This window comes from Anas platyrhynchos, chromosome 21 (genome assembly GCF_047663525.1).
Source record: "Anas platyrhynchos isolate ZD024472 breed Pekin duck chromosome 21, IASCAAS_PekinDuck_T2T, whole genome shotgun sequence".
Lineage (NCBI taxonomy): Eukaryota > Metazoa > Chordata > Aves > Anseriformes > Anatidae > Anas > Anas platyrhynchos.
Window position 1 is genome coordinate 11,957,643 of NC_092607.1, and position 207,751 is coordinate 12,165,393.

The 207,751-nt window shown below is 37.5% G+C and overlaps 1 long non-coding RNA gene across 5 annotated transcripts; it reads left to right on the top strand.

Annotated features, from left to right (window-relative positions):
- Nucleotides 1-13,259: 13,259 nt before the first annotated feature.
- LOC106019074 (uncharacterized) lies at nucleotides 13,260-191,417 on the top strand. Of its 5 annotated transcripts, XR_002404995.4 has the most exons (12): nucleotides 13,260-13,396; nucleotides 19,986-20,087; nucleotides 99,030-99,067; nucleotides 99,193-99,335; nucleotides 113,456-113,498; nucleotides 131,804-131,847; nucleotides 131,976-132,060; nucleotides 132,199-132,258; nucleotides 133,288-133,359; nucleotides 134,144-134,220; nucleotides 189,404-189,659; nucleotides 190,437-191,417. It is a non-coding gene; the product is annotated as an uncharacterized lncRNA (long non-coding RNA). The 5 variants fall into 5 exon arrangements; XR_011804487.1 differs by lacking the exons at nucleotides 189,404-189,659; nucleotides 190,437-191,417 and adding an exon at nucleotides 186,922-186,980; XR_002405005.4 differs by lacking the exons at nucleotides 189,404-189,659; nucleotides 190,437-191,417 and adding an exon at nucleotides 155,108-155,693.
- Nucleotides 191,418-207,751: the final 16,334 nt, after the last annotated feature.

Genomic DNA, 207,751 nt, shown 5'->3' on the forward strand with positions numbered 1-207,751 from the left:
TGAGCCTATCTAAGTGTGCATTTAGGTGTTTATATATGCTTCTAATCTCACTTCAGTGCAGCTATTTTCCATGTTATGTAAATACATTTCAAGTCAGACTTTCAGTCTGCTATTGACCTTAAGGCTTTTACTTTCCAATTATACTGGATTATACCGTAAATCTTTGTGTAGTGAGAACTTCTTTAAAAAAACAGATTTTTCAATCTGATAGCTAAATCTCCTTTTTCTAGAGTTTTGTTTTTTCTTTTTGCAGATTTTAGTCACTGTCCAGCGTAGTAAATTTTCTTTGGCATCCTCATAAAGCTAATAACAAGGTGCCTTTGAAAAATAACGGGATCCTGAATTGCACATCTGAATAGAGGCTGTCTTTTAAATAAAAATGCCAAAGAGGTGTGGGTTTTTTGTTTGTTTGTTCATTTTTATTTCATTTTGTTTTGTTTTACATCTAGTGAGCTAGTGATATAAATGAACAATGGCTCTAAATTGGAGAAAAGTTTAGAATTAAAAAAAGTCAATACACACCTGACAAATAATGAGATCTGAAGAAGTTGTTGACTTTCTTCTGTTTTCTATGTGCACATATCTTGTATAAATAATGAAAGTCATGGATTTTCATCTAAAATAGCCACAAATGAAAGATTCCTTCATTTTTGCATTTTTTTTAAACATTTTTCCTCAGGAAGTTAACTCTTTGGCCAAAAGTGTTAGCTAGGTGCATATGTAAATGTACATATAAAACTCATAAAATGAGGATTTGCTAAATAAATGCCAATCAGCTCCTCTAATAAACTTATGCTCCATGCATTATCAGCCAAATTAATTAGAGAACAAAGCATCTATTTACAAACAAATATTTTGGTAACCAGCAGAGAAAGCACAAGATTAAGGCAGCCAGTTCTCTTAATTATCTTCCAAGGAATCGATCTGTTACTTATCAGTAGTTTAATTTCCTTAGGTACTGGTGTATTTTCAAGTCTATAAGAAGGACTGTGGCAGTTTAACTGTTGATTTTGCCTGGGACGTTCAGTGTCCAACTTGAGAACATACCAATTTCCTTCAGTGCTCTGTTCCCATGGCTGTGCATCCTCCAGTCTGCATTAACCTAGATTTTTATTCTACCTTGATACTTCTTTAGTACATTTTCAAGGACCATGGAGACAGGTGTATTTTACTAGCCTTTTTCAGAGTATTCTTAAAATGGGAAGTTGTTAACTCTTGTTCTTTTGCTCTCTTGAAAGCAGCTTCATGCCAAGAGTTACCATCAAAATGAATTAGTCCAGTAGATGCTAGTAATTATGACTGTGTATTTAAAATCCCCAATCTCTTCAAATGCTGTGATACAAATGATTTTGGTATTTTCCCTCAGAGCAGTCTCATGAGAATGCAAAGCACTGAAATGTTGTTGGACAAGCAAAACAAAAATTGCTGCTCTGCCATGTTAGCATTGCGGCAGTCTTTCCCATACTAAACCAAGTCTAGCAACATCATTCTTTATGCATCATTATTCTTAATTAAAGCTTTTACATACATATGTAAATATGATTCAGTGTGGTTATGCTATGAGATTGTTCCAAAGACATACTTAGAAGTGGATGGTGTTAAGGATCTGGAGGAGATTCTGTGATGCTCCAGAGGTTAAAACAGCTTTTGCCATAGATAAGAGCACCCCCAGCAGCTTTCTGTTTTAAAGCAGAGTTCAGATTTACAGCAAGTTCCTGGAGGCTGCCTGTGGGCTACTCTGTTATCTGGAGTATCCCCAGATTTTCATAATATTTTAACAACAAAAAAAAAAAGACAAATACATCTGGTAGAGACTGGCAAGAGGCCATTTACCATGCCATTGTGCTGTCTTTGCTGCAGGATGGCTCCTTGCCCCGAGCCATGGTAGCAACAGGTCTGTCTTGTGTATGCACATTGCTAGCATGGCCTTGATCCTGCACCACTGCTGGCATTAGAGAGATGAACATAAAGAAGCATAAGCATTTTGAAAATACATGGTTCATGATTTTCTTTGCTTTTTAAAAATTATTTATTTATTTATTTTACATGAAGGCTGCAGAAATAAACTTGTTTAAATTAAAGAGCTGTCTTGGACCTCTTAAAAGCCAAGCAGCGGAGATCCTAGCTAAAGAACGAGTGGCATTTTGTGATAGATTAAATTTGAATATTCACAGTGGCAGGTTTATCAGTAGCTTAAAAAATACCAGGTAGGTGTTGCTGTTATTTGCTCATAGGTAACTTATGTTTTGGTTTCTTGGAAAGGGAACAGATATTTCTTTACAACCCGAACGGGAATCAAGACTGTTTTGGGGCTGAAGTAAGGTTTACACTTGTTTGTGAGAAGTAATGATTTTAAATATGGCTAAAGGCAGAAGTTAAAGGTTTCTCTCGTTACTGATCCTCCCAGCAACAAGTATCCAGGAGTTCATATGTGGAGAAGGAACTTGCTGGGTTTAGGAATTCCATAAAACAATACTCTCTCTTACCACAGACTTTGACTAGATAAAAGGAGCCAGAAGAGCTCTTTTTAGGTGTGGAGTGCTATTCTGCTGGTGTTGCTGAAGGAAGGACTCCTGGATGCTTCTGTAGTCACTGTATTTTGTAATCTTTCATACTGATGCACTTCCAGTGTCTGTACTGATTGTTCATACACTCAGAAGAGGCTAACTTTAATAGATTATGTTCCTGCTTTCAATCTTCATTATTTTTCTTGACTTCAGGTATGCACACAACATTCCATGTATTTCAAAAGCCATATCCCATTGTAAATAACCTTGGGTTTTGTTGTTTCTTTGCTTTATTTTTTCCTCCCCACCCCCTTTTTCTTTTTGCCCTCACTTGATTGACATGCGATCTTAACTAACCTGCACTAGCAGTTGGTGGGAGAACACTGCTTATTTGGGAGATGGCAACAAAGAAGGGTACCAAAGGCAGATGTGAAAGAGTTACCTTGGAAAAGTCTTATTGGAGTCTTGTATTTACAACGTCATGTTTTTCCAGAGTTCACAAAAAGCCTAAGCCTAAGTCCCACTTAAAAAATAAATACATTTACTCATTCATTTTTCCCTTTGCTCCTGTATTGTCTCTCTGCTTTATTTTTGGAAAATAAATGTATGACACCACTATCTTTTTTTCAATTTTAAATATTTTTTCCCTACAATTCTGAAAATATTGGCATTATTCCTAGAGGTGCTTTCTGCCTGGCTGTTGTGGAGCAGAACCAGGTGTGTCATTTGCCTTTTACTCATGACAGACAACTTGTTTCCCTCCTTTAGGAAACTACTGAGCATTATATAGGCACTATAAGATTTTTAAAAATTCTCATTGTTTGTCATGGTATTTCATCCCAGTGCCAGACAAAGTCAACTGTTACGTCATTCAAACATAAGGTTCATATGTCTGTATGGTTCATATGTCTAAGGTTCATAGGCTCATATGTCTGTAAGGTGCCATCATGGAAGAAGTCATGGTTTAAGGAAGGACATTCATGTCAGTGGGAGTTATTTTTATGAATTATTTTGCAATTATATGGCATCTTTTATTCACTGATAATTTAGAATTAATTACACCCGAGAATCCCAAGGGGTGAATAAGGTACAGTTTTCAGTGAATACAGTATCAAAAGCAGCCTCTGGCTGAAGGACCTGGGAGCATGTTTTGAACGAAGTGTAGTATCTGTGAGGGGAAGGTTCCAAGCTGAGAGGTGGTGATTTTCAGCCACTCTGGTTAAAATTTAAATCTTCCATGCCTAAGAACAGACATTTAAAAGTTGCATTTCAAAATTTATCCCCTTAGTAATAAGCCTAAAGCTATACAGAAAATCAGTGGTGAGTTAGGAAATAGCTCAAATCATGAGTCTGCTACTTTGAAATTTCTCATAATGGCTATGCAGCTGTTCAGGATATATTTTGATTTAAATGAAGCTTGACATTTACATCATAGAAATATTTGTTTTGTGCACAGAACGAGAAAAGCTGAAACCTTCCAATCTTTTGTGAACCAACAATTTGGAATTATTTATGAGAAAAAAATGTAATATTTCATTTTCATCCTTTCAATTAAAGCAGATTGAAAACAAAGCTGTCTGACTCAATTCACTGAAAATAAATATTCTGGTTTGGGTTAAAGTAGCCCTGAAATAAAACCTTTCATTTATTTTATTCCTTTTTGTTTGTCATTGGTGTTTTTTTTTTCCTCTAGTAGAAAATAGGGGAAAAACAAACCAAAAAAAACACCACCAATGTTTTCAGTGTTCTTTTTTTTTTTTTTTTCTTCCAGAAATCAAATTATTAGTTAAAATACATGTATTATCACTAAAAATATTTAACATCTCTAGCTCAGTCCATCTACAGTTAATGATTCTCTGTAGAGTTTTGGGGTATAAAAAAAAACAGCATTTTGCAGTTATCTGCTGCCTGGTGACATCAGTGTGGAAGAGAACCAACTCAGAAGACCTGTACCCTGCCACCACCAGGCTTATCAATTGCCTTTTTCCTGCTTTGGCTACACTGGTCTTTTTAATTAAAAAATATATGTGGTATTTGAACAATACATTATTTGCTTGACTTGGGAATTCTGGACCTGCGCTCAAATGTCAGGGAGTTGATATTAGTGTTTGAGTTTCATATTCTGTTGCATATGTTAAGTCCCATTATGGCTCCCTTTAGACAGAAGCATGCTTTAGATATATTCTTCGTGTACTATTTTTACAAAGAAACTATTTTCCATTGTTCCCACAGATAAAAACTCCTGGCATAGTTTCATCTCCCCTAAAATGAGCTGCTAATGCTGGATTTAAATTCTTTCCTGCTGTGAGTTGCCAGGCAACTGCCACACAAATTCACCTGCAAGCTGCTGGTTTTGTCCATTTGTCCCCTTCCCAGGCATGGAAGTAAAAACTCCATCCACACATCTTGACTTTGCTGGGTGGGTTAGGCCAGCTGAATGCATGTAGAATGGGGCTAGGAAGTATATCAGCCTGTCCACCTAGTGCCTCAGTTTCCATGCTTGGAGAAGCAGTTAGCTTGCTACAGTGCGAAACAAAGCTGGAGTCAGCTGATGCTTGTGCTTCTGTCTCCTGTGTCGGAAACGCTATGCATTTTATCTTTAGTGTCTTAAGTGTGAATATAGTTAGAGGAAAGTACCATTTAGCCTGTTATTTCTTGCTGCCCCCCCCCCCTATTTTTTTTCCTCTTAATAACAGGAAAGTGAAAGTAATGTGAATCGTCTGAGAATATTCACCAGTACTGATTTAGTCTAGCTCAGTTTGATGATGTTCTGAGTTTAGTTTTGTGGTTTTTTTTTTTTTTTTTTTTTAAGTTCACCAAGGGAGAAGAAGGCCATTGGCATTATTAGCAAATATTTGTGGTAGACTGGACTTTTTTCCTCCCATGTCTCCAGACATTTGTTCTAGCCTTTTGGTTCTGAAGGCAGTTTTATTTATTTATTTATTTTGCAGCCATATTGATTTTATTTTCAATTATTTTAAATATTTCATTTTTTTATATGGCAAAAATGTGGACAAGGTTAAAAGTATACCCACTTTTTATGGTGCCTAATCAGTCATAAGTGCTGGTAGATTGCATGTGGATGAGCCTCGTTACTTCACCAAACTGGTGCAGGGGTCAGTTTTTCTGCATCTGATGCTTGGCACATTTGTTGCAGCGTGTAGCCAGACTTGCAGTATTCTGGCAGCCCCTCCTGAGAAGCTGCTCAGTGGGGCTGAGCTGTCTGGAGCAACTCCTGGGGACACTTACCTGTGCATGTGGTTAAGATCTCGTTCTTGAGATCTCTGTCAGAGATGGCTGGTGACTTGGTTTAAGTTTCCCTAATCTACCGCTGGGTGATCATAATGTTACTCCAAAGCTGTTTTTTAATGGTTATTTCTTTAGAAAAAAACATGTCTGAGCTTCTGTAGTTCATGATCTGGGTCACACCCTGGTTGTTTAAATCCCTGTTGAATAGTGGGTGCATTTACTCCAGTAGAGAGTTCAGCTCAACTTTTCTGTTGTAAATTCTGCTCTTCCTCAATGCCAATGTGTATTAGTGCAGGACCAAGCTTAGGAGAATGCTACTTCTACATGGTGTTGATAGTTTCATCTGCCTGCAGGTCACTTCATTGTCCTTGTGTCCTATACACTACAGGCATTTGAAAATATTCATTCTGGATCCAGTTATTTCATTACATATTTGGCTCTGAGGTACAATAAAAAAAAATGGAAGAATGGCTCATGGTTTGACTGTCAGAGGAAGAGGAAATGTCACTGTGCAAAAGTGTCATGTCAGCCTGGTAAAATATGGGTCTGTTAATAGATGTAACCTCCATTTCAGATGATTGGTATTTCCTCTTTCTTCATCTGTATGGGAAACATTAGGAACTCAATAATATTTTCAAAACATTGAAATCCATAGCCAGTGCAATAAATTTTACCAGTAAAATTTATTAATTTACAAATAATATGATGCTAACAATTGATCTCGCAGATGCCACACAGTGGGCAGAATCCCCATACCAGAAACTTTCTCAAAATTATAGTGCTCTCCGTAATGATGCAAGGCTGCACGTGAGATCACACAAGTCAATAAACACCATTACTTATGATGACAATCACCATATTTCACAAGTCTGGGGACTCTAAGGATGCCTTCTTGCTGCCAACCCAGTGCGTCCTAGTCAGAGCGCACCTGCCTTGCCCTGCTCTCCCCAGCCTTGTGTCCCGTGTGGTGGGTGTACAGGTGCTGCTGTATCTCCCACTGCTGCCCTGGCACAGGAGCTGACAGGAGCCCTGTTGCTAATTCCTGAGAGGCTGTCTACAAGTCAGAAGTCTCTAATGGCTAAAAAGATAATTACTAACTTGGAAAAAGAGCATACTTGCTTCCATCTACTGCAGAAAGATCTTTAAATACCCTCGGAGAATGTACGACAACGATAGAATACCAAAAATGACATCAATGTTTGGAGGAAATAGGATGGTTCGGGCTTTATGAACGTTTTCCTTTAAAGAGCAGAGCCTTGTGGAGCCATGACCAAGTCCAAGACCTACATCATGCACAACCAGTCCTGTATGTGACACAAAAAAGGCATTAAGAAACCCAGATCCCATAGCTATGAGTCTCTCAACAACTAAGCCCAGAAATTGAAAGAAAACTAAGTAGGGGTTTAGTTCAAGAAGAGGAAGGACATCTGAAAAAAAAAACAAAACAAAACAAAAAAACAAACAACCATAAGGTAAGGAAGCTGCGCAAAAAAAGGCCAGTGAACAAAAAATCAACGTACCAGAACAAACAAAGACGAGTGTAAACCAGCCTCAGCCTGTCACCTCTAATGGCACTTCCACAGTAAAATGACATCACTTAGTTCAAGTTTTGGAGGAAGTACAATGATTTTGGCTTTACATTTTGCTTTTACTTTTTGTTTTAATGAGAAAAAATAGCTTCTGTTTGCATCATAAGATGGCCAAACAATGAGATATGATGATTCCAATGAATACTCAACCTGAGGATATTAGCTGCTGAAATAATGTAAATACTGAACATCAATAAATAATGTTTCATATTCCCACCAGTGTATTAATTATATAATTAGTTTAAATGTGCAGACCTATAATAATACTAAAAGTTATCTAAATGGGACTTCTGGCTTTAAACCTATATTTTATTTTTATAAGTTGTTCTTGTATTTATTCTTAATCATGTTGATCACTTAAGATTCATAGCAGTTGTCTTGGCCAATGGCTATTGTGCTGCAGTTTCACAGTCAGTTTATTATGAAGAAGGAGACATTAAAATGGATGAATTCCATTATCCAAGGGCTTCTTTTGGCAAACATTTACTGTAAAGCTCCAAACTTTCTATAGTGCCTGTGTATCAACCTGTTTTCAAGATCTGTCCCTACACTGCATTGACTCTAAATCAAAATCTCATTCTGTAGTGCATAATCACAGCTAATTATGTGAATTTGTTTAAAGAATCATAAAGCATAAATTTAGTCAGGCATACTATGCTATTGCTTGCTGTTTAGATTCTTAACAAGTCATGTTTTTATTTTTTTTACTTTTTAAAACTTAATGTTGAAAAAAATGAATAAACTTTTTTTTTTCCTGAAACAAATAAAAAATTCAAATTTTGAAATAAATAAATAATATATATATTTTAAAGCATGTTTGGGAGCATTTATCATACCACTTCCAGTTCTTTCATTTCCTCATGTTTAAAATACTTTCACAAGCTTCTGACTGTTTGTGTTAAATTCTCTCTTAAAAAGTGTAACAATTTATAGGAAACTTTACATTGCATTTTGGTGGTTTTGTTGTAGTAGTGTAGCATGTCTTTTAACATGTTTCAATATGTATAGAGGGTTCCTTTAAAAAAATAAAATTGTTTGTTTCCAATCCCTATAAATCAGCCCAGATAGGTATGCTATGTTAAACTAAAGCTGTTCCTAATTCTAAATTATTCTTGTTTTATATTATTGTTTTGTAACAAAACAGCTATCCTTCTAAGGCACAGAAATTGTACAAATTATGAAATTCTGCCCTTTCTCTTAAAGAGTTAAAATCTTCAGGAAAAGAGTTACGAAATCAACTAATGAGTAGATTGTTTCACTGCATCATCACTCCAAGAATCATCTCTTTTATTATTATTTCTTAGTAATATCCATTCTTTGTTACAAAGGCCTTTGTATGTGGTTGTACATGGCTTTATAAAGTAAAGTTTTTGCTAAATTGTACTTAGCTTTTTATTACAGGCAGTTTCATATTATTCATGGTTGCCTATGAATTCTTGCTGCTAAAGCATAGAATTTGCTCTACAAATGGTTATTAAACGCTTATCTTTCCACAAACTGAGCAGGATAAACAATAAAACAAACAAGAAAAAAAATGAAGAAAAAAAGCAAAAAACAAAAACAAATCAGTTTTAGTCAGAAAAAGCATTGCTTCTGCAAAGAACTTAAATCTGGGTTTATCTTTAAGTATTTGACTGGTGTTAGTGAACTCAACAAGGAGATCCTGATATACAGTTAAGGATGTGCTTTGCTGAATCAAGGCCTTAACTTTCCATGACTTTCTGCCTTATCTTCAGAAGAGTCAGATCTAAAAGAATTAATTTATATATATACATATATATATATTTTTTTAAAGCTAATGTTCACTTTTGGTTTTAAACAGAACCAAGAAATAATTTATTAAAAAACAAACAAACAAACAAGTTTCCCTGCCAGATCAGAAGATTTCCCTGTCAGATCAGGAAATTTGACCGTTATGTACTCTATATGATATGGAGTAAATATCAAAACTAAAGGATAAAACTTCAAAAAGTTCATTCATAGATGAATATCTTAACTTGTGTCTGCTCTAAATTGCCCTTCTTAAACCTTAAAATTCCTCACCCATTGAAAAGGAAGTTCAGTAAGATCTGAATATCATTGCAACTTGAGCATTGAAAACACCAAGGTACTGTTTTCTGTGTGCTCTGTTTAGGAGGGAAAAAAAAAAAAAAAAAAAGATTTAGGGGACAGAACCTTTTCTTGTGAAGTGCATTCATTTTTTTTTTTTTTTTCAGCATAAACTATCTATGACAGAAAAGATTTTAAAGAACTTGAAGTTAAATATGTGAAAAATATAAGAGGAATTCCATGAAGAAGCCTAGGCAGGAACTTATAATTACACCAAAAAAGGTCACTGGCAACAATGGTGTGCCTCATTCCAATTAGGTTTTGTTTGTGCTTCTGCTGAATGAATAATTAACATTCTGAACTTGTACATCTACTTAGCATTAAGTCTATGGCACACACTTACAAAAGCACTGAAAATCCATGCTAATAAAATGGTTATTGCACCCTTGACTTCCATGTAGTGTAAATAAAAGCTGAAATCTCAGTGGAGTTAATGGTTTAATCCCAGATAATTTAAGGTTACTTTTTTTTTTTTTTTGGTGCATAACCTTAGAATCACTTCTAACCACTCCCAACCATCTTCACCTTTCTTGGTGTTGCAGTAAAACTAGCTGGCAACTACCTTGCAGCATGAGAAGGGTATTGCAGATGACACCATCACATCAAACAACAACTGAGGAGCAGGCTTAAATTTCTTTGAGCTTCATTGTCACTTTCCATTCATCAAGCTTTTTTGTTCTTTCTTTGGGGTTTGTTTGGGGAAACATTCACGAGACACTGTGCAACCTCTTTTATCTTTTTACTAATTGTACAACTTACTCTAGTTTGTTTAAAACTTTTTATTTTACCTGTAAATATGAAAAAAAAAATTCCTTTTTTTTCCATCAAGGATACAAAAAATAATTTCAAGAATCTTCATAAACATCTCTGTCAGTGAATTGGCAGAGTGGAAATATTTGGCAGAAACAAAATCAATTTTCTAAAAGACTGTAACATGCAAAGAAAGAAATTTACATCATTCTTTCATTTCTAGAGAAAATTCAGACAGACATGAAGTGTTTGTCTCAATTTTTAGCTATGAACTTTAGTAAGTGAAATAAGTTTAATAATCTAACAATTTCTGAACCTAAAGGTGTTTATGTGTAAGTAAGCCACTCTAATGACCACTAAAGATCTTTGATGAGGAGAAGAAGGTCACTGCACACCATTACTGTAAATGTTCCACTCCTGTGGAAAGAAAAAACAAAAAAACCAACAAGGTTTCTCTAAGGGAGATACAAAACCTTTCTTCTTCTTATATACCCTACGGGAACGGAGCACTGAACTCTGCAGCATTAGATTTTAATCAGCCAAGGGAGGGAGGAGACTTTAAGACATACCACCAGAGACATCTTATAAAAATGATCCACAACGGGAATAGAATGAATATAACTTGCTTTTACGTGAGAAAGCATTTCTGTTGTTTGGGAGGAATGTAGGGGAACAACAACAACCAAAAAAAACCCACAACCTACACCTGCATAAACAAATCTTCTCAATAAGATATTTATTCTTCTAGCAATATGCTGAGATGCTCACACTAAAAAATCAAGTGCTCAATATTTGCAAGCTCAAATATATGTCTGTTTACACAAACAGACATATTTTATATATAAAATATCTTGGAGAGAAAAGCATACTTTATTAGTAGTTGATCTGCCTGGTTTGCCAGTAAAGTAAAAAGAAAGCACAGTTAAAATAATTGATTAGTAATTTATTACACATATACATATAGTATAATTACCTGCAAAATACGTACAAAAGCGTTATGTTTTATATTTCCCGTAAAGGGGAGGAATAGTTTGCTTTTGCAACAATGAGAAGCATCATTTTCCAATGCCAATTTGTAGCCAGGGCTTCCCAGGTAGGACACATCAGTGCTTGCATTCCCAGCACAAATGCCCAGCTGCAATTTTCAGACAAATACTGATGTATTTTGTAAATGGGTGCAAACACAGGTAGTGTCAGATGGCATCTATGGCTTTTGTGCTGGAGGACCTCCCGGACATCTACTGCAGGGACTGAACACAGAATCATTCAGTCTGGATGGCACCTCTGGTGGTCTCCAGTCCAGCTTCATGCTCCAAAGGGAACACTAACTTCAAGGCTGGGCTACAGGGCTTTTTACGGTTAAGTTATGATAATCTCCAAGGGACTTCTTAAAAAAAATTAATAATAATTAAAAATTCTTAAGAAATTCTTCTGATCTTAAAATTGGAATTAGTACCATGGGTTTGCACATGTTTGTGTGCGTAAATGGGGGCTTTTAGAGGGAAGGGTGAAGTAGGGCCAGAAGTGTTCAGTTTAAATAACTGTCTAAATATCTGTCCACATCGGGGCTTACTTCAGCATACTTTAAGATATATATGAGTTCCTTGTAACCCATAGCTATCCACTCACCGTTCCCACCCATTCCCCTTATAAAAAAATGCAAAGGTAAAAGTTTTTTAGTCATCTCCAGAAAAAGTGTATTTTTTTTTCCCAGCTCCCAGTACAAAATTAATCTTAAATGAGTTTACCATTGTTGAAATGTAATATACAAGGAAAAGATAAGCGTGTTATACTTCTACCATTATAACTCTGAAATGAAAAAAAGGGTACAAGCAGAAAAAGATGGAAGAAGTCCATTTAATTCTTCACCATCTTTTCACCAGGACATTCTGCAGTGCAACAGGTGTAATAGAAATGCTTTGTTTTTCCAGATATACACCCAGTCCTGATAACATTGATCATAAACTTACAAACAGCCAAGAAGCAGAAAATAATATACTTTGTCATTAGCAGATATTTGTCTGTGTTCTGTGTTCAAGAGAAAGAAAAAAGATTTGCTCCTGGTGTTTTTTCACCTCCATTAGAAAATGCTGTGGGCATAAGTAAGGGGTGAGAGGCAAGAGCAATGGGTAAGCTCTGAAAAGGCAAAATGGGGAGGGGGTGCCACAGGCAAACTTGTTTAAATACACAATTCATCTTTCAGAAGGCTACACCTTTAGTGAGTTCATTTTGTCATTCACAAAGGTGCAGCAGGGAGGCACAAAGGTTAGAGACTTTCTCTACCAAAGAGGTATTTATAAGCTTTTAAGTAAAAAGAGAGAAAAATATTTTATTAGAGGGAGGCTGCCAGGAGGGAAATTGATTCACTGACTCTGTGTGAGAAAGTAAATATGTCCCTTTCACCTTAAATCGGTGCATCAGGCTCTGGAAAGTCCAATTATCTTGACAAAAATGATTTAACAAATAACTGAACAATAGGAGTGGAAGGGAGAAGGCGGAGGGGAGAAGCTCTGGAGGTGGGCAAAGTTACTGCAGGAATTGGGCCTTAGGCAGCAAGTGATGAAAAACTTGGAGGTGGAACAGAAGACGGTCCTGGAGGACTTTGTACTACTGGAGATTTATTTGGCAGCAGAATCCCTGTGTTTCACATTTAATAATAAGATGTATTGTTACAGTTTCTGGCTTAGAAATGAATTCTAAACCATTTCTGAAGTATAGCTGAAGGCATATCTATACATTTTAAAAAAGAAGCAGCTATTTTTTCTTAAGCTTTATTGAAGTTATAGTCTTGCCAAATTGTTCTTAAACTCCCCAACCTGAGACGGTGATTAATGGGCTGAGAACAAAAGAGGCTGTAAGTATTGTCAATGCTAAGTGTTTCTTTGCTTTTATTTACAATTCTCTGGCTTGAAAGCTAGGTATGCTGTTGTCTTAATCAGACTGGTAATTAAAGTGATATCTAATGATGTCTGCTTAACAAAGTCACCTGGAAGTATTCTGGATGGGCTGAGAACCATAATAGGGCTAGCTTGGGGTGATTGTGTTGTGGGGAGGGATTGTGCTGCCCCAGGTGTGGCTGGGGGCAGTAGCTGGTTTGGCCATAAATAGATAGGGGGCTGGGGCCTCTGTTTTGCTGTTTGCATGGCTACATCTCATGAAAGGTGCAGTATTCTGCTACTGCCACCAGAAAAAGTGAGTGTGAGGGAGGAAGAGGGCATTAATAGTGTTTTCCTCCTTTTTTTTTTTTTCCTTTTCTTTCTTCATTCCTTCTAGTAGAAGAGGGATGCGGAAGATTTTCTCATAGAATTAGTTTAGAAAGTAATAAAAAGAGGTAATAATTATGTTCCTAAACTGGCTGGAACCAAAATATGCGGTAAGCCCTGCAGGTGTTTTCCAGCTAGCTCTGTAAAGTTTGCCTTTTTTCTTGATGATGTTCTAAAACAAAATTCCATCTGTGTGTGTTCAACTCCAAGACTTTCCAGTTCATGGTGTGAGTATGTTGCTTGAGCTGTTACAATTCAAGTGGTTGTTTGCATGGAGTTTCAGTTTGGTTCCCATTTTCAGATGTTCCCAACAACGAAGCTGCCACTTCAGACATGCAGTTGGGTTCTAGGCTGCTGTGTGCATCCACAGTTGCCTTGTTTCTTTTTGTATTCTGTTTTGTGGTCTGCTAGGAGAAATAGTAAGATGGGCATAATAAGCTTTAGGAGAACCCGACTCAGAGATGGGGAAAAATAACTTGTGCAAGTTTTACTGAAAGCCACCTCCTTGTAAGGAGGTGGTTTCAGTAAAAAAAAAAAAAAAAAAAAAAGAGAAGAACAGAAGTTTTTTCTCTGCCTGCAGAGGAAGATACATAAAGTAATCCTGACTATAAAAATACGATGATCAGTCTTAAGAACTCAGTTTGGTTTCCTATCCCTGCTCATTCTGCCAGGAGACTGCTCCTGATTTTGCTACTCTGATGATTAGAAATCAATTTATTCATTGGCCATTTGTAAGCAGTGTAATAAGATAGAGATGCTGCAATGACCAAAGGTATGATGTCTTTCTGAGGCTGTGCAATTGCAAAAGACATCCTGAAGTACAATTCTCTTTATTTCTAGTGTCTCATGCTTCTATATGGCTACAAAGAAGTAAACTCTCTTCTTATCAAAATATGGTCTTTTTGACTTTCTATTGAAGCTCTTTCGAAAACTTGACTCTTATTATGCAAAATAACATATATTCTAAAACCTGAAAGTTATTGCTAGAATGAAGGTCTTGCCTTCTTAATTAATATTTTATGTTAATATATTTTTCTGGACTTCTACCCAACCTCCATGGACTTCATTATACAATCTAGTTGCAAGCCCATTTTATTGCTCCCCAGCCTCCTGTGCAATTCAAATAACTCATATTTTACCATATATTAGAATAGCAGAGAATTCCTGCTGTGCTTTTTTGTAGTTTTGTGATTGTCAACATATAAATGCCTGAAAATTAACATTTTGCATTTAGCAACATGGATAATTTGCCTATAGAATAAATGCATATTATACATGCATGTTTATTCCTCAGTATCAGCAGGGCACAAATATTAAAATTTCTAGGCTTAGATCAGTTTCATGCCAGTTTACCCTTCACTCGCATTTTAAATAAATTTACTTTTTATGCTTTTGCCTTAAATTTTCATTTTAGTGAGCTATAAACCTCTGCCAAAATCTCCCTGAAGGGTAAGCAGTATGTATACCAATTCAGTCAAACTGAAGAGTTGATGAAAGTCACTAGCGAATCTGGTACACCTCAACTTCTGGAAAAAGTGAAACACTATAAATTTGGAATATGGTCAATCAAATCTATTTCTGCTCTTTTTTATTAAAAACAAACAAACAAAGAAAACTGAAACCACAAACTTCTAGCTATGTCTAGAGGAATTTGCTTTTGATATAAAGGTACAAAATCTGTGAGAACAACATACTGTTCCTAATAACTGAGTAAGAAATGGTAAGAAAAGGCTTACTGATTCTGCTAGATCCAGTCTTTGACTATTTTAAGACTGGGAAACCATGGGTGCTATCCACAGTGTGCCACTGCAGTGGAGGAGAACTCAGAGAACGTGGGTTGGACTATGGTGTCCACACCACCCTCTGGATGTGTATGTCAGAGAGGTAATGCCCTAAGTAAGAGGCATTTAGGTGACATCAATGCCTTGCCTTTGTAAAGATGAAATCCCATCTCTTTTCAGTGTGAATATTCTATTTATAAAATGTACTTATATGTTATAAGTCTACAGAGGGAATTGTGAGTTAACAGAGCATTTGTCTTGCCTGTATATTTACACTTATTGTCTACTATCTTATATACTTATATACAGTATCTGTATAAACTCTTAATGGAAGCTAATGGTAAACCTCAAAATTCTGGAATAAAAGATACCTGGAGGACTTTGATGCTCAGCATAATTTAGTGGAAAAACTGTCAGAAATATGGGCTGTAAATATGGAAAGCTAATTTTGTTGTTCTTGTGGTGGCAGATAAAGAATCAAATATTCTTATGTGTTCTTTATATTTTGTTGCCTGTCTGACATGAAACTTGCTTGCAAAGGGGAAAAATTCTGAAGGTATATTTATATTGGCATAGTCAGAAAAACAGGTATGCTGTTCTAGTCTGTGTTTTTTCATTTATTTATTTATTTATATTGAAAGCCTGACTGCAGATGTTACTTTTCATGTTTCAAAGTAAAGTCTATATGCCTTTCAGCATTCCTATACCTTCCTTTAAACTATTCCTTAAATGGACAATTAATTTTGATTTTTCTTTTTCATTCTCTTTCCTAATAGGTCCTTGTGTCTCCCACCAAATATTGTACTTTTTTTCCCCTAAAAATAAAGTTGGAAACCCTGCAGTAGCTGTGTTTCAGGTCACGTCTGGACTGTCTGATGTATGAGTAATCCCAGGTCTGAGGGGGGAAAAGCCCTGCCCAATGACAAGTGATAGGATTTACCTATTTGACTAATCACAGAAGATTCGTGGAAGAAATAAAGAGAAAAACACAATCAAATGTGTTTTATGTTCTCTCAGGTTTATCAAAACATATACCTGTTTTGAAAGGCTCACTCTTTTTTGCTATTGAAATGCTCTCCAGATTTTCTCTTTGCAAATATCTATGCCTATATTTATAAAAGTAAAGAGGGGTGGTATGAATGTTGTTTCTTTGAATCTGAGAATAAGACAGACTTTTCTCCAGCACAGATTTTGCAGTGCAGTAGGCTTTTACAGAAAGATGACTGTCACTTAATGTGTTAGCTGTGTGCAACCTCTTCCTGTGATATACTTGTGAAGGCGTGCCTTGGAAGTGTATATTTGTGTTGTTTTATTTATTTATTTTTGTACAAATGCCTTACAAAATTCCTTGTCTTGCCCTTTTGCTGGGTGTTTATTTCTAAGCAATGTGGTACTGCGCTGCCACGTCAAAGAGGCTTTACCATGTAAAAGCATAAGTGTGCCACTGAACTTGTGCTAGCGAAATAAGTGTCTCTTCCCTTTATTTTTAGGTATGAGCTTGTGCTTAGAGAGAATGGGGAATAAAATTTCTTAGAATGGAAGATACCTTTGTTCTGATTTCTAGGGGACGTTTTGCCAAAATTTCTGGCCGTTGACCAAAGAGACTCGCTAGTCCCACAGCGAGCCCACAGTCAGCCTGCACCATAGCAGAAAGAGAAAGACAGAGATTAAAAACATAGCCAGGAAAAAGCTTGAAGAGAAAAAGTAATTTGCTTTGACCTAAGCAATAAATCTACAGGGCAATAATGACCATCTCTTGACACTCGTCGTGACATTGATCAAGTGCACTGTCCCAAGCTTTTTCCCCTCTGAACCTTGAAGGGCTTCCTGGTTGTCTGTGCCACTGTTCAAGGTATGTTGTCAAAGATCAGCCATAAACAGATGACTAAGAGCATCTTCTAATTTAATGTGATTGCTTACCATGGTAATTAGGAATGTCATTCTTATTTTTGTGGAGAACACAAAGTTATGTGATCCTTAAAACAAACACACAGAAAACTGAAGGCTCAGCTAACCTCAAAGATCTGATCTGAGCAAATAAACAGAAAGGGACACAGAGGGATTCAATTAATGAAACTCCATCCTTAACTCACCTGTTCAGGACTGGGTTTTACAGCAAATATTGATTGCTGTTTGGAGAACTTAAAGCAAGAGAAGAAAAGCCAGAGAGAGCTGACACTTGACCTACAGAAGTCTTCTGAACTTTTCTTCTCTCTGCATAGCAGAATGAAGTGATGGTTTCCTCTTGTGAGGAAAGTGGGTGGGTTTGTTTTTAAACTCAGAGACATTTTAAGGTAAGAGGAAGGGGGAAAAAAATAAATTAGTCAATATGCTGAAACATCAGGTTGCTAATTCTCACTCCTTCAATGTGTGAGCAAAGTAGTTTTTAAGCTTCCAGGGCACAGTTATTTGTTAACGGGTGAAGTATTCAAAGGCTTCAATCAACAGAATTTCTGGATATTTATAATAAATAAATGAATTAGCTTAGTAGTTTCAAATTTTCCTAACACCTTCTGGAGCCCTTCTTTCCAGAAACAGCCTTTGAGAGTGGGGGGAAATATGGAGGAGCTGGTTTCTGCCTCTTGACATTACTGCGTGGCTCCAGGTCCATCTCCATTCCCTCTCTGGGGGGGTGGTAGATTTTATTTGTTTTTTTTTTTTTTTTTTATCTCCCCTCTGAGTTTTGGGATATATTTTCTTCTCTTTGTAAGGACGTAGTAATCAGTGTTCAGGCTTACAGTTCAGCCTTGATGTGAAGTTAACACCCTGTGTTAAGTCCTAAATTGAGTCCTTTCTCATGGACTTTTTTTTTTTCCTCTTATTTAAAGTACTTGAATGAGTTTTTTCTGCAAACTGAGCTTTTTGGCTGGACACCCGGTTTAAACATATAGCAAGGCATAGGGACATTTAACTGTATAAACTCTGTGTAGGTTTAGAATAATTGTTTCTCAGTGGTGCTTTTGGTATTCTAGTCCATTTTTAAAAGATATTCAGATAAATAGGGTTATTTTTTTTTTAATGTTTGTTGAATGTTTTTTCTCCCAGCTCTGACTTGTCCTCTTTCACATCAGTGCTTTGCCAGGCCATGTTGTAACCCTGTGCAGATAATGTTTTATCATAAAATGCTGACAGACCCTTCATCCTGGCTGTGCTTGTCTCTGCTGCTGCACTCTGAAATGCTGCTGTTATTAAACGTGCAGCAAGAATGCATAGTTAGCCTCCAAAACAATCCTGCCCCTGGAATGATATTACCTTCCTGGAAAACATGAAATAGAAAGAACTTGTCCTTCTTTGTAGATTGTCTTTCAGAAAAAATGGCATCCTAAATTGTTTTACATACACAAGAGCCATAAGCTTTTGACGTTAGCTCTTCTAATGAAATGCTTGAAAGTAGCACTTTATTGGCATTCTGGTGGAAATCAAATTGAGTCAGAATCAAAGAACATGAGTCTAATGTAATTCTTCCTTTCAGGCATGTCAGACTGAGGCATGAGGAAGCAAAATTAAAGCTTGTCTGCTGGTCCTCAGTGTGCACGGGTATGCAGACAGGATCTCTCCTCAGATGTGTAAAGAGCAACTTGCTTGAGAGAGAGGTAGCAAGTGAAAATCCTTGTGGGGACCAGAGATGTTGGTCTGTTCTCATTCTCTGGGCTCCAGAGCACTTCTGGTCCCTGTAAGAACCAGCACCGTCAGGCAGGTTCACAAAGTGTAGGGTGGCTGTACTTCCTAGCAGTAGTAAGGGGAAAATGGTCAAAAGCTATACACATTTGTTATTTAAATGTATTATTTAATGCTAGTTTTTGCTTCGTGTAATGAGTCGGCATAATGAAAAAAATCTCCTGAACGCTGTGTAGTTTGATTCATAACTAACATCGCCATGATGTAGGGATGTGTGCAGAGGGGGAAGACAATGCAATATGTCTTTGTTTTGTGCTGAAATTATAATAATGCTGCTGTAAAATGCTGAAAAACTGTCTGAAGCTGCTCAAGAGTGGATTTCAAGGAGCTATAATGGGTATATCCTGATAGCCTTCGTTATCATCAACGTAAGGCAAATCTGTCCTGAAAAAAGGCTTTGAAATAAAATAACAACAAACTATTCTTCAGAAGCATGTTAATAGCCAGACAGTGCTCTGTAGGCTTGATTACAAGATGCTTTAAGATACTCATAAAGTTCAAGCAGTAGCTTGTCAAAGTGAATTTTCCTCCATGGGTACTACAGGTAAAAGCTTATTGTTTCTGTATGGAAATGTTATTTTCTTCATCTTCACTAATGTTTTTTGGGGGAGGAAACTTGGTAAACAGACTCTTTACAGAAGAGGAGCTACAGCATGTGGGCTAGGCAGAATGATAATGAATAATTCAGTATGATGGATGAATAAAATGATGGATGGAGAGAGCTGAAACTCTTAGTGGTGTTTTACCTGCCATTGCCACAGACTTAGATGTTTCCAGTGCTAAGTGGGATAGCAAATGTTGGCAAGCTATGTTTCCTTGATCAGAACTCTATAGGTCTAGAATAAAAGCCACATCGGGTTTTTATTTTTATTTTTTCCCTTCACCATGATGTCTAATCTCTTTCTATTCCCTTGCATTTGACACAAAGAAGGACATCATTTGGGTACAGGACACTGGTCTGTGTGCTTGAGCTCTGGACACTTTTTTGTTTGATGTTATGTAGTTAAAGTGGGTGCACAGCAGTCATAGGAATATCAAATACTTTTTTTTTTTTTTAAGGTGGTAGAACAGTTGCATCTAGTGGAGTCATTTGTCTTGAAACAAGGAACGTCTACCATCCACCAAATGTCCCATTGACCTTCTACTGGGCTGGTAGAACAGGTATGCTTGGAGCATGATTTGCGTATCTGCTTTTTCTTTGAGTTATCTGGGTTTTCAGACACATCTGATCTAGTGCACTGGACACGGGAAGATGTCAGAAATGGTGATCACTATCACCACCTCCGTCACTGTCAGCACATTCCCCTTTCTGCTCCAGATTCTCCTTCTATTTTGGTATGGTATCACATGGCAGCTACTCTGCAATATCTAAAGAACTTTCAGAAATGTAAATTAAGTGTCTAACATGCTTAAGTATCAAGAATGTGGTTCAGATCCTGCTAGGGACATATTTTTGTATTATTAGCAGTTGCTGTTTTAGTGTGACCTTATTGTGACAGCATCTTTAAACTCTCTCAAACTGAGAGCAAGAGGAAAAAAGTTGCTGATTTTTCACCAATATGGTTTAATGCATTCTGAAAGATACTGGAGGACCTTAGCTAACATTTCTATGTATTTACTAGATCTTTACTGAAATATACCTTTTTAAATGTATAATTCAGGGACAGCATTTATTACAACTAGTTAAGAACTTCCCTATACATCAAACTCAACGTTTTCTTAAAACTTTTTTTTTTTTTTTGGTGCAATCTTTTTTACTCTTAGAAGTTTAGTTCTAATCTTCCAAAATACCTATTTAAATCAGTTGGTCTCTCAAAGTGAACACATGTGACTGTAACTTGACTACCTAAACAACAGTTCTCGGTGGACGTCAATTCTCTGTATATCAGAAACTTGGGGTATAACTCAGCTGGCATGGTAGGCTTTGGCTCAATTTTGTGCTTTCCTGTAGTGATAAAATCCCTCCATGAGTCCACGATAACACATAATCATGATATTCAAAGATGTCTGGTAAACTAAAAAGCATTGATTTTTTTGATTTTTTTTTTTTGTTTGTTTGTTTTCCTTTCAATCCTATATGCTTGTCCTATTCTCCACCTATAGGATACTTTGTGTAAAAGGGATGACTTACAGACCATGGGGAGACGTTTTGTTATTTAACATATCTGTGTGGTACTGACACAGTATGTGAATTCCATTGTTTACTTCTGATATCGCTCAGTTGTCTGATCAGTATTTCCTGTTTGGTCTTCATCAATATGAATTATAGATTTGAGATTTGTTTTTCTTCAGATAGCCTTGAAGCCATTTTATTTTTCTGCTGTATGTCGTCATGATTGTTCATTTTCACTGCATACACTTCAACAGTGTAATTAATAAGGAAACAATATATTTTTATTGTCTGAAGTATAAAGAACTTCAAAATGTTTCCAATTTGATGTTCATTCAGATGAAGGGACAGAGAAGGAGAATATGACTAGTTAAAAAGGAAGCATTTGAATATTTGCAGCCTGTTCTTCAAAAAGAAGCATCAATAGCACTTTCAGGTTTTGCTCCACAATAAATCATTTTGAAAGGAGCATTATTGAGGAAATTGTGATCAGACATAACAGGAAAAAGCAGAGATTCTCTGTGTAAATATCTGTCTTGTGTTATTTATTTCTCTAGTCCTATTTTTCTGTGATTCATGGCTGCTGTTAATAGGATTTCTGAACATTTAATAGAAGATATTTTTATAGTTCTGCTATCCTTCTGCACTGAGTAGCATCGAATCTGTGCATGCTCCCAGTGAGACCATAGAATAAAGCTGTATTCACCATAGCACAGCAAAACAGGCCTTTCTTTGTGAACTTACTGGTACCTTGACCAGGGGAATTATTTTATGATAGCTTTTACTTAAGAATACAGAATAAAGTACCTCTTTTTAATTAAACCAATACAAGATTTAACAACAGAGTGTAATCTTGGCAGTGTAATTATTACCAGTGAGAGAGCTAGCTATTAAACAACTAAATATTTTACTTAGTGCAAGCAGCATGGCTAAGTAAGCTTTGCATTTCCAGGAAATGCTGGAGCTCACCCCAGGTGCAGCTGCAATGCTGAAGGTCAAGTGACTTGACATGCTTGGGCAAAGCAGTGATTCCTAAAAAACATTCCCAAAGCTCCTTCATGTGGTTTTGGAGAGAAGCATTCCTGAAGAGAATTCAGGGTTCAGGCCATTTGAGTATTTGACCTGGAGACACTAAAAGGTTTCCTGAACTTCTTCAGTATAAAGTCAGGCTATCTCAAAACCTGGAATTGCCATATTATGCTACTGAGTTATGGCGGAAAAGACCCTTTGGGAACAGTTTGCATGATGCCCTTGTTGCATTCATGTTACCAAAAATGAGGACTTTTGACATCATTCTGAAGTCATAAAGATCACAATTAAAAGCAAACAAAATTGTGGATCTTAAGACATTCATAGTCTTAAGAAACAGAGCAAGCTTACCGATATTGCTTCTGTCTGTTAATAGCAGCAGTTGAATGAGTATAATCGGAAATGTATGCTGGTCAGAAAACACAATACATCTGAGGTAAATCGGAAATTAACGTGCAAAATTGTTGTTTTTTTTTTTTTTTTAAAAAAACTCATTCAAGCTGGTCTCGTCTGAGTTTTTTTTCCTATATCTAATTAAAATAGCTGGCTATGTTTGTGTGCTCATTTTGTGTATCCTGAGAAACAAACAAAAGTAATAAAAACTGCTGAAAAATCCCTCAGCTCAGCAAAAGCATGGGTAGATGAAGGAACCTGTCATAATGTTGTTGTCATTGTTTTAGCCCAAGATATGTTGATGACTGCTTTGTTCTGCTGTCAAATGCTTTCTGCAAATACTGCACAGCAAAACGTTGAGAGAAAACAAGTTATGTTCAGATACTCTAATGAAATGTGAATGGAAGATGCAAGCTCCTTGCAGTCTGTTCTGACAGTTAAAATAATAGAAAAGTTTATATCTGCTTTGAAAAACAGTGCATGCTGTGTGTTAGATGACTTAAAATTTCTAAGCAGGATGTTGCAGAGGGAACATCAGTGCTTATGATTATCTGAGGTAGAGATGCTAACCTCAGCGACATGTCACTATTCAAACTGAAGAAACTCACACTACTAGTAACACCTTAGTGCTTTTCCCACTGCTCCACCCAGCTCTTGCCCCTGTTTCTTTCTGATAACTACAAGAAATTGCTTGGCAGGACAATTTTGTAATTCTGATGTACTGCTGCTGATCAAAACCACTTGTGTTTTACTAATCAAAGCCACACAACCCATCAAGTAGATTATGTTTTACCCATCTGAAATCTTTGGAGGAGTTATGGTGGCAGGTATTAAACCTGCTGAGGATTAATTCTACAGTTAATAAAAACAAACAAGAAAACCATCAGCCTGGGGCTCCCATACATCTACATTAATAGACAATGCGAGCTCTTCATGTCTGTGGGAAGATCTCTGTTAATATTAGATGTATGTATAAATGGCTACAGGCCACACTACTAAACTTCCTCTGAAGGGGCTGCATTCCTCTTCTAAAGCATTGGCATCCAGCTGAGCACGGCATGAAGTAAGAGGAAGGATGGTACTGTGCCAGGCAGGGGAATTTACATTCCTTAATGTATTGCCTGCAAATGATGTGCTAAATTGGCTCTGAGGTTTTCTGGTGTGGGTTTTTTCCTTTTTTTTTTTTTTTTTCCCCCCTGGTTAACAGTGGGAGCTGAGTGCACTAACTTCCTGAGGTACTTTTCTAGAATGAGATGGGAAAGGACAGAAGAGGAGCGAGAGGAGAGGAGAGGGAAGAAAGGATAGGGAGACAATAATTTGAGAGCAGGGAGAGAGAGGCTTCTGGAGGTGAAAGCAGTTTCCATCGTACTCTGCAACAACAACAAAAAAGTATATGAGCAATTCATCTGTTTTCTGAGGTCATTTGGGAGAAAGTAACAGACCAAAATGTGTAATGGTGAAACTTTTATTTGCCCAACTTGCATAGACAGAACTCACTGTGGTTTATAAGTCTTTTGACAACCACTCAAAGAGAAGTAATTTCAGGGTAAATGGTCAGTTATGAGGTGACAGTGTTTAGAGTCCTGCACAATGCAGATAAAACTCTACTGATGGATAGGAATTATCCTGTTTGCCTGGTTGAAGAGCACTGAATGGCTGGTCGGTAGCTCATTGGAAATGCAGTGCTAGCCTCAGGCACTGAGGTAAGACTTGTACCTGCAACTGTCCTGTCAGAAAATGTCTGTATTTTTGGAAAGAAACACCTAGAAAATTGGAAGGGGAAGAAGGAATTAGAGGCTTGTGTGTGGTTAATTTTATTTTAAAAATGTTTTGGCTCATCTAGTTATGTAAGTTAAGTAAGCAACCTGATGTGGTAATCCTTTATTACACAGGCAGAGGTGGAAGGAAAGAATGAGCTGTGTCCCAGGGTCGAGGTGGGTGCTCTGCCTGGACAAACGTGGTTAGAACAGTGAACAAGCCATGAGCAATGGGCTACCAAGTCCCTCCTGCTGAGCACGAGATATTGCCCAGCTCTACCCTTTTGGCTCCATCAGTCCTGTAACTTTGAGGTCTGTTGTCACCAAGCTGACCTGTTGCTTCGGTATACAGCTTCTTCCAGAGGCTAAAAATGTGGCTGGAGTAATCTGTCAATACATGCTAACTTTTTATAGATTGCTCAGCAAGCATTTTATGGTAACTTTTGTCAGGTAGTGGCACTGGTAGGCTATTCACTCCAAATTGTGCAGCATGGCTAACAGAAAAGTTACAGTCTATTAGCTAGATGTATTACAACCTACAACTGGCTTAATTAAATCTCTCCACAGTAAAAACACATCAAGGCAGCAGGAGTAACATTTCAGGTCATGGATTGTCCAAATAAATGGTGTTCCCTACAAAACTGTTTAAGTCTAGGGATGAACGCAACTTCAGCGCTGAAAAACCAAAATATGGCCTCAACCAGCATGTGGAACCCCTGTAGTTTGTGATGCTGGATGTGCTGCCACCATGGGACATGGCAGGCAGAGCCTGCTCACCTCTATGAGAGTAACCATACTGTGGGAAATGAGAGAGCGAATGCTTGAAATTTCTTTTCAGTTTGAGTTCATGACACAGGCATGAAATTGAAATGTTATGTGGTTTGTAAATAAGCAACAAGTCGTTTCAAGGGGTTACAGATCAGCCAGTAGATTTTACAGAGCTATGAATATTATTCTATTTAGAGCCATTTAAAAAGAAAAAAAATCCGTATATTTCATTTGTAAAAATATTTGCAGTAAAGATCTGTGTACTTAAATAATTCTATTTCATGAGGACATAAACCTTGAGTTCTGTGGAAATCCAAATAAATGTTTATGAACTGCCATGCTTCAAACAGGACTTTAGTTGATGGATAAACAAACAGCAAAGAATCCATAAACTTATTTTTTCAAGTGGTATTTTTACCATAGCAAACACTGCTTTTGAAAATATTTTTGGCTTTCTGTATAGAAATCATGATCTTATTGTTCATCTTGCACTAGTATATGCACTTTTTCCCATTATTGAAAATGAGCCTTTGATCATATTAAATATTAAGGCAGACTTACAGTCCCATGAAGAAATTTTGATTTTGCAGTAAGAGTAGTAAGCATTAGGATCATACATAGGTTATCATGATGATAGTATGATGCCACCATTATAGTTATTTTCAGTTTATTTTCATGGAAAAAGTACTAGTTTCTCAAGTCCTGGAGCAGATCACGTGTTGGCAGTATGAACTTCCATGTTGGCTGCCATGCTCTTGTGACCCATCAGTGGGCAGAACCAGGGGATGTGGGGGAAATGAAACCAACAAACTTCACCAGCAATTAAAGGCATTTTGTAGAATCATTCTTAAGCTCTTTAAAAATCATAGAGATTTAAATGACTGTTACTAGAGTTGTGTGAGGATTTTAAAATTTCATTTAGAAGATTAGTTAACTTAATATTCCCTAGGATTCTCTTCATTCAGTTTGAAATATATGCTCAGAGCCAAACCACAGCCTTTCCAGTTATTTCATGCTGCTTACATTCTGGAAGTGGTTAAATTTTTGAATGTTCTGTAGTTTAGGGGGGAAAAAAATAGCCACTGTAAGTAGTGTCCTAAAAGCAATAGCCTTTGATTTGCAATAAAGTGCATTGTATAAAAGTTTTTGTATTACTGATTTCAAACTCTTAGGTTAGTGACTATTCAGCTCATCTTTACTGTTCTATAGGGAAAAATAAATTACAACTGAAGTATTTTGATTTCTGGTGTTTGTACAGTCTGAGCATGTATGCTTTGAATACAGCATTTGTGCTGTATATTACTACTGTTCTTACAAAAAAAAAAAATCTGTGAGAGCTGAATAAAATTTCCTCTGTTCTTAGATTTGCATATTTTTGTCAATTTTTTTTCTATAGAATTTCACGATTCAGTGGTCTGGCACAACTTTTTTTTTTGTCTTTTTTTATCTATCCACAAAATACATTTAACATCCTGATTTGGAAAAAAAAAAAAATAAAAAAATTTCACACATCTCAGTAACACTTTCACCTTGTGAACAAGGTCTTAGAGTTAAATCTGTCCATAGTTTAAAATGCTATCACCTTTTGTTTTAAGGACAGAAAACACATTATCTGAGTTTCCTGTATCCGAGGAAGCTGGAAGTTTTCTACCCACAAAGAGATTCTGAAGTAATGGGAGGCAGACTTCATCCACCTGTGAGTTGTGGTGCCTTCCTTTAACTGGTTGTTAGTTCCCCTGTATATGAAGAGAGACGGACATCTCCAGAATGCAATTACTCCCATCCAAAAGAACCAGTACAAATCACCCTCTCAATTTATCTCCTTCCATTGACTATAGAGTGTCTTTCTTTTTCAAGGTATGCTTCCCTATTAAGGGCTCATAGTAAAGTGAATGAATTAATCTTTGTGCACCTAAAGTAGATTGTGCAGATAATCACACATCACTGCAAATCTTATTAGAATTATTTACTGTAGTTGCTGCTTTGTGCTTGCTGTGCAAGCCGTTAAGTTAGTGTCAATAATTTGCACCAAGGTAGCAAAGTTGCCTTTCTTATTTTAAATCTCCATGTTTAGTCTTTTGGATGTTGGTCTTCTTCTTGTGCTGTTTCTCCACAACATGAATTTCAACCAGGATTATTAGACCCTCTTAATATCATGTTGAGAATCCCAGTTTGAAACATGGAGATGGGGTGTAGTGTTGGCATTATTTAATATACTCACTTGCTCTCTGAATGTACTTAAGCTGCCTGATTTTGAAGCTTGACTTGAGTGTGTGTGTTCAGAAAATGACACCGCATACAGCAGTGTGAATAGCTGCTGACTTTTCTCAGCTGAATGTTTGCTTTGGTTCCTCAGATTAATTTTCCAAACTCCCTCTGAACTACATATTTTAACAAAGGCCTAAATATACTCTAAATCTTCTATGATAGTACTCTATCTCCCTTTGTTTGTCCTTGTTACTCATCCACAATTAGTAAATTGTCCTCAAATAACATCGATCTTCGCTCAGCCTTAATGCTGCTGTTAGTCAAGGAGAGCTAAAAAGAGTATTTATGAACATGTTCTCTGCAAACACTGTTTCCTGCAAGTGACACAAAGAAGTTGCGATCCACTCTGGGGAGATGAACGCAGGACTTTGATGAAATACAGAGACCTGCACTTTAATGGATTCCTCAGCAAAGAACACTTCCCAATCAGGGTTCTTTTATCCTGCTGTGGTGACAGAGGAAATGGGATCATGGGATTTTCAGTATAATATGATACAGCAACAGTTTTATTTCCAAACCTTTAGATTATGCGCCAATGATTCTGAAGGCATTTCACATGCATTTTGAATATGTTATGAACTCAGGGTTCCACAAACTCTTTTTGTGAAATAAAATAATTGGCAGGTTACAGTATGAAATGTTTAATTGTCCCTGTCTTGAACATACGTATATGAAAATTCTGGAGAGAAATGCTCAGAAAGAAAGGAAAAAGTCTCCATGAGATTACTTTTTTTTCCCTTCTCTAGCAAGATTACATTGAAATCGATCAGGCTTGAAGAAGTCAGGGTTGTGCTCTGTGATCAATAGTGCCCTTATGTGTCATAAATGGTGCCGTGTGTTTATGATGTCTTAACGTGAGATCATGTGTTTGCTTTCCTAAGTTCTCTTTCATGAAATGAAAGCAACGACCGTACTGAGAAAACAGGCAGACAGGGAAGGTATGTGCTATCCTGTGTCCACAAGGCATACATGCCTGACCTTTGCTCTAGGATGGGCAGATATACCAGCTGGTCAAAAAAGAAAAAGATTAAGTGGTCCAAGGAATTGTAATATAAAACATACACTTGCTGCTACTTGCATTTGTCGTCAGCTTGTGCCTTACGCTAAATTAAGAATTAAAACCTTCCTCTCTGCTGGATTGACTGCTTTCTATGCTTTCTTTGGACTGACATATGTTTAAAGCTTGTGTCTACATTTTTTTTCTCAACATTAGACTTTTAAATATGCATAAATTTTCTTTAAAAGTGAAAAGAATAATATTAAAAGAATAAAAGTCTGCAGTGTTTACAGTATATGTCTCAATCATTCATGAAATGGTTTATACTTCTTTTGTTATTCAGTTAAATTATACTTCCAAAATGAAGCATCCACTGAACAAGCTAAAAATGGTTGAAATAATATGTAAGTTTTTAACTTAAATTTTTCCTTTTGTTTCAAAGCTGATGTTACATATCTGCAACCTGAATTGGGAGATTTCTTGGATAGTAGACTGCAGGATGCTGTTCCTATGGAAATTATTTCACCCAAAGACTTGCTGATATAATTACCTGACTTATTTAACTTAGTATATTAACACTGATGGCTGCATCTTGAAAAATCAGCTTTTAAAGAATCAACTTTTTTTTTTTTTTTTTTTTTTTTTTTTAAAAAAAAAAGTACCATCTGATTCAGAGGCAGTGCAGAAAGCCTGTTTCTTACAAAATCCTGTGGTGTCTGTTACTGTGTATGGATGCAATTTCCGATAAATTGTCTTAAATCACTTTTATTTGGGAAATTATTGTGAAGGCTTCATAAAGATACATTTTTGAAGTAGAGGAGTTGAAAGCAGTGCAGCCAAATAATTGAAATCCTCCCTGATTCATTTAAAATCTATTTAAATTGAGACTATTTGAAGGTCATCTAAATCATTAAAGAGCATTGTAGACTTCCAACTACTTCTTTACAGTTGACACGTATTCTGAATATACCATTAGCAAGTGAGAAGTCTAAGCCTTGATTTAAAGAAATGAAATATGGAAAAGCAGATCTTTTCTGCCTAAGTCCATTATAGTACTTCTTTTTGATTTCTTAAAATCACTTGAATACTAAAAAATCTTCTGTTTGGATTTTGAAATGAGTAACTGCATATCTAAAATACTTTTAAGTAATTCCTGGTTTTGTACTGTGCAAGTAGGCTTTTATTATAATAAAGACTTCATGCTTCCTAGGCTATATACTTTTTCTATTCTTTTATTTTCCCAATGGATTTTTGTATAAATTCTTTAGTATGTTCTCAAATAATGCTGTAGTTCTGAAATGAAGGATGGAGGGGGATGAGGATAATCCCCCTCTGTCGTTGAAAATAGAGTTTGTGGTTTGCCATAGAAAGCCTTATCATGGGAACTTTTCTTTTATTTTTCTTACATTTTTTTCTTAAAGATTCTTGACAGAGTTTCGCAAAGATTTGAAATGTTCAGTTGTTAAAGTGATACCAAGGTTAAGAGGAAAAATAAAGGGACAGTTTGTGTAGCAGGTAGATTACAAAAATAGCTGCATAAATGGCTCCTTTAGGATCAATGTGGGACCAATTCAGTTCTTCTGTAGTGGCTGAGCAGTTCTTCATGGCCTTGAATCACGATCTATTTCTGACTGACAAAAAAAAAAAGTACCCCATCTAAATTTGTGATATTAAAATATTTAGCCATTGAGAATGGCTTTTGTATTTAACCTTTGAAGTGTATATATGAAGCATGTTTTTAAAATAAATTGAATGTCTCTTAATTATTTGTGTTCCAGTAACACAAGGTGGGAACAGTCCCTATCATTTTACGAAGCTGGACACAGAAAATGAAAGCGTGGTCTCTTTCAAAACTTTAAAATGTCTTCCATAGTAATGCAAAAGGACTGAATAAAAGCAGACCCTTTGCACAAATCTTGGAGTTTGCTGCTGACTCTCCTGTGCCAGTTTCTTCGGGGAGAGCAGAACAGATAGGCTTTAATCCATTTCCTGAGGATTAGTGCACTAAAGCTAGTTATGAACTTGGAGTAAATTCACTTTCTAGTGGAGACGTTGGCTGCTGAGCTCCTTTCTCTACCATAACTCTGATCTTTTGCTAGTGAGGCGCTGACCTGGCAATTCACCGAGCTGCAGCTCAGTGACGAGCTTTGTCTTCACACCCTCCCTGGGCTGCCACTACTCCATGTTTGCTCCCCAAATTTTTGCCACAAGCAACCTCACTGAAGTCAAAGAAATATTTTGTTGCTTCTGATGGTTTGAAGATTAGGTTTCAATTCTTCAGAATTTTAGGAAAAAAAAAAAATCTAACAAAACAGGTCTTAAAAGTGAGATTGTAACTTCTTAAAGTCACAGCTCTTGTGAGAGGACAACAACCCAAGGGGGAGCTGGGACATCTGAGAAGAATAAACGAGAAGGTGCAATTTAATGGCTCTTCAAGGTTAGTGGAGCTGTTTTCTTGTATTAGCAGTCCCTACTGTGGTTGCTGAAGGTTTCTGTCCCACAGGGAGGAAGCTCCTGGAATGTAAATTCTGGGATCTGGAGTTTTGCATGTAAATGCTTCATTACTGTTTGCCCCACCAGGTCATCGGCAGACACTGCTGGGTCAGGATGTACATGTATGTCTTTTCCTTCCCTCCTCTTTCTTCATATTTACTTTTATTTCATCCACCCGGACTTATGTTATCGTTGTGGCTTCTCAAGATAGCTTTCCTCAGCAATCTAAAATGCTAGCAGCTTTTCTACTGTGTTATGTCCAAATGAAAATTCATATGAAAACATGATTAAAAAAGGGAGTGCTAAAGAAATCACAGTTAATTTATACTCTGCAGGCATGGCCATAACACCTGATGAGATGTTGCTAACTACATTCAAATGACACTGCTGTAGTTTGAAAAAAAATTCATGCACTTTAGCAGCTCTTGACAATGGCTGTTTAACAACCCGACTAATCAGAAGTGGATTACAGCAACAAAACTAATGAACCACTAAAAGCCTTTAATGAATAATGGAGGATTTTTCATTCTCTTATGCTCTTATGTTTATTCATTTAAAGACAGTTTGTGTAAGAACTGAAATCACATCCGTACATTTGATACTGGATTTATTTAAATGCTGCATTGGTATGGACATTTAATTTTTAGGTTCTTTACTCTCAGTTTTCCCATAAACAAGACTAGACCCCAGGTGCAAGTCTCTTCAGTCTGCGTTCTGTTTATATGACATATATTTTCTACTTTTGTATATAAAAGAAATATTTGAAACCGCGTGTGCATTAGGCTTCAGATTTAGAATACGTATAATTGCACCTAAAGCAACAAATTTGAATAAGTAATCAAGCAGGTGTGTTTTTCCATAGGATTTCTGTGCTGTGCTTTCTGGGCTTGGGTCTCTAGGGGAAGTTAAAGTGAACTAAGTTTTAGACCTGGTTTGCAAACCACTTAAATTTAGTGTCGGATAAGGGAATATAGTGATGTAAAATGCAAACCCTGGCTGCTTTCTCAATTTCCGACTTCTGTCTTTAACCTCAGTTTTGCAGATGTGATAGAGATATATAATTTTTTTCTCCCTTGTGAATCTCCCAGCTTGGAGATCTGTTTGTCCTCACTGGCTGTATGAATTTTCAGCTGGGAAAAACATCCTGGATGACACCTCTGCCAACTGTTCTGGCTGCAGCATTGGTATCGGCTCCCTGCCAAGTTGAGCTCCCTCTTTCGCCTTCCCTTTGCTCCATTACAAAGCTATGTTATCCTTTTGATTTCCCTGCCTTCGTTTCTTTAGGATAGGTAATTTCATAAATTGGCCTCTGCAATATGAATGAGTACAAATCTAAAAATTACTGAACTCAATCAGGAGTGATAGGAGAAAGTATCCAGGACTTTTTGCTGATGTATGTGTAATAATAGTATTTCTTGATATTTCCCTTCTTTCTGCTCTTCTGGATTTTTTCACTAAACATCTGAAAACTGGTGGAAGTTTAAATCTTAAGAGAATGAATAGAATGCTACAGACGTCCAGTCTGAAGGCTGAAATGTTTCACTGAACACAAATGTTATTAATAGATATATAATTAATCTTGCTATCTTATGGTAGCAAAACTGTTTTCCAGATTATTTACAAAGGAAATTGATTCCAACAGTAAGGCCAAGCAGTTGGATTACCAGCCTCATGTCTTCAATCAAAACAATTTTTGTCTGTTATACCCATAGTGCACTAATCCAGAGCAGCAATTAGTAAGTAAAACATGGAAAACGTTCATACAAATACTGAAACTGCAAGTGGTACAGACAGGATTAATACAAATAGTTACATTTACACAACTGAGTATTTTAATTCAGTCTTTTCTTCTCTTTTGGTGCTAGTATCAGTTTGGAAGCTGCTGGGATACAAATTTTAGAAATAACCAATGCATGTGCCTATACATTTTCAGAATTGAAATGTCAACGTTAGACTCCAGAGATTTCAGTATACATTGTGTCAAAAATTTCTATTCAGCAGCAAAGACACAGTCATTTTTAAATACAGAGGACAGAGCTTTGAAACACCATATCAAATAAAAACAAATTCCTTTTGGAGTCAGATTCAATTAGCAAACGACTTTTTGTTCAAGAGACAGTTGCATCAAATTGTCATTGTGTGTGTATTTTTTGCTCTACCTTAGTTCCACAGCTGTGCTTGCTGCTATCGATGTTTTGCTGTATACTTTTATGTATGATTACTGAGGTAGACTGATTAGTTTTTTCCCTGTTTTTTCTTTTTCTTTTTTTTTTTCCTTGAGCAGGGGCAATCAGATGACTGTATATTTTGTATATCTTCATTTAGATGTGATCTGTACAGATTTGATCTGTGGAGTCTCTAATTATTATTAAAATAATTAATGTGTTTATTATTTGCTTTTCTATTGCAAAGAGAGCTATTTTTACCTGTATGTGTCTGGGATTACATTATAAAAAAGGATCACAGTGAGAAAAAAAATCTTAATTACTGCTCGTGAAACTATGCCAAGTTATACTAGCGCAAGTGCTTTTGATCATATTTCTCTTACTTTAGAATGAGGCAGCATGCAGTTATATGTGTTGCATTTGTTCACATGTACACAGAGTATTGTCTGAACTGTCTCAAATATTGCAATCTAATCCCAAAAAGAAGCCAGAATCTGGCTTAAATATCTGATTCCAGGCAAATATCCATCTGATACGCAGAGCTACCATAAAGATGATAACCATTTAAACCTTCACAATGAGACTTACATGGAAGTTAATGGTTCGTAGCATTGCAATGCTTTTTTGCACGTGGTTGAATCACCCTGAGCAGCTGAAATGCTGATCACTTTCCCTATCTGATGGAAGCACTGTTGCTGACTGTGAAGTTGACTAATAAGCTAGCAGATGTTGATACTGAAAGAATTATTTGATCTAAAGAGCAACACCAATTGGTTCCCCCAGTCTTTTTATTTCTTATGTCATGCTGAGATAAATATGGAGATGATGCCTAAATAATATCTTTCTAATGGAGAACAGATGACTGCGTACCTCAAAACAGAAACACTTTTTGTAATCCTGCCGGACACTGTTTTTCTGTTTCATTTAACGTCTTGGTGCCTGAGGCACTCTGCTGGAGTCAAACTTATTCTGCAAAAACAAACAAACAAAATCCATACCTACAAGTTCTTGTATCTTTACTGCAACTCTTCAGTGGATTGTACTATAAGTAGTATAATTTTTTCTCTTCACACTCAATATATATCTCAGGAACTCTGTCAGACTATCCCCCAAGCTCTGCAGATTTATGTAACTTTCCTGATGGCTGTGAGTGGGCAAGTGTGCTGTTAGAGTTCTGGTTAAACTACATGTATGCCAGGGAAAAATGCCTTACGTAAAGCACTGTCCCACGAAGCACGTGGACATCCAGTATTTGCAGGAGGCTGTGATCCCTGTGCAGGAATGCCAAAGCATTTCAGAACCGTGTGGGCACACCAGTGCTGATGAGGTTTGTGTCCAGCCTCTGAGGTTTAATGTTGAGCACAATTTCTCAGATCTTCTCCTGGGCTAGATCTAGAGAGGCATCTTTCTTGGGGTATGTGTGTCTCAGTCCCAATTAATCATGACTTCTGATGTCACATGACAGTTTTGTTCAGGATTTTGTGCTTGTTAATGCATTTACCATTTCTAGTGCACCATATTTTTCTGGTCACCTTCTTTCTTGTTCATCTCACTCTTTGAAAGAGAGCTTCTTTGTCTGTCAAACCTCCCCCTTCCTTTGAGCCTTCCCCACTGCTGTCTAATACCTTTTGTTCAGGTTTGCGTTAGTTTGTCTAGGAAGCCAAATATTTTATTTATTCTGAATTTTTCCCCTGGGATTTTTTTTTTTTTCTTTTGAACCAAGTGGAACACATTATTTCAAAGGAACTCCAAAAAGATCAGCAGCTGAATAGTGCTGCATATTTTATGTGAATTTTAAACAGTGTCCCTGGTCTGCACAGGGAGAAGGATTCAATCATTTGTATAACTTAGCTGAAGTATGTCATATCCACATCTAATGGGGACATAACTTGCACACAGCAAAGAGTAAAAGCTGCTTGTATGTCTGATAGTCTACTCACATTTATGTTACTGGCAATTCCTACTTTACACTAATGGGCAAGTGTCAAGAGCAGAGTAAATACAGATTCATCTTTGCTTGCTTGGAACTCATTGTAAAATCTGGACAAGCATTTACAATAAGCCACTCCAAGCTTTTCTTCTCAGCATTACTGAGAACAATTGGCTATGAATAAATACCCTGTTACTGGATAGTATACTGAGCTGAAATATTAAGTCCTATCAAATCCTTCCCATCTTTTATAAAATACCTATCAAAACTTTATTTAAATTAGCAAGCTCAGATCAGAGAGAAAAAGAAACTGGTAATGAAGTAATCATACATGAATGAGAGTGAGAGCCTGGAAATCCACTTCAATGTCCTGTGATGCTTTGGAAAAAGTCAGGGTTCCTTTTTTTTGGGAATGCTCCATTAGTCATACATTTGGCAATTAAGGGGACGTGTCTTGAGTTTAGTATATATACACACACCAAATTGTGTTTAATTTAATGTCTTGTTATTTTCTATAACATACAAAATGTTATAAGTGTCATCTTTCCATTCCACCTGCAAAACCTGTACAGTTATGGGAATGTATGTATTAACTGCTCTGATTTTTCTTTTCCTAATGTCATCAGTAGGCTTTTTGACTTTCTGCAACTGTCTTATCTTCAGAGGTGTTATTTCTGTTTTTGTTCTCTATTATCAATTTGTACATACAATACCAGATAGCTCTTTCAGTCTCCTTCAATTAGGAGAAAATAAATATTTAATTTTTCTTCTATTATATGATTGCTAGATCTCAGGAGAGGGAAACAGGGAAGGAGAAAATCAGCTCAGGGCACTGATCTGCTATGTAGACCTTTTCTAATCTTGATTTATCCGAACTTTCTAGGTGTAAGTCTAGTGCAGTGCTATCTTAAAATATCCAGGACAGCTCTAAATTAGCTAGTTAAAATTTTAGAGAATGTGATCATTCCAAGATTGTGTTCTGTCCAGATTAGATGCAACTTGTCTGGCAGAGCAGACCAATTGGTCAGGTAACAGCTAGCTTATTTCTGGTGCTTTAGCTGAGTTTTGTCCCAGCACAGTGCTGTTGGGACCACGTATTCCTCTTCATCTGTGAAGTGAGTAAGAGTTCTTCCCCGTTAGGACCTGTAAGAATAAATGCAGTGAATGCTGTAAGATGCTCTGTTAATATAATAATAGGAAAGATGCTCTGAATAGATTTTAATATGCTTATTGTAATATATAGCCACTTGTTATAAGAGCAATGGTGATAAAATACCTAATAAAATCCAGACAGCTTCAAATAACTTCTGGACATATTTCCCAGTACGCTTGGTAAGATCTGTGTGCAGATATGCCTGAAACACTGACTGTGGCGTAGATCCAAAGCAGCTTGATTGAAATCAATAAATGTGATTTACATTATTATTATAATTGTTATTGCAGGTTTTCACATCTCACACAAATAATTAATTGATGACTACAGTCTAATCCATAAGTTTTAGCAATGATATTGTTTATTGCCAATTGAAAGCAGAATGGTTATTTTAAAAACAATCCAATATCAGAATCATAAAAAGACGAAAGGATTCATTCTGGCTTATATTTGATCTTTCTTCTTTATTCAATAGAATGCTATATAAATGTTAATGTTGAAGAAGTGGAAGTCAAAGCACGAGGACATATGGATGTTGTGTACTTAGCTCTGTTCCTGGAGCTTGAGAGCTGCATAGCAGCTGTGACAGCAATTCTGGCTGCTTGTTAGAGGTATTGAGACTCTCTGATGACACTAAGTCTTCGGAGAAATAGGTGCCATCTTCTAAGAAGTTGGGCAGAGACATCTGCTGAGGTCTCGCCTTCCTGATTCTGTTTCACAGGCTTGTGTCTACCTGCCTGTGTCTGTGATTTGCTAGATAAGAGCCCAGAGGGTGACAGAGGACTTGCTTCTGTCACTGTCACCTGGTGCAGTTGTTGATCAGTCCCTGAGAAATGCATGCACTGTGGCAATAGTAGAGAGTAGCTGTAAGCACAGCTCTGTGTGTGTGAGAAGGCTCCTGCATAGATAAGGGGCCTTTTAGAACAGCATCAGGGTGCACTGCCAGCCAAAGGCATAGTCTGTCCTCCAGCCTCCAGGACCCTACTGTCTGCTCCTGGAGGCTCTCTGATTGTCCCAAGCTCTTTGCCACCTCCAGCTTCTGTTTTCTTAATCTCCGTGAAATCAGACTGATCGCTGATCAAACAAATTAATTTCATAATGGTTCCACCATGGCTTCTTGCATACAAAATTAGGTGTCACTATATTAATAAGGAACACATTGTGATAACAGTATAAAAGCATCTGAGAAATAAGAGAATAACTGTAATTTCAATTACTTTGAAATGGCCATACTGTTTCTAATTAGCTAATTGCAGCCTGAATGTAATTAGGATAAATGGTAAAGGTTGAAATGCTTATTGGAAGATCCCCATTATGGACAGAAATATTCCTGAATAAATTGCATTAGACAGTTGGTCAGACAGGTGGACCTGACAATGCGATGTTATCTACCCTTCCCATACCGACTGAGATAATTGCAGTAATTGTGCAGTTCATTTTCATACAAAGAGTAGAAACTACTTGAAATCAGTTTAATCTGGAAGAAACAATGTGTTCCTCATATAGCAACAAAACATCTATTTCATCAAAAACTTGCAAAGTAAAGAAAGTGTTTTGATTTAGCTGCCAGATGGATGCAATGAAGAACCCATTATTTGCTAGCCTATAAAGACAGCAGATATTTAAAGAATAAAAAATCTACAGGAGGATGTGTTATAAAAGTACTATTTCTACATAAGGTAATGTTTACAGACCAGCTTACTCCCAGAGAGAACAAATCCTGATTTTTGCAAGGAATCCAAGGTCATAGAAGGCAGTGAAAGGAAGAAACCATGCCAGTATTTAAGCAAGAACCAAAGGATTTATTTATGTTTGTTTATTTATTTTTTTTGGTACCCCAATGTAATAGTCTATACATCAAAATGTGTTTCACTAGAAAGAAGAAAAGTTCTGGTGCAAATGAAGAATTATTGTTACAGTGAAGGAGATAAGCAAAATGAGAACTCCTCCTTCTGTCTGTACCATCCTCTTCCTTCTGCATCTACAGTTTGGCCTTCATCCACATTAACTCTGCCATGCTAGCATTAGTTAACTGCTTTGAAGGAGAGCAGCACGAGGAAACCACTTGGATATAAATATAGGCATACAGCATGTAGTCTTCAAAATTGTTCTAAAAAACGGTGATGATTTTGACGAGTTATTTTACGAGTGAGTGAGAAGACACCGAATTAGTTCAATTCATTGGTTTGAGAAGTATGTCATAGTTTATTTGTAACTGCACTGTATATAAGCTAGTAATTATCCTATGGTATTTTTTACTCTTCCATATGCTTAAGAGCAATTAATTTAACGTATAATTACATACAGACAGATCATGGAAAGAATAGAGATTTCTCTTTTTAATTTGTTTTAAATTGGCACTGTTTATTCTGTATTTCCCATTTTAGATTTTCCTCTGAGAAGTTTTAACTGAAAATACTGCTTCATATTTATGAGGCATCGCTTCTTCCTCCGACAGACGGCTGAGGAGAGCATGCCACTTTATTGGTTTTGAGAGATGAAATATGGAATAAACGCTGGTTAATCCTTGAGCTTCCAATCTGACCTCTGCTCAATTGCTAGATGTCAGCAAGTTATAATATATAATATGGCCACATTAGACAAATTCATCAAACAAGCCAAGTTGACTAATAAAAGGACAGGTTCTTCTTTACACAAATCAAATTCTGAACCCATGGAACGCATTGAAGACCTTGGGAAGGATTGCACAGTGAAAAAACAGCTTATTTTGATTTCTGCTTGGGGGACAAGTGTAACAGCCTCGTGACTTCAGCAGGAGCTACTTGTAGGAGTTGCTGATGTATGGTGTTTCTATACATCAGTAATGTGTCTGTATACTGATGTATTACTGATGTCTGGGAGGGGAAAAGTAGAGCAAGATAACTAAGTTTTAGCTATTAATTTTGAAGAACATCCGTCTAGATATCTACATTGGGAATAATGTGCATTACATATGTTTGGTGGATCTTCAGAGAACAAAATGGGGTGACAGTCTTAAAACTGTTGAAGTTTGGACAACATTCAGTTCTGGCACACATGGTTAGAGTTGTTAATTGTTGGTACAAAAGTCTTTTAGAGATTGAAGATCTTGAAACACTACCTTCAATGGAAAGATAACAGCTTTACCACAATTATTTTGGGAGGAATTCTGTGATTTCTCAGATAGTCAGGTCAGTGCCAGTGACAGCCGGGAGGGTGGCTGGAGGGCTGATGCTCTTGTAAGAGCGAGGAAGTGAATGTGGCCTCTGGAAAACTCTGAAGGGAAACTTTTACCTTTTTCTGGTAAATAGAGTTAGAACCAAGTTTGGAGTGTCAGTTTCTCTGAACTGAAGAAAAAAGGTAATTGGGTAATTCAACTGGTTTCAGATTTTCTTACTGGCTCAGGTCTTAAACCTTTTAAGTGAAACTGGAACAGCTTGACAGTTTTTCAGGAAACCTAAATGAAACATGTTGATCCAGTCTGACTTAAGCATGAAATTGTGTCTCTTGAGCATTGTAAATAAAATCTCAGACCCATAGAAAAAGAATTCTCATAAGTTAGCACAAAGCAAAAGCAAATTTTGCCTGTTTTGAGACTTGGATAAGTGATATTCTAGCTACTTACCCATTTCAAAAAAAAACAAAAAACAAACAAACAGCCTTCCAGTAATTTGATTTCAAGAAAAGTGCTAAAATTGCATAGGTCTGACAAATTAAGATTGCATTACATGGGTAGTGATGTCTTTGCATTCTGCTTTGTTCAGGTCACTGCAATCTTTTATATGCACAAAACTCAATCCACAGTCAGTTTCCATCTAGAGAAATTCTGGTATTCCATTTTTCCATTTCCTAGCTGTGTTAGCATGAATGGCTGGTGCTTGTACAGACCGTACAAGGACTCACTGTCCTTGGCAATATTAAATGTTTCCTTTTTTTCATACGGATGAACTTTTTTTTTTTTTTTCCTAGTGTATTAAATGAAAATAGTGTTATCTTCAAAATTAGGCTTTTCTCAGAAGTTTTAAACAGTTTTTCTTGAGACTTCTGTGGTCGTCAGCTACCATTTTAAGAAACTTCAGGGGCAGATGGCCTAGAGAATTTGCTCATTAGTTTGCTATCCTGTTCAAAGTTACTAAAGAGGGACATAAAATAGGGTAGCTTTAAGGATTATTGAATTGATGGGAGTATCAATTTTCACTTGTTGCACTTCTTAGTTCTCTAAGAGCACATTAATATGATATCTATAGACCTGACATATTAGAATACTCTTTCTGTTGTTATTATTGTTGTTGTTATTATTATTATTATTTGAAAGTGATATGAAAATTCTCCAAAAGCTGTGCTCCTTCAACTTCAAAAAATTTTCAGAAGATTTGACTTAGATTTGGTATTTAGCCTCTGGATAAAATCTAACTGTAATAACATCTGGGGTATACTATTAAACACATTGAAGTTAGGTTTTCACAAAGAGCTCCTCTACCACTACAAAAGACTTTCTCCCTCACATGACAAAAGGAAATAAAATGATGATACCTGACAGGGAAAGGGTTATCAGTATAACCGCTGTTCATCTTTAACTGCATAATCTGTTAGCACACTTAATTAACAAGCAACCAATCTGATTTTTCTGGCTTGAGCAGAGCAAAAGGAAAAAAAAATCTCAATATTTTCTGAAAACTTAAGAGTATTTTCAACTTGTCTCAGTCTCACTGTCCCAGCTAGTGTTTTCATGCTGGAAAAAAAATAAAAATAATAATAAAAAAAATCTTAGACTGAACTGCAGTTAGCATTTCATTTCTGCAGGAGGATGGATGCTGACCTCCTTTTCTAAGCTTAATTACAGGAGCTGAGCTGCACCCAGGTTTTACATGAAATATTGCTGAACCCCATGGAAGGTGAGGCAGGCAGGACAGGTGGGAGCCCTGTGCTGGAAGTGTGGGCTTTGGGGAGGAAGAGGTGGGAAACACAAAAGAGGAGAGAACGAGCTCCTCCCTTGGGCACTGAGGGGCTGCTGGGAAGGTTTTGCAACCTGTGCAACCACAGCCTGCTAGCAGCTGCTTTCTCCTTCAGTGTTCTCTCTTATTTCCCAGCTGTGAGAAAAGGGCAGTAATCCTTTGTTGATAAGGAAGAGACTCATGGGACTTGTGGAGTCATTTCTCTTATTTTTAACCCGTTTCCTAATCCTGCTTGGAGACAAGTTAGACACCATCAGAAGCTTTTCGGGTGAGGAACACATGCCTGAATTTTGTCATACATGAAGTAAAATGTATGACTTCTGAAGGCTTCCTTCCCTAATCTTGAGTTTTCCTTTGAGAAGCTCAGACTTTATTCTGTTTTATAACAGTATCTATTTTAGGTTCTTCTGAATTTTTCTTTTGTTATTGCTTCCTTCTTTGTCTTCTCCTGCACTGATAGTAACTGTCAGGCAGACCCAGGCCTGTATTGGTTCTGTTAACTTCAGCTCAAGTCTTTATTCTCTGGCCTGACATGCTTGCTGTTATTTTAATGAAAAATACTTCATTTTGGTAGAACATCTGTCTGTATTGATTTTTGAAACCACTTATTTCCTGAGGTTTTATCCATTCTTGTGTGTGAGTTGCACACTGTGCAGAAGCAGTCCTTAATTCTCAGATCTCCCTCCAACTCCAGCAGTTGCCAGAAGAACTAACCACCAGCCATAGGAATTTCATAAAACAGCCCTAAAGTGGCAGGCAGTGATTGTGCTAAGATCTGTCATTCACCTGGACTTCGTTAGGGAGCATGAACCTTTGCATTGTCTTTTCTTAGCAATGAAAGGTCTCTTCAAGCATGCAAATGTGGCACTAAAAGTTGTGGGTGCTGTAAGGTTGCTCAGTAACTTTAATAACAACAACCATAGGGGGAAAAAAGGAAAGAGGTCATTGTTTTCTACTCTTGTATGAGCCCATTTCTATCCTGTGGAAATAAAAAGTGGTCTTCATGACATTAATTCCCTGCCTTCTGTATATGAAACAGAGGTTAAAGGAGCCAGAAAGATGATAATCCAAAATTCTCAAATAGATGCTGAACACTAGCCCCAAATCTAATAAACTAGTATTAACAGCAGGCAATAAATAATAATAATAATAATAATAAATCGCTTCTGGAACTCTGCAGTCTGCAGAACTCATTGCGTTGCTAAAACTACAAAAATGGGGAGCTTTTTAATTTTTTGTCATGTAGGTTTGGTGTTTTCCATCAAGTATTGCACAGCTAAAAATCTGTAAATCCCAATAGTCTCAATTTTTTGTAATTGTCTGGCACTTAAAGCCTTGTCTTCTGATTTTAAAACCAGGAGAAGAGTAGTTTCAGTGAGAAAGCTATATTAAAATCATGGCCTATTCATATCTTACAGTAATATAACTACATGAAAGAACTCCGTTGGATGAAGGCACACTCAGATGCTTGCTGTTACCAGGCATCTCATCTTGGCTAAGCCAGAAAATAGCAAAGATCAACCCAGAAAATCTATCACGAAGAGCAGAGGGGTTTCCTGGCAGAGCAAGAGCACATGAGCCAGAATCCCTAAAAAGAAAGTGAAGATTTATAACGTCTTCACCAGCAGTTCTCTCCATGCGGCAGAGTGAAGGCTCCCCCACATCACCAGAGGCATGATTAATACCTAGTTAAGAAAGAAATGTTGTGTGCCCAGCGATTGTAGGGGGAGCACTGCGCAGGATTAAGGGCTTCACACACTTGTGGTAGGGTCCATATTTCACCATGCTCTGCTCCTGCCCTTCCTGCACTTGGGAAATGCAGTGAGGTGGTAGCAGAGGAACCTGTATTGATGGGCTTGTTTTGTTTGCCCAGTTTTTCAGTTCACAACCAAATTTCAAGATGCTGTACTGATGTGCATTGTCTAAGGAAATTTTTCATCTGTGTGAAACTTTCTGATTTGATTTGTAAGCAGGTGCAGCCTGTCATTTTTCTCATATGTGATTGCAAGACCAAATTCCACCTAGTTCACTGATAAATATTTTTGATAAGAAAAATATGCCAGATTTGAGACTCTCCAAATAAGGTAGCTGTTGGAATAGCTACCTGTTGATTTCTGCTATAAGGAAATTCCTCTTATGAGATGAAAGCATTTGTATAGCAAGAATTAGGGAGAGGGATGGGTCTCGATGCCTTGCCTAACTCCTGTTGGGAGATGGCCCTCGGATCTCCAACTTCCAGGAGCAGTTGGTTTGTGTTGGTTGAGCACTCCTGCTGCCTCTCCGCAGGGCAGGGAAAGAATCCCTTGTTTGTCTCTCACAGCTGTATGGAACAGGAAAGTGGATTTTTCTTGTTGTTGGGTGTTGTAAATGTTTTGTCATAAATAGCAGTGGATAGTGGATTCTTAGGGCCCTTAAACTTATCTGTAAAATGTCTGGCAGTGCTGTCAAGCCTGGAAAAGCTTTCCCAGGTTTGGGGTACTGTTAACTGCAGGTTAATGTGTTCTCTGTATTCTGCCCATTTTCTGCAGACAAACGATGTCGTGGTATCCTAGAAGCAGGAGGTAATTTAGCAGGATTTCATGAGTAATTTTTTTTCAACAGTTCAGAGTAAACGAACTGAAGTCAGTAGCCACAAATCACAGCAGCAGTGTTTGCTAGCTGGTGAGGTAGCCTTATTTTGCAGGCTGCTGGTAAATCTCTCGGAAGTTTCCTCTGCACCCGGCTGCTAGATGGAAGACATAATTGGTACTTATGATAGCCAGATCCCATAAAAGGCCAGAGGTTCGCAAAATTGCTGTAAAATCACTGGGTTGTAGAGAATTCTATGGGTAGTAAATCTCTGCTTATATGGTGGAGGCTGAATTCTGCAAGATCCTTTTCAAACCTTGAATGAATGATGTCATAAGAGATTTTGAAGGACTAAGTTGTGAACCCAAATCATACAAATAAAAGAGCTGAAAGCAAAGCTTAGAGTAGGAAAGAACAAAGCCAAATGATCATTTATAATGCAAATGGCCCTGGACTTTTGAGCTTACCATGACTGTGGTCTTCCAGCAGTGGTTTCAGTAGTTAGCAGCTGGGTCACTAGCCTACTAGGACTCAAGCCTGGGAAGCTTTGAATAGCTAGTGTAAAAATACTGGATCTCCTTGGCCTCCTAAAGCAAACATAGGCTGGAAGCTTGAAAGCCTTCAGCTCGGGGAAGAGAAATGCAGCACAAAACAGAAAGTATTAAACTTTTATGATTGGTGAAAGTGAAATGTTGGTGTGAGAGGAGAGTGGGACCATTGGTTTGTGTATGCGTGCCATCATCACCAGAAGTTAATGTTTCCCTCAAAGACCTGATTTCTGGAAGACGACATTTCCCAGCCCGTTTTGAGTGCCTGATTCCCATTCTTCAGACAACCAAACTAAAAACCCCAAGCTTCTCACTGCTCTTGCCAATATGAAGTGGTACAGATTCATTGAATAAGCTGAATTATATCTTCCCCCACCCCAGGCTGGGGATCTTGCCATTTGTTTGCACCAACTACAAGGCAAAGGGGATGAAAAGCTGCTGGGTTTTGTTTCCATGATAAGTCAGGAAGGAGACTCAAACTGTATAGTACCTGCAGTCCTCCCAGGAGGCTTAGACGTTATGCACAGCTTGAAATGTTTGTAGCCAATGTAGCATTTAAATCTTCAAGTCAATTAAGCATAATTATTGAATGAAAGGTAATACTTTTCTTCAACAATATGACGGTTAAATTTAAATTGGTTTTTAAATTAGAAGGTGACACCTACTAACTGTCAGTCAATTAGGTGTTTATCTGAAGACTACTGGCATGAAATTCCTTTTCTTTTTAAAAATATATATTTATATAACCCATGCATCTTACTGAGGGCTGGAAGAGCTTTCAGTGCTTTGTGCAGAGATGGTAAATACACAGAGCACACATGAATAAATGAAAAATGAAGCAACGGATTTGCTTTCCAGAAAATTTCTGATTCTATTAGTAGTTATTGATAAAATCTTCCTATTTAGTCTACTCTATTAACTATCAAAATTAAACTTTTAGACTAGTATTTCCAGAAAGTGTTTCATGAAGCAAATTTTCCATTTCCTATCTATTTGTGGGCCTGGGTTATTTCATCTGCAACTGAAATTCTCAGCTTCCTTGCAGCATTTCTACTATATGATGCCCTCTAAACCTTTGAGAGCTTTGGGCCAATTTTTCAAGCTCAAGGGCATATCACTTGGTTGAAGGTGCAGTTTGACTCCCGACGTGTGTCCTGCTCTACAACATCTCACAGATTTAGTCAGAGGGATGCTGAGAAGTCTATTCATGCAAAACAGAACACCAACTTGTTTCCATTTATCAAAAAGCTACAGTTTTCCATGGGAAACTATTCTTCCTCCAGCATCTGTAATACACAGATTGCTTAAAACACAATTGCTGGATCATAAAACACAGAAGTTTCATTTGATTAAAAAGCAATTTGAGGTTATAATTTTCATACTCCAAGCTACATTATTAGATCTTCTCAGTGATTGGAATTACAGGCTGTTATTACTTTTAAAAATTAAGTATTTTTTTCTCATTTCTTCTTGAGAGGAAACTTGTTGAGGTCTTTCTGTTTGTGACAGCTAAAGCAGCATAAATTAATAGTTACTGTACGGTTCTTTTTGTAAGCAATTGCTGATAACTTTTATTTTGGCATTTATGGTAGGAAAGGGAAAAATATAATGATGTGGAAAGACATGTCAACACTGGTAATAAACATCTATTCTGAAAGAAATTGACATAACAGTATTAAGATTTTATTTACACAATGAAAGACATCAGGTGACATGGCTGTGTGGGCTTTAAAACATGTTTTTTTTCCTCAACTTAAAAGCACTGTCAGTCTCCTCAGACTCTGCGACTCATTCAACCATAAGAAGCTGTGGCAAAGAGCAACAGGGCGCTCTCTTGTTTTATAACCAGAGATAGTTATTAAGGCTTAGTTGCAACTAGAGACTGAGAGAACAGTTGTTCTTTCCCCCAGAACAGCTTTGCTAAGGTATTTGATGATGGTGCTGGGTAGATGGAGCTGAGAGATGGAGCTGTGTCCATCCAGATGAGTGAGTAGCTCCCATCAACCTAGGCAGCTCTGGCCCATGTTTGTCACAGCTCATGCTGGGGGATGCTGGCTTTGCATCGCATTGCACAGAGACCTGCAGCCCTTCCCCGCTGTAGGAAATGTGCTGCCCCACCTTCAGAACACTTAGAAACTATCAGGCAAAAGGATCGGAATTGGAAGTCTGTGCTTAGCCAAATGTTTCTCTGTATTAACAAAATTGAGCAGAACTTGTGTACTAAGTGTTAAAATGGAAAGCCAATGTGCAGCACACAAAGCATCTGTACTGTTAATATTTTGTATGTGAAATTGGTTGCTTGTACATGCAATGCCTGCTGGAAATTTGCAAACTTGAAATGACTACTTTGCATGTAATTGCATGAAAACACAGCAGTAACTGCCTGAAAATGCAGACAATTTTGTTCTTTTTTTGTTTTCCAGCCTCTGTCAGAACTGGTATATAAGACTTTTTTCACTTTTCTTTTCCTTTTCCCAACGTTTAATTAGTAACTGTTTCAAAGAAATAAAAAAACACACACACACAAAAACCACAAAGAAAACATGTTGATAGTTGCTATTTTTGCTAGTCTTTTTTTTTTTTTTTCTCCTCTCTGACCTTCCAAGGAAATTAGTGCTGTACTTCATCACGCAAAGGGGAACACTTAAAACAATTATCTCAGAAACATTTCTATTTACTTTCCCTTTTAAAATGTTCAGCCTTTCAGCGTTGTAATTATGTAGACAAATGTTTCTGTTGCTGCAGAAGATGAAAAGGAATAGCCAGAGGAGGGGAAGCCCCAAGAACCACACAACCACTTAAATACTTTGGGCATTATGTACGTTCTATTCCCGATTCATTGGACTGAGCCCTGCTTTCAGGCACACATCAGTAGCTCTGACAAAGACTTTGACTTTGCTCAGATGTGAAGGGCAAAAAATTGCTACCCTGAGCAAATTGGTTTGGTATGCAACAGGCACAGTCACCTGGGAGGATAAGTGGTGTAATTGTAAACCTGACCCATACAGCAGCATTACGTTATTCAGCCATTTAGCTGAATTGTAAAATATCCTGGAGACTGGTTATGCACCAGGAGAGCCAGGTGCTGTGCAAAGCCAACACCTTGCTTCATCTAAAAGTGGTCAGCTCTTCATGTATCTAGGCTAGAGTGAAAAGAGCTTTATTTTGTATTTGATATATTTTTTTCTTTTGGTGTTTGTAGTTTTGTTTTGCTTCTGTCTTTATTTCCCCATGGAAGGGTCCAACAAGCTGTTGTAACCTATTTGCTGGATGGCAAACAAGCATGTGCACAGTGTTCTCCAGTGAGAGCAAAAGCAAATATGCAGTGTAGGGAGGGAAATTTCTGACCATCTCCGGCATCCATTGCTCAGCCTGTGCAGACAAACACAGGTCCAATCCCCTTCCCAGCTACACACTGTGACTACATTTGGGGTTGGGTAGGATGAACGCTGTGGAGTGTGCCAGGGAAGAAAGGTGGAGCTGAAGTGCCTCTGGCACTTGACAGCGCGGAGAAAAGGAGTGGATGAACTACCCATGAGCTGCCAGCCTCTGTGCTGGAAGCTGCCAAAATAGGGATAGAAGCATAAAAAAGGAGTGTTTTTTGTTGTTGTTGTTGTTTGTTTGTTTGTTTTCCTCCACTCTCTGGGTGATCTAACACTGGAACAAGTTGCCCAGGGATGCTGCAGAGTCTCCATCCTTGGAGGTACTCCAAACTTGACCTGAAGTTGGCCTCACTTTGAACAGTGGGATGAGATGACCTTCAGAGATCTGTTCCAAATTAGATTGTTTTGTGATTCCATGAATGGTGTGAAACAACTTCAAATAAAATGAGGTTGCCATGGTAATGGTATTTTCTATTGTTTCCTTACATATCTGAAAAAGAGCATGCAGTGTCCAGATTTGATTCATCTCATCCATAACAGATCACACATGAGGAAGTTTTAGTTGAGGGTTAGAATAAGCTCTTGATCAGAAAAGAGTATTAAAACTCCATTTGCTTTTTGGTTTAGCTGAGGATTCAGCCCCTGTTACATGTTGTTTTAAATGTTGTTATTTGGCTACTTTTCTGTTTTTTTTTTTTTTTTTTTTTTTTTTTTTTTTTTTTTTTTTTGTGGTCTATGCAGTTATGCTTCAATAATATGTAGTTTCACTTTCTGGAAGAATTTTGAATTCTAAAGAAGTACTATGCAGAGAGCATGTCTGGAGGAGGTAGTAACTTGTTGATAAAATACTTTATTGCAGTATTTCTACATCATAAAATGTCATTGACTTAGATAGTCAGTAACTGTGCCCTCATTTTGACTGACAGACAGTAAGACAGTATTGCTATTGATTTTGTAATCAGAGCAAAACTACAAAATCTCTGAAGCTTTCTGAACCTAATTAACATGTGTATCTATAGACCAGAATTAGTACAAAAGGTTAATCTTCAGAGTTGTGAACGACTGAAACTACCTTGATTCCCTGCGATAGATCGTGGGAAGTACCAGTGCTGTTTTAAAATTCCATTTAACAATTCATAAAGAAATTCTGTTGTTGCCTGTGAAGTACAATAATAATCATTTAATTACATTTCTAGTATATTAAATTTGAAATTACTTCTCAGTCTCTTTTTGAATGTGCCCTGTAATAATTGGCAATAGCAGTACAAACACTTTGCTGTGTTCTGTTACAAGATGTTGTCAGAGATCTTTTGGTGTTCCTTCCAGAGGTAGGGAATTAAACTATCAAAGCACAAAAGGTACGCTTGAGTTATTACTTCAATAGCTAAGTTAATTTTATAGATATTAAACTGCTGATTTTTTTTTTTTTATTATTATTTTTTTTACCGCTAAAAGTGCAAGGGAATGGAAATACAGATGTTTAAAACAATATAATTTCTACAGTGGGATATTCTGATTGATGGTCAGAAGTTTTTGCACAAGAAGAATTAAATTGAGAGTGACTGTATTAAAAACAAAACAAAACAAGTAATGGTTACAAACAGGGTTTTCTCAATGGGGAATAAAACCAGAGTTATCAGTGCAAAATAATAAAATAAGAGGTTTGGCTCAAGCTTACTAGGAGCCTGAAGTACTGACATTTGTGTTTTGAATTCTTCACGCAAGGAGGTGTCAGAGATCTGTCTATGACATTCTATAGCTGTTTTATCTTTCAAAGAGTGAAAATGGCATTAATTGTAAAAATGGTTTTGAAATTTCCCAGTTGCTGTACACTAGCATTTGGCTTGGAAGTTGGCCTGGCTTTGTGCGGGGGTTTGACCAGATGCCCTGCAGAGATCCCTTCCAATCTAAATCACTCCAATTCCCCATTTTCCACTGGGGAGGAATCTTGGAAGTGACATTTCTAAGGAATATATTTATTACTCTGAATTGTTAAGAGGCTGTCCTAAGAAGATTAGATTGATTTAGAGATTGAAAACTCTTGGATGTGTGCAGACAACTTCTGCGTTTGGATTAAGCACACTGCTGCTATCTGCTTATTCGGTGATTATTTGTCTTTGATAGATCTGTTGTCTTTTCTGCTGCCCTTTGCATGTGGAAAAGGCCTCCCAATCAATCTTTTTCATGTCATCTTTGTTGTTCTTGTTGTTGAAGTCCCATAATAATTGGGATAATTGAGACTAAAGCTTATGATACTTATGACTTATGATACTTTATTATTTGGTATCTGATCCCCAACAGATAATGTACCTTTAATATAAATATTTGTAACGTGTATCTATCTTTTACTTTTTTTTTTTTTTTTTTTTTTTGTCAACTCTACTTTAAAAATTCATAGGACTTTTAGTGTTGGATAACTTTTTAAGAAATAATATATTTTAGGTGTTGAGAAATAAACCATCTTTGTCAGTTAAGCAGAAATCAGGGAAATAGGAAGGAAATTGACAATCTTGATAAAAGTTTTAGTGGTTGTAGATCATTGGATGGTGGCCAATGTATTAATACAAGTTCATTCGTAAAAGTTGGTTGGTCCTCTCTTAAAACCAAAATACGTGGGTAACATACAGTGAACCACCAGCAAGTGATGAATGTTTTTATAATCGTTGCTGAAATGTGAGGAGAATGATTTCTCAGAGCTCATAAAGAAGGGATATAAAAAGCTAACAACAATATGTTAGCAGATCTAAGGTATCTAATTCTGGAGATGAAACCAAACAAATGGACAGTCCTGCTACTCTCCCATCCTCTGTACAAAATGGTATTGTCTCCTTGGTTGTCCTAATCCTACCTTTCCTATTTGTTTAAGCTACTCAGTGTGTTTCTCATCTCCCTCATTTCAAACTAAGTTGAAAATAGCTCCACTGAGTTATTGAATTTGAAAACAATTTCAGCAGACTGTAGTTTCTGGATAAAAATTATTGAAAGGAAGGGTTTGTGGAAAATGGATCATTTAAAAGAGGTCAAGTAGCAATTTCTGAGTGCAAATAGGGATGAACTGTTCTGTTGATTCTCCTCCTTGATGGTTCTGGAGGTTCCCATTGTTTGCTCTGGTCCCACAATCACCTCTAGCACAAATTCCCTCCTCCAGCAAATTCTGAAATTGTTTTTTGGTTTTGAGGGTGTGTTCTGGCATGGCCTATAGAGCAGCCTCAGGAGACACTGCTTGATTTCTTTGTGGGTCCGTTTCTAGGGCTACCTCAGGGCTGCCTGTTGAACAGTTTCTCAAACAATTTCTGGGCCGAATTCCAGAGCCATGTCTACTGCCACTATTCTCATATAATATTGAACAGTTTTTAGAACTGCCTTTAGACTAATATCTATAGCAATTCTTCAAACTTTGTTAAACTAATTGCTATTTAAACTTCCTGTTTCAGGAATAAAGTTCTTCTGCAGAAGCATACCATGTACAAATTACTTGATTTATGTTACGAATTTGAATATTTTTTGTTTCATATGGTGATTTTTTTGTTTGTTTCATGTGGGATTACACCCATGCATAAAATGCCAAGAAATCAATGGTATAAAGAAAGGAATTGGTAGCAAGCTACTAGAGTAGATGGTAAACTAGAGTCCTCAAATTTAAGAACACCTAGGTAAATATTACTTATTTATATTCTACGTGAAATGTCTAGATAATTAGAATAAAATCCTTTGCAGTACGTTTGGATAGAAATTGTTCTGTAATTGAATGATTTTCTATATTTATATAAAGATTAGTTCTAATTTAAAACCTAAAGCCTCAGTGCTGTTTGCACATTGGACATAGCATTCCACACTTTGTGTTCTGCTGAGGTGGCTGTTGGTGACTACAACTTACATTGCAAATTCCATCCATTTTACAAAACTCCTATTGTCAAAACAATTCAAACTCTCCTTTGGTAATCAGATAAATGAGACTATAGTAAACTGGCAGCAATTGCTAAATTAATTTGTGAAGCAGTTTTAAGTAACAAATAGGTGGGAGAAAATCACAATCTGATTATAGCTATTGCAGAAGTAAGAAACCAGATTAAATTCATTGGATAAATTATTCATTGTGAATCACTTTCTCTGTACTACAACTAACACCCCGGGGAAAATATGCTGTAAAGCTTTGAAGAGAAGCTAGAGCACCTTCTTTTGATTTCTAATAAAAAGTTTTAGATGACTGCAGGTGCATTGGAAGCTTTCTTGAAACTATTCCAATTTCAGTTCAGCATGTCAAAGGCAGCAGAATTGAAGGTTATGGTACAATATTGGAAGATTCACCTGGGAATCAGATCTCTTGATTCTTCTGGCCTTCTACCACTAACTTTGCTTGTGATGTTGGGAAAGTCTACAAATTTTGTTGTCTTTTTTTTTTTTTCTTCTTCTTTTTTTTTTTTTTTTTCTTTTTTTCCTAAAAATCAAGAAGACTACAGTACAAAACAGATAGGAAATGTTACTGGAGTTCTTAGGAAAGATGAGTTGTGGATTTCTCAGGAGATATGAAAATCAAGGAAATATACTATGGGTTCCTACTCCATGTATAATCACTAAAGTCAACCCTGGAGAAGAGGCAGGAGAGAAAGTAAAATGTTTTGTGCTTCTCAACATTGCGTGAAAGCTTTTGCCTCAGTTACACAAGCATTGAATATGCAGGTCATTCTATTTCAGTGCACATTTTCAGAATTATCTGTGTGTTTTTTTGGTTGTTTTTACATAATTATGAAGGTCAATTAAGCATTTAAGGCCAGAAAAAGCTTCTAGGACTGAGACCTTGATCTACCCTCTGTAACTGCAAAATTCAAATATACTTTTTCAAATGAATATGTGGGAATTTATAAGCTTCCAAATTCTAGTTATGAACTCAGGTAAATGAAATTTGAAATTTGTTCCATTTGTTCATTGCAGAAGCTGCCCTTGATACTTGTTTCCTTCTGTCTGATTTTGGTTTTATCTAAACAAAATAAAAAGTAGTATGAGGCCCAAGCATACTGATTAATAAAAGCACACATTTTAAAACTAGTCACATCTGACAAGAAATCTGATGAATGCAACCATTTACCTAACAAGAAAATTAAATAATATTTTTTTTCCTGATCCAAAATACAAATTCACTTTATAATCTATACCCAGCTTTGTATGATAGAGACAGCCATAGAGTAGTTCTTGTGGATAGCTGGCTAAGAACTGTATGTTAAAAGAAATGATGAATAAGATGAAAATTAACATTGAGCTTTACCTTATTTTAGTATCTTAGAGCATTGGATCAAGGATGATACTGAGATGTGGGAATTAAGCTGTCAAAGGAGCTTTTTCTTTCTTTTGTTGCTTTCATCTACAGCTAGTAGAGTAATTATTATCAAATAATGGATTAGCTGGACTTTTGTGGTGCTTTTAAATAGGTAGCTGAGCAAGTATTTTAAAGTTAACCATTTTGTTAGAGTGATGAACTGATAATTTAACAAATATGCATCTGAATAATCTATTTATTAAAGCAATGTGTATTTTTCTGAGACTACTGGAATGATTCATCTGAGTAACTCATACAGCCATGCTACCATGTTATATAGGACAGAATGGTAAACATTTTAGTAAAATAGCTGCTTGCATAGTTTGTGCAAGGAACACTGTAATTACACATGACAATTTAGGGATGATATCTGCAGAAGTCTAAATCTTCTCTCGTTTCTATTGAAGTATCAGCTGCAAAATGTAAGCTCTAATCTAGTACTGTGAAAAAGTGAGGTAGTCTTTTCCAGTATTGTGTTCTGTCTGCATGTATAACTGCTAACAGAGGACTAGATCTTCCTCAGTGCATTAGACTGAGCGCCATATCCACAGCTCTCCTGCGAGCACGGCCTGGGCAGGGCAGCATTCTTGGCCCTGATGCCCATGTCACCGTCTCTTGTGAGCCTTGCCTGTGGCTTACAGAGTGTTTTCCTTCTATATTTTTGGACCTCAAGCTTGCTTAAGCTATGATTTGACTGTATCTACTCCTAATTGCATGAACTATACCTTGTAATTTGTAATCAGGTTACTGTGGAATTCTAAAGTTTAATTTCCCATCTATTTTAAGCCACCTGCCTGGAAGCATCTGATAAAGGCCTTTTTCTTCTCCATGCATGCAGTTTGTTTCACACAAATTACTGTATGTAAGTGCTATATGTAAGTATGTAATTTATGAAATTGATAATGGAATGAATCGTATGTGACCTGCTACACCTGTTTTCCTCTGAAGATTGCACAGGGTTGTTTACTGCTCTTCAGGGATTCACTGGTTGCGGGTATGGATGCTGGCCTCATATCGGACCAGACTGGACTATCAGCTTTCAGCTGGCCTTTAGGCACTTTCTGGAGTTTTCAAGTTTTGATTTTAGAAAACAGGCCCTCTCTTTCCTTCTTCTTGTGCCTCTCTGCACACCTGCACAGTGCAAATAGCTGTTATGTGCATGGTCTACTTAAACTGCAGCAGCATTGTGGAGCTCTCTGAGGGTGACCCCAGTGTCCACAAGGCTGGATATGCTCCCTACTTGCTCCTACGTGTCTTCCTGATTCTAGCAGTCACGTAAGACTTTTAGGAAGAAAACTGCATCGGTAGAGTCAACTATCTGATTGACCATGAGGCTTTTTAAATCCCATTTTATCACTCTGGTCACTTGTAATGCAGCTGGAATATAGATGGAAATTTTACAGAGCACTTTTACAGTAATGCTGCCACATACTTTGTCAGTTAGATTTCTATTTATTCTCTAGGCATGTATAATGATTATTTTAGACGTTTAAGTAGCATTTATCTTTGAAAACAAACTAAAGTTCAGTACGACTGTGATTGATACAAGGCAGGTATTCTCACTTCTGGGATTTAAGGAGCAATTCTCAAAGCTTGTCAGAGACTCTCTGGAAGACTACTCTCAGTTGAAGGATCATGTGGAAACAAATTGCTCATGTCTGCTGTCCTGGACCCAAGGTTAATTACTGTAATGTAGAACAGACTGAGGAAAATGTTGTGTACAGATCTCCTCAATTAACCCCTTGTCTGGAAAGGAAACATTGTACAATAAGCAGTAGACCATCTAGGCATTTAAATAGCAGGTGTTCCATAGCAGTGGAGTGTCAGGAGGGAGTGTGAAATAACCTTCCAAGGAACACAAGAAGAGAAAGTAGAGAAATTGAGGGTTAACCAAAATTCTGCAGTATAAGACAGATGGGCAATGGAAAATAGTATAGGCCAGATATTTATAGGACAACCTTTGATTTTCTGTGTACAGTTTTGCATACTCAAACACTGTTCCTTGCATGTGATTGATTATCTGGGAGTGTATAAAGTCACCTGCCAGCAATAGTTGTCTAAAATGCATGTAAGAGCGCCTTAGAGGAATACTCTGTTGCAGAGAGTAATTAAACTCCGGAACTAACTGGCAGAGAAATTCATTGAAGGCAAAAATTGGGGCAAATAAATGGATAACGGGCCTGTCAGGAGTTATAACTGGTGGTGAAGAAAACCTTCAGAATGAATATTAAGCATTACTGTTCAGGAATTAGGCCTTCCTCTTCACACTTGGAGATGGGACAGACTGTCAGTGTCCAAAGGCTTGTGAGGTACCATCCAGCATAGCTCCTGTGTGTAACCAGAGGCAGGTCACATCCGCTTGGGAAACAGAATATTTATTAAGGGTTTTGTACAATATTTTTTCCCTATCATACTAGATGTCCCTTTCTGTACTTTCACATCTGTAGTCTGTAAACTTCTCATTTTGCAGCATTGTAGAAACCCAGGCTGAAAATAAGAATAACATTCTTAGTCGCCTGCAGCAGAGGATATAAGGGAAGAAGGAGTTATTATATCTGTTATTGTCAGAGTGACTCGATTGGCAACAATATTGCTTCTGAATTGGTAGTTTTTTGGGTTATCATACCATATCACAGATGATGCTGAACTGCAGAACTGAGGGTTGTTTCTGGGGAGAGGGGAAGAAGGAGAGAGAAAGAAGCTCACTGATGAAAAGTGCTTATGATTCCCTTTGCGGGTAACACATCTTCCTTAATAAGGCGAGCGTTGGTATTCTAGACATGTATTCTTCATTTATCTGTTTAGTCTTTTACACAGAAACCTCCCTCATTTTTTCACACACACCCCATGTGATTCCCTCCTCCATTCAGCTCAACATTGAACTTCAGGGAAAAGTGCAGATCATAAAGCACAGGCTTTAAGCTTGGCTCTCAGATCTTCACAAAGCTGAAACAACTAGGCAAATTTTCAAATGCACTTTAGAAGTTTGCTGGTAATTGTATCAGATGCGTGCTTTGAAATTCTGAAAACCAGACACTGTATTTAGAAGCCTTAACATTGACCTAAGAGTCAGATTTTGGCAGTCATCTGAGGATTTTTTTCAACAACTTGTCTTTAGGATATTAATTTATTTTGGCACATATGGAGAAAGAAAAATCAGCCCTATGAAATTCAGGAAGAGTCAATATGCCAATCTACTTTTAATGCTTGTCATTGCCAAAACTCTGTATACAAAGAACGTGAAATTCTTCTTTTAGAATTTCACACTTTTTGTACAAATATTTCGGCAGCATCAAGCATTCATATATTGGGGTGTTATGAATGGCCCCAGGTATGCCACCTTCAGAACATGGAAAACCAGGATGTTTTTTGCTGCCTATTAACCAGGTGAATTGTGCATGCCTTATACACGTGTAGCAACTGGTTTCAGTCATGCCAAGTTTTGTCTGAGAGAGACAACTGCATCAATGCGAGCAGCAGAGGTAAAGTCTGTACTGTCAGAACCTCAGTGTATATTATAACCCACAAGCAAAAATAAGGAGATGACTTACCAAACCCATTTAAGACTTAACATGTGTCTCTGCTCTATCAGAGAAAAAAAATTTCGCTGTTGAACCTCAGGTCTCTTCACAAGTGACATGTGTGACATTTTCCCCACATCCCTACCAGGCACCACATTATTTTCTCTCTTCCGTCTTCACAGAATTCCTCTTGTCCTGATGGTACTCATAGACTTAGTCCTGGAGGGGGAAAATATTTTTCCACAATAGAAAGAGTCAATCTAGCACTATTTCCTTTATATATTTGCGATCAAGAGAGGGACATTTTAGATTGGTCCTCTATGGAAAAGCAAGTGAAGGTTCTTGCTACAGCATGTTTGGATTGGATGTCCCTCATGTAAGGGTGTAGGATCTCGCCCTAAAGTATATAGCAAGATCTGTGCTGCCTGGTGCCTTAACCGGAGCTGTTCTTAACCTTTCCCTTGTTTCTTTTTTTTTTTTTTTTTTTTTTTTTTTTTTTTTTTGAGTAAATATGTTGTGGCAAGTGATTTAGTGCATTAGTTTGAAACTTCAGTTCATGCAGGCTGGAGTGGTTTGGTTCTAAGCAAAATCTATGATAGTAACCAGCTAAAGCATCATGCTTTTAAACTTCCTGAGCTCAAGAAAAATGCTATTAGGTGAGGATATTGCACAGCTTTTGAGAAAAACTTTATTTATTTTATATATATATATATATATATTTGTCTTGTTAAGATAGCAGGCATAACTTCTTTAATCAAAAACTCCCCAGGAAGACCAAGGAAGACCATGATATATGAGTACAGTAGCAGCTATAATGACTTTCCAGTAACTGTTGGGTGCTCAGAGTGACTTCCATAGGAATGATAACGACAATTTAACAGTGGATATCTTTGGTCTTCCTCTCCCAGAAAAACTTCTGTAGCAGTGTTCAGGAACAGATTTCATGTTTTCTCTAAAAAATTTATGTACGGTGCAAGGCAGCTAGTGTAGAAAGTGAGCCTGATATTTCCACTGAAGAAATCAAAATTAATTTAGGTGATGTTTATTTTTTCTTTTCAAAAACCTTGAAAATGTAGAGTGGGCGGTTTTTTCATATATACAAAATTTGTTATGAGAAAAATCAGAATATTTTCAGAGGGAAATCATTATTTTCATAGAAAAAAAATATTGTTCTGTTGGAAAGCAATTATCTATTGGGAGAGAAGAACAGTTTGATGGGAAATTGACCACCTATCAAAAATTGATCAGCTTTGCTAGCCTGGCTGAGAGAAAGAATTAGTTCAAGCAAAATAGGAAGCAGGAAAAGAAGGGGCATAGAGGCAAAGGAGAGATGCTTATCAAGACATTTCATTCCTTATCAGAATCCCTGCTCTGCAACCACTTTACCTAAATAGGTATCAATTTAGTTACAGTCCCTTTCCTCCTCTTCGGGTGACTAAATTTGTGCTGTGACTTGGCTGCAGTGAGACCTCAGCACCTGTGTGCTGCTGTGTTGTGCTTTTTCTCCAGGGTGTTGGAGCCATAGGAAAACACTGAAGTGAGTCAGGTTTATTATTTTTTAACCTCACCTGTCTTAAAATAATAAAACATGGGGTAGGAAATGTTAGATTTGATTGAGCTTCTCAGAAAATTCTGCCGAGCTCAGTCACTTCTTTCAAGCCACTAAATATTGCTGTCATTTATACTTGCCAATGAACAAGGCTCTAGCTGCCAATCCCCAACTAATTTATGGTACCAAAATTTCCTGTTTCAAGAAAGGTACACATTTCCTTGAAAGAAATGATTTGTATTTCACACTCTTCTGATTACTGTCCTTGTTGCTTATATTTGCCTGGTGTGTTTTTCATTTGTTTGTTTTTAATTCAGTGAAGCACAATAACAACGGACTTGGTGGGAAAAGGTTTGTGGAATCCCAAGAAGTGATATATAGAAAACAAAGTTTTATTGCTCAGGGCTTTGACAAACCAGCCTGCTTGCTGATGGGATCAAGCCCTGGCGACTGGGGGTGGCAGCACCCCTCAGAGAGACACAAGTGGCAATCCTTTCCCTCCTGCAAAAATCCAAAAGGAACCTAATGTTTGACTTTTGGGAACAAACAGATGGGCAAAAGTAGCAAACGGGAAACATACCAGGTTCCTGTTCCCTCACTTTAGGAATATAAGGGCTTTGTAGGGTGTTGTGCTTCAGGGCAGAGCCTGCTCCTTCTGCCTGGAGCTCATCCCCTGCCCTTCTCCAGCCATGCCCTCCTGTCAGTGCTACTTAAATATGTCTGCAAATCTGCAAAGAATCCAAGGGCTCCCATTTGGGCAGGGGATTTCTAACTTTGCCAAGTGCACAAGTCAGAGGCAAAACTAATTAATGTCAGCATGCTGTGGGGTCTTCCCTAATGAATCCCCCTCCTCTTCAAATTAACCGTAAATGAAACAAACATATTTTGCAGATGAATCGTTAGTGGTGTTATCTGGCACATAGGAGTCTGATACTGTATTTCCTTACCATTTCAACTGGCATTACCCAAAGCTGTAGCACAGAAACAAAAATTAAGCCATTGGCACCAATAGCTTCTACATATCACAGCCAGCAATTGAAACAGAGCCATTGCTGTTGTTTTGCTTCAGTCATGTCCCCGAAACATCCCCTATCTGTTTCCTATCTGCTTACTTGATAAAAGCAGCAGTTCTCACAAAGCGAAGGAGTGGCAGAAGGATTTAAACAGGCGTTAGCATTAACTTCATCTTTTCTTCTATTCTGACTGGATAGCACAAACAGTTGCAGCACGTGGAGGTGATGTTTAAGCCAGCCTGGATGGAGCTGGTTTGAATGCCAAGAAACACGAAGACAGCAGCAAGGGACTGCTGCCCAAAGAAATACCCTGTGCTCCTCCTGCATTTAAATATTAAGAAACTAATTTTGTTGCTGGCAGGCATTGTTCCTTGGGACAAGCTGTGGCAGGGACCTGTTGACGGTTTGAGTGTTGTGGAGAGGTGATGAGCTGCTCAGAGCTGGTGAGAGTTTTCCAAAAAAGCTCAACTGTTATTTAGAGATCCAGACACCTGGCAGGTGGGCACGTGGCACACAGTGGGAATTGTTTGGAACAGTCCACCTTGGTAATGAAAGGTTTTTTTTTTTTTTGGCTTTTTTTTTTTTTTTCTTAAGTTGCTTTCTGGCCTTTATTTTCGCCAGTAGAAAACAAGGTGCAGCACAAGTGAGGAGGGCTTCATGCTCGCTGTGCTGCCTCTGTCTGCATTCTTTGTGCTCCTTGTAACAGCTAAAGTTACATGTTAAGAACAACAGAAAATTAAAACTGCACCAAGTGAAAGCTGAAACCACTCCCAAAAGTTTCGTTAGTGCCAGGAAAAAATGAAGCACTTCCATCAATCTATTAACAAGATAAAAGGATGTTTTTGGGAAAAAAAAAAAATAAGACTCCTTTGTCCATTAATGAAGAAGTGATCATTGCCAATAAGAATGTGTGTATTATTCAGAAAAGGAATATGGGATGATGCTTCTCTAGAAACAAAAGTCAGTGTCTGGAGGCAGAAACAGGGGAAAAAGCCTTTGAACTGAGAGGGGGAGGACAAACTGGTATGTCACAAAATGAAATCAAAGGTGTACTTGCAGGAAGGAAGACAAGTGCACCAAGGAGAAAAGAAACCCACACAATTGAAAGGAAAATAGTATGGTACAGAAAGTCAGGGAGAGACATTGACACTTGCAGATGCATTTCTGCCCAGGAGCTGCACTCGTCTCTTTAAAATGTCAAAAGCAGGTGTTTCCTTTTGAAATGTGAGCTAATGTGGGCATTCAGCACAATCTCTCCCAGGTGCTAGAACAGTATGGGGCTTGGTTTTTCTGAAGTAATTATTGCTGAATATATTGTACAGCCACTGCACCTGCCAGGTTAGAAGGTCTATGCTTAAAAGAGAAAGGATGGATATCTTGGTAGCACCAGGAGCAAATTTCTGCTTCAGCAGGAACTTTTGAAAAATTGTAAGTCCTTTCTTATTTATATGTTTAAAACTGGGGACTATAGATACACAAAAAATGTAGTCACCAAATATGCCTGTTTCCAAACGTGCCTAAGAATACAGTAAACAAAGTAAGAGAGATACAAACCCCCATTTTTAAAAAGAGATAGAAATGAACCCATGAAGAACATTGTCGTCATAGCTCAGCAAGGAGCAGCATTTTCCTCATGTGTATGAGAGTTCAAGTCCTTTATTGGAAGAGAAGGTGAAGGTTGGTTTTGGTTCTGTATTGTGCAGGGGTTAACATTCTGATTTATGCCCAGGCATCGGAACTTGGGTAACTTTAAGGTACATATACCTTTCAAAGTAAAAAGGAAATAGATCCTTAAAATTCTTGCGGAGCCTTCTTTATCCCCTTGTATGGTGTCTGATACCACCTGATGAAAATACATGTATGCTACTCAGAACAGTACATACCCATTTGTTTGTGTGCATGTGTAAGTTGGTACTTATTGAACTTGCATTCCTCCAGTGAAAATGACTCACCACAGAGCAGGAAAATGACTAATACCTTATAGGTGTTGTTCATTAGAGATGCCCTAATAAAATGATTTTTTTTTTTTTTGAGAAGTAGTTAGACTACTAACTACTAGCATTTGGAAAGGGAGTTGTAGAGGTCTCCCAGAACAGGAGGGAGAGGGTTTGGTGAGAGTTTGGAGTGATTATTATTTATTTTTTTTCCACTTCTAACTGCAGTCTATATTTACTGGGACCTTATTAGTTTTGATGTTTGGAGGCCATACAGATTTGATTTGACCTTCTAGTTAGATGAAAGATGGGGGAAAATGAGTTCCAGATACAACGGTTTTGTAGAAGTTAGAATCTACTTGTTGCTCTGCCCTGTGCACTGAGAATAAAATTGGGAGTAGCAATTATGTGTCTGTGTTTGGAATAATTATATTCCACAATATGTTTCCTATATATGGAAAACACATTTAAACAGCTTTGGCCCTGAAGAAGATCGTATACCAAAGAGAATCCTTCCTTGTTTAAATCAAAGCTCTCTAAATAGGAGGGCAGGGTACCTGTGTGGAGTGGTAACACAACTGCCCTGTGAGTACTTGTGCAGACAGGGTTTTTTGGCAAGATTCCCAACTTTGACACGTTTCTGTTTGATCTATGTTGTGGTGCAAGTAGAGAACTACACAATATTTTCGGAGCAACTTTTCAAAGTAGATTTGGTTGAGACTCTTTGTAATTCATTTCTGTTTAACTCTGTGGTTTCATGAATGATCTAGTCCCCTAATTCCCCATCTGATTTGGGTCCGTGGTTCTCTGCTCACACCCAGCAGCAGGCACCTTACACTAGAGGACAGGTATCTGCTGTACATCTCTGTGCTACACGAGAGGTATCATAGCAACACGTTGCAGGCACTGTGATTTCCAGATTACAGATGGTGCAGACATGCAACAGGTAGTTTTAATTAGCAGCATAGCTGTGGCAGTACAGAGCTCAGGATCTGGGCAACTTCAGAGTACCCCCCCATAAGCTGGTTTCTGCGGTGGTCATCAGCTGGTGTTCATTTAAAGTTACCTCAGGTACATCCGTCTAGGTTGCAGTCATAGCAGCTGGTGCAGTGCAGACATTTAGCTCAAAGCTATAGGGAGTTATTCTTTGAAAATAATTACCAATAAAAAAAAAAATCACACTGCAATGATCTAGCAGCATGTGTTGTTCCTCAGCAGCCCTGAAAAGCTATGGTGCTGCTGCATGACCCAAAGCAACGATAATGTCCTCGTGCCGTCTCACAAACAGAGTGAGGTCTGGAAGCCAGGATGCCTCTGGGCTTCTTCACCCCGTTAATGCTTTGTTTGACCTTGGATAATTCGTTGCAGGTTGCTGCCTCTAACTAATAATACATACACAGTAATATTCTGATATAGATTTCAACACCTGATTAAATGTTTTAAAGCTGTACAAAAATCTTGCAAAAACAGTAATACAGCTCTTATGGTTACATCTCTGGTTGGGATTAACACTTGATTATTATTACTCCCATTCAACCTTGTTTAAAGTTGTCATCTGTTCTGCTCACTACTTTGGATATTTTTTTAATGCTAGATATTTGATATGATTTTTAATAGATTTAGTAAGCTGACTCCTACCCTGTTTGTATATTCATGCCATTTGTATAACTAGCTTTCAGCACAAGTTAAACTCTTCTCCCACCCACAAAAGAATGGACCGAATCATCCACGCAATTCAGATTCAATAATCACAAACTGTTTAGCTTACAAATAATTCATACTGCCTTGCTTTCACACGAACGCAGATATGGTGCATGTCTAAATTATTGGATTATGCAGCTAACAATGGGAAATATATGTTCTATGTAGTTTTTCTTAACAACTTGCTGAAGTGAGAACACCTGCTATGGTTAGAAATCCGGCGCCAAGGAATTGTTTCCTTTTATTATTTGCACTCTTGAAATTTTAAGTTGCACCCAAACTATACTCATGTTTTTAACATCACCATTTAACAATACATTTTAAAATTATTTGAAGATTTATTTTTAATGCAAATATATTTGTTTCTATTTGTGGTAAAAATACACTGCATGTCTCAAAGAGCTATGTCGGCACCATTCAGAAATGAAAAGAGCTGTATATGGCAGTTGCAATATTTTGCTATCTTCCAACTTTTTAGTCGCCGTTCATATTGTCTAAACCAGGGGTGAGTTATTGGCAGCACCTTGAAAGCAATATTCCATTAATCGATAGATAGGAAACTTTGCTTATGGCTCTTGTGTTAACAGAGGTCTGTGCATCAATGTAAACATGACACGGGTTCATTGTTTGCATGGAAATAGAAGTGGATCCATTTAGAAGTGAGCCTATTTCTAAATTTCAGAAACAATCTGAACTTTCAGCCATAAACTAAACTTTTTTTTTTTTTTTTTTTTTTTAATCTCAAAAAGCTAACCTAGGTTCTAAGAAAGTGTTACTGTCTGTGCCATACAGTTAACAAGTTATGAGGCATTTTCAGAATAGTCACGGTCAAAATAAATTTATGTGCATTTTTTGTAGCTCTTTCAACCTTGCTAAAACAATGTGTTTGAATTTCTGTTCATGCTCTGTAATCACAAAAGGCATTGTTGCAGCAAATTTTGTATGCGTATACTTGAATCCCAGTGATACTGGTAAGGTACAGCATGCACATGAAAATTATGAGGATGATTGGTGAACTGGGGACAAAATGATTCATTTGCTAAAGTAAAATGAAACCAAGTATTCAGAGCAGGTTTTAGGTGGGGAGTTTAGATGGTTAACTGTCAGGCCCATCTTGCTTTGTGAGAAAGAGTTTACAAAAGTACTGTCAAGTACAATAGGTAGTAAGAAACCCATTATCAGGTATAATATTTCAGATGGGGATGACCTTTGATGGTATCATGCTGCTGACATCTGGAGTGCTTATGCTACAAGCAGAAATTCTGTTACCACAGGGGGAATTTGTGTTTGCATGTTACCAAAAAATGGCAAAATGCAAACACATCATGTACTTTGGGTTAATACTTGGGTGCTCTGAAGAAACAGGGAAAGAACTAGGAAAAAAAAACCAAAAAACTCCTTTAATTGCAAGAAAAAAAAATATTTTCAGATGATGATATTATTCTTAGAACCTCCATGGTTTAATTTTGAGTATAATGCCTTGATGTATTTCTTCTAAGTATGGGTAATTGTAAGGGTTGCTTTGCACAATGTTTTTTTGGTCCAGTGAACTGCATCAATGGTTGACTGAGAAGATGGTGAAGTAGAAAAGAGACTTGATAAATCAGATCATGTAAAATTGAATGGCCCTGCTGGGGCCTACCTTACCCCAGCCCAGCACAAAATTCTTCTCCTGTCCTCTCCTGATTTCCATCAGATCTTTGACTTTCTCTTTAGGCCTGTTGTCTTCTCTCTTAATGAAACTTAATGAAGTGACATTACAGAAAAGATTGGGAGCTTTGTGAGGAGGCATCCTATCAATTTGGCGTTGGTTCTGTCCCTTCCCTGCAGACCCTGCCAGCCTCAGCAGCACCTGTGCCTGAGCAGAGCAGTCATCAAGTCAACACCTGGGCAGATTGACCTGTGCTGGTAAAGCTGATTCACATCTGCTTGCTTGCTGCTCTAGTTTCAGAGGTTTTTGTTCTTTGATGAGCTTGTTCTGTCTAGGAAACCTTTAGTTGGCAGTGACAAACTCAGAGAAGGCAAAGAGAGAGTATTCTAGCAAAAATAATGGGAACAGGTTATTTTATATCAATTATGAAACCAGTACCATTACTATGGCTAGTGATGACACATACTGAGATACAATTAAACATAATAACATATCAGTCATGCTTTGCATAAGCCAATATGACTCTTGGCATCACTTAAACAATATTTCTGGCAATAAGCAGTGCTGGGAGGTTATGCATGGTTAAATACCTTTCATGAACAGAACAATCTTCTAGGATAATGACAATAACGAACTGATTTAAATGTAGAGCAAATTCAATAAAACTGATTAAATACAGATTGCCAGACTGTTTTCTGGTTTACAACTGGGCAATGCTTTAACAGTGCCAAATGTGTTTTGTTTTTCCCTGTTACAAAACGACATGAAATCTGCTACTAATTTTGTTAGGATGAAAAACGCTCCAAATAGAAAAATGGTGTTCTCCTCGAGCCACTTCTGCCTCAGGAAAGTATTCTCATGTTGTAAGAAATATTGGTAGTTCATGACTAAAAACTTTTTTTTTTTTCTTTTTTTTCCTCTCTTTGTCTTAGGGAGGAGAAACAGTGCAAGCTACAACCAATAATTGGCTTTCACAAGCAAATTTTGTTAAGTAGATTTGGGACATACTTAGACCAGTCAGCAGTTAGTGGGATTGTTCCTTTACAAAAGAGAGGCACAAAGTCCATAAAGATGGGTTGTTTTATTTCTCCTGTATATAATTACAATGGTTAGTCCAAACTACTCGGCCAAGTTCTCCAGATTTGTGTGTGTATGTTCAGTGCTGTTTGATTCAGGATTTAGTGTGGATCCAAGAATTATTATTTATTTTTTTTTTTTTTGCAAAAATTCTTAGCCTTCTCTTGGGTTTCCCTTTGCTTTCTCACAGGTGTCCTTGACTTAGATGCATCAGTGTGAATCTGAGTTGGCACATACGTCTAATCAGAAGTATTTTGTTTTCATGTTTTTATCAATGTGGTATCGTGCAGTAAGGGATGTTCAGAAGATTCAGAAATTATGCCATCAACAAACAGAATCAAAATCTTCAGAAACTCATTGGGTGGGGGAGAAGCCCTTATTTTCTGTAAAGGCAAAACACCAACTTCCTGCTTCCACCCATGCATTTATTTCCCCATTTTCTTGCTACTTACTACAGGAACAGGCAGCAGGACCTTAGGTGTTTAAGTCTTCACTTGTATGTAAGCTTTAAGTTGGTGATTGGAATGTAAAACTCCATTTCTATTTTAATGCCACTGGCACCAGTGGAATTTAGTTAAATTTTTCTTCCCTGGATTTTTATTAATGACAGTTATTGCTCCTGAGTTTTACTGAAAAAGCAGACAACATCAGAAAGGCTTCAAAGACCATGATGAACAGACAGGCACACAAAGAAAAACAAATTCTGAAGAGTTCCCTAGAAAGATCAGATAGAGAGGAACAGGCAGGGAATCAATTAATAGTAATTATGACATTATTTAATTATCAATTTTTATCATTAAATGTCATCATCCACCTCATATATTTAATTAAAACTTAACTTTGCTTTTCTCTTTTACACTTACACATACAGTTAATCAGCCTAAGAAAATAATCAGGATTTTCTTTATCTCTTAAGGATGTTGCATTTTTTTGTGTTTTAGTATTAAGCAGTATGCATTAAAGAATCAGAACTTGTAAAATATGCATTTACTCTTACTACTCAACAAGCTATAGGAGTTGTTCTTTAGAACAAACCTGCAGAAGGGTTGTATAAGCCAAAAGGAACATAAAAAGTTAGCTGAGTACACATACCGTATTGTACCCAAGTAAAATAAAAATCTTCATCTGCTTATTCTGTGCTGCAGGTTATGTGTAGCTTCCTCAACCTTTTCTTGAGACTTTGTTACAGAAAAGGGAACTCTGTTAAAATGAAAATACTTCTGAAATGAAACTATAGATTCTTTTTTTTTTTTTTTTTTTTTTTTTGTTCTTTATGGGTGAAGTAGTGAGATTCAAATAAGCCTTTGCTCTTTCATTGTTCCAGAAGCCTTGGTGGTGTTTATCTTCTTAGAAAAGAGAGAAATTTCAGGAGACTAGTGATTCTCTTGCCAAAATGACACTTCATTGTTAAAAAGAACAGCAGAAAAGCTTGCTCTGGGAAGATCTTACATTCTGTTTAATATAATAGAGGGTATTATTTTCTTTTGCTACTGAAGTATGCAACAAGAAACATTTTCAGAGTAATAATGTCACCAAAATTCATATGAGATTATAGGGTACTTTTTTTCTTTTTTTCTTTTTTTTTCCTTTTTTTCTTTAAACAATGACTCTGCCTCTTGAGAAAAATCTTACTAAAAGAGTTAAGAAAAAAACTTCATAAGCTCTTTCTTTTTTCCCTCCGTGGAGAGGGAAGGGAATGTTTTTTGGTTTTATGTTTGTTCACGAAACTGTGGAGTTAGACTGACCAGTGCTGTAAGATCAGATAGCAGTCCCTGTTTAATTATTCATACCTGCTTATTATTTAATTTAATTTTGTATAATCTGAATCCAGATGAATTCTGGCAAAGATAGATCTTGACCCCATGTAGTCACCACCCATGGCTTTTGTGTTCAGAAAGTGGTGGCACAGAGGGATGGGTGGGGAGGGAGGCTAAAAGCCCATTTTTGTCCTGGTGCAGCTTCTGGGCTGAGAAACCACAAGAGATGTGAGGCTGAGCCCAACCTGCTGTTCTGTCTGCCTGTGGGGGTCTGGACAGGTAAATCTTAATGTGGATGCAAGTGAGAAAGGCTGGAATAAACACCAAGATAAATAAACTTCCCTTCTTTGTCCAAAGATTGCTGTAAGTACTGTACAGGGCACTGAGTACCCAATTGAAGCTGAGGTCTTTCTGCCAGCACTCACAGATCTAAGCGGTCCAAGGCAATAACATGATTTCCTCGAGTGTGTGGAGGTGATCGCACTCAGTGGAAGAAAACCAAGGCAATCCTTTGCTAGTGCTAAATTAGCCTGGGGAAGAGAGGAAAAATCATGCTGTTCTGAAAACAGTGCTCGTTCTATATATATCTGCTCTGAACTTAGTCAGAGTTTAAGGGTTATTTAAGAGTTTACTTTGCATCCTTGTGTCCAAGGGATGTTCCCTACTGGTGTTTCCATGTGTACAATTAAAGCCAGTGGAGCTAGTCAGGTACTTAAAGTTGCGTAGGTATTTAAAGGACAGAGTTTTAAGGTATAGATTAGTGATGACCATCTACACAAATATGCTTTTTTTTTTTTTTATTACTAGTATAAAAGAATATTTAATCACTGAATATGTTTTCTGCTGCTGACAAAAGGCAGCAATGTGTAAAGACAAGTTGTTGTTTAAGAGAGGTTAAATAACTAAGAGTAAAATATTAACCAAATAGTAGCCTCAGCCTTACAATTAAGAGCAAGTCATTCTTCACTACTGTCCTTTTAAAAGTTGCTACTTGATGATTCAGCAGTAAAAACAATGTGAGCTTTCAGGCTTTGTTTTTAGCTTTGTTTTGCTGGTGTTTGGGGTTCTATATTATTATTAGTAGTATTAGTATTATTGTTGTTGTTCTGGGAGGCTGATTTATGTCCTTGCCTGAAACACACACAAATTCTTTATGTTTTTGGGGGTTCAGATGAGTGTCCAAGGGCAAATTCAGTGCACCAGCAAGCTGGACAAGACCATGAGAATGTAAAGTTATTGTGGCATTGCAGAGGTCAAAATCCCCTTGTTTGCTGTGGGGCTGAAAAGAAAAATTGAAAGTAAGCTTCTAGTGAGAAAGTGTCGGAAGGAAGAGGAAAAAAGATTTTTATTTTTATTTTTTTAAGACTAAACCACAGACCTGCATAGGATTGTAAACTCTGAAATCTGTATCAACCCCAATTGGGAAAGCAGATTTTAATGCTGAGTATCTGGCAACATCTGTCAGTTTGAATTCTGTTGAAATAAGAGTTTATTCTTTCAGTTCTCTGTGAGAGAACAGTGAGATCAGTAATAAAGTTTTGTTTTAGAAACAGTGTACGAGCTTTCTTCAGATTCGCACACCAGATTTTAGCTAGTGGACTATGGGTATATGCATACATGCGTGTATGTATCTATATGTGTGTGTATATATATTTATATATACATCTCCACATATAACTCGAGAACTGGTTGTCAGCAGAAGAGGAATCTGATCTGATTTTGCACAGATGCCTGCTGGTACAGGGAAGCAGTGGAGCTGAGAGGAAAGCTGTAGGTTTGTTTGCAGCTCGGGGAGCTTCTGGGCACAACATTGCCTTGGCACCCTGCTCAGCAATCTGCCAGAGAAACCAGAGCTGAGGCAGCTGCAGCGATGGCTGTGGTAACCATGGTGCCCAGTGTGGCAGCAAGAAAAGGATGAGACTGAAAAATGACAAAGCAGGATTGTGAAACCCCCTGAGATGCTGCCCCCAGCCACGTGTGCATGCAGGAAAAGAAATCCTAGAGCAGGTTAACTCTGGGAGCTCCTCACCCAGGTCATCACCAAAATGGATCAACAAGGGCAGATAGCAGTGCAGCTCTGTTATGTGCTTAGTTATTTTCCCTTGCATGCTCAGGGGCTGTGCAGATCAGTCCAGTAGCGCTTAGAGGTCCCTGGAGGAGCAGCAGCCGATAGGGTTCGCTCTTATGGCCTGAGGTACTGCCCTGGAGGCACTGTGCTACCAGGAACCCAGTGCAGGGAGCCAGCCGGGCTCCAGCGTGCAGCTGCATTTGTACTTGGGTGTTGAGACAGACTCAACTGATTGTGTTTTGGGAAGTAAAAGTGATGGGTGCCTGTGCCTTATCAAATGATCCCGATTTAGGTATTTCTCTAATGACAGATCATACAGAGCCATACAATCTAGACTCTGAACTGTAATGGCATAGCTGGGTTACAAATCACTTCTGAGGAATAATAGTTCAGAATTAAAGACAAGCAAGAAAGCCTCAAAGTGAAGTGAAAGCTCTCCCGAGGCTCTCACGCTGAGCTCAGTAGCGAAGGTACCCAGGCAATGCCTCAGCACTTGCACAGGGCACATTTAGGCTTGGCATTTCGGCTGTTAGAAGAACAGACGTGTACTGGAAAGGAAGGGGCATATGTTTGCAGAGATAAAGATAAAGCAACTCCACTTCTGTGATGTGTTTGCTTCTTAATTGAAACTTTGGGGTTCTTCTGTTTTCAAAGTAGGGGTTCAGCTGCTTAATCAGATGCTCAAGCATGGTTTCTCTGAACTGTGCAAGTCTATACAAATTGGATGGTGTAAATTTTCAGAAACTGTGCTTTCAAAGGCTTTCTGGCATGCTTGACCAGGAGAAGTCCTCCCAACTGCACTATATCAATTCCAAGTGTTTTGCCTTTCAAAGCATGAAAAGGTGTGGGCAGCTTGAAACTATCAATGAAAGCAAAGATTTTTTGTGCCTTTTCTTTTCCTTCCCAGAAGAGCAGTGTTTCATTTTGGATTTGAATTCATTCCCCAAAAAGCAATATTCACATTACTGCAGGTTGAGTCAAAAATATTTTATATTTTGCATGACCATATTCTAAGGATTTAAGCCCAATTCTGGAAGCTTTTATACTTTTTTTTTTCTTTTTCTTTTTTTTTTTTTTTTCTTTTCCCTATGAATAGTCCATTTGAAATCACTTTTATTCAGGCTGGAATTCAGACTTTGTACATAAATGACAACTGCTGAGGAAAACATAAGGATTTTGAAATCTGTTTATCATCCTCAGTGTGATCTGATATCACCTTTAGGTCTGAAGCCCCAGTCTTGGTGAAGTCATTGGCAAAACACTCATTGAACTTGCTGAAATCAGGATTTTATATGCATCCTTGGCAGAATTGCCCTGGGACTGTGTATACAAAAGAAAGTTTTCACCTGATAATATCTTGGGGAGAAATCTGAGCCCCTAAACACACTGAGAAAGATGGTAGGGTTGCTGCTGCACCAGCTCATGCCTGAAACTACTTAAATTAACTGCTAAAAATTCTCTTTTGGGGGCAGCTTAGCATAAAACAAAAAGGAAAACCAAAATCACCTTGTAAAGAATTTCTGGTTTTCTATTGACATGGCACTGTATTCATGTTTCTTGGAGGGACAGAAATAATTCAGACAAATGACATTTTACTGCTTTTATTCATTGCTTGTTGTATATAAGCATCTTTAATGAAGATGAAAGAAAATAAACCAGTTCCTTCAAGAGCTGCAGGATCCATCCTAGTGCTTATGCTGGCAAAGCAGCCAGAAAACTGGCAGATGGAGCTCCATGAGGACTTTATATAAATTCTGGCAATCTTTGGCTGCTGAGCTCCCCCCTCGTGGAAGTGCTATTTAAAGCAGCTAGGGAGCAGAGGTCTCCCAGCCCCACGTCCTCTGCCAGGCACAGCACAGCTGAATCAGTTCTGGCACACTGCTCAAGTAACTAGGAGAAAATTAGCTGGGGTGTTTTAAGGGAAAGTTTTATCCCTTTTATCTGATAAGGGAAACTCAGCATCCCACAATGGTGAGGGACTGCTGTGTGGAGCTTGTGGAGTTTCCCCTTTCCTGGTTGCTTTTTGTGCACATCCCATTTAATCCAGCAAATATGTGGTTCAGTTCTGTTCTGTAAATTCTTTATTAACTTCTAAACAAAACTGGGAAGGGAAGTCAAGAGCAAGTTAGGGAGTTATTGTTGAATTATTGTAAACACTACAGGCTTCCTCAGAAGTGTTAAATATGCACAAAGATATATTATTTTAACTTTATCTGTAATAGCGTGGCATGTACTTTAATTGCTATCCTTTTAATGTAACAGTATCAGCAGACTGAGGTAATGTTTGAGATATTTACAGGGAGAGGTTGCCTGAATATGTTGCATTTATGTAATAAGGGGCTTTGTTTGACATGGATTAATGATCGAGTAAATATTGTATATTAGACATTTTTGTAAATATTTCCTTGCTCATTCTACATGCTGTTTTATGCAATTTTTAATGGAACCATCAAAAATGTTTACAAATCTGCTTCGGAAATGGCAACTTTTGATGTCTTAATTTTCCCATGAAGTATGGCTGGTCTTCATTAGAATTCAGGATTTTAAGACTCTTGGATATAATCCCTCTATGATTTACATGGAGTTTAAAGCTAATAAACAAAATCTGTACTATATGGTCTCTCTGCAAACACTGCGTTTTGTTTGGTTTTTGTTTTTAAAATCCAAATATTTCTACTCAGCACAGGGGATGTGCTGCAGTAGAAATGCATAATCAAAAGTCAATTTGATTATGTACTGCAGATGTGCAAAACAGTTTGAAAGAAATTGTAGGAGAAACAATAAAGATTTCATAGACTGGTAGAGCCTGGAGCTAAAGTTTTACTTCTTATTTTCTTGGCGGTGATTTGTTTTCAGAATAGTGATCACTGCAAGGTTACAAAATAAAAGTTAGGGAGACTTTCACCTCTGGCTCAGCAGCTAAAGTGAACCCATACTTATGGGGGCTAGCAATTGTACTTATGGGGGCTAATGATTGCTGCCTAATAAAGAGACGGTTCAATGTATAAGGGTTAGTTTCTCCTGGACAAGGCTTTCACAAAAACAAACAAAATATAGGCAAATAATATTGACTGTCATTTTTGTCACCTTTGTTGTATTGCAGGGATGAACAGAAATCTTTGGTCCCTGAGCTGTGAACTTGCCACTTTCACAGGGTCAAGTGTATATGGTTTAAAAAAACAAAAACAAAACTTGTGTGGTTTTCTCAGGTAAATAGTATTTGGGTTAGCAAAGTGTTAATAGTGTCAGTTATACAATGTTTTGGTCCTGAAAATTGTTAATTTTTGTGGAGTGCTGATTACCTCAGGTTATAACTACTTCATTAGTAGTTTGGAGTACCTGGCACTGCAGAAGATTAAAGGCAAGCTGGGTTTTCTCCTAATTTTAAGCACAAAGCATGAAAGATAGGGGCATGAAAAATACCTCACTTAACCTCCTGGTATACCCAACCTCTCAAGCTGATAAATGAGGTTTTACTTAGATAACTTTCATTAATATCAGGAGATTTTGTTATAATCAGTGCATTCCTGCAGAACTACAAGTCTAACAAGCACAGTAGGAATCACGCAGAACATTTGGTATTCCCCAAAGACTCCACAGATAGACTGACCCAGAAATTCAAAGGCCAGGGAGGACTAGCAAGTCATGCATCTTTAACTTACCTTTAGTACCACTTAATAATCTTTCTAAAACATTTTTTTTTTGTAACATCATATTCTTGGGTATGTGGTGTGCAGGAGAATGTGGTAGAGTGGGGAAGGGATGAACAGTTTCCAAGCAGACCTGTTTTTTTGTTGTTGTTGTGTTGTTTTTTCCCCCGTACTTCTGGCAAAAACATAGAAAAGCTTTGTTCCAGGGCAACTGAAAAAGTTGGTTCAATGTGAAACGTTTGTTGTTACTCTTTGAAAAATAAAAACTGAATTCAAAGAAAAGCACCTACAATTTTGAAATGAAAAGTCAAAACAGTTCTGTAAGATGTCAGAATGAAACATCCCACTGAAAATTCATTTTCCTGTCAAAATGATTTTTGCCGTATTCAGACAAGTGAGTGATTTTGATTGCTCTAAGCTTTTGTTTTCTAAATATTTATTATTACTATTTATATCATTTTAAATGATTAATCAGCCCATCTCCTCCAACAAAATGCTTCAGTGCAGAATTGCCTTCAAGGATATCTTCAAAAACGCATTCCTGATTTCTAGATTAAATTTGTCTCCAGTCCTCATCCAGTTACTTGCATCTTTGTTGACAAAATTAAAAATCTTCTTTCTCAAATTTCTCTTCATACATTCATACAAATCAATGTCCATGCCACATCTAATTTTCTCCTTCTGCTAAGTTCAGTTTCTCATAATATAAATGATGCAACTTGTTTGTTTAACTTCTTGTTCAGTTCTATGGTCTTCATTGATCTTTTCTAGCATAGTAATTCTCTCCTCAGTAGAGGATATTTGCAGTTAGTCTTTTCACTCTTTTTTGCTGGAATCCAAGTACTGTATCCAATGATTTACTGTACTGTAAGCAGATTGTTTTATTAAGGAAAGCCCAAGAATTTGTGGTCAGTTTTTCATTTTTATTAAAAATGAAAAATAATTGTTAAGAAAGCTCAAGTGCCTCATTTAAAACTTCTGACTATCTATTTACTTAAACAAAAATGCTTTATTTTAGTAGCTGTTGTTCTGTCATGTTATTTTAGTATCAAAGTTTCTACTTCAACCTCAACATCAAAATTTAAATGATCTTCCTTTCAAGGCTTGTTCCGTAGTAAAGAATAGATGTTTATTAATGTATTGTTTTCTTTTCCTCCATGCTTAAAAAAAAAAAAAAAAAAAAAAAAACAAACACAAAAAACACTACAGGATATAAATAAAGAAAAAAAAAATGAAGACATCTAAGTTAATATTTCCTATTATTTTCTATTTTTTTTTGGTTTTTTTTTGTTTGTTTTTTGTTTGTTTTTGTTTTGTTTTATTATGATTTTGTCAGTTGGTTATTTGCACAGAGAAGGAATTTTTAAAGGCAAGGTGATAACTTTTCACTGACAGGTGAAAAACACACCTTTTAGACTGAGTATTCAGAGATCTCAAAAACAAATTTGGGTGTAAGTTGGGTGAAGCGTCAACATGACACTTCATGAAGTCAGGAAAGCTGTAGCTGAAGTCTGTGATTGCTCTGTAATCCTGATTTGTGATTCTGAAATTTCTGTAGGTTGGAAAAAAAAAAATAAAAGGAAGGAAGGGATAATAAGTAACTGCATTTTTGATCTTGAAATTATGTACCCATCTTTTTTTTTAACCTTACACAAAACTCAGTATTGTGGAAACAGTTTTATTATAAATAAGCCATGAAAGTCATTTTCTTTTTTTTTTTGTTGTTGTTGTTGCTGTTGTTTAAAAAACAAAAAACAAACAAACAAAAAAAAACTTGCATGCTTATATAGCAGTGAAATTTTGAGGTATTGGTTTGGTTTGGTTTGCTGTTTTTTAAATTGACAGTCTGGCCTTAGTAGGAGACTAAATCTTTGGTTTGAAGGCTTTTTTGCTACTGTTTTGATACTAACTTGACAAAGCTGTTGGCTTAATGGGTGGGGCTGATGGGATTTTCTGACAAGTACTGGCGCTTCCCCCAGAGCTTTGCTGTACTGCTGGAGGAGCTTCTACAGCAGGCCTGGGGAGGGTGACTGGGTGAGGACCCTGGTGTTTCCAGGGCTGGATCTGCCCATTGGTCACAAAGTAGCTTCCCCCACTAAAGCAAAAATAACCAGGCAGTCCCAAACTGGCCCAGTAAGAAATGAGTAGCCATGGGCAGTATTCTGATCAGCTTTTTCATACTGATGAGTACAAGAAAAAGCAGCCCTTTGGGTTTTCACAGATCTGTGTGAGGAATCAGGTATTTCTCCGGAAGAGCAGGAGTTTCACAGCCTGCTCCCTCAACTGTTTAGCTGCCTGCAGTTCACCTTTCAGGCTTGTTGCGTGTTGATGTATTATGCTGGTCACAGACCTTACTCATTCCAAATTTCTCCAAGTGTTTTCCTGCATGTGGCTTAACATGAGTAGATAGAGCCGAACCTCCCAATAGGGCTTTAATTATAACTAGTGGGGTTTCTCTCTTTATTGCTGCTTCTGTTCCCTTAATAGGTTGCATTATTAAATTAGATTTGATTCCATTTTTGTAAATTATAAATAAGTGTTCCTAAGAAACAGGTTAACTAACAAATGAGAACATTAATAATTGCTGTGATCATGCATGAAAGCAACCGTTTTCACAAATGGGATTTTGAAAACATCCATGTAATAGCTTGCTTTTTTCATTAATATGAACTTGAATTAGTTCATTCCTTCTATTAAGATGAAAGAAAATGACTTACACAATAGCTTTCTCTCAGAAATGTCTAGATATGGGAGTTGATAGAGTTCTGTAGATGACTTGACTTTGTGTTTTTTGTTTTTTTTTTTTTTTCAAGCCAAAGAAAGTCATGTATTTCAAAGTTGCACGTTTAAAAAAAAAATCAATTATTTAAAAATAGAAGAAGAAATATAATTCCATTCTTTTCCCCCTCCCAACAGTTTTTTTTATTTTTTTTATTTTTTTTTAATTTTTTAATTTTTTTAAGTAAGTGTAAACACTGGTTGTTTAATTTCATGTCTTTTTAACAGTGTATTATATAGACACAATGAACAAATGAAGAGAAGATATTTGAGCTGGAAAAATAACATTTATAAATGAATTTCTACACAGTAAAATATAAGAACCTATTTATATCTCACCGGAATAGTTTGGGTGAGGGGAAATTGAGGATGGGCATTATTGTATAAGTTCCAGAAACCCCATAGAAAATGCCAATGCTCATGGACCTAAAGCATGCAGGCTGTCAAACACAGGAAGTGTTCTTCATCTCCTTTCTCTGATGGCTAATTGGTGATTCACAAACACATAACCAAATGTCATGTTTATCACACTGTTTGTATGACATGATGATTTCAGAGGGTTATCTGACTTCTGCACTTGAAGGGAGTTTGGATCATTTTCTCCACTCAGAGGGGAGACTGTGCTCTCCTTACTGGCCTGAGAAACAAATGGCGAGGAGCTTATCAGTGTAGGGTCACTTCAGAGCACGCTTGAGCAACGTTTGCTGTTCTTGTCACTTATTACTGATGACAGATATGAGATTGCATCAGACAAGCAAGTTACATGGATGCAGATGTGACAAAATCTTGTAGATCAGCTGGCATTTTTAGCCACTCCAAGAGAAGGGGGGAGAATTTTGTAGGAAGGCATTAGGGAGACTTCCCTGTGTGACAGAGAGGGTTTTGTGCTCTGGGCCTGTCATGTTTCTCCCAGCTCAGCCAGGGGCTGTTGCCTCTAGCACTGTGATCCTGGTGGTGTGCTCTGTACCTAATCCTGAGGAATGCACTGGTTTGTCCCAAATAACATTTTAGTCAGAGGTGGCTTGGATCAAAGGTAAAAGAAAGGAACAGGCAGACTTCTGTGAAGCTCCTGAGAGGCAGGGAGCTGCTCCTCACAACCAGCTGAGGACCCCCCTACCCCAGTCTCTCACCTGGGACTGTTTGAAGTCCTCCCAGCTGTGATGCCACATCCATTTCTTGAAATGCGAAAGCCAATACCTAAGGGACAGATTCTTGGTTCTGAATAGGGGCAGGCACTGCTTCTTTAGCCACGCTAATTACTTTCTCTTCCTCTTCTTTGGCCAGTAACGTTTGGTATAAGGGCAGCATTGGCAAAAACAAAATATGCAGTAGATCCATAGTGTGTGTATGTGTATATATATATATATATATATGTGTGTGTGTGCGTGTTAAATTATATGTATACTTCAGCCTTCTCAAAGGAATCATTCTTTCATGCAGTTTCCAGCTTTTTGTGGGCTGCATCATCCCAAAATGCACCGCTCCCTGCCCAGACCCAGGGAACCAGGACATGACTAATTACCAAATGCAGCCAGAGTCCTGAGGCACCAAACGCCCTCCATTCCCATGCAGATAAACAGAAGATGCAGAATTCAGCATCTCCCCAAATCAACCTCCTTGACCCTGCAATGAATAATTGATGCAAGCTCCGATAAGACTATTATTTCACCAACCTGCTAAATGTTGCCAGCCTGCAATATGCTGCCTGCATTCTTTGAGGGGTAGGTATGGCAAGAGGTTAATCGCATCATATTTCATTGTCAGAAAATATTTTAGCAAGGCCCTTTCTTAAGTAGAGTGTCAGTTAAAAGCAGATTACCAGACCATGAATTTTAAACAGTGAGACAGAAGAATAGTTTAAGGGTCAGGCTGTGGGTTTTTTTCCACTCTCCAAACCATGAAATTAAGAGCATTCTTCCAATTAGTATAGAAAATGGCTGTCTGTGAACAAACAAAATGTAGAGTAACAGCGAAACTTGTCATGTCTCTGTGTGTGTGTGTGTGTGTGTGTGTGTATTCTGACGACAACATTTGGAATGTTGTCAATTTTTTTTCCCCACAATATCATGCATTTTTTTTCCCTTAAGTGCATGAACAGCAAATACATGTCATATCATAGCATAGCTACCAAAAGCTTTTACTCTTTTATATACTTGATTCCACATTAAATTATGCACCCAGATGATGATGTGGGGAGAGAATGAGGAAGAAAAGGACTATTTTTTAATGGTGAATTGTAAATATGACATTGTGTAATTTATCTCTCTTTTTCTAATAAACTAAACATAATTCAAGATATAAAAGCTTTACTGGTGACTCTTGGTAAAAGCTGAAAATTATTGCAATTCATCATTACTCATTTTCCTTGAGATGAATTTTCTGTTATGTTAATAGTAGCCTAAAAGGTTTTGCTGAAAATAGCAGAAAACAGAACCAAACAACAACAACAAACAACAAAAAACACTGTAATTTAGCTTGCCCTAGTCTGGCAGAATGGATGCTCAAGTTGCATAATACAAAATTTAATAGCAGAAAAAACAAAAGAATGCAAAATTTTAAGATTTTATGATAGGCTTAATGCTGGAGTAATGTGACTTGTACACTAATGCCGTCCTATTCAAGCTGGACCTATTATTTCTATAACTTTTTCTAGAACAATAAAACATAAGACCAAATTTTTGTACTTCTCTTTTCTCTTTACCTTTTTTAGCAAACTGTAGAAGTACAAAAGTACTAATCAATACTAGAGAAGAGCTTGCTACTGAAACTTATTCTAACGCATCATGTTAGGTGGGTCTCTTAAAAATATGAATAAAATCATGCTAACATAATATCCTACATTCATCTTCCTCTTGAAAGATTGAATTTCCTACAATTATTTTCCTTTTTAATGAGCCCATATTGACTTTTTTTTTTTTGAGTTCAGGTTGCCTGCGTTTTTAACTGAAAACAGAACTGTAGTGTCAATGAACAATTTAGAAATGTGAAAACCTGAAGTTCAAAGTTTCCTGTTTTTGCGGAGAAGTAAAACTCCTCATGTGGAAAATCTACAAAAAATAAGATTTAAAAAATCAGACTATGAACTGCTAGAAATTGAATGGAAAAATCAATTAGTTTATTTTTATGGGGTCTGTTTTGGACATTATTGTTATTATTTTTGGAAGATTGAGTCTGGCTGGATTGCAACCTGCAAACAGGCAGATTTAATGGAAAATAGACTTGAATAAGATAACTGTCTGTATTTCATCCCAACGTTAGTACATTATTTCTATTATTAAGTGTCACATAAGCTATTTCATTGTATATTTGATTAGTGGCAATTTTATTATCCCCCATATATCCTTAATCAAAATTCTTCTTTGTACATCCCAATGCTATCAATAGCCTTCTGCACATACCAGGAGAGCAGACTATCTGTGTCAAGATCATCTGTGTAGTTTTAAGAAAAACATCTTGCCCTCAGGCTCTTAACAGCACATTGATTATATAAAAGCTGCTTTCCTTGGAAACCCTATACAAGTGCTTTGTTTCATGCTGTAATTAGGAAGTGCTTGCCTTTTACCAACAGGGTAGAAAAAAATGTAGATTTTACCTCTCCCTATCCGCCTCAAGCCCCAAAGGAAAGACATAGCTCTTTGAGCACTGGAGTTGAAGCCATTTGATTTCCTATGGGCTTGGGCTTGACAATTCAAATCTCTGGGGTGTGCTAAGACCTGAGCTCTGATGGAAACCTCCTTACTGTGTTAGTACAGAGAAGGGAATCTCTCATTCACCAAGCTGTCCATTGTAATCTACAGGACTAAAATAACTTTGAGGCTGCTCAGAGATATTTGGTTGTAACTAATTAATTGTACAGATTGATGCAGGCAAATATGGTTGTAGTTAGCCAACAGTTTATAAAGGGAAGGGGGTAGAAAGAAGACATAGATGTGTAGTAGCTAGATCTTACTAGTTGTGTTTAGGAAACTGAGCTAAAAATAGAAGCCATCGATGTGAATTTCTCCCTGCCTGCATTGGCTTTGCACATTGCGGTGTGGGGTTTGTTAACTCTCTGTAGGTTCAGCAAAAGCCATCTCCAGGCAAGAAAGGAGCTTAAGCACATGCTTAAAGTTAAGTGCCTACCTAAAGCGATTTTCTGAATCAAGGGCTTATGCTGATGAATGAGGAATCACTGGAAAATTGTACAGGAGTTGGTCTTTTTTTTTTTTTTCTCTTGTGTTTTACACTAACATTGTTATGTTTGAGATCCGTTTCTTGAAATTTTTACTAATTTTGAGGACCCATACTTCCATTCTGAATAAAGCTGTCATTCTATAAATGCACTCCATTAACACAGTAATTATATATATGTTAGGAAAAATATATTCTACTATGATTAATTTTTCATTCATGTTAAAGCTATAAAAGTGTCATTGTGGAATTTACAGATCAGGTGTATTTCATTCTTTATTGACCAATTTCAGAAGAAATTCATTAATATTATTCAGAAAGAAATCATAGACATGCTTTATAGCTCATTTATATTGACATCAAATGAATTCCATGACAAGTTAAACACGGTAGCCTTTAATCATAGGAAACTGCACAGCACTTCAGCTGCATAAATTAGGGACAATTAAGTAAAAACAAAGTGAGTTACACACATGCAGCTCATTATTTTTAATTTGAAATTTTATTTATGCTGGTGCCAGTTGCTATTTGATACGCCAGATGCCAGGTTAAAAAAAAGAAAGAAAAAAAAAAAGGAAGGAATAAAATATTGGCTCTAAAGTCAGGGTTGTATTCTGCAAACAAGCAGAACTGGAACAAGTATATATTTTGATACAAACATTAAAGATGAGAAATGCCAGGTTTTCTTAGGTGATTTGTTCCCAATGTCTCTTGATGAATGCACAAGCATGCAGCTGCAAGCCAGCATGTGATGCTTTTGGTGCATGTCATAAAATCACTTTATCTTCCCCACCTCCCCTCACTTTGTGATCATCTGTACTGATGGCTCCTCCTTACTGTAGAGTACTTCTGGCCACAAGCTCTCTGTAGTCTGCTGGTAAATGTGGATGTTTGTAGTGTTTTTTTTTTTTGTTGTTTGTTTGTTTGTTTGTTTGTTTTTAATTTTATTTTGGAATGGGACTGGCCTTTGGGACTCGAGGCTGCACAATGTGCCTGCAAACACCAGCACATGTAAATGCAGAGTTACAATGACAGCATTGCTGCACGGCTGACAGTTTATTTCTGCATCATGTCAAGAATCAGGTGTCTGTAGGGAATATAGAGCTAGGTGCCTCATTTGAACACAGCTATTACAATCTGGTCCCATCAGGTACCTCCAATCTCTTTTCCCCATCCATGCCCATGCTCCTGCGAGTGAGCCAAGCGGATGGCACCCATGCTGCTGCATGCAGGGCAGAGCAGATGACAGCTCTTGCAGCTGTCACTTGCAGGGCAATATCCCAGGCATTTCTGTTTGCGTTCCTGGAGAGAAAGGCTCAGTGCAGCTGCAGTCCCAGCCCATCAATCTGCTGACAGCACCAGCCTGAAGAGACAATTTGCAGGGACCCAGAAAGTTTCCCACACTTGCATGTCCTCTTTCTTTCTGCCCAGCCTGAGAGCTCTCTGTAAGAGCAAATGCCCAGAGTCAGTCTTGGTCTGAAACAGCCAAGGTGGTGGAGACCCAGCCCTCCAGAGGGGGGCACATTGTACCTCCTGGGGGACGTCACAACAGGATTTACAGAACTGAATTTGGGGGGGGTTGGGGGGGGGGAATCTCCAAGGGCAGTTACATATTTAGATGCTGCTTTGTGTTTAGCAAGATGTTAAATCTACAAACCATTCTTCTCTGAAAAGCAGAGAATATGAAAACAGCATTTTATTACTCGGTAAAGCTAGGTCTGCTTTCTTTAGAAACTGGCATCTCAGCAGTGTACGCCCAAGGTTATAGACTGAAGTACTAAAACACAGGCTTCTGCACTAAGATGAAGCAAATATAAATTGAAAGTAAATAGATAAAGAACTCGATCCAAATTCTTCCTATTGCCTTTCCTTGAGGAGGCTTGTGCTGTCAGCAGGAGCAGCAGTGGATGTAAGGCTCGGTACTGCTGACCTTCCAACCTTCTGTTGCTGTGTGTGAGCACCACCGTGCTGCCATCTCTTCCGTGTGTCCCCCGCCATGGACTGGTCTGGGTTTGGTGGGTGCTGTGTCACGGGTATGCACTGAATTGCAGTGATACATGCATTAGGCAGCTGTGTTAGTAGGCAAACACCAAATAACATTTTGGTGATGCCCATGGTTGCTGGTACAGTCTTGTCTATTCGTTAGTTAATTAGTTCATTCTGGACTTTCCTCAAAAATAGTTTGGGAATGTGACCAAGGGATCATTCAGGGCAGTTCTAAAGAAAACAACTGAGGAAATGAGAAAGAGCTCCTGGGGAAGTGGCTTTGCTCAGTCTGTCTTGTGACATCCCTCTATCCCTCTCCTGGCAGTGGTTGCATGGCCAAAGTGGGAGATGAGAGCAGTGTCAAAGCCATTGTCACTGAGGGCTTGGTCTGCAAGAGGTTTTGGGGAGGAAAAAAAAAAAAAAAAAAAAAGTATGGTCAGGCTGCATAAAAACATTTTGCTGGGTCTTAGCAAGCCCATGATGCCATAAGCAGTTCTTTCATGCTTTCATTTCTGTGATTTTTGTTTTCCTTCAGACTACTGGAGGGGTGCCCTATGTAAAAGACCTCTGAGTCTGCTCTGTGAGTACCTTCCATCGCTGTAACACATGGTTATCAGTGACTGGTGTGGTTTAGCCCCGGCAGGCAGCTCAGCACCACCCAGCCACTCTCTCTCTCTCCCCAGGTGGGATGGGGGAGAGGATCAGAAAGGTGGAAGTGTGGGAACTCATGGGCTGAGATAAAGACAGATTGCAAGGTAAAGCAAAAACTGCGTGTGCAAGCCAAACAAGGAATTCATTCAGTACTTCCCGTCGGCAGCAGATGTTCAGCCACTTCCAGGAAAGCAGAGCTCATCGTACACAAAACACAGCATCATACAGACCTCTGTGATGAAAATTAACTCTGTCCCAGTCAAAGCTATCACAGGGATGAGAGCTTTCTCTAAAATATTTATCAGTAGAATATCAGTATCAGTAGTATAGTATAGTATACTATAGTATAGTATCAATTAGTAGTATAGTATAGTAATATAGTATAGATACTATAGTATAGTATCAATTTTCCTATCAGTAGTGCCTGATAGGAAAATTAACAGTAACTTAGAGGTGGTTAGATTATTTAGAAGTGATATTATTTCTATATATATTAAAAAAAAAAAAAAGGCGATATAACAATCTCCTTTCAGCTCTCATTGAAACTATTTATTAAAGCAACCATGCACTTCTCTTTCTGTATTGTTTCTCTAGGATGGCACTTTGCAAGAACCAGCAGTTCCCATGTGCTAATGTCACTTATAGTGATTTTATCAGTTTCTGAGAATTTCTGGAAGTGTCCCAGTATGTTAGTGTTTTCAGCACTTACATCACTGCAGAGAATTGTTTTGCCATTACATGAGAATTTTTTGAGATCTTGGGGGGAAAAAATAATAATAATAAAAAGAAACATTATTCAGGATTGATATGAACATTAACTAAATATCTTTGAGAAGTTAACACTAAAGTCTTCAACACATTTTATTATTTTTTTTAACCTTTTAAAAATGTTGTCAAGTCCTTTTGATTAGTATCATGTTTCAGTTTGACAATATTGAAACATGGAGGATTTGTCAAAACTGTCACAGTTTTATGACTCATTTTAATTTTCATACACTAGCACACGTTAGCTAAAAATAGTTAATTGAAAAATTGTCAGCTGTCTGTAGTTACGATTTTATTTTCATCTGCTCTAAAACTGTATAGGAAAATCACAGCTCAGACAGGTTGTCCCAGCCCTGGCAAAGTGCAAGGTTACCTACCCCAAACATTCAGTTTGGAGACTTTCAACTAAACAATAAATACAATAAAACAATAAAAAATACAATAAAACAATAAAAGATGTAAGTTTGTTGGGATTTTAATATTTTAAAGTGTTCAGTACAAATCCTCTGTTAATTGAACACTTCAGGGAGTGTTTCTGAATTTCATATCTTAGCATGAATTCAGAGGGTACACATAAAGGGGAGAAGAAAAGGGGTAATGTCTGTTATTTTCCCAAAACGTCTTTGTATTCCATAACTTGAAAATCCAGGAATCTTCCCATAAAACTGACATACATACATGTTATAGGGTACAAAAAATATCACAAAACTGAAAGGGAACTGCCGTGAATTATTCAGAGCAGCAGAAGCAACATCTGCTATTTGTATTTGTCTCTAATTTTGAAGGTTGGAGAATTGGAGGCCTTCACTGACATTAAAGGGGAAGAGAAGGAGACAGTTGGAATGAATTGCTGCCCAATTTCTCAGAAGCTTCAGAATCTGCAAGGTTGTGTTTAATTTGGCGACTTAGACTGTGGTCCCTTCTGGTAGCAACAACGGCAACAAATTGGTGGTTGTGAAAGTCTACTTATTCCGACAGGTAGAGAAATAGTCAGCCCATTTTAAGTGACAGAATAAATTCTGGATTCAAAATGATCAAAGCCAGCCAGAAAAATATCTTTATATCCATGAAACAGCTGTAGGGAAAAAGATAGAATGTAGAGATGCATGCACAGTACAACCATTATATTATGACAAAATAGATTTATTTATTTATTTATTTTTCTGAAGTGAAAATGTTTTGGGGTAGGATGATTGGGCTATTCCATTTCATTTTTATGTCTATACTGTTTATAACGTGTCTGGGTTCTGCGGATCTGCCTTTCCTCCCTGCAATGCTGCTAACTCAGTAACTCAATTAAAATCAATATGGAAGTGGCATGTTAAAGAAGAGAGGGGAGTCTCCATGATTTTTATTTACTATTAGAAAGATCAAGTTCTGCAGATTAAGTGTGAGTTGAGAAAGGAAATAAATAACAAAAATTGATTGCAGTATATGGGTATATAATGCAATGCCTTGTAGGCCTAATCCTATCGCATGCTATCATGGTGCTAGAACATCACAACACAAATACTATGCAAAACTTCTCTTATCTTTTAGGGCAAACTGTAGTTAGTAGAAACTGTGTATTTCCAGTAGTGCATTATTTAAGCAATGATTCACTCTCTAATGTAGATACGAAAAAATTCTTTGGGTACAAAGAAATCAATATCAGCAAACAAAATGTTAAAGAGTTCAGCACTTACTCTGAAGCTTAAGCACTATTTACTCTCCTGGGATAAACCCCAAGGTCCTTTACTCAGGCAAACTCTCTTTGATACCAGTGGTGTTTGCTTGAATGAAGACAGAATTAAGAAGCTCAGGATCTGGGTCATGAGATTTAGCTCACCAACCTGTAAAGACATTTAGCAAGGATTACACAAGCACAGAACTCACACAAAGACCCCATTTCACTAAAATCAATTTTAGATAGGAAAAGTCTTTTGATAGGAAATTCAATTTATTTTTTTTTTCCTTGGGAGCAAGAAAGAAAATGGCAAAAAATACAAAGTTAAGATAAATTAACTTACATAACTTCCAGACTATAAACTGATGTGCAGCTCTGCAAACAGAAATAGAAGAGGGATAGAGCTTTATATGAGAAAAAAAGCCATATTTGCAGATATCATTTGTTTGCACAGTAATACTGAGCCTAAACATGATGTGCATGTAGATAACACTAGAGGTATTGGTACTACTTTTTAGAAGGGATTGTGGGATCAAATCCAAATTCAGGCAGAGTCTCTAATGTATGCAATTTATATTTATGAAAAAAGGGAGAATTATTGGGGGGTGGAGGGGGGATCTGTGGATATTGTCCTCTTTGGAAAGTGGAAATAATCCCAGTTTGGAAGGTTTAACTGAACCTGGTGCACAACAAAAGGAATTGGGCATGATTGAACTGAAAATGTTGGTTGTTGGGTTTTAAAGTTTTTCCTTTATTTATTTATTTATTTATTTTCATGGGGTTGAGTACATGGGACAGGGGTGAGCACCCTTCTCATTGTAAGCCTTGTGAGGAAGTTTCTTGGACAGCGGTTTTTATCCCCAGGGGTTACTCTGCCATCTGCATGGGACCATGAAGAAAAATTGCTCTCTCTCACTGCAGACTGACTACCATTAAATATAGTCTGGAGAGCTTCCATAAAGCTTTACATATTAAGCTGCACTTAATAGGAACAGTAGCAGAGGGTACTTTAATAAACCAGTAAGGAATGAAATAACAGTGGAGAGTGCAGCTCCAATGCAGAGAAACAGCATAGGGGCATGGAGGAGGCTGCTTCTCATGGACCTAAACATAGTATGTCCCCACCAGAATAATAAATAAATAAATAAAATCCCTTTCCTATTTTCCTGCCAATCCTCTGAACAGGCAACTCACCACTGGGCTCATAATTAGTTAATCCAGGCCTTGCAGCTAATGCTATTAATCCAGTTTCCATTAGAAGGAGCCCATTTGCAGCTCCTCAGCCCTTCCCTGTGAGCCGTCCATCACTGCTGCCAGTGCTGCAGAAGCTTTCAGCTCCCAGAATCACAGCTGAGGCTGTGAATGTCCTGGGATGTTTCTGAGGCATCTCAGCGAAAGGGTTTCTACCAATTTATGGCCTCTCTGTAATGAATTTCAGCCATTCAGGCAGAGACAAAAGACTCCAGCCAATGTTCCTGCCAATGTGCTGCTTGAGCTGCTTAGCTGCAGCACTCCAGCAAATAGATTTTAAAATAAATTGCTGGCAGTTAGATTATTCTTCTGGGAAGGAAAAGCGCAAGGGTGCCTTTCCTAAGGGGAAATTTTGCGATGGGCAACCTGCTGCAGGGAAAGTACTGTCATGCCAACCCTCAGCTCCAGTCGCTGAGCACAGGTTTCTCTATTTCTGATACACTTGAGCAACAGGGAGGGATGAGTAAGTTTAGAGCCCTGCCACCTCTCCCCTTTATAGCACACTTTTATATCCTGCAATTAAAAAGTTAATTAATTAGTTTAAAAAATTTTGAAGCAGTGGATAGCAAGCAGGAGCCCTGCAGAGAAGGTCCGGGTTTTGTCTTCAGGGCAGAGGATCCCAGATATTAGACTGAAAACCTCCTGATGTACAAATGCCAGTAGGAGGAGAGCCATTTGCAGGAGAACAAGGGGAAAAGCTTGGGGCTCTCAGTGCTCTAGCAGACTTCCATTTTCAATCTTCCTCCTCCCCCTCTCCCCCCCCCCCCCCGCTCAAGACAGGGTGGGTAAAATTCATGTTAACAGAGAAGTGGAGCCAGATAGCTATGGGAACACACAAGCCATCTCATCTGCATTTACAATGATGGCACATAATAAAAGGAAGAATTCTGCAATAAATTTTCTTATCATGACATTCTAAAATGATAATAACAACTCTTTTTTTCTTTGGGTGATCTTAAAAGCATTGATGTGCTGAGTTTTTGCTAACTGGGATTGTCTTTCTGACAAAAAGGAAATCACTGCATGTTTTTCCAGATTGGTGATTAGCAAATTTTTAAGCGAAAGTATGAAATATCCTTTACCCTACATAAGCACAAACTAGGAAAGCAGAAAAAAAGAAAAAAGTAGAAGTAGCAAGAAAAACAAAAAAAAAGGTGTGTGGTTTTGGTGATTATTGTTGTTTTCATGTGGAAAACATTGACCAGTTTATTCTGGACCACTCAGTATGTTCTGCCTCCTTTAGGCACATGAGTAATCTGAATACATTTACTTGCACTTACAAGTTAACTCAGTCTTTGCACTTCCCAAGTAAAAACATGTTTAAAATCAGACCTTAAGTAAGAATAAATAAAATAGTTCTGTTTGAAGCAGTGTCAGTGGCAAAAAATGGCCTTTGCAAAAAAAAAAAACAAAAACAAAAACTTTTTTTTTTTCTTTTGGTCCCACTTCTCTGATTTTTAAGCCACTTTCACTTTGCACAGCCAAACTGGAGAATCCTTGTGTAGCTATTTCAATTATCTTGTCTTCATTTTTTTCCCCCAAAGTTTTCTTGGAAAACTTTTTTGATCCATACTGTAGCATGAAGTCCTAGTGTATCTCTAAGTAATTGCATACTTTATCATCAGGGTCACAAAGCTGCAAAGAAAACAGAGGAGACCTTTACCTGTAGGATGAAGGAGGGATGAGATGGCTGAAGTGGAAGCAGAGTCAGTGAGCATAAATACAGGAGTTTGCCCTGTCAAAATCCAACACCAATGGAAGCAAGTAAAAGAAATGGAAATAAGCGGTGAAGCCAAAGGCTAAAAAGCTTCCCTGCTTAATTTAAGCAGCTCATTTCCAGTTGTCCTTACAGCCTTGGTTACACTTGTTCTGTGTCTCTCAGTCAATATTTTATTTATCATTCAACAACTAGAGTGGTTACAATCCTCTATCCTTGATAAACGAGTAGAGATTATTGATTTAATTGGGAGCAGGGATGAGAACTCTGTTGCCTAATGTAATTTACTCAAGGAATTCTGTTTGCAGTTTTGCTTGTATCCATTTAGCTCTGTTTTCAATGCTGTTTGAAATTGCTTTCTGCTGAAAGACATAGAGCATCATCAAGGAACTCTCAGATTAGATCCCCTTCAGCTGAAATCAGTCTATGCAATTCTGATCATGGCTGTTTTTCAGAACAGATTTGTGTATGTGTCTGGGTGTTTGGAGAAGTACATTGTTGATTACTAAAGCAATCAAGTCCAGACAGTGATTTTGTGATTCACTTCTGTGACGTGATATAAATACAGTATATGAGCTTTTCAGGTTCATTTATAGCACCGCCACCTACTCAGCTGCTTTGCTGAGATTTGTTCTGTTACCTCCAATTCTGTGTTTGTCAGCTCTTTAAGCTGAAACTAAAAAACCCACACACAAAGTAGGTATTTTTGGAAGGAGAGACTGATGGCTCTCTTTGTACAGAAACGTCTTACTTTCTCCTCGGTTGATTTTATAAATTACTGCCCACACTGAACCAGACGGTTTATCACTCTCATCCTCAGTGGCGCTTTCTCAACCCGTCAGTAGCTCTACTTTGCCTTCCCAATTTGTTTAGGCCGAGATTTAAGATAGACAGAGACTGCTGCTCTTATAAATCCTGATTTCATTAGTGATGAAGTGTCTGGCAAAAAGTCCCTGCAATAGATGCTCTGCCCTCCATCTCCTGTACAGCCTAACTAGGTCTCCAATGGCAAAACGAGCATGGGATGGCTGGAGCCCACTGAAGCGTGCTAATAAGACGTATGGAGAAAGTGGTCCCTGCGAGGCCTCATTACAGGCATTTCTGGGGCTAAGTTACTGCTTCAGAGGGTGGAAAAGGCTTCCCCAAAACAAAATGCATCATTTCTATCTGGATCTGCCTTTCATTTCCCTCATAATAGTATCAGAGTAAGACTTGCTAATTGGTGTGTAACACAGTTTGTCATACATTTTTGTTATGCTGTCATTATTTTTACCATCAATATGAACCCAGCTTAACACTGAGGCATAACTGTCTCCAATTAACTGATGAAAAATGACATCGGTGTAAATGTGCAGAGTAAAATTGTCCTCATCTATCCGAATGCAGTATTTTTCATTGGTAGCTTTCTTTCATAGCCAAACTAAAATTGAGAGATGGAATGAGTTTTTTTTAAAAATAAATGAAATGGCAATACTGTTGTTTGCACTACGCAGATAGATGTGTTTGTGTAGCTTGTATTTCAGTAGGAGTGGGGAAGATAGATGCTATCTATCCTATTATCTGAAAAGTAATATAACTACTCTGCAGAAAAAAGCTCCAACAGGATAAAAACATCTAAAAGTAAAATGAAATGGGCTTGTGGTGTTTTCTTAAACTTTTTTTTCAGAAGCAGGGACAGTTTTAAAAGCGATATCTGACAATTTTATTTTATCTACATTTATAGATAGAGGTGTGTATATATTTATGTTTATACAAAATGTATTTATAGTATGTGTGTTTATAATATGTAAGATCAAGTGGGTAACTGCTTATAGTCAGTGGCTCTGATTTACCTTGTTTGCATAAAACCTGAATGGAACCACTTGAATTCAGTGTCCAAATATTTTTAATAGATTTCAATTAAAATACAAAATCAAACTCTTAAGAGAAAATGTGGTTGCCTTGCAAAGGGTATGAGAGCTTTCATGTCAAAACCAGGAGGTTTGAAAGTGGAGTGAATACATCTCCAGTCATATGTACCAGTGTGGTGGGGCTGTTCAAGACTGAAGTATAGGACTGGTTGTGACCCTGTGGTACAATACCAGATACCAATAAGCATTTAAATATTAGCTTTTCTTAAGTGTGTTTCACCCTGTCTAAATGTGGTAAAGATGACCTGAACCCTTGGGAAGAATTTTCTTCTGCTTTCTTTTATATTTACAAATAAAATGTCCTAAAGAGAAGCTACAATTATTTGCAACTAAACTACCATCTGCTTATGTGCGAAAAAATTTCATAGTCACATAGTTCTGGGGTTAAAATGACAAACTTAATTATCAGAAAGAAAAAGAGCAATTCACATATAGAAACAAGAAATTTCAGCAGTACTCAATATTTAAGGTACTTCCTGAAAGTTCAATAGATGCTGTGGTTTTCTCCAAATTCAACACAACATTTGGAGCAAAACTGTTGAGATGTTGCATTTATGAAGCATAACAAAATGTAGTTTATTGCATGTCCCACTGTGGCTGCTATACACATTGAGGAGTTTCCTGTAATTTCATCGTTCATACTTTTGTGTCCTTTATCAGTGGCTGCCTACATTGCCAAATAACTTAGTTTAGATTACCCAAACTCATTTTTTTAAATCAAATTCTGTGTGTGTGATTTTTTTCCTTTTATTCCATTAAGATGGCATGCTACATATGGTCCAATATTACACTTGGTCTGAATTGATTAGAATTCTTTTTCTAGTTATTCTATTACATGAAAAATATCACTTATATTTTTTCACATCGTGGTTTCTTATAGAGAGATATAATACTAGAATGACAAATAATTTGGCTATGAATAGATTTTTTTTTAAAGTTGCTTTTATACTTAACAGATGTTCTTCTCTGTTCTGATTAGTATCCACATCACTCTGAATTTGAACATTTCCTTTTATTTCTCTGTATGACAGTTTCTTTATAGTTTTAACATATTTTCAGATGTTGCTTCTTCAGGTTCCTCAGACTTTATTCTCAGATATCCTGGATCGGTACCACCAGGCCCCAATGAAATGCTCGATGTTACATAATGTAATGAACTTCTGTAACTCTTTTGTTCCCTCAGTGTATGGTCAAGCTATTCAGCAATGCATATCTTTCCCTTGCTACATGCTGAGATATGTTCTAGTTTAAGAGCATTTTTCTAACTAAGGAAAAAGTAAGCTTTTGTCAAGCTGCAGTATTTTTAGACACTTTCTCTTCCAGTGGTATCTGCTGAAGTCTTCTAAGATTTCTCAATCACTTCAGTCTATGCCAACTCAGATGAAGCATTAACACTATTTCAAAGGCACTGAAAAGGGCTGTTTTGTTTTTCTCTGAAGAAGTTGGCCTACCATGCAGGTCAGCCACTCTAGAGTTCCATCAGGGAGCAAAATGGTAGATCCAAAATCCTCTCTATCAAGGTTTTTCTTCCAAATTCATTCATTGAATTTACTGTTGAGGGAAAATGATTCCAATGTAAATTGATGCAACTAAAGATGCAGGCAGAACCATGGAGTCACAGTTTTGTGATTAACATTCCTTTGCCCCATCTAGAGCATCTGTATATAATGTTAAAAGAATTTAAAATGCCAACAGATGACAACTCAGATTCCAAAAATTTTGTTATTACTTGGATGCTGCTTTCCACTAATTTTTAGATTCTGGATATAACTAAAGGAGGGTAGATTTAGATTAGACATAAGGAAGAAATTCTTCACTATGAAGGTGGGCCCCTGGAACAGGTTCTCCAGAGAGAACCCATCCCTGGAATTGTTCCAGGTCAGTTTGGATGGGGCTTTGAGCAACACTATCTAGCAAAAGATGTCCCTGACCATGGTGAGGGGACATGGGGTTGAGGGGTGAATTAGATGGTGTTTAAAAGGAATTCCAGCTCAGACTATTATATGATGCCATATAGACTCATGCAAGCATACATCTTTATGACATACGTCAGCACTGAAGAAATTGCTTAAACTCCTTGTACAGTCCCTTGGATTTGCTGTACTGAACACTGTTATGTTCACTAATGGCCAGAGTTTCTAAACTATCCAAGTTTCAACAGCTTTTTTTTTTTTTTTTTATTTCTTTCTTTTCATTCAAGACTAAAATTTTGGGTTCCACATTCATTTTTTTTTTTCAGTCTTTACATGATTTCTAAGATACAATATTCTACATCTTAAGAATCCTCCCTCTAGTGGCTTTAAAAAGTATTTCCAATCCTGTGCCTGCTGCTCCCCTGTAGTGGGTACGCTTTACTCCTGTATCTGACATAAATCTCTTGCTCTGTTAATAACATGATTTGGAAATAAATGCAGTTTGGCCTTTCTTGTATACTTGGCTTGACCTACCTTCATCCACAACACTAGCTCACACAATCATTCTCTGGAACAGGGCAGGCTTTGCTTTTGATTTTTTGTTGTTTCATTTTTCAACTGAATTCAATTGAGTTGCTGAATGTTCTTGATTTTTACTAAATGATGAGAGAAAGTTTGTCCAGGTTGCTCAGATGTTTAAATTCAATGCATAAATTGCAACTCGTGCATTTGTAACTGAAAAAAAAGTAATTTCTATACTGGGGAGAGAGAGAAAGGAAGGATAGGAATGAACTTTTTTTTTTTTTTTTTTTTTTTGGAATAGCAAAAAGACTATTTTTTATATGAGCTTTTCTGTATTTTACCTTTTTATGTCCCTTATATTTAATTTTCAAGTATTATCCCTGAAATTTCTGTAATACAGTTCATGGCTAGTCTCCTTTGCCCAGCTTAAAAGAAAGCTATTTAAAAACATCAAGTATTTGAGAATAAGCTATTGTTGGGGAAAAGGAAAAAAATAAAATAAAAGAAGGCCCTCTGACTATCTTTCTTTTTACTGGCACTACTCCTGGCTGATTCAAAAAGGGACATTATTTAAGCCTTCTGTAGCAGCCCTCCAAATTTCTGGAGAATTTCAACTTTTACTGTTTTCTTTGTTGTTGTTGTTGTTTGATTTTTGTTTTCTGTGTATTCTTATATTTCTGTATAGGTCTGGTGTTTACTTCACTAATTACAGTCTCTGACACATCCTTTGCTTAGTGCTTCAGCTTTAACTGATCAGTATTACCAAGTACTTCCAACTGTTTCCTGGGCTCCTTTGTAACTAAAATGCATTGTTTACTTTCAGGGTTTTCCTTCTAGGGTGATATACTTTATTACTTAATTGATCTTAAGGAAAACAAACAAACAAAAATTGTTTTCCTTTTGCGTGTGTGAATTTAATAATATAAAACCCCTTTAAGTATAAAGAATGTTCAGCTTTTGGCCTTATGAGAAGTCTTTGATGTTCCTATGAGATCTACCAATGAGATTTTACTGCAGGTAAAATAGACAAGAGGTTTCCTTTGCGTTGTAAGTGCCCAAACCATCATGCATCTTGGCTGCTTATTAAACTAGACTATTAAACTAGATGAACCAGTGGAAACGCAAACACGTGATTTCTTAGTAAGGTGTTTCTAATAGGAAAAATGGTCCTATGTATTGGGCCAGTTATTCAAATGAAATGCATCCAGTGAATATAATTAGGCATATAATGAATCAGAAGATACCATGCCTGTTGGCATGGAAGTTGTCCTGATAATCTTACCTGCAGCTCAGATGTCTTTCAGATAATGGGAACAGGCACTATCTCTTTAGCACTATCACCTGTATCAATCTATGTATGCTGAGAATAACCGTTCTCAGATGCACACACTCTGTAACGATTAGGCTGAGAAGAGTTAAAATGAACAGGTATGTTAAAATTGATTGTGCCCTTTGTGGGTTTTCATTGTTTAGTAAGAGAGTTGAAAAAAGGTGTGTTTTCTATTGTTTGTTTGTTTGTTTTCTTTTCTTTTTGTGCCGATAAGATACTTGAATGTCTATATCAAGTCTAAATTTGGTCTAAATATCATCTAAATTATCTGTTTCCCCTTTTGAATGGACTGTTCAATCTTCAGGAGAGATTTAGTAATAAAAGTGCCTCATATTAAACAGGGCTAAAAAGCTCTGCAGGTTAAAGCTGTATCTTTCAAAAACTAAATTTTACATTAAATTTGCAGCGGAGACTTATTTCATTTGGGGTCAGTCCTATATTTTGCTGGGTTTGCACAAGAATAAAATCATGCAAATAATACACTGAAGAGCCCTAAAGAAACTCCCTCGCTAACTCCTTTTCCTATCACCTTCCCCAGCTTTCCAATGCCTCTATAAACTTGCACTTCTATTTTGCACAAAATTGAATGATTTCAGAACTCCCTTTCACTGTATATTTGGGCAAAATTTCCCATCACAGTTGCAGCATCAATGATCAAGCTATAATTGGTTGTGATCTTATGCTCCTAGTAATTGTGTCTCCCCTAGCTTGAATGCGGATAAAACTTCTATTAGACTCTGAAGGACTCAGACTTCAACCCAGTCTTTCTAACTGAAAAATATGAAAAAGTAGAAGCAGCAGAATATGCTCAGCAGGAGCAATATTGCATTTGAACAGATACGCTTAATGCTTTCAGTTTACAGTAAGGCCTTAGTCTTTGTTGCCAGTGTATGGCACAGGCATTAGCTTTAGATGTGGTAGAAGGAATTTTTTCCCAGATGGCAGAATACGACTAGATATTTTCTGTGATCTTTTGTGCTACTCCAATTCTTTCTAAGGAGGATACATGCAGCAGAGAGAAATTCTTGTGCTGTTCTCAGCCCTTCCTCAACCCCCGTCCCAGTGCCTGAAATCTGTGGGGTAATGTGCACTCTTAGAAGTGTGCTCCTTTAGAAACACCTCTACTACTTCACCTTAACTTTACCCTGCAATTCTTTATTGTCTAAGACCCTATACCACTCCAAAAAGAACGAATCTTTGCTCTTCACTTCATAGCATTTCTTTTACTTCTGTTGTAGGTTTGACATTTTGCAGAGTTAGTCTTTGTGGCTTTGAAGAATGTGAGGGTACAACCAGGTAGTGAAATGTATATAGATTTTCCAGGGAAATGCAAACAAATGAACATTAAAATAATCTTGTAAAATGGAATGAGACCATATAGTCTGATCTTCAGCAAAGGAAAGAATAGAAATTTTCCCATAGTAATTTCTGCATCAAGCTCAGTGCTTGCCTGCTGTGAGCAAACATCTATATCAATATCATCTGTTTGCATACCAAAAGAATCTAGTATAATTAATTTACTGTTGCTTACCTGACATCACACATTTCCTGACTTAGATGTTTCACAGTAGGGCTGAGCTCCCGTCTCAATTTGCAGGAACATTCTGTAAGAAGATTCTCTAAGAAGAGCAGAACAGGGTTTACCAGACTCATTAACTGTTTATTACAACTGCCGGTGTTATGATCAATACATAAATTTTGAGCTTCTCCAGTAACCATAAATGCTTTGTTTCTTTGACAAATATTGCAGAACACACACACACACACAAGCATTTGCAGGATTGATTCTATGGATAATATCTTTCATTCTAGTTGCTTTCAACCCAGTATTGCATTCAGAAAGCTCTGGTGGACGTTATACATATACATCATCCTCCTTATCCTTTTATTTTTGGACTGGCCAGCCGATGTAGCTCCTACTATCCAACACATTGCATTCAAAATATATACCAAACTTTGTCTGTGGTTGTTTTTTGTTTGTTTGTTTGTTTGTTTTGTTTTGTTTTCCTACTTGCCTTCAGTGCTGAAAACTGCATAGAATAACTACAGTACAAGGCTGCCTGATTTCATTCTCTTCTCTATTTCCATTAATGCTGTCAGCTTCTCTGCCCCCTGCTAGTAAAACAGACTAAGTTAACATTTTCTACTAAGCAGGGCTACCAATTCTTGTTGCAAATGGTGTTGTGAAGCTTCCTGTTTAATTAAATGAAGTTATTTTTTGCTTTGGTGAGAACAGAATTTGGTTAGCTTAGGACCTGAATAACTTACTAATGTCAAATATTGCTTTGTCAATTCTTGTATGCAAGACAGAATAAAATTACATATATGAAGACATTTTAAAATACAGAAGAATAAAGTAGTAGAAAATTAAGAGACAGCTCATTAGTCCTTTTGGTGTTGTTACTGAAATGTCATGATTACGTTACCACATTGAGACTGAAATTAAAAGTAAGGAGTAAAATCTATTTTAATATTTGCCCTTGTATGTAATTCTTAGATAGGAAGCAGCTTGCATATAAAACCAGAAGAGAAAAACAAATATCTAATTCAAAGAAGCCTGAATGTAATAGTGTTGACAATACCACAATTCCAAAAAAGCCCTTGTCCTCTTATTTTTAAATCTCAGTATGCTTTAAAAGAAAGCTTAGAAGAAAAAGAGAAAGGGTAGAGCAGAATTGCCATGAAACTGGTGGCTTCCCATACGTGTTGAGTTTCTGTGCTCATCTGTTCAGAGACTCTGTGCAAAGTAATCATAGGTGTAATGTAAAACAAAATAAAATTGCATTTATAATAATCCTAATGGGATTTGGAAGGTATTTCTTAAATCATATACTCATTAAAAATAAATTCAAAGAGCATTCCATTGAACAACATATCTACAAGCAGTTATTTCCAACTTTTCCATTAACTGAAAGTATATCAGTGCTTTCTTGTTTCATGGTCAGAGTTGAGTTTCTTTGGCCCCACTGTTTCTGAAGTGTTCAGATCAAGCTAAATGGCTTCACATTGTTCAACATCTTTCCAATTTTCTCCTGCAGAAAAACAGATAGAATATATGCCTTGCCAAGTGCTAAAATGGTAGGATCAAGTGTTGAGTTTCAATCTCAAGTTTCAATCTGTTTCACATCTTGTCGTCTGATTTACAGTATCATTGTATCTGTTGAAATAGGTGGTTAAGCAGCCTTTATCATAAGGCTTTATGCTCACAATAATGCTAACAGTCCAAAATAGTATAATTCTCTGAAAAAGAAGCTTGAAGCAATCTCTGAAATCAGACACAACAGAGGCTCCTTGTTCTGGCACTCAATGAGGTAGCAAGGAAAGGTAGCAAGGAAATATATGCACTAAATGGTGCTTTTAAGGTGCAAAGACGGCATGTCTTTGTGTATTTTGATTATTTTGCATGGTATTAAGAGAGTACAATAAAAGAGAAAGTCTGGTTCCTCTTTTTCATATAAAAATAAACAGTAAGACGTTAAAATATTTCATAAAAGATAGCTCTGTGAAATGTAATGCTTGGACTTATAGAAAGACCCATTCTTCCTTCCTTGCTTGCTTGCTTCCTTCCTTCCTTCTTTTCTGTCAATTCATTTTTTAATAAGGAAAGGTTGTTGCGAGGGTCCTGATGTCAAAGGCTCACTTCATCCTGGGTAGTAAAAATAAAATTCTTGTTTAAGTACAAGTTTATTAGTCTATGACAATTTTCACTATAGCAACAGAGCAAGTATTGGTTTTACCTTCGTGAAGACAAAGCTCTTTTGAGTTACAGTAATGATGATTTTGTTGTCTTCTTTTGTTGAATAGGAATAATCTGAAGGAAAGAACAGGGAAATTAATCAGAAGGAAAAAATGGGATGCTGTTAAAAGCATCCTTTTTCCTCGTTTTACAAAATAAATCAAAACTATGGAATAGAAAATCTAGAACACAGTAAAGCATGAAAAGGTGGCATCTAATTCAGGGAGAAGGTGAGACAAGATAGAAGTGAATTTTAATAATAATAATATATGTTTAAAAAAAGCAGTTGCTATAGAAAGGACATTTAGCTGATCTCAAGAAACTATTTAAAGTTTTTAAATAAGTTCAATAGGAAGAAAAGTATCAAAGTTCTTGGAGTACTGTGTAGATATTAATGAGTAATGACAGTTATTGCAAAGACTGTGAGCCATCTTCTTTTATGTAAGTTACCAGAACTTTTAGTAATGGCTTCAAGTTTTAGTAATGGTTTTAACAGAGAGGTGAAAGTACTGGGTCTTTTATCTTCAAGGAGAAAGACAAGCAGATTAGCTAGCTGGTTACTCTGTGTGAAGTGGTAAGATCTTTCCTCTAGCCATCTTGAACTACAGTTTTTCATACTTTATTAAAATGTAAGTATTTGCATTTTTCCTTTAAAGATGTTGAAAATTGAGAATCTCACTGGAAGAGCCACCCACACAGACACACAGGTCCATATATTTCTGAGTTCAAAAACATAGCAATTCTGTGTTCAGGCAGTTTAAAAAATGCCATTAATATGTTTATATGTACAATGTATTCAAATACAGATGGAAATTCATGGCTTTACATGACTTCTCCCCATATGGTCTTGAAGGAATTTGTTCTCTATCAGACTAACAATTGCTAACTATTGCTAACAAATTCAGGTTACTCCATGAGGAAGACAATACACTTCAATAAATTTGTACTGGTGCATATTCAGTATGCAGGCTAAAACTTTGTGGCTTCCTCATGTCACTGTTGTTGTCAAAGTTTGTGCTTTGTAATTATTCATCTTTTACTGTACAATTAAAATTAAAAGCAGTAGAGTATCACTTTTTTTTTTTTTTTTTTTTTTTAAACTCTATAGTATTATTTTATTCATGGTAAATAACATTTGATCTTGATCTCCATATTTCTACAATTAAGCCATATTACAGTGAGTAAACAATGCTCCAGGCATATCTGTCTTCAGAAACCTCACAGTTTTGAAATATTCCTGGAAAGGGAAACTGTATAGTTTTATTGCCAATTCAAATGGGTGAAAATAGATCCCATCAATCTTTTATTTTCTTTAATAATTCAGAAAATTTCATGAATCAGCAGGTAATTGGTTCTTACAGACAAGTCTCTGAGCATTTTTTCTAGTATTCAAGAGTTCTATGGATTTATGCCTCTGCATATAACAGTTAGTGCCTTTAAACAGGGACATTAAAAATTTTCCACTTACATACAAATGACCTTTTAAACAGCACCTATGATTGATTTGCAGTAGGTAAAATAACATCCCCCTTACTCCCTGGTATTTAATTTACCTGACAGAACTGTCTCTCCCAGGTTTTCTCAGGGGATTTTGAGCAAGCTATTCTCGGGATTATTGTGTATCAAATTACCATCATTTCTAATGAAGTAGTAAATTAGAGGTGCTGAGTAGATAACTGTTAATTTGGATATTCCTAGCTGACTTGAACGCTTGTCAGTCATTCTCATACATGTATTTGGGTCTGAAGGGAGAGAGAGGTTGAGCAGACTGAAATATATATATATATATATAGTAGTGGTTTAGAAACCCATAATGGTTTCATGTGTCTCTAAAAATTAAAAATATGTGCATGGGATTATATATCTTCCTGGATGTCCAGGGCAAATTAAGCTCCTAATTCTCTTTTGAAAATAGTATCTAGTTGTTAAATCATTCGATAGTTTTCCCCTAATGTTTCTTTATTTTCTTCTGCTCAGAGTTTGCACTGGAAATCTGCAGGCTGACTCCAGGGCAGGTGGGCTATGCAGAGCACTCTTCATGAAGGGCTGCTGCTCTCTGGTTCCTTCCCTTGCAGTTTTGAAGCATTCATATCTTCAGATGAGTGATGGCTCCCTGCATCTTAATCCTCTTGTTGGTTAGACTGATCAAAGTGGAATTATTCATCCATCCACTGGACTCCACGCCCTAGTGACAGCCACATGCCCATGCAGGGACAAGAGCATGAGCTCCAGCACTGGTGAAGCCTGGTTTCCTGTGGATGATCCTTGAGGCCATTCTCCTGGGTAGGTTTGCTGATATGTCTTAAGCATGGCATCTTGTTGCCATCACTATTAACTCAATCACTCTTCTCTATCTACTTTGATGAAATTTCAATGAATTTACTAGCTTAGGATAGATCTGTCAAATGGAACAGGTTATAAATTTGGTGTAACATGTTTGGAAGTTATAAAGACAGCATGCATATGCACCTACATTATGATGATTAAAGGAAATTATTTCTTTACAAAAGCAAGCTTTAAAAAAAAGGAGGGGGAAGGGGGCTATTCATTTTGGTCACAAAGTTGAACATAATAAGGTTGAGATAGAATAACTATAATTAATAAACCAAAGCAACTTAATTGAACAAAATCAAATTGTTAGGTTTGCCAGATGTCTACTACTAAACCAAATAAAAATCAGATTCCCTGGCTTCATTGCTGTTTTAACCTGAATGAAGGATGTTGCATTTTTTCAGTATAGCTTTAGTCTGCCTTGTTCTTCTCATTCTCTACTGAGCAAAAATGATAGTAGAAAATATAAAAAAAAATAAAGAAATTGGGAGGAAAAAAAGAAACAACCACCCTTGCGTTAAAAAGACCAAGAGGCATAAAATACCCTGGAGAAAATGAAATAAATGTAATTAAAATGACCTTTTCCATGTTAAAAATTATTTTCTAGTGAAGCACAATCTATTGAAGTAGTTCTATTACAGAAGATTCTTCATCATAAATCCTGTATTACAGGATCAGTGATTTAATCAAAAAGACTGTCTTAATGAAAATGCTAATTCTTCATTTGGGTTAAAAAAAAAAAAGACACGGAAGCCTTGAATAAAACCCCCAAGCTGGCACTGTGACACCTGAGTCCTGCATCAGACCTCACTCCTGTAGCCAAGATCTCTATGCCACAAAAATATATGTTCTGTTCCTCTTCTGTGCATTGATTTGTTAGCAGTGATGTAGCAAGTCTAAACTCAGGACGGAGGATCACTTCGTGAGAAGTAATCTTTGCACAAAGCCTGGGGTTGGAAAGAGTTATCTGTATTTCATATCTAATATTCTTCACAGGCTTGGTTCTAGAATTTATGTATTCACAATGGTGTCAAATACTATTGCTAATAAAACCTGAGGCATGCTGTTAGAAAGGTACATATCACAGAGGGCATGACAGTGTAACTGAGGATACATTTTCCATTCTTTGTGTTGCAGAACGGGAGTTCTCTTCCAGGATAACAACTTGCAGTCACAAAACATATCACCAGAAAATGAACTAGAGGCACAAATCAAAGCACCTGCACCAGTAGCTACACGCATAGTATATTCGATGAGAGAACTTTTCCTCTCCGAAATTTGACCCCAGCTGTAGTTCAGTCAATCAGCATCAGTCTCAACTGTGTTTAGGGCACATCTGCTTTTCTTGATGAGACACTAGAAGCAGATTTATTTGTTTGCAAATGAGCTATTAGATTATACCTTCCTGTATACCTTCCTTTAAGACCTTAAAAGTACATGTAAATGCATTCACCATTGGGTAGACCTTTGTAACATTAATTAATCTGCTTGCATCTCATGAAGAAGGGATGACCTGTTTGTGGGATCATAGAGAAGTCACATCTGTGAGAACTGATTGTTTTGAATGAAGATTCACTTATGGGACAAGCACTTCCAGTTTTACCAATCACTAAAGCTACAAGGAGCATATTAATGATTAATTCATAATCACTTTTGATTTGTAATGTAGAATCAGGCCATTTACAATCTTATCAATTTCTTATCACTGCCTCCAGACCTGAACTGAGAACTCTAAATGGTTGCAATCTGATTCTGAAAAATTCAATATAAAATGAGATTCTGACATAAACTGTCCATGATATGATGAAAGGGTGTGTATGATTTTTCTTCAGCAGAACTAAGCTGTTTTTGAGCGTAGGAGGCTGTCTTCAGGACTCTGATAGGGAATTTGTTTTTATAGGACTAGGGTGTTTTACAGAGATTGGTATATTGCATCTAATATCCAATTCTGCAGACACGGAAACATATGACTTCGACATAAGTAGATGTACTCACACAAGTAAAATTGCTCTCCGATTGTACTGTTAGTAGGTTCCTAATTAATGACTGTGGTTCTGGTGTTTAGTAAATTAAGACAGAACAGAAGATTGCTGTTGATACAATTATGTCAGGGAGTTTTGCAATTACTGTTCAAAATTTCATCTTAGTACTTCATTCAACTCCTCCTTCCCATGCTAATGATTAAGGTCCCTAGTCACAAAACATCCATTAAATCGCGTGTGTTGTTTGAAGCATTGATATACAGTCCCATCAGTTACTGTATAAGCTCTTATTTCACCTTCATTTACTAATATAGTCTTCAATATTAAATACTGATGCAAGCAAAGTAGAAAAAATGTCCCCACCAACATTTCACATGTTGTGTAAACAAGACTGATGAAAACTGACTCATCTGTGCCCACTTAGAAGATTAGTGTTGTACAACCTTTCTTAATTACTTTTTAATCTTATCTTTGAATTCCTTCCTATCCTGACTGTAGGCAATGCCTCCCACCCTGTCATACAAACTCTTCCCTTTCTGCTGAGCAACCAGCACTTACTTCATCGGCACTGAACTTGTCAGCTGAAGTGAGGTGACACATCTCTATGTTGCTATGTTGCTATATAAGGCAAAGAGCCTTTCATGACACACAGCTGCTACGCAGCCCCTGTGAAGTTTATGCTTCTCACAGCCCCACAGTCTTTATTCCATTACCTGCAGGGACTAGTTGTGTTGCCTTCACTAATCACAACTTGGTGGTAAGACCTGAAGATATTCGCCAAACTCTTACTTTATATCTTTGGGACTATCTCACTAATATGTAACTAGTCCCCGTGCTTGTTTCACATGCACCTTCTCTTGCTTGCTTCTACCACACCTTCACACTGCCACAAACATGAAATTCCCTTTATCTCAGTGTAACAAATTATCTTAGATCCAGGACTGATATTTCTTTTGCCAAAACCAGTGAGAAAATGCAGAGGAAAAATATTCTGTGTTTGGTGGCCAGACATTCACCACTATTTGTGACTGATAAAATGAGATGAAAATTGAACTTTCATTTCCAGGCTCTTTAGATGAGCATGCTAACACAAGACTGTCCTGTGCTAGGCTTTCTCTTCTTTTTGTATTCACAGAGAAGCTTAGAAGGGACTTGGTTTTATTTAAAGATGAAAGAAGACATTTTTTCTTCCTTTACAAAAAAGAAAAAGTTTTTCATTTGGAGTCTGAATATATACATGATGTGAAGAAGGATCTCAGTGTGATAAGAGCAGCATCTTTCCATCGTGTGGCTGAGCCACAAAGAGCAGTACTAATGGGATGGGGAAGTCCTACTCTTCCTGATTCTGGCCCGTTCAATTCTGATTGTGCACTGCCAAACATCACGACATTGCCAGATTATAACAATGTCAAGGTAAAAAATCACAGTAGAAAGTGCAAAAATGTCCAAACCCATTAACAGACCTTTCAAAGCATAAAGGATTTCTGCAAGTGAGAAGGAGCTAATGTGATGGAAATAATTATAAGCCTGTAGTATCATGCTTGCATTTAACTGAAGTATATCAGAATTGCAAAGGACACTATTTGAAATATACTTAGCAATGTAGAGCATAGATACTATTAATAGCATTAAAGGAATACAAATGTATTCAGCCAAATGTCACAAATCTTACTAAGTGTGTATAGAATATGCTGGTTTCGCACAAGGATTGAAATTAATAGGCGTGACCTTTTTCTGACTTGCCTTTCATCCTCATAAATTCAACATGTTTGCAAAACAGGCTCAGCGGGATTTGTTTGTGATTTTTTTTTTTTACATCAAACACAAAAAAAGTTACATTTTTTTAAGTCCTAGTAGTCTTTTAAATAACAAATATTGTAACAAGCTGTATCCTCCCTGAGTCATAGTAGTATTAGCAGGTTAGCATCTAGATTTATTTACAAGCAAGCATCCATCCTTGGATTAGCTTTTCCGTTAGACTGTCTGGAGGGTATTCATAGACAATAGACAAAAGTGAGAAAGTCTAACCTGAAACATAGATGGTATTAATTACACTGCATTCAGAATGCAGTGAGGGCACTTTTAAGTGGATGATTTTCAGCTTCCAGTATCCCCTGGTCAAACATATGCACAGGTATGATGATGATAAATCCTGTATCCCACTAGGCACTCATTTAATTCAAGATTTTCTATTCAATAGAGGCCAATGATAATATTTCAGAGAGAGAAGCAAGAGCTCTGCTGCAAAAAAAAAATTATTTGTTCCTTTAGAGAATATTTTCCTACCTCCTGGCAACCTGCAACTAACTAATGTCCTTAATCTCACTGATTTGCATCATTTGTTTTATTTTTTGTATTTTAAGTTCACGTTATCTATTTGTATAACTAATCCTTTCAGGAACAGTGGTAATCTCTGTACTTGCATGTTGTGAGTATTGCAGTTTGAGCAATATGCATTGTAGAACATATATTTCATTTTGCATGTTTTTAAGGTAAGTCTTTCCCTAGTGGTAACCGTTGTGTGTAAAGGCGTAAACAGACTGAGCTTCCATGAATTTCTGAATATTTCATATGGATATTCAAGTGCTCCAGGAGTTTCCTAAGCATTTGGTGTCCTTAGCAATGTTTCTTCTTCCAACCATGTCAGCAAAAATACCTCTGAAATTTCACAGGTTCTGTTTCTCTAGGCATTGATTTTCTGGCAAGAGACTATGGGGGTCCAGAATAAAATGCAGCTTCTTCATACAAATGACATTAAAATACAAAACATCAGACTTCTTCACAGCTTGAGATGTGGTAGACTGAGCAAAGCCATCAGGAAAATACTTCTGAGAGGATACTTAGACCTTGGAGTTGTGCGGTGCTCTGCTCTACTGTCCTCTCTGGGTAGCACCCAGAATGAAATTGGGCATAGAAGAAGACCTGAATGAGGGTGGCATCACTGGTCCTTGAGAGAATAGTAGAGGGAGACTCCAGTTTTAAAAGCCACCAGAAGATCCTTCTTTCAGGCTTAACCTAATTTTCTGATTAAAAGTTGTGAATTGAAGTTTGGGTCTCACAGGTCTCTGTTTTTGGTAATTGCATAAATGACTCTCTAAGGACCCTGTTGTATCACAGTATGAACGGATTTCAGAGGTGTTCCTGAGAGACCCATGAGATACTTCAGGGGAACAAAATTCCTTAAAAACACTTTATTTTTATACAAAACCAAAGCTTCTACATTTAAGAATGCCCAAGTCATGAAGTTTTATAAAAGGATAGGTTTCATGTTTAAAGCATAGCTTTGGCAGATTGTAGCTGAAACATAAAGCATATAGCATGGGGGGGCAGGACATGACATGACAAATACATTGCATTAGTAGGCAGACATAAATTAATTTTGGAGCTCTGTGTACAGAAATAGATGCAAAATGCCTCTACTTACTACAACAGTAAGGGATCAAAACTTTGTAAAGGCATCAGTGGCCAGAGGACTGTTGTCCTGAATTGTTACCCATAATAAGTCTATGAAAGATTAAAAGAAAAGTTGACTTACATTTATTGTCTGTTCAAGCATGGGCTTTTAAATTGGTAAACATTTCCCAAATGGACTTTTATTAATTGACTGATTTTCAAGTCAGAGTGCTGTACCATTTCTTGTGTTAATTGTTTTGAGCAACAGCCTTTAGTTGCCTAACTACCATATTCTGAATATTTCTAGCTACTGCTTTTTCCCATGAGACTTCTGTAAGGAGGCAGAGAGGCCATGAAAAGAATTTAACAAGAGGTCAGATAAACCTTTCAGCACTTTATGAAAGCCTGACAAATCTTTTGGCCCATGGAAAGCTTGCTATTGAGATAGTGATGCTAAACTGCAGGCAAAGACAACAAAAATACAAGGCTTTATTTATTTATTTATTTATTTATTTATTTATTTATTTATTTATTTATTTATTTATTACAACAGATCCAATGGGTGTCATACTCCTATGTGCTAAGATTTTTATTTCTGCATAGATTAATTTTTTAAACCTGTAACATCACTAAGGAACTGCATATTATGTTAGAATAACTTTATGAAGGGAGACAAAAATAATTTTGCTCAAGTTAGGAAATGCCAGCATAAAAATGCCACTACAATCTCTACTTGGTCTTTCTCCCTTTTGCAGAAAAAATGCCACATTTAATTACATGCCTGTGTGCTGCTTTTTTTTTTTTTTTTTTTTTTTTTTTTTTTTTTTTTTTCCCCTTAACCAGGTATTTGCCTTTTTCAATATCTGGACTGAAATAATGTTTGAGCCTATAATAGGCTGTGCAGACAAGATAGCAGTTTTCCATTGGAGATGTTGTTACACTTTTACTCGAAGTTTACAAGTGCAACGTGGAGCAAGGAGGAGATGGTAGAAGGAAAAAGAGTTTCAGATTAACCCGTTTCAGTTGCATTGCTCTGTCTGGGTGCCTCTGTGTTCCTGCTGCAGCTCATCACTAATGGTGTTCTTCAGTTTCCAGATTCCCCACTTGGAAAGCAAAAGTAATTGTTGTAGTAAGAGCAATCCCATGCTTCATGGGCATGAGGCAGGATTATTTGTACAAACAAATTTGCCCCACTGGGTTTTGCTGTTTGGATACTGTTCTGCCAACAGAGCAGTTGTATAACATAAAACTGTATATATGTGTATAACAAAACTGTATGTATAGAGTATAACATACTCGGAATGCTGATACACTACTGTTGGAAAAAAAAAAAAAAAAAAGAAAGAAAGAAAATTAAGGTTTTAAGGAAAAAAAATAAACAAACAAACAACAACAACAAAACATGATAACCTTGATCATTTTCAGCTCCTTTTTTCCCATGCTAGCTTTGTTTGCCAAAGCTATATTTTCACTTGCAAAAGAGCTGAAGTGTGTTAAGAATTCACTATCCCCCAGTGTGTTACAGACCTACCTGCTGAAGAGCAGTCACGGAGTGGGTGAGCATCCCTAAATTGTTGCAACATAAAAGAATATGAATTTGCTCAAACTCCCTGCTGCAAATGTCTGGCTTAACCTCTGGAAGCCTTTTTCACTTTAAAGTTTTAACCCGCATGGAAGAATTACCATAATTCGTGCAAAGCTGTTCTCTGAGCTGTTCTCTGGCCCAGCCCAGCAGGTAATGCATGCTGTGTGAGTGGTTGTGTGCACAAATGGCTGCTCCAAGAGCTCTAAGTGAGCCCAGGTCTCCACAAATTTGAACCTGGGACGTATCAAGGATCAACAGGAGATTTTTCTTCAGTCTATCCTAAAGGAAGATTGTATCCTCTAATTCCAAACTTGTCTTGTGAAATTTCAGATCCACGGATTAAATGTATATTTTTCTTACTCAGCTGCTTTTTGCAGCCAAACCTCCTACACTAGCTACAAGTAATTCACAGCACTCTAAGAGAAAGAGAGAAAGAGAGAAAAGACAGAGAGAAAGAAAGAAAAGAGAGAGGGAGAAAGAAAAGAGAGAGAGAGAGAGTTAGGCAGTTTCTTTAAATTGTTCTTGGGAATGTGCTGCCACAACGAACAACAATTGTTTTATCACAGAAAACATCAAATTCCAATAGCTCAGAATGTTCTGATTTCTACTTGATTTGTTTTCCTTTGAAGAGAGGAGAGGTTTTAGAATAAACACTTCTATCAGTGAGAGGAAACTCTGATCATAAACCTATTCAGCAGAAATGAAGAACAAAGACTGCAAGAACAATTTATTCTAATGAGCTCATGTGTAAGGATTTAGTGGGTTTCTGGTTCCTTTCCTGTTAACAGTAGCAATCACACAGTACAGCAATAACTGTCGTGAACCAATCTAGTTAGAGTGCCGTATAGGTGTGAGATGGAACAAAAAAATGCAAGGAATTTAAATAAGTGCAAATATCCATGCATGTGCTGATCAATACGTGACATTTGATGAGCATCTGCTACTTTAATAAAGAGTAAATCAAGTACTGGGTATTAGATAATGGGGCTAGACTGCTTCTCGGTTATTTCATCTCAAATGGATACAGCTGCTGCAAGATAGTTCTTATTGTGGAAACTGCAGTGCAATGCATTTATTTTTATATGATGCATCTCACAGAAGCTGCACAAGCACAGGAAATAAAGTTTCTACAATACCATATCTCCTCCTTTCTTCTCCTTTGCTCTTCTTGGCTGCTAGCAGTGCCAGATACTTTTTCCATATTAAACTGTTACTTCTAAATTGTGTCTTCCGAACTAGGTAAATTTGAACAAGTTTTCCAGTATGCTATCAGAACAATTTTCCAGCATTGCCTAGAGGATATATTAAGAACAAAAATTCAAACACAATTCCAATTTACTTTTAAAGCAGACAAACTTTTCACACGTGGGAGTTTTATTGATTTGTAGTTGTAAAACAATGGATTTTTCTGTGAATCGGTTCTACTTTCTAATCTATATCGATAGTATCTTTCGAAAGATAGTATCGAAATAGTATCGAAATAGTATCAAAAGATACTATTAAACTTAAGCAAATATAATGCTTTTGTTTGTTTGTTTCCTAGAGAGAGAAATATCTGATTAATTTTATTGTGTTTTAAAGGTTTTATTTCTTCTCTTACTCTAGATGCAACATTGTACAACATACTGTTTAATAATTCTTTTAGATAATTCATACTAGTGATGAAATAGTTTGTCAGCAATTCTAAGTGTTTTGCTGTATGAATTCATATCAGTCTAATGCAGTAAAATGGGATTGAAGAGGAGCAATGTTACAGTATGTACTGGAGTTCTTCAAAAAGGAAATTCACTGCATTGTTGCTAGAAATGCCATGAGGTGGTATGGTACTTTATGCACTGGTTTGGTATTATATTTAAAGTAGAACTTTCTTTTCCAGCATTGCAATAAATTATTTCCAACCAGCCTGATAAGAGTAGGAAATAGATTAGCCTGTCTTCTAGGTCTAAATCTCATTTTCCCATACTACACAGTTTATTAATTGGGATCACAGGCAATTGTTGAAAATGATGGTACAGAACTGACATTTTTGATAATTTACAATGATTCTGATCACCTGAATCAATCTGAATTTTAGAAGCAGAATGGGAAATAATGTCTAAGTAGGTTAGATCAGAAAGCAATTACAAGATTTGCTTTGTTGCATTTATTGAGGAAGCCAAGTGAGAGCAGCAGTAGCACTTCAGCTCAGTTAGGTGGTAAAAAAAAATTAGAGGTGAATATATTTACCAGCAGCTGTTCATGATGATGGAGCTGAGTGATAAAAGCCAGGTTTGAGTGATAGGTATTTTTTAGCAAACAAGCTTCCTGGTTGTTCCTGAGGTATGTCTTTCTCCTCTGTAGTTCACTTCATCCTGGTCCACATCGAGCAGTGAAATGAAAAGTGCTGGATTTTATCCCAGTGTCCAGCTGAGTGTCACCCTTACTTTTCTCTTTAGCTTAGTGGTAAATTTCTCTTCTCTGGAGGGGATTTTCAATTCTTGAGGTGTTTTCTCTCACATTCCAGATGCTTATTAAACATTTCTAATGAAATGTCATGGTGGCCCATTGTTTCACTCCTTCTCCTTTTGGGCCTGATCCAGTACAAACTCTGCCTACTCGTGTAGCTTGAAACCAGTGAGTATCCCCATCAAATTTAATGGAACCACTCTAACTCTTGAGGCTCACCAGATCCACCTCCAGTTAAGAATTTTGCCAAAAGATTTATTATTATTATTATTATTATTTTATTTTCCCTGGGGGCTTCTGTTTACCTGGAGGACTGTAAGAAAGAATTTCCATAGCTTTGGTGAACACAAGCTGGCAAGAGGATTTATAGGGAACTTTTCAGGGATGTCAGCAGTATGGTGCAGGTCAGCTGGAGGAGACTTCAAACTTCCACTTTGCAAAGCGACTTCAGACAGTAGCAGAACAGGGCTTCCAATTTGTAGTTGATGTGTTGCAACCTGTTTTATAGACAGTGGTGTTAATCACAGGCTGAACTCTGCAAACAGGCAACCACTGCCCTCTGTCTCCTTAGGACAAAAAAAAAAAGGGGGTGTGGGGATTAATTAATTACCAACGACACATCGTCACATTCTACAAAATTACAGTTCTAGAATATTGTGCTCAGTGGGACCTGCCATTTCAAAATTAAAAGCTAAACCATTTACTAAAAAGCTGTCATCATGCTTGTTTAGTTGCCTAATTGCTTCATCTTTAATATGTACTCATACTGTTACAAGCCACTTTTGCCAAACTAAATTAGAAAACATATATTACAAAGAGCAGGTGACTTACAAAGAGCATCATTCTAATTATTCTCTCTCATTTTTCCAGTAACAAACACTGTAATTGTTATGGGCTTAGGTTTCCTGCAGAGCAGCCTAGAGGCAAACCTTGTGCACTAATACTTGAGCATAACCTTCTCTCTGCCCAGTCTCATTATTATGCAAAAAGGTGCTGAGAATAACAAAACTTGTATTTGTTTCCTTGAAACATCATCTATCAGGTTGTGTCCTTGGAGACCCAGGAAAAAATGCAAACACGCTAAAAATAAAAGGAACAGTTGTGTCACATTCAGCCTTTATCATCTTAATATTGAAAGCTTTGAGAGTTCAAACTATTTAAGAAGCTATACATGTTGAGGGAGTAGAGTTTATTGGCTGACTGTCACAGAGATAACTGAATTTAATTTTATTTTCATTCTTGGAACTAATTGCAGGCATATCTAGACCTTTGGATAAGTGCCCTTCTTGTTATGAAATAAATACAAATAAATAAATGATAATGTATAACTGACCTAACGACAGCACTTTATTTCCACCTCAGGCCACAGAACTACATGATGGTCTAGCTAAAATGCTAACTAATTGTTAGCTGAGATTTTTCTTGTCTGTTATAGGAATCTTAGACTATTCTTGAATTTGCAGGAAAAAAAGTTTTTGACCAGTGACAATATAGTATAATGTAATTTATTAAATGCACATAAACTTTCTGTCACTTAATTTTATCATCTAATTTCACAAAGTCCTTCAAGCACTGATCACAACCATTTCCCGTACTGTTCAAAGAGTAACTGAATTAAGTTTTTTCATATTTCTGATGCACAATAAATTTCAGATGTTTGTTTAACAATGAACCAAAAACCGGCATAACAGATTTACTCATTTGTTATAGATTTATATAGATTACTGGTTTTGAGGGTTTTTCTTGACACAACAAACAATATACAATAAATAATGTAGGGCGTAAGCATTTGTGCTGGACAACTCTCTGTGTTTGAGTTTGAGTTCAAGGGAAACCATTGAAGCGGTTACCACCAAAGTTGTCCTCTGCTAGAAAACAAGAGTGAATGGAGATAAGGAAGGGGAAATATAAATTGCCTGAGTAGAGAATCTCTTCTTTTTGCCTGGCTAAATGCCTCTCATAGAGCACCGGCCATATTTTTAATCAGCACCAGCACAGCTAGCATTGTCATCTTCCTGCCCATGCATGACAAATCTGTGTATCTTATCATAAACTCTTTTTTTCCTAAAACAACACTCTCCTTCCATTTTGCTATATCACTCGTCTCCTCACAATAGTAGTTGCATGTGCCTTTGTCATCTGTGTAGCATGATATGCAGAGACCTCTCTAAATAAAATTGAAATCATCACAGTTCTTGCTTAAAACACTGTTCATCTGGAATATTTTAGTCTATGTCTAGAGTATTTTAAAACATTCTTATAGATCTCTTCCTCTTCATATTCTCTCAAGCTTTCATTGAGTTCTGTGATCTTTAAATTATGACTTTTTAACTCCTGTATGATGTAATTTTAAGATCTTCGATTTATAAAAGCTTTGATTTATTTTTTTAAAGGGAAAAAGAGACATAATCGGGTGCTTTATAAAAGATGACAGCTTCATCTCAGGTTGAGTAGGCTGACCAAACTTTAAGCTTCCACACCAAGTAAACAATGTGTCTTTCTCTCCACATTCATGGATGCTTTTCTGTATTGTTATTTTTGCAACATTTTGATAGTTTTGTGCACAGAAAGCAAATAGTGAGGAAATAAGTTCTTTTTAAGTGTTGATAAAAAAAAAAAAAAAAGGTATAATTATTTTGGAATAAAATTATTCTGATGGAAAACTGATTCTAAAATTGTTTTCCTGTAATTGGTTTTAAAGTAATAGATTTTTTAATTCATTTTATTCTCTGCTTTGCCTCTCAGCCGTTCCTTTTGAAGATATTTGGAGGACTTTGAGGGGTTATAGGACAGCTGGCTCTCTTCCTTTTTCTTCCCCTTTGTTTTCTTTCTGTTGTTTTATAGCTGAAAGTAAAAGGGAAGCTCAGACAAGCTTGGAAAAAGAAAACTCTTTAAGGTGGTGTGATTTCTTTTTCTAAAAAATACGGAAAACAGACAAAGATGACATATTTTGAAGACATTGTGACTATTGTTTGAAACTCTGTATATATATATATATTTATATATATTTTTATATTTATATACTTTTAATCACTAGGTATATTCGGTGTTTTCTTGAGATTTTTTTTTTCTGCAGCAACAGTTCAGCTAATTATGATAGATCAACATGTCACATTATGTGCAGATTGTAATTCAGAAAGGTGCTAAAATTCTGAAGATTATGTCAGATGAGGAATCCAAATACATCTGTGCATGAATTTATCTTGCCAATAATTCAATGAGTAAAAAGGGAGGAGTTACCTATTTCCATATCTGTCCTGTATTCAGTGAAGTTAAGGAAAAGTTTTTGAGGGGTTAGACTGCAAGGAAAAAGGACATAACTCTACCACTTTTGTCTTGGTAAATACTGCAGCTCTCATATTAAATTATGTGTAATCAGATAAAACAGCTAGGCTCACTTAGGGAGCTTCTTGGTGATACCTAATTATTACTGGCATGTACCTCTGTGTGTGCGCACAGACAGCAAGGGTTTATCATGACCCTTTTACTCAAAAGTGATAGCAGTGATGCAGATCAATACAAATGTGTTTCAGCCATTCCATTATCCCAGTATCACAAAGGCCAGGCATTCTATACAGTACAGAAATATTTGAGATGTGGTTTGGAGGTTAATTATAATTAAATGCTTTGTAAAACAAGTAGTTAATTATAATTGTGATCTTTTCTGTAAAGCTTAGCACCTTTGTTAGTGTTTCTAACTCTACAAGTTATATAAATAAATAAATTAATAAATAACACTGAAGAACCTGAATAAATAAAAGAACTAATTTATGCTGAAGAGCATGTAGCTGTTCAAATCCAGCTGCTCAGGCCCACACATATGCAAAGGTGTTGGTATCTACTGGGTCTTGTGTTATCTTCCTTTAATGGGTACAAAATTTACAACAGTTTTAATTATAGCAAAAATCTAGGTATACTTTGGTCTCACTACAATATATTATGCCTCTTGCCCAGCCATTACTGAGGGGTTTCTAGAGAAAGACAAGGATAACAACTTTGGGAGGGACTAGAGACTGAGGCAGAACTAGAGATGTTGAGGCACCTGGTGGCTGATTCTACAAAATACACCAGGAAGAACTGGGGTTACTGCACTGGGTAATTGTAGGGATATGTGGGCTAAATCCCTAGGTATCAGGCCAAGTCCATTCTGATACTCATGAACCAACTTGTTTTCTGCGGTTTGGCTGCAGAGACATTTGGACTATGAATGTGAGCCTTATGATGATGGATTCCCAGTCAAAGTAAAGATGAAGTGATCAAAGGTGCTTGATAAATTGATGCGTTCATTTATCATACAGTTATCCAATTTATCACATGGGTAAACAGCAAACTGTGAGTGATGACAAAGATTTTATTAACAATTATCTCTGGTAAATATACTTTTTAGGAAGACCCATTATTTGAAAACACCTCCATCAAACGTGAATAAGCAAAGCTTCCATTTCTGGTGCACAAAGTCTCCTTCCCTGGGCAATCTTTGCTCCGTGATGTACACCAAGATCTCAGAGATAGATCTGATTTCCTTTTGCCACTGAACATGAAGGATAAGACAAGGCAAAGGTTTATTCAGCTACAGTAGCATTCAATGCAAACACAGCTTGAAGTGTAATGGCAGAGTAGTAGGTGGGTAGATGTGCACTAATATTGACCTTCTTTCTTTACCACAGGATTATTCTGGGACTGTGTGGACCAGATACGCACTTCATGCAGGTAAAAGAATCACTTGAGACTACTTCAGACCTTCAGACTATATTTTGATAGTCCCAGGGAGAGGCTTTGTTATCGAACCTTATGGTATTGAGTGGTACCCCACCCTATCTATACACTAGACTTGGCTTATGATGGGAACTGTGACTCATGATGGGAATTGCCAGCACAACCTGGGGAAAAAGAAAAAAGAAAAAAAAAAAGTGATTTTAAAGTTGTTTTGTATTGTTGAAGCAGTATAAAATGGCTTATTATATGAAGGCTGAGATCTAGTCCCTTGTATCATGATAATTCAAGATCTATAATTCTTAATGCTGTTTATGTCAAGGAGAATTTTTAGTCCTTCCTTCCAAAGTTCATTATTTTTGTTGTTTTGGTTTTAATGGCAAGATAGGATTAACTATGCATGTCAATTTTTTAACATCAGTAGAGCAGATCTAATTTTACCTAAGCAGTTGAGGGTCTGACAGATCTGGTGACCTTTTATTACAACGTCATTTACAAGTATGATTAAATTATTCACCATGGCTGAACTGATACCCAGATTAGATATATTTTTCTCATGAGGCACTACAAAATATACTACTTTACCCTTCGCTGCTCACTCTCTGCCCAGCGTTTTTGAAAGAAGATTTCACATTTCATTGTTCACTTCAGCTAAGGTGACCCTGGTCTGGGTAATTTATTCCAAGTCAGTTTAGAAAACTAATTTCTCTGGGAAATGCATATGTTTGTGCTCCATGCTGGGGATTTAGGGTGTGATCCTACAATCCCTTTGCTCTTGACTTCCTGCTGAGTTTGTTTAGTTGTATGAAGAAAATGTGTGATGTTGCTAATATAAGAATCCGGACAGTGCAAGCAGGCAAAGGAGATGGGCTGCAGCTTTGTCAGAAGCAGACGGAATAGCATTTAGGAGTTCTTATCAGTTGTGGATTCATACAACTGTGTTTGAAATATAGCTACAATGTCACTCTGATTGTTAAACTGTTTTAGCTTTTCCACAGTCTCAGATAGAAAAGAGTCAAAACTTTGGGGAAAACTCTTAGCACCCTTCTGCTGTGTTACATTAGAGTAATAGTGCCAAGCTCTTCTGGGTTTGCTGACTTCCCCGAGCTGATGAATGTGCGCTTGTCATATGATGTGGCAGGGGCTCCAGATGACACACTTTTTCCATTTGGTGCAGCTCAGATGTCAACCGTACCTCTGCCAGTGAACAGAGTAAAAGATATTATTGCAATTTGGGTCAGTTCCCCTAGATTTTGCTAGAATATACACAGATAAATTTGAGGGCTTACTTGACCCTGATAGTTAAGATCCAAAAGTGATCCCCCTGCAATCTGATTGCACTCTGTTCTGTATAGTACTGCCAAGAGATCAAAGCATTAATTGTCCTCAGTGTTCCCATAGATAACCCCTTTATCCCTAACTTACACTGTGAGCCTTTATTTGAGGTGTGTGTTTTTGTCCATGCATACTCTCAAAATACATTTCTCTCTCACACTGGTACCTTTCTGCACACACTGTATTTCTAAATGCCTTTATGAAAACCAGAGTCGCAACTTGCTGCTACTGCAGAGGCGTCAGTCCTAAAGATTTTTTTTTTTTTTTCCTGGTGTGTTATTTTCCCCCTATACTCTTATGTGAGCAAACTGCTCTGTACTCCGTTTACATCCATTAATTTCAGAAACAAAAATGATGAAGAATAGTACAAGAAGAATAGTTCCTTCTGTGTTGATTATAGTTTCTAGATGCCTTCAAATTTTTCAAGGCTCTGAGTAAAATTGCTACAAATTTAGGCTTTTCATTGGTATTTAAAACCTAGTTCTTATTTTATAACAAAAAGAAAACTACAAATTATTCCCATTAATGTTATATGTAGAATCATATTTAAAATATCATAGAATATTTTGTATGGAGAAGAGGAGGCTCAGGGGAGACCTTATTGCTCTCTACAGTTACCTGAAAAGAAGGTGTGGGGAGCTGGGGGTCAGCCTCTTCTCACAGGTAACTAGTGATAGGACTAGAGGGAATGGTCTCAAGTTGTGTCAGGAGAGAGTTTAGGCTGGAAATGAGGAGACATTTCTTTTCAGAAAGAGCAATCATGCATTGGAACTGGTTGCCCAGGGAGGTGGTGGAGTCACCATCCCTGGGGGTGTTTAAGGAAAGTTTGGACATGGTGCTTAGGGACATGGTTTAACGGGTGATTATGGTGGTTGGGGGATGGTTGGACCAGATGATCTTGAAGGTCTTTTCCAACCTTAATGATTCTATGATTCTATATTAAAAGACATGTTCAAATTATGTTTGAATCATATTAAAATCATATATAATTTTATTCTGACTTCTAATGACATTTTATATGTCAAAATATATGCAAAGATTTTGCTCATACAAGTTCTTTTTTTTTTTTACTATTATTTCTTTAATCTTTCTCAAAAGTAAATGTTACTTTATCATTATTTTTTTGTTTCTTTGTTTTTGTTTTGTCCTGGGCCCTATTCCTTCCCAAAACAATTTTTTAAGAACATATATTAGACAAGCGGTGAAAACATGGAAAATCAAGGATATGTTTTATAGTAAAATCATTTGTGTTTTGATTGTTATTGTTGTCATGAACATGTGGATCAAAGATGGAAGCTTTATTGCCAGAAAATATTTATTTAGGTTGCCACCTATGCAGTGTATGCATAGTGACTATGCAGTATGCAGTGATCTAGCAGAGCTTTTAGGGAAAAAAAAATCACTTTCAAACACATCACTCAATGTGAGGAAAAACATTATGACTTATTCTGTGCTAGGAGTTCCAGATTTACAAAAATAGGTAATTCCCAAAGAACTGAAGAAGCTGAGTGTTATTAAAATCTACAAAATACCTTAGAAAGTCTGCCTTCCAACATCTGTGCTAATGTTACGATTAAGAATGTCTGCTGTGTTTCTATTCATTACCTATATTTTAAGTATTTAAAGCTACCAATTACTATAGAAAAAAATATATAAGTGGTTTTGGTTGTTTGTTTTTCTGTGTTGTTGTTGTTTTGTTTTGTTTTTCTTGTTTATTTGCTTTGTTTTGTTGTTTCTGTTTTGTTTGTATTTTGTTTTGTTTTATTAGCTTTAGAGTTTCAACCAAGACTCTTTCTTACAATATTTTTTCTCCCTCTTTCATCTTCTAATTAAAGAGGTGCCATCAGGAAATTTGGACTAATCTAATCTAAAATATTATTGCTGCTGTACACCAGAATATAGTGTGCTTGGTAAAGACCCAATAATCTGAAGAGAATTCTGCCACTGTAAAACAAGCATGAAAAGGATGAGAAAATCAGAGTGCAGTCTGAGATATATTCCGGAAAGAAAAGAAATGGTTGAACAAAGACATCTGAAATCTCTGCAGAGAATTCAAAGCAACAGCTAGTTTGGAGATTAACGTCAGTTCTATGTACAGGCCAGCAAGATCAGTCTTGTCTTCTTTAGTAAAAAATGTCTGGCTGAGCAACCTACAGAGCTCTACTCCAAATAGTTTCTGAGACTGGCCTTTTCTTAGCAAGAGTCATCTGAAATAACAGAAGGTAGAAATTTTTGAAAGAGAACAGGGGATTTATCCTCGTTTGCTAGGCAATTGTGCCAAAATCCAACTTGGTGGTCTAATAAATTGTTCTTCATTTATATAATGCCCTTTCTAGAGTAAGGTGTTTATTGGTTTGTTCTCTAATTAGAGGAGTTTGACCTAACTCCTGCAAGACCAGCTCAGTTTCTCAGCTTAATAAGAGTTGTTTTTTTTTTTTTTTCCTGATCCATAACCAGACTGTAAGCTGAGGTTTTTCTTTTTTCCAGAGTTCAGCAGTCTTTAATTTCTCTCCCTATTCAACATTTCTAGAACCTGGGTTACTGGGTGCCCAGATATGGGAATATGCAGTTGATTAACTACATTTGATTGGTCTTAAAAGATTCAAGGTATTAGGATTTTTCATACCTATACTTTTTTAATTTAGTTGTACCAATTAATTTTTATTACATTTGCCTCCTGGAGACAACTCTCCTTTTCACCCTACAGGAATAACTACTTTCTGAATAACAAGGGCTTGTTTCTGTTCTCACTGAAATCAATTGTAATGTGCTGACCTTCCAAAGTCTAAGCATCAGTGTAATAAATCTGAAATCAAGTCTCCCTATAGGAAGAGGTCCTTTCTGATTTATTTTCCAGCTTGTACTGGTACATCTGGAATACCTAGGTGACAATATATTTCACATGCCCAATTCTGTTCAGACACATAGCAGCAGATGAAATTGGCTTGGTTTCATGTAACAGAAAGTGATGGTATGAAAAGATAAGACCATTTCTTGGATAAATTGGAATTGGAGCAGAGGAGACGTAGGAATCTGTGACTCACCTACTAGGAACACATATTCATATCTCATATCCAAAAAAAAATCTTGATAGAGTTCCCTAAATACTGAAGCAACAATTTCTAGTCTTATGCCAGATCATTTTTTTTAGTAATGTCTCTTTATGGCTCAAATGATTAAAAGCACATAAAGACCAGAGATGTGGTGTTTCCTAATTTACCAGTTTTCCTTCTTTTACAGAAAGGAGATGACACTTTGAGAATGGCAGCACTGGGTCTCTCATTTCCTCTACATTTCATGTCACTGAGCCTATCCTGCTGGAAATTATCCACACCACATAGTTTTATTCTGAGTCTAACTCCATGGGCTGCTTTAACACTAATAATAATTCTAAGAAGGGAAAGTAATTAACTCCAGGATAACATGCTCCATGTGTAGCAGTCATATCCACTTGTAACGATGCAGATTTGTATAGTTTTGTTATCAGATTATATAGTATTGGATTACATTTACAATAACCACAACTTAAAAAAATAAATAAATAAAAATTAAAAAAAAAAAAAAGAGAAATGTTTTGCATGAAGGTGGTTTGAATCTTGTAAGAAATCTTTTTCCCAGTTTTCTTGCCTCTAAGAAGGCCATACTGATAGCATTTCTTGGGCCTGGCCAAAGACTTTCAAACATCGAGTTGTGAACAGCCTCCTCCCAGCTGTCTCCTGTGGTAATTAGTCTTCCATCACAGCACTGGAGCTATCTTTACATTGTTTTATAAGCCCTGTTTTTTTTGACACTATCTAAGTTTGTGTCAATGCTTTTTTTTTTTTTTTTTTTTTATTGCCTAGTGTAATTCCTTGGGATCTCATGTAATTTGTCATTTCATCCCCTTTTCTTTCCTTATGAGACTTACCACCCTTTTATTCATTTATCTGGATACATTGCAGAGAATCTCAGGCATCTCAATGTGCTACTGCTTCTCCCTTCTAAGCAAAGGACCAAGAGGCACCCCACTGAGCTCCTGCAGGTCCTGAGGAAGTTAGTGAATATTAGAGCACACATCTTTGGAGATTTAGCTCATTGAAATGCATAAAGGTGGCCCACTGCATATTATTAGTACGTCAGCTCCCAACCAGCTAAAACAAAAGTTACTAGTAGCTGGTTTTAGGGAGCAAACTGTGTTGGAAAGGGACCAGAGAGTTTTGAGTGAGAGCACAGGGTACAGGTGGGTAACCACAGATAGATGAACATGTGGACAGAGAAAGAGAGGAAAATGCAGAACGTCCCTTGCAAACAACAACACCAAAAAAAAAAAAAAAATGCACACAAACACATGAATACAAAAAAAAAAAAGAGAGAAAAAAAAGAAATGCTCCATGACTCTTTCTGCACATTTCAAAACTAATTATTATAACGAGGTCATGAGCAAAATGTGAAGGTTAAGGTCATTCCTGATTATTCATTTCTAGGCTTAGCCATGCTTCTCATACTGACTTAACAATTTTGCCTTTAGGCCCTGGAGAGCTAACCCATAGGTCCACCTTTACTAGCATGAACAGACAGTGAGTACCAACACTAATTTGGCTTCTGAATATGCTTGCAGATCCTTTATAACATTATATCAGAGGTGAATAACAATGCTACTTCCACACTGAGTTGAGAAAACAGCCTGAGGGCTCAAGAGCACCAACCACAAGTTAAGACTAATGTACATCTTATCATAAAAAATGTAATACAAGATAAATCTGGTCTGGCCTTGGCTTATTTATGACTGCATTGCTTAGAATTTAAAAATTATATTCAGTGAAGTGGGAGCTGAATTTCCTCTCAAACCAGCTTCTTTACATATTGTGTTACCTAGTGGGGACTTCTTAAGCATCACTTTTATCAATGTATAAATTAAATATAATCTTTTTCTTTCAACTTGTGCATTCTTGGTCCTGAGAAGAATTTCTGAACTTGTGAAATCTTTTGGTTACTTTGAAAATCAAATATAATTTACAGGCAAAGAAAAGATCAACTGTAGTGAGTTCAGATTCTCATGTAAGAGGAGCAGAAACCAACTAATTTGTTGCTTGTATTGCCAGCTAGGAGCCGGTAGCCAGTGATGCCTATTCCCTGCCTCCCTTTATTCTAGCATTTGGTGTGGCGGTGAATCTCTAGGTAGATCGATCAATTCAAGCTACTACATTTTAAGTGTCTGTACCATTCTTCACTCCATTTGTCATTAGCATTTCATCTGCTCTCATTGCTCTCATCGTGACTCCTTTCCAAGTAGAAAGAAAGATGTTTTTCCCCACTACTATTCCTGCCTTAGCTCGTTCAGGCCCTTTACCAAGCTGCATTATCCATTCCTTGCTCTCACGTGCTCTTGAAAGCATGGTGACCATTTGATCGATACAGCTTTCTGGGGGCGGTCTGCCCAGCACAGAGTGCAGTGTTGCTACCTACTCTCATTTATATTCCTCAAACAGCTCACTGTATCTGAAAATCTTGTTTGCTTTCCTCCACTGAGCCTCTACAATGAGCAGACAGCTTTAGGGATTTTTCTGTAATCACTTATAAATCTCTTCCCTGGTCAGTATTCTATAGCACCTCCCCATTGAACAGACACTTCCAGTTCCTATTACTCCTTTATTGTTGGATTTGAACTCAGTATTTTACAGCAATGATCTGCAACAGATCTTTTGGCATTTCAGTTACTGAAAAGTAAAGGATTCATTGTATCCCGTTTTTTTTTTGTTTGTTTTTTTTTGTTTGTTTTTTTTTTTGTTTTTTTTCCCAGTACAACTCTTCAAGTCCATTGGTAATGAATAAGATGGGGGACACCTGTCAGAAAAGAACATTTATCACCAAAAAATGATATTGTTTTTGAGAGGAGGGAAATATTTCTTCCTATGTCAAAAGCTCATTTAATCTTTTTTTAGGATTAAATTCCTGATTATTCATTTCAGGAATGACCTTCTAATTCATGTCAGCAGTTTTATTCAAGGGTCTTCCAAAGTTATTTGTGTGTCTGGCTTCCTTGGCTCCTCTATAGAAAATTGGCAGGAATTTATTCTGGAGGCTGGTATCCCTCTTGAGAGATGTCTCACTCTAAAACTGAAGTGCTATACCTCTGGTACCTCCTGTGCATGATGGCAACCATAAAAAATGGGTCTCAAAAGGTTTACCTTATGCATAGGAGCTAAAACTCAAACTTATTATTCACAAATACTTTCTTTTTAAAATTCATTTAGTATAAGCAAATGAACACACTCTGACTGCCATACGTTTTCTGTATTCTGACCTGACTGGAGTGCCATTTGAAAAGCTCTTAAATCAGTGTAGTTCTGATGCATTTATCTTATATGAAGAGATTAAAGTAAAATAAAACAACTATGTGTGAAAAAGCAAACTGCCTGGGTCAAGAACACCTGTAGTAGCAAACCAGCAGTGGCAGACAGCTTTGTTGTGATTTTTTAGAAAGTACGGTACATCAATCACTCTCTTCAGCTGACAGTTGACAGAAAGGATTATGAATTCTTTGCTGATACCTTCCCATGTAAAAGAAGGCCTTTAAAACTGAAAAGGGAAATTGCCAAAGTGATAGTGAGGGTAATGAACCATGGGGACCAGATTGGAATGAGAACTGGGGAAGAAAATTCTGTTTGCTCTTCACAAGCAGCTGTGGCATGCACTCTTTCTCGAGGGCAGAAGAAAGCACCAGATAAGAAGAGCAGCCCAGGATTCCCCCCATCAAAACAAATATCTGATGATAATGAATGTCCCCATGTCCTGATCAAACATCACCCTTGTAAACTGCTCAGTCATGGAAGAAATGAGTTTTTAATCCCAATTGAGAACATTTTGGACTAATTCTAAGCACACAGATACTTTAAGCATGGTAGCATATTTTTAGCTTTCTGAACAGTTTTTTGTTGTTTGTTTGTTTTTGTGAGAAATCTGTTTGCAAAACTTTTTCATGCCATTTCAAAAGGCATTTTATTGTTTTATGGGTCCAAGAATTGACATTTTCCAGTGGTGAGATTTTCAGTATGCTTTTTGGTCAGTTCAGTGTACAATTCATTTACAGCTCACTCCACTGAAAGATGACCACTTAACAGAGTGACCCATCCAGCTCAGTACAGAACAGCACAGAAAAAACATACTCTTTTCACTCAACTGTAATGAAAGATGATCCTTCATTTGCTTTTAACTTCTACACAGTAAGAGCAAGTCCAACTTGTTTTTGTATCTATATCTTTCAAGAATGGAGAGCATTTCATTTCTTCCTCCAGTGTAAGAGTGTTTATGACTCTATGGTGAGCTCTATTGAGTTCAAGATCCTGTTAGAACACCATTTTCTGGGTGATTTAGATGTGTAGGCTTCTCTTCAAACCTTTCTTCTGGCACTATTGACAAGAAAAGGAGTCTGTGGTGTAGCTCATAATGCTGGTTTCTCATTCTCATGGATCCTTCTTGGGTTTTGCTTGTTTCTGGATAAGGGTTTTGTTTTTACTTTGTGGTAATGCTGGCCTACTCATTGTGTTTTGTTAATTGTGTAGAATGAATTATGGGTAGTTTTGACTATAGCGTGGTCTTGGGATATTTTTCTGATACTAATATGCCAAACTATTAGCAGTTATATTGAGAGTCTGTAAATAACAGAAATTTACTGGAAATGAAACAATTGTAAAGATAAGACAGTAGCAGATATCCACCTTTAAAGCAAATAAGGGACCAGTAGCTACTACTGCAGGATGATACTACTTTCAGGCACACACAAAGTCAGTAGGATTTGTGCTAAGGCTAAGATCAAAAACCCCAGCGCTCCTGCCTAGGTGGCTGCGCTCCTGTTGGGGTTCCAAGGCTACACTTGGCAATGTGAAGCACCATTTCAAGTCTTCTCTTGGCAAGCTATGGAGCTAAACAATCCCACTCACAATCCCACAATCCTGGCCTGTCCCTACTATTTGCAACAACCAGTATGAAGCTGCTCTCACACAGCATCACAGCTGCACATCTCCAGCCATGTCAGGGTTGTGACTTCTGGGGTTTTCATGTAAATCAGGTCTGCTGAGGGAAGTTATAAGAGCAAGAACATTTTTAGTTGTTTTATATTACCTACTTGACGGACTCCTCTTAATTATAAGTAAATTTATTATGCATAGTAATAATGGAGTTGCAAGTAAGCAACTTGTAACCTAAGGAAGCTGATATTTGCAAGATGAGAATTCATCTCTGAAAAATAAAAGAAATAAAAAGAAGAAAAAGAAAAAGAAAAAAAGAATTAATAAGAGAATCAGCTATATGTTTGCCAAATCACATCTTACTGTTCCTAAGGTGAAAATTCAATGTTAAGGGTTTAAATTTGTATTTTCTTCTTTTTCTATATCAGCATAGGATGAAAGGAAAAATTATGCAGAAGAATGCCAAGCAAAGGGCATAACAAGCTGCAGCATTGCTCATGTCACAGACTAGAAAAAAAAAATAATAATAAAAAAAAAGTCTTTAAGATTCTTTCTTCGATTCTTTCTTTTTTCTTCTTTTGCCATTTTATCTTTGTTTTGCATGATGATACACTTAAGAATTCTCTTTATTTCTTTAGGTAAGTAAAAGATTAAATTCAATTAAAAAATATAAGGCACCGTCTGTCACTACTATGGGAAGACAGAATCACAATATCTCCAGAGAAAAATGATCTGAAGTTGCAACAGCAGCTGAAAATACCAGTTTGTTTGTGTTAGTTTTCTTCCAGGATTTTCTGAGGTAACAGCCAGACATGGCAGAGCACTCCAAAACTGCTAAGTAGTGACAAAACTAATATTTCTTATTTTAAAACATTGCCGTTAGTTTGATTAGGTTGTCTGTTTTTAAGATGAGTCATTTAGTTTTTGACTGGCTTCGAATGATGCTCTGTGCATTCTTATGGAGGCCATAAAAATGTTTGGGCTGGCTACAAGTGCCAGGTAGTCCCAGACACCCCTGCAGCACTGCTGTGTTCCAGTCAGCAGTGCCATCTCCCCAGCTCCTGCACTGAGAACGGGGACTCCTCAGTGCATGCAGTAGGGATGTACAGGTACTCTCATAGACGTTCTTTATATGCATTGTAAATCTGCTCTGCAGCCGGTAGAGAAAGAAAACTGCCTGCCTGCAGTTTTCTGAAAAACATAATTTTGGCCACAACTGTTTGCATTCAGATCTTGCAATGTTTGGATCTTCTCTTTTTGCATCCATAAGACGATGTCTCAGCTTAGCTCTTCCCCTTTGTTTTTAGTTGACATAAGAGAAAGAAAGCAGTTTACTTAAAAATCCTTCTCATTGCAGCATAATGTAATTTTAAACACAACATTTTGTCTTTTGGCCTGTTCTGAGTGCTAAGGGAAGGATGGGTTCTGGCCCAGCCTTGTCTTTGGGTCATCATTGTGTGAGTGTCTTTGTGTGTGTGAACATCTATATTCAGACCAGGTAACTGCCCTGGTTGCTCAGTAATAGTGGGAGAAATACAAGGCAAAGGAGAAATCTTCCAAAGCTTGTGAATATGTAGCGGGAACAAATTTTTTTCTGTAGCTCCTCAGGTCCAGGACAGTCAAGCAACCCAACAGATGGTAATAGATCAACTGGCACTTGTCACTCCAGTATATTTCCCAACAAATATTTTAAAATGAGACTGTAACCTCCAGAGTTATGGTTTATGGTGGGATCTCAGCTTCATAAGTAACATCACCCAAAATTTCTTGTGATGAGTGACTTAAATAATGGAAACAAGTACACTTTTGCAGCAAGATATTTTAATGCTCAGCACCTCACTCTCCATAAGGGAAAGGTAAGTGCAGCTCAGGTCACTAGATAGAAGAGCTAATTTCCAGGTAGTCAAGTAGGCACTAATGAAAGAGAAGACAAGACTGAACATTTTTACCAATTTTAAAATATTTATGCACCCAGCATTTTCAGATATAAACTGCATGGAAAAACTAGTGCAAAGTAACCATGACAGCACACACACTGAGCAGAAATGAGTATAAATAAACAGTAAGACTTACTTGCAAATACAGTTAGCTGTGTTGAACACACACAGTGGGAATTAAAGGTGAAAATGGGGCATAGAATTGCCAATCAACTTAGGTGTGTTATTGTGTGCCTCAAGTTTCTAAAGAGCTTCTCCTATTTTCTGCTAGGTTCATTTTAGAGACTTTTTTGACTTTTATGAGACTCCTTCTGTTAAGCAAATCGGCTTTGAAGTAATTTGCCAGTGAATACTCACTGCAAATTCTGCTTTTAGGAACTTGAGCAGATCTGTCTGGACAGATATGCTTCACCATGGATAACAAAATGAAGTTGGTTAACTTACACATCAGGGTAAATTCACTGTATCTGTGAAAACAAAAAGTGGAGCATTCTTACTATTATTTACGCCTACAGAGACCACAGAAACTATAATAACAAGAACAAAATTCTAAGACCATTCCTTTTTCTTCTGAAGTTTCTTAATATAGTTGCAAATCTTTACTGCTCCTGAACAAAGCTGGTGTTTTATTTTGATTTCCAATTTGTCAGGTTTTAACAACATAATCGAATTAGCAAGAAGCATGAAATAGTGTTGAAATAGCATCTTTTATCTGCTTTCATATTCTTATTCCTATATTTATTTTTCTGTTAAGTATAATCCAGTAGGTTTCTAATATAAGTTTACACAGAAGGTTTTTTCCAGCCATGAACTGTTCACTTTGAAAGGGCCTAAGAGACATCTCAAAAAACAAATTATGTCATTTTACTGTAGATTGTTCTTTTTCTTGGTGCTGCAGTTCATCAGGTAACCTCTCAAGACTCCAACATATCCATGATACAATGCAAAGTGTCAGCCACACTAAGCTTCCTTTTCTAATGCTTTTTCAGTGGGTCCAGAGACAATCAAGAAAGCTGAAATTACTTCACTCTGACAGTTGTAAAAGGTCACCTAGTTAAATTAATTCATGTTATTTCCAGTACATCATAATATATGGGAACAAAATTAGCAGACATTTCAAACTCAACAAGAACAAACCACTCCAAACCATGAGATTTGTGAAGAAAACGACTATGGGGAGGTCAGCGTTGTCACTGCTGCTCAGAGGAACGGGAGGCTGAACATTAGCTGGCCAGGGAATATGTTATTTATTGTGACAAACCTTCAGGGTCTTCAGAGCCCTGTGAAATTAGCTTACATCTGATCCATTACAAACTAAGCTTTTTCTGACAAAAGCTTCTTTAACTGAGAGCTTAACTCTTTCCACAGTCCAGTGGGCAAAAGAGATAAACATCTTCAGGTATCTCTGATTAGTGAAGGCTTAGACACGTTGGGCTGCTGTGGGTTGTTGTCTGCTCGTGCACCATTTTTACTTTGCTGGTTGGTACAATCAGATCCCCTGGCATGGATGTGAAACTTGCAAACCTCTTAAAATGAGATGTTTGTGTTATGGTGAGATTTTATAGGCTTTAGAAGCCAGAAGCATTTTATAAAAAGCTAACTAAATTTCTAAGCTAGATTCACATTGTTTGTCCTGATCATTAGCATGCTTATACCAATTATCAGCTTGTTTTAAAATTGATTTTAAGGGAAAGGAATGACAGAAAAAATAAGTTTTCTACTATTAATCAAAAGACTGGACAGAATCTAGACTTTGAAGCATTTGTCATTTTTCTCATAAATTGAAGTAGTGAGATGTCATCACACAAATATTAAAATAACCATGGAAAAGGAGGGGTAGTCATCTCCCCATGCAGGGCTGTATTTGGCTGGCTACTTCGTATGGCAGACTGGTAGGATGGTGTTTCCATAATAGCAATGTGTCCTACAGACACTGTTCTGAGTATAAACTGCTTCACCTGCCATGCCAAATCCATATGCCCAATCTGACATGCAGTATCAAATGTGTGAAGTCTCTTCAGACTGGAAAGCTAGGGAAATGATCTGTCCTCAGTGTTTACTACAGTGAGGCTTGTTTCCTCTTGTACGTATGATCAGTTGTACATTAGAAGTTTAGCACAGGACATTGTACAATCTTATGACAGGACACTTTCCTGCCCACACTGCTTGCCTAACCCTGCCTGCATGTAACGTGTCCAGAAGGGCATGAAGCTCCCAGCTTATACCTGCAAAGCTCCGTGCTGGTTCATTACTACAAGTCCCAGTGGTATGACGACCATTGAACATGGTGTTTGTCAGCCTGCGTGCCCAAATTAAGAAATATCTCTGATAAATGGCACTGAGATGATCCTCCATGCAAAGTATCAGTGCTTAGCAGCTGATAAAACATCCTGTTGTGGTGAAGGGGAACAAGACAGCAGAGGTGCTTGCTGGTTCCCCCTGAGACTTCTTGCTTCTGCCAGGAAAAGCACAATACCACCTGAGCTCAGCCTTAAAAGACACTGCTACAGGAATGCTAAACAAATCTTTTATACCTTGGTATTTCCCTATTAGAGTTTTATGTGAGTCTGTTGGGAGCAAGTGAGATTGCATTCAAATTTCATTGGCACTCCTTACTGATTTCTGCCCTAAAGGGATTCATAGCACAGGGATTAAGGACTTCCTAAATCACCTAATCCAAGCAGTTGGTATGATAGAAATGCACTCATAAACCTCAAAGTATTAACTATAAAGCTTGTGGATTTCTGTTTGGTATTGTACCTGACATGTTCCTAGTGTTCAACCAGGGATCGTTCTCCTGATAGTGTTGAAGGTTCCTAACTGCCCTCTGAAATTTATTCCTAGCCAATGTCTATGCTTTCAGCTTTTATTCTATTTGTTGGATGAAGTCTCATTTTCCTCTGGCTTAAAAGCACTTCTCCCTCCCTTATGTTTACTCCATGAAAAAATCTCAGAGAGTGTTTTCGTACCCTCACAACCTGCTTGTAGCTTGGCTGAACTTTCCAAGGTCTTCCTCCTGTGAGACACTCTTCATCCTCTGTCACAGCCCAGGTCCGCATCTACCCTCATCTGAAGTCACCTTTCCAGGGACCAGCCCATTACCTGTCCAGACGAGGTTTCATCAGTGCTTGCTACCAGACTTGCTGCTTCCTGTATTGCTTCCTGCAGATGCCTGGGCTGGAGATTAATGGGATTTCTCACCTGGAGTGCAAGAAATACTTAGGATTTTGTTGCCACCTCAAATGTGGTAATGAATTGCAATACATTCATACCCATCTTCCATTCTGCTGTTGTTCCTACGCTGAAATGTGTCAGCACTATTTTGGGGGCAATACCTAGATTACCTTTGCTCTTGACCCCATCCTTCCTGCATAGCAGGCCATTTTTATTCTTGTTCTCCTTTTATTTATATTGTTAAAAAAAGTCTTTTACCCCTTAATATCCTTTGGCAAATTCTAACTCAGCTTGACTTTTGAGCAGTTTTTCACGTACTTGCAGTATGCTTTTTTCAACCCGTTAGATTGCAATTCTTCCTTTCGTTTCCCCGCTGGTTCGGTTACAGATTCCAGGCTGATTTTTCACCTTTGAATTAAAGCAGTTAGCCCTGTATTGCATTTACATTCCTGAGTTTGTCACTTTAATTTGATCATATTAACTGGTTTCCTCCATTCTCAGATTGAGTTTGCCTTTGATTTTGATCTGTTCTTCTCTTCCCATTTAATTGACACTGGTGTTTTGACTGGTCTGATTTTCTACTACCATCTTTTTAATAGCAATCAAAAGCCGCTGCAAAGTATTATTGTCTTCCATTATTACATATGACACTTGCTGAAGATTTTCTCTAAACATCCATGCAATTTCTGACCATGCTTTTTTTTTTCTCTCAAAATAATTAGTTTTAATATATATAATATATACATGTAAAATAAATAATAAACAATGATGATTTTACATCATTACAGCATTACATATTACAGCATATACAACTTTAACCTAGAAGACCCTCCAGGATCTCTGATCATGTTAAAGTAGGATTTTCACTACCACCTTCCCCCTGATTTTGTGCTGTGGTTTCCCCAGCCTACTTAAAATTATATTTTTGTGATACTTCTCTCATGAAAAGAGTGAACCTGGGGAATCTTACTGGATTCTGGAGAAGTGGAAGAGATCCAGGAGGGGAGACAGAAGTTTTATTACCTATTCCACAACTTTCTACATTCAGATCTACTAGAAATGCAATGGATGGCAAGTTATACCATCTAAATCTACTAGTTTGTCCTTCCATCAGAGCAACATGTGGTAAACAAGTGGCTCTAATATTCTGTGGTCATTTTTCATTTGGGAAAGTAGAAGGTCACTTCTTCTTTTGAGGCAAAAGAATAAAAATAAAATGTTCCTGAATTCACAGTTCCACTTAAGGGAACCAACTCACACCAGGTCTTTTCACACTTACCATAATTCTGATTTTATCAGATGTGCATTTAATTTCTTTAAGTAAATATCCAAAGGTCACAAAGCATTCTGGCTGGTGCTTATACATGTTTTTAGAGATGTTTTCTTTTCAAATTAAGCTGACATCTTGATGGGTACCAGATGTCTGATATCATAATGGTGCATATGGGATCATTCATGTGCCAGACCAAATCATCAGATGTTCTAGGGGATATAGGGAAGAGACAAGGGAAATGAAATATTCAGTAATATCCTACCTTTCTTAATGCGCTAAAGTATATTATTTCAACCAGAGATTCAGCCAGACTGGCATTTTAAGAGAAAGATCAGTTGTTCAAGATCACTAATTTCAGTTAGTGCTTTATTCTGCTTTTTTTTTTTTTTTTGCTTTTTTTTTTTTTTTTGTGCAGGCAGTTGCAATGACTAAAATGCCTAGAAAGATTTATAAATGTAAAACACAATAAGAGGTAAACTCTAAGCCATGCTACACAGGCAGCGAAATACATGACCCTTAAATCTGTCATTCATGTAGGATGGCAGGATATTTTCTTGAAAATCCTGTCACACAGAAGTCCTGCCTTGTGCTAGGCACTTTAAAATCTGGGCTGACTTAAGGGATCCAGAAGGGGCTTATGAAAAGATAACAATGGGCCCCAAAGCTCTGCTGAAACAGGAAATGAAAGTGAATTCTTTACCATCAAATGAATTACAATCTGCCTGGAAATCTGGCATTTTGTTTATAATCATCTACCTGTCCTGGTTCAGACAGAAATGCCGCAGAGCAGATGAGCAAAAAAATGAATGGGCCAGTATGTGTGAAGGTTAGGCTCAACTGCCCCCACAGGGTCCAGCCATCACTCATGCTACATCATATGTACCTTACCTCTAGTTACTGTTAGCATGAGAAGAAAATCACTCACTGAAACAGACAGATAATGAAATGGTCTTTAGAAAGGGCTGGAGGGAATTCCTTGAAGGAGTTCTGTGGCTGATAAGGATATTTTTATTGGTAGTATGATTGAAGGTCCTAACACTATTGAAACCTTAGTTTATATTGCGAGCAGATAAGTAATTTGTTTGCCTATCATAATCAGAAACTGGCTGCATGTGCACTGAAAAAAAAAAATGCTCAGATTTACTTGAGTGTATAGTATAAATTGATATCTATGCCTTACTTTACATTTTATACCCATCAGTTCGGTTTTACTGCAGTATTGTAGACATTGTGAAAACATAACCAAGCACAAAAAGACACTGATCAGAAGGAAATGTCTTCCTCACAATCTTTTATATTTTTTTATGCATGCAGGAAAACAAGATCCATGCTTCACAAAGTTCTGTAGGTTATTACCATGTGTTAAATTGTGATCTGCAAACACAAGCTGTTCTTAAACAAGAACAAAAAAGAAAAAACAGATGGTTTCTTTTAACGTCATGTGAAACTTTTCTTGAACACAAGCGTATGTTTTCTCCTCTCCAGCTGGCAATTCCCACATGTAAATGATCAGATTTTACCATTTCAGGAGACTCATAAGACCCCCTCTGTTATAAAAAGACACATTATCCTAAAAGACTGAGGAACAAAGAATGCCAAGTGCTTCACAATAAAGCTACAGAAAATATTTTTTCCTCGATTGTCTATTTGAAAATGTGTCTGTGCTAATTAAAAAAAAAAAAAAAAGTGAGAATGTGAGAAAATAAAAAACAGTGACTTCAGCATCACCATTGACAGAACTTTTGTGGCTGTGACAATTTTAAATGTCTGTCTGTCTGTCTCCCTGCCACAGACAGAGTGACCACTGCCTGCCTGTATGCACTGGGGCTGCCCAAGGGAGGGTGACTGCAGGTGTAGAGCAGTGATGTGCTGCTTTAGCACAACAGAGCATTGCTTTCCTGCACTTTCCCCCACCTCACGCCTCATTCTATGAGGCATTGAGCCAGCAGAAATGTTTGGTTTCTCCTGGAAAATATGTGTGCCTGTACTGGAAGGATTCTCATTTGAACCCAGGCTGGGGAAATAATCGTTCCTGATGGATCTCCAGAGAATAGAGATGCTTTTTATTTTTATTTTATTTTACTTTATTTTACTTGTTCTAGTGTTCTTTAGGTCTGAACATTAGGTCTGAACATTATGTATAATGTTTTTCTGGATGGAAATAATGTTTATTTCTGAGGAAAAAGAGAAATCCGTAATCATCAGTGCAATGGGTTTGAGTGTTTAGTGCTAGAGAGTGATATTTGCCAGTGCATTATTGAGAACAGATATAGTTGTCATTTTGCATTCTCTATGTTACCTCTTAGTTGGACTACAGGTGTAAAACTAAATAAATGTTCAATCTGTTTAATAGAAAAACTCTTCACTACTTGTATTGTGTCTGTGCTCACTCAAAACAGATGCACTTTCATAGCTTGAATGAAAGACTGAATTACCAAAAAACAAGCTTAGTAGTAAAAAAGAAAGAACTGCAAGACATAAAAATCAAAGGATAATTGTTGCACAAATACAGTGCTAACACAACACCCACACAAGGACTATCAATTCTACCACACTGCAATTGCCGGCATGCTCATGTTTAATCCTCGTCTTGTTCATTTGTTTATTCCTTTTTTTTTTTTTTTTTTTTCCCCTCAGTTTGATGTCCTTGGCTCAAATGGAACTTTTCCTGATGTTTCTAAGTGAGTAGAGAGTAGACATGATATTGGCTGTGCAGCATAACATACTTAAAAACGTAATCTAAATAAATAAATAAATAAGGTGTCTCTGTATCCCAAATGCCAGTTCCTCACCCTCTTTTTCCCTGCAGCATTTCATTGAATCACGATGAACACGGAAAAAAGTTCTAAATGACCACTTCAGTACAGAAACAAGACATACAGAAGAGCAGCAAGGTGACCACAGATGTCTGAGAGCAATGGAAATGCTGTGCTGTGATGGGAGTCTTTGATGACTGCCTCCGGGGCAGGACCGTAACTGAGCAGCACCATCTATTGCATTTGAGTGAGACTGTCCATCATGTTTCCCTACAGGACTTCATATAAAATAATGTTTGGCACATAAAACGGCTTTGGAGGACGGCATGGTGGGAAGTGAGTTTTTCTGGACCAAAACTTTTGGAGAATTATGTGTTTCTTTCACTTAATTCTATTAAATTTTCTTTGTTAATGGATTTCTCTGAGGAAAATGAACAGCAGAAAAAGACATTTAAATATTAGTGTTTCTACTCAAAACATGAGAGTAAGAATATTCCAGAATTGCTATCAGTCCTGTGGTTGAAATTCAGGCTCTGATGTTTGGTTCTCTATTCTGCCTTTCCTTATATCAAAAAAGAAAAAGAAAGTTCTGCCTGGCAGTTCATTGCTTTTCCCTGCACACACCCTCTCTGCATTTTTTTCTGGAGCTGTCCCACTTTGTGTTTTTAATTCGCTGTTCTGTTTTGTTTCTTCACATCCTAATCATTCCTTTTTATGTACCAAAACTGAACTACTAACAAGAAACCCTCTGATTAATTTTAAAGCTTTCTCTGTGAGCTGTTAAAATCCAGGATACGGCCTAATTTAAGGGCCAATAAGCAATCCCTCTCTGCAAGCTATTCAAGAGAGTTTCAACTAGTGCTTACACTTTATCCTCTAGATGTTTAATCTATACAATTTTAGAGCCAATATTTTTAAGAAAGAAGTGGCACTAGTATAATAACACCACTTAGTAATCAAATATTAATGGTTTTCTAAATGTTTATTATGCTGTTGAATTAAAATATTTCCATGCATAGGCAGAACAGATGACTTCTGTTCTGCAAGGGAAATGGCATTTGGCCATTTAAAAACAGTTTCATTGTCCTCTCTTCCCTCTTAATTTCCTAAACTGAAAAGGAAACCACAGAAAAATAAGAGAATCAGAGAAAATGGGAAAAAATGGAGAATGGTGACAAGGAGTGTTATATGATCCAATTATGCAACTATCGGAGTTCAGAAGGCACAAATTGCATCTTTTCATGGTGTTCAACTTGCTTTACTAACCCTTTGTTCAAAAGTTTCTTATCTTCATGAGTGACAGTTTCCGTTTTGGAAGACCATGCTTTAGAATGTGTTAAAAATCCAAAATCTCTCTTCTTACAGACACGGAGCTCAATTAAGTCAACTAAATTAAAGCACCTGCTATCAAAAGCCTGACAAATTCCTCCTAAGAAGGTATGGCAACTCACTGTAGTGCTTTATTTCCTTTTGTTTGCTGATTATACCCTTCTTATGCTTTGCAAATCTTCAGCTGTTGAATGCTAATGTCATGATTTCACATGAACGGATTTTTTTCACAGTATTTCTGATAGTCTTGTGTGTTTTTTTTCTCCTTTTTTAAAATTTTTTTTTTTTTTTAAGAGTTATTAATTTCCACTTGGTTGTTAAACAGTTTAGGCTGCGCCATACAGCAGCCGGAGGGAAGATGACAGAATTCTTCTCTACTGCCCTGTTAATATGTACTAAATTAACTTTAGAGAAATGACATAAAAGGTTGGGATAAGGGGGGTACAATTCAATGGTCTTTAAATATTAGTCTTTCTGGGGAGCTAGCCTAAGTTTCATGGTCTTTTCTTAAGAAAATATTTAAAAGTCTTTTTCTAAAATCACATTCATAGGCAGCTCTGCTAAGGAAAGAAGGTCTTCAGTGCCCAGTTAATGGAAATTAATGAATTGATCCCAGCTGTAGGATCAGTTAATACCTTTTTAGACATCAGAGAAAGCTGAGAGAAATTCCTTTTAAATACTCAATCAGTTAGGAATCTTCAGTCAAAGCTTGAATCTGTATAGATGTTAATGCTAACTAATACAAGGTATAAATTCAAAGACAATCCCTATGTTTGAACAACTTTCTTAGTTCTTTGGATGTTATTACTATTTTACAAAACTTTTGGGGTATGAATTTAAGCAGTAGTTCTAGTTGGATGGGCTTTATTGTGTTGACCGTGTTATTTCTCAGGAACCAAAGAAAAGCAACGTGGTCATCTGGAGGTAGTGATCCACAGGTGTCCTCAGCCTGGCAGGACCTGGTTTCTGGTAGGTGGCTTGTCTTTCTTGTTCACAGAGATGTTCAAATGGATTTTGTATTTTGAGAAAGAAATGAAAGCTCTGCATTTCTTAAGAAAGAAGCTTCATTTTCTTGCCCTTTTAGGACCAGTCTGAGGGGAACTGCTGTGGTATCCTAATTTATTTGTAGTGCTGTTAGTGCTTTTTTATTTATTTTATTATTTTTTTTTTAAATGGAAATCTCCTGTTTGTTTTGAATCTAGCTTACTGTCCAATAACTTTTTCCCTCAATATCATAAGGGTAGCTGCACTCTGTGATTTGCCTTGCACCCACTAGCTATGTGGGTAATGCCTGAGCACATGCTATTTCCTTGTATTTCGGGCTTTGCACTGGCAGAAAGTCTGGGTGGGAAGAAGAAGAAGGTGAAAATTTCTGTGTACTTCCTCCTGTAGCACAGGTACAGCTAGTGTGGAGCTCAGGAGCTCTCTATACTGAGCAGAATAGAAGGAAAGTTCTGCAAAATATAAATGTTTCATGATAATGTGGATCACCTGTGCTCTTGTTGGGACAGTTCTCTTGGAAAGAGAGATAAAACACGGGTTTCATTAAATTCAAGAAATGAATTGTGTGTGTGTCCCCATGCAAGCCTTCATCTGTGAAACAAGCAGTTAGAAACAGCATAAAAGGAGGATGATCTTACCCAGGGGGAGCAGTGCTTTTTGGAGTCTAGTATATGATAGTATTGGATGATGAGCTCTTCAGTTTCAGAAAGTAGGAAATTCATTATATTTCATAAATTACGTTTTTGTTAAGTTATCAGTTAAAATGTGTTGAGCTAATATGTTTTTATCTCTAGTCTTCAGAGACGATAAAATCCTTTAGGTATGAGCATCAGGAAGTAAAAATGTGTTGTATTCAAGCTTGAAAGATACTGTTTTCTAAGTATTTGCAGTTGCTTCCGCAGCTGTATGTTTTAATTGCTTTCCCCAAGTTATTATGAAACTAAGTATAGTGCTTGTATATTTGAGATACTTAGCAAAAAGTTGTGTGGCAATGAAAGTTGGTTAAATTGTCTTGATTATTCTGGGGGAGAAGGGGTGAAGTGGTTTGCCTTTTAGAGAACAAATTTTACCTTCTTCAAATACAAGCTGAGTTTGTCTTGCTTGCTTCTACATAAGAGTTAAAGCTTGATGAGGGGGCTTTGCATCATGAGGCTACCACCCTGATCCAGCCCAGCAAGAAGAAGGGAGGTAATAGGCACAGCACACACTCTGACCCTACCCATCCCACTCCCCTTCTAGCTGCTGAGACAGCTATTTGTGAGAGCATGGGACACTACCACTTCCAAAACTCCTTAAAATTTACTCATATCTCTCTGTAGCCCTGTGGCCTGCAACAGACTATTCCCCTCCAGTAATGCATCCAGGCCTGGACTCCGTGTCCACCTGCCAAGGAGTAGTTTTCTTGTTTGTTCAGCATTACAGACTTCCAGGCTTCCATCATACTTTCAGAAGTCTGAAAAAAGTCTGTGGTCCTTTTCTGTCATGCTCTTTTGCTGGTCAAATATGTATCCTGGGTTAAATCACCTCATGCTTCAGGTTATTTTCTGTAATTTTTTTTTAGAATATATTTGAAAATAAAAGGCTGGGAAGGGGGAATTATAGTATCCAAAATCATGTATTGTGGGAGGGAGAGGATCAAATGTTGATTACATTATGATTTAAGAGCCTTAAGATATCACTACCTGCTTTGTCAAGGCCTAGTGGTGTTAGAAAGAACCTTCCTTAAAAAAGGTGGAAAGGGGAAAAAAAAATGTTTCAAATTCATATTTCTATACATCATCCACCCTTCATTTTTCTATCAAAATTGGGAGGAGAGGGCAAGAAAGCCCTATAAAATACTAATATATTGTAAAACATTGAGGTCCCACAGATTAGATGCATTAAAAAATCCTGTATTACAGACAAGCAATGCTATCATTTCATAGGCATCACGGTTGCAGTGCTAATAAAAAAGAGTAGATGCTACTGATTAGAAAATCCTCTCTGGTTGGTTATTTCACATGAGCGCTTCTACAGCTGTAATGTGGTAGTTGTCACAGTACATCTCAATAAATCGCTTCACTGTTTAAGGGTAAAGCCATCATTGCTGAATAATCCCCTCCTTTAGGCATAAAGCTTTGTCACAAATTCAGCTTCTCAGTGTTGCTTCTTAAAATGTGTAATTAAAATGATGATCTCTCAGTGGCTAGTTTGCCAGGTGACATTGATTTTAGTTCTTAAGCTGCTTTATGACTCTGCCACAAGTCGTTTAGAACAGGCCTCTATTAAGAGAACCTCAGGAAAGTTTTAGTACTGACTATGATGCAGAATTAGCAGCAGTCCTTTCAGAAAGTGTTGAGAGCCTGGTACTGAGGGCACATTTCTGGAAGTCCTCTCTTCATATAAAATAACTCTGACAATAATAAAGGGGAAAGACAAGGGAGAGAGAAGAACAGAAGCCAGGAGATGAGTAAGACAGCATTGGGAAAACAGCTTAGGTATACTTCGATCTCTTGTTATTCATATTTTCTTTCATTTGGGAGACTGATTGCTCTGAATTCAATCCTGTTACCAGCTTCTTTGTCAAAATTGTTTTCAGAACTACAGGCCACTGGAAGAGCCATTAAAATAAAGTTGTTATTTTCCTTGCCTTCCAGCACAAAGCGTAGCCCGTAGCAATGACAATAATCCAGAGGAATTGTATTTTTAAATGGAAAACAGTAAACTGCCAGCATAAAATTTAAGTCCTGTTGCATGGGCCCTGTAGGCTTTGCACCGCTGTGTGTGACCACTGGTAAGTGGCACTGGGAACTGGCGAAATTCTGCTGTGGCAAACAGTGACGTTATATGTGGAGCTCAGGTAGAAAACCTTCTTTGGAAAGTTTATTGAAAAGGTGGCTTCTTTTTTGAGGCAATGCAGGCCCTGTTGTGGTGGAGAAAGCCTCCAGACAAATCCTGTTGCACCCAGTTCATCTGTGTGTGCTTGCTCTTGAGACAGGAGGGATGTCCTTTCCTGGGTTGCTGGACACTCGCAGCTTGTAAGTAGTGCAGAACACTCTTGTGCAGAGCAATACCTATGAAAATCAATGAAACGAGAAGGTGTTTTGTTTTATCTTTCCTAAGCACTGTTTGTTTAAAGAAGGCCTGGTCGCAGGACTTCTGGTTTGAACATGAAAGCTTTGGCCATCCAGATCAGTTAGATGGGATCTATGGATGCTCATTTACTGTCCATTTCAGACTTTTGAATGAACATGGGATGAAGTGAACTCCTGCCTTTTGGTTCACCATAACCAATGTAGGGATGTTTGCACCTTAGGGAGACTTTCCTACTTTCTTCAGTGTAGGATCCATGTAAGGGCCTTCTTTTTGAACATATTTTTGCAGTGAAATTGTTTCTATCCCTTTCCATGCACATACTCAGAGAGAAAAGGAAGCATAACTGATGATATTGCTTGAGGAGTTGGAATCCTGTAAGTAGAGAGCAAGGATCAATGTGTTCTGTATTGAACTTGGATTCTGCAGTGGACACATACACAGCCTGAGAACATGCACTCAAAGAGAGAGTAAGGTCGCTTCTTCAAATAGATCTGTGCTTCTATCCGAATTATACACTGTCTGTCTTTCCCTGTCCCAAGATTAACGCTCGTCAAGTTCTGACAGCCCTTGTGCTGCACCATCCTGGGTCTATGCTGTGACTCATCGCTCAATGGAAGAGCAAAGCCTTGGGGGGGGGGGGAGGAGGGGGGAGTGTACAATCCAATTTCTGCACTTCCAAATAGCAAGCAAATGTTTGAATTATGGATCACAATTAACTACTAATTGGCCATAATGTAAGCCCCTTCTGAATGGACATGGTAAATATTGAAACAAATGGGTTGTTATTTTTCAGACCTGAATGCTAGTCATTTAAAATGAAAAGCTAATTTCAGCCTGGGAGGCAAGCTCTATATTTTAATCAAGTGTGACAGATCGAGAACAATAAATGAGCACTTAAGGTGAGGGGATGTTTATTTCCCTGCTGCAAGTTTATTTGTGGTAAGTTATACAGCCCAATGCAAAATAAAATTAAACTGTAGCTTTGATCCAGATCTCTGAGAAGTCCCAGCAGAAAGCCTGAATAAAGAATGCAAAGCAAAAGAGACTATTCTTAAAATAGAACAAACCTAACAGTTAGGAAAGCTTTTGTAGATTTATATATCTATTATGCAGTTTTGCTGCTAAATCAGTGCTGTAACGTAATTAAGAAAGAAGCTTTGCTAAGAGCCATAAAGAGCTGGGACTTTGCTGGGGTGTCAACCTAATCTGCAGCTGTCCTGCAGAGTATGCTCAAAACTCATGAAGATCTTTATTACTACAGTAAAATTCCTGGTGTTCCCTTTCACTCAAGGTACATCTTCCTCTTCAGTAAATGTAATTGTTTTTGTTATAGGGAGGCAGAGATAATGTTTATAGTTGATGGGCCTTTTTTAACCTACTTTCAAAGTGTTGAGCTAAAATTCTAATATTGTTCTTTTAAGCATGAGTCTAGTATTGATTTTAGGAAGGGAAAAGAAAAAAAATTAAGTTCAGGTGGATGTTTTCTATCAGATTAAATTTCTACTTAAATTGAGGATTGTATATAATCTATGTAATGTTCTGAATAACTCATATCTCTTCTGTGTCTGTATATAAATATTTTATACTTTTTAATATTTCAGTACAACCAGTAGATCTGATGTTGCTCTAAACCATTTTTTTTCCATATCCAAGCAACAAAATCAGCCTCAATTCAACACTTGGAAAAGGTTTTAATAATTGTATATAATATGGGTTTATGCTAAAAACAAATTAAAAATATATTTCTATGTAGTACTGTCCTCAGATGAGATCTCTTGTAAGCTATATACAGAAGTATTTTTTACCTAGTCAGAGAATAACTAAAACAAACTAGTATGGCAAAAGTTAGTGATAAATTGGGAAACAAGTTAGCTAAAACAACTAACTCCCCAGTGAATCCAACATTTAGCATTGTGTGCATATTGTTGCAGACTAGTGCATTTTTTATAAATTGTGTTCAGTTTACATCTCAAGTGTATTTATGTCCTTTCTGGTGCTTTGGCTTTCTGTTACAATTGTTGTATTAGAATTCCTACTACAGATGCTGGAAATGCATACGTTTCTTGCCAGGCTGTATGCTTAGCACCTAAAGGTGCTTCTGCACACTTCTGTGAAAGGTTTAGATATGAGCTGGCCTTTACAATGCAAAGGGAGCATCAGTTTTATGATGCATTACTAGGCAAATATGTGAGCTTGCAGTGTGTGTCTACAAAGTACTAGCATTTACTTAGCTGTCTCTGGTTGTGATAGCAGGAAACTGCAGGTCCTTGCTTCTTTCTGTTAGAAGGGTGCTGTGGTGAATCAGCAACGAGCTGGTGGAGTGAAACATGGCTTTGTCTTCCCAGGTTGCAAGGAGAGCTTCCAGGTTAGCACTGTTTTAGCACTGTTATAACCTCAGCCAACCTTTTAGTGCCTAGTGCTTCATGGGTAATTCATGTTGAAATTACAGCAACTCTGCAATACTGTCTTGAAATGTGAATGGTATTAAATGTGAGAAGCTGGGAATGTGTGTCTATTGGCTTTTGTGAATACAGCTAGGGCTGCACCAAAATGTGGACTAAAAGTAGATCCCCAGCTGCATGTTTGTGCATCCTGCCCCTCTCCCAAAAACAGCTCTCTGGAGCACCTCAAGAGCTTGTGGCTGGCAGCCCGATGTCACTGTGGTCAGCCTAAGCTTTGGCCAAGTATGTAAGCTTCAATGTACAGCTAAAGGAACAGATAGGAAAATCTTCTTTCCCCACCCTGGAGGATTTTTTCTTTGTCTGCTTTGTTATATCCGTCTTTTTACCAGATGTATCCAGTCAGTAGCCTGCAAATGGCTTTCCAGCTCTTATATAAGCACTCACACCAATGAATGCCAGACTGTTTTAAAACCAAACGCTTTTAGAAAGAGCTAAGATTAAAAGATTTAGTTAAAAAGCACCAGCTAGGAAAGGTCATGGTAGACTAGACACATTGGCAGATGTTCATTTCTAGATACAAATGTTTGTTATAAACTCCCTGTACCCAAACTAGCTTGCCTTTTGTTGGAAAGGGAGTGAACCAGCCTGCTATGTAATCCTTAGTCTGTCTTCCTACGAGGCCTGGTCATCAGTTGCTCAGCTAGCTTTGCAAGAGAGGACTGCTAAAATCTGTACTCTGCACCAGAGAGCTGCAGCTCATGTGCACTGAGGTCTTTCTAATACTGAAGAAACTAAAAGAGAATCCAATTTAAACAAAAATTGGGCACAAACACACACACTTGTGGCACTTCCTTGCTGTGTTTTTTCTTCTCCAAGGACTAATCCTGTGGTGGACTGAACATTTCCAACAAACTGCAGAGCATCCCCCAGTTCAGGGCTGTTCAGTTATTTCCTCACAAATAGTGTTTCTGGAGAGGAATAATTCTGATTCACCAGCTGTCATTTTACTGTTCATATAGCTAAATTAATAAATATGTTAATAAATGCCTTCACTGGTAATCTTCAGGTGGAATTATTGCTGGCGATTTCAATGAGCCTTTTTTTAACTGAGAATTAATCAGCCTTCCCTCTTCAGCTCTGACCAAGCCCTCACAGAGCCCTTCATTTGTTGCTGTCAGAGGCTTTTAGTTTCATGTGCTGCAGGAAAACCAAAAAATTGAGCATTACACAGCTCTCTGTAAAACAGAAATGGTATTTCTCTCGCACTGCCAGTGAAACATTTTCAATGTTTTTTAGCCTGTCAGGCAATAATTTTTTTTAATGCATCTGGGTTTGTCATGAACAAGTGGAGGGATGCATTGATTTCCATACTGCTGAGAAGCACTGTTATTTCTAAACTCTTCAGTGAAGGGACTATACTTCTAAACTCCTTTTTTTTTTTTTTTTTTTTTCCTTCTTCTAACTAGGGCTACAATTCAGTAAATAACAGTGCCACAAATGTCCTTTCACTTATGTTAGATATTAGGAGCATATTCACACTGCCTAATGTTTAACATCCATATCAGATGCTTTATGTTGTATTTGGAGCATCTCAATTTCTCTCCTGGCTAAAGGCAAAAGTTAAGCTCAGGTACTTTGGCTCAGCCCCATGTTACATTTCTTTAAAAGGAAAATGAATCTCCTCATTCAAATCAGTTTTCCAGTTCTGAAGTTGTGTTGTGTGTTTTTGTGTGTGCGTGTCTTTTTTATTTACTTCCATGTAATTTCCAAATCACCCGGCAGATTTCAGTAGTGTGAGTGATAGACTCAAGATCCACAGCCTGCACTGCCTCCCCCCTCCTCTTCCTCAGCGCAGCCACCTAGCAGCAGGAGTCAGAAGCTGTTCATAAGCAGAGACATTTTTTTGTCACATACCTCAGACGCCAGCACTCGACAGATGGAAGTTAAAAAAGAAACGTGTTGGCTGCCTGAGGCACATCTTAATTTGTCGCTCAGCTCAGTTTGTTTCACTTTTAATGGTTCACTTAGCTGAACTTGTGACTGAAAATTAACACAGAAGGAGAAAAAAGTGAACTGAAAGTTTTGACTTGATGGGCCTCCGCAGCCAGCACATGGAAACCATCACGGGCCAGCTGCCAACCTCCTGCTTCTTGCCACAACTCCTTGCAGGCTGTAGGAGTTCTCCCAGGGGTGCTGGGGCTCCTCGGTGCATCCCAAGGACCAGCCATGATCCATGCTGTGGAGGGGCCTGGGTGATGGGCAGCACATCCAGTCCTGCTTGGCTCCTGCCATCAGATGCACTGCTTTCCTCACTGTGGTGCCTTTCCTCTCTGTATTGCCTCAGCAAGGTTGGCCAGCTCATTTGCCTGAAAAAAGGGACAAGAACCTGTTGATAGATGCTTTCTGGCCATGCCAGCTTTCAGAGAAAATATAGGGAAGGCAGGACTGTTTCTGCCTGCACCACTAACCAACTGGGTAGGAAAAATGCTTTCAGCTCATACAGGAGCTTGTGAAAAGTAAGCCTTTGTCTCCTATTCAGCAAGGGGAAAAATAGTTTCTGATCCTTCACAATGAATACATGCCAGATCATAAAGCTAGCTTGCAGAGAAAGGAATAATGAGTATTAGTATAGAATATAGGAACTATATATTAAAGACTGCATTTCCAGTCACTCTCAATTTGCTCTCTGGTTTTGCACACTGGCTTTCAGACCAGAATTGGTCAGAACTGCCAACACAGAACAGAGTCACTTTTAGGTGCAAAAATGCACTTTTGTTGCCAAATGGCAGTGAGAGAACTCAGGATGTGGCTACCAGAGTAGCCTCAGACACGTGGACACTGCATAGGCACCAAGTTTGTGTCCTGTTCAAACTTTTAAAAATTTTATTTATTTTTAATAAATTGCAGGTGAATTTCTTAATTGACACAGATAAAGATGAGGGAAGGTGGTGGGAGGTCTATTCTCTTGTTGAAAACTTCAAATAACCTGCTAAAATCAAAACTACACTTGACAAGACAATCTTGGACTGGTAGGGGTATCCCATGTGTTCGCAGAGGCTATTTCCATCACTAGCTACTATTATTAATGGATGAAGATGGAGCCAGCAACTTACAAAGGCATTTTAAAGTTAGCTACATGTCTTGCTCAAATCTCCTGACAATATTCATTTTAGCCTTTGTAGTAACTCTTCTCTGATAGCTAATAGGAATGAGTTTTCTTAGTTAAAGTAATCTCCATGGGACAGATGGGGGAGAAAAATATTTGCAGATACTGTTTGATGAAAACAGAGCAATCACTTTGCATTCATGAGGTGTCATCCATTCTATTTGTTTCCTGTAAATATTTATATGAGTGTGGCTTTCCTACGGAGGATTTTGGGGATGCAGAGGCAGCTCTCTTGGAAGCATTCCTCAGCCAGGGCTGTGCCTGCCCAAGGGCTCCCGGGGAGCCCCAGCCACAGCTCCTCACGGAGCGATGCTCTGTGGTGGGAGCTGCCTCTTGCATGGAGCTGCTAATGAGTGCCTATAGTAACAGCAGGCATGGCACATTCACAGGCTGCTCTGCATTAGCATAAACTGTCTTGAAAATAATTTTTAATGAACAAGTTAATTATGAAATCCGACAAGTCTGTTTGTCAATAATGAAGGGAGGGGGGAGGGAGGAGGGGAAGGAAGAAGCTAAATATTAACAAAAGAAATTGTTTAGCCAGCACTGTTACCCACAGTCTGGACTGACAGCCATGTGTGTGTTTTCTTTTAAGTTATTGTACTCTCTGAGGCTGTATCTGCTGAGATGTTATATGTCTATTTATAGTTTGCCTGAAAATTGATTACGATGAAGGCCAAGCTTGTATAACCACAGTCAGTGGGAATTTTGCTGCTGTCAGCAATAGGCCCTGCTTTGGGACACAAACAGACCCCCTCAGCTGGCACAGGTAATAACTTTACCTGCTTATGCTGAATAGTGAGGAGTTTCCACTGTTTCATAAATGCTTCCATCTTTTCAATGTCAGTTTCTGTGACTGTTCAAATAGAAAATTCTTCCGTATATTTTATATTTCTCACTGAAGACAAAACATTTGGTTTACATGCCCCAGCATGTACCCCTTTGTGTACCCTCATGGGCATATCTAATTATCCGCTGTTGCAGCCAGTCCCTACTAGATGCCCTTCAGCTTCAACTTTATTTAGTATGCCTGGATTTCTTTTGAAGACTTGTTCCAGTTCCCTCTAAATGTGTGAAGCTGCTCAGAAAACTAAGGAAGAAACTCTGCAGCACCTGGAGAAATACCTTTCTCTCTCCAGATTCCTTTAGAAATAACTATTTTATGCACACTCAGATAAATCTCCTGCAATAACAACTCTTGTATGTTTGGCACCTGTGCTCAGAGCTGTGCTGTGCCTCTTCCCACAAGGCTCCCTGTGATCACCTGCAGTCCAACAGCTAAAAACTTTTTCCGTAATGAGGACACCCCATTGACAGACTACAAAGAGGGGCATGCCCAGGAGGCAGCTGAGTTCACCCAAAACCTGTCTTATTCTGGCAAAGACCAGTTCAGCTCCTCTGTGTGTATGGTGTGGCACCTTGGAAGACTTTCCAACAGCAGGTCCTGATTCTCTTTTGCTCTTTATCAATGAATATCCACATCTTGTGGGTTTGCATTTATTTTTTTTCTACCCCTCAAATTATTTTCTTCTCCACTCATCTTTGTCTGGTCCTTTTGTAATGTATATCTCTGGTATGTTTCTTTCCATACTCCAGCAGCAGAAAGTTATGCTAAGTTTCATTTATTTCTCATGCCTTCCTTATTTGTAATACTTTACGCTAAATTAGGCGTTCAAAATGTGCCTTATTTTGAGTCCTCAGAGAACAACACGCATCTTTCCATTTGTATTTGCTCAGTGATAATTTCAGGACATGTCTCTTCAGTATTAGTCAAGCTTGTAATACAGCAGCAACACAAACCCAATGTTCAGACAGCTGATCAGGCTGTTAAAACAATCCCTGCTGCACAGTTGTGATCTTGCGTAAGAGAGTTGTGACTTTGTACTCCAGTGCAACACACTGGAACAAAACCTCTGCTCAGTGTCTCTGGATCTGAAAAAAACTACCTGTGTTTCTTCTTTGGCAACGCTAAGATAATCTGCTTTAAGAAAAGCCTCAGCCCATAGTGAGTGATCCATGAAATGCATCATCCCTGCTGCCTGGGTTGTTGATGGTGAGCTGCTGTCTCTGTGTGCGCAGGATTTGTTGTGCCAGTGTGTCTTCTCCAGAGCACTGGCAAACTGCGTGGAAGCCAGGGAAGCCTTTCATCCCCGCCTGCCTAGCCAATATTATTAAAAACAACTAGTAGGTTCAGAAACTATTTTCGTATTGATTTTGCAAATCTTTACTAAGCTGCATGTTAGTAAGAGTAAACCTGATGTGGGCTTATCTAGTTTGTGATTTTAAGTAAGATATTAATGTTTGGGGGATGGGAGTGATGTTCATGTAATGTGTTCTGGATTTGGGCATCCCAGTTGTTCCAGTGTGCAAAGTAAAGGCGGAGGCTGCTAACAAGCTGATGCTCCGTACTAAAGCAACACTTTAACTTGGAGTGAGGTCACAGAAACTGATTTAAAAACATAGACAGCAGCTCCTAGGCTTGCCAACACTTGTTTTTGGTAGCTATCAGATTTCTGGTATCAAAAAACTAATTTGATTACACAGTGTTACTTACTGTGTAACTAAGGACTCTACTCATGTAAGCAAGGATTTAGTAGGATTAATCTTAGTATTAAAATTAGAAACCCCATGTGGCTAGAGTGAGAGAAAGTTGCAGAAGGAAAAACTATTTGTTGTTTTTTCTCACTTGAAATCCTGTTATTCATTTGATGATCCATACCTTTCTTTAGGTGTAAACAGAATATTAATCAGTCCTTCCATGGGGATTTTTTCTAAACATGCTTTTCAGCTATTCTCTATATGAATATCAGAAAGCGAACATACAGTGGAATAAGATTCCCTCAGACTTCTGCAGATTGATTTCTCTGAGTTGTATGTTCCCCATACATTGATCCTTCTGTGTTCTTTTGTTGCTGCCTTCCATTTGAGCAATTCCTGTAAGCCCTGAGGACCAGAGCTGCAGGGGGTAAGGAGGCCTTTGCCCCTGTGCACCGATGAGCAGGGAGGGAGGATCTCAAAACTCTTCACCTGCATTAGTAGGTGAACTGCTGCCACTGCCCAAAGTGAGCTGCCTCGCTTCCTGATGCCTCAGGCAACAGGAGTTTGGACTGAAACAGCTTCTTTCTCTTCAACTTTTCATTCCACATCATTCCACATTCCTCCATTGATGCTTTGTGAGCCAGCATAACTGCAAAAATGATATGAAACTGGTTAAATTGATGTGAACAGTTTAGGTCTCAGGGATGGAAATGGTAGTCTCTGGTAAGGAGGGTGTCTTGGCCACTGAGGACACAGTCATGTTTTTATGTTTCTCTGTCCTTTCAAACAGTGTTTCTGCACTACAAGGAGAAACTAATGAACCAGTGACACAGAAAACATGGTGCTCCCTCAGGGGGATGTGATACCAAGGACCCTTACACCCCTGTTGCAGAGGGCTGCAGTGGGGGGAGAGGGAATTTGTGTAATGTTGCTTCCATGGAGCCACTGAGCAAAAGCTGCTTTGAGAAGTGGGCTTCCAGAACTGGATGAGACACCATTTCACACAGTATGGGAGTGATCTGGGCCCAAAGCTGCCTCAGGACTGTATTCCCGCTGTCAGCATTGTGTAAGTGGAGTTCAGTAACAGGGAAGGGACAAAGATGTGCAGGGCTCACAACACCTGCCTGAGATGCACTTGACTAGTGCAATTAGTTTGCTGTGTTCTCCAAGCTAACGACAGTTTTGTCATTTTTTTTTCCTATGGATTTGTTGCTTTTCTTTAGTTTAATTTCTGTTTTTTTTTTTTTTTTGTTGTTTCCTAAAGTTTCCCCCACTTCTGAGACTCATTTCTTGTAGATAGTGAATTGTGGTTTCTTGCAGGTTCTTCTCAGGATGGAACTCCCCAAATTTTAGAAATTCCCCTATGGTAGACTGACGCTAGTTATACCTAATACATATTGCTGACAGCAATATCTGGCATAAAGGTGACAGGGATGTCAATCATGTATTGCCTATTGCTGCTGTCCAGCTGAACAACATGACTTCAGATCATCTGTGATTACATGTCAGTATGTTTATTATTGATTTATTTAATTTAGCATTTTTTTTCCAACTGTCCTTGATACTTCTAACCATGCTTGGAGATGAGTGTCTGACACACAGATCACTGCTTCCAAGAGGGTATGGGCAGCTGGCAAAGAGAACTCAATAACACAATTTGCTCTGCTGATTTTATTGAGTATGTAAGTAAAAGGGTTTTCGTTCATCTCGGTGAATGCTTTTTTATGATCTGCATCACTGCAATCATACTTGTGATGAAATGAAATAATTAAGAAAGATATTCTCCTCTCTTCATTGTATTTATGATTAACAAAGTAAATGAAAATCCAGCCTTTTATCTGACATCAAATGGTATTGCATTTTTGAGCTAAATTGGACATTCATCTTTTTTTTGGTGAGTTTTTTGAAGCTTAAACATACCTTTCTTTTTCTCCCTATCCTTCTTTCTTATGTTTCTGAATACCGGTAAATTAAAGATAACTAGAAACTGGAAATGCTTTCAGAAAAGGTCTTGAAATTCACACACATGCACACAAAAAGAGGAAGAAAGAGAGAGAAATGTAATTCTTCTTCTTTCATATTAGCATGACAATCAAGCAATTACTTGGAATACTTCATACATATTCCACCAATCTTTTTTTTGGGAGGTGGGGCACAGTCTGCATTAAATAATGTATTTTATGCTAATCTGAATTTATAGAATTGTACGGCACCATTGTATCACCCCTCCCTTCCAAAGGTTGGGAAGCAACCAGTTCAGTAAATAAGCTCTGCATTCTGTAAACCCCCAGTGAATGTTTCTTATATGAGAAGTCACTTAAAGTGACTTCTTTGGGGAAAAAAAAAAATAGTTGGAAAAAGTCATAAGAAATAATTGCACTTCACTGAAAGTTTAGCAGTTGTAAATTAAAATGAGAGGATTTCAGGAAAGAACTTTTATGCCCACAAAATAACCATGTACTTTTGTAGTACTACGAGGGAATTATCAATGTAACTGAGTCAAGAGTCAATATCAATGCCTCCAAATGACAAAATAATAATTGGCCAGATTTTATCGATAGGAGCTAAACTTCCACATAATCGTATGAATGAGTTAGTCACAGGATATTATTGTAGAAGAAATAATGGGTAAACAGGAAAAGGAGATGACTTACACGATACTTGTGCCTCCTAATTCACAGATATGTTCTCTGTGACATTAGTTCCAGGTTGACTTTCAACTCTTCTCATTTTCTAACAGCCAATGTAAAACTGACAAAATCAGGCTCTTGGTACTTTGTCAAGTGTTTGACAGCAACAATTTGTTTGTAGTTTGCCAATACTTACTACCTTTGAGAGATCAGCCAAAATCATGTTACTATAATCCACCTTGTGCTAAAATTCATGAATTAAATTTCCAAAGAGATCTGGTCAAGAGGAGGGCAAATTCAAGCAATTCTTCCGTAACTTTCTGAGTACTGACGTGTGTATCCTTGAGAAGGGAGGGCTGCAGCAGGCAGACCTGAAGGTGGCTGCAGAGCAGCACTTTCCTAAATACAGAAGGAAGTAGGATAATGTGTTACTAAAGATCTTTATTTTCTTCTCAGAGAGGTAACAGATAGTTGCCTAAACAAAAACCAAGTAAAGATATGGAAAGGCAATCGCATGTGCTGTCATTCTGTTTTTGTTGGTGAGGATGTATTGCAACCCATCCACTTTAAAGTGGAAGTAGAGCAAAATTTTCCATGATTTCAACTGATATCCCACCAGCTGAATCACAGCTGCTCACAGTCCTTCCTAACAGCATCTAAACCCTGCAGATCCTTCTTTTGTGACTTTCAGCTGATGAGCTGCCACCTCATGGCTGAATAGGGGTCTGTTCTTGAGTGACTTCACTTATCTTTTTACCATTAAATCTCATCATCTGTCTCCTACCTGGTACGTGAGCCATGTACTTCTGTGTGCTGTTGAGGTCATGGGCCATGGGTTTTTCATTGGCATATGCCTTATGTGTCATTTGTTTATGAAAATACTAGGATCTGTCTTAGAATATTTCTTCCCTTCAAATTTTGTTCTAAATCTTTGTTTACAGCTGAAATTTGACTTAGAAGCCTTTAATTGCCAAAATTGTTTCATATATTTGTATATTTAAAGTTATGCCCACACACCTAATTTTTGGAAGAGTTTGACTGTAGAAGAATAAAGAACAGAAGACAACAAAGATAACTAATTTTTGTTGTTGTTCTTTTGATGCAGTATGTAAATAAGTTGAGGCCATGAGATCAAGTGAGATTTTTTTTTTTTTTTCTCTTAGTAAAGATATTCAGGAAGTCCTTTAAATAAGGAGCCTGGGTTGTAGATGCAGACTTTCCAGCAAGCAATTAAAGCTCAACATTTACAGACACTTAGATAAACCAGATGTATTCCTGGCAAGGGAGAGCTTGAAAAGCAACAGATTTTGAAGTACATTGACAGCCCTTAAACTTCAGAAAGAAAAAGCTCTGCTTAAGAAGCCCTTCAGTAAGTAAATTATTTAGTTCATTGTGTGTTGCTTAATAGTTCTGTTACTTAGACTTCTGATTGTTGAGGACTTAGTAAAAGAGTAAGAAAGAAGAAGTGAAAGGAAAGGTTCCCAGGGAACTAGATTAAGTCTGTAAGAGCAATGTGAAGTGTTTTCATCTCCTACCCCATTTTAAACCAAATGACTCTGTTTTCTTATCCTTGTCTCTTAATGGCAGTAGATCTCCTGTAATGTAGAGACACTCAGCAGAGAAGTAATGCAGTGAAATTGTGCTAACAACATGATTTGCCAAAAGCAATCAGTTTTTGTTAGGTACGTTGTAAAGGAGAAGACGTATTAGCAGACACAAAATGATGTGCCGTAGAGCAGCTGCAAAATCAAGGGGAAAATATTGACCCTTCATTGCATAAGTAATAGATGGATGTTTTAGTTTGGAGGGAAATGACAGAAGAACAGTGACATTAACAATTTGGGAGAGGTGCAGTGGACAGGGATGCTGTGGGAGTTAGGGAAATCTTTCTGGCAACAAAAGCATGTTCTTAGATCCAAAGCTGACAGCTCACAACTGCTCCATCAGAGCATAAGCCTTCCGATTCTTAAATGCTAAATGGATCCAGCCTTTAACTAGATGCAAGCTGTCAGTTTGAGAATGTCTTATTCACCCACTTACCACCCACTTTAGTGGCATCCTCAGCTGAGAAGTCTTCCACGGTCCTTGCCAGGTGTAACCTCTGTGAGCTTTCCGCTCCTAACTGTGGGCAGAAGGTGGACACGACCTGGCAGTTTCTCATGACAGGTCTGAATCTTTCCTGACAAGGAGTAAACTTGGATTTGTGGGGTAGGAATTCCATGTCTCCAAGGAAAAGAGCTACAACAGAGAGGTTCAGGGAGTATTCTGCATAAAACTGACATATTTTCTGGGCTTGCTTTATAGACAACCAAAGCTTATTTCAGTTTCTATTATAAAGCACAGTAAAATAATGAAATGTTATCAGTTTGCCTTGCCATAAGACTTTTCATTCTGCCTCTGCCCAAAGTAACTGGCATCTCCATTGCTTTACTCTGTCTGCCATTGTTTCCTAGAAGCATCTTGGTTGGAGCACAGAAATGCAATCACACTCTTCCTGATATTGCACAAGATAAGAGGGAGTGACAAACAGCATTAAGTCCAGGGTTATTTTTCATTTCCATTTATATTTTTTTAGCTTTTTATGTGATTAAACTCTTCTGATATTTCAGGGCACAAGTGTATCTCCTCCTATCCTTAACTAAATATTGGAGGAAAAAAAAAATATATCCTTTCTCTACTGAATAGGTTACTTGAGAAATAGCCAGGGTCACCCAGGAACAAACTGTAGCCTTGTCAGAACCATCTGATCTGCAGTAACCTGAGCCTTTCCAGACACTCCATAGCTGATTAAAAGTGAATCTTTGCCTAGGTCATTTTGGTGAAGGAGGGCAGTGGGAATCCTTTCTGCACTACTGTGTCTGCCTGGAAAATTATTTAACACTTATTTCATAGGTGAAGGAGTCTATTTGCCTTAAGAGCTCCACTTATTTTGCAACTATCATAGCAGAAAAAATAGACTTGTTTTCAAAACTAGTCTCTATTTGAGAGGGTATTTTGCTGTATAATGAATTCTCTGATTTGTAGCAGACTCAGAGGTTGCAAAAACTCTTCCAGCTTGTAACCTGAAGTGCTATAAAAGTTTTAAGATATTAAATATTATTTAGTGAATTATTGAAAATGGTATTTTTTAGAAGTCTTACAAGCTTAGCAGAAAGAGGTTAAAAAAAAAAAAAAAAAACCTGAAGTTTGGATTAACAACAACAAAAAAAAAAAAAAAAAAAAAAACTGCCAGGGGATTGTCACTGAGCCAGTGAAGGAAGAGTTGTCCAGAAGAGTGCTCTACTGTCTTTCAAATGTACAAGGCAACTTCTACACACAGCTCTTTTTTGCAGGGGGAAAACAGGACTGGGCTTATATGCAAGAAACATTCTGAATAAGCAACAGTTTCGTACTTAATCGCTTTTGTCTCTGGCTACGTGAACTGTGTGTTGATGCTATTTGAACAGGTACAGAGGAGCAAAATGCTTGCCTGCTGCAGGATTTTGTTGAGACAGGATTATTTCTTTCTAGGATGTGTCCAGCAGAAACTCATCCCTGTATCTTTGACTTTTACCTCTGGACACACTTGGGATATAAATCTATCCAAGTAATTAATCTGTCCAGAGACCTGGGTTTAGTTTCATGTTTCCTATTGACCAGTTGTAGGCAGCTCTCAGCTCAGCAAGCAGAGGCTTTGAAGTGCCCTTTGGAAGCAGTTACCTTCCCCCAGCTGCCTAAAAAGTTGAGGAGGCTTGCTTAGTTTTGGAGTTGGCTCAGATGCCAGTTCCTGCAGCATCTCAGTGCTAGGCATTGAATTCCTTCACTAAGCCTGGCTGTTTGACTCCTTAATGCTGCACACACTGCAATTGTGTGTGCAATTTCAAGTAATCAAATTCCTCGGCAATCTTTCAAACATTAGCCACAATATCACTAGCTGCACCCTAGTGATATTTGAGTCGTGTTTTGTCCTGCAAGTCAATGAAGATATGAAAATTAATTACTGACTGGAAGCACAGGCTTCTGTGACAAGCAGCAACCAGATCCATTAGTGTATTAGCATTACAAATATAAACCTTAGAATATATATTTATATATATATAAAAAACCTAGAACTAATATCTAACATTTCTCTTATTTCACTAGAATTGTTTGAACTCAGGATGCAACTGAAAATCATTTCCACTGAGAATTCTGTGATTGAAAAAAAAAAATACGTTAACCAAAAAGAAATGTTTAGATATGAAATCAATTATTCAGCATAACAAAAAGTAAACTAGGTATTCACGTAGTCACATAATACAAATAAAACTTTAAAGAGGGCAAAATAGTTCTTCTGAGTAAAGACAAAGGTTGTGTTGTGTGGTTTTTTTTTTTTTTGGTGTGTTTTTTTTAAGTCTTAGGGCAAATAATTCACTTAACCTAACAGTTATTTCAGAAGTTCTAGATTTCTTAAAATAGAAATTTCTGGGGGATGCTCTGTGCAGATAGATTTTTATACTTGGCAACTATTAAACTATTATAGCATTTTATTCTTACAAAAAGATTTTGTACTCCAGGCATACAATTAGCCACAGAGCACTACATTCATTGTCTCTTTCCCAACTTACTACCATTATTTGTCAAAATCTTTTCTGGAAAAAAAAAAAGGCTCTGTCAAAACTGGATTATTTTCCCTATAAAAGGGCAAGTGATTCAGCTCTACTGAAGTCAGAAAGAATACATTTATCTGGATTAATTTAAAATTAGTACTGGTGGTCCTGGACTTACTGAAACAAACAGCAAAATTCACAATTTCAGTGGGGCAGGTTTCATGACTGCATCTATTTTGTTATACTTTGTCTTATTTTTTTACTGCTCAGCCATATGATATTTCTGTATTACCACTTAATATTAATATGGAAACAGTATTCAGAAGGAATATTACAAATAGAAAAGATGTTCATGTTTGCTAAAATCAAGTAGCATGACAAAGCACTCTTCATTTTGTTTTCATTTCATAGCTTTGTGCAATTTATGTTTATTGTCTAACATTGCAACTGTGCTTTTAGCATGTTCTTTTTTCTTTTCTTTTTTTTTTTTTTTAAGAAAGTTACTAAGATAATTCAGTAGCTGATAGAATAATGCAATGTCATGGGAAGATTTTTAAGTAGAAAATTATTTCCTTCTATTTCAACTCTCAGTGAAGTACTTATCAGAAAAGTTAGACTGAGTGAACTGCAAGACTGATTTTTTTTCCTCCTTAACTGATCAATTAATTGTGTGGATATTGTGGTTTAATAGGAGGGAGATTGGTAGTCTCTAGACAGAGATTACTAACATCTATAAACTTATTCAATTTGTATGCCCTGGGATTTCACTGAGAGCAGTTCACTACAATAGCAATAGAGAAAGGAACGTCCTGATAATTTTCCCTTAGCAAATTCCAGCAGAACCTTTGCACATAATGAACTGCAATCAAATGACAGTAAATCTGAGAACAGGAGACGAAAAAAAGAAAGAAGGGGGGGGGGGGGGGGGGGGGGGGAAGGAAAGGAAAGAAAATGCAGCTGTATTACATCATTTTAGAAGGATATAAGCATTCTCCATAAACACTCTTGGATATAACATATTGATTCCTAACTGCAATTTATAGTTCAACACAATCATATTTATTCACTGCAGAGACATGAATTATACAATTTGTAGCTGCGGTTAACCAAGAGAGAGGAAAGAGTCCATTTCAGACCTTAGCCACAAAATTTCAAGGATTCCATCATCTGTAAAATCGATAAAGAAACAGTAATAATCTTTAAGGTATTTTCAGTAATGAAGATTTCACTGTGGAATGGGTTCCCAGAGTGAATTAGATTAATCCAGAATCTGATCACTTATAGAAAGTGCTGCAAGGCCTTCATTGTAAATTTACAATATATTCAAAATCCATTTACATTAATTTCAGGGAAAAATAATTCAATATTGTGCAAATTCAACTTAAATGTTGGGGAAAAATGAAAGTGCCCAGAAACAGAAGCTTCACAAAGGATAAAGCCCCTGACTTCTCTTAAACAAGTAGATTTATTATTATTTTTTTTTACATTCAACTGAACAGATGTTAAATTGAATAATGTCTATAAGCACAAGGATTCTAGATATGCAGTAATAAACAGAAACACAGAAGCACAGGAAAGAAGCGCCACCCAATTCCAAAGGAGAAAAGTGTACAGTGAGCCACAGCAAGTATGAGTTGCATGAGAAGCCTGGTGCCAATCAGGTGAACAAGGCAGATGTACACACTTGGGTCATGCCAATATATTCCCATATATATTGTTCTCAAATTACAGTATAGCAAACTATTTTCTAGAAGCTCTTAAAGCAGCGTGTAAGAGTGCTTGCTCTATGTTTTTAGTAGTAAGTATATTCATTTATTGTGAAAATTGAGTGCTATTTTTACAGCACTGAAGCAGAGCACAAACTTCACTTCAGACCTTCACAGTGGCCTGTGCCACTCCAAATACAAGATATACTTAATGTACAGAAAATAATCCTGCCACAAATCTTGGTAAACATTCAGCTTGCATCTACCGTGTGATATAATGCTTTTCTGAATGTTGTACAGCTGGGAAAAGGAGGCACAAAACTATGAAATGACTAGTGCCATTGGCTTCCTGGGTGTTCTTAAAGTCTTGGTTCCAAGTTGTGAGTTCTAATTAATTGATGACAAATAGCAAGCTGAAAAAAAATACGTCAAGTGATCCTCAAGCTCTGGCTTGTGCCAGTTCTCTTTGTGAAATATTGATAACTGTAGCTGTGTTGAGTTGTAATGACAGTAAGTATTTTCTTGCATAATACTCTTAAATATTTAGTGACAAGTGATAATGCTGTCCCATAGAAAATCCCTGGACAGAAAATCTCCATGAAAAGCCTTTCACAGAGACCTTTCCATTACACCTGCCTCAGTGCAAGTGTGGGGAGAAGTTTCAGATCCTCCTGTTTCCCAGGAAAACCTTCAAAGCTAATTTTCTGAGACTGTTCACAGATTGTTTCTCTGCTAGTCACTTGTCCCATTTTTCTCTTTGGTTTCCCAGCATGTTTGCTGATCTGGGGCCATGCTATCAAACAACTCTTGGGACCAGCAACCTCGGGACAGCTGCAGGGCTGACAGAATGTCCCCCCCCCACCGTTGCTCTGACATCGCAAGCCCTGCTGCCACTGAGCACTCAGGGTTATGGTCCCCTGCTGCCCCAGTGCTGACACCTCAATGATGCCTCGTGGGAACGGCTGAGAGCTGGTTCTGCCACCAGCTAAGAAACACAGCTTCCCAGGATGAGTCAGGATCATCTTTATAAAATTTATTCAAAGCTACCCTACAAGTGTTAGCTCCAGTCTGTCATGAGCATGCCATATCCAATAAATAATGATAGAGCTTCCCTCCATTACACACAGTAGTACTCTCTGCACTATCAGTAGGATTAAAACACTAAATAATTGAATGATATTGATCTTAAAATTGAGTTACCAGAACAAGAGCATTTCCTGTATATTTTCAAAATAAAGTCACTGTGTTCCTGTCTATAATCATCGCATGAGCCCATTGACAGGTTCAATAGTAGCAGCTTGGCAGGTTTTAAAAGTCAATAAAGAAAACAAGTGTGTTTGTTTTCAAACATCAAATACATTTTAATTGTTCTTATTTAAAGCTACAAACCCTCAATCAAACAATGCCCTTTCTATCTCAGAGCAGACCCTGCTGCAGTAACACAGGCATGTGTTACCTAAATCAAGTTTAAAGACTTGCATTAACCATGAAAACTGTAGCACATCTGATTTAAAATGCCATTTCCCCCTTGTTCAGTTATGTTGCCAATTTTATGAAGACAGGTTTTTTCCTTTATCTTCAGATGAGCAATACAGCTTTCACAGGTAAATATGGGTAGTATTCCACTTGGTGTGTGTGTGTTGCTAAAGGAAGGTCAAATAATATGAGTTATAAATTTGGGGTTTTCAAAATATCCTTTTACAATGACAGATATGTTAGTTACATTTATTGGCTGTGTAATAGAATAACAGCTACTATTTGAAACATGAGACTTTGCCTGGGTTTCTAAAGGTTTGGATGCTGGAGTTGTATGTGGAATTGTCTCACAATACCATATCTTTTCTTGTTATCTCACTAGGCCTTATACAAGCAAGTATTTGCGTGTGTTGAGATCTCTCACAGATGTTTGCATAAAATTTCTTTTCATATAGAAATGTTCAGATCCAGGCTCTCCCATTTTTGATGTCAGAGCTTTGTTGACTTTCTGAGAAGGGTCATAGATAGGCATGTAGACTATGCCTCTGTAGGAAACGGACCAAGGTTATAGGTAGCTTCCCAAAACACAAAACTTGTCCCTTTCTAGGTGGTTCTGTACAAAGATAGATATGGAGAAGCTCACACTCACTTAAATAAATCCTTCTTTGATATCTAATCTTCTTGCTGTTCTTTCAGTTCCATTATTTTTTGTTAAGAGATGTGCAGCCAAGAGAAATGGCTGTGGTCAAGATTTCCATTTTTGCTGGTGGCTGCATTTTTGAGAGGGCAATTCAGTTTCCTAGTAAAGTTCTTTGCTGGGTAGGGTTTTTTCTTTTTTATTTATTTACTTATTGTAAAGAGAAAATCTACTTTTAGGGTAAGACATTAACTTCCGCTGTGGAAATCCTCAGAACAAAATAAGAAAAAAATCTCAAAGTTAGACCAAATATTTCTTTCCATTAGCTTTGCTTGGGACATTAGCAGGTGTTGCTGAATGGTGGTTCCATTGCAGTCAAGATTTTTCTGTCTAAAAGATATTTCTTTCTTTTTTAGTGATATTGTAAATCTATGGATTGCCTCTGGAATTGATTTATTTGTTTTCTTTACAAATTCTTATATATTGAGGGCAAGATTTTTTGTGTGAGAGGCAATGAATATCTGTTTATGTTAAAGGAGCTATATTGGCTTATTCTAGGTGGTGCACTGGGCCCCAAACCCTAGCATTGTGTTTAATTATTCTCACTTGCAGACCTACAGACTTAATACAGGAAAGAAGAAAAATGTTTTCCAATGTGACAGTAGTAACCTGGACAGCAGCTTCTTCAAGGTTATGGACAAAGTGATATTATTGCACAGTAAAGCTGTCACAAGGGTACAGCTTTTCTAACTATTGCTGAGAATATGCTGCTAAACTTGAAATGACAGGCTCATTGCCAGCTTGGGAGAATTCTGCAGGAGTTTATTGGGAGGTAAACCTCATAAAAAGCATCTCCAGATTCATTTTGATACAGAAATGTTTTACAGATTAAAATCTATTAAATGTGAAAATAAAATTTGCCACATCAATCATCAGCAATTGAGAAAAGCCCAAACCTAGGGAAATAACTTATAATGAAATCAGTTTATTATAGACTTGAGAGGGGCATACTGGGGCAATTTTCTCTTTTAAGCTCTCATAATTTCCTATTTGACTTTTACTGCCAATTGCTTTAGCTATTGATTAGAAAAGGAAGAATGTGAACACATTTTTGAATGATTGTTGTACAATAGTGTTAAATATGACTTGAAAATATCAGCAGTCAGGATTCATCCGTATAAGGAATCATAGGGCTATATGAAAAAACCTTGTCACAAAATGTCAGAAATGTGAGGCCAAACAGGAAATTCTTACTATTAATAAAACGTTTGGGATAGCTTTGCAAGGAAGGTAGTCCCTCTGCACACTGATTCAACAAAGAACTCCAGTCTAAGCCTTTAGTTTTAAACCAATGAGTTCTTAGGTTCTCAGATTCTCCTGTGAGTGCTGAGGGCATCAGATACTCCTGTTGATTTATGCAAATTGAAATAGCCATTTATTATTAAATAAAAATGAATTATATTAATGAACTTTGTAAGTTGAAGAATTGGCTGTGCACCTCTAGTCATAACAATCCTTCTGACCTGGGGTCCTATAAAGAACAAAAAAAATCACTAAAAACATGAACAGAAAGGGTCTGTAAAATGGGCAGTTTGATAGAGCACCAGCCTCTGAACACCCAGTGCAAGGACACAAGCCATAGAGCAGTACAGTGCCCAACAAGTGGCATGGGTAAGGTGTAGTGTTGCTAAACTGGGGGATTTGTCTGTATTGTACTCACTGCCCTTTCTGAGTCAAATCTGGCAAGAAATGGCAAAGGAGGTGTTCACAAGTTCTCAGAGTTTGCTTCTGTGTAACATCAGAGTAAAACTATTTTTTCTAAAAATATTTACTTCACAAAAAACTCTATGGACTCTTCAGAATGACAAGGATATTCTGATTCTTATGCAAGATTTTTCCCAGTTAATTTGGAGTCTACTGTCTTCAAAACACGTGTTTGAGTTACCAAATACAGACCTCATGAAATTAAAAATATTAAAACCATTCCTTGATGGTCCAAGCAATATGAATTTCTTCCTGTGTGGCACATCATATTCTAAGTTTTCTATCAACATATCATTTCTGAGCAATCTCTTGACCAGATGTAAAATCATGTTAAGGTTCTGTGATGGTTCTCTTTTGAACAGTGATTAGGGCTTTTATTCTTTAAAAATGTAATAAAAATTCCAATGCAACCTTCTCACAGGTGACTATTTAGTACATTCTATAATTTCGTCTCTGTCATCACAGACAAATCACACTTCCTCAAGATGATTCCTTGAGTAGGCTGGGAAAGCAAAGATTTCTTTATTGAACAGGTTTTGATATCTTTATCTTATTTTTCTTTCAGTAAGTTTTTGACAAAAAGAAAAAATAACTGATCTAAACTTCATCTGTTATTAGCATAATTCCTTTTGAAAGATGCTGGAGAAGGAGAGACTGGAGGTAAAAGAGTTAAAAGTTAGAGGGTTGAAACAAAAAGATCATATCAGTGCAGGAAGAGAAAAGAAAAACTTGCTAAGAATTGGGATTTTTGGATGATTTGTTAGCAACAGTTTTTCTGTCAGTCTTCTTTGCATGCATAATTAGTTCTCTCTGGAGATATTACTAAGAGATGTATCTGGAAAAAATTATAAGGATGCATACTGTGAATCACAGAGATGATGATTCAAATAATATCTGATCAAGAAAGGGGTACAATGGACACACACATCTCTTTTAAGACTGAAAGGCAATTTCCGTAAATGAAGGAGTAATTTTATATGATCATATTTATCTACATCAGAAGCAGAAGGATATAATTTGTCCCTTGGTTCTCTCTGCTATGAATAGGTAGGGGTCAGCCAAAAGTGGATATATTCAGCTAATAACGGTATGGATTCTTTGAACAAATTATAACACAGGTTGGTCCTTGTAAGAGAACATAATAGTACTGGACCTGTATTGCCACTGGAAATACATTGCTATGGGAAAACCGGCAGGCTGAACACTAAAAAGGCTATGGTCCGCTCAAGGTTGGTTTTCCTCAAACACTGAAAACTGGGGAGTAGGCAGTCTGGGTTTTCAGCTCCTGTGGTCTGAAATGCCTTTTCCCTGGGAACGTTCACACTGGGTGCCAGCTGGGAACTGGAAGGGGTGGCAGAGGTACCCAAGCACCCTTGGCACAGTTCTGCCTGCAAGCAGAGCTGAATTCAACCATCCAAAGCAGTAGCCAGGCATGACAGGTAGCGAAACACTTTCATTCCATTCATTTAGAAATGAAATTTAAGTGTTGCCATATTTATCATCTTTGCCTTAGGAACAAAGCTGTATTCTTTGTGCTTATTCTAGTTTTCTAGTTAGCTTTCCATTCATGCCAGTGTATGCTAGCATGCTACCACACAAACACACACACACACACACAAAAAAAAAAAAAAAAAAAAGCTCTTTGTTTTTGGGAATTTGGGGGTAATAGCCCTTTTACTACCTCTATTTTACTGTTATTCAATGTTAATATTGCTATTTCTCAACCACCGAGGTGGTTCAAAGATGAATAGAGAAGCAGCTCAACAACCACAAAGAACTCAAAGTTACGTATTGTAAGGATTAGGACAGTCAGGAAAAAGGGAATAAAAGCTGTGAAGTTTCAGGTCTGTTTCCAAACAAAATTTCTCAAGGGAGAGGGGAAAATTTTACACAGCAGCTAAAAATGAAAACAACAAAATAAAATATACACGAAGGTGAGAAACACGTATTAACTTTGAAATTTGATTTCTTGCTTTCAAGCTAGAGAATTAATTTTTTTTTCTTTTAATTTTTTATTTTTTTATTTTTTGGAAGAAGGTCACAAACCAAAGCACTGAGAGTGAGAAAGAAAGAGAAGGTGATTAGTAAATACGGTGATGTGTTTTTTTTTGTTTGTTTGTTTGTTTAAATGAGACATCTCTATGCTGTGAGACTCTGGAACCTGGTACCATTTAAGTATTATGTGTATTGTACTCTCCAGCAGCTTGCTCTTGATTAGTTCCTCATCCATGCACCATTTCTGACATGTATGGCTGAATCTTCTCATAAAACAACCAAAGAGGAGCAACAGTATCAGCAGCATCCTAGGTTTTTCCCATGAAGAACCTACAGGGCAGTGCTTCTTCATTACCTTCAGTACCTTCTTCATTATATATGCAAATGTTTTCTTTCCTTGTCTCAGTACAGATGACAAGGTAGACGAGGCTGTGATAATGAGCACTTTTATAAGGCAGTAGAAATGCCACAGATACAGAAACAAACCATCACATATTTTTCTTTCTTACTCGTGCCACATTCTGTGTGAATCTAAGCCCTGAATCTTCAAAGATTTGCAGGGCAGGGAACTGTCAAAGAATTCACTGGAAAAATTCACACCGTTAAGGTACAGAATGTGTCCAAATGCCTTGCTGATATGGGGTATGAGCAAAACTGTTGGGCGAAGACTTGTTCAAACAAAGTTGTGAACATCAGTAGAAGAAACATTCATGCAACCCTACACTTTCTGCCTGGATTGTCACCTGTAAAATTGAGAATAGGCCTCTCCACTGAGGTTTTCAATGAGGTTGTCAAATGTGCCGAGATATTTTAGGTTGTAGGTACTCATTCCTTTTTGAACTGAGCTCCTTTCATGAAGAACACCAAAGAGCCCTCAGATGACAGCAATGTTCCATTATATTTGGGCTCTATTTTAACAGCTACTTGGAAATCTAAACCCAATCACTTGAAACTGAATTTTCTATTCACCATATAAACCTGAGACAGTGAAATTGTTCTATAATCTGTGCAGGAGAAATAAAACTATTACAGCCCTTCAAGCAAAAGCCTCTGGACTTTTTCCTTTTTCCTCTCTCAGCTGCGCTTTATATCTTGGACTGCAGGTCTGTTAATATCAGTGCAGAAACTGATCAAATCGCAGCTCTTCAGCTGTCAGGGATGCTGCAATGAAGGGGTAGGAATGGAGCACAATTTTCCAAAGTGACCATTTTCCCTGGCTACATCCACGGACTGTCCCTTCTGCTCAGCTACCCGTGGGCTGGGGCCACAGCAGCTGTGGGGCAGTAACAGGTCCTCAAAACACTGCTGCTTTGATACGAGAGCAGTATCTTTGTCTGGTTCTCTGCTCTCCAGATTGTGTTTTGTGCAAAAAATTACTCTGCTAGGTTCATTTTGAAAGTGCCTGCTAATTTGACCTCTGCAAGCCAGATGAAGAAGGGAGCCTCAGCAGCACGTAAATCCTGCAGCAATTAGTTTTGAGGCTCAGTGGTGTTGGGAAATGGCAGTCTGGGGATCTAAACTTAGGGACATACGTCTGACATTTGTCAGTTAAATGCTACTTTCAGGTTTACCTCTAGCATCGCACCTTGTCTGCTCTGTGTTGGGATGTGGGGCACAGCCCTGAACACCCTTTTTATTTTATTTTTTTTCACTTTCTTCACTTGTGCCCATTACACGTGTTTCAGCTGGGTCTCTTGCACATGAAACCTTAACTTTCAGTCTCTCTCTCTCTCTCTCTCACCTATAAACCTAATGGAGAAAACTGCCTAAGTACAGACTTTATTTTAGTGTGTACTGGGCTCTCCCTGGTTTCAGTAAGGCTATTTATATCTTTAAAAGTTAAGCCAGTTCCTAAGCTCGTGCCGTCAGAGCTGTCTAATGTTGGAAGAAAAGCGTATGGTCAAAGTAAAACTGCATTAATCATAATGGATAAAGGAGATTTGCTAGTTTCTAAGGTGTATCATTAGTGGTAGTGTATCCTGGAAAGGTCAGAGTCTAGGCTTCTGCTAAGTATTGGTAATCATTTAGAATGGCTCGATGTTGTGTTTTAAAACAGCATTTTTAAAAAATAACTGCATTCTACATGCAGAACAAATAGCAGGGGCCTCAAACTAGAAACATGCATCCTATTTTGGTTTAACTGATAGAAATTTAATAGTTACTCTGATATTTCAACATCTGCTTGTCCTATAGCATGCACCAGGTGAGCAGGAAATATGGCTGGGATTTCCAAAACACAAAACACTCATGCAGCATGCTTAGATTTAACAGACCTATTACCTTTATGATTACTAAACGATGATAATAGTAGATTAGAATCAGCCATTTGGCATGTAAACCCTACTATACACAATTTTTCCTGAGCAGTAGTACTAGCATAACGATAATTTATCCTTCAAAGAGAGACTGCCAGGGTTAAGTGTCTGAGGCCTCCAGGAGAAGCAGGATTTGGTTGAAATGAGTTGCTCTTTCCTTGCTGTGTCATTATGGAAGTGAACCGTAGCTGTGGTCTCTTTGGGCTGAAATGAAAAGAAGCCACTTTAGGAGCACAAAAGGAAAGAAATCAACAGGAAAAATTGTGTTTCTGTTGTCATTGACTTTAGAGCTCTTTTTGTCTGTGAAGTAAACGCTGATTACAACTCATCACAACAGGCCATGCCTACCAAAATGCTATCAGAGCTTACGTGATTGCTCTCAGTGTTCAGAATGGAAATGCAGGCATGGGGCTGGGTAGACTATGCCTTCTGCTTCTGAAAAGTGCTATCTACATGCTGGAAATGCTGATACTTAATGCTAGCACGTATTCGTCCATTTGACCCTTTGCTGTTGTGTATACTGAGCTACTATCAATATTTTCCATGCTTATCCATCCCATGTCACATACCATCTTCATCTGTCTCCTTCTCTATCTCATTAAACTCTGGAGGAAAGGCAAATCCCTGCTCTATAAAAGTCACGGGGGTGAGAGAAGTTAAAAGTAAAATTTTCCAGGGAAGAGTGTAACGTGCAACAACTGGATAAGGTTTTCATTAACTACTCAGTCTCTAGTGAGATGAACTGTCACAAAGTATTTGACCTTTTTACAGCAATTTGTCATTGCTATCCTTAGGACTCGAATAGAAGTTTTTTACATCCATTATGCCACCTGGATTCCCATTCCTAACTGATACTCAAACATTCACAACATACAAAATCTAGAAGAGGAGGACATGAGATAAGCGTCTAACCAAAACACCTCTTCTATAGTTAGTGAAGAGTAGAATAATTTTATTCAACTCCCTATGATACTATTAAAAAAAAAAATGGTTTTACTTTTTTAAATTTTTACTTATCGAAACAAAAGCTGTGAAAAGAAAATACTAATTCAGATGGAATTACTGATTTTCCAGGATTAGTATAAATCATTTTAAAGCTGACTCACTACTGCCTGATGCCCAGATAACTTTCACTACCTGCAAAGTGTTATTGTGTCTAGGCATTAAATAATTTGATATTATGCAGATTCATTTTCTCTCTGGTTTTAATATTGAGTTAGGGTTACACTTTTTGCCCTAGGAATAAGATTATGTATGCTGACTATGTGTAAATTATGATCCCTTAATACTTAATGTGATTTAATAAAATAATGTTACTTTCCTAATTGGTCTTATTCAAAACTTTGCTTAAGGTCTACATTATAGCAGTGGCAAAGACTGGAGCAAACACTATTAAGAGACAAATCCTGATTCCCTGAAGCAAGAGAGAGTCCTGGTAGGATGAGAGCTGAGCATATGTGGCAGGCCCCATGTGTGCATTGCACAGATTTTGTGGGGTGCTTCCCCCATGCCACTACATCCAGTTCTGAGTTGGTGTGGCAGCACTGCAGGTGCGCACCCTTTCAGGAGGGCTCGGCTGCTTCCTTTTGGTGAAGCCAATATGTTGACCCTCATTTGCAAAGCATGAAATTTGCATATATATATATATATATATATATATATATATATATGCAATATATATATAGGCTTGTGTCTCAACAACTTACTCTCTCCTTTTCAGTAGAAGATGTGAGCAAAGGCAGATTTTCAAGCAGTGTGCCTCCAGTCAGCATGCAAGCTAAGCACATTTTAAACTCTAACAATATCTGCACAGAATATGTGTGTAACTCTAATTGTTCACACAGGAGTGAAATCTGGCAACAACCCTGTAGTATATGTTCATGGTTTTCCACATCTAAGGGTGTAATAGCCATACCTCTCTGGAATGCTTTCCCCAGTAAGTCCTTAAAGAGGCCAGAGACTCCCTGATAACAGAAAGGTTAGCCTTAAAAGATGAGCTGTTTCCGTGTACAGAAACTAGGGACAGAGGAAAACAGTTCCTAATGATCTGAATTGGCCTTACTTCTGACTCCTGACACCCCATCCTGTCCCAGCCTGTTCTGCACATCTGTGATTACAGAGGTTGCCAAGAGAAGTGACTAGGGTTTCTGTGATCTTTACCTGCGTCGGCACAAATTGCCCTGGCATCGCCAAGGCTGACGAGCCTGCGGAGCCTGACACAGTAGCTGGCAGATGCTGAGCACAGCACTGTGGCTGCTCATCCTGGAGGCGTGCTAAAGCCACCAGCCTCACGGTGAGCAGGAGCACGTGTCACCTCAGCCCTGAGCAACCCTGTCCCTGGCACACACCAAGGCTGTGTTCATTTCTCTATTACCCTTTGCTGGATTTTCACACTTAGGACTAATCTTGTATGCTGTCTTCAGAAAGGGAAGAAATCTGGGCGAGGATTCTATTTTGCAATCTCCCGGAAAAAATGATACTTGATACAAATATATGATTTCCTGGACAACTTCTTCAAAGGCCATCTGGTTCAGATGCATTGGACTCACTCCTAACTCTGCCAGATTCCCTGCTTAGAGGGTAAATAACAATAACCATGATTTATATGTAAAGCTTGCAGAGCAGAGCAACTGACCGGGCTGTCTGTGGAAACCTACACACTGCGCTCCATGTACCTATCAGTTTGATCCTACTTCTTGGCACTTACATGCCACCAGAAATTGTACTTCCTGGAGGAATGAGTAAAAGGATCTGAAACTTGTGAAGGCCATCTGGACAAGGTCAAAACCTACAGAGCAGGAAACTGCTGCCTGCAGTAACCGGGGAAGGACCAGTCTCATGCAGCAAAACGTCCAAGTGGCAAATGTCAGTCAGCCTCTTCACCTGGGTTGGGGCAAGAGACTGCTTTCTCTTTGTGTCATAATGCAAAAAATTTTGGACAATAATGATGCAACAGACAGACCCTTTGGCCCTGCTGTAGTTCTTTTATCATTGTCTGGGTGCATCAGAGCACATCCCATCTTTCTGGTGGGCACAGAGGTATGGCATACGTACAGTGACAGCTATTTGTTAATGTTGTAGGCACTCTTCCTTTAAAAAAAAATAAAAATAAATGACAGAGAGAAAGAAAAAGAAAGGAAAGGATGTTGATCTGGAAAAGGCTGTTCAGCAGAGTCAGCTGGCAGCCACTATGTCTCCTTAATGTCCCCAGAAATCCACTGGCAGAGCCATTTCTCCACCATCCTGGCACATGGTAAAATGAATCTCAAAGCTGCCAGAGTATTTACGTGTGGCATTTTGAAATATTTTCTTGGGATTTTACTGTTTTCGTTTTTCTAAAACTGTGGCACAGTGACAGGTCAAGTAGGGCATACTAAAACCATAACTGTCACGTGAGCATGATTTTGGCAGGTATAATAGGATGAAAACACTCTTTTGCTGGGTCTTGTTCTGCAGGTAGTGTGCCAGGACAGCTGCAGCCCGAGTAGGACTCTGGGGCTCTTCCAGTGTGAAATAGGTTCCCTGTGAGTGACTGGGAACAGAGGGGAGTTAGCTTCGTGGTGTTATGATCTCATCCCACATCTCCACCAAACAATTCTTTGGTGATGCTACCCATGTGCTCATTCTGTGGGAGCAGAGGGACTCACCCCTCCTGACTGCAGAAACCCCACGGACTTCCCTGAGAGAGGAGGGCTGGTGGTAGGCGTGAAGTACCAGCCCATAGATCTATAGTCTATGTAGAAAATCATTACGGATTGTTTTCTACCTGGTGTGTTGCCGTCTTCAGGGTATGCTCCATGTTTCAATACTTGGGGTGAGGTTTTGGTTGGAAAAGGTTTACTATTATCTGAATCCTCCATGGGGAAAGAAATTTGGGTGTGAGCAGTGGAAAGGGAATTTCTGAATTCATTATTGTTAGAAACTGTTTTGAGGATACCTATCCTCAAATATATGCTTTTAAACAATATATTATTCAAAATAAAGGGAAAAAAAGCTTTTCATTTTAGAACCCTGCATCAAGCCCTAAAAAGCATGTGGTCTCCCAGGATAACCAAGGAAAAACCCTTCTATGCATTACACTCTGAGGCATTTGAAGACGAGGAATTATAACCATCTTTTTTTTTTTTTTTTTTTTTTTGTTAGCACATTTTGAAATGGAATTTCACTGTATGCTCACACAAAAATGCTATTAAGAAAACATCACAATGGTTCCCAGTCAACAGTTTTTCTTTTATTTCTGTGAAATTATGGATAAAAACTTGAAGGGAAGCATTGACTTCAATTTATTGTTCCTCTTAAGGCAGTTAAATATTCCATTAACTGTAAGCTAAGGCATAATACAGGAGGTGAATGATGGAAGATTAATGACCCGGTTTAAAGGTACACATTAAGTCATTTTATTTCTGTAGCACGGAGTTAGAAGTCTCCAATTGAACTAAGTCCATGCAAGGGAAAAAAAAAAATGAAGCTTATGAGGAAAAATGTTTTTCACTGTTAAACAAACCATATTAGAGTCTGAGCCACACTGCATTTTTCAAAAGAACCATTAAGTTTATTGTTCCACTTAATATTTATCTGAACTGGTACCCAGCCACCTCATCCAAGGTCATCTACCACCACGCAGCAATAAGTGCACTTCAAGCAGGTCTCAATTTCTGTCCAAGGATTTTATATTATAAGTGCTTGGCTACAGCTTACCGGTGCAAGGGATTCTGGAAAACATAAATCCTTGACTATAGTTCTTCTTAATCATTTAATGAAGTAAATTGCTATTGTTCTTTGTCAGGGACTTCCTACAGCCCCTGTTACACAAGGCCCAGTTGGGTGACCAGCAGAGTAAGGCACAACTGTGCTGCTAGGATGCAAGGATGCCTGTGCAAGGTTTGGATGTGCAGGTTTGGTGCAGGTGACCCCCAGATCTGGAGCTCAGCTTAGCATTTAGGCTCCTTCTCGAGTCAGAGGGAAAGCAGTGCTCTCCACCTGTCATTAGACTTGCATGAAGGAGAGGAACTGCTCCCAAGAGGTTTGTGCTTCTGTCCCTCAGCTCTGGAGGGAGCTGAGCCGCTGGCTTCTCCTGTAAACCAGATTTTTCTCCAGGGCTGAAATTACATGAGGTGAATCACAGTCTGTGTCTAGATTGCGGGAATGATAGTCTTGTTTAAATGGATTAGAGCAAAATGTGTAGCACACAATCTGCATGAAAAATCTTTGAAATAATTCTACTTACAGTGAATTATAATCTAAGACAAATATCACATTTTTGTAAATAAGCCTTCAGCTGCAAAAAGTTATTACAGAGTGGGCTTCTTTTTCTCTTTTACACACATAAATCTCTGTGAAACTAGAAAGAAAGAATGCTTTCTGAGGTATTTTCTTACTGTTTGGCAAAGCTGGGTGGCATTGCAGTAGCATGTTTTTATTCAGAAACTAAGGAATTATGGAGGTACTGGAGGTAAAATTTTATTACTGTGTTGTACTGAGTTTGATTTACCCAAAAAAGGTTGGTTTTAAATAACAAGCTTTAGGCTGTGAAACCCTGATTTTCTGTTAAGTAAGACTTCATAACATTTGTGAAATGTGAAATATAAGTCACACTCTGCTGCCAGTAGGTTCTACACTATGAGTTTCATTTGAGCAGCAGTGCAAAGCATAATATTTACTTTAAGCCCTAAATTGAGCACAGAATCTGAAATTAAAGTACTTTAAAATGCTACAGCAATAAACAAAACAGAAGAAAAAGAAAAACAAAAGTCCACAATGGTGTTGGTTTTTCTCTCATTATGGCAAATACATTGCCAGTAATACCCTTATCAAATAAAGCAGTTCAAGGTATTCCTGGTTCCTTTTTTATTAACATTAGAATAAGAAAAGGAAAACCTTGTAGAGCTACAGCAATTGATTGCACTGCTCTTTAGTAGGCACAAAGGCCCTTAATATTAAAAAATAAAAAATCTTCAATGGCATTTTGGTCAGAAACAGTGATTTCTGAAGAATTTTCTTCTTCCAAGAAATTCTTAGAGAAATCAGAAGTTATAGGAAACATTGAGCCAGCATTGCATAAACCATAAAAATGTCATGTTTAATATGAACTTGATTTGTGTTCTGTAAGCTTTAACTTTTACAGTTAATAGGGATCTCTTTTTAGAGATCATTTCAGAAGGCATGTCTTTATCATAATTTTACAAATGAATTTACATTTCAAAGAAATAACAACACTTAAGAGGAAAGGTAGCAAAATAACACTAAAAAGGCACAACATGCATTTGTGTATCAAGTGACAAAAAGACATGGCAATTTAATTTCATAGAGAATCTCTAAAGCAATGATCTTGATACTATTGTTTTGTGTTGTTGGGTTTTTTTGTTTTTGTTTCTTTTTTTTTAATCATTTGTATAAATATCCTCTTTGCTTCATTCTAGAAATTATATTTTTAATATCAACCTTTTACCAAAAATACTATTAATGTTTGTGCTTTTTTTCTCTCTCTGTAAACTGGGCAGTATGGTAAAGGAATGAAAAGTTTTACTTACAGATAGTGTTTACTAGAATGATCATGTCCATGAATATGCAAAAGAGATTCTCAACAGATTTCTGTACAGATATGTGAAAACTGAAGATATTGTTGGTCCCTCAGTGACAATAATGCCTTAAAGTACATTTTCTCCCCTAAATTTATTTATTTGCTATTAACAATAAATCAATGGAAGCTTTCATATTTTATCAGAGTCGTTTGAGTTTAAAGCTCCCAAGAGAAGCACTGAGAGAGAAAGGGAGATAGTTTAAGTGTTTTTATCAATAAAATGGTGTGTTTTTAATGCTTTTAAAATATAGCACATATATTCTAGCGTATATGCATTTCTGCATATATAAACTATGAAATTTTATTAAAGAAGAATCTGTACTAATGCATGTATTTTAACAAGCAGTGAGTGATAGTGGACTTATTCCCAAATACTGGAAGGAAGATTTTAAAAGTGGAGTTCTGAGCAGGATTAAACCTAATTCAAACCCATAAAGAACTACTGGAATCAAAATATCTTCCAGTCTGCAATTAGCTACATGTTCATGATCATGTACATGATCACTATATTTCTCACCCACATTACATAATGTTATCTAACTGGAAAGAGAAAATGGTATCTGTTAGATACTGAATCAGGAACAAATAGAGAATGTGCGGCAGCCCGAGGTAGGGAAAACACTGAGCATTTTATATTTCCAGTTCCTGCCTAGCAAAAGCCAAGCATGGACCACTCCCGGGACCAGACTTACTCTTGCTCCATTTTGAGTGCCAAAACAGAGGGTGCTTTTGAGTTGTTTCTACCAGGAAATTCTACAGGACAAATAGCTTCGCTGTTCTGCAGATTTTCTGTGAAACTTTAGTGACCAAAGATTTGCAGGAAGTTTCACCTAGTCTTTTGGACCTTGACATCTGAAATTTTGTATCCAAAGGTACCTCTGAGAAAAACTTAATTTTAAAACTGTAATTATTTAGTATGGATATATGCATGAACATGTACATGCAGTTTTAACCATGTTTTAACAGTTTTAATTGTCTAAAAATTCAGGTGAGCTAAATCTGTGAGTTTTGGGAAAGTTTCACTGTAACTACAAATTAAAACATATATTTCATTTCTCTAGTTTTCGTCTATGCAGTGAAGTATATTTCAGTGAATGGGTTGCTGAAAATTAAATGACAGAAGTATAGAATATTAAATGATATTGACTCTTTCTTTCTCTCTCTTTTTCCTGCTTTCTCTCACACACACAACTTCTATATTAAAATACTAAAGCTTAAAGTTTTAGATATATTTAGCACTTCATTACATTCTATTTAATTACTTGGCACCAACTAAATGCAACCTCATTAATTGCTAATATTGTTCTGATAAATTAGCAGATATCATTGTATTAGCTGGCTCTCTGAAAGACATCTCAGTAATTTGACTATGTCCAGTGTTTACAATGACATAGAGTTGGATATAATAACAGGGAAGGAAATTTATAATCTCCACTCATAGGTCCTAAGTTTATTTACATCTAAGTAATATTGGGTGGGGGGAGAGGGGGAGGGAGGGGAGAGGAGGAGGAAGGGGAGGGGGGAAGCATTCCTAAAATTTTGTGATGTCAAAGGTCTTTAACATAAAAACATTTGGGATGCACAAAGCTATGAATGCAGTGACTTTTGTCAATGTAAAGCCTCCTGTGGATTTCAGCAGAGGTTGGTCTGGGTCCATAAATCACACTCAGTAAATTGCATGCAGTATCTGGAAGAGTTTCAACAAATGAAGAAAAATAAATAAATAAGTAAATAAATAGAAATGTTTGCTAATGAAAATGTGAAGTCTAACAAGTCTTCAAGTTTAATCAGCCCTTTAATTAAAAGAATCATTAGGTTTCCTGCTTTTACTTTCACATCCTAGTTTTCCTTCATGATCCTAATCATACAACCAGCAAAAAAAAAACCACTTTGCATTTTAATAATCTTACCTTCTACACTATGATTCAGACAACTTTCTTTGTAATGTGTCTGTAACAGAAAGAAACACTGGACCTGTTCAAACTTGCATCTTGTTTTGAAATTCTTCTCATACACTAGCTTTTGCAAAGCTACTGGTGGGCTGTTGGTTGTTCCTGAATTCAATAGATTGATCGGCCAGGGATTGATTAGTCATCACCCTACATTTGGGACTAGTTAAATACTTCAGCTAGTAGATAAAAATGTGCATTTTTTATTGTTTAAGGAGCATAAGGGAATAGTTTCATTGAACATGTGGACACATTGTGCTATGTTTTTTTTTTCCAGAGGTTTGATCTAGGCTTGTTTGGTTTTCTTTAAGTGAGCTGCAAGATAGGCATGTGATCAGAAGGAGAGACTAGAGTATCATTACACCATGGGCATGCTGTCCTGGTCTGTCACTTTGCTGCATGATTTTAAGAAAAAAAGAAAAAATACATCATACGACATTTTCTCTTCTTATCCATTTCAGTTAATCCATCTCTATAAATGAAAACTCATGAATTCACCATGGAAAACTGTTTTTACGTGCAAATGGGTTCACTAGGAAGAAAAGCCAGGCTTCTTGGTCCTGGCTAACCATTTTACTGAGTAGGATCCAGGACCCATATTGGCCCCTTCTCAAGTGACTACACTGTGCTATGGCATTTTTGTGACACTTATTTTCACTCTAAAAACGCTAAGAATCTGACCTTTCTGTGATAAGGTCAGTGCACCCAGGGCACAGTGTCTGCTCCCCAGGCTTGTGTCCAAGCTGCAAGCAGCTGATGCATTGGACAATGTTCCTATGAGTCAAAGGATCATTCCCATTGACTGGTACTATATAATAAGGTTTAGCGTTCATTTCACATCTGCAAGGTGTAGATTTTTTTTGCTAGATCAACCTAGGATGCCCCGTTGTCTGTTTATGAAAGATGAACACCCTCCAACTACTTTGTGAATTGAGAACTCGCTCTGTCAGCCCCATGAAGTGGGGGCTCTGGGCATACCCGTCAGCAGGCAGGCAGGAGCACCTGTGGTGAAAAGCCAGGGCTCTAAGGTCTGGAGAGAACAGTTTATGATTAGAGCACCTAAATTCAACAGGAACTACTCTCAGGGCTGTTAGGCCTTCTGTGCTTTTGTTATTCCAGCCCATAATCATAAATAATTACAAATGTCTTAGTACAGAAGAATCGATAGATGCATACCAACATGAGTAGAAAATGCCCACTCTGACTGCAAGCCAGCAGGTGTCCTGCTCGCTAGCTAGCAAAATTAATTGCAAGTAACTGGCACATAACCAAACAAGTGCTATTCATCCCTTCATTATCACAAATCTTTGCTGTCACTTCTTAATCAAGTCTTCATTCATAATTCTACTGCTTCTATTTTGTTTACATTTCTACAATGATTGATATAAACACAGTTTATGCTCAGCAATTATTTTGCATGAAGAATAAAATTGTAGCAAGCAGCTTGTAAGATATTGAGTCTTGACAGAAGAGAAAAAAAGAAAAAAAATCTCTGGCAGGACTGGGAAATCAGAACTAAGTCTACTTCATCCCAATTATCCTTTTTCTTGCCTAGTTCTCTGGAACCAAATTAAATTAAATTTCCCTGTTTTTCAAGGGACAGAATTACTAAAATTGTTCTGTTTTCTACATAGGAAGGAAGATTTGTTTTTTGTCTTAGCCTGTAAAAAGAAAACTAAAGAAGTTGTCTGCATAGGCAAGAAAAAGCAAGCAAGAAAGAAAACATCATAAAAATTAGCTGCCAGCATTTTAATATAGTTCAGTTGTTTCCTTGAATCTATTTATTAATTGTCAAGCAGACAAATTCCTATCACCTCTTGTTGTGTTATCGAGCTAATGGCAAGGAATTCTCTTTCATGTATCATCCAAACAATGAATACAAAGTCCCGTATCTGGAGACCTAGGCCATCATCCATGTATTGTGTTTAATGCTATCTTTCTCAATTCTTTTGTGATCTGCTTCTTAATTTCAATTTTACTTCACATTAGATTCAACTCTTTCTTCTCCTGGTTAATTATTTTCTTTCACTTTAAAGCTTTTGGCTTCCATCTGCTTTATCTCCAGCTCCCACTATAGTTTTCCTTTAGCTTCCTTGTTCCTCATGTTTGCCCATTTGGAAAGATCTAAGGTTTTGATTTCAAGCAGCCAAAAAGAATCTCCCCTGACTTTTGTTGGACATGAGTTCAGCTCTTCCAAAGTTCAAACTGCTCTATGTGAGGAAATCCATTGGAACAACAGCTATTCAGGAATTGCTGTTACAGTCAAATCACCCAAATTAAAAATCCCAAACTTTAACCTACAGATCCCCAGAATTATGGCAATGTTAATTTATGCAAATAGAGGCATTTTCTTGATGATCATTGAGACTTCATTCATTACACTTTGTCAAATATGCTTAAGATCTGTATATGTCACAGTAATTACAGTGTGTGTGGTGGGGAGGGGCACAAAGAAGGGTGACTAAAGAGACTCTTACTGAACAGATCAAGAAACAGAGCTGTGTTTTGCTGCCGTCACCTTTAATATACTCAGAAGCTCTGATATGGCCTAATCTGTTAACGTAAATTGAAAAAAAGCCATGATAGCAAAAATGAATAAGGAAGGCGTGCACCAGGAGGCAGAAGTATAATTAAAAAAGCTCCCTTTATCTAAAAAATTCATTAAAAACAAAGAAACACTCAAACATACAAAGATATATAGGACATAAGTTTTAATTAAAAGTGCAGCTGCTGCTTTGCAGTCTCGGCATAGAGCACATATTTCTGTCTTCCAAACAACTATTGTCTGGCTCTAATGTTTCACATTTGAGAATGTTTCTGGGTCTGACATTACCACAAAGCTTTGCAGTGAAATATAAAGCCGATCAAAGCTCTGTGCCCGCGATCCAGGACAGGGACTGCAGCACTGGGCTCTTCTCAATTGAAGCTGAAAGACAAGCACCCTCACCTGCACAGCAGGGCCTGGTGCTTTGCCTCATCCAGGGAAGTGTAGAGCCCAGATTTGGTGTAACAGTAACACAAATGTGAATTTTGAATCTAGAGATCGGATAGTTTTTTTCTGTTTGTTTTTGTTTGTTTGTTTTTGCTCCAGTTGGGACATATAAGTCCTGGTTATTAAGCTAATTCAAAGACATACAACACTAGAAATTGACTAATTCAGTATTTCTCAGAAACAGAGGTAATTTCTTATACAGGCTATTCTGGAGTGAATTTATTTGAGTCAAGTCCATATGAATGGGCAGGCTATAGTGTTTTCCTGGAGAAGTATAAATGCTGCAGTTTTCAAAATGTTTGGGAAAGGGAATTTAAGACTCTTGAGGAATACTGGAATTATTTCCCCACAAAAAAAAAAAAAAAAAGTTTTGGAGTAAGAACAATACGTTAGTCTGAATTGGGAATTCTAGAAATACTAGAATTTCTAGAAATTCTAGAAATTCTTGGACCTGGGAAAAAGCTACAGGGAGCCTTGAGCTAGCTCCTTGGGCACCCTGCTCTGGTATAGTAAAAATATTTTCATGCAACAGTCATTTTAGACTAAGGTTTCTGATATCCATGAAATAATGTTTCTCCTAGCTCTGCCATTTTTTTATTTTCTCCATGAGGCAAGATTTTATTTATTTTTCCTTATCTGTAGATAGAGATTCTCAAATATATACATATATATATAATACATTTATTATACATATATATACATATATATATATATATACCCATATACATGTATATATATATGGGTATTAACTTTTTAAAAAATAACCCTCTTCTTTCAAAGGCCACATGTCCCATGCCAAAAGTCACCCATCAGTAAAATTAAGGACTCACGGATAATTTGCTTTTGCACATTGAGAAGTTATGTTTTAGGAATAAGCTTCTTTAAGAAATTTTGCACACTTACATTCTTGGCAAACCAAGCAAACACATCTCCAGTCAGGCTATAGTGATTTTTCCCTTCACTGGACCAAAGCAAGACCCCATACAGGATTTACATCATCAGAGGGGAAGCTGGGTAAGGCCTCATGCCAATCTACACTAAAGCATTGACATTTACCCATGGGTACTTCATAGTTATTTTCACTAGATAAACCTCAGGAACTTTACAAAATACTGGAGCAGCTGCAAAATCATAGAAAGTCAAGTTGGAGCAAGATTAATTTTATCTCTTTAGTTTCTTTTGCACTTCAGATTGGTCTCTTGTCTCATTTCAAATCATTTGATTAATGCACAGGCAGAGCGCTAGAAGATATTGGTGCATTTCTAGGAACTTGCTTACAGATGGAGCAGAGTAGTTTTGAGATACTTTCAACTTTTATTTTGTCTTTATTTATTTATTTTAATGCTATTTATTGATTTTTGCTCTTCAGTTTTTGCAGAGCAGACCTGTCACAAGTGTCCTTCATAAATCCTCACATCTGGTTTCTCACATAAATTCAAGCCAAAGAATTGTTAAGAAAATATTAAAGCAATTTACATTTCTGCCAAGGATCCTAACCTCTCGTCTTCATAAACAGCACAAACATGTCAAGGAAAGCTCCAGTATAAAGGCAGTATGTTAAAAAACATATTGCCTGCTGCCTGTAGACAATCTTGATGGGATAAAAATGAATCATATTTCCCTGTTATATATCACTTAGCAAATTTTTCACAGTGAGGGCCAAGGTTAGTGTTCAGTGGTGCTGTATTAAAGTCTATCTCCTTGGCACTGAGACAGAGACACCAGTCTGAACAACAGGAAACAAGTAAACTAGCCTAGTTGAGGCTCAGTTCACCTAGTTGAGTTCAGGTCACCTGTTGCATCTCTCTGGCCTTTCCATGGCCTGCCCATCAGTTCTGTACTCAAGGTTCAACAGTCTCATGGCTGTGGCTATTGAGGTCACCAGTAAAAAAGATTCCAAAAACGATTATCTGTTACTGTTGTCACCTGCATGACCTTCACACTTTATTTCCCCTCCTGTTTGAAATAATAAACACTTTTTTGCATCTGACATTTTTTACTCTCATCTGAATCAAGAGAAGACTGTGCCTGCTGCTGTTTTGGCACCTCAGAGTCTCATCTTTGTCTCTATTTTGAAAACTTGTCCATAGTATTTACTCAGAGCATGGTCCTATTGCCACTTCATCAGTGAAATACTAGATTTTATTTAGGCTTTTTTTTTTTTTTTTCCCCCCCATGCAGAGTACTATATGCTGCGTGTCAGGTTGGGAGGTAGCTCTTTATGTACACAGCATCCAGAAGATGTTGTACAAACCAGATAGAGCAGCTCTTTTCCTTTTCTTTCTCTCCATTAGCCTCCAGTGTATAGTACATTATATGAAGTTCTTCAAATCATGGCTTAATATAAACCTCAGAGTTATGTTTGTGTCTTCACATCTTGGCCACTGAAACTAATTTAATCTAATTTATCTGTTCTGCTTGATCTGAGAAGCTTCAAAAATGAGTGTTGGCAAATACAAGTCAGAGAAAGAAAGTAATAAAAGTTAATTTTGCTGTTAACAAATATCACTGTTGGTGAACAAGGATTTATGAAGGTCATTTGGGACTCTGATATATATTTCATTGCTTCAGTAGTTTGATAGGGATCTTTCTGTTTTACTATTGCTATTCTAACTGAGCTTCATAGAAGTCACTTCTTATTAAACTTTCAGCAAAAGTATATGATATTATATATAATGGACTTTTTTAAATGAAACAAACTAGTGAGGATACAGGGAGTGAGCTCCATCAATTGTACAAACCATCCTCTTTTTCAAATGTTGCCCCACTAATGGTTGATTCAGTTTAGAATATACTTTTGGAAAAGGAGAGTTTGAATTTGAATCCTGATGCCATTGCATGGTTTAAGAGGTCTCATCAGAAAGCCAAGTAACATGCAAGATGACCATAAAGTTATCTGAGCATCTATCCAAGCATGAGGGTGAAACAAAAAGCTGCAGGTTTCCAGCAGGGAGTGCTTTCAGGGTGCTGAAAGTACTATTACAGGATGTGTTGACATACTTCAGCATTATAGATGAAAGTAAAGAAAACCATAACAGTGTTGTAGCTGCTGTATAAATAAGCAGGGCACCGAGCAGCTTCAAAAAAACCTTGAGTACAATGTTTGAGTATCTCCATTCTGCACAGTGGCCCCCAATTCCAAACTCTGTGTGGGAATTGGCTCACAAATCATGTCATCCCTCACTGACAACTAGAACTGATCAATGGTATTTATGAGATAACTGAAGACATTCCCATTACCCCATTGTTTTTTTTTTGTTTTATTTTTTTTGTTTGTTTGTTTGTTTTTCTTGAGATACCATCATAAAAGCTCTGTACAAACCCCAACTTAAAGAAACATCAATACTCAGGTTCAAAGAAAAATCACAGTCTAATCATTTTATGTACCAAAACACAGGTGGCAGATTGAGCATTGCTATCTTGAATTGAAGGTGTTGTTTGCAAGGGGCTTTGTTTTTGAATTTCCAAAGGTTTGAGTATGTTTTTACTTCCGTCTCTGCAAATTATATATAAAGTTCGAATCAGACTGTGAATTGTTGCCTTTATTAATATAGTTCTCATATCTGAGGTATTTTTCTTTATAGGTGAATGCTGTATAATTAGATAATCTGTATGGCAGCTGAGTTATGATACTTGAAAGTGTTTGCAGTATCCAGATGAATATGCTAATGATCTTCCTGAAAAATGAAAAATCATCAGTCAGATATTGCAGTAGTCAGAGGCTTTACAATTAATGATAATCGATAATAAATAAATAGAGATAGACAGGTAAATGTTTTTTCCAACAACTTTGGATTGCTGATCATTGAAGTTTGCTTACTAATCCTTAGTTGTAGTTACCTCACAACATTGTTGTTGTCCTTCATGCTGTGAGAATATCAGTCTTCAAAGGTTTGAAAAATATTGTCTTCTAGTATAAATAGTGCTTATTTGACTACTAACTAGATCTTCTCTTTCCTTGGTTTAATTTCAGCAGCGATAACCACATCTTGCTTCTAAAATTTCTGTGGCTCCATTAAAATGAAAGGAGCCTTCTCACTAAGTTTAATGATAAACTGGAAAACAGAGATGAAAAATAAAAGGAAAAAAAAAAAAAAAAAAAGAGATATAACCAAGGTTACTTTAAACCAGACCCCAACTTGTTTAATCTTAGTTATTGAGTTATTTCCTGTGGAGATATTTCTGAAGTATGTATCTCAAGTGTGTTCTCAGGTTTCTCTCTAACACCATTCTGATTTGCGTGTGCTCACTCTTATGTGGAGATAGCTGGAGAAAACTTCAGGCCAGAACTCCTGAAAATGACATTTTAATATAGAAATTTGAAGTCTACAGTAACAGGTGTATGATGTATGATTTTCTTTTTCTTTCTCTCTTCCTTTTTTTTTTTTTTTTTTTTTTTTTTTAAGAGAGTATTACTTGAATGATGGCAAAATTAGCTATACATTTAATTGAGTGAAAGTGAAGTTTAAATCAGAGCCTGATAACTTTGTTCAGAAGAATATGTTAATGACTTGACACTCCTGCTAATGTTAATTAGATTATTCTGAAATAGAAACACATGTTTCTAACAGTTAGCACACTTTGTCAGTATATGAACAACAATGTTTATCTCCTTGCTAGTTTCCTGATCTTTCAGTATGAATAATTGAAACATTTTAGTATGGGAAACTCAGTATTTCATCTCAGGCCAAACTTAACACATTTCATTTTATTTTTAGGCAGAAATGCAGCAATACATCAAAATAATGAGAGTTCATAAATCCATGGATATGCTTCTATGATTGCTGCTGAAAGTATTTGTATGAAGAAAGCTTTGACATCTTTTCCGTGCTAGCTTATTAAATGGGTTCTTCTAAACATTTTCCATCTAGGCTCTTCTTTTGTTTAGAGCTACTGAATCAAGCAATTCATCATTTATATTCTGCAAAGATGCAGAACTGTAATCAATAGAAGTTGAGGGCACTCAGTATCTTTCAAATGCTTGTAGAACTTCTATGTATTATATGCAGAATTTACTGCTTTAGGGGCAGTCCCAAGGGATTGAGTGATCAACCAAAAGGATATGCTTATAATTTTTGTCTTCCTCAGCATTTTGCCATACTTGGCATGCAGCCAGTTTACTGTTTAAAGTCCAGACCCCACCAGCCCCATTTATCAAAAAATCCCTCTCTGTTTGAAAACCAATCCCTCCATCACTATTTAGCCTATAGGACACTCCTAAAGTCACACCTTTTAGCAGAATCCATCTCTGTATAAGAAATGAAATCTGACGGATGATTAGCATGTGTTTAGCTTGGCACTTTAGACAGACTTCTGGGAAGCATTTCTGTGACATTATATCTTTGATTCCAGCAGAGAAATTGGCCTCAATTTTGAGAGGTATCAGAGAGATCTTGGCAGCAAACAAAGAGCAAACACCAAAGGTTCTCTTGTGCCATTCCAGAATGAGCATCCAAATCCAGGCTTCGCTGTTATGGGCTCTTGTTTTGCTGCTGTTCTTCAGTTCTAACCTACTTTACTTTATGTGAATTCCTTTTCTAAAACCAACATAATGGCATGTCAGACTCGTTATTACAAAGCCTTAGAAATGGTACCTACTTCTGCTTCGTTACTTCTCTCCCCCCAGCTCAGAGACATTAATTTCTGTTCATTTCTACTGCAAACTAAAGTTGCCAAGGTTGGCTAAAATTTGTGAAGTCCTTTGATCAGTGACTTATTGTTGGGTTCAGGACAGCTTTAAATAGTGACCGTTTCCTAATTTTACAGCATCTTATTCCCAACATGTCCCAAAATATACCACGTTGCAGTCATGTTCAAATTTACCAGCACCTCAAGTACAGAAGCTAAAATGTTTGTACTGCTAGGTATAGTTACAGACATTTTTGCTGAAAGTTGTGTAAAACAGTCGGGGAGAGAAGTGTGAGCTTTCCAAAATGAAGTTTTATACAGCCCAAATGGCAACTGTCAGATAAAAACACAGAGAGCACCCTTAGTGTGTTTCTGCTTACTCTGATCTTGGATTATGCCAAATCTGAGCAATGTGCTCCCAGGCAGCAAACCCAAGTTGTTTTGTGTTTCACTGCCTCTATCAGGAGGTAGCATTGGAAAGTTTAGGACGAATTTCCTTCCTTGATCCTTTCTCAGCTGAATGTCAATATTTTCGTTTGTTTCAGTGTTGCCATTGTTCTTTTTCTATCTGCAGAGGAGCAATGTAACAGAATAAGTCCTTGAAGGTTTAGTTCTTTTTCAGGATTCTTAATCAAGGCAAGAGATATGCTCTTCTACATTTCCAAACAAGAAAATCAGAAAATGAAGTCTGACACTGTTAGGGAATTAGATAGTGATTATGAGTGAACTTCTATTTCCTTTAATGAGGCAGAAGGAAATTGCCTCTCTTTTTTTTTTTTTTTCTGAAACACAAATTTCCACTTAGTATAATACCAAATTTTGTTACCTAGCAGTGTCTCATATAGACTTAACAGCTAGTTTGTAATTGTTTTCTTTTATCTATGTGACTAATGAAATGTTCATGATAAAGGACTGTACTAAGAGGTAAACAAGGGTATTAGGAGTTCTTATATTTCAAGAGTTTTATATATAAAATGTGGACATTAAATTAAGTTTCCTTCTTCCACAAATGTATATCTCAGCCCTTGTTATACTTCATATATTTAATTAACATGATAATATATTTAGCATCAGTGGTAAAATCATTTTAAAATAAAGTAATTTCTTCTGGGGCCCTATTTGGCTTGTGAATTAAAAGATGTAGAGAAGCAGAGATAATAATAAGGTCTGTTGGGAGAGTGGTCAGAGTTTATTGTTGCAAGTTTATTTAAACCTCTAGTAAATTCAGATTAAAACATCTCCACAAATTAGTGGTTTTTTTTGTTTTGTTTTGTTTATAATTGTGGTTACTGCGTTAATAGCAAAACCTGAACCATTTTTCTGATGCCTTTCCCTTAGTTAGCTGTTACAATTACAGTCACAGAATTCTGCTCGGAGTTTCATAAATCCCAGAGCAACACACTAATGTATCCATTTCCTTTATCTCCTTTAGTGTAGTTAAAAGTAGGGCTGTCTTTTCAAAGACACTGTGATTGGAATGACTTATGCTGACCAGTTCCAATTTTCTCTCCTTGTAAACTCTATTTAGTGTTACAAAAACAATTCAAAGGCAGATTGTAGGTGCCACACATCTCCTCTGACCTTTAAATCAAATTTAGTATTTCACTCTGTAGTAGGCCAGCAAGCAAAACTTGACAGCTTAATAAAGTGGAAATTTTAGGCAATAAATCTAAGATTTCTTCCATCATTCATGAGAAAGGAGATCAGAGCTTTGCCTTATTGTTGAATATCTCCCAAACAAGAGCTTCTGAAACTTGGGTAGAATAAAAACTTGCATTGTCAGAAGTGAATTCTCCTGCCCTAAATAATATATTAAGGAGTATCCTACTGTCTGCTTTAGCTGTGGGATAGCCTGCATGACATGCAGCAGTCATTTTGAATAAGATCAATTAATACAACACCATGATTACATTATCTTTGATGAGTTATGAACTTGGTGCATGCCAATACCAAAAGAGCTCCCTTCCCTCACAGAAATAAAAGCTATACTGAAGGAAGATATCTGGTCAAATACCAAATAATTTGGGTCAAACAGTGAAATAATGTTACTCCTCATCATTCCTATAAAATTATATTATTCTGCTATGGACTGTCAGTGAGTGGAATTGTCAGTCCTTGTCAGAAATATCATGGTGCAGATATTTATGAAAATAGCAGTGCTTGTTTTACTGACAATGCAGTTTTACTGAAATACCTTTTTTTGACAGTGATATGTGCCCAAGGTTAAGTGCATTGTGAAAGGTGCTTGTGGTAATGACAACAGGAAATGCTTTGCTTTGGAATTAAGGGCACAACAAAAGCAAAAGGGAACAATTAAAACATTCAAGACTGCAAAAAAATAATACCATTTATGCATGGAAAATAAGTCTTCCAGGTACAAAACTCCTAGGTCACAGAAGGTCTGGCTTTCATTCAAGGAAGCATGTGATTGTATGATTGGTCTGAAGTGTGTTCTTCGGTGACTTGCTAAAACAAAACTTAATGTAGCATAGAATAGGCAGGAATGGTATTCGGCTGTGCAAAACTACATGCCATCTAACTGCCTCTCACAAAGGCAGGGCTTTGCCTTGAAGCCTTCCAGTCACCTACCTAGGTTTGTTGCCACACTGCTACAGCCACTGTCTCTTTACTGCATTGCACATGCTATATCCCATTAGATTTCTCCCCAGATTTTATTGCCTGTGATGCTACGGCTGAAATAAGAATTTTTTGCAGTTTTCGTAGCTGGCACTCAACCATAGGCTAAACTACTCTGGAAGGATATTTATAGCAAAGTTCCTACAAAAAATGGACCATAGTGGGAAGATGTGCGTGAGGCTAGGGTGTTGTTGTTGTGTGTCTTTGCAGCTGAGGAGGTTATGTGAGGTGGTTGATATTCTAAAGTCCTCCTTGAAGTAAAAATTGAAACTCACTGATTTCAGGCATTATACCTGTCTGGGAATATGTGTTTTGTAAAATATCAGGAGTTCTGAAACAGACTTTTTTGTTCTCCAAGAGAATGAAACTCAGATCTTTTGAAATTTTTCAGAAAAGAAAGTGAGATCTGCCCCAGTTACCCATAGCTCTGCAATTAGGACATTTATCTGGACATAATAAGGCAGGGCGGGATATGACCTCAGGGTTTCTGTGTCTTATGTAAGTTCCTTCTCTCTCATGTTTTGATTAGAAATGTTAAACTGAACTTGGAAAATGTTCCTATTTCAATGAGTCAACATGTTCTGGTGGGGGAAAAAAAAGGAATTATTTCACTTTCCGCAGAAAATTTTCATCTTCAACTCCTGGGTGAAACAGCTTAGCAGTATCTAGAGTGTGATTTTTCAGAATGAAAGCAACATCTCCTACCTGTTATATATCTTCTTGACTTGTGTTTTCCTGGAAAAACCTGCTTAGCCTAGAAGGAAATGTAAAAGGATCATGAATGCACTCTGCTCCTTTTAGAAGGAACTCCATGGGTTTTTGTGGACTTTCACAGACTGTAAGTTGTAGGCCAGGGCTGGAAAACTTTTTTGTTTTGTTTTGCTTTCTTTTGTTTTAAGAAATAGCAGTGTTATCACACAGAGCCCCTCACTCTATTATTCTAAGTGCTTAAAGATGGGTTTAAGTAACTCCACAGACCATTTTACAGATCTTTTGTCTCAGGATGAATTGTCTTAGTAAGACAGAGACTACATAGGCTTCCTGCCTGCATGTTCCTCTTTAATTCTTTTGACATAAATCATTAGGTACTTGTGTAAGAGTAGAACTGTGAGTGAACCTAGAAGACGTACCTCTCTGTGTCCCCTCTTAAGAATAAAACCAAGCTTCAAACCTTACAAATATGTTCTCTATAAATTCATGGACTTCACTAAGGCATTAATCTTGCAGCAGGGATTGGAAACCATTATCCACCATATGAGTCACTTACACTGAAAGTATCTGATAAAAATAGCAAAGGAATTGGAATTTGCTTTTATCAATTTGGTGTAAGTGAGAGTTCAGATGGGATCCATTGTTACTGTGTTCATTTATTGTCTATTATTAGCAAAAAAATCCACCACTTCAATGGAAATATCAGTAGCAATGTATGTAATTACATTTCTTTTTTCCTTTTTGTGCATGCATGAAAGAGGGAGACTTATGTTAAAAGGCAGTAAAATCGGCACTTAGGAAGGGACAGGGATTCTGCAGGGAGAAGCACAATGCTCCACACCCCCTAAATTTGTAGATGTTAAAGACAAAAAAAAAAAAAAAAAAAAAGTCGGGAGGAGTGAATTAAACTCTTCCAACAATGGAGGATCCAAAACCTCTCAGAAACGTAGCAGGGCTCCCACTGATTCTTCATGAGTCAGGAAGGACCCAGGGATCTATAAGCAGCTGTTGGGTGCTGCAGGCTGCCTGGGACCATAGTGTATTGTCACTCACCCAGCCACCTTGGTGGGGAGCCACTCACCAACATTCACTTCCAAGCCCAAATACTAGCAAGCCTACTGCGTGGAGACAGCAGGTAGAACTGTTTTGGGCAGCTCTAGTCACTTTCATGGACAAATATAAGTGCCAGAATGATGTCCCCGTTATTTTGGATGTATATTGTAACAAGGAACTCTGAAAGGGCTTTTTGGTTAAGAAGAAAAGGAGAATGGGGAAGATACATACATGTACCTGTATCTCTTTCAGTAGAAGGTTGAAGACCAAAATGTAAGGTTTAAGACATGTCTACTATTCACACAGAGCATTAAAATAGGCAGTCAATGTGGGTGCTTGGAGAAAATGTTGCTGCTAGTCTTTATAGGATTCTTTCAATTTTTCTGATAATTGTTTGTTTTTAAACATTTACAGTTGCAGAAAATAAAAAAGAAAACAACTAAAAGCACCTTATTTTATTACAGAAATTACAAATTTTCTGTCAACTTACCCTGCATTTATATGGTATAATGCAAATAGGAGAAAAGGGCTTAAGTTCTTTCTTTTGGATATTATTCATAGAATAATAACAGATGAATTTGCTCCCAAAGTAAAGATATATTATTTCAAATTGGTCCTATATTTAAATATGAAATGAGCTGGCATTTTGTCATGTCAGCTAATGAAACTGCTGGGAAAAATCTGAGGATGAAAAATAGACAATTAAATGGTTTCTTTGAAAACAAAAGAGGGATTTGCATATCTCTTTATTATGATGAGTTTGCAGTTCTTTTCTTCGAGGGTACCAACAAAGTGTAAATGTAAATCTCTAATGTGTCTGAGATCCAGAGCACTTCAGGTTACTGGGATAAGAGTTCTTTGTGTTATTGCTGTCATCTGCAGACAGATGCCCCAGGCTGGGAAACACTGAAAAAGTAACAGATAACCATTCCCTTTCATGATGCCAGAACTATAATTCCATCAAATATTTGGTTTGCAAAAAAGGACTGTAAAACATACATACAATGGGTGCTGCTAAAAGCTCGGGATTCACTGCCTTAGGCATTTGCAGTAATTGTAACATATTCTTATACTTTAAATAGGAGATACTGCAACTTATGAGATTTTAATGGCTCCCATGGCATGTTTCAATGTAGACAGGTTTAAGACAAGGCAGAGGAAATGCTGTTCTAGGACATACCCCTGCTTGGTCCAGTCCTCTGTACAACAAAGGCAGAGGCTTCAGGAGTTCAACAAGACTTGGAAGGCTGTGTTGAGTCAGATGGGCTGTACTTTAGGTGAGATGATGTCTACAGAGAAGAGGAAGGTTTTAAGGAAATCAAGAGGAAAAAAGTATGTTTGGTTTTGCATGGTGCTTCATTACATTCAGATATTGCAGCACTGTCTGGACACCTCAGTTGTAATCAGAATCTGCATGCACTAGGGGAAAGCAGGCACAGGACAGCAGATAGCCCTTAGAATAAAGTTTTATCTAAAAAGAAGCCTAGGATAATATGATCACTTACAGGATGTTGCAGTGGCTTGCTATGGCCAACACAGTAGGGGCAAGGCTGGGAATGAAGACCAGATCCAAGGCCACATCACCTGAACTATTCACTTTTGCAGTTTCAGAAGGGATTTACTGACATCCTTTTGCCTTGGATATAAAAATCCACTGTCTTACTGTCATAGAAGCATTAATACCTGAGATAAAGTTTCACACAGCCATACAGATGATGGATATTATGTGTCTTCACAAGTTTGCCTTGCTAATCTTTCATGGTTTCCTAGGCAATGAAAAGGGAATGTACAATGGACCACAGATTTTCATTTAGTTTGTATTCAACAGTAATGGAAGTGTCTATATTGGCAATAAAAGAAAGAATGTAGAATCACAAAATAAATAAGATACATACGGAAGTCAGCCAGTAGTGATGGCCAGAAAACATAATTTTTATCTCATTTTTAATGTGGGATTGAAAACAACCAACCACAAAAACAAAACTCAAAACAACCCTTTCCCAAACAAACAGAATTCTCTCCAATTTTACATAGGGAAAAAAAAACAAAAAGAAAAAAAAAAATACTCTTTAAAGAGACATCAAATGGGCATTTTGGCTTCTGTTTTTTTCCCTTTTCCTGAAGAGTCAGATGCCAGATGCATCAAATTTTTGATTAAAATTATATTTTCTCACAGAAAATGATGGTTGCTAAACCACCATTCTCATTGAAAATTCTTGACTGTCTTCATCTTTTTACTTTACTTTCTTGCATAAACTTCTGGGGAATAAGACATTAACTACATTTAAAGAGCTATTTTAAAGCACTAGCTTTACTTAATATCATGGAACCTAGACCCTTCAGGTCCATGGAGAAAGAAAAGATTACTGAAAATGAGCTGATCTCCAAAAGACCTTCAACAATATACTGCTGATGCCTGCCAAGACTTCTAATCAATCTAGCCATTTCCAATATAGCTTGATAGGCAAAGCTTTAGAAAAGGAGACACAGAAGTAATCTGAATAGTTTGATTCTCAAGGAGTGTTTTATGTAATGATTTGTACCAAATTCCTGTTACATTTGCACTCAAGAATGTGCTTCCATGCAACCTTTCAATATGTATTATTTTAAGGATGGTTCTAAATCCTTGCTGTTCCACTGACCCTAGTGGCATTATTTCTGATTTATGTAGGAGAAAATAATATAAATTAAAATCCAATGTATGTAACCGTGGGATTTTGGAAATGCCCTAAAATCAAAATCTTTGAAAATCTGTGTGTGTCAAGTAATTTTGTATGGGACTTCAATTCTTTCATGTATTTGACTGTTGGGTGCTTGTAATATAAAGTCCAAATCTCTCTATTTAGTCTCTAGACATGAAAAATCACTGACTTTGAAGAAACAACAGAACGGAAAGGCAGAAGGACTTTTAGGTAACTAAAGATACATATACTGTGATGGACAAAGAATGGCTACTAGCAGAGTAGGAAATTCCCACTGAAACTGGGAAATAGGAATTAGACTCAATTATCCTTGTATGTTCCTTCCATCTTGGGATTCTCTATGAAATGCACTGGGTGCCAGATTCTGGCTCTTCTGAAAACCCACTAATCAGCATACTTTCCTGATACTGTGGGCATGTAGCAACAGGTGACAACAACAACAACAACAAAAAAAATACAGCCTCTGCTCTTGATCTACTGGGAAACTGTGAATCATTCACAGGTTAACCATCCCTGCACAAGGTGCTTACACACACCTTGGATAAACAAACACATTGACGTGTTGCTTCTCCATTCTAAAATAAGCACTAAGCATTACCAAAAATATGAAATTTCCAAATTGTTTCATATGCAGAATTCCCTGCTGTAGTTGGGCTACAACTTGCATATACAGAGCAATACTTCTTAACTAGACATATGCTATTAACATATCACAGATGAAGAATACAACAAAAGCCTGGGTGGCCCTACCTAATAGTGCATCTCATTCAGCATGGCATGCAAACTCTGGAGATAGACACTGGCCTTGGCAATATGTCATGGTCTTCCAATTATAGGCATTAAAGGTGAAATGAAAATTTTATGCAAATAAGTATTTTAATAAAATTGGGATTGGATTTTATTGGGATTTCTTGTTTTGTTTTGTTTTTCAAAAGTACCATAATTTAGATAGGTCTGTTCTTGGCTGTTTGTTTCATGCCTGAAGCCTTTGTTCAGTCTCTAACAAACAGTACACAGGGAATACTGCAGCCAGCAAAAGGATGAGCTTTCTTTTTTTTAGATGTGATGTAACATCTCTGATTTTGCAAAATATAAGTAGTTATAGTTAGTCAGACTATCAGACTATTACAGTTGGCTTTTTTTGGTGCGTTTGAGATAAGCTTGGTATCACAGTGTAAACCACTTTAATCTGACAGAAGCTAAGAATTGTTTACATTTCTTTCCAAAATTATTGCTCTGAGCTGACATCTTGGGGAAAAAAATTCTCAGTATTGACTGCTTAGAATGGCTGTAATGGCTGTTTCGTGTATTAAATTGTGAGACAAACCATATAGCTATTTCTGTGAATCTCCTAGTAAAGTCTAGCATGTTCACAGTAGGTAAGGTTTATTAGGCTGGCAATTGTTTCAATATGCCAAACTCTGATCTATATGAAGAGCCACAGATGTCAAACCTCAGAACTACACAAAAGTCTTGTCCCTCATGGTTTGCCCAGTGTCACACAGAGGGCAAATGGGCCACTTGAGGAGGGAATGCCAGGCATGTCCCATTATCAATTTGCTTGGATTGGACAAAGAAACATCACAAACTTTTCTAAGATCTCCCGAATTAAATTATTAAACTACAAACACTACATGACCCCTCATCTTTTTATCTACACCAGCTTCCCAGGGAGTGCAGTCCTTGTCTCTTTGAACTCCTCCTTGGCTCGGTGGAGGCTGTGATCTTCAGCTAATTCACTGCCAGCACTGTGCAGAGGAGGCTTCCAGCCTGCTGCCAACTGTGCCTGTTGGCATGAAAACCCCTTTCCCTAAAAAAATGCACACACATCAAAATAAGGGAATGAGAGGGTAATTGGGTAACATAGTCAAGAATTTTCCTTCTATTGTGAATCACGAGCCAGGTAGTCAATCAGGCTTTACTGATCCTTGGGAAACTCCAGGTGAGTGCACAACTGACAGTACCTAGTGCTGACAAGTCAAGTAGATGAGCCCTAACCATCTGTACGAGCTGTGGAAGAGAAGCTCTCCAGCTTCAGAAGCAGTTTTCTGTAGCACAGTCTCAGCAGGACCTTCTTTGAGTGCTGGCAGAGATTCAGACTATGTCTGAGTATGCAAAAGACACTTCTGCAGCTGGCATGTCAAATCACCCCATTCTCAACAACAAAAAAGACTCTGGCTAAAGAATTTGAAACCAGTGTCTAAAACAGATTAGCACAGACTAGCTTAATAAAAAGCAGAATATATATTTTTGCTGCTGACATTTGCTAAAGGATTGTTCTGCTCTTGGATGGCTTTTAGAGCAGAAATAGGAAAGCTCATTCTGCCAAAAAATGCTTGAATGTTGTATTGAGCCAGATAACTACTACAAATTCCTTCACTGTATGTTATACCTTTCAATCTCTAAGGAATCCTTTGGCTTTTGAGGTAGACAACCATTTTGTAGTCAAGGCACTGCAGTCTCTTGTAGATATGTAAAACACTGGGGGTTTTCTTAAGGATGTTTTCTCTCATTTTGAGCCTGGTTCCCTGAGGAAATCCTCACTTTGGGGGGTGGGTAGCAGGTTTACACATGTACATCTGTCCTTCTGTTATCACTTCTAAGAATTCCCATTGTTTCATTTCAGTTTTCTCTGGGGAAAAAAAAAAAAAAAAAAAAAAAGTGAGAAAAGCGGGAGTTTGCAGTTTATTAAACACCAGAGAATCTACAGCAGCCAGCAGCATTATAAACACTTCAAGATTCAAAATACTGGAAAAGCTTTACACAGACATACAACTTCCTGAGCAAATTCACATGGGGTGAATTTGTGACCTGAGAGAAAACAGCTTTCAAACTGTGAAGACACCAGGCACCAGCCAGTGGCTGCATAAGGGCCTTAACCGGTGAGTCTGGGGACTGTTCAGTGCTTGGGGCTGATGGGATTGGAGGAAAGAAGGGGATTGTGGATTGCTTTAGTTCCTAGCATTCAGAAATCACTATTGATGGGAACTGTGAGAGGCTGGGTAAAGCCAAACTGCTCAGGACTCTTCTACAAGTGTAGCAGTGCCAGACTCCAGGGGCTTGTCTACGCTAGAAAATGTTGCAGGGGTCGATATATATCAATATATCTAACTCAGGAGATTGTAGCTGCATGCAGAAAGTGGTATATGCAGATGACAGGAAACCTTGGTAGAATTCAGGCAGAGTTATTTAATCAGGCAACACAAATCCATAGGAATCAGAATTCATTAATTCTAACAGTCAGCAACCTGCCTATTTTTGACTCATTTTTTCACATTCAGACTGGATTTAAGAAGCTGTTTCTCACGAAGGGAAAAACGCATACACCCTATTCTGGATTTACAGCACATTCCAAATCCTTTGAAGCCAGAATATTGTTTGGCTTTTATAAAATGTATGTTCAGGGCCACAGCATATTTCTCTGTCTTATTCCCTGATCCTTCAAGAGGCTAGGCAATAATTATTTTCAAACAACTTTTCTTACTACCTGATCATAGCAGGCTCTGACTCTCTGTGTTAGCAGTGGGAAGGATGAAATCTGCAGGTTTATTTTTCGTACACTTCCTCTGAGTCACGTGCCTTCATTAATACTGATAAGTGGATGCTCCTGCTGGTGTCCAAACTTATGGTCTCTCCCATCTTCCTCCTTCTTTGTACAGGCCCTCATCTTCCTTGGGAGAACACCAAAGTGCTGGAAGGGAGCTCCAGTGCCAACCAGTGCTTGGGCTGCTCAGTGGAGCAGAAGCACAGCACATCTGGAGGACATGTGCTGGGGAGCACCGCTGGGTGCTCAGCAGTAACCACAGGAACTATATGAAACAAGGACTATTTTTTCATCAAACTGCCAAAATAAATAGCTATTAATGACTATTATAAAGTTTGTTAGGAGGAAAATTAATTGCAAATTGTTTTTTTGCTGTTGCTTTTCCCTAAAGAAACTGACTAATAGATCGATTCCTGAAGTGTCAAGTGTGTGTGTTTGTTGGGGGGGGGGAGCACTTTTATCCCCTCTGCTTTCACAGGCCTGACCTCACCTGCTAATTCTGATTTCTTTCATTGTCTTCATCCCAGGGCACCAGTTCACGATTATTGGCAGATTGCAAGATAAAAACTCAATAATCTCTCTTGATACTTTCCCCCTCTTCTACCGTCTGTTTCAGTATTAGTACTTTCTATTAAGAAAATACCAAATCCTCATTATATGTCTGCAAGGAGTTTCACTTATGAGAGAGCCAATTGGAACTGCGTGCATGGCAGCATATAAAGGGATTTAAAACGTGGTAGGCATTGACTAATGCTCTGTAGGACTTTATACAGCCCCACTGAATCAGTGTTCACATAGGCCTCCCTACACGGACATGACCAGCTTCAGTTTTGCCCTTGGTAAGAGTCTTCTAACGAGCTCTGGTAAGGTAATAAATAAATACAAACAAATATCTGAAACACTACGTGCAAGGCTGCTGGATTACTTAATTTAGCATTCTTGTCAAGGGTCTATTCCTGTCCTACTGTGTTTGGGGGAATCTGTCCAGAGATAGTGGGAAGGTCAAATAACCTGACACTAGCGCTTATACACTGGGAGAAAATTTTTTGTGTTCTTGGATTTCCCATCTTTGACTCTGGAATAGAAGGAAGAAAGGAAGTCAGTATTAACTGTCATAGATTAAGTGATTATTATTAGAATTACCCTTGTTTTCCATTAAATGTGTGTCAGTGTTTGACTAATATAAATCTAATTCTGTTTGACTATATAAATCTATATATCTTCTTTGGTCTCAGACCAAAGCTTAAAAGACATAAAATCACGACTAATAGCTTATTCCTTGTTATTTGTGGAAGTTGGATTACAGGCTTCTCAGGAGTGAGAAGGTAGCAATATTTAATTTATTTTTTTTTATAAAAACTCCTCTATAACGAAGGCTGACGATGCCTTCAAACTAATTATCAATCTGAATATAATATGAAGAAAGGCTTTTCAGAGCTTAATTAGAATAAAAATGAATAAAACTGAAAATTAAAGCAAAAAATATAAGAAAGAAGACTAAAACAATTTTTGGAAGAAGACAGGAAAAAAAAAAAAAAAGAAGAATTTAGAGAGGATTAAGAAGCTCTGAATTGCATAATAAGATTCTGGGCTATGTACAAGTATTCCTTTAATTGAAAGGATATCAAGTGCCACTCCTTATATACTGGGAATAAATGCCATAGTTTTGCAACCCAAGCCAGGTGTGTATTACACTTGTGAACCTCTAAATTACACATCAGCACAGCTTGCATACTCTCTTCTATGAATAACGTTAAGAGCAATAAAGGCCAGATTTGTAGACAGAGACCATTAAGGACAGACACTCTGTGGATGGTGGATGCAGGCTGGTGCATGTTGCCCATCTGTCCACCAACAATTCTGCCGGTGATTTGTTACCTGTTGCTTTATGGACCTTCACACCTGAGATAGATGAGCTTCTTCCCCCCGTGTACTGCAAAGAGCCCCTGTCTTTCATGAGTTACATCCCAATAAATATAATCCCATAAGCTTTGAGTACAGGACTTCAGCTCCCAGTCCAGTTTCTGGTTCTTCTAACTCATTCATCATTTTAATCATCTATAAGAAATACTACCCTACTCCAGCAACAGTAACCTGCCAGCACAATAAGTGTGATGAACCAAGTATCCACTTTGGAGTATGATTCATAGCTGGCAAATATAGCAGAAGCTTGTGTACAGTCACTGAGCAGTGTGTGCACCACTGCATGCAAACACTGCCTAATTTGGTGCTCATTGAACTTGGACTGAGATTGGCAGTGAGATTGTGGGAAATCCTGTAGTTTAACAAACAAAACTGTAAATCACAGCTCTTAGGGGGTGGTAAAGTCCTTTTTTTTTTTTTTTTTTTAATCCAGAAAGCCATGACTATGCTCTTAGCCCCCCCTGAATGCAATGGGAGTTGAGTGTATTCTTAAAATTAATCACATTGGAAATGAGCTTTTTTAAAATCAGAAAATTTATCCAGAGGATGAAAATCAGCTTTTGTTCCCTCAGTTTTGGAACTCAAGAGACTTCTGCAGGCAAAGCAAGAAAAAGTTTGGATCCTGATGGGTCAGAACACAGCAAACATTGAGTTGTATCAGAAACACTGTGACCAGCAGGGCTAGGGAGGTGATCGTCCCCCTGTACTCGGCTCTGGTGAGGCCGCACCTCGAGTACTGTGTTCAGTTTTGGGCCCCTCGCTACAAGAAGGACATCGAGGTGCTTGAGCGGGTCCAAAGAAGGGCGACGAAGCTGGTGAGGGGCCTGGAGAGCAAGTCCTATGAGGAGCGGCTGAAGGAGCTGGGCTTGTTCAGCCTAGAGAAGAGGAGGCTCAGGGGTGACCTTATTGCTCTGTATAAGTACATTAAAGGAGGCTGTAGAGAGGTGGGGGTTGGCCTGTTCTCCCATGTCCCTGGTGACAGGACGAGGGGGAATGGGCTAAAGTTACGCCAGGGGAGTTTTAGGTTAGATGTTAGGAAGAATTTCTTTACTGAAAGGGTTGTTAGGCACTGGAATGGGCTGCCCAGGGAGGTGGTGGAGTCACCATCCCTGGAAGTCTTCAAAAGACGTTTAGATGTAGAGCTTAGGGATATGGTTTAGTGGGGACTGTTAGTGTTAGGTTAGAGGTTGGACTCGATGATCTTGAGGTCTCTTCCAACCTAGAAATTCTGTGATTTCTGTGAGTTCCTTCTACCTCTTCCAGGCTACAGCATCGCCTGTGCTGCTACTCTCAGCATTGAAAACTGCCCAGGCTCCAGTTTCTCAGACCACACAATCACAGCTGAGGAAGTTTAATCTCCAGGTCCCTGTGAATGCTTTCATACTGACTTTAGAAAAAAGTGGGAAAATAAAGTTTTTGCTGAGTGAAATGCTTTCTGAATTAGCAAAGGCAGAAGCTGAGGGAGCTCTGGGTGCTGGTCTGGGTGTTAAGATCCTGGGCCCCTTCTCAGTTCTGTCTAATAACTGTCTGAAACCAAGGGGAGAAAATAGCTTCAGGATGAGTTTTTGAGTTTCTTAAAACTTGATACTGCAAATAGCACCTCAGAAGTCAATAGCTTTGCTCTTCAAGAAATACCTATTCAGCAGAGATAAGGGCATAAGAGTCCATCCCAAGGTAGTGGAAAAAGTCTGTTCAATACAGTGTTTGTATCCAGTGTGTAATTTGAAAAATACCGCATTTTGATAGTACCACAAGAGTGAAATTTTTTCAATAGACTTGCTATAATTGCCTAAAGTTGCAAAAGTACTTTTCATGCAGTCAAAATTGCATTTCATGTTGATTAGCAATATATTTCTCCATAGCTGAAAAGGTGGAAAAGGAAGGCAGAGCTATACTTGATTTGCTTTAACATAACTTTTGCCTCTCTATGTTAAATGGAATGCTATGAGTTACAAACGCAAAGTGGAAAAATCTATCACAACACAGTTTAATTCCATAAATAAATAAATAAATAAATAAAGTAGAGTGCCTTGACTTCAGATGGACCAAATTCATCAAATTGATCACCTACTAATTATTCGAGTAATTAAGGGTCTAGTAAATTGTTAGAGCCGCAGTCAAACACCTCTCTGGATACTAAGCAGGCTATTCAGCTTGGGTCTACAGTCCAATCCCTTGCTCATTCAAATGTCTGTTAGCCTCTTCCATCTCCCTGGGACGTGTCCTGGAGAAATACTGTTCCTGTTGCTCTCAGACCCAAAATCTGCCTGTCTTCCACCTCCCCCTGGTTACACTCTTATCTCTCACTGATCAAGCATGAATGCAGCCCACTCTGAACATTGTTGCTCCTGAAGTGACAGCATCAAATTCAGTAAAATGCATTTTCAGGCATTTTTTAAATTAAAAACATTGAGAATTTTTGGCGGATACTTCTGCAATGCTAGCATGGGAGACAGAACTCTCAGAAATAACTTTAGATTATCAGATGGGAATGCGTGATGTTGCTATCTAACCCAATAATGTTTAAAAACAGCTTTTTTGATCAGTTTTCTCTAATAAAAACATGAATTTAGGACTTGGCTGGTACCTTTTATGCATACTGAAAAGATTCCTATTTACATCACTGAGAGTAATATTTTGCCTCAGGTTTGTGAACACAGTGAAAATTGTTTTATTATAATAAAAAATTCAGAGGTACTGAAGTCTTGTTTTATTTATATTAACTTCCCTTTGCATGAGATCCAGAAAACTTTTCAAGTTCAGTAGTTTAAATTTTAAAAATATTTCTTCTCTTCAGTCTGCTCCGTGGAGTTTAGAAAATGCAAATAGACTTTTAAACAATGAAGTAGGTTCATAGAAATACCTGCTTTGAGAGAAGCTGCTTTGTACGCACAGGTAGAATTTAGATCAGTTCTTCAGTGGGGCTAGAATTTCATCCTAAAGATTTAGGACTCAATCCAGAAAGCTTTTTCTCATATGAGTGATCTTCGCTGATGTGTCCCAATGACTTATGCTAGCTTGTCACTAATTCTAATAGAAGTACTATTTTCTCTGCTTCTGTATATATAATCACAGCCGAGCTGAAAGAAATTCTTAGGCTAAGTGATGGTTCATATCTGAACCAGAAAAGCAGTTACTACCACACATCATCTGGAATTTGCTGTGACCATTCAAGCCATTAATGAAAAAATTAGAAGAATATCTTAAAATTATATTCTGTAATGGAATCACTGTCTTAGTATATAATTTTAGACTTAGCTATGAGAAAGGCACAATGCATTGCTGTCTACTAGCAAAAATAATATGATGTAATTCTCCATACACTGGAAAATATATGAACCAGCCTAAATTTCTCATAATTACAGTAGGTAATAAAGTTGCATTTTAATAGAAGAAACTAATAGTGAGTGATATTTTTACAGATGATACACAGCTGTCTTCTCTCTATATATGTATATATACATATATAAAGTAATAGAGTAAAAAATTTGCTTTGAGGTTTTAAATAAGTTATGACAATGCAGTAAAATACTGACTGGTTTTAAAAATATTTATCCTTTCAAAACATACCCCACAAATGACACAGAAATAAATGGCTTGTATAAGACAAGAAATTCTGGCTATCCACTTCAGCAGGTATTTCATTCCCTTTCTTTCCTTAGTAGCCCAATGGAATGGAATCACACTTGAATCCTGGTTGTGCATAAAACAGTCACTTTGGTGCTCCCAGTTGTGTTATAACTTCCCTGGCAAGCAAATACACAGTGCAGACTGGCAATAAAGCGTGCTCCAAATAGTGAATGTATCAAAGGTACGTTCATCTCTTATTGCTGGAAACAGAATCTCTCTGGATGAGCTCTGCTCATGAGGACCACCAAAGGCATTGGAGGAGAAAGAATATAAAATTATTTACTGTCTCTGCATATAAAATCTTTTGTGTGGAAAAAAAAAAAAAGGGGTCATTGACTGTATTTTTTTCCTCAAAAATCACAGATGATTAATTAAACACTATAAGGTTCGCAGCTATACTCTGGTTATATATTGACCTCAAAGAAAAGCTGTCTGGGACTTTATCTGAGATATCTGACTTGCAGGAGGAGTTGGAAGCCTTCAGCACTGGCAGTGATAAGTCCAGTGCTGCATTAGAAAAACTGAGCTTGAAACTCCGTTTATTTCTCCTTTTGACAGTCTCAGTCTGATTTTGAACCTCATTCAAAGAGCTGGAGGTAGATAACATGTCACAGAATACAGAAATACATTTCATCTGGTAGGAGCTAGCTCTCAAAGTGGCATGATGTGGTGAGGCTGACTCACACATCTTACCCTGGAATGTATTAACTTCAGTGGCAACTAGGGCCTCCAGATGGTATCTGTGTTTTAGAAGACCAAAATGTTATGCTCCTTGGCCAATATCTGAATCCTAACATTGACTACATTAATGATTTTAGTTTTGTAGGACTTAAAGCTGGGAGAAGGTTTGAAAGGCTTTGGAAGGGCTAGGTAATTTGGACTCCTGCAGTTTGGTATGATTAAAGGAGTTACAGCATAACCTTTGAACATAGAAGAATATAATTAATACAGCAAAATAATTTAATTTCTTATGTCTGAAAACATAGGCTGGGCATGTTATTTTGCTGTCACATGTTTTGATAAACCATACAGTTCGAGAGCAAAGGAGATTAAGGCTGAGTGGGGTGGATCATTCTGTGGATTGTATCTTCTCCCTTTCTACCACCTTTCCTTGGGACTGTAGCCAGCGACTGTCAAGAAATCAGGAGAAAGCACCCTGCATTAAATGTGTAAGCTCTAAAGTACTCAAAAAAGTGATTCAGTGAGTCTTTGAAGAATGTCTTTTTCTATCAGGCTCTGTGTACCAAACAGAAGCGGGGACGCAAGCAAGACACTGAAATTAACTCTGCCTTCATACTTCAGGCATGAAGTATGGTATGAGTCCATGCTTCAGACCCTGTGTACACATATGCATAACTAGTCATTGGATCTGAAGTGTACAGTAGCTCCTGTTACTTGTTCACATTCGGGTTCTCTATGATGTAAAAGGATCAATAAGAAACATAAATTCATATAGTAGGGTATGGCTTTGGAAAAAAATCAAGGCTGTTAACAGTTATAAAGTCCCTACTATTCCTGCACTGGCCTGAGGTTTCCACCTTGCATGCAGTTCCCATATATCAACTTATTATCTACTGTTACTGCATCAACTGTGGTGCTTCTGACCCAAGCTTCATTAGCTTAATTTTGGATTAAATAGGATAGCTGTAATGAAACTGTGCTTTGGAAGGCTGAAAATGTTGTCCATGGTAACCTTTCCGTGCAGCACTCAAGATGGCAGCTGTTTTCAAAGATATGAAAACTATTTTTGAACAGTCATGAGTGTATATTATAGTATATTTTATTATAGTATAATAAAATCAACTTTTTGGAAAAAAAAATCTAAATTATTTTACTACAAAAGGCTACTTTCAAGAATACGGTGAGGAAGTATTTTTTTCTGTATTTTTAAAAAATAAGGTGATTCCGCCATATTATCTATATTTGATCTTCCCTCTTATTCATATGAAGAGACAGATTGCCTTAAAGAATGAATTGGCACTACTCCATAGAAGTTAGTGCAGCTAAGTCAGTTCACACCTCCTCAGAGTTTAATCCATAAAATATAACATAATTTCAAAAATCATTAAAAAGTGAAAGACATTTCTGGCTCCGCATCCCAAAACGTGGTAGTCAAGGGAGCTGCCAGCACTGTTGTTATTCAAAGAGATTTCTGTGTTTAAGTGATGATTAACAGCACTTAATGTGTTTATTCTGCTACACATGCATGCACATTACTTCCATTAACACTGATGTGGCTTATGCATTTACAATCTCAGAGATATAGACCCATTTAAAAATGAGGTTATTCATTTTCTCTATCCATAAAGTCTGACTTGGTAAAATTACAAATACAGAAAAATCTCCTGCAGCTTTGATTCATGTTAGTTCAGAATCTTGTGCATTAGGCTGATGATGGAGGGGGTGGGGACCCATCTCCTCCCTGTGTGTACTATGGGTGATGATAGAGCACTATAATACCTACAACACTGTAACTTTTGGATCTGGATCCCAAATTTGGATCTATTCCTAGAGACCAGAAAACACTGTCATTATTATCTGCATCTTGAACTACCTAAATAGTTTCAGAGAAGAACAATTCTGACTGCTTTTGAGAAGACAACAAATAAGCGCATCCATATTGGACATTGGCATCAGGAAGCATCACAGCATCTCAGCTGTCAGTGGCTGTCCCCTCTGGATTTATGCATGCATCCATCTGCAGCTTAGGGGAGGTACAGAACAGCTCAGAATAAGTCTTATGAGGTACAGCATATTAGTAAGGGGGTTGCCAGTACTGGCTGGGAAGGGAAAGAACAGCATTTGCCTCTCTTGCTTTATGTTACTCTGTGGTCACCTGAGGAGTTACCTCGTAAAAATCTTTTTTTTTTTTTTTTTCTTAAAGGGAAGCAAGGGTCACTTTTTTACTATAATAAACAAAGGGTAGCAGAACACAGCTCATTTTGGATGGAGCACACCTACTCAGCTCAGTTCCACTCTCTGCATGGGGAGCCGAGACAGAGGCCCAGGAACTTGCCCTTGTTCCCAGGTTGGTGCTACTCTCCCTCTCCCTGTTGAAGCTTTTCACTTCTCAACAAGAGGCAGATTTAATGCTTACATGGGGTGGAGCAAAGGCTTACCTCTTGAGGAGAGGCATTCCAAAACCATCTTCTGTTTTTGTCTACATGCAGTTTGGGGCAGGTGCAGTTGAGACCTTAGGTGACAAAGTAAACAGATAATAATTAATTCTTTTTTTTTTTTCTTTTAGAGGGGGCTTGGGGTGGAGGGAGAGGAAGCTGACAAAAAGAATAAAAGAGTGTGGTAAAGAGAAGGTGATAGACATGCAAAGAATGAGAAACAAGGAATGTATTCTATTATTTTTCTATTAATTTCCTACATAAATATTCAAATTTCCTCACAAACTTTGTATTTTTCTGGTATCACTGGTGGACAAGAAGTAACCAGATCAATGCATGTTCATTCAGGTTTATTAATTACAGGAGATAATTATCAGAAACCTCTCCAGAAAGTGTCTGATTCATTATCTCAGTTTACAGTGAAAGACTCTTATTATTTGTTCTGAAGGAGGAATGGCCAAAATCCACTTTAAATATAACAATGTGAAACCTATTACAAAAGTTAGATAAGAAAAAGGCTTAGAGATTTGTTTCTCAAATTGTTAGGATGTAAAATACTGCTCTTAGTTTGCAAGCACAGTGATTGTATATGCCAAGTGGGTAACAGAAAATATGCAAATGGATGTTTAGGTCTGCAATTACTGATTGGGATGCACAGACATGGGAATTGCTTAATCAGTTTAGGAAAGCAATTACACATGCATTTTATGAACTGCATATCTCAACTTCATGGAAATCAGTCTCTTGAATTATCTAATCTGGGGACAGTGAGTGACTGTTCTGTGATATATGCAATATTATCTCATACCTTTAAGATTCTTGTACTTTGTTACTTGAATCTTATATCTTTCATCCTCAGAAAGTTTCCAGCTGTGCTTTTAAATATGAAAGAACAGTACAAAGCTATGATGATCATATCTCCCATGTTATTCCTGTCTTATAAGTCTGTAATATGTGATTATAAAATTGCTTATGCTATTCCTGAAGCAAAAACCCTTTGGTGGTCATTTGTTCAGACAATCAGAGTCAAGTCTATGTCTTGCATTGCTCAAGATGGATCCAGGAGGACCTGAAGGAGTAGACGTTCATCATCCATAGATCAGCTGCTCTCTCTAATTTGGAATTTTTTGCTGCCTTCTGATTTCTTCAAGCCCTGCTTTCTTTCTAAGATCAGAGGGATTTAGTGAACAGCACTGTTTAAATGAATTCAGCTGACGTAACTCCACAAGATTAGCAAGGTAACTATCAATAAATTATCAATCTGAGGGAAAACAATTTCTGTTCACAATGGGAAGCACAAAGGGCAGAGCTTTTTTTTTGTTTCTTTCTTTCTTTTTTTTTTTTTTTTTTTTTTTTTTTTTTTTTTTTTGAGCAGAAAGCATTAAAAATGTCTACACATGTAAGAGCTGGAGAAATCTGTGCTTATACGCCTATTTCAAATGCGACTCAAGTATATGAGAACCCAGAACTCCCTGACTCATACCTGCTTGCATCCTACCAGCTTAAATTTCAACTAGGAATATTTTATAATGCTGACAGAATAACATTTCTATGATTACTAATACAGCAGTGAAGTATATTTTCGTGTTACAATGGCTTCCTGAATATAGATGCTACACAATAACTACATATATCTTCCAGAAGTAAAATGTATGTTTATTCACCAACTGTTAATTAATTGACTAGCTGGCTTTGTGTAGTATTTTACATTCAAGTGAAATTATTAGTAGAAAATAGTTCAGGCTACTGGAAATTTTTCACCTCTTTTTATTTTTCTTCCCTTTTTCAGTATGCTTAAAAGTTTGCCATCAAATCACTACAATTAGGAATTACTTAGTATTAATTAATGTATCAGTGTAAATAGATACAAAAATTGAGTGGGAAGCTTCACTTCAAAGACTTGTGCATTATTCATTGAGGTCGATTTGCCCTAGTTTAGTATGTCTGTGGGTTTGTTTTATTTCTATTAAATGCAATCATATTCAATGAAGAACATTTTCATTCAAAACTTAAAGATTTGTTCTCTGATTTATCCCAGTGGAATTTAGGAGCAATTCCAGCTCCACCCTAGGAAGCCAAATGATGTATCTCAGTTTGGGGCCAGGATATTCACGCCTTTCATAGCTCAGATTAAAAAAAAGTAATAGAACTGTATATATTATTATTGTCAGTATTACCCTTCTTGCTAAAGCAGAGCTATGGTCGTATAAAAATCTCCCTGAAATCTTTGCTGGTGCTTCAGGAGAGGAGCACTTTGCTGCTCTCCAAAAATACTAAAATAGATCAACCACTGAGTTTTTGTAAGTTCATCTTCTCTGTGGACTCTAACAATTTAATAAATTTTCTAGTGCCAGCCTGAACTCTCCTTCCAGCTACAGCTGATACAACACTGAGAGCTCTTCTTATTCTTTAATGGCTAAATCAATTTCTTTTAGTCTTTCCAATACTGTTAAATCATTCTGCATGACAGTTTAGAGCAGGAAAACTGAAGAGCATATGCCACATGGAAACCCAGCCCTTCCCCTTCTCGCTGCCTTTCTGTGCTTGCAAATATAATTGATTTGGCAACACTCATAGCCACGTGTTGACTGGGTCTTCCCACGGAGCTGAAGAAATGTCTGGGAGCCTCACCAAACACCTCTCCCAACACATCTGAATGTGTGGAAAAGCATGAGGAATTTCTGCATAGCCTGGTGTAGCTCAGGAACCTCTCAATAGCACTGTTAAGCCACTGTTGCTCAGGGGCTGAACTGATTATTACTGCCAGGGCCCTGTTTCACACAGGATTTACTTTCTGTAGCTTTCAGAACTGCAGACCACAACGTGGCAGTTTCAACAAAAAGTCACCCAAATTTAAAATGTGCTCGCAACTATCCCCAAACACTTATAGCTTGATATGTTCTGATTTTCTTTGTGAAAGAATGTCTTTATCCTTTTCCCCATAAGGTGCAACTCATGCCATTTGCTAAAATTGTCCGAAGTTATTACCATATACACAATAAAAAATCAGAGCCTCCTTGGGAACACCTGATGAGAAAAATCTGCGTTCTACCTCTTCCCCTTTTTCTCAGTGAGATCAAATGAAATAGTTTCCTCTCTCTATCATATTGTAAAAGAGTCAATATGTAATCATAGGAAAGTCCCTACACAATATGATTCCTACAGACTCCTGCAGGCTCAAATGAAATGTGAGGTCCTTTTCTACATATTGATTGCACGACGTTACCTACCAGAACAGCATCTGCACCACAAGGCAATGTTTCTCCCAAAGGAATAGCTGCTGATGATTTTGGAGACCCGGTTGTCACACCTGTGAGATAAGCTAGTTTTGTGCACTGCAAGAGGCAGAAATTTATTCTCTTTCTAGAAGTTAGGTGACAGATCCTCTAAAAACAGAAATTGCCCTGGTTCTGCTGAAGTCAGTGAAGCTTCAGTGGTTTGAACCAGTTGGATTAGCGCATGAAATTGAGATCATTTATTCTTTAATCTAGGATTTCCCTCTGCTCTTAGAAGTTCCTCTTCTACTTAGAAGTTCCGCTGAAGTGTAGGGGCCATCACATGGGGTAAACTTCTGATTTATTAAATAGATTTGTTTTTTTAAGATGAAAGATTATGGGGGCGGGGAAGACTATCAGATATCCAAAATTTTGCTACTTGTCAGTCCATCTGCATGCAAAAGGAAAAAATAAGAGCTTCTCCATCAATATATATTATATCAAATATTCAACAACCATTTCTCGCAATGTGATATGTAAAATAGTGCCATTGATCTTGGATCAAACAGTTTATATTATCAGATTACAACTGAAATCTGCAAGTGGCAAAAAATATGCTTAAACAACAGGAAAATCTGTGTAACAATTGTATAATGAGGAAGTTCAATAGCAGATAATTGCATATAAAATACTTTAGTGCTAACTGCCTACTTTAAAAAATTGTTGTAAAGTTGGGTTTATAATTAAATTATAATTGTAATCAAGCATGAAACAGTGATTATTCTCAGATAAATTTATATTTTTTATTTTTGCAGTTCTGCAGCTTCTTTCTCTGTGACTCATCTTTGAGGGTTACTGAGCTCCTTGTTTTGCACAGAGGATTCAACCTCTCAAATTGATTTGTGTTCTAGTGTGTTTATATAATATATTGTACATTTCTGCTGAGCTGTCTTTCATGACTGTGGACATTTTTAGGCACACCTAATTTGGAAAAAAAAAAAAAAAAGTGGAGAAAAGTATGTTCCCTTTCTATGTGCTAAAAGTCAATGACCTCTGGTTAGGGAAATTGGCCTCAGATACCCCATTGATGTAAGGTGACATGGCTGCTGGAGCTGTGTGTGTAGCCTGGCAATTTTAAATCTCTCCCTGTTTAAGTCCTAATGAGTCCTAATGAAATATTGGCTGTTGGTCTTGGCACAACATTTCCAGAAGTATAACTGTTATAACTGTGTGGAGTTGTGGGATAAACAGGTGGGCAGCATTGTTCCCTTCATAGGTGAGACAATGTTGTGTTTGATGCTGAGGAAGATGCTGAGCCTCCGAGTGAGATCTAGGATAGGGGAAAGACAGCATGTCTGGTACTTTCTTTCAAACAGAGCAAAAATCCAGCTGACTGGATCAAGATCACAAGGGAAAACCTTTTTCCCTCTTCTTTGCCTTTTGATGAAAAGGCCCAGACAGCGTCTGGACCTGACCTGTGCTGCTCAGCTCTTAGAGGAATAGCCGTTTTGTAACGAGCCATTTTTGAAGCTGTGACTCACAAGGTGCTTGCTGGCTTTGGCTGTTTAGTGACAACTGAAATGACAGAGGAGAATAATCACTTCTTGATTTATAAGAGAAGTCCTGCAAGGTAGCAGTAGTTGTGGTTGGTTGTTGGAACTGGCAAAAGTCCTCCATCCTGCCTATCCCCTTACAATAGTGCTTGTATGGAGGTAAAACATCCCTGGGACTCCAGAGAAAGTTCCCATTGAAATTGGGAGCCTTTACCCACCCTGCTGCTTGGTATTCGGGCACCGGTGTCTGCGTTCCTCTTCATGCCATGCAGAGCATCAACCTCTGCAGCAGCATCCACGTGTACAGCAGATCCAGAGCCAACAGTCTTGAATTTTATCCCTAATCCTGTTTCTCAGTTCTGACTGTTTTATAAATGTTATTTAGTGTATTTTAAAGTGTGAACAGTGCAATATTTGCAGTCATATTATATGGCAGCACACAGGATAGAAAGCTACAGCACAGGAGATGAATAATCTGCTGTGTAAAAGCTTGTTTCCTGCCATTTCCTCATAGCCCTGTACTCTTGTGTTGACACTTGCATTTATACTTGCTTTCACAGTGGGGGACCTGCAGCTACAACTCCCTTGTTTTAAGAAGTCTGCAGTCCTTGCTCGGCTGTGGAGAGCTGACACAGTACAGCATTGCTAACAGCACGCAGGAGCTGAAGGCTCTGCCAAACTTAGCAGCTCCTCTCAGATTATTCTGCTTCCCCCAGCAAGCTTCACCACTGTTACTCAGCACATAAACCAGCCTCACCCCTTGAGCTGTGCAGAGCATAAATTAAACCTGTGACATTAATGTCAATAGGCGTTATTCACACCCATGGAGGGACAAATAGCCCTTTCAGTTCTTTGTGTGCATGCAGAAATCTTGAAATATTCTTTCTAATGCTGTAATTTAATGACAGATCTCATCTGTGTCATCAGACCTGTTCCTCCTTCCTCCCCTTTCAGACTACAGAAGAATGGCCTATATTTGGTCCTTTGAAAACAGCCATGGGGCCAGCAACGTGTTACTAAATGAGTGTCTTTTTTTCTTTTTCCTTCTCTTTTTTTTCTTTTTTTTTTTCATACAAACACAATGTCACAGCAATCCCATTCACTGGGAAAATACCCCATTTCTCATATTAATACTATTTGGATAGTAAGTCATAATTTAGCTACTTCTGCCTAACAGCTCCAGCTGCAAGGCTGAAGCCAAAAGGTAACACATTCATTTTTGACAAATCTGGATGAGCTTTTTCACAGACAAGGTGGAGCACATCTGGGATAAGATACATTGCTGCAGCAAGAGAAGGGGAGTCTGCCCTCCTGTGCTCTGCCTCTGATGGTGGTTTTCTACCTAACGTAGAGCTCATCTAACCCCACCTGTAACACTGTCTTACAGATGTTGTGCATCCCTGCTGGGTTTTTCTGTATCACTGCTCTTTATAGGGTTCCAGCTATCAAAGATGTGAAGTGCAAAGGAATGATCTAGGGGACAAACCCCATCTTGTCCAGGAGGGGGAAAATTCACTGCAAATGAAGCTGCTTTGAGCTGCCCTGTCTGAGCTTTCTGATGTGGAGGGTAAAACTTTCATGTACTGCAACTTCAGTGCCTCAAACTGAAATCAAGTTATATAGCCAGCGGTGATACAAACTCTCTCTCCCCTACATCTCAAATACAGAGAATAATAATTTATTTAATACACATAATATAATTCCAGTAGCTAGGATTAATGCTGTCTTGCTCCTGTCAAACACAGTAGGTACACTTAGAAGGAAATATTTCGACCTCCAGGAGTATATCAGCACTCTTACACTGGAAAATCTAAGCAGGTCCTGTTACTTTATGCACATTCCTACTGTCTGTTAGGAGGCAGGATCCTCTATTAAACATTAGCTGCTTCCCTGTGAAAATCCTTGTGAAGGTACCAGTTTTAGTCTTGCAGTCCCTGGCATTGCTAGGGCCCACTTCTGACATAAAACCAGAAATGGATAGCACTGATACAGATTTTTAAAATCTCAATTTTATTTATAGACAGTCTGGTTTAATTATTTATCATCCATGTTTTATTAAATATAAAACACTTTTGCATGTGAAAGAGAATAAACAGAATCCCTTGTGGAAGATAATGAACATAATAAAATAAATCAGTGTGCATCCTTTGGTTGGATGCTCTTTTATTTGCATCCTTGTGATATGAATCTTTGTCTTTCTGCTCTGCTGAAAGATGATTTCATTCTCTCTATCTCTCTTTTTCCCTCTTCCTCCTGCACTCTCCATTAGCACCATCCAAATCCCTCACATTGCATTAGAGGCTTGTTTTATTTATAATTAAGCAGTAATGCAGTCATATGTATTGTTGCATTTGAAAGATGCTGTTGGCTATGTTTGAAAGCTGTGGAGTCTGAGCAGGGTGCATTAAGGTTAATTACCTAATAATTTACAGTATAAAATGCAGCTACGGACACTTTGATTTTCACTAATTGTGGCACTGAACAAAGTAAATAAGAATTTGCTCATATTCAAACACTATGACTGTCAAAAAATCTTCAAGGCATTTGTGATGCCCTTTCTTTCTCCTTGGCTTCAGTGGCACATGAGCAGCCTTCAGGAGGGCATCATCCAGAGTCCTGAAAACTCACCATATTCACTTTATAATGATTTTCCTTTCTTAATATAATTCAGATGTCAAAAGTAGACCAGTTGACTGTTATTGAATTATAGGATATCAAATGTGTTATGCTATAGAGGCAATACTAATAAGGTTTGATGATGTAAGAAAGACAATTTTGAGGGTCCCAGGACAAAGTGGAAAGACAGGAAGCCACAAACATGAATTGGGAGCTAGAGAAACTAAAGGATGATTTAAACTACATTAAAGTACTTAAACTTAAACTACATGATCTTGCTCTCTTTCCTGAGACTGTACAAAAGCATATCATCCTGATCTCCAGGTAGAATAAATCGGAGTAGGTCCACTGATTTCAAAAAAACAGTCGATGTTAAAGGAAGCATGCTTAATTGTGCTAATATGTATATGCCATTCAATCTGTAAGTCTGCTATCAGCACAGTGTGTTTTCTATGATAACTGCTGTTCTGTTAGGAAGACCCAAAGTCACCAAACACACAGCCCTTGCTCACAGTCATCCTCTTGAAGATATTCTCAAATCAGAGCATATGGAGAGCAAACGTTTCTAACTCCCACTTCATGTCTTACTGACAGCTTGCTCTAGTGATTCTCAGAAGAGTGTAATCAGCTCAGCTCTGTATAGGACAGCATGGAGCAAACCCAAATACTTATATGGGAAAGGATGATAATCTTCTGACCAGTACTTGTCCTGTCTTACCTTCAGCAAAAATATTCAGCAATTCACATTGCCATGATAATTCATTAATTTTTTTCTCTGTCAGAAACCAATATTTTGGTTCCTTTATTTCATTTTTTGTTGTTGTTTTTATGTTAGATGTATCATTTGGAATTTAAAAGTTCATAAAATTTAGTGGTGTAATTTCATATCTCCTAATTCAAGTCTTGCTATAGTTTCCCTCTTATTTCCACTATGATGAATTTTACCCCTTTGCACAGCATCAGTGCAAGGATTTTGATTCGCTGAATCCCTATTTAACTCACCCCTCCATACAGGAGTGAGCTTCATTCAAAAGCTTTGGGTTTTTTTGTTTTCTTATAGCTTCCTTTTTCTCGTGCTGATTATGTAGAGTGGCTGTGAAAGTACTTAATGTATTTCTGAATACTATAAATAGATGCATTTCACACCTTGTAGCAAGCTCACAGATCTTTTCTATTAGGTGTAAGTAGTGTGTAAAAGCATTAATTACATCTAATAAATATTAATGTTTTTAAGAATGAACATCTCTAGCCCTCCAGATTTCTGAGCTCAGCTTAAAGCAGCACACAGAAACCATGAACGGCAGAAACTGAAAATACCTCTTCTGAAAAGACATCAGCCTTTCTTTACAAGAAGGATAAAAAGATCAGACTTCAACA